General features: G+C 33.7%; 24 protein-coding genes and 1 long non-coding RNA gene across 35 annotated transcripts in view; 14 read left to right on the top strand and 11 right to left on the bottom strand.

The window, feature by feature from the left end:
- Positions 1 to 31,590: 31,590 nt before the first annotated feature.
- LOC140046397 (adenylate kinase 8-like) lies at positions 31,591 to 36,889 on the top strand. Its single transcript, XM_072091039.1, has 10 exons — positions 31,591 to 31,730; positions 32,152 to 32,236; positions 32,702 to 32,865; positions 33,443 to 33,593; positions 34,145 to 34,216; positions 34,701 to 34,904; positions 35,054 to 35,185; positions 35,459 to 35,548; positions 35,950 to 36,091; positions 36,257 to 36,889. The coding sequence occupies exons 1-10, from the start codon at positions 31,647 to 31,649 to the stop codon at positions 36,579 to 36,581; spliced, it is 1,449 nt and encodes a 482-aa protein (XP_071947140.1). The 5' UTR covers positions 31,591 to 31,646; the 3' UTR covers positions 36,582 to 36,889.
- Positions 36,890 to 39,133: 2,244 nt separating this feature from the next.
- On the top strand, positions 39,134 to 43,457 carry LOC140047341 (S-crystallin SL11-like). The gene is made up of 5 exons (XM_072092297.1): positions 39,134 to 39,447; positions 41,385 to 41,477; positions 41,696 to 41,811; positions 42,128 to 42,235; positions 42,708 to 43,457. Exons 1-5 carry the CDS (start codon positions 39,312 to 39,314, stop codon positions 42,870 to 42,872), a joined length of 618 nt encoding a protein of 205 aa, XP_071948398.1. The 5' UTR covers positions 39,134 to 39,311; the 3' UTR covers positions 42,873 to 43,457.
- A 6-nt stretch (positions 43,458 to 43,463) lies between these two features.
- On the bottom strand, positions 43,464 to 44,953 carry LOC140047338 (uncharacterized). Its single transcript, XM_072092293.1, has 3 exons — positions 44,851 to 44,953; positions 44,578 to 44,655; positions 43,464 to 44,454 (listed from the first exon to the last, which is right to left on the bottom strand). Exons 1-3 carry the CDS (start codon positions 44,911 to 44,913, stop codon positions 43,585 to 43,587), a joined length of 1,011 nt encoding a protein of 336 aa, XP_071948394.1. The 5' UTR covers positions 44,914 to 44,953; the 3' UTR covers positions 43,464 to 43,584.
- Positions 44,954 to 46,254: 1,301 nt separating this feature from the next.
- On the top strand, positions 46,255 to 50,735 carry LOC140047339 (S-crystallin 4-like). Its single transcript, XM_072092294.1, has 5 exons — positions 46,255 to 46,466; positions 48,197 to 48,292; positions 48,756 to 48,871; positions 50,040 to 50,147; positions 50,432 to 50,735. The coding sequence occupies exons 1-5, from the start codon at positions 46,334 to 46,336 to the stop codon at positions 50,594 to 50,596; spliced, it is 618 nt and encodes a 205-aa protein (XP_071948395.1). The 5' UTR covers positions 46,255 to 46,333; the 3' UTR covers positions 50,597 to 50,735.
- A 768-nt stretch (positions 50,736 to 51,503) lies between these two features.
- Positions 51,504 to 54,182, top strand: LOC140047340 (S-crystallin SL11-like). The gene is made up of 5 exons (XM_072092295.1): positions 51,504 to 52,124; positions 52,539 to 52,634; positions 52,823 to 52,941; positions 53,631 to 53,738; positions 53,930 to 54,182. The coding sequence occupies exons 1-5, from the start codon at positions 51,989 to 51,991 to the stop codon at positions 54,092 to 54,094; spliced, it is 624 nt and encodes a 207-aa protein (XP_071948396.1). The 5' UTR covers positions 51,504 to 51,988; the 3' UTR covers positions 54,095 to 54,182.
- Positions 54,183 to 54,202: 20 nt separating this feature from the next.
- LOC140047342 (S-crystallin 4-like) lies at positions 54,203 to 58,256 on the top strand. Its single transcript, XM_072092298.1, has 5 exons — positions 54,203 to 54,492; positions 56,000 to 56,095; positions 56,348 to 56,460; positions 56,810 to 56,917; positions 57,993 to 58,256. Exons 1-5 carry the CDS (start codon positions 54,354 to 54,356, stop codon positions 58,101 to 58,103), a joined length of 567 nt encoding a protein of 188 aa, XP_071948399.1. The 5' UTR covers positions 54,203 to 54,353; the 3' UTR covers positions 58,104 to 58,256.
- A 774-nt stretch (positions 58,257 to 59,030) lies between these two features.
- Positions 59,031 to 60,589, top strand: LOC140047336 (uncharacterized). Its single transcript, XM_072092292.1, has 3 exons — positions 59,031 to 59,457; positions 59,653 to 59,704; positions 60,164 to 60,589. The coding sequence occupies exons 1-3, from the start codon at positions 59,146 to 59,148 to the stop codon at positions 60,406 to 60,408; spliced, it is 609 nt and encodes a 202-aa protein (XP_071948393.1). The 5' UTR covers positions 59,031 to 59,145; the 3' UTR covers positions 60,409 to 60,589.
- Positions 60,590 to 64,147: 3,558 nt separating this feature from the next.
- LOC140047335 (uncharacterized) lies at positions 64,148 to 75,752 on the top strand. Its single transcript, XM_072092291.1, has 8 exons — positions 64,148 to 67,043; positions 67,155 to 67,195; positions 69,810 to 69,866; positions 70,252 to 70,374; positions 70,838 to 70,920; positions 73,044 to 73,171; positions 73,354 to 73,477; positions 73,892 to 75,752. The coding sequence occupies exons 1-8, from the start codon at positions 64,272 to 64,274 to the stop codon at positions 73,993 to 73,995; spliced, it is 3,432 nt and encodes a 1,143-aa protein (XP_071948392.1). The 5' UTR covers positions 64,148 to 64,271; the 3' UTR covers positions 73,996 to 75,752.
- Positions 75,753 to 89,284: 13,532 nt separating this feature from the next.
- On the bottom strand, positions 89,285 to 96,236 carry LOC140047334 (uncharacterized). The gene is made up of 3 exons (XR_011844930.1): positions 96,145 to 96,236; positions 95,747 to 95,905; positions 89,285 to 89,973 (listed from the first exon to the last, which is right to left on the bottom strand). It is a non-coding gene; the product is annotated as an uncharacterized lncRNA (long non-coding RNA).
- LOC140047332 (uncharacterized) lies at positions 90,755 to 94,764 on the bottom strand. The gene is made up of 5 exons (XM_072092287.1): positions 93,915 to 94,764; positions 93,297 to 93,635; positions 92,592 to 92,893; positions 92,253 to 92,424; positions 90,755 to 92,032 (listed from the first exon to the last, which is right to left on the bottom strand). The coding sequence occupies exons 1-5, from the start codon at positions 93,920 to 93,922 to the stop codon at positions 91,066 to 91,068; spliced, it is 1,788 nt and encodes a 595-aa protein (XP_071948388.1). The 5' UTR covers positions 93,923 to 94,764; the 3' UTR covers positions 90,755 to 91,065.
- Positions 95,303 to 101,339, top strand: LOC140047333 (polyglutamine-binding protein 1-like). 3 transcript variants are annotated; one of them, XM_072092290.1, is made up of 9 exons: positions 95,303 to 95,460; positions 97,679 to 97,856; positions 98,251 to 98,383; positions 98,863 to 98,921; positions 99,303 to 99,466; positions 99,771 to 99,876; positions 99,986 to 100,061; positions 100,468 to 100,651; positions 100,805 to 101,339. In XM_072092290.1, exons 2-8 carry the CDS (start codon positions 97,775 to 97,777, stop codon positions 100,604 to 100,606), a joined length of 759 nt encoding a protein of 252 aa, XP_071948391.1. In that variant the 5' UTR covers positions 95,303 to 95,460; positions 97,679 to 97,774; the 3' UTR covers positions 100,607 to 100,651; positions 100,805 to 101,339. The 3 variants fall into 3 exon arrangements, with proteins under 3 accessions (XP_071948391.1, XP_071948389.1, XP_071948390.1); XM_072092288.1 differs by having other exon boundaries at positions 100,468 to 101,334; XM_072092289.1 differs by lacking the exon at positions 95,303 to 95,460 and having other exon boundaries at positions 97,354 to 97,856; positions 100,468 to 101,334.
- Positions 101,340 to 101,436: 97 nt separating this feature from the next.
- On the bottom strand, positions 101,437 to 103,295 carry LOC140046393 (uncharacterized). Its single transcript, XM_072091035.1, has one exon. The coding sequence runs from the start codon at positions 102,905 to 102,907 to the stop codon at positions 102,095 to 102,097; it is 813 nt and encodes a 270-aa protein (XP_071947136.1). The 5' UTR covers positions 102,908 to 103,295; the 3' UTR covers positions 101,437 to 102,094.
- LOC140046392 (uncharacterized) lies at positions 103,288 to 104,942 on the bottom strand. Its single transcript, XM_072091034.1, has one exon. The coding sequence runs from the start codon at positions 104,779 to 104,781 to the stop codon at positions 103,957 to 103,959; it is 825 nt and encodes a 274-aa protein (XP_071947135.1). The 5' UTR covers positions 104,782 to 104,942; the 3' UTR covers positions 103,288 to 103,956.
- LOC140046391 (WD repeat-containing protein 31-like) lies at positions 104,748 to 130,859 on the bottom strand. 2 transcript variants are annotated; one of them, XM_072091033.1, is made up of 10 exons: positions 130,621 to 130,859; positions 129,132 to 129,252; positions 127,401 to 127,475; positions 122,779 to 122,941; positions 119,863 to 120,031; positions 119,376 to 119,517; positions 117,676 to 117,826; positions 117,380 to 117,449; positions 116,091 to 116,193; positions 104,748 to 104,784 (listed from the first exon to the last, which is right to left on the bottom strand). In XM_072091033.1, the coding sequence occupies exons 1-9, from the start codon at positions 130,668 to 130,670 to the stop codon at positions 116,100 to 116,102; spliced, it is 1,035 nt and encodes a 344-aa protein (XP_071947134.1). In that variant the 5' UTR covers positions 130,671 to 130,859; the 3' UTR covers positions 104,748 to 104,784; positions 116,091 to 116,099. The 2 variants fall into 2 exon arrangements, with proteins under 2 accessions (XP_071947134.1, XP_071947133.1); XM_072091032.1 differs by lacking the exon at positions 104,748 to 104,784 and having other exon boundaries at positions 115,795 to 116,193.
- A 234-nt stretch (positions 130,860 to 131,093) lies between these two features.
- Positions 131,094 to 137,586, top strand: LOC140047330 (uncharacterized). 2 transcript variants are annotated; one of them, XM_072092281.1, is made up of 13 exons: positions 131,094 to 131,192; positions 131,857 to 132,025; positions 132,228 to 132,330; positions 132,451 to 132,696; positions 132,985 to 133,087; positions 133,229 to 133,323; positions 133,540 to 133,605; positions 133,784 to 133,943; positions 134,054 to 134,285; positions 134,595 to 134,729; positions 135,105 to 135,334; positions 135,605 to 135,634; positions 136,067 to 137,586. In XM_072092281.1, the coding sequence occupies exons 2-13, from the start codon at positions 131,857 to 131,859 to the stop codon at positions 137,258 to 137,260; spliced, it is 2,763 nt and encodes a 920-aa protein (XP_071948382.1). In that variant the 5' UTR covers positions 131,094 to 131,192; the 3' UTR covers positions 137,261 to 137,586. The 2 variants fall into 2 exon arrangements, with proteins under 2 accessions (XP_071948382.1, XP_071948383.1); XM_072092282.1 differs by lacking the exon at positions 135,605 to 135,634.
- A 452-nt stretch (positions 137,587 to 138,038) lies between these two features.
- Positions 138,039 to 163,377, bottom strand: LOC140047331 (cubilin-like). Of its 3 annotated transcripts, none has more exons than XM_072092286.1 (17): positions 163,316 to 163,377; positions 149,536 to 149,645; positions 149,007 to 149,222; positions 148,687 to 148,794; positions 147,001 to 147,228; positions 146,221 to 146,334; positions 145,158 to 145,400; positions 144,388 to 144,489; positions 144,002 to 144,041; positions 143,199 to 143,491; positions 142,875 to 142,973; positions 142,242 to 142,466; positions 140,559 to 140,906; positions 140,275 to 140,461; positions 139,778 to 139,950; positions 139,287 to 139,403; positions 138,039 to 139,106 (listed from the first exon to the last, which is right to left on the bottom strand). In XM_072092286.1, the coding sequence occupies exons 2-17, from the start codon at positions 149,624 to 149,626 to the stop codon at positions 138,967 to 138,969; spliced, it is 2,724 nt and encodes a 907-aa protein (XP_071948387.1). In that variant the 5' UTR covers positions 149,627 to 149,645; positions 163,316 to 163,377; the 3' UTR covers positions 138,039 to 138,966. The 3 variants fall into 3 exon arrangements, with proteins under 3 accessions (XP_071948387.1, XP_071948385.1, XP_071948384.1); XM_072092284.1 differs by lacking the exon at positions 163,316 to 163,377 and adding an exon at positions 150,209 to 150,404; XM_072092283.1 differs by lacking the exon at positions 163,316 to 163,377 and adding an exon at positions 150,216 to 150,404.
- Positions 163,378 to 163,735: 358 nt separating this feature from the next.
- LOC140047329 (uncharacterized) lies at positions 163,736 to 166,544 on the bottom strand. The gene is made up of 5 exons (XM_072092280.1): positions 166,085 to 166,544; positions 165,467 to 165,637; positions 165,270 to 165,338; positions 164,960 to 165,156; positions 163,736 to 164,715 (listed from the first exon to the last, which is right to left on the bottom strand). Exons 2-5 carry the CDS (start codon positions 165,511 to 165,513, stop codon positions 164,444 to 164,446), a joined length of 585 nt encoding a protein of 194 aa, XP_071948381.1. The 5' UTR covers positions 165,514 to 165,637; positions 166,085 to 166,544; the 3' UTR covers positions 163,736 to 164,443.
- Positions 166,545 to 167,057: 513 nt separating this feature from the next.
- On the top strand, positions 167,058 to 170,384 carry LOC140047327 (prostaglandin E synthase 2-like). The gene is made up of 5 exons (XM_072092279.1): positions 167,058 to 167,615; positions 168,018 to 168,211; positions 169,005 to 169,205; positions 169,651 to 169,765; positions 169,859 to 170,384. The coding sequence occupies exons 1-5, from the start codon at positions 167,067 to 167,069 to the stop codon at positions 169,985 to 169,987; spliced, it is 1,188 nt and encodes a 395-aa protein (XP_071948380.1). The 5' UTR covers positions 167,058 to 167,066; the 3' UTR covers positions 169,988 to 170,384.
- Positions 170,385 to 170,444: 60 nt separating this feature from the next.
- LOC140047326 (spliceosome RNA helicase DDX39B) lies at positions 170,445 to 177,827 on the bottom strand. The gene is made up of 10 exons (XM_072092278.1): positions 177,740 to 177,827; positions 176,699 to 176,922; positions 176,237 to 176,364; positions 175,636 to 175,912; positions 175,141 to 175,259; positions 173,120 to 173,251; positions 172,584 to 172,693; positions 172,249 to 172,393; positions 171,440 to 171,587; positions 170,445 to 171,135 (listed from the first exon to the last, which is right to left on the bottom strand). Exons 2-10 carry the CDS (start codon positions 176,898 to 176,900, stop codon positions 171,119 to 171,121), a joined length of 1,278 nt encoding a protein of 425 aa, XP_071948379.1. The 5' UTR covers positions 176,901 to 176,922; positions 177,740 to 177,827; the 3' UTR covers positions 170,445 to 171,118.
- A 358-nt stretch (positions 177,828 to 178,185) lies between these two features.
- On the top strand, positions 178,186 to 180,239 carry LOC140047325 (uncharacterized). The gene is made up of 2 exons (XM_072092276.1): positions 178,186 to 178,396; positions 178,673 to 180,239. Exons 1-2 carry the CDS (start codon positions 178,291 to 178,293, stop codon positions 178,915 to 178,917), a joined length of 351 nt encoding a protein of 116 aa, XP_071948377.1. The 5' UTR covers positions 178,186 to 178,290; the 3' UTR covers positions 178,918 to 180,239.
- Positions 180,240 to 181,094: 855 nt separating this feature from the next.
- LOC140047322 (sarcosine dehydrogenase, mitochondrial-like) lies at positions 181,095 to 198,725 on the bottom strand. 4 transcript variants are annotated; one of them, XM_072092271.1, is made up of 17 exons: positions 198,712 to 198,725; positions 194,338 to 194,678; positions 193,675 to 193,853; positions 193,144 to 193,323; positions 192,798 to 192,921; positions 192,179 to 192,384; positions 190,981 to 191,110; positions 190,598 to 190,775; positions 190,023 to 190,164; positions 189,384 to 189,467; positions 188,988 to 189,101; positions 185,101 to 185,239; positions 184,260 to 184,370; positions 183,811 to 183,958; positions 183,038 to 183,294; positions 182,464 to 182,632; positions 181,095 to 182,065 (listed from the first exon to the last, which is right to left on the bottom strand). In XM_072092271.1, the coding sequence occupies exons 2-17, from the start codon at positions 194,642 to 194,644 to the stop codon at positions 181,804 to 181,806; spliced, it is 2,730 nt and encodes a 909-aa protein (XP_071948372.1). In that variant the 5' UTR covers positions 194,645 to 194,678; positions 198,712 to 198,725; the 3' UTR covers positions 181,095 to 181,803. The 4 variants fall into 4 exon arrangements, with proteins under 4 accessions (XP_071948372.1, XP_071948371.1, XP_071948370.1 ...); XM_072092270.1 differs by lacking the exon at positions 198,712 to 198,725 and adding an exon at positions 195,051 to 195,187; XM_072092269.1 differs by lacking the exon at positions 198,712 to 198,725 and adding an exon at positions 195,078 to 195,187.
- On the top strand, positions 196,098 to 201,285 carry LOC140047324 (uncharacterized). 2 transcript variants are annotated; one of them, XM_072092274.1, is made up of 9 exons: positions 196,098 to 196,228; positions 196,555 to 196,737; positions 196,840 to 196,903; positions 197,245 to 197,346; positions 198,098 to 198,250; positions 198,336 to 198,463; positions 198,584 to 198,684; positions 198,906 to 199,047; positions 200,156 to 201,284. In XM_072092274.1, the coding sequence occupies exons 2-9, from the start codon at positions 196,603 to 196,605 to the stop codon at positions 200,303 to 200,305; spliced, it is 975 nt and encodes a 324-aa protein (XP_071948375.1). In that variant the 5' UTR covers positions 196,098 to 196,228; positions 196,555 to 196,602; the 3' UTR covers positions 200,306 to 201,284. The 2 variants fall into 2 exon arrangements, with proteins under 2 accessions (XP_071948375.1, XP_071948376.1); XM_072092275.1 differs by lacking the exon at positions 196,840 to 196,903 and having other exon boundaries at positions 196,555 to 196,801; positions 200,156 to 201,285.
- A 977-nt stretch (positions 201,286 to 202,262) lies between these two features.
- On the top strand, positions 202,263 to 217,695 carry LOC140047321 (allograft inflammatory factor 1-like). Its single transcript, XM_072092268.1, has 6 exons — positions 202,263 to 202,494; positions 214,793 to 214,854; positions 215,229 to 215,295; positions 216,062 to 216,103; positions 216,559 to 216,721; positions 217,487 to 217,695. Exons 1-6 carry the CDS (start codon positions 202,458 to 202,460, stop codon positions 217,569 to 217,571), a joined length of 456 nt encoding a protein of 151 aa, XP_071948369.1. The 5' UTR covers positions 202,263 to 202,457; the 3' UTR covers positions 217,572 to 217,695.
- A 413-nt stretch (positions 217,696 to 218,108) lies between these two features.
- Positions 218,109 to 226,945, bottom strand: LOC140047320 (uncharacterized). Its single transcript, XM_072092267.1, has 8 exons — positions 226,586 to 226,945; positions 222,626 to 222,797; positions 222,129 to 222,295; positions 221,852 to 221,957; positions 221,168 to 221,281; positions 220,289 to 220,870; positions 219,812 to 220,048; positions 218,109 to 219,169 (listed from the first exon to the last, which is right to left on the bottom strand). The coding sequence occupies exons 1-8, from the start codon at positions 226,867 to 226,869 to the stop codon at positions 218,435 to 218,437; spliced, it is 2,397 nt and encodes a 798-aa protein (XP_071948368.1). The 5' UTR covers positions 226,870 to 226,945; the 3' UTR covers positions 218,109 to 218,434.
- A 6,553-nt stretch (positions 226,946 to 233,498) lies between these two features.
- The window catches only part of LOC140047801 (uncharacterized), a 5,127-nt gene continuing 394 nt past the window's right edge, over positions 233,499 to 238,231 (top strand). Inside the window, exon 1 of the mRNA XM_072092834.1 lies at positions 233,499 to 238,231. This exon is cut by the window's right edge and continues 394 nt beyond it. Within this exon, the coding sequence (XP_071948935.1) occupies positions 233,499 to 237,314 (3,816 nt within the window). The 3' untranslated portion in view covers positions 237,315 to 238,231.

Below are 238,231 nucleotides of genomic sequence, written 5' to 3'. Positions count from 1 at the left end.
AATAATAATTTTCAATTTAATATAGCGCAAAATGCAGGGTTTCTCTAAGCACTGAACAATCAACAGACAATGTAAAAAAAGAGAGTAAAATATTAATGTTGAAAGTGCAAATTAAAAAGGAGGAATTTGAGGTGTTGAACATATTGTCCTTCGTTAGTTTCGCGGGAAATTGTCCCCTTCACAGGGATGTTCCACAGGAGGCGTTCTAATGGGATTTTTTTTATCTAAAAAAATATAATGTTAAACTATTATGAATTCCCGATATTTTTAATATAATAATATTTAATAATCTATATAAATATAATTATTTTTAATACTACCATACTTACTGTATCTATCTTTTGCTGTATTCTTAGTTTTATATCGCTATGTAGAACGCGAGGTTACTTGGCTTGCCTACAGTACATCTGTGATATAAACATCTTTAACGAGTAATAAACTCAATCAAACTGACAAATTGAAGATGAATTCATAACATGTTTTATTAAAATAAGAGTAATAATATAATACAATAATAATAAAGCAAAATTAATAGCTTTGCCATATGAAATGTAATATAAATATAATATAGGGATATTGTTTGATTGACGTGTCTTTATCTTTAATCAAAATGTTAATGTTGATCATAACATCCATTTAATCTGTGAGAATTCACTCTGGTTATTAGTCTTATTGAGTACAATTTAGATGTAAAAATAGCAGTTTTTCTTTTCTTAGCAGTTGTTATTTTAGTCATTTTATCACCTAATATTTATTAATTGAAATTTCATTTTTATACGTGGTTTGCTCATAAAGTTGGTATTGTGCAAAACCGTATGGCAAATTCCCAGACTAACCTTAACAACAGAATATACTACTATTGAAACTGATTTTATGATTCGAAGCTCACAACATGTACACGCCGGCGACACGCTTGAACTGGTATACAACTATGTATTTATTTCGTAGCGTCACACTAAATTTAACTAATTTGTATTTGAACAATATAAAGAGAATTTCAGGGTTTATTAACAGTATTGTAATAGATTAGTCATTTGATCTGTCCGTCTGTCTGCCTGTCCATTTGCGCGTGTACGGTTGCGCTAATTCTACTACATGGCTTTCTGCGCATGAAAGCGGTGATGATTTTAGTTGTAGACCTGCAAAGAGCTGGTAAAACGTCACTTCACGTGGAAAGTTGTACGAAGTGGTTAACTCTGAGCGTCACGTAGCTGTTATAACAGGAAGCAAGACGCAATTGTTCGTGTACGTGCGTATCGCATGTGGTGTATCATGTGCCACTGACTGATCATTGATGTGAGGCATAGGGCTGTTTCAATCGACAATTTTCACCATTCATTTTAAGTGTTGTTCTTTTATGATAATATGCTAAACCTGTGTAACACTCTATAGGCCGTTATTACACGTTGTGTATGTTCATGACTTGTCTTAACATTGTACAGGCCTATATTTAGAGATAACTAGGACAGGTAAAAAAGAAATATAGAACAGAGGCAATGGGCTGATAATCAAATCAGCATCACATACGAAACAAATATCGATGAACCAGTGACGTCACGATTCATCATAAAACGTGAATAAACGGCAAACAAAATGAACATCTAAGAACGGTTTGTTTGTAATGAAGATAACGGAGGCGACATAACTATAGTAGTACTGAATATATTGTCTGCTAAATTGGACACGTTTAGCTTTTTATGAATGCTTGAAATTACCCTATCATAAACTTATGATCGAATATGTATCGTATATCATAAACACCTGCTCAAATTATGCGTACTCGCGTACATTCTCCTTAGCTTTAGCAAGCGCGACTGGTCCGTGATAAACGATGAGCGAATCGGCTTTCAATTCTTAACTCAACTACACTTAAAAACACGATTCCCAGTTGGGTTAAAGTCGCCAAGTATCCAACATATAGTGACACGCATGACAGACCTGCAAATTGAACTGAAATTGCCAGCCACTTCGATTTGTTTCTTTTCAATATTGTCTTTTTAACTTTTCAAATGTATTCACAGGAATCGTGTAGCATCGTCTGTGTGGAATATGTCACCAAGCAGACTAAAACCTCTTAGATATGCGCGACGGGCGAGATACTACGGTGTTTTATCTCGCCATCCGAGGCGTCATTTTTTTATTTATTAATTGAAGTCATTAGCAAGCAGTGTTGCCGTCAATCTAGTGTGACGTTCTTTTACCCTTTTCGTTAATGTATCGCTATCATCATTAAAGTATAATTAGACTTTAAAAAAAATCTATTCCCTTGGCATTATGCATCAATACTGAGATTTTAATTAGTAATTATTTAAATTATCATCATTTCCATCATAATTGTATTTAATCATAATTTAGAATCATCAATTTCATCAACGGAAACTATATGTATTTTCGTTATCATCATTGTCATGAATACGTCATCATCATCATCTTCACCATTATCTTCACCATCATTGTATCTATTCTTGTCATAATCATAAATCTTCGGCATCACTTTCATCTATGTCATCATCTTTCTATCAACATCATCAACATCATCACTGTCATCAACTTCAACCTTTTATCATCTTCGTCACAACATCAACGTCTCTCATCGTCATCATCTTTATATCAAGATCATAATCATCATCATCATCATCAACTTCAACCTCGTTATCATCATAAACGTCATCATCTTTGTATCAACGTTATCACCATCATAATCATCTTCGACTTCACCATCGTCGTTTAACCTTTTTATCATCATCTTTATATCAACATAATCATCATCACCATCATCAACTTCAACATTTATCAATATCGTCACAACATCAACGTCACCATTGTCATTATCTTTATATCAACGTCATAATCATCGTCATCATCGATATTCTTCATTAGCATCATCGACATCATCAATGTCATCATCTTTAAATCAACTTATGAGTGTCATCATTTTTTGTATTTTGAATCGAATGTCGTCATCATCATCATTATAGCATCATTATCGTCATTATCAAGATTATCAGTATTACCCTCTCATCATCATCATCATTATTATCCTCATTGTTTTTTTCTTAAAAATCAATTACATTTTTATAACCAGCAATCTTCGTCATCTAGATTTACATTTTTTAACGTCATTGATAATCCCGTTGATTTTTCTTTTTTACTTTGTATATATTGTTTTTTTTTTAAATTCCCATAACAAAACTTAATATTGTAATATTGTATAAATAAAATTCCAATATATTTGAAATACTAATCCCATTTCGAATAATAGTAAATGAAATATCAATATAGTCTGTAAAACAACAGATTGTTTTGTGATGGCCTAAAGGGGCTTAATTGCGTTTGCAATTGCTTTCTTATTTATTCATAAGTTTTCTCGCGAATGGTCCCAAACGTCTCGTTTGTCTATTCTCCATAATACTGAAGCGATATGTGGAGATATCTTACGCGATATTAATAGCAGTGTCACGGCTCACTGCTTACTGATTTAGTCCATTTTTTTTTCTTGTCACACCTTCACTAATTTCGGTCATAATTTGTCCATAATTTTTTGGCGTAACTCAGAGGAAAGCGTTTAATGCGATCTAAGAGATTTCAAATTCTACTTGAATTCAATATAATGAACTGTGTATAATTTATTCGCTGTTAGGTGAACTAAGGTGGTAGAAATAATTTGGCGCAATTATCACCAACAAAACAGCGTACCTCGCGCGTAATTAACCAACCAAATCACCAATCGTTATAATTATGAATTCGATATAAAAACCAATTATGATTTTGATTCTAGCCTTAGGTTATTTAGAAAATTCAAAATTAATTTTAATTTGTTATCTCCTATAAATAGTTTTACATAACAAAGTTTTATATAGTTTTTCTTTAAAACCTTAGATGAATAACATGAATTAATACTAAGAAAATATTACACTATTGACCCCATTTTGTCTCACTATATTATGTCTGAATCGGCTAAATTCGTTAGTGAATCTACAACATTGACACAATAGCATGGCACATAACTCGCCCATACTCGCAGTGGACGAGCACGAGTATAGGCCTACAAATCTTCCTCTCCTTATTTTTTGACTGTAATGCATTACGTCATTTAATAATATTAATCACGCATAACGGATTGTAACTAGCGCCATCACAACATTATGTTTTATACGTCATATTTTTTATTGTGTTACATTATGTATGTTACTTGTTTTACATTAATAGATCATATTACATTTTGTATATAAAGCTCCGTCTACAAAAAGTACCCAAAATGGTAGTGATATGACATCATCATCTCCATATATGGAAACATTTGTACAACGTACTCTGTATCAGGCTATTTATTATTATTTTACTTAGTGTAAACATATTATTCTATTTTTATTGTATCACATACTGTTTATTTACTACACTGATTAACGGATTATTTTTGCAGCCTATTTATTATTGTTGATTGCGATACCCTTTTGTGAATTCTCTCTAGTTCATCTTCATTCATTTTTTACGAAACGGTAGTTATTTGATGCCTTTACGACCAAATCACGTTCTATATATTTACATAGGCTATGAAATAGTATTTATTTTAATTATATGGCAACTTACAAGCTGTCGATTTTATCAAAAAAACCTATAGGCCCGGATGTATATTATATACCTAAATTATTGTATTTGTGTTAAAAAATAGTTGTAATAATAATGAGTATTGTATTTTTGTGACGTAATAAGCTGCTAATTGAAGTAGTGATTGTTCTACTTTTACATTTTGTTCTTGTGAGCGCGCGCTAAATTACTGTCATTTTGCAAGGTGTGATGTGTTGCGCTCTGTTGATCAGTGCCCGGTTTTGCTTAGTCCCACTAATGCAAATTCCCAGTGCTAGCTGATGAGCCTGATCCTGGTGCCTGTTTTAACACCTCACCTTTGTAGAGTCAGGTGATCTATCGAGGTGCAGTCAATTTTCAAAGGTTCAGCGAAAGAAAATTATGCGATCCTCCGATAGTGACTTATAATTAGTTATGTTCGAATTATTATTTGTATTTAGTGTGCGTTAACATTCCAAGCTACAGCAGTCGGTTTACTCGTAAATAGCATGCATTTAACCAATCACAAACGATAGATTATTCGAACTGAGTTTTGTGATTGGTCAAATTACTTGCGCGTGACGTCATTGCACGGGCCGGGAACCAAACTTTATGCAATTATTTTGACCTTTACCGATACCCAACACTCCCACTTCATTCAAAAGTATGGGAATGGGAGTCCCCGTAAAAATATAATTCTCAAAAAATATTTTGTTTTTAATATTGCTAATATAATTATCTACTTTGACCAAAAATTGGATCGGAAAAAATATATTTACCTAAAAAACTGTAATGTAAAGCAAAAAATAGTCAAATTTGCTGCTAGCCAATGAGATTTTGGTTGAATTATTATTTTATAAGTGACAACATTTATTTTTTAGGGGTTTTTTGCTACGGAAGTGATTAACTTTATCAAAATCAAAATCAAAGTCTGATTTTATTAATCTTTATTTTTCATGTTTTTGGGGGACAATACATCTTTAATTCTTAAAATTAAATGTTGTAAAAATCAGACGATAATTTGGAAACTTACATAATGTCATTAGTCTGACGTAATACAATTTATAAATTATATAATTATTAAGAACGTGTCATCACTCACATGTTTGTTTCAGTTAAATCGGATATCTTATAATTCCCGCTAAATACAATAAATTCCGATTTAAAACTGTAATCCGGTGCAACCGTCGAAGCGATTGGCTTAGCGGTTTGTTACCGTTAAAAGTATGCTATGTGTAGCTGACGATTTACGTAAAACCAATGGAAATTCGTCGTGCAATCATGTTTAAGGAAATGTCTAAGAAATGTATTATTCTTAAGCATAGTTTGCGCATGTCATCCATAGACCTCATCATATTTAATTTGTGGTGCGGTGGAGAGGTTCTAGAAAAAAAGTAAAAGTTATACAACTAAGTAAAAGTTACAAACTAAGTATATAATTTAATTTAACCAAATTAGAGAAATAGTAGTGGCACTGTGAATTGGCGATTGACATCTTATCGAAATACTTGGTTCAAATCCTGGTATAGTTCCCGGATTTTAAACATAATTTGTGCATGTCATCTCTAGACCTCATCATATTTAATTTGTTGTGCGGTGGAGAGACTTAGAAAATAAGTAAAAGTTATAAAACCAGGGCCTAATTAAAAGTTACAAACTAAGTATAACTTATAACTTAATTTAACAAGATTAGAGAAATAGTAGCGGCACTGACATCTTATCACAGTTCATGGTTCATAAATTATAGTTCCCGGATTATTCTGACAGCCATTTTTGACAGCGCGACTATAATTTTGGATTGAAATTGCGAAGTTTTCCGATCTGATTTTCTTCTCGGGTGTTCGTAATCTTCTTTTTTCATGGCGCGATAAACGCAGTATTGATATGCGGCTTGCACAGACACAGACATTCTCATTAACAATACTATTATCAGCATCATAATCTCCATCTGAATTTTTCATCAATAATTTCAACATCAGTATCGTCGTCGTCATGTTGTTATCAATAATTAATCATTCACAAGTATCTTCTGTGTGTCATGTAATCGTTCTCTGGTTAAACTATTATAATGATACCGGTATTAATCATTATGTTTTACGTATTATACTATAATGCACGGTTTAAAACAAATGTTGCGCCCAAAGGCTTTCAAATCGCAGAATTGATTGAAATGACAGGTCCATGTGTATTTTACTATAAGGTACAAAAGTGTCCGCGATAAGAATATGAGCAAAATTTTAAATTTTTTTTCTGATTTTAATCCGATTATCTGTACACATCAGTATCTGTCCTTACCTATCATAGGTAAATTCGTTCTCATCTATATAACATGTAGAATTTGTAATGTTAGGTTAGGCTTATGGCATGTTACATGTATCACATGTGATACTTATGTGACGGTGTATTATTGAATGTTTTGGTACAATGATACAATTAATACAGTATCGATAACGGGCTAATAATGTGTATTCTGAGATTGTGCCGCAGCGGCGTACGTCGAGCAAATTAAGTGCGGTACGTTGCACGATGACGGCAAAGAAAAGAAAATCAAATTCACCAAGTTTATAAAGACCGAACTATAACAACATTCGTAAAAACAAGCTTATAAGACAGATGTCGTCTCTTGTGCGGTTACATTACCTGTGGCGTTTATGCGCATGATGACGCGTTACGCACGCATGTTTTGATTACGAACTCATTCAACTTAAACATTTGAATCTTGATTTCCTCCTCCTCGATTTTATTAGAAATGATGGTCGTTCACCTTATAATGAAGGAAGTTGTTTAGACTCAAAGGAACGAAAATGAACAACCACGTTTCTGATTATCTCTCAAGATACAAAACTGCTGTTAATTATTGCATCGTAAGTTAGTGAATCTATCGTCTACATTTCTTAGTTCACTTCATGTTCTCGTTTCAGAAATGCTTTTATATTATTTGTTGTTACCTGACTTCACATTTTTATTTCCGTTTGCAGTGTCACTTATCCTAGCAATGAAAATGATATTGGCCTAGTTAAGCGCCGTTCAGGTTAACATTACCTTCTCTATTTTGACAATGTGCGGCGAGATGGTAAACAATAATTCGATAGATATTAGCAATCATTTTTAAGAGGATCTTGGGAGATACACATGCCTACACTATAATTAGCTTCGTTTCTCGACATGTGACTTTTTCGATATTGCTTAAAATAAGTAGAGTAGGTCGCAGGGGTTTCGATACCTCATCAGCAGTCAAGGCTTCATTAATCTTCATTGAAATTTCGTTGATAATGGGGCAATTATCGCGAAGTGTCTTCTAACGATTCGATAAAAAATGATCAAAATTCTGTAGACAATAAAACAATTTCAAATATTGAATGTTTATAAAGATAAAACAAACAAACAAATCTTTGTATAAGTACTTTAACTTCTAAAATTCTACCCCAAAAAAATGGATTTAATAGCTTACTCTTGTATCCGTAGTATTTAAATATAATATAATTTCCCCTCGTTCGCTTCATGAGAGAGTGTTCATTAATAAGGAGGGGTTAAACAATGGTATTCACTATGTGACATTAAAGTGGCATATTCAACAAAAAAATGAGAAACAATACATTATAATACTTTATATAAGGTTCGCATAGATACTTGCAATCATAACCACGTTCCAAAACAGAACTATAGTTCTCTTCCCAACTACACATTAGGGCTAAACTGGATTCTCATATGATGACTCACTGAGAAAAAGTCGCCCCAACCGAGACTCGAACTCGGACCGCCTGCTTGATATGCAGATGTCCTAATATATATATATATATATATAATGTCCAATGTCCAATGCTATAATGTAAAGAGCTCTTCTTTCATTGTTGAATTTGAAAGTCTGTTTGCGATCTTCCTTAAGATAAACAAAATATATATATATTTCTTTTTCCTGAAAAAAACAGCTCGAGGACCGAATACATTTAAATGAGAAATGGAAAGTAAGTAGTAATACATATCTAAAGATCTGAAGCATCGAAATGCATAACTTAAAAACGAGACACTGCACTAAATTAATTTTCTTGTTGAAGATTACCGGTATATGTCTTTTAATTATGAAAACCAATGTTTTTGATATACAAACAATAGGTTTAAAAGTTAGTTTGTTGAATATCTTGAAAAGTGTCGTGTTCTTAGAGTTTTTCTTTTTTTGGAAATGTTCATATAATGTGGTTATTGTTTGATTATTATTTACTATCTTGCTAAACAAATGTTAATGTTTCATTTTCAGTTGTTTTCTTTTGAGTCTGTTTAATGATGTGATTTTGTTTAATTTGTGTACGTGTTTTATTTTTGTGTTTGTTTTCTTATTATGTTCAAAGCTGTATATTTACATATTCAATGATTTGGTACGATACTCTTTTTGTTCAATGTCTTACTAAAATTTGTTTTGTTGATAATAAATTTACAATTGGAGTTTTATGTTTTTTTAAATTTCTAATTCAAGAGAATAGTGCATCTTTTTAATAATTGTATTTGATACTCGGATATTGTTATTGTTTAACTTTAAGTCGCATTATTATTCTCAAGAGAAACAGCGCATCATTAAAAGAACTATCTCTATGCTGCTCAATGCGTCATTCAAATCGCATGTACAGCACAGGTTTTAAATGGTCAACATACAATAGATAATATTTATATAGTTTGTTTGCAATTCATTAAAATAATTTTAACTTAATTATATTTGTCATTTTTCAAATTTTTCTTTAGATTTTTGTTAACGTCCAGGTTTAATTCTAATTTATTGAAATAATTTTACCTTAATCATTTGTTATTTGTTTTCATTATTTCTTTCTTTTAATGCCAATTTATTAAAATAATTAAATAACTTAATTATATTTCTCAACATCATTTTCGCATTATTTTTGTCTTTAAATTGGTTGACGTTCATGAGTTTTATGACAATTGGTAACAATCATTTTAACTTAATTATATTTCTAAACATCATTTTTCACATTATTTGTTAGATTGGTTGATCGAAGTATTGTTTGCCGTTCGTTGGGCACGTGGTGTACCCCATCACCCTAACGTAACACCAATCCATTTAAACACATGCTTCTTAATTATGTATTTAACAGCTGTTTAATGGCTGCTAATAATTACATTGGATTTCATTATATAGGCCTAAATATTGTCTAATATTGTTTTATTATTTGAATACGCTGGCCTTGAACTGATCCACTTAAATTAAATAACTTGTTCTGTTATTAGGAAAAAAAACTTATAAACGCATAATGTAGAATTCAAGTTATTGTAGGCTCTCTTTCTCTTCTTCGTGCAGTTGTCATGCAGTAGGCTTAGGGCCTAGTGTATTTCGATAGTAGGGGTGTGATCCCCTGAATAGGGGTGTCCTAAAAAATGGATTCTACTATATTTTAACGTGTGACTTTAAAATCATGATTGCCCTAGAATTAACGTCCTAAGCGATCTATCTGAAGATGACACCGTAAAACATGAGTACCATCCTACATAACCACCAACTCTTTAAACAAATCAAAGCATTTCGTTATGTATAACATTAATGATAATTATGACAAAATAATACATGTACTGATCGATCAATGATCACAATTTATCATCGATTATTATCTTGCTGTGTTTTTATAATGGTATTGCATAAGTTATCAAGAGAAAAAAAAGTGTTGTTGTTTTGTTCGGCACCTTAGTCATTCGGGTGGACCCAATAACAGCAACTCATCGCTATTTTAAGAATCTTTAAGGATCCTTTTCACACGTAGCAAAATGTAATAATTCATTCACCGTGTGGACATCTTTACATTTACGCCACCCAGGGCACAGAGCAGGAAGTTAGCTAACGATTCGTCTGCACGCAAATTATGGCGCCATCTTAGGTTTAACAAAATGATTCAGTAAAATGATTAAACCAAGCGAACTAATGAACAACTAAGTAAAAACATTAGCTATTGTTAAGTTGTGTTGCCAAAATGAATTACTTATTTGAATCAATTAAGCTCAATTTATTTTTCAAAATGGAACGGTTTGTTAGGCACCGTCCATTTCCGCCTTGCGCGAAAACGCGACCAACTCGAGCAGGGAGGGAAGATGTTACGCGTACGCCGAGTGAACATTTCCGAATGGGTTTTATTGATTCGTGTGATGACCTTGCTGGTTGTTGGTAAAGATTTGTCGCTAAACCTCGCCGAATCATTCAAAGCTGGTCGCATCCGAATAAACGAAGCTGTAACTTCGGAAATAACCAATCACGAAGACATTACGTTCAGTCGGTTTGAGCAACACATGTCAAACAATAATAAGAAACATTTGTGTCTTATTTCTGTATTTAAATACATGTTTAACGAGTCACTTATTACGTTATTAAAAACACCAGTGATCGTTTCGTAAAGTAAAAGTTTTTAAATTCTTGTTCTTGATGCTTACTTTGCAAAAATAGATTAATCAATCGTCTGCCTCCTGAAAGATGGCGCCTTATTAGCTTATTTAATGGCCAGCGTTACCCAGATGACTGGTATTTCATATTAATTAATAACAGTTAAATCTAAAGATGGAGGTGACGTCACCAAAGGTGTAATTAAAGTCGTCATAAAAAGTCTAACCCGGCGCTTAAAATGAATGCCGCACCCGTAATCGTAAAGTCCTACTTTAACTTTTCACCAAAAGGATTTAAATTGCTATGGGTTCTTCTGGAACGGTTCAATTAAAACAACAAAACAGCTAAAATCGATTATTCAATCATAGGCGTTCGCATTGAATTAAAAAACGATTTATTTGATTGATTCACTTATTTTCTTTTATTTTACTCTGACTTTGTGGCGGCGGCGTCTTTTCTTTGATGACACTGAGGTTGATTAATCGTTTGTTTGAAAGTATTGTTAGTAAAATTTCTCTTGCCTGCCTTGAGCTCTGTCTACACTATCAAACTTTATTTGTGATGTGTACCCATATATTGACATGATGATGTCATATCACTACCATATTTGGGAATATCACTACCATATTTTTTGTCAAACTACACTAAAAGTGTAGACAGAGCTTTAAACGGCTCTAATCCGTTTGTGGTACTGTAACCGGGTTGGCAAACTGCTCTTTTCAGTCTAGGTTACTTGTTGAATTATATATCGGTGCTGCAATATTAGTTTATGGTTTTGGTTTAAGGCGATATATTTGGAAAATTATAGGCTTGGTTGGAGCATGATGGTTGGCGTAAAAAATTAATTAACCAAATTTATTCAACTGAAGAAATGTGATTTTAAGCAAAATCTATAGTCACATTTTCTGTCAGACAATGGCTTTTTGGTTAAAAATTAACTGTTAATTTTGTCTTTTTATGTGTGTTTTTTTCATCTAAATTTAAAACTGCAAAGTCTGGTATTTTGTTAAGCATCATTCATGTTTTTCTTAGAAGGGTGGGGGCTCACAATGCATCTTTAAATATTGAATGTTCCAATCATGGACCTATAAATGTATTTATTGGTTCATGATCCAATCATTTGTATAATTGTTTTCATTAATCGACGAGTAGCAATGGAAATGTACATTATCCCAGGGATCCCAGAAACATGTGAAATAACCCGGGTGGGTTAAATGCTACCCTTTGTTGTGCCACCTTCTTTAGGATATCCATTACAGCAAATGAATAGAGCTTAAATCGTCTACATAGAATTCTTAGTTAAACAATTATCCGATTATCGCCTTGTGTAACTAAAACACTGAAGGAACATGATTAGTTCTTTTGTAAACACTATGTAAAGTCTAAACCCACCGCTCTTTTTTGTTTGTGTTCTGTCTTTTTCTCATCGCAGCCTTCTTTAGGTTTTTTGTGATGGTATTGAATTGGTAAATGTTCCTCAAAGAGTGCCGACGATGCCAACTTAATTAGATAAGCTTTTCCTTGATCTGTTCTCTGTGTTTACTTAAATTGTTTATTTTTTGTTACGATTTAGATTTTTTTTAATTGCATATTAAAGAACGTTGTAACCGATAGTTTTAACAATGTGTTTATTGGCCATTCAATAAAAAATAATTAATGAATAAATTAAGCGTTCTCTGAGGGAACTACTTGGGGAAAATTGAGGGCGTGCTTTTTAATATTTCGGCCGCGTGTTGAAGATACAGATAACTCGATATTTTTAGTAAAAAACCAATATATCCTTATAATCAATATATATATATATATAATATATTCACAAAAAAAAAAGAAATCCAGGACGATAACTTGTAAATTGTGAACGTTATGCAAATATACAAACTTGCACAACATTCAAAACAAGCAATAATAGAATCGACAGAGTGCTGTGGCAAAAGACAAAGACAAAATTTCCACTTCAATTTTACAAAACCGAGATATAGCATATTTGTTTCTATTTTTTGGATAATAAACCATCTTATCATTACATTTTTATTTCAACCGAAGCATGCATATTTTCATAAAAGTTTTTTTTTCACAATGACATCATCAACACGACGTGAATTTAATTACTTGTGCAAGGAGTTAATTACCGGCACGTTATTTCTTTATAAAGAATTATTGTTTAATGATATTGACTCGCTTTCTATTATAATGTTGTTATAATTTTGTTTACCTTTTAAGTAGCACTTTAAGTTTATGCCTTCAGGATATAATATTTCTCGTCGCATTTTATTTGTAGGTCTAAATATTCATTTTTATACATGATTTTGGTTTACATTTAATTAAATTTGGTACTTTGACATTACATTTAATACTTTTAGATGAATTTCCGTTTATGGATAGATTTCATTATCAGGATTATATAATTTCTGATCATGCGCATTAGATTTAGTTTTGTTCAACATTGTTGTGGTTGAGAGGAGTCTAGTTTGTTAGGTCATTGAAAGTAACGTTGTAACTGAATAATATTAATAAGTAGGCCTACTTTATTAATAATTAATTGACAATCTATAAATAGTGATATTTAAACAGTTTTTATACAATTCAAATTATGATAAACAGAGGAAATTGATCAATATTTTAAATTAGAACTATACTTAATGTTGATAATTGATACTTATTGAAAATTAGAGAATTGTGATAAACAGGTGAAATTTATCAATATTCATAAACTAGGCCTATATTTAATGATGCTGATAATTGATAATCGATAATCTATAACTTGTAGAAAGTTATATAATTATGATAAACAGGTGAAATTGATCAATGATTATCATGGGCCGTTTAGAACAATATAATGCGTTCAATAAATATTTACACAACTCATAACAATATAATTCAATTGGAATAATGATAGTTTTGTAGGAATATTGACGCGAATTGTGATATTAAATCGCTGGTTATTAACTAGGCCAACTGTGGTGGTCTAATTATACGTTGATGATTGAACTATGAACCAATTACTATTTGAAGAACAACATTTCTTTCAGATGTCGTACATCTCTTGTGTTATACGCCAAACACCACTATGACCACTGTGAATATTGTCCAGGCGGGCCTTGCGCCTTAAATTGCAGGGGAAAGTGCGCTGGTGTTTGAATCATCTTTGTTGTTTTATTTTTTTTTTATTGTCATTAACGGGTTGTCTTTGATTATTTCCTCTTCAGAGTCTAGATAAGTTATAATAAATTCACAAACACTCAAAGGGCTCTGATCTTTACGAAATAGCGCTATATAAATGTCGCATTATATTATATATTATGTTATTTAAGATTTAGGACTTGGATCCGCAATTATTAAAGCAGGAATTGAAGAGTGCAATTTTACTCTTCTCTGAATAAAGTATTCCATTCACAAGTCAATATTTCAGCTTAGATCCTATAGTGTTTACGGTTCTATATCCAAGTCTAAACAAACATTGGTTAAGCCTCTACAGCAGGAAGAGTAAAATTTAACTCTTCCCAAATCAAGTATTCCATACAAGTAAATATTTCAGCTTTAGATCCGTAGTTTTTCCGGTTCTATATGTGTAAAGTGTAAACAAAAATTGGTTAACTCCGGTCCAAAATAATTTCTGTAGGCCTACATTCATTTTTCATTCATTTTTATTGCTCCACATAAAATAAATAAAAGATCAAGATAGAAAAGCATAGCTAGGTAAATTCAATGACTGGTGTTTTTCTTCAAAGCAATACGTCACATCCTTTACTTCTTAGTAAAGATGGAACGATTAAATTAATTAATTCTGACTTCTGTAATTCGATTATTTAAACGTGTTAAGTGTTGTCTTTATTCTACGTCTCTTAGAACCTACCGACAAAATACACTGCTTATTTGATACAATGCGATCTCACCTATTTGAAATACTTATTATACACAAAAGTAGCATCAGTTACACAATTAGAAGTATTTACCACGATTACCGTCGGTATCATTTCATTTAATTCCTTGATCCAACGAATTTGCGGAACACATACGTTAGATCCGAACCGATCTTGGGTAAATTAAAATGTTATTAACGTTAATGAGAAAATCGTTAAAACTTAATAAGAAAACAATACGAAACACCTTTGATGGTAGCCTAAGTTGCGGTAGTTAAGTTTGCCGTCGGCGGGGTTCAAAGCGTGTATGTGTAACGCTATGTTACACTTTTTCTTTCGAGGAAACACCCACCTTTACTTATTACTTATTGTAATTTCGTTGATTTTTCATACGATAAATAATGCGAAAAGATTCTCTTGCCAAGCTTTCGGAAAACATATTCTTATAATTATTGCTTATTTTTGCTTCAGAGACTCCTGTAGAAAAATGTCTTGCAAACAATAATTGGTCCACCCTCGAGACAACGTTTGCAATTAGTATAAAATGTAATAAGTGTTAGTCTTTAAAATGACGTCAGAGTTATACATATATTTCTCAACAATTATTGATTACGTATATTTTTTATATAAAATAATATCATAATGAAGTTCAGAATTCTAACGAACTATCTCTACGGAAATTAAGTCGATCATTTTTATCATGTTTTATTCAATATTATAATCGGCATTTACAATAACTTATTTTGCAATATATCGAACTGAACGAGAAATGTGGGCTACTCTCTCGCGCTATGTAATCCTATATTTTGGCACTTGGTGATAAAAAACGAGTGTTGCCATGAGGGAGTTCAGTCTTAGAATAAACACCACACATCTGCTATTAGATTTACTTCATAAAAAATGAACGAAAAATTTCAAATACTGATTGCTGAATATTGTCAAACATATCGTTTGTTAATTGTATACTCTGGAGGCGCGATGATTTTTTAAATATTATCACCCAGAAAGCCCCGACCCGACCGACATTTCGATACGTTGATTTGCAATAGTCGTACTGATACTACTTGACGCGCGCGTACAAACTGTGATACTAATTACACGCGCGTAAAAATTGAAACTACCTAACGCGCGCGAACAACTCATGATAATAAAGTAGGCCTATCTATTTTTGTATCTATAATTAATTGTTTTATATACATAATCATCATGTTAAAGATGGACTGTATATATAGATAGGTTCTTCAACAATTGCTTTTTAATTTTTATTTCTAATTATTTAAAAATCTGATAATAAAAAATTGGAAAATATTGACAAACATAATTATGTTATCACTCTATGATAAGTATAATGCTAATACTCTATATTTATAATGGCCTATCAGTTAAAATTCAACATGATAAAATATCGTTGGTTTTTGTTTTTCAAATTGAAATATAATTAGCTTGATTTATTATTTATTTTTTTGACAAATCTTTTTGAGTTTTTTGATCGAATCGTGAAAGCAATAATTCGTTCGGCAAAACCATTCTATGATATGTTTACTAAATGCTAATGCTCTATACTTATGGGCCTATCAATTCAAATTCAGCATGATAAAATATCGTTGGTTTTTTGTTTTAAAATTGAAAAATAATTCATTAGCTTTATTTATTATTTATTTTTTTGACAAATCTTTTTGAGTTATTTGATCGAATCGTGAAAGCAATAATTCCTTCGGCAAAACCATTCTGACGAAAGATAGTCTAGAGGGCGGTATATTATTATGAACATTTCAAGGAAACCTTTGATCAATAATGCTAAACGTTTTAAAACTGTTAATGTCATTCGAAAATTAAATTAGTTAAATAGATATAATAAAACGAAAGTATTTGTTTTTTAGAAGAAATTATACGAATGGCGTATGCGCGTAAATTCTTCATTTGCCGGGAGGATTCTCCTTTTATAATTATTCTTGATAATTTTACTATTCTATCCAAAGTCTATCCAAAGAGTTTATTTAATAATATATGATATATATACAGAATAGGTACAGTGCCAACAAATCGAACACGAATTAAAAGTAAAACATTTCCTCAGAAAAATAAAAATGTTTATAAAATTATATTAAAGAATAGATTACTATTTGAATTTCCGTGTAAACGCGGTAGTTCATGGCGTGTAATAATTTTATTGAATATGATAATTATATTATTATTATTGAATATGTATTTTAAACATTTTAAAGAAACTGTTAATTAATATGAATGCCTATAATTATTGATTTAGTTTTAATTCAATTGCAAATATTTTTGCATCATTTAATGAATAGGATAGGTAACGAAAAAGTTAAATCGAATTTAAAGAAAAACGTTTCAGAAAATTAAAAACTTTTATAACATTTCATTAAAAATAGATTACTGAATTTCCGTGTAAACGCGGTATAGTTCATGACCGTACTGACGTACCATCCATGTAATAACATCATTGAATATGATATTTTACTTTCCACAGTTGATTGATTTAAAGTCAACTAAAATCTTGCAATTAAAATAAAAAGAATCGATAATTATAATTTGCCTTTGTATTCAGCCATACCAATGCATCGAGTCGTATAATAAATTAGCGATAAAAATCACCAATTATGTTATTCTTTTCGTACGATTTGTGACGAATAATAAACGACCGTCTGCGTGTTAATATCAACGAGTGGTTTGACTTTTGTATAAATGGAGTTAGTGACGCTCGAGATGAGTAGGCATCAGCGTTGTAAACAACTTGGTAGATTGGTTATAGGGTATGGCAAAAGGTGTTAACTATGAAAGCACGTCTCCTTTTAAATTTCATCAAAATTTATGTAAGCACTTAGAACATCGGATTATTCTATTTGAACCCCACAGGGCACCGGTCCCCATTCAACACTTCGCTAGATTTGCCAACAGGAATTTAGATCTTAACTTCCCTCTATTTTGTATGTAAATATACATTTTTAAGTGAAATAATAATATTTTTTAATTATATTTTCATAGTGAGTAAATCATATAGGCCTATTGCAGATAAGAACAATTATTTATTTTAAGGTTTTTGGTAAAAATGTTGTTTAAATGTTTTCCCTAAATCTCGTTTTTCTGTTATTATAATTATTATCTCCGTCCATGCTGTTTCGTTTTTTTTTCTCTGTTTTTCTGTTACCTTGATTACAAATTTTAATTTTTTTTACTTCCACAATTAATACATTTGGTTTTAAGTCCGTGATAAATTGTTTATTGTTACATAATGCATTATAATATTTTATTTTAATAAAACCAATATTCAAACTCATTAAGTTGCATTTCATACATTTATCTGGCATAGGCAAATGTAAATTCTAAATAACTTTCAGCTATACACTAAATATCGTTTGCCACTCAAAATACAATATTAAGCTCTGTCTACACTATCAACAAAGTGTGATGTGCCCAAATATGTTAGTGATATGCTTAAATATGGTAGTGCTATGACGACATCATGTTCATATATGGGCACATCACATATTTTTTTCACAAAGTTTGACAGCAAATGTGTGATACGTGAAAAATCTTGAATTTTTTATTTTTCTTTATTTATTTTAGTCATTTCCAATATAGAGTCAAATGTGAACCTACTTTTGTTTTTTCAATGACCAACAAATTAAGGTGTCGTGGAAAAAAAGGCTGTTTAAAAAAATTATTTTAAAATGAAAGAAATGAAATATGTATCCTACTTTAGAAAAAAAATAGGGTAATGAGAACTTTGCCGACAATGAACCTTTTTTTTTCTTTTTGGGATCCATCTGCTAGGAAAAGAGAAGCAATATTACATGGAACATTACCACGTGATTCTTTTAATGATGAAATTATTCCATCGAAATCCCGTTTAAATTCCAAATTTGGTTGCCAATGAGCTGGAAACTTCATCATCATTCCGGTATAACGAAACTGATTGGAAATATTTATGCCAATTATTAGACTTATTACTAACAATTAGACTATAATAAAAATAATTATTGGCATAATTATTATGGTTATCTGTGGTTGTGATAACGATGGCTGAGGGAAGGAGAATTTAAATAGCAATACCACGCTGTATTAAGGATAATATGGTCGATTTATAGACCCATTATATCTAGGCCGGAAAACAATTTAGAGGTGTATAATATCAAAATTCCCCCAACACACATACGCCGGTAATGCCAGGCCTAATGTGGGTTTTATGCATTTCAGATGAGGATATTTCACATCTGACGTAGATCAATATAATTACGAATAATCGAGAAAAAATTTTAGAATTATACCAATTTAATTTTCAATCAAGGTTTTGATTTTTTTTAATCAACCCAAACTTAATATAACATTTATGCGGCGAGCCGATGACTCAGGGAAGTTACAAATAATGTTTGAAGTGTATAATATTAATGATGAAAATAAGATGAAAATAGGACGAAGGATTTATCTTTATAAATATCATGACTTGCGTTATAATATAAAGTTCATTTTTTTTCAAATCAAAAAGGGATTAAACCCAATGGCAAGCCTATGAAAGTTATATGGCAATGGCTGAGGCCAACGATAATTTGGGTGTCCAGTAAATCTATGGATTTCCCAATTCTGACACGTCGTTTTCATATATTTCGGAAATACATCGCAATAAATGTTGCTTTTCTAAATATACTGTTCTTTGTTCAAAACTATTTTCAATAGTAAAACTAGTTTGTTGGTTTTAATCTAATGTTTAATAATTTATAAGCGTTTTATGCATTTTATCGTATTTTAACTTTTAGCTTCCACATTATAACCGCTTTTTTTATAGTTTAGTTATATAGTTTATAGCCTCTCTACCCAGACAATGGACACGAACAGAATAAAAAACAATAATAACTTTTTCATAAGTACGTTTTTTTTTTAAATCAATTTTTATCGTCAGTTTACTGCCATCGACATATTTTAATTAATTGTATTTTTAAAAATGTATATGAATGTAAATGTGGTTACTTCTTAACATCAAAATAATCTTAGCCTTATGTATATACTGTTCAAAAGATATGTATTTTTTAACAATGTACCTTATAAATAAGAGAATTATATAAATGTGCATATTATATACATATATTATTTATATTTATAGAACTATAATAAAAGTGGGACGAACCCACACAAGACAAAAAAATAACCGCTTTTTAAACTTCAGTTTTTGTGCAATAATTTGTGTGTATTCTATATTTAAATTTAGTGTTTATTTTATATATATCTGTTTTTTGTCGTAAATATATGCCAATCTTTAAGGAGAATTGATATTGTTATTATCTAAAGTGTGATGTGCCCAAATAAGGTAGTGATATGCCAAAATGGTATAGTGATTTGACATCATCATGTCCATATATTGGCACATTTTTTTGTCACATTAAGTTTTATAGTGTAGAAAGAACTTAAGATTTGTTATAAATATACTGATACTTTGATATTGCACTCATACTGCATTGTGCCATGTTCTTCACTACCCAGTGTGTCATTTAAGAAATAATATGGATATGAACTATGTACTATTGGCTACAATCTTCTGTTATTTTTTACCGTTGTTCCTTTAGCTTCACTTGATCTTTCTGCAATTCACTTCAAAATAATTTATGAATCAATATTTTTGTTTATCGTAAGAGCACAGTACAACCGACCTTGCGCGGTTTACATTACATTCTTTGTATCACAGGATTATATTATTCTCACCAAATGAGTGTAAACGGAAAAATCTTTACACATATGCCATTAGCTATTTTTCTACGACCACTTCAACTTCTACACCATCGCACGCCACAGGAGTTATACAGACTTATACTATTGTTCAAGCTGTTGATCTCAATACAATATTTAAACGTGTCTTAAGTTATTAGTATAAAGAAAATATGTACCACTGCTATCGGAGTCAATAGCGAGCCAAAGAAAAACACCCCGGAGTGCGCTGGCCTCTTGTGTGAACAAAAGGGTTAAAAGCGGAAAATATTGGACCTCGGTTTGCCCGTGTGGCCCCACAAAAGGGGTGTAATAGGGCGTACGCAAAAACGAGTTTGTAATCATCTAAAAATTCCAAAGTTAATTGGGAGAGCATAGAATGGGCACGGTATTTTAATCCATATTTGATAATAACTATTGGCCTAATAATAATTATTTGGAAAAATTTTTATAATAATCATCGTACGTCAATTTATAGAAAGATGTTAATGCAATGAATGCAAAACAGTCTTATTTCTAATTAACGAAATTATGATATATTTTTTTATGTTTATAGTAGTTTATTATTCATATGAATATTTATTTTTATCTTATATTGTGTTGGATTTTATTCCATGGTTGTTTGCCACCTTTGGGATTTTAGTCACGTGCAACGCGACTCTACAGCTCACTATGTCGGTCGGTTGGTCGGTAAACACTAACTTGAGCACGCGACTGCAGCCATGTATATGGCTAAATGACCACGATCATACAATAGTATTGAAATAAACATAATTAGTAGACGTGAATACTACGCGCGCGTAATCGAGCGTCGGAATTTTGATTGGTCTAAACTTTTTCGTTATCTTCTTGATTAGCTAATCTAAGTTATAACAACAATGACAATGACAAGAAACTGAATACCGTACTATATTATTAATATTTAGCTTATCACAATCTGTAATTGAGTTTTGATGACGTTTAATATTCTGTTGATGAAGACTATCACTGGTCAACCTATATAATGATGTAAAACAAAATGAACCTGGACGTTTGGCGTCCATCCGTCCTTCAGGTAAATGACATCAATTTCGCCACGATTGAACTGTTTTTATACTAGTTCGTGTTCTAAACGATATTAAACAAGGGAATTTAAATATCTCAACGATTGTCAAACTCGTTGGTCAATTTAATACCGGGTGAGGACTCGCGCCAATTTCTAATAGTCTTTTTAAAGAGGCATGTCGTATTTACGCCAATCGTGTAAACATTATGTCTAAAAGTTGGCTCCACAACTGAAACGACTTGACCAATGACAAGCAACAGTTTGATTGATTGATTGATTGATTGAGTATTCTTTATTTTTCACACAAAATTCATAAAAACATATTTAAAATAAAAAAAGAAAATAAAGTACAATAGTGTGAAAAACAGGATAACCACAAGCAAGCAAACCTTTTAATCTGTGGCACCCTTAACTTAAAATATAAATTTACAAATATATTATAAAAATGTACGTACCGGTACTATGATATATGTATACATCACAGGCACAGAATATACGGAAATGTAATTAATTAATGAAACGATAAAGATACAAGATGATGAATATGGGATATGTCTAAGTTAGAAATATTTTGCAAATGTTGTTTTCACAAAGATATATTGTTTCTTTATAATCCATCATTTGTGATTGGCAAGATCACTTGCGCTGCGCTTACGTACTTCATTGTGTGCATCTAATTAGTGAGAACAATAAGCTTAAATGCGTGCTACTGAAAAACATCTCGGTACAAGGGCGAGATACCGATAACAATTTATCCACGCAATTCTAGATATTTGTATTTCAAAGGCGTGAATAAATAAATAAATAACCCCTTTAAGTGTCTGTAGTAATTAAAGTGTCCGTTTCCACGACGCACACACTTCGAATGATGATATCGAATAGATACAACAAGGCACGTATTCGTTAATTATAGTATAACGTTATAATTTATACAATGTCGACAAGTTAACACAAGGGGTGTGTAACGTATATTATTTCGAATGACTAAACCATTTATGCAATTGTTGCATTTTGCCTAAGGGTTATTAGAGGCAAAGAAACACGAAAATTTGAATCGGAAATGATCTTTTTTGTTGCAATTTCACGCTGATAAAGCTTCGAATGGGTGTTTACAACTAAAAGTTAAATGGGGCGCGTTTAACGTTTGCTATAATATATCTCACTACAGGATGTTAAAGATTTCACGATTGCCAGAAGGCTTTGCAATAAAAGAGTGATTAGTTTACGAATACTTAAGAAACTTTCAGACGTAAACAAAATTGGATATAGATTATATTTCATATAGGAGACATCGAACAACAAAGGTGTATACAGTTGTTTTTCCAACGACGCATGCGCAGGTACCAGCTTACAAAAAAAAACTTGACTTGTTCGTCCGCGTGTTACAAAAGATCCCCGTCATCGACATTTGAACGCGCACGCATTTAAACTTTCACTCTTTCCTTGCATAAACTGTCTCTAACGTTTTGGAGAGGTTTTTTTGTGTGTTTACGCCACCCTCATTAAACTCATATTTAGTTTTATAATCATTTTGTTTCTTTTCTTATGTTATTATTGTATTTACTTTTCTACACCTTCACATCGGTTAACTTACATAATTTTATATATCGTAAGATTGATGTTGTTTTTAAAGTTTGTATACTTTGTATATCCGTGAACGCAGCAAACTTTAGCATTTAGTGGTGGTTGGTGCGGTTGGCCTGTACACTTATTAATTTTTCCCTGTCACTGATCTTGTTCGCAGTAAACAATGTTTTACAGGCCTGCTTTATTACAGGGTCTGTCGCCCTTACTCCATCTCATATATGTGCCATAAATTGTGTTTGTAGAGTTACCGATATTATAGGCCTACATCACGTACGTCATCGTTATATGTGTGCAATGATAATAAGATGTTTTATTTATTGTATTTATTTATTTAACAACATATTTATACACAATCAAGTAGAAATATACCTGTTTTGCATTGAGGCCCTGTCGACAAAAACGGATACAAATTTAAATACAATACAAATACAGTTAATAAAAAAATTTATAAAAAAGAAAAATAATAATAATAATAACAGGAAGTTAAATGTTATGAGAAGAAATGAGATCTGTATCTAGCTTTAAAGGACATAATCGTGGGTGAATATTTTATGTCTGCTGTCAAGTCATATTTAATTACGCAGTATGCCTACCACTTATGTGAAAAGGTACCCCACACTTTCACGCGGCTTTTCTGGAATCTGGTCTTTTTTTTTACTGTCAGTGTGTTGTTATGCAGTGTACACGACTTATCAAAAACAAAATGTTCAAAACATTCTTTGTAGGAAGCATCAACTTTGTACTGTAATATTTCCTTGTATTGTAATCTTTATTTTAATTAAAAGAACATTAACAGTCGGATAACCGATACATTTTTGTTTTTAATGACTTCAATGTTATTATAATAATATAATATTTATACAAACTACGGTTCTATAGAACAATGTACGTGAAGTTCCCATATAACAAGAGCATTTTATGTAGTTGTAAGTCCTTTACAAAATCAAATTCCTGTATTGTACACCCCTCTACTTAATAATATATCGTCAGAGTTGACATTTTGAGTAAACCAGGGGGCCGAATTATACGCTGTATCAATATATTTTCTTTCTTTTTTTTTTTTTTTTATTTCATTTCATAAAATATGTTTTTTTTACAATAACAAATTTTACCTCAAAGTACCTAATTATGATCAAAGTAGATTTATAATACGATTTATAATTGATCTTATAATATATAGTTATTCTACATAGATTATGGCAATATATATGTATAATAAACCCCTTATTAAACGTATTATTCATTTGAACCAACATAATGTAGTTGAACCCATTTTCTTGTCTTTTTCAATGCATACATGTTGTGCCACAGCACACATGCAAGAGAGAGGGCTCACTCGCATATTTCATACGTATCAGGACGTAAGAAACGTTTTGAATAATGATACCAGGCCTTAACATTATATACAATATAACTGTAAATACAGTAAAACTTTCGCTTTCGGGACCAAATAAGGTATCCCTTAATAATCCCTGATTGGTTGGTCGTAGAGGTTCTACAGGTTGTTAAATGGTTAAAATGTCTGTTTTGTCAGTTATTTAAGATAAATACAATAAATTATCATTGTTCTATTTTATGTACATTTTTGTTAATAATGCAAAGTTCTATCTACACTATCAAACTAGTTGGACAAAAAAATGTGATGTGCCCAAATATGGTAGTGATATGAAATCGTCGTGTCCATATATGGGCACAACACATTTCTTTGTCAAGTTTGATAGTGTAGACATAGCTTAATATAACAGGTTGATTTTCTAAATTGTTAATAGGCCTATGACCTATATTTTTGTCGTGTCTCATCGGCTTATTTATATGTTTTATCAAATTATACTGTAGGCCTAATGTCATGGCAGACGTACCGAGAAGACAGTTCATTACAAATTTCAACTTTAGCTTCAAATGATGAGCTGAGTTCATTGTGAAGGTCATTGTTAGCCTCCTTTTGTGTCAGCCTGACAAGATCATCAACGTGTCTTCGTAGTCTACCAGGACAGCCGTCTTCATCGCAAAAATGATTCCGTAGTTGTTCCATTCTGTCACTTGGTTCTGTCAATCTTTTCCATTTTGTTCTGTAAGAAACAAAGTCAAGTAAGATTTTATTTTCTTTTTCTAGTGTGATGTATTCCAGTTACGTTTTGATCCACTGTATGGTAAGATTACGTGTCGTTTGAAACCAATTTGTTTGTTACCAATCGTATATGTTTCGAGAATCGGCAAATTATATTTCATTTTCAGCAACAACTAAAAATACGAGCAATAAGAATTGATATCCTTTATACTCTTTGAAGTGGGTTCTCTATCGTAAAATTCCCTCTCCTCGCTCCCTGCTTCCGCCTCCTACGATAGGCCTACTTCGACTAGAACACTATTCAGTTGTCTTTAAAAAAATGTCCACACATTCTTGCCACTAAAAATATATCTCAGGTAAAGTTTCAAACATTTCAGAAAATTGAAAACCCTTACCTTCTGTTTTGGTACCAGGTCTTCACCTGTGTTTCGTTCAGGTTTAGTTTATTCGCCAGTTCACCTCTGTCCACCACACTCAAGTACTTCTGGCATCGGAACTTCTTCTCTAGGACTACCAGTTGCGATTGTGTGAACGTTGTCCGCCGTCTTCTTGGCCTTTTTGGCTTTATTGGAAGGGTTGCCGGTAAAGGAGCCTCGGACCTGTGTCTGTCGTCTGCAGGGCTGACAGATTTTGGCGGCAATAAAGAAAAGCTTTGATTTAAATCTATGGTTAGAATTCGTGGACGGAAGAACTTTAAGGTGTTTTCAACGGCTTTAGCTGAAAATAAAAAAATAAGACAATTTTAATAAAATATTACTAAAATGTTCATCAATTAAACAATTCTCAGTGCTGTGTCTCTACATCTATTACTATCTATTTCCGAAGTATAGATGTGTGTCACTCTGGTGCCTGTATCATGGAAGGTTAGGTTAAGACTTCAGTTACGGTACCATGATACAGCCATGTGATATGCTGTATTACGGAGTTTGACTATGATACTGGAATACATAATAAAATTATATACAGTATAACAAATTGGCCGAATTGTACGGTAATTAACGAAAAACCATCTTAAAATGTATGATAAATATACTGTAATTGCAATTTGATTTCTTACTTTTTATTTCGAATGATGTAATGATATTAATGAACAATTACTTCAACAACCCGAATAGTCTTTTTAACTCACACCACAAACGAAGATACTTTTAGTACAACTGCGCTTTGCACAAATACTCGTTTTAATTTGCTAATTGGAAAACGCTCATCGTTTGATAATGTGAAACGATGTTTGTTCAATTTCTTCATTTTATACCATGTACAACTTTTGACATTATTAACGATTCCTTCACAGCGCAATCGAGTTAATATGATTGTAATCATTAAATGATACATTTGCCGATGCCAGTTCAGTGCATTAACCACTTACACGCGTTATATTATTGGTTTTGTAAACACGATATCGTGTGCCAAGATGGATTTTTCTGTAGCTATTACCTGATCTTGATAGCGATAGTAGATTACATGAACTTTAAAAACGTCTTTGCGCGCGTCTTTACGAAGCTATCCGGGATAACTGGACTAATGTAAACGAATTATCGTGGTTAATGTTTATTTAGAAAATTTATAGTAGTATCATAGGCGGTTGGTAACTCAATTATGCTGGCGCTATATCGTTTATTGGTTTGCTTTGTGATTCCAAGTTTGATCTGGGTTTAGATTGATCGGTTATTAAATTATTATAAAGCGAATGAAGATTACACATGATTCTTCAAGATCTTGGTTAAAGCTACGTTCACACTAGCCCTGAATACGGTTCGGTGGCCGGATAAAAAATCGTGAGAAATGGGTGCACGTGTAGGATAGAACCGTTCACACTAACCATGCCCCACAAGGCAATCTAACAACCGGGTTATCTGTGACTGTGACATGATGAGTTCCACGCCCGTTAGCAGACACCGCGTGCCGCGCGCGGAGATATACATGGTACAGTTACTGTTGGTATTTGTCGCAGCCAGACATAAGATCAAAGAACTGTTATGAGTTCTATCTTGGCAAGGCGAGCTTAGTTATCTGCCTTGCACTAACTTATTCCGGATTTATACTTGCTTTGGCTTAATTCTTAAACTATATTGTGTTTTGTTTACGTTTACTCCAAGTTTGCGATAGATATTATTGTTCCATTGACAAGGTGATATGACTGTTGCATGGTTCCGTAAATCTATCAGTAAAGTTGTTGGGGTTTTCACGACAGATTTACCGAAATTGACCGAAAGGCCTACTCGTTTAGCTACCAGCATGGCGATAAGGTATCACACTTTGAAATTAAGCACGCATTTCCTTCAAAGTTGAATTTGAAGTTGAAATGTTCGACGATAACTCTATACTGCAATTTTTGTTTTGAATGTTAATCATTTTTTAATCGTTTGGCCATTGGCCTATGCGTTTGTGCAATGTTAAGTATTTTTCTTGTAGTTTTATTGTTTTTTATTGTCTTAATTATACCAAGCAAAACGAAATTTTATTTAAATAAACCAATAAATTTTTTTGAAAAAAAAAGTAAAATAAAGCTGAAATTATTTTATTATGGATTAAGAAAACGAAGAAAACTATGTTTGAGCGTGCGTAATGCATTAGGATCCATTTAAGAAAACATTAACAGGTATAGAGACGTGGACTTATAAACAGATTTAAAATAAATTGATTCAGAACACACAGAATATAAGCATAGGCCTAAGTAAAAAAATATTTTGCTTACGACCAATTCTAACAAGGCCGCTTTATATTAATCTGACTTAATAATTAAATTATATATGTATTATTCGGAATTTTGTCCCTACACTCCACGAACTATAATTGTTTTTTTATTATACGCCGATATTTTATTTAGTTTTGTTCCAATTATCAACCAACAGTAGAAATAAAGGTTAATCATCGGATCCCTATCAATATTATAATTTATTTATTTAACCATAGGCCTATTTCAAAAGGGTGACCTGAGCTGATTTTATTGGGTCCAAGACGAAAAATGACAACAAAGAATTCAAAATAAAATTAAACATATACCTATTATGTACAATTAAAACGAAGAAAGAATGGAAAAAGTATAACTTTTAAAATTCAAGAAAGTACTGGAGTTTCTGATCAAAGCGTTATAAGCGTTAGGTGATGTTTTATAAAACAAGAATATCAACTTACCGTGTATTTTCGAAAGTATCGGATCGTTGGGAAACGGAAACGGCTTTCCTGTATCGGTAACAACTGGTCTGTTGGATTCATTCTCAAATGTCGAACCTAGAATATCTCGGATGAAGAACGACCGCTTTCTCGTTGGAATATAATTCGACATTGTCCGAAAGGAGTTATAAAAGAATTTTGAAAATATGAAAATGTTGGCGTTTAAAGAAAACAATTTTTGTTTGAATTCCAAACGTTCAACAATTACATCTCTTTTAATAAAGATATTCGAAATAATTCGATTTGCTGCATTAAAAGTTAAGTTGAACGATCTGTTGCTTTGTATCAAGAAAAACGTTTTTGTTTCCTTCGAAGTTATACCGATGATGTTTCTTTTTTCTGATGGTGTCTTGCCGTTCTGTTAAAGTTATTAAAGCATCTGAAGATGTTTCTTGGTTTTAAGATATCACTCTGACTCTTTATCTTGATATGTTATCAAGATAAGTATACTGTATCAACGTTTGTACGCGTGGCAACGCGTGTGTATCCTGCCGAAGTTATGAAAACCACTTAGCTCTCGGAGTTTCAACAATCTTTACCTCAATGGAGAATCGTTAAACACTCCAGTAAGATACCGCGCTGTCTGTTTATCTTGATAAGTTATCAAGATAAGTATATCAACGTTTGTACGCGTGGCAGCAACGCGTGTGTATATCTTGTTGAAAGTTAAGAAATACCGCTTAGTTCTCTTGAGTTTCAATGATCTTCTCCTCAATGAGGAATTGTTAAAATTGTCCAATTTATACCTGCTCAGGTATCCTATTAGCCCGGTATTTGCACACATTATGGACAGTTCGGCAATACATCATGGCCTAAGATTCAGTAATTCCCATTAATAGCCAATTATTGTTGTCACATTTCCTCCGTGTCCGTCTAATTGTTGATAATTAAAGCGTTTAGTTGGTGGTGGCGATCAGTGAGATTCAGGCCTAGTGATTTATTAGACACGTAGAGCTAAGCTCTCTAAACAACAAATACGATGCGTTATTGACAGGCAACCATTCCCGCGAGATGGGTGAGGTATCAATTAAGTTACGGTTTGTGTGCATTCATTTAATTGGACGTTTTATTTGAAAGAAGCTCGTTAGACTGATGACAGTGTAGGAATGGTTTCTGATCATCGCAAAGAATTTTCGTTGGTAACAGTGTATAATAGTAACAAACATCAAGTACGACAATAACTATAATCAAAGAAGCGATGACGGATCTACTATTCGCCAATTTAGTTAATTAGAAATTCAATGGTGTTAATTTCTATCGGTATGCCAAAACTAAATCTTTGTACAACTGCAGATATATCCATACGTGTGTGACTCATAAAGACCAACACAAAACAGAAACTTAATTTTAATTATTAGTTTAGTTAACCTCAATAATTCTTGAACTTAGAAAGTGACGAGTGCCTGATTGTTGACTTGGTGACTCGAATGAATTGAAAAAGATAATATAATAAAACAACAGAAATAACGACGGAAAAAACATATTTCCCTTTTTTACCAGATACAAAATTTGGCAAAATTATGCTATAAAAGCCAGACCGATTTTGTTTTCTCCAGTAGTTAGGTAGTAGTTAGGTTTAGCCAATATAATACCATACATCTGGTGTCTCCCTAGAAAGTAACAAAAGTTTAAACAAGTGGGTAGGCTTATATAAATAGTTAATTTTTGCTATATAGCGACGACAATCTGAAGTTGAATAAAAACACCAGAAATGTAAAAGTTTTGCCCACACCTGGTATTTTAAGTAAAATCGATCAATAATCAATTAAAATAACATTTATTTCCAAAAATGGTGGCGTCACCAAGAAATATATAAATCACAGAAATGAAAATAACTAAAAGCTAATCCAAAGATGTCAAGCGGTACATTTCACTTACATTACATTTTCAATTGGTAGAGGTAAATTATACCTCAAACATTTCCACTCTTAAAGTTCGTTTGATAATAAATAATATTATCAAATAGTTGTAGAGAGTAGAGCGTGAGTAAGTTAATTTAAATGTCATCATATTCATGTTTTTTTTAAATTTTGTAAATGAAATATAAAAAGAACAAAATGACGACAGGTCTCAGAAAAATGTCAGTAAGTCTGAAAAACCACAATGATATTTGTTATACTTTCAGTCGCGTGTGAGTCAACTTTTTCTGCGTAAATCGTCTTTTTGGCCACAAATCCTTTCAAGAAAATAGACTAGTGCAACAAAGGGATCTATCCATGACACGGGTCATTTACCATCGCCTCTGTCGTCACCTTCACTAAACTCTCCCGAGAAAACCATTTATTTTCGCATCTACTCACTTTTAGTTTACTTTGCTGATAAACTTGTCAATTGTGTTTGTTTTCATCACGCCCTTGATTAGTACAGTTTGTCAAAGTTTTGACATATCTGTTTGACCCATGACCTGTTTGGGTAGTTCTATTAGAAAACAATGTAGGTCCGGACATTAGACCTACTTTGATTTCGTCCCCTGAGCTTGAAATTGATCAAAAAGGGAACAATATGAGGCCTACAATTATCTCCATAGGCCTACTGTTGTGGTATGTGACTATAGAAGTTTTGTTGTTTTTTTTTTACATAGTCCCACCGCCTTCCATATCGATATTATTGCACTGTCTAACCACCCCACCCAAATTCCAAACCCCCCGCCCCCTCCCGAACAACCCTCTCTATAATCTTTAAATATACTCCCAATCAATCGAATTACGATCAATTAGTAATTGTATTTTCTGTGTAAAAAATATAATTGAAACTGCATAATAATTTGATGCCTATGCCTCGAATTCCTAATTTGCCAATATTAATTGTTCCTCGAATTTAAGATTTTCCTTTAACAGAATCACAAATACGGTAAAACACTGTATATATAATTTTGAAATAACTTAAACAAATCAAATTGATACATTGATTTTTTTTTTTATTTATATTTATTCACAAAGAAATAAAAACGGTAGTAAATTTAACTTGTAAATATAGAGACTTTGAGGAAACAGTTATGAAGGAGGATAAGGAGTTGAAAATGTTATTGATACGTGATCGCATTATTATTTAAATCTGAATACTTATGCTTTTATATGTGCTATTTGCTATATCAGAATTCTGATGATGAATCAGTCATGTTTAGCAGCATCGATTTGGTTTACTTGTTTTTGTGGCGCTCTTCATTACAAAAACCGTCCATTCGCCAGCTTAGCAACAAAAACAAAAACAATCTTGCATTATTGAGAAATTTCGTATAAAAAAGACGCTAAAATGGATGCTACAAAAAGGCCATTACGTATACCACCACAATTTGCAACTTATGCTCAGAAACATGAATTGTTCGAACTATATAGGGTAAGTTAAATACTATTAATGAACTTTTAGAGGCTGAAATAGGTGGCAAGGCTAGGCCTCCCGTGTGTGTATTGTTAGGAATACACCGGGCAAGCCGAAGGGGCTGCTTCTTCAGTATAATGATTGAGTAATTTCATAGGCTAGGCCTAGCTTCTAACAGATCTAGGCTTGAACTACAAATGCCCTAGATTTGATAATAATAGAGACTTTGCCAAGGCGTATTACTATTAATTACTATCATTCTATTTAATAAATAATAGGCCTATAATTTTACAAATGTATGTAGCCTTACTTAGTTTAGGCCTTGGCCCTAGCCTTAGTAGTTAGGAGAGCCTAGCTAGGCCTATAGTAGATAGAATAGATGGCCTACTACTACTATGCCAGGGGAATATTTATTATTAATTTTGTTTTATAATTTTAGCGACTGATTGCAAGACTCCTTATGGAAAAGCCAGAAGATCCATTAACGTTTATGCTTGAGGAATTGAAACGAGAAGACGATGATGGTAAGATACACAGGGAAGAGTTAAATTACATTTTTAATTTTGTTAGGTTAAGTTTACTCTTCCCTGGTTGTAAAATAACCTTGACTTATTTTGGCATTTTCCATGCTTTGATTATATCAGCCACCAACAAAATCGACCGAATAAAAAGCTGAATTATTAAATTTGATCTACACTACTCAAAGATAATCGACCTAACCCATTCATTGAGTGCGTGGCCGAGTGGTTAAAACAGTGGAACCGTAATTATGTAGCCATAACATCGGAATTGGTTCGAGTCTCACTCGCTCCATGCATGGCTCTGGTGAAGTCTTCTCAATAAGGACTATAAACCGTAGTTCCAGTGTACACATCTGACTTGTGCACTTTAAAGAACCTAGTACATCTTTTGGGAGGACAGCCTTTGACTGAAAAAGCTACCCAATATAAAAAAATAATAATACAATATTTCATTGAACTTTATTCTAGTTCCAGCTATTGTCATCCAGGGTCCTCCTGCCTCTGGTAAGACAACAATAGGCAAGATGGTGTCTGCCAAGCTACGGACAGCTCACATCACTCCACAGATTCTGTTAGAGGACGATGTGTCCCCACTGGCGGCCAAAGGCAGGGCAATCATAGACAAGAATCAGGTATTTTGATAATCTTCATAATTGACTTTCAATTATTCTCCTTTCTTTTTGAATTTAACAATTAAAAATCTTATACACAAAGAATTATAATGCACTTGTCAATTGTACAACCCCCGGGAGAGGTGCATCATGAATATGTCATTTACAATTAATTATTGATTCAGGGGTGCGTCAGAAAAACCTAGATGGTATGTCACATCAATGAACATTGTTGTGTTAATGTACATCATACCACCCACCATATCATGAACAACATGGTCACAATGCGTCAAAATGGGTGCATCATGGTCACCTATTTAAGGAAAGTCACTTTTTTGACGCAGGGGTGTGTCATGGTATTCTTAAGGTGACGCACATCATACAAATTATGCTCCTCTCATGGGGTTGTATAGTGGGTCATACAATTATCCAAGCCCCTAGTTAGGTAGGGGTTACAAAAAAGTTCTGGCTTTTTACACATGTACACCTTAAAAAGTGTGCGGAAATTTTAATATTTTATTCACTCTTCCAATTCCTCAAAAAGAAAAATCATGAATCAGATGACCAATAAAGTTTTTATTTTTGTTTAATGTCACAGTCTATACCGATGGAACTATGGGTGCAGTTAATACAAGCAAGACTCAAACTGTTTGATTGCATCAAGAAGGGATGGGTGATGGAAGGGTTCCCTGAGAACAGAGAACAAGGATTGGCTTTGCAGCAGGTTGGCATCTCGCCAAAGCACTTTGGTAAAAAGAACAGTTTAAAAATGCACAAATGGTTAAAGGGTATAACTTAAGTAATCACAATTTTGTATAGTACGACAAGTTTTCTCCATTGATTAATCATGCCCAGTCAAGAGTCTTGAGGCTGTTCTGTTAATAAGGAATAAATGTGGTCTACCTTGCTTATCTCAAGGCAATTTAACAAAAGGATGCTGAGCTGCGGAGATCAAAGGGTTTATCTGTGGCTGTGACACAATCAGTTCCACGTCTCTTAACATACAACATGCGCAGTGGAAAATATGTACATAGTACAGCCAGACATAAGATCAAAGGACTGTTACAAGTTCCGATCTTGGCAAGGCGAGCTCAGTGTCCTGTTGTTAGATTGTCTTTCTTATCCATCTATATTGATTTTTGGACTGTCTATCTATAATTTTTGAAAATCATAATTTATAACAGTTTTAATATAACAATGCATTGTTATTATGAATACAGAAATTTTTTTTAAAGTTGATAAAGGAGAAAAACGATTTTTTTGTAATGAGTTTATTGAATTTGATTTATTTGTGTTGTAGTTATTCTTGATGCACCAGATACAGTTCTCATTGAGAGGCAAATGGGCAAAAGAGTTGATCCACAAACAGGAGGTAAGGTTTAAATCTGAAAAATTGTTTTTCTTTCCCCAACTCACAAGTCGACGGTATATGACCCAAATCTGTACATCCATTCCAATAGGGTAATGTATATTAACAGGGTCAAATTCTAATTAATGAAATACACAATAATACAAAAAATTGAAATATCATTACTAACAAAATTAAGGCCAGCCTACTTTTAAATGTAATCCATGTGCGCATTAACTTTTGTTCTACCACTTCCAACAATAACTGCACTGGTAATGTTGGCATGGAACAGATGATCTGTGTACTCCAATATACTCTGAAGTCATTCATGGCAGTGTCTGAAGACACCATGAAGCAATTGCTTTCTATCCTACTTGGCAACCTAAAAAATCTGCTCTTATCCCATTTCCTAACATTTCCCCCCAGCCCAATACACAATATCCCAAAATAAAAACATATGAAAAACCCAAAGTTAACAAATCAATTTCCTCTTTTTAACCTTTTTAAGATGTGTACCATACAACATTTGATTACCCCTCAAACAGCGAGGTTGAAAAGAGGTTGGTTGAGCCTCCAGAAGGGTGTACAGAGGCAGAGATGACTCAACGACTCGTCCTCTACCACAGACATATAGATGGACTCAGGCGATGCTATCACAAATTTACGAAGGTTATCAATGCGGATCAACCAAAGGCTGATGTATTTTCACAAGGTGAAACTAAAACTGAATTTTCTTATTTCATATATACAGTAGTTAGTTCATTGTATTGAGAGGCACTTTCTTATAATCTTACTATACCATTTTTACAACTTTAGTACAACTGTAGTTTCTTTTTATTAATACCTATATTTTTGTTATAGTTATAACAGCTTTGAGTTCCAAGCATCGGAGTCTTGCCCCACACATACCACGTATTGTGCTCCTTGGTCCGACTGGATGTGGTAAAAGTGTCCAAGCTGCGTTGTTGGCTAATAAATATGACGTCATTAGTGGTAAGTTTATTTCTGCAAGTTCAAATAATAATCACAGGTTTATTCAATATTTACATTCTCATTTCATTAAATTAAAAACAGATGTTTTATATTTGATGATTGGAATAATTAAACAATAATGCTTTTGCTAACAATTAACTAGTTCAGAAATTTGTTTCTAATTTATTTGTTTATATATTTATTGATCAAAGTTAATCATATGCTACCTCTATGATTCAAAGAACAAACAATCGGAATGTTTGTTCTTTAATTGAATGTTATCTTATATTTTAGTATCGTCTGGTCAGCTTGTCAAGGAAGCCATTGCAAATGAGTCAAAGACAGGAGAAGCCATCAAGCCATATGTCAACAGGGATATGCCAGGTAAGCCTTTCGCAATATTTTATTTTATGTAATTGTACAAATAATTTAATTTTAAAGCTTTTATTATTCTTCTATTGCAAGCAATCTGAATCTGATAGATAATGTACATCTTATAAAATTGCACACAGGCATGAGTTTGGAATATCTTATTTTAATTTATTTTAAAGCTTTTTATTATTGTTCTATCGGAGAGTCCCAGCCAACTGTATGCTAGAAACTTGCATGTTATAAAATTGCACACAGGCATGAGCGTGGAATATCTTATTCTAATTTATTTTAAAACTTTTTATTATTGTTCTATCGGAGAGTCCCAGCCAACTGTATGCTAGAAACTTACATGTTATAAGATTGCGCACAGGCATAGACATTCTTATTTCATTTAAATTTGTATTAATGTACAGTACCAGATAATCTTGTGCTGAAACTCATAGAGGACCGTCTGAGTCAGATAGATTGTGTGACGAGAGGTTGGGTGTTGAGAGGCTTCCCACGTACAAGAGAGCAAGCAGAGAATCTTGATACTGCTGGATATGAACCCAACAGGTAAGAAAGAGTGTACTCTCCAGCCACGGACCCTGGCATCCATTGTCTGTGGCACAAACACACCATATTGGTAGCTTTTATTTAAGTCTGGTTTGTGGGAGCTTTGCACTTTTGCCATTTCATAGGATGTCATCAAAATTATTCTTTTGATTTGACATTTTACAGAGTGTTCTATCTAGACGTTCCAAATGACTCGGTATACGAGAGGTTAACATTACGCATGACAGACCCTGTAACCGGTATCATTTACCACACCCTCTACAACCCTCCTCATTCAAACCAGATTAAAGAACGATGTCAGAGACACCCTGAAGACTCCGACGATGCCGTTCAAAAAAGATTGGCTGCGTATAACGCTTACGTAGAAGAGCTATCGGATTATTATCAAACGGGACTACATATCAATGCTGATCAGGATCCTCATACAGTGTTTGAATTTGTGGAAAGTATGTTGGTTAGTCAGCTGCCCACTAATCTGGATAGGGATTGATACCCCGTGTGCTGCAGTCATACACTATTGGATAAGAAGTTGTACCCAGTAAATATCTTCCTAATAAGACGATTATTCTTACTGTATACAGTTTTTTTCACACTTGTAACTTTCATGAAGATTATTAAGTATTTCTAGTGTTTTTTTAAATAATAAATGAATATTTCACTTTCTTCTGGTCAGCTTTTGAAGTTGCCTCAGTTGAAAGTTGATCATTATTACGAAAATGAATTAAAAAACCAATACTTTATATAATTTGTATATATTTCAGTAATTATATGTACAAATTCTATTTTACAAATTATCTATCGCGAAATTCAAGAAAATATAATTGAAGAGTAAACAAGTTATGTAACTTTTTAAAATTATTTCAAAAAGGTTACATAACTCTTAAATTATATTTTCTTGAATTTTTTATAGTTTACAAACATCTGTCAACTTATTATTAATTTAAATTGTAAATATGATTCAATAAAGTCTTGATTAAAATCCTTTTGATCATTTTGTTTACAGTGCTGTAGTAAGTCAGGAGTTGCCTCAGGTCATGAGATGTGTTTTTCATATTTTCATTGGTCTTATGTTCATTGGCGGTATGTCAATGTGAAAGTAGATTATTTTTTATTTCAGTAAATTAAAAAACAAATGGTTTAAATTTATTATATATTTATTGCAACAATTCATGGGGAAAATATATTTTTGAAATTTTATGTACACACTCTATTTTACAAATTATATATCGCGAATTAAATTGATAACCGGGAAAGCACACATCGCCTTTAGCGTCGTTTTCTCTGTATTTCAGTCGGTGAGTGCTGCAATCGTCATATAATGATTCTAAACATATTTTCGTTCAAAAGTTTCTGTAATTGTATTAAAAGTTCAGTAAATTGTAGAAGCTGCTTCTTTTCGATGATTCGATCCCAACTACACACTGTATGTATATAAATTTCTTTCCCCCATCATTTCTTAATCATTTCAGTCGGCTATCTATCCATCTCCAACTACCTCTTCTTCAACCATTTCCAAATCACCTTTAAAGTTCATAGTTGGAAATGCCTTTGGTTCCATATATGTCCATACCAACTCGGTTCGTTTAGGGCGTTTTTCCTTCAACTCCCTATCATGTTCAAGTCCGTCTCTGAAGTTAATTTGCATGCCCAGGTGGTCGTCAATCGCACGGTTTAAGTCGTTGACTTTTTTCATGGCGGTGTAAATCTTAAATTTGATACGGTCAGTGATGCTGGTACAGTCATGTGACATTATCTCGATCACCTGTTCCTTGGTAAGATATTTCAGATGTGGAAATGGTCCTCGACAGGTTTGAGACCACGTGACGTTGGCACGATGAAGCATATACGTCATCTCTTCTGTGTAGTCTTGGAGAGATTGAAGATTCTTTGACAACGCAGATCTATCTGCATGGTCGGCATCAACATCATCGACGTCGGGGGCATCGTTGAAACTCGCCCATTCATCATCCGTCACATTTGACGAGTCGGCGTTCACAAGATTCCAAAGTACCTTGGTATCAACAGGTTCACTGCTGGATGATATTGTAGGATTCTCATCAGTGTCATTGAAAGACACACTCCATGCGATGCTCTTTCGCAGTGGCAGTTCCTGATGACTTTCGCCAGAGGTGGTGTCTGCAACAACGTCACTGCCTTCTTGTTCAGCAGATCGTTGATGAGGCAGGCCATTCATACAATCTTTAAAAGATGATGCAATAAACAGTTCAACAGGGCATCGAACGTTTGTCCCAAAATTCTGGGAACTGCTTTCTTCTTGCACTTGTGGAGAAACCTAATCAAAGAAACATACATTAAAATGATATCTGCAGATCGAAAAATTGCAAATAAATATCCGATATCGACGTGTAGGCCTATTTAAACTCTTGGTATTATTATTGCGTATGTCGTTCTTACCCTGTTTTTCCTCTGTCGTTTGAAATACTTCCTAAAGCGAGAGAATCGTCTCCACCAAGGAGAAGATGGGCGACCCTCCTAACAAAGAGAAAACAACATTTTCTTCAGAAATCAGAGTATTAATATTGTTTGCATAGAGTAGCTATTGTGAACACCGTGCGTCCGTCCTTCCTTCTTCATCATGAGATGGAGTGGTACGTGACAAGAATTAAGAATGATACTAAGTGATTCTCTTATATAAACTAGGCCTACCCAATTTATATTATTTTCAAAATTCTTACCTTTGTCGCTTTATTTTTGGATCGTTTTTCAATGAATTCTCTGATTCTTGTTTGGATATCCATGATAAATGTAGGCTTTAAAATAGTTTACGTGTTCAGCAAGCTAGCTGAGTTCAGTAAAAAAGTAATGCGGTTTGTTGTCATTCGTATCCGTGGCCACTGCACGCGTTGTCATAGAGTTTTATATAAACCGCGCGCAACGCACGTGGCAACCATAGGGGGCGCTATTTACAATTTTGCTAACGAGCCATTATATGGCGGATTAAAAATGTCAATATTATTTTATTGAAATGCATATGATTTTATATTGCAGGCTGCACAATGTAATAAAAGAAGTCATAATGCTTAATGTTTCAATCTAGACTACTTGTATGTTTACAGTCGGACTGTATATGACCCCTTATGCAAATAATGTCCACTGATAAATTGTATTTTATCTATATAGCTTGTTTGGTGGTGCGGTAGGCTTGGTTTATTTATTTTCTTAGACTAGAGTGTTCATTTAGTATACGTTAGGTCTAATCATGCCTTCGTACGAACTGTTATATTTTGATGCAAGGGGTCGGTGTGAAGATGCAAGGTTCCTTTTTGCTCTTGCTGGTGTTGAATACAAAGACATACGATTTACAGAAGAAGAATGGCCGATCTCTTTCAAAAGCAGTAAGCAGTTTAATTTGAATTAGCAGTCGTGCACGGAAATGCGTTAACTCATGCATGTGGCTAAGCTTTGAGTCGTCAATAGCTGGGCCAATAAGCTGGTCTACTACTCTACAGTTTGCCAAATACACAGGCTTGTACATGAAGTTCTCATTGTGTAGGCAATCCTATGTAGCGTGTTTTTTTCGTACACAACCAATCGTACGAACCATTTACACAACATACCTACCTCAATCATACAAACAATTTCTCAGGAGGAGGAGAGGGAGTGGAGGAGAGGGAGTGGAGGGGAGGGAGTGGAGGAGAGGGAGTGGAGGAGAGGGAGTGGAGGGGAGGGAGTGGAGGAGAGGGAGTGGAGGAGAGGGAGTGGAGGGGAGGGAGTGGAGGGGAGGGAGTGGAGGGGAGGGAGTGGTCGTGGTGGATTTTTCATGACTTTTGTCGTTTGAATGTTTGCTGATTGATTATTCCCAGCAATGCAGCAGTATCATGTTACCACTTTAATCGGGTGGTTTACAAAAATGACGCGGCAATTTTTACTTCCATACGTATGCCTAAATAGCACAGTCTATTGAAAATCATATTATAATATGATTTGATCCGCTAACTGAGGACCTCTATAAATGTACGTTTGATTAACAGCTCAATCGTGTCTTCCAAGTTTAATAACATTTAAAAATTAAGTGTCAGACTATAAACATTGAAGGGTTGTTGTTACTGGTATGATTATAATTAATAATGTGTGTTATTATTATAACACAAAATTATAATATTTATAATATACCTGTATTGACAAAACGAAGTGGAGTTTATGCGATGTACGGTAATTATATCCGTTTTAATGGTTTACATAACATAATAGGGAGACAAAGTATATTTCCCAATAAACGGATATCTTTCAGTGTATGAGAACGTTACGGTATACCAAGGCAACTAAAGACAGGATGCTGAGCTCTAGAGATCAAAGGGTATATATGTGGCTGCGACACGATCAAGCGCTAAACACTGCGCGCCGTTGAGAGAATATGTACATAAAGTACTGTTTCGGTATTTGTCGCAGCCAGACATAAGCTCAGCATCCTGTTGTTATGATTGACTTTCAAAATCGGCAGCCATTTTAGATTTTATCCGCCATCGTGAATTTGTAGAAAGAGGCTATCTCTTTCCACCTGTTCATCTTTAATTTCTTTTCGCTGCTATTTGCTCTCCCCCACCCCCCCCCCCTCCTCCCTTTTTTATGTATCTCTGGTTGCATTATAGGCCTAATAAATAAAAAATAAATAATAAATTTGGAGTGATGTCGGGGTGGGATTCTTTTTTGTATTTCTACATTATAATAAATAAATCAATAAATTTGGGGTGAAATCGGGATGGGCTTTCAAACCTGTACATTATATGACAGATTTACGTACTGAGCTGGAAAACATCGGGGAAAATGTCTAGTTTGGACCTATGTAGCTATTACAATTTTTTGCAATATCATTGTTTATGTTAGGCCCCTACACTGCAGGGTTTCGTTTCGTTTATTTTCCACTCATTTAAATGCATGTAAACAAACATTATGTATACAGTGTATATGGGTGGAAGGAGGTCACAGTATGGGGTGAGTTTATAGGTAAACATGTAGGTATTCGCGTGTTCACATTGTTTACCATAACTATTCATGAATCTTACGTATTGATTATAATATTCACACTTTTTTGTCAAGTTTTGTCACAATTACGGAAATCCATCATTCATTTTGAAAAGGAAATATCAAAACAGGATGCTTAGCTTCGGAGATAAAAGGGTTTATCTGTGGCTGCGACATGATCAGTTCAAACCCCGGAAACTCGTAGTTTTGAACGCGTTCTCGGCCCAACTATCTGCTTTGGCAATTTGTTTCATCTCTTTTATACCATCACCTCCATTGTCATCCTTCAATGCGTTCTTGCTCGTTTCAGAGGCGCTATACGGAGTAGTACCAAACTTAACAGTCGATGGAAAAACCTTATCAATGACTTTAGCAATATCAAACTACTTAGCCAGAGAATTTGGTAAGAACAACCTCTTCATTTTTTGTAACGAGTTGTTTTTGCTATTGTTTTTGTAATCTTTGTATTGTGATGTGTAGCCTATTGAATGCATTTCAAGTGACAATTTGAACAAATAAGATTGAATGAAAATAAATAAATGGCAAATGAAATAAATTTGACAATATCATTTTATTACAACACTTACTTACGACACGATATTTTTATTGTGTTGAATTCAGGTTATTATGGTAAAAGTAACTGGGAAAGTGCACAGATTGACGTCATCACCAATGCTTTACATGAGGTTATCGGTTTGTACTATACTCACGTTCTAGGAGAAAACGAAGACGCTAAGGTATATATCCATCATACTAAAACGCCAAGCTTTTTTTGAACTAAAGATTTGTTTACTATTCCTAAACCGTATCACACATACATATTATATTCTAGCTTGATTTCACGTATCATTATTTATTTATCTTTATTCCACTTTATTCCAACGATAGCAAAATTAATTGTTAAAAACATTAATTGTGTCTAGTTCTCTGTCTACTTTATGTGACAAAAAAATGCCCATATATATGGACACAATGATGTTATATCACTCCATATTTGTGGATATCACTTTTATAGAAAATCATACGGCTTTAATGTTGACATTTTATGTATAGGCGGAAACGTTGAAAAATTTTACATCGAGAGTCGAAAGTTATGGTGTTGCCATGGAGAAAGGTTTGAAAGAAAACAATGGCGGCGATGGTTACTTAGTTGGAAATAGTGTAAGTTGAGGTTATTGTCTTCAAAGAAACAGAACCTGTGTGTAATACAGAGGAATATGGGTACCCTACCAGTTTGCCTAGTGGTTGTTAATTTAATTGTTTGCACCTTTGCAGTTAGCACTAGCATGGGTGTAGCTTCGAATTATGGAACAGTTTACCAGCATTAGTTTTAAAAATGCTCCACTATTCCAAAAACTGTTTCAAGACCAACATGAAGACGTCGCTGTTCGCTGATGTACTGACACGTTGCTAATGCACAAAGCGCCGCGAGCTCCACATGGGTGCGTGGGAGACACCGGCGCTATAATACATTTTTATAAGGTGAAAAGATGAGAATGAACGAGTGGCCGGTTCAGTGCAAATACGCTTAACCCTTCAATTGTAGGCATATTTACACAATTGTCTTTATATATAATACTGTATTAATATTTTATTAAATCTGTTTTATTTTATTATCAATTTATTATTATAGTTGACCTTGGCTGACATCGCATTTTTCAACGCATATTCAGAAATACTGACTCTGAAGGCAGACGCTCTTGATAATGCTCCGAAGCTGAAGGCGTTGATGGGCCGTGTGAGTGCCAATGAGAAGATTGCAGAGTGGATTAAAAAAAGACCAAAGACCCAATATTAAATTCATGACACAACTCACAACAACGTATGCGTAAAATTCTGCCAACAAGCGATGGCCGGATTCGGTCCGGTGTGCCTTGAGAAAAAATATCTTGGAAAATGGGTTCAATGTAAGCATAGGATCGTTCACACCAAATTCGTACGATTTGAATCCATATCTGATTAGGAGCAATAGATCAAGACACCATATTTGTTTGCTAATTTCGTAGAATTTTTTTTTATTTTGTCCAATCAGCAGTGAGCATGAATGACTACGGATAACCGAATTCAATATAAAAGCACGCTATACGCTCGCGATATTTTTCCTCCTCGATGTGAAAGCAGCTTAAGTCCTATTCCATGTACAGTAGGCCTATCTCTCTCAATCTTTATACACATATTTTTCCATTATAATAAAAGATTTCAATAATCCACTACCTAAATACTAAAAAAACATTAAATGAAACGAAACAATATTAACATAGTTTTTCATTGCAATTTTATTGTACAATGTTCCGGAGGTAATTACTGGTATTCGGATTCTTTGTAGATTTCTCGATTCCAAACAGTGTTCATTTATACGTTATCGGAAGTGCATCCATGTAGCCGAATTCCTTAAGATCGTAACCAATTAGATAGAGTTAATAACAATAATAATGGTCAATTTGAGTTCAGTTTCAATAGTGAAAATTATTTTTGCGTTCAAACTGTGTGAAAGCGTTAGGCGACATAAGTTAGACCTCAAGTTGTAATTCTTCAACAGTGTCCAATTCACCTCTGAAGTTTGCTGTAGGAAAGGCTTTTGGCTTCATGTATGATTTGGCTAGATTCATCATACCAGGACGTTTATCTCTTAAACTTCTTTCAAGTTGAATTCTATCCTTGAAATCTATTTGCAAGCCAAAATGATCGTCAATGACATTCATGATGTCATATATATCCTTCATGATGTCATCGAAGATTGGTATCAACAGATTTGTGTTGTCAATGCAGTCACGAGACATCATTTCAGTCACTTCGTCTTTGCTTAGATCCTGTAGATGTGGAAAAGGTCCCCTACAGATTTTTGACCATGTGTCTGTAGCACGGTTTATCATATATGCCATTTCTTCACCAAAGTCTTGCAGTGCTTGCAGGTTGCGGGATAACGCAGACATATTCGTATCACCTTCATTGCTGCTTTCATAAAATACGTTGTCGCCGTCAACGCTCGCCCATTCGTCTTTATTAAGTCGAGAAGAGTCGGCATTTACAAGTCTCCAGAACACCCTAGGGTCAATCTTTTCTTTCTCTTCTGTCGATTTCATTTCATTGGCTTGAGTTTTCTCAGCCACGTCATCAGTGAATGACACTGTCCAGGCAAGGTTTCGATGTGGAGATGATGGCTTATCACCGGCAGAGTCTATGTCTGCTGCAACACTGTCACAAGATGACACGGATGGTTGCATTTGGTCCTGCAAGCTGCTCTCATTTGCTCGGGATTCAGACTTTGAACGTAAGAGTTCTAGCCTACGAATTATTCTTCTGAGAATACTTGCTCGGGATTGAGACGTTGGTAAAGTTGTATTGTTGCAAGTCTCAGATTCTGCTGCAATAGGAGAAACCTAAACAAAATAAAAAGTATAGCAATCGTATAAATCAATTTACAATTATTAAAATCTCTTAATTATGAATAAACGATATTAATGCTTTGTCATAATGTATACAGTATATATCGTTTGTCTCACCTTGGTTTTTCTTTGCCGTTTGAAAAACTTTCTAAACCGAGAGAATCGTCTCCACCAAGGTGAAGATGGGCGACTCTCCTAAAAAAAATAATGAAACAAGTAATGGTTTATATCATCATATGTTTTTTATGTACAATTTTATTCTGTTTGACCATGCAGCTATACAAATGTATAGGTCCATGGTTTGTTTAATGTAGAGGAGGATCATCTAGGCTGATTAACTTGGGAACTGCAAGATATATTCATTTTCATATCAACAATTTCGTTACTTACCTTTGTCGCTTTATTTTTGGATCGTTTTTCAATGAATTCTCTGATTCTTGTTTGGATATCCATGATAAATGTAGGCTTTTAAATAGTGTACGTGTTCAGCAAGCTGAGTTCAGTAAAAAGTAATGCGGTTTGTTGTCATTCGTATCCGTGGACACCTACACGTTACCATAGGATTTTTAACAAATCGCGCAACGCGCGCGACTTGTTTGACTAATTTAGAGGGCGTATTTTTCGATATTATTATTATTTTGTGTGCATGCTAACAGTAAAAAGCAAAGTAGAGATGATGATGTTGGTATTTCCAAGAACGGTGGGGCGGCCCGCGATCCCATGAAGACATTGATAAGGGGGATGGGAGATAAATAGAGGACCACCCCAATGTTCATTTGTTTATGAAAAGTAACAAGGCCTTCTTGTCTGTTATTTTGTCAGAGCTGTTGATAATTGATAATGATAAACATACAGTCTTCCTGGATCGGATACAGTCGGGGATACAGTAGGACTGTAGGCCGCTCGTCGCATTTTCTAGGGAATTGTAAGGATGTCGTTACATTATCAAGTCCATGGCACTCATAGTGAAAATTAATGAATCATGGTATAACGTTTAGCAAACAATCTCTTTTGTGCTGGATAATGCGATACAATACAAGAAGTAGTCTTCAAATATTAATTCATATCGGGTTACCTTAGATTGTTTTGCTTAGATGACTTGGCATTTTTAATATCGTTCAGTCGCACTGCCACTACAATCATTGTTACGTAAAATTACCCATTACACCCATTGCGTGCGTGTGAAACCAGTTTGTACAATCTGAAGATCCATATACCTTCATATTTTTAGGGCTTTCTACATAAAGGTCTGTTTACACTATATATGATGGTGTAGACAGAGCTTTATAATATGTGGATCTTGCAGTATTTATACCTCCATGTGTGGATAATTTCACAATTTCAGGCACCTGGGATGAATTATGCATCCGGGATATTTGTCGCATAAAGTAGACCGTGCCTTATACCCACAACCAGATTACAATTACTGTAGTATCATTAGTGAACTATCAGGGTCATCCATGAGGAATAATAACGGGCATTAAATATGTGTCTAAAACTTCTGAAGGGTTAAGTTCGGCGCTTAACTTAACAGTTGCTAAGCCCGTGTGTGTCTCCACCCGACCCCCTCATTTTAAGATTCTGCATCCGCCACTTAACGGTACTTTCGCCGATGAGCTATGAGATTATGTTTCGAATATGAACACTGAGCGTAGCCTATCAAGACATTAATAACTAACCCTGGTTTGCTCTTTGTGTTTCTTATTAGATTCTAATCGATTGGGTCAACATCCGGGCCTCTTCGAAAAATATGCCATGTCACTGTAGTGTGAGCAGCGTAGTGTATAAATCAGTGTGTTTGCCAATTCATAGGTCTATTCAGTTTCAATCAGTCGTACTGTTCACTTCGTTAAATAACAACCCGATTCTCACTATGTCTAAGTTTACACTTACTTACTTCGATGCAAGAGGTCGAGCAGAGAATGCTAGGCTGCTATTTGTAGTTGCAGGCGTTAAATACGAAGACAAACGGCTTGAAATGAGTGCATGGGGCGAGAATAAAGCTAGTAAGTATTAATCTAGGATAATCGGTAATCCAGGTCTTGAATCTTGAAAGATGGGAAGTAGACAATGTTGCTCTTTTGTACACGGCCTATACGAAGTTGTGTGTGTGTAGCTTATTATAATAATATTCATTCATGTGACAAGCCCCCCCCCCCCTTTTTTTTTTTTTTTTGCTTTAAACTGAATATGTATGTTTTAGACATTAGTATGTAGGCCGCAGATTTAGGTCTACAGTTTTGATTATTCATAGATATTAATATAGAATTAGATAGAAGCTGCAGCATTTTGTTTTCTTTAAACCACGTCAGTATATCTCCAATGAGAGACAGAATCCTCTTCCCCAGGGGAAGAGGATTATGAATTTTAAATTTCCATCCCCAACTTGTTAGCTTTAACTCGTTGATAGACCTCTACTTCAGTGATCGTTTTCCTTTATCATGTTCGATGAACAGCGAAGCCAGCAAATAGATTTCATTGTTTTCATGCATCGATCGTGCAACAATATTTACAATACGCTGACCTGGACAAACGTGCTTGTTAACGTGTCAATCTACAATATTATTTTACTACAACAATTTATCTTTCGCATGGTTGAATGGAGCTACAGTGACTTGCATATTTTGTACCCTCGGGTGTAAAAAATATGAATTCACTGCCCCTAGCTGAATGAAAAAAATTATAAAAATTCCTCATTCAATTTCATTCATGCTTACACAATTAATGTACGTGCAAGAGTAAATGCACAATTGTGTATATTGTTATGGATGATTGAAAAGAGTGGATGGATCAGTGGCTGTTACTGTAGATACAATACAAAAAGCTAAATAAAAGTCAGAAAGAGTCGAGCTTTCTGAAAACACTTCTAGGCCTAATCCTTCTTCAGGACAAGTGAGGGTAGTAGACTTTTAGAAAATAGATAAATCTATGCATACATAATTGACTCGAGCTAGGAATAAAATATTTTATTTAACACTGTATACTATTTTATTAAGGTGAGAACAATATTTTCTATTACCAGAATTTTCATTAATTTATGTTCAGAATTTAGAACAGGTTACGTTTTACTTACTTACAGCATTTTGTTCGTTTATACATCTTCATCATTAATATCAAGATCTTGGTAAATCCGACAATCTCACCTGATCACTTCATTACATGCAAATCATGAAATATTTCTTACAAAAAACTTCGCTTTAACGTAACATAAATTATTCTTTCTTTATTGAATGATGCTTTTTTATTTACATTCTATATTATAATAATTTAAGAAATAATGATTTATTATTAATTATTTTTGTTTAACACTCAGTAGTACACATTTTGTGAATTGACGCAAAACGTTTTTCACGCTGCTGCTCTAGCCCGCTACGTCACACGAGATGACTCATTCATTAGATGAAATCAAGCAGCTTTATAGTACTACACTTTGACATTTTTGTTAAAATGGAAACTCCACTATAATTTATTGGCACCACCTGTTGAATCCAAAAACGGCTGAGAAAAGAGTCTAACGACAAATCCCAAAGCATTCTGGTATTTATGAGTCCCATGATATAATTCGCTGTCAGATAATCATTGAATTATTATCAAAACAGTCCATTGAAGTTTTTGTTTGTAATAGGATACTTGAAGTATCTAGGCGTGATGAAGTGACCCCCAGACTTGACCTTAGCAATAACAATAAGCGAGCAGCGTTTTTTGTAAGAAATATTCTTGTTTATTTTACCATCAGGTATGCCATTCGGAGTACTGCCAAACTTGAAACTCGCCGATGGGACATCTGTAGCAATGTCAGCTGCTATCGCAAATTACTTAGCCCGTGAATTTAGTAAGAACTGTGTTTTATTGTTGCATTTTTATATACACTATCAGCTTAACAATTTATAATAACGAGTAGGAAAAGATATATTGTCCCCTGAAAATGTTTTTTTTTATGCCATTTTAATGTGACATAGTTATCCACTTTGACCATGAATCTATAAACTATCCAATTTATAGGTCCATGCTTTGACCCAAAAATTGGGTCCGGGAAAAATTATTTACCTGAAAAACTGTTGGTTGAATATAACCGTTTATTTTGTCATTTTATAAGTGAAAACATTATTTTGGGGTTTTTTTTTTCTACGGAAGTGATGACCTTTGTTTAAACTACAAATTAACCTATTCAAAGTATGATTTAATGAATCTTCATTGTTCATGTTTTGAGAGTACATCTTTAAAGAACGTTCTCCTCTATAACCTCCAATATACCATCTCTTTTGTATTATCAGTACTTGCTTTATTCATTTTAGATCTATATGGGAAAGGCAATAAGGAAAACGCACAGGTTGACACCGTGACTAATGCCCTGAGTGAAATTATGGATTTGGTGTACAAGTTTATCTTTACAAAAGAAGAAGGTCCTAAGGTAGGCATTTGTCGACAACATTAAATGTATTAATACCACTACAAGAACCAGTACGGTATCATATTTAACAACATGAAACTGCGGCACTGTTTCATGTCAAGTGACTTTAACAGGCCATCCACAGCACACGTATGCCACTGTCCAACACCTAAATATTAACTTTACCCTCTAAATAACCTCTCAATATTATATTTAACCACATAATATATAACGACATCGATGGGGTTCGAACCTTGGTCTCCGATTAGGAGACAAGATTTTAACAATTCAAACAACTGCATGCCAAAGCTTGGTTCCCAAGCGACGCAACGTAACGCAATCTACGCTACGTAAGCAAATTCCCTTCCAATAATTATGTTTGGCCCCGCCTGCGTGAAATCAAACCTGCGATGTTTGCAGCACTATTGCGCCGTCGGTTCCCACTTGTGATTACGCTATACAGCACTTTGCATCGACACGTCGCTGCGTTGCGTTCTAGTGGGAACCACGCTTAAAAGAAAATAGGGCCGATGACGGATAGGATAAAGGATTTTGAAATAGGGGAATTGGCCCTACATATTGTAATGAAGTCTTAAGTGCTGAACTAAAAGTACGAATTGACAGTTTCAACATTTAGGGGAGACCGGGGGTAGACCAGCTGGGTTCCATCTTTGGAACCAGCTAGCTCACTATGAGGCAAAAGCATTCTTCATTATTTTTTTTGCCATAAAACGAGAAACAATTTACAAACAGCAAAACATGAACCGAAACAGGATAACCCGTAAAATTGTTATAATAACTTGTTTCCTCTTACGAATTGAAAGTTTCAACATTTAGGGGAGACCGGGGGTAGGCCAGCTAGGTTCCATCTTTGGAACCAGCTCCCTATGAGGCAAAAGCATTCTTCATTATTTTATTTGCCATAAAACGAGAAACAATTTACAAACAGCAGAACATAAACAGAAACAGGATAACCCGTAATTTTGTTATAATAACTTGTTTCCAACGGGGTTTAAAATATATATGGTCGACAAAGATTATCAAAGTTAAAATCATCTATTATTGCTGATGTGACGCTGGTTATAAAATTAACAGACAGAAATGAAAGAAAACAAAATATGTTTTCTTTCACAATCGTATACAGTAAAATATAGCACTTTTTAAATTTTATTGCATTGTATTTTTATAGGCTGAAGCAAAAACAAAGGCTTCGGCTAAAATTGCAAGTTATGGAGCCGCTCTAGAAGAGAATTTAAAACAAAACAACGGCGGCAAAGGCTACTTGGTTGGAAAAAGTGTAAGTTGTTAATTAATTATCCACTAAAATCGTGTGTCTATAATTAACGAATTTCATGTAAAATAGACAAATAAGATTTATAGTAATAATATTGATTAGATTGGATTAGATGTAGGCTGATGGATTAAGTAAGATTAAAAATTACTAGCTCGGGGATTTAGTGAGGGGTTGAGGTTAAGGGTGGGGTACCGCAGTTGTAGAATTCTCAAGGCCAGTGAAGCATCAACACAGCAGATAAACAACGTGACTAGTAGTGGTAATAATGTATTTTTTATTATTTATAGATAACGTTAGCGGACATCGCATTTTTCAACGCATTTTCAGAAATAGCTGCTATGGACGACAAGGCCCTTGACAACCTTCCGCTACTGAAGGCACTGCTGGCACGCGTAGGCACCGATAAGAAGATTGCAAAGTGGGTTGAGACCAGGCCTAAGACTCAATTTTAAACACCTTGAAGATAATTTATTATTATAATATCGCCATATTATATAATGTAACAATAATATTGTATTTCGTAACTTAGCTTAGTCAGAAAATGAAGGTTGGATATTTTATAGTACCGATTGATTGATCAATATTTTACAGTAAACTATAATCGATATTTTACAAATAGTGTTTTACTTTTATCGATCAGTATAGTATTTTACAGTTTTCATTGATATTTTACAGTATTTATTGATCGGTACAGTATATTGATCGATAGTTTGGTCGTAAAATAAATCTGCTTCTTTCCTATTCCGTTGTACAGATTTTTTTCTAACTGTTTATGTAATTTTTAACCAATATTTAAATTCTTTGCCTCACACACATTTTCCACATAATTCGCCTTATTATTGCGTATACAGTTATTGCGCGCGTGGAACCAGTTTGTGCAATCTGTAGATCGTTCCAGGCCTGAGAAGAAGAATTAGTAGGCATCCGATTTGATGGTGATGTGTGTTTCTCGTCATTTATGAATCTCTTGGGCAACGAAATAGTTAACTTGCCTCAACGCACTCCACTGAACTACTATAGGCCTATTGATTTCGTATCTCAATGTTCTACAAAAAATGTTCCCACTTAAATTTCTCTGATAATATGAAACGGATTCTTAGAATAGAAGCTTAAAATAAACTGTTGACAGTGAACATTATGATGATTTATGTTTTCAAATTAATGTAAAGATGTTATTTTCTGTAGTTTAAAACTCGCCACTCCACAGTGTTTTATTTTTAAAAATAGAATAGCTGAATATTAATTTTATTTTATTCACTTCGCCATTTTCATTAAAATAAATAAAAATTGTAAACAGAAAACAAAACGATTAATTACATTGTACTTGATTAATAATTAATTATTATTATATTTATCCGGGCCCGCTCGAAGTCATTTGACGCCTCTCAAATGTTGTTGAATAAATATTTATGTAATTAAATAATGGTATTTTGTGCCTGATCTAGTTATAATGGTTGAAGATAACATGAGATCGTCATGCCTTCTGCAAAGTAGAAGGGGCTATAATTAATATTGTTATATTATATATAGCTACATGGGGTATACCCATAACGCTATGAAAGTTCGGGGTACTGGTGAGAAACGAATGACCGGGAGCAGTCTCCATCAAATCTATTATATAATATTGACACCAGTGATGCCAGTAAATTGCACTGAGCAGCCTATCAAGACATTAATGATTAACCCGATTTATTGAGTTACGTAATTGATTATTACCTACATTCGAGCCTCTTCTAAAAATATGTAATTTGTAAGATAATGATATAAATAAATCAATGTGTTGGCCAATTCAGTCTATTTAATTCACTGCCGCTAAATAAGACCACCACCAACAGATTCTGACTATGTCTAAGTTTACACTCACTTACTTTAACTCAAGAGGTCGTGCAGAGATTTCCAGGCTATTATTTGCAGTTGCAGACGTCAAATATGAAGACAAACGGATTGAGAAGAGTGAGTGGAGGGAGTGGATTAAAGCCAGTAAGTATTAGTCTGGGATGACGACTAGTAATCGTAATTGTATCGATTCTTAAGGACGCAGAGAGTAGGCAAGGCTGCTCTTTTTTATATTAGCTCTACATCGTACCTTCTATGAAGTTTCTAGAAAGATAACTTGTAAAAATGAAGCGTCATGTTAAATGTTATAGTAAAGAAGCTGCCGCTGCTTTCTGTTTTCATACAGTTCTTTACCTAGTAAGCTGCAGCTGACTGCTATCTTGGTTCCATACAGTTGTTTATCGAGTAAGCTGCAGCTGACTGGATTCTGGTATCTTACCAGAAGGAAATTATAAAAATAGTGTTTGTTCATAAATTATCCTACGAAATATATATCGAAAATGCACTATTTCATTTTCTAAATGATCATATTGACGAGACATCTTTTTTTGCCATCAGGTACGCCATTCGGAGTAGTACCAAACTTGACCTTCGATGATGGGACATCAATATCAATGTCGGGTGCTATCGCCAATTACTTGGCCCGTGAATTTAGTAAGTCGGAAAATGGGTTATTTTTTAATTTCACGATCAGCTTGAATTAAAAATAATAAGTACAATTAAGTTAAAGAACGTTTGATAGAGGTAATGGTCGTGTTGATAACTGTAAAAGGGTGACAATGGCGTGGAAATGATATCATTTCTTTTTTCACTTTACTTATAATTGTGTTTATTCATTTTAGAACTATATGGTAAAAACAATATGGAAAACACACAGATTGACACCATAACTGGTGCTTTAGCTGATATTATGGAATTGGTATACACGTACGCGTTTATAGAGGAAGCGGGCGCAGCTAAGGTACAGTAGGCTTGTATCGACCATTTTATTATTATATAATCAAATGTATTAATATGACCCGATTCTTGTATGTTATGTAACAACAAAAAACTGTGGAAATGTTCCATGGCAGAAGACTGTAAATCCGGACACATTTTTGACTAGATAAATAGATATTGCCGTCTAAATAATCTCTATATTTTGAAAAAAACCTGTTCAACTAATGATTGTGAGAAGCTACAAAATTAACCATTTAACCAAACATCTGCTTTAAAGGTTTAAAGGGCATATTCAATTCAATTCAATTCAATCTTTTATTTCGGAATCTCTGGTCCATAGAAAGTAAAAATTAGATATAAATGAAATAAAAATATTACACACTGTAGTACAATTTACGTCCGACAGATTTAGGCAGCGCTCCTGATGGATCCAGAAGAAAAATGTACCTTTTTCGGCTGGACTCTAACTTTGGGTCCGCCTATTACTTAGCTCCGTGACGACAGAAAATGGCTTATATTGACATCATTCTTTCAAAATCTTTACATTAATTATCAGCGATGCTGCTAAGTGGATTTCTCCTATTTTTAGACTGTAAACAATGTGAACAATAATTTGTTTTAGTCGTCTTTTTACTTTTATTGTTAAAAGCATTGAAATAGTAGTTTGTTAACGACAACTTATATAGTGTTTTTTATTGTTTTTAATGATAGGCGGAAGCAAAAACAAAAGCTTTGGCTAGAGTTGCAAGTTATGGAGCCGCTATTGAAGCTAATTTTGAACAAAACAACGGCGGCCAAGGCTATCTGGTTGGAAAAGGTGTAAGTTATGTTTTTTTATTAATAAGTCTGTAATTATTTATTATTTTAATGGAATTAGGTTAGATATTAAATTAGATTAGAAATTGGTGCTTACTATAGCGCCCCGGGGATGAAGTGTTTTGAACACGAAGGATCCGGCCAATGTTTTATTTATTGGAATTGATAAGAATTGATTTTCTTATTATTTATAGATGACGTTAGCGGACATCGCATTTTTCAACGCATTTTCAAATATAACGCTTGTGGAACCAACTGCTCTTGACAACCTTCCGCTACTGAAAGACTTGATGGTGCGCGTAGGCGCCAATGAGAAGATTGCAAAGTGGGTTAAGACCAGGCCTAAGACTCAATTTTAAAATCCTTGAATTATTATATTATTATAATATCGTCATATTATGTGTTTAATAATATAATATTATTTCGTAACGTTACCTTATTTATTTAATATATTCTATAATCATTAAAATCGATAACATCCGGGAATCTTCCAAAACGCTACGTCATTTATTGTTCGCGCACAGATTACTATATAGATCTGTGCTGGCCAAGTCTATTCAGTTGTTGCAATCATTGTACCATTCACTACCGTTGTTAATTAGCAACTGATTTCTCAACATGTCTTATAAACTCACTTACTTTGCTGGAAGAGGTCGAGCGGAGAATGCTAGGCTATTATTTGCAGTTGCAGGCGTTCAATATGAAGACATACGGGTTGAAAGTGCCTGGTCCGAGGATTGGGCGCAGGTTAAAGGCAGTAAGTATGAAATACAGTAATCTAAGGTCGGCAAGATGATAAATGTGAATTTTGCTCAATTAAAATAAATACTGATTTGTAGCAAATAGGGCCTAAGTTAAAATGATATACAATTAATCGGACATGTATGGTAGGCTTTTTGCTCTGGATTTATTATGGGCCCTCCATGGCCTCAATTATTAAGCATACTGTAGTGGTAATTTTATATGTAATTGAAATTATACATTTCTGACCACCACTCCCATGGTTATCCGGGTGTCTGCTGTACGTGTCGCAAGTTTCAAAGTTTAGCCCTCAAATTCCATTCTAAACCCTCATCTACACCCATTATGCTAAATGTGATCATACTGAGTTTATTTAATTTTCTTAAGAATGACTGACTGGTGGATTACAGCGAATCAAGAATTATTTCCTATGGTTGTTTGTAGCCTTGTACCACAAAAACATTCTAAAAGGAAACAATAGTAGTGGGTGACACTGACCTTGTTAATCTAGGCTTTGTTATGACAATGACATTTACCTTATTATTTTACTATCATTTTTACTACTTTTTCTTGTAGAATAAATTCCGACAAAAATGATAGGCGTAGGCCTATGCCAGAGTATTATACTAGTAGTCCTACTAAGGTAAATTGGTCTAGTGTAATCGCACGATCGTCTCATTATTATTTATCTAGATGAACCATCTCAACATTCATTCATTCTTTCTTTATTTAGCCACCAATCGAATCGAAATACATTTAAACATAGGTAACAAAAACAAGTGAGGCGGAAATATATAAGGAGGCAAGGATAAGCAAATTCAAACAAAATTACATGACCCAGACGTTTGATGTTAACGCCATGTCACTTCAGTGGCAACAATTACAAAAATCACAATAAACTGACAATTTTCTTAATCTGTTTTGTATTTTACTAACGATAGAATCGTCTTTGTTACACTCGGAAAAAATAGCAGAAAAGCGGTTGTTTTAAAAGCATAATAGCTAGGCCTAATATTATTTTTTTAGAAAGTAACATATTTTAATATCATTTATTTATTTTATTTCATCAAACCCAACAGCAACGAAAGTTGCCAGTTAAAGGTATGAAACAGATAACAGATACAATAAATACTCTATATGAGGCAAACTTGAATAAATAAGTAAATAGTAAAAAATTAGCCTATTGAGCACGATTATTTAAAAAAGAATAACTATTGAAAAAAATATCAACGTTTACATTAGACTCACTTAAAAAGTTATACAAAGAAGGCCAGCGTGTCTGAAATTCCCTTTTCAAAACATTTACTCTATTAAAACATTTTTTCCTGCGGTTATAATTTGAGCGCATTTTTAGTTTTAAACTTGGTTCCCACTGATACAACACAGCAAAATACTTGAAATGCAGTTACGTCATTGCGTTGCGTCCAAAAGTAGGAAGAACGTTTTATAATACTACTTAGATAACATCACACCTTTTTAATCAATGATTATTGACGCAATATATTTATTATTTTATTTATAAGGTACGCCATTCGGAGTATTACCGTTCCTGACACTCTCTGATGGAACATCTATATCGATGTCAGCTGCTATCGCAAATTACTTAGCCCGTGAATTTAGTAAGACATGTGTTTTATGCTACATCACATTATACATTTTATACTGATGGTGAAGGAATTGTTGAAGATAATGACGATCAGCGGAGTAATGTTGACATTGATGATGAGTGATTATTTTCGTCATAAGTGTAACAAAATATTAACGAACGATTTTCAACTTTCATTGATCGACATTGATTACGAATATTTAAACATCGGTTTTGGTTAATAACATGATTTTGTCTTTTCTTACATTATATGTTACTAATTTAGATCTATATGGTAAAGACAATAAGGAAAACACACAGGTTGACACTATAACCAATGCTTTAACTGATATTATGGATTTGTTCTATAAGTATCTGTTAGCAAAGGAGGACGCAAAGGTAAGAGGACCATCTGGAACTTGATGCTATCACAAACACTATTTTGCTATATATATTTGCACACTAGGCTCTGCCCAGGAGGAATAATTGGCCCGATCGTCGATGGGCCCGATTGTCTGAAAATCGATCCTGACACCTTACATCTGTATGATATGTCCGAAGGGGCTAGGCTCTGCCCATTCTGTAAAACGAGTTGGAATTAGCCCGATCGTCCATTGGCCCGATTGTCTGACAATCGATCCTGACTAACACTATTAGTCCGAAGGTGCTAGGCTCTACCCAATCATTAATCATGTTTTTGGGGTAATACATCTTTCAAGATACAAATATAAATAATTATTTTGTTTAGGCAGAAACATTGAAAAACGTTTTGGATAAAGTTGAAATCTACGGTGATGCCATGGAAGCGAGTTTAAAACAAAACAATGGCGGCAATGGCTACTTAGTTGGAAAAGGTGTAAGTTGTGTTTTTTTTTGTGTGTGTATGGGTTTATGATGGAAAACTCTTGGAAGGATAATAATGCAGTATCATTGTTGGATTGTCATTCCAAACAAATTGGAATTACTGGTCTCTTTTATATCAGCAGCTACGGACCACGGGGGCTTTTATAGTCATAATATCTGATTGAATAGGGATGCTTATTTATGAAGAATCTGGTATTCGCTCAATGACTCGGTGATACTTAGGGAATACGAAGAGCCTCTTTTTAATTCTCAGATCCGATAAAAAGAGCGCAAACCATAGTGGTACTATCTCAATGCGCATAAACCATAGAGATTATCTCTATGCACACAAACCATAGAGGTATTATCTCTCTGCGAACAAGCCATAGAGGTACTATCTCTATGCGAACAAACCATAGAGAGGTACTATCTCTATGCGAACAAACCATAGTGGTACTATCTCAATGCGCACAAACCATAGAGGTATTATCTCTATGCACACAAACCATAGAGGTACTATCTCTTTGCGAACAAGCCATAGAGGTACTATCTCTATGCGAACAAACCATAGAGAGGTACTATCTCTATGCGAACAAACCATAGCGGTATTATCTCTATGCGCACAAACCATAGAGGTATTATCTCTATGCACACAAACCATAGAGGTACTATCTCTTTGCGCACAAACCATAGAGAGGTACTATCTCTATGCGAACAAACCATAGCGGTATTATTTCTATGCGCACAAACCATAGAGATATTACATACATGCGCACAAACCATAGAGGTATTATCTCTATGCGCACAAACCATAGAGGTACAGCTCTATGCGCACAAACTTACATAATTCTCACGCACAAGTACAAAGTAACAACATAAGTTAGATTAATTTATTTATACCAATGTCTGTTACAATTAAGTGCATAACATTCACCAATTTACCGTTTACCAGCAATAAAAATGCGTACCCAGCTTGCTACGTATTTATACCGCTATACATTACGTTATTCTGAAATCAATCACGCATAACTTAGAGTAATTAGCGCCATTTCATAACTGTAATATTGATCATTTATTTTTCATTACAGTTAACATTGGCCGACATCGCATTTTTCACCACATTTGCAGATAATGTAAAAGCTGTGGAGCCAAATGTCCTTGATAAATATCCCCTACTAATGCCTTGCTGGAGCGTGTAGGGGCCGATGAGAAGATTGCAAAATGGGTTGAGACCAGGCCTAAGACAATATATTGAAAATACTTGAATACTATTATGAAATCGTTGTCCGCAACAATAATAATATTGTTATTTCGTAACTCATCTCGTCAGAAAAGGGTTGGGTATTTTACAGTAGGCCTATATGCCTATTGATCGATATTTTAATGATTCAATTTGAATAAATCAAATTAAAGTAAATCATTTGTCTTTTTTTGGTTACCCATTCGTTATTCATATTTGTCAGATTTAGATGATGAGATTGTGATGTGTTAGATCCGTTATTGCATTGTAATCATCATCATCATCATCATATCACCGTCGTCGATGATTTGTTATTAAAGATTAAAAGTATCCGCTAGCCCTTATGAGAAAATTATTCTCCATACAGCAGAGTCAATATTTATAATAATAATTTGTCCAAAAACGAATAATTTTTGTCAATAGCTTGAACTTTTAATTTAAATTTTCATTTGAAACAAACCTGAAATGGCTATAACTATTATTTAAATCATGAAAAATTCAACTGGCGCGCGTATGATGTATATGAAAAGTGTTATAGCGCCCCCTGTAGTAAATGTATTTGTTTGGCGTTGAGTACAGAGTACTTAGTTACCGTACCGACCGGTTTACAACACAAGACAAACTAAGCATCCGCTTAAACCGAAATAAAGTAGATTTCAATACGTAAGTGAATGTTGTTTTTCTAGCAATTTTTATTAATAGAAATACTATTGTCTTATAGGCCTACCTAATTTTATAAAATCTTAAATAGAATTGTTTATATATATCCTTATTTCTACTTTGTTATTTTAATTTATCATTACAGTATAATAATGCGTATTGATATTAAGCACGTCTGACATCGTTATTCAAGCATGCACTTCTCTTTAACTTGTTGATTGATTGCTTAGTAAAGTTTGTCATGCCTGAGTTTGTTTGTGTCTGGTTTTAGAAAAAGACAAAAAAACATTCCAGACAATATAATAATGAATATTAATCTAAAAATCAAACCGTAAAATACAATGGCTGCCGTTCAGGATATCCCAACATACTCTGGGTCAGGTGTAAGTGTTAATAAAGTTTCTTGGAAAGAGGTATCACCAGTTAGGCCCAGTCGCAAGAAATCGCAACGCAGCAATGGTAGGTCTTCCCCCTCCAGGAAGCGGGTGAATTCGGGTGGGCATCGGTCTAACCTTAGGCCTAGCAGTAGGAAAGCTGTCTTACAACCAAGACCTCCAGTGAAAGAACAAGATATTCAGTCGAATGAAGACACCTTTCAGAATGAAGACAGAACAGTTATTCGTTCAAGGGCCAGGCGTCGACGACCTTGGGAGGTAAAAAAAAGTTATATTAATTGTATTGAATCATGCTGCTTTAGATTAGTGGACCCATCTGTGTGTGCTTAAAACCTGTACTGACAAGTACATATAAAACTGTAGTGTCAATATATCACGTCGGCTAGAAATAAAGAGTTTTTTCAATTTAAATTTGTTTTTGCTTTCTGTTTCTAAAATATTTTTCTTTAATAGGCATCACCATTTCTTAGTGTCAATACCGTGTCACCAGATAAAATTGTCGTCGGTAAGTATAAACACGGAAGATGCTAATAATAGTTAATCATGTGAACAAGCACAAGTTTGTCATTCTTACCATCACAAAAATCTTAAACCATTAAACACACATTTTAATTGCCAGTACTCTTTTCTTTTCCTATAATTCCAAGTTTAAAGATTTGTGACCACTAAAATAAGCAGCAACATAGTTTGAACATGTGTGACATGAATGATTTATGATCCATCGCATCATGATTGGTCAAATTACTTGCATTGTACTTACGTCTTTGCGTTACGTCTGAGTACACGTGGTTGTTTAAAACCAATATCAAATCTGATTTATATTAACCCTTTCACTGTGTAGCATTAGTCCCACCTATGTTTGTAATATTTATTTAAGAACAAAATATGAAAGACTAAATGGTGTAATGCAGGTACATGCAGTGAAAGGGTTAAATTTATCACCTTTACAATAATTATTTCTCAGATTTAGACCCTCAAGAATCGCCAGCCAGCAGTCATCACACATCTGCCCGACCAATGAGGATGGAGCAAACAATGTCTAGAAACCAATCCAGTCAACTACGGCGCTCACGCACACCAAAGCTCGCATCTAGATGTTCATCGAGGACAACTCCATTCGACTTCTATTCATTTTACACCCATAAGTACGAAGATGTTAATTGTTTTTCTACCCACCAATTAATTAGTGAAGGGGAAAATGGTTATTAAGATTCACTTATACTCGCCAAAGCGCTTCATTTATCAGGGAAAAGTTTTGGCAACTTGCATTATGTTGTGTAATGGTGTACGGTATCAATAACTTAATTTTTCTTAGCACCATTTTCATGCTTGTCCGATGATGCTTGTAAGCCCAATCTTCTCCATGAATATGGAGGCAATTTACAGGAAAAATTTGCACCTCGACTTCCTTCTTTTCATTGGTATACACTGTAAGCCCACTATACCTTGCACTTTTATGAGGTTTTGCATGACATGTACAATGAATTAGAATGACATAAATTGCTGTTTGTGTTTTGTAGTGTTTGTTATATTATTTGATTTCTTTCTTATTGGGTTGTAAAATTATATTGTGGTTCTTATCTTTCAGTTCCTCCCAAAGTGTGTGTGTGGAAATTTGGTTAATTTTCATCTTTTTCCAATAGATTTTAATTGCATGTGCAAACAACTCAAGGTTAAAATTGGTCGTAAGCTTGCAAATTAGGCCTTCATGTGAACAACTGCTCTTGATGGGCTATTGATCAAGCACACTGTCAATACTCTGTACATACAGACAGTAGAAATAGTCGTATTGTTGATAACGCATTATAATAAGCTGGCTGATCAAATTTAAAATTAGCACTTCATTCGTTAATTCATCATTCACCTACAGGTCTACCAGGAGCGGACGACCACATGGTGGTAACCGTGGAAATTGGATGAATCAGTCAGTTTAAGCTCTTGTCAAGATTCTGTTCTAACTCTGGGTTTGCAGTGTATTTATTTATTAACATGGTACTAAAACTACTGTGGTGTCGTTATCAAATGTCGTTTGTGAAAATAGAATATTACTGTAGCAATACTAAAAAATATGCATGTGATAACATTATATGTAACAATGTATTTTATATTTTTATTGTATTATTAACAGATCACTACTTTACTAAGGAAAGTTTATTTGCACAAAAAACCAATATGGGGCTGGCATATTCACAGTCAACTAGTTTCAATTTCATAATTTGGTAACTGTGGCAGAAATGGGAAATAAAATCTGTCACAACATCTATAGTACTAATCTGTAATACTTAAAGATGTATTGTTCCTTTGAGTAATTCCAAAAAAAAATTTTGTTTAATATTTCGAAACAAAGTTTGTCATTTTGAAGTATCATGATAGTTATTAACTTTCACCAAAAATGAGTTGAAAAAAAAATAATTTAACCGAAATACGGACGTTTTTTGGTTCAAAAAATAACTTTGACTTCCAGTCAAAGTTTTCGATCAAAACATATTCATAATGCAACGCGCTTGTTTGACTACTCTGTATGTATAATCATAAAACTTCCTCACCATCTGTGTGAAAACACCTTCTCACCCGCAACGAGTTGTAAACAATCCTGATTAGCATCATGCATAATGCTTACTCGTGGTTTGAAATCTTTGTTTACTTTCGCTCGTGAGATTTTCCAGATGAAATGTAATCAAATTAATTTAACTGTTAATTACGTAAACTTGTTGTTTTTGCCTCAAATTTTCGACTTAAAGTGAATAACTTTAATATTACTTTGATATGGCCATTTTAAATTTAGAATATTTTGACCGTCATTTTTTTGTGTTTCAAGGGACAATACATCTTTAACTTTAAGAGCTCTGTCTCACTAACACTGACAAAAAATGTGATGTGCTCTGATATGGACACAATGACATCATATCACACTAGTTTGATAGTGTAGACAAAGCTTTATAGCTAACAGTACATACATTAAATTAGGGGATTTGTGTACCAACATGTATCTCAGCTAACTGTGCATGTAACTTTCTTAGCTTTTTCCAGTACTGCGGATAAGTTCTGATATTTCCCAATCCTACTACTGTAAATTATGTTTATAATTCGTTAGTCTGTGTAATATTACTAAACTTTAGAAATTGCTTGAAAACCGTTTAACATAATATCTCATAATTGTTTCTTTTGATTAAATGAATGTACCTCATTAATTCACTATTTAGAGCATGCACTAACTTAGCAGAGCCTGAACATATCATATAACCAATTACATCTTCTTTAAGGAAAAGATGTCTGTGTTTGTTGTTTTGTTGTTACTGTTCCTTTTTAAATAATTACACATGACAACCAATCCACTAATTTTTTTTCTTGATTACATTTTGTTCATTATGTCTCATTTGGTACTGTCAATGTCTTGCTGTTATTCAAACAGTTCTGTGTTCAACAGCTCTGTGTTTAAAAGTTCTGTGTTTAACAGCTCTGTGTTCAACAGTTCTGTGTTCAACAGTTCTAAGTTCAACAGCTCTGTGTTCAAAAGTTAGTTCTGTGTTCAGCAGTTCTGTGTTTAACAGTTCTATGTTCAAAAGTTGTGTGTTTAACAATTCTGTTAAAATCCATTTTCTGTTCAATTTAGTTTTGGTTAGTTAAGTAATAAACCTTGAGAAAGTAACAAACAAAACCAAGTCAATTTTGTAATGATGTTTGGATATGTTTTACTTGTTGTACCGAACAATGTAATGTTTGGGAAAAACAGAGAAAATGTAACTACAGTATGTACAATATAATAAACGCTCTTTCGTTGTTTCATCAGGAATCCAAGCTTTATCACTGGTCCACCAAACCTTTGGTCAATGGGTAACAAGTTTTGGCCATCTTCTAACACTCCTGACAGGAAACCAAGACTAGTGCCATCTGCCACTGCAATTCAGTCATCCTGTGTCTACCCTAACCAACAAGTTCACTATCCATTCAAGCATGCAGATAGTTCAGAACCATTACCAGTATGTATTATACAGGTTTACCTCTAAATAAAGACCCATTATCAAGTAAAGGCATTTTAAGATCGCTATGAGACCACTCTTTTATTGTCCATGTGAACTCATCCTACTGTAGTGCAAGTTAAACCTCAATTCATACTAGAATTTTTGTTCGCTTAAATTTGTTTGTTTTTTACTATAGGAAAGATTTCCAGCACCAGACTTTGATTTAAAAATGCAAACTGCAAATGCTATAAGTGTTGTGTCAAAATCATTAGCAGCTGAGAGAGACGTCGTCAGAAATAAACACAGTGGCCGATTACGCAAAGCAAGGTGTGTTTCTATTGTATATTAACATGAGAAGGTTAACAATAATTCCTAACCATTTTCTTAAAAAGATATATATAATCCAAACTAATGTAGTATGTGCTCGGTTTTGTTTTTGCAGACTTAAGCCACTTCATGCATTCACACCAGCAGGACCAAGATTAGATCAATGTGCTGGCATCCAACCTGAAAGAAAGCTTCAAAGCCCAACCCAACTTCAGTTGCAAATGCGCAAGCAGCAACTTCTGGATATGCTTCCACCCGAAGTATTTAACGAGCGACCAGAAACAAGAGAGTCAGTTCATCAGACATCGATCGCTTCAAATTTGTCCGAAGACCGGCAGGATGACTTCAATATATTTACTTTGTAAGTGAAACATCTAGTTTATATGTTGGGGAAATAATCTGTGTCTTATAGCAGGTGTAGTGGGAAAGTCTTACAGAAACTTCCTTCTCCACAAAGGGTCCCTTCGTGTCTTATAGCTGCCACCAAATGGCACTCATTCATCTGTCCTCATCAGCTAAGATGGACCAGGACATCGGAGTAACCCTTTACTTTTGCAATAAAGTGCACAGAAATAGATGTAATTATTGTGTATTGAAAGACCCACTTAAGTATATAATTGTCAATAGATTAACTGCATTTTATTTATTTACAGTCAAACAGAAATCAATGATTCGCTCTCCGAATTGGACAAGATTGTTCAAAGTGATGTGAGTGACAACATCAGCAGCAGCAATGAATACAACCAATTTTTAGACCAGATATCCATCCCAACAGACTTAGAAATGGAAGAAAATCTGATGCAGTATATGTCAATCCATTCACCAAACAAGAAAACTCTTTCAAAGCTTCTGGATAGATCAGCTGGTGACAGTAGATCTAGCTTCAGTGATGTACTCATGGATGGTGCTGCGGGCATGATTGATTCTGCTTTAACAAAGGGTAAAAATCGACGAAAACCAATCAAAGACAAAGTTTCATTTACCACTCAAAAATCAATTTTAAAAACCTCAAAAGCAACAGACGAAAACATCTTCAGTGAACTTGTTTGGAGTGGAAACCGTCTTGAGAGAGTACAAATGCCATCAGAACAACAAAACTTCTTTGATGATGAAGCGTTTGATGTTTATGCTGAAAGAACTGCAGCAGCACCAGACCAGCCAAATATTCTTGAAGCAGTAGCAAAGGAACATTTGGAGAAGCTTCTGAAAGAGGAGGAAGAAGGAACTCCAGCACCAGAAACTGATGACAGTGATTTATCTTTGGATGATAAGTTTACTAAAAATAACAACAATCCTGAAATAGCAGACCCTGTCATTAATGAGGCTGTAGAAACGTCCAAGAAATCTGAGACGATGTCATTTGTTGAAGAAGTGTCTTCAAATATTTTAAAGGATGTCACAGATAACTTCTTAATAGAAAGTGATGCTAACAATCTTAGACAATCAGGAATAGATAAATCAGAAATACCAAACACTCCATCTATAGAGATAAAAGTAGACATTACAAATCGGGTTAATGCATCGTTGGAAGACATTTGCCAGGATAGAACAAGTCCGCCTGTTGAAGGTAGTAATGAAAATAATTTGGAAGAACAAATCACATCAACTAACAAAGAGTCAAATGATTTAAATGGAAACAAAACTGAATCTATTACACTTGTTAGTACCAAATCTGAAAATAATTTCCAAAATATCATAACTGGCGACACTATTTTAAGTCCAGAGCAAAGTATAAAATGTAACAGAAATGACCTAAAAGCCACTGAAGAACTGAAAAGTAATATAAGAGAGTTAGTAATAGATGGATCCACAACAAATAACAACAATGAGATCAAAGACTCCAATTTGGTGGAGAATTTCAATAATGGAATTGAAGACTCCAATTCGATGGAGAATCCCAACAATGAGACCAAAGACTCCAATTTGGTGGAAGATCCTAACAATAAGATCAACGACTCCAATTTGGTGGAGAATTTCAATAATGGATTTGAAGACTCTAATTTCATCAATAATTCCAACAATGAGATCAAAGACTCCAATTCAGTGGACAATTCAAATAATGAAAGTGCACATTATTCAAATGAATCTTCTTTTGAAAATTCAAATGTGCAAATGACTGGTCTTATTTTGGAAGATTCCAAAACAAGCAATTCTGTGTTTATTCCTTCTAAAACTGAAACCAGCATACCTTTAAAAGAAAGTGATATGGTTGATGAAGAGGTTAGAGATAAAAATGATAATATATATGAATGTTTACCAGAAGTGAAATACGAAAAATCGTTGGATACTTTTCAATCAAATGAATTTCAAGAACAAAGTTCAAGTAATAACAATAATGTTCATTTTAAAGCTGTGAATCAGAATAATGATAAAACATCTCCTAATAGTGTGAAAGGGTCAAATAGACATCATGTAAAAAATGTGCAATTTGTGATTCCAGAATCAACAGAACATAAAGTAGGTGTGCCGTGTGCTAATAAAGGAACTCTTTTAGATGAGCTTTCAGGAGAAAATTGCAATAGTGAAGCTTCAGACATTCCAACTGATTCCAACACATTTTCTGCAGATCTCTTCACAAAAGATGTTGGAAAAATTTCTGATAGTGTTAACCAAAATAACGAGGATGAACTGGAAGAGGATGATGAGGAAAAAGAAGAAGCCGTATATGCAGGTGATAAAGATGATGGAAAGGAAGACGACAAAAATGATGATGATTCACCAGGATCTAGTGGTGGTTCTGGTTTGCAAGAACCTGGTAATAGTTCTAACGACCATAATGGTGGCAACGATTCAAACAGCCCTGGTGGTACAGATTCACAAACACCAGATAGTGGCACTGATGATTGCCAAAGACCTAATGGTGGCACTGATGGTTCTCAAAGACCTGATGGCGGAACTCAAGAACATAATGGTAATCCTAACCACGATTATAGTGATCAAAGTAACTGGAGTTCACAACAGTCTGATACTACCAAACAAACTAGTTCGTCAGAACCAGTAAATGAATCTGATGAAAAGTTTATAGGTACTCTTTCTACTCAAGACATCATGTCTGATGTAGATATAGAATACGATGATATACCAGAGATTGATGATAGTGTTTTATTTTGTGGCATATGTGGTCTTGATGAGGACACTTGTGTATGCCCAAGTTCTAAAATTTCAAAAGATTTCCAGTCATGTAGCAGGATTGACAGTGGGTATAGTGGATCAAATACATCACGCTCTCAGAAAAGTCTTGAAGTGATGGCATCGGCAAAAGAATGTTGGAGCCCAAGAGAAGATTTGCAGATGACAGATGTTGCCAATGATCTTGTAATGATGTATAGGAATCAGTACAACAATAATGTCACTAGTCGAGAAGATATGTCTTTTGGGAACATAGTTGATGGCCATTTTCATAATGAGAATTTAAAGAACGTTTTGGGTAAAAGCCAGATAGTTCAACAGACAAATCATCACTCACTGTTAGACAATGTTGGAAATTGCAACGAGTCCAAAGAGACTTCTCTATCTGCAAATACAGAGTTAGAAGACTCAATCTCACACGACTTGGTGAGGAATTTTGTTTTATATTTTGTGCACTATTCCCTCATATTGCTTTTTTTTATTGATTTATTCTCTTACACAACTTATTAATCATTTTATATTTCTTTTTATTTTTAGCAAGTCAATGTAAATAATTTATGCACTTCATTGAATGGTGGGTGAGTACAAACAAAATATCAATACTTCAAATTTATTTTAAATTATATTGTTAAGACCTTTATTTTTAGACTAATGGCATTGCTCATAATTTATTTTTATATTCATATTTTATATTGCTTAGATTATCATAGTAAACAAAATGGCAACTAAATATTGAACTTTCTCTTGTTATATTTATTTTTAGGCAATTTAATTTTACATAAAATAGTTAGTTACCAAAGAACTATTACACACTATTGTTTGACATTTAGAATTTCTGTGCAATAACAACCAGTTCATGATGTTTACTCAAAAGTTAATGTTTTATGACAGCCAAGATGTAAATATTTACATACCTAAATTCCTTAATTAATAAAGTGTATTTTTCAAGAGTGTTTATACTGCATATTAATCATGTACATACTTAGGTATTATTAACTCTATGGAAGGACGATTTTTATTTTTAATTTGGCTGGAAACCTTGATAAATTACCAAAAATCTTTATTGTAGTAATAAATGCTCAAATCAATTCAGCTCTTGAAGTGAGGATGCATTTGGTCAACGTGTGCAATGAAGCGTGTAAAGTTTGATTTATCATGTGTACAATTGCCGTGTCTTTTCAAATTATTCCTATATTTTGGCATTTTAGTGTAAATGTACTGGGCTTTATTTTGTCCAGGTAGATCAACGTTGTAAATGACTGTTAGTTTAAATGATTAGCCCAAATTCAGTGCAGGTATTACACATCTTAGATGTGACTTAAAAGTTCATATCATTTAAGCCAACAAAAAAAACACAGCAAAAACAACAGGAAATATTACCACCTGCTGTTTGACAAATATAACTGAAGGAGAAGAAAAAATAATGATGCGTAAACAATTCGAATATTCCATTATTAGAAAGAATAATTACTGATGGACTTTAGCATAGATTGATTGCCCCATGGAGTCACAAAAGCTGCATAAAGAGCAGTTAGTTGCTTCCGTACTGAAGCAATAAATTATCACAAGTTGTCGATTTTAAACTCAAATTAAAAATCTTTGACTGTAGAATAAGTAGAATAGTCTGTGTATTTCGAAAAGGTGGTTTGTTTTCTATTTGAATTACAGTACAGTACTATGGTATATATATACCCTCAATTAATAATGGATTATTCTAGTCGTGTATTCATTATAAGAAGACGATTCGAGTTTATCTCATGATTTTATCAATGGTATTCTTAGTGAGGTTGTATATTTCTTAATCTTTTTTACAAATTTATTTTTCAAGTTGTAAAATTTTCAGAAAGCAATTAATTATTTTTATTTGGATTAGAATTTTTGTTTTAATCTAGCATGTGTTAATTTGTGAGTATCAACTTGTATTGAATTTTAGAATGCACTTTTTAGAAAGATTCTTTTTTTCTAACTAAATATCACTCGTATATAGAATATTAGCACTGTCAGTCAAATTGGTTAAATGTTATGTTGTTTCCCCATTAGTCATTCAGCTATTTTAGAACAGCAATTTGTTGCTAAAAAATGTTTTTTTAGACCTTTAGACCGATCAGGTCAAAGAGAGGTCATCATGTATTGACTAATTAGATAGTGTCCATTCATTGGACAGAAAAATGCTAAATAATAAACCCTTGTAAACAAATTTCCACAAGTACTGAAAGGAACGCGAAATGAAAGATATAAATATCCTTTAATTTTGCAGAAATTAACTTGCTATACTTTTAGCAATTGACAATATTTTTATTTGGAATATGAAAGTCAGGAGTTAGTTTTAGTTTTGGTCTCAAATTGTGAAACATTTTTTAGTACTCTTTTATTTTTCTACATTCCTGAGTTGTGTACACTGATTTGATTCAAACAAATTATGTATAAAGGATATTTATCCAGTATGGTAGTGTACGTTTTTAATGTTGTCTTAAGCTCATATAACCATAACAATTTAATTTCATGTCATATAGTTTGTTCCTATCTATTTGAGTGCCTTATTGTCTTTCAAATGACCTTTATATGTCATCAATATTGACCATACAACTGTATAGCAGGCTATCAATAGATAATTTTGGGTCCCGTCTTTTCATAAGACCTCAATACTACTTTTTGACAGTGGACGCAAGTCTTGTGACAGACTATAAACTATACTTAAAATTATTATATACAAAGCACCTTGAAAAATGATTCATGGACATAAGTTCTTGTGAAGGATACTACTATAATTTTACTATGTACAGTAAAGCATTTTAAAATAATATCGAGTGAAAGTAGACATAAGTTTTTATAACTAGTATTTAAGAAGTTGAGCTGTCTAAGATTCATATCATTTCATAGTTTGGTTGGCAGCAAATGTGTTTTGACTGCAATACTTTTCGTTTCCAATGTACATTATTTATATCAAGCAACACTCTCCCATATTAGCTTTTAATTTTAATCATTGTCGCGGTTCAAAGTAAATAGCATAATGCCAGATATATTCAAGGATGTGTTTACGATGTACCGTCACAATGTGGACAAGATATAAAAGGTAAACAACTCAAGATTTACACAACATTGAAATTCAATTGTGTAACGTTTTAAATTTTGTAAAATATGCAAATTTATCTCTTTTTTTGTATAAATTAAAACTCTTTTCTTTCCTCACAGAGACGAGCCAAATACGTTGTCTGTTGTAGCAAGTAGTAAACAGCTATCAAAACCAAGGTACAGTAGAACAGTCCTGGCTTTGTTTGTATCAAACCTGTTAGTGGCGGTAATTATCATAAATAAATAAAATAAATAAATAAAATAAATAAATATACACACAAATAATCAACCATTATTAATATGAAAATGTACCTAATTTCTAAACACTGTTACTCTACTACTAAATAGTGGAAACAGCAGCTTGAATAATTCATTAATATCGTATGTCTGTAAAAGAATAAAAAGGCAAACATACTGATAATGTTACTACTTCAAAGTACTTTTGCATCAGGGAGCCAGGTTTGCCTAACCTTGGCATAATTCAACTGAATGTTTCGGTAAAATTACATCGTCAAAGTGGGCAAACCAGAATACAAACATAGTCTTTTTGTTATTCCTTCAGGTCAAAGGTTGAAGAAGCGCCTTTAGTTGCTCCAATACCGCCAGTTTCTTTTCGTATCAATGCCCGGCCACCACCAGGTCATGTGTACTACTTTTCATATGGAGAAAATATGAACAAAAATAGGTGAGTGAATAGGAAGAACAGTGATGAGTGTTAGGTTCATTTTTGTTAATACAATGAAACAAACACTGTAAGTACATATATACTGTACAAGACAGTAGAACTTCTTCAGGGGACATCCCGGTTAGGGGACACCTTCCCGTGAAACAAACAAGAGGAGAAATATACATTTTAACCAACCCCTTGTTTAACCAGAGTACACTTAGGTCAAACATGTGTCAATTTAATAGTTGTTCTACTTACAGTACAACTAAGTTTTGGTAAGGCTTTATTTTAATCAGCAAGCAGAGTTGATATTATTTTCAGTTTTAAAGTTCATAAAATCTATTAAAAAAAATTGTTTTTTTAATTCTTATTTATTGTACGATTTGTATCTTTTTTGCATTGCATTTTCCTAACCCCAATCAATTAGTTTTCTCTTCTGTACATCATTTTTACTTAAGAAAATCTTATTGTAAATTTTTAGAGTGTCACTGTACATAGGAAGAAAAGATGTGCAGCGCCTATGGGGACTCTTATTTGGATTTCAAATAAAGTTCAATAAGAAAGGTAAATATTAATTTGCATTATACTTCTATTTTAAAAAATCCTGTATAAACTTTATAATAATAATATATAATAATAATAACAACTTTATTTAAAAACGGATGCAACACTTGAATCACCATATTGGTGTTTTTCACAAGGCCGTTACTTACTACAAAACTATTTATACTATTACACAAGTTATCAATTACAGTACAAAAACAACAACAACAACAACAACAAAAAAACAAAAAAAAGATTTCATGAAAAAATATAGAGTTTCAAGTATATTTTATCTTTGGTCATTTATCATTTTTTTAAATATATGTATATTAGGAGCTGTAATTGCATTTGAGTTTATAGCATTTAAACTATTCCATAGCTTTGCGCCAGAATACGAGAAACTTTTCTTTTTATACTCAGTGTTTGCCTTATGTAAACTTAGAATATCTTTTGATCTAGTATTATATGTTTGTTTGCGTTCATAGAATCTGTTTCTTAAGTAGGATGGTGTCAAGTTATTCATTATTTTATACATTGTGACTGCTTCGTTGTAATATTGTTTTTCTTCTAAATTAGGCCAATTTAAATCTTTGAGCGCCTGTGAGCTAGAGTCATACCTAGATGTATGTGTAATTATTTTAGCCGCTCTATTTTGGAGTACTTGGAGTTTATATTTGAGGGTTTGGTTACAACGACCCCATACTACATTGCAGTAGTCAAAATGGTGGGCTATGATAGATTTGTACATTAATGATTGAATATTTTGAGGGAAAATATTGCTGCATTTTTTTAGATAGTACAGACCTGATATTACTTTATTTTTCACCTGATCTATTTGTTTATGCCATTTTAAATTTTCATCGATAATAACACCTAAATGTTTACAGTTATTTACCTTTTCAAGTTTTGTACCGTCTATATTAATATTAATATCCATGTTAATCAATTCATTTAATTTTTGATGTGTTCCTAAAATCATATATTCAGTCTTTTTAATGTTTAGACTTAATTTGTTACTTGCTAACCATAGTTGTACATGTTTTAGATCAGTATTTACTTTGCTTATTATATCGTGTATGTCTTTAGATGCATAATATAACGCAGTGTCATCTGCGTACATGCTTACATTTACATGAGAAACTGAGTTAGGTAGATCATTAATATACATGATAAATAGAAGGGGCCCTAATATTGATCCCTGAGGGATTCCACAAACACTATTAGACTTTACCGAATCAACATTGTTAATATTAGTAATATGTGTACGATTTGTTAAATAATTTTCAAACCATTTGATAACATGATTAGCAAAATTAAAATTGTGTAGTTTTTTTATTAGTATCTGGTGATTAACAGTGTCGAAAGCTTTTTTGAGATCAAGCATTATTAGTCCTATGTATTTACCATTTTCAATACTGTCAATCCAATCTTCAGTTATATTTATTAATGCCGATGATGTCGAGTAATTTGGCCTAAATCCAGATTGTTGATTGTATAATTTAGGGTTGATTTGTGGATAGAGTTGGTCAAAGACAGCGCGTTCAATAATTTTTGATAAAATTGGTAGTACAGAAATTGGCCTGTAGTTAGATGGTTCACTTCGGTCGCCATTTTTAAAAATTGGGCATATTCGTGCATTTTTCCATTTACTTGGGAAGTCGCTGGTTCTTAGAGATAAATTAATTAAAAATGTAATGGGTTGTACAATTGAGTTGATTGCTAATTTTATTAGTTTAGCAGGAATTTCATCAGTTCCTGTAGCCTTTTTGTCAGATAATGATAAAATTTGTTTATATACATATTCCTCGTCAACAAGTGTGAAATTTATTTTGTCTTCACCTTGATTTGGGTATTCATAATTTACATGGTATAAACATTTTTTTTATGGCAGAATTGTGTATCAATAATTGATGCTGTTACAATTCTCTTTGTGCAAAAATACAGACAAACCTACACCGTCATAACTAAACTTGTTAAAATCAATTTGGAATTGGGGTAGTTATAGAAGTTATCACAACATTGATTGGTGTCTTACGGGCTATGGTATTTTCTGGTCTTTGATGCTACTTCATAAAAGGGTTATTTTTTAACATGAATTAAATTAATAATCTAGAATATTTATTTATTTTACATTGTTTGTTTAGGTTCAGATAGTGAAGCTGGTGTTTTTGCCAACATTGAAGCAAACCCTGAAAGTTCAGTTGAAGGATGTGTTTATTTAATTACAAAGGAAGAACTAAAAACATTGGATAAATTCATTGGATATCCTCAGGTACGTGTAGCAATTTGTAGTTAGGTTAGTAAAGCTTTGTTCCCAGTAGCAACGCAACATAATGCAACCTACGCAACATAAGAAAATGCACTTCCAATAATTGTGTTTGCCCTCGCCTGCATGAAATTTTGTCAGTATAACAATTTATTTTGTTTGTAAATTTGTTTTTTTTTCCTAATTAGTTCTTTAGTCGTGTCACGTTTCCAGTATGGATGATAAACTCTAATGATCCAGATGCCTTAGGTATAGCACAATACTGTATTCCTGCTGTCATGTATATAGCTACTGATAAGTGGACAACAACAGGTAAAACCACAAGTACTAATAGTGATGCATAAATTCAATATTACATTTGATCTGGCTAAAGGGTCTTTCCACCTGTTCTGGCACGGTTCCAGTCCAGCGCCGGCAAATCAAATCTAACATCAATGTTCCGTCTTCATGCATAACGATTGCGTTTTTGGAAATGAAAATATTGATGTTCGATTTGATTTGCCGGTGCCGGAACAGGTGTGAAAAACCTATACAGAAGAAACTATATAGGTGAACATTCAAGACACAACAAAATGTGCTCTAAATAGTTGTGTCCCCTGAATAGAAGTTAGTCATATCGTGTTAAAACAAACTAGGGTTCTAACATCTAAAAGCCGTTGACAAAGCTTATTGGAATATTATGATATGAAACTTAATACCAGCCGATTTTTGTTTTCTTTTTTCTAGATATGACCTTGACGTCAGAATACAGTGTACAGCAGTGCTTACGTGGGTCAGAGCTACTAACACCTAGCTATGTGGAGCACATTGCTGGTTGTGCTAAATCCTAGTCCTGGTGATTGAATACCTTAAGTTGGATACAGCTAGCTTACATACAGCATACTGTATTTCAGTGTGCATGTATTTGATTATGCCGCCAGGTGTATATATAAATATCTCATATGAAATCAGATACCTTACCGTGACATCAGAATACAGCTTACAGTGCACTTTAGTATGTGCACATTTCTGGTTGACCCAGGTACCTCATCAGATCAGATACCTTGAACATCAGAATATACTGCCCACTTCACATTTCTATAGCAGACATCAGAAAACAGCTTACACTGCGTTACAATATGTGACAACCGAATACAGCTTATAGAACACTTCAGTACGGGCACCACATTTCTGGTTGGCCAAGTCTCATGTTGCTCATAATTCAGCTTACAGCAATATTTGCATGTCCCATAGTTTTCAATGTTTTAATACATTATGTATCACATTTATGGTTGCACTAGGTGTGTGTAACCTCTAAAACACCCTTCACTTGACTCAGAAATCTTGATAGTTGGAGTAGACTGGTTGTGATGGAAAGATGAAAAACACACAGTTAAAGCAGTGATTCCAGTCTCTAACACTTTAGATGGATGAATTGTCTGGATATGTCAGGACTTTAATAACATGGCTCACTTGATATTCTATCTTGAACACATTAGTTGTCCTATGATAAAACATGACAGAATACAGTGTACAGCAGTGCTTGTTGCTCAGAGAAACCTTTGGTATATGTACCAACAAAACTGATAGTGTTACTGCAATGCTCACATGGCTCAGAGCACCTCATTGAATGCGAAAGGTTATTGGTTGGTGTAGATCCCTGTGAAAAGGAAAAGAGGGCGAAGAAAAAGAAACAATTTTGTAAAAAGTGAATCAAACTACATATAATTTGCGATGATTTATCAGTAAAACAGCCAGAAAGAGGTTCCAATCTTTCGGAAATACTATTCCTTCGTGTATATTATTGATATTTGTTTCACCGCTAAACTTGGTGTTCGGCAGTGTTCTCATTTGCCCAGAATCTAAACCATTGTGTGAACATAAGTCATTTGAACAGGGAAGAAGCAAGTATGGATCGATACTATTCTACCGCAACCTACTATCTTTCATATTATTGGACGGCTGTATTGATAGAAACCACTCACAACCACAAAATGTTTACAAAATAACACTACCTCCTCGCACTTCAGAGAATTTTCTTCTTTGCTTAAGTGCCATTTATGATGCCTTGATGTTCAACATTCTGCTGTAAATTAAAACAGAGCTTTCAGAAAACACAATAATTCATTAACGATCGACAATAAATTATTAATAGATATATATATATATTTTCCAACAGAAAACAATATATTAAAACATTTTTATCCTATAGTTCAATCGAATGACGTCATAATCAATAAGAATAATATCTATTGTATTGTATGTATTTCTTATTGATCATGTGTAAAGATATTATTATTATTATTTTTTTTTTTTTTTTAATGTAGGCGGATAAAATTGGGACTATTTTACGGGAGAATGTAGCTCAGCTGTATATCACATCATGCTATTGTAATATCACCATTCTTTCTGTCAAACATTAAGATTCAGTTTCTATATTTAAAATATTTTCTATAATTGTAAGCGTTTAGGAACAGTTGTGTAGACATTATCAAGGTGCATTGACACCCAACCTGGACCCCTTTCAATATAAGCAAATGAAATGCTAACCGATACAACATTATGTTTAGCAATTTACACATTTTAGGCCCCTATTTAAAAAAACAAACAGGAACAAACTTAAAATTAGAGAAAAGATTCATTTCGATCTCTAGATAGTCCTCCACCCCTTTCAGTCCTAGAGTAAGTCACTGAAGAAAAGATAGATTTAGGCCTACAAACAAAGTATATGGAAATAATTGGCCTGCTGGTTACGTAGGATTTGCCAAACATTGTCATAAATTAGGCCTATTTATAGGAGCTTTCACTACTGGTCTCTATTTTGAAGCACGTCCTACCAGGGAAGAGTTATGTTATTTAACTCTTCCCTGGTCCTACGAACTGGTTCGTGTCTATACTCTCTTATCAAATAAAGATCAAATTTGTTAACAGGTAGTTAGGATTTAAATACTTTATTACAAGGATCTACAACGTGTCATTGAACCTTACAAACACTTATCCCCAGTTTAAAGTAATACCAGGATTTATACTTTATATACTTAGTAACCATATAAAGCCAATCAGATAATTAGAATAATAATAACGGACATTAACTCTCTTTCTATAGACAGGATCTATAAACGTATGGTTTATTTAAGTATCATAAAACCAATCAAATATTAATATTCATAATAATGATGTTATCAAATTAAATCTCTCCTTACAAACCGGATAATATTTGATAACAGGCTTACCTTTAGAGTCGGATATGTACTTGCGTAGACACGTGCCTTCAAGACGATTAAGTCATCATTTACTGTAGTGTGTTTTCACATTTGATTTTTTCCTAATTGAAGTTTATCCATAGATCTTAGATTAGGTAGGCCTACTCCAAGGTGATATTTCTCTAAAGCGCTGTCTCAAACTAGACACTGTAATGTGCCCAAATATGGTAGTGATATGACATCATCATGTCCATATATGGGCATATCACATTTTTTTGTCACATAAAGTTTGATAGTGTAGCGCTTTAGTATGTTTTCATACGAAAAGCTATATATATAATAAATAGTTTAGTAAAGATTTTGTTTCCCATAAACCTCTACATTGAAACTAAATTCATACGGGGTTTTTTTCATAATTTTCAGTTGTATCTTGTACACATTTGTAATATGTAATATTTTACTGAAGAATATTATATTTTTATATATACGATATGTGCTTTCAATTTGAATAAAATAAATGTGATATTTTGCTATATTTGCACCGCTTAAAAATAAAATTGTATGTAGTAATTATTAAATTTTTATTTGTAGTTAAAAGTATTGCAGAATAGACCTGTGTATATTTATTTAAAATGTTGCCTCCGAAAAAATTGTTTACTAATAAATAATTTGCAATCACTCGTATAATCAATTGGTGCTTTATGATTAATTAATTTATTAAATTTTAATATTGTTTTGCTAGACCTAGTATTGATTTGTATATTTTGTTTCACTTTTATGAATGTTAATTTAAGACAAAAACTATTAGATTGTATATTGTTGCATTGGTATGTGGTAATGTAGCTTTTGAACAGAACACAAAGCAGAACACTGGGTTCGAATCCTGCAACACACATTTTTTTTCCTTCAGAAATTAATTCCATGCCTTTCATGTTGAACACCTTAATTGTTATACTTCTTTAAATGCAATTGCATAATGTTTATTTTTTTTTATTGTATGTATAATATGTAAATGCAGTGTGCCTTTGTATAGTTGCAGTATTTTTGTTGTTGGCCTACTTATTGTTGTGTCTCAATAAAGACAATACGTTATACTTAGATTACTGAATGTTTATTAGTAGTACATAACAAGTATACACCTTTCTAAACCAGACTTGTCATTCCGAAAGTCCAATTCACATGTTATGTATTTTGATTGCAAGCTTTGGCTTTAACTACCTTGCGTTCTTGAATATGACCTGTGACCTTTCGTTCAGTTTGGTTGAAAGTGCCGCGTGTGTTCTTTACTTTAATGCATTGGTTGAGCCAGAAACAATTCCTTGCATTGTTCCTGTTTTCTCATTGTTTTGTTTCACAACATAAATAGCATATCTTCCTAATTCTTTTGCGGTAATTTATTGAGTATATTCATTAAATTCTTAAAGGTTTTGGTTAGTCCTTCTAAAATTACGTCACTCAATACAATAGTCTTGTCTTTGTGATTATTGGCGTTGATAGAACTTTGTCCAATCACAGTCTTCTTTGTTTTTCCGGTCCATCAACCAATCACAATGTTTTCTACTTTTAGCCAATCAATAGCAAATAAACACACAGTCAAAGATAAATTTGTAATTTTTTTAATTTTCCACAGTGACGTATATGTTCTACTTTATTATACCAAACTTTCCCTGCATGTATACATTTACTATTTCAGCTGAAATAACTATTTCTATTCCTAAAATCGGAATAATGTACTTTTTTTAAGGATATTAAATCAGGTAAACAACCATATTGTGTAACAAAATAACGCAAATAATGAGAAATGATTATCATTCATAATCATTATTATTATCTAAATTATATGTCTATCCTTCGGTGAATATAAATTGGCGGGTCTGACATACGCAGCAAGAAGGTACCCGGATATACCGCCATTGTAAATAACCACCACAACCATTACTGTAGACCAACGCCCTGTCGAATCGGTACTTGGTGATGCACCGACTAGCCACATTGACGGGTGAGTAAAGTCCTGTGCATGAACGTCTGATTAAAAGAAATAAAAAGAAAAATATTAATATTTCTTTTTACGTTAAAGTATTTGTTTCCGATTTACAAATAGGCTTCTATATTATTTGTATTTGATACAATAATTAGTTTATTTTGTTCTGGTGAAACCATGCTTAGCGCTCTATATTGAGCTTATTTGGTCTTTTCCAGGCTTTGCATCTTTTATTTAATACTTTGAATTAATCTGTAACAACTTATCAAGTGTGATGCAATGTGAAATAAAAACGAACGAACGAACGAACAAATGTCATAATACAAAACTATACACATTGTGCGGTTTTGTGTATAAGATTAAATACATATCGGATTTTTCCCCGACAAGAAAATATTGGTTCCATTAAACAGTGATGTGCTCCTATTCCACTAATACAAACATTCTCTTTGATTACTAAGCATCTTCATGTCAAACCATACGGACCACTGATGCTTGTATAATGATTAAATAGTATACTAAGTTAAGTAAACTTACGTTGGTCTGCAGGTAGTAACATGGAAATACTGTCTGTACCAAAAGGTCTGTAGCAATCTGACCCAAACACCGGATGATGTCTGTGCCCAGTAGATGCGACTAAACACAGAACGAGATGGACATGCATCACGATAAGGATTCCAGGGTGCGAAGGCGGCATCAGATCTATAATCAACAATATGTCAAAAATGTATATGGGTTTAGCTTAAGAAAAACTTTTCTAGGCCTACATGTTCGCGAAGAATATTTAGTTTTTTAGGATAAAAACACGGAACGTAAGTTCGTGGTTAATTATCCAGTTAAAATCTTGGAAAGTTATAATCTTGGAAAGTTTGATGATAATTATCTTGTTTACACGAAACGGTCTGCAAGTTCTTTGAGAATTATCGAATTTTAATTTTGGAAAAACCTAATTTTATTTTTGGAAAAACACGGAACGGTCTGCAAATTCATGGAGAATTATCTAGTTCAAATTTTCGAAACGGAACAGTTTGCAATTCGTAGAAAATTATCTAGTTAAAATTTTGGAAAACATGGAGTGATCTGTAAGTTCGTGGAGAGTTACCTAGATCTACAAGTTCGTTGATTATTATCTCGTTTACATGCAAGTTTGTTGACAATTATCTAATTTATTTTTTTGGAAAAACACGTAACGATCTGTAAGATTGTAGCCACATTGTCACGTAGTTGTTTCACCAGAATGAAAACGAATTTACAGGTGTTTTAGATGAGATTATGTAAATTATTTCTTACTTAGCTTTGTTGTCATCAGGATTCACAGCTTCTCCAAATTGTCCAATAACCTTGTTTCGATCCACAGCAGCTACTTTACAACTTCTAACCCCGGTTGGGATCTTGTTATTAACTAGGATGACGTCATCATCACATGTTACTGTATAGACCAACGTCAGTGTGAAAATCACCGCCTGAACAAAACAAATTGTAGGGTACAAAAATAGATTTTTTTCTTTTTTCTTTTTTTTTAAACATATCAATCGCGCCATAAGCTAGTTAGGCCTATTATCAGGATAATCATCGTCTATGAAATGAATTTATTTTATTAATACCGTATTGCAATGAAACTCCCAAAATTATTTGATACTACAAACCAATCATTTACTATTATATCATTCTTCATTGCTTTATCAAACGAAAACAATTTAAAAACTTTAAAATTTAAAGAAAAAGTTAAACACTATAATTCGATACAATAATCTGACTAATAAATTAATATTTTTCTTTACTTAAAATACTATCCTACAATAAAAGAAAATGTTAAATAAATGCACAAGAAAGAGAAAAATACAGTATAATACGTACTAAAAGTGTTCTGGTAGACATGCCTGTTACTGAGCGTTCGTTTAAAAAACCCACTGAGATGAACAATTCTCGTAGTATGAAAAAACGTAAAACACTGCGTTCTTTTATAGAAAAAACTCGTGTAAAAAACTATTTGTAAGACACTTGCTTGGAATTAACTGAAGAACACTTAAGATAAGAGATCCCGTTAATTATTTAGTATCTTGGATTTGGTGTTAACATCTGGCTTAACTTGGAATATTTTCTAGTTAAATCTTTATAATCTCATTGTTCAATGAAATATGTAATAATAACATAAACATCTTTGCATATCGAATCGATATTACAGTTATTTTATCATCTTTTTGCGCTTGCAGCAAGGAGAATTTACTAGCACGCCTTAAGCCGATTTTCCACTAGGCGAAATTTTTTTCACGCGAATCGAAAGCGTCAGTTTATACGCATGCGTAGAGAGAGATATGGAAGATGGAAACATGAATACGCATGCGTATAAGTTGACGCTTTCGATTCGCGCGAACAAATTCGCCAAGTGGAAAATCGGCTTTAGATTGTTTAGGCTGGAGTCAGACGTTCTGTCTTTGTCTGACGATATGGTTGCATTTCCGAAAACATTATTTTAAACATGTATGCTGTGTTTTTACTTAAAACTATCAGTAGGCTAGTTTAACTCATCACAGAAATTTTTTCCAATGTATTTCATATTATTTATTAGTACAGTACCGTAATTTTAAGCTATTTGTGCAATCATTTTATGTAAAGCCAACTGCGCAATAAGACTATATCAAAATGAATAAAATATTACTATTTAGCGACTAATGTTGTTTTATGGTTTTTTACCATAGCGCTCATGTTTAACATTTTTTTTGTATGAAAGTGAACAATTTCCTAACATGAGTGAAATATCAAACCGAATGGAGTATTATTGCTATTGACTTGACTCCAAACCGTGAAAAACAAAAGTTTGTCAAGTTTGTAAAACTTTCTCTAAACATTGGCAAACGAAGTTTGCAGACAAAAGTTTGATAAAGTTTATGTTAAGAACTTCTCCTAACAGTGGCAAACTTAAAGGTTGCAAACAGATTAAGTTTGCTATGAAAAACAATTTGTACAATTAAGTAATCTCACTATCTCAACTTTTCCATCTTGTGCCTATTGTTCTTTGTTGAATTAATTTCCGGATTAAAATTATGTCCGGTTATTTTGAAGAGCAATGAGAAGTATAATAATTATTTCAACACTTCCAGATTTCGACTCGGTGGTTTAATTTCTTGATTATGAAGTGGTAGAATATTTTACTATACATCCGTAATTTTAAGTATAATTATCATTTTTGCATAATTAGCAATACAATAATGACTAATATGATTGGAGTTGTTTATTGTTAATTTCCGGATCTTCTTAGATCATAAGAGTCCGGCGCTTCCTTTTATGAATAATTGTTACAAATTGTATTATAAAAAGTATCACTGTAAACACCTAGGTGTTCAAATTGATGAATTACTAGCCTGGAACAAACATGTTGAACTTATTAACAGTTCTACCAGGTTTTATCTATCAAAGAAAATCCTCATATGATACAAAATAAACGAGGCCATATACATGGCTGCAGTCGCGTGCACAAATTTGATTTAGTGTTTTACCAACCAACCGACATAGTGAGCTGTAGAGTCGCGACTAAAAAACGACCTATGTCTAGTAAAGTCCAATACAGAATATAAAAAGAAAAGTTTTTCCTACCATGGAAAAAAAACTTGGAACGAAATTGATATAGGTCTAAACACACAAAAAATGCTCTTTCCCTAAAAAATGCTGGCCTATTAATTTCTTCTTAATTATTAATTTGTGGTAGTGAGTTTCATAACTTGTAGCATTTCTGTTTTAATTTATACCTACTAACTTTAAACTTCTGTTAAATATAAATTTATATACTTTTTTTCTCCTTTCAATGTTTGTTCATACTTTTGATAGTTGTATTTCTTTCATACGGCCTCGTAGAAGAATACATTTTGTTGTGAACGAGCCCCACCCCAACACACACACACACACACAAGCAGGATATCAATATTTCATCATCGTCTTGTATTATCATCAACAAAATTGTCTTTATTTAGTTATTCTCATCGGCTGATAGTGTTGTTTTTTCGATTATCTTGTTTATAGTCTTTTATCATTATCTAATTCGTGCAATCAGCACACAATAAACAGAAGATAGGAAATACATTAAATCGTTAATATTTATTCATCATTACTTGTCAACATTATTAAAATACAAAATATCATTCAGCTGTTAAATAATATAGGAAAAGCAGATAATTAGTAGGCTTGCCTCTCGTTATTTGGAGTCAGTTTTATACTGTTAGTAGGCTTTTATTATTTTTAAAGGTCATTGCCCCGAATACAGCAATTATTAATAATATACAGTTAAACAATACATAAGTATCACAATATTATCATATATGTTGTTATATAATTACAGTATGTTCTATTCCTGGTTATATTGGGCCTGTTTTTAAAATATATTGGTAACAAAAATATCGTTAGAGTGGTAAGTGTAAAATGTCTCTTTGACAGTAATATGATTAGTCAGCATTCTTCAGGCTTTCTATTGGCCCTTTATTTATTTATTAAATTTTAATATTGTTTTTCTTGATTATTTTTAAATTTTTTTTTTTTTTATCACATTTAAGCATTAAATGCTTGATTGTGATTTTTTTTTTTTGAAAACCTCTTAGATAATACAATATATATATATATTGTAAATCGCAGAGATACTGGGTTCAAATATAAATTTTTTCTTTTACAGGATGCATGATTTTTCTATAGAACCAAACGAACACAATTCTACTATGTTTTGTGTTTGTTCTTTGAAATAATAAATTCCTATCTTTTATGTTAAAAACCTTGCTTGATTTACTTTCTTTAACATAGATTTATAATGTGTTATAAAGTGTTACATTGTAAGTCTTTGGCGTTGCAGTGTTTTCAATCAAACAATTCAGTTGATAATTACCGTTCCTCTCGGTGTCTTATCATCATGTTGACCGCGCCAGTAATTTCGGACGACGGTTATGAACGCCCCTAAATTATTTTGTAAAGACCTTTAAAACGACGTCGGTAAATTACTGTCATTGTGTTTAGTCTTATGTTCGTTCATCAGTCTGTAGTGACGTTGATGATTGTTTTTATCCAATCACAATCTCCTTTTAAGTTCTTGAAGTAGTTGTGACCAATCAAGTCTCTGTATTCTGTATTACCGTCTCTTGATTCGTTAAAGCGTGGTTCCCACTAGCGACGCAACACAAGGACGTAACGCAACGCAAGTGAATTGACCAATCACAAGCGATGGCTTATTCGCTTGTGATTGCTAAGTGTCTATAACTTCGCTTGTCATTGGTTAAAACGCTTGCGTTGCGTTTACGTCCTTGCGTTACGTTCTAGTGGGAACCAAGCTTAACCAATCATACAATGTACCGTCTTACTTTTAGCCAATCAGAAGTACACACAGGTAAAATAACGCACTGTTAGTGTTAACAAGTAATAAACACATGCATAAACGTAATTTGTAAGTTCTAATTTTATTGTTGGAACATAACTTATAATACCATCCTTCCAACTATATTTTACTGTATAATTATCTATATCATAAATAAAATGTCTCTGTTCCTGAGATCAAAATAATATTATTAATGACATTAAATCCAGAAAAAACCAAAATGATAATGTAGAGTGTTGTGTTTATCAGAAGAAAAAACACAATCTAACAAACCGTATTTTAATCTATTTTCTGAGTAACCATACATAACATAAACGTTTAACTAATAGTAATAGCAAATGAGAGCGCTGGGGCTTAATTATGATGATTATTCATGCTGATTAATATTATTATCTAAACAACACTCTATCCTTTAGTGAGTATAAACGGTTGGCGGGTCTGACATACGCAACAAGAAGGTACTCGGATGTACTGCCATTGTAAAAAGCTAATACCACAGCCGCCGGTACGGTAGACCAACGCCCTGGCAAACCGGTACTTTATGATACATCGACTAGGTGAAGTAATGGGTGAGAGTCCTGTACAAGAACGTCTGAAATGGAAAGAAAAATTACAATTATTATATTTATTATTTATAAACTAAACATATTCTTCTGTAAACAATTGTTTTCGAAAAATACAATTGCATAGTTAGACCTAATATAAATTGTCCTGATACTGGATACATTTATATAGCCCTACAGTACCTAGAATTGCATAATGAATTTGAAGTGACCATACAAACTTACGTTGTGCAGTAGGTAACATGAAAATACTGTCTGTACCAAGATGTCTGTAGCAATCTGACCCAAACACCAGCGGTATTCTGGGCCCAGTAGATACGACGGTACAGACTGCGAGATGGGCATATATCACGATATGTAGGTGCGGGTACAAACACCGCATCTGATCTATAATTTAAAAAAATAAAAACATTAGGTTTAAAGGAAATGGTAATTGTATAAATAATATAAATATATAAAGTTGACCGTTTTAGGCAGTCCTTTATATTACCTAAAAAATGATATGTTTAAGCAATAGTAACGATTGTTAGTCTATAGATATATACAAAAACACTTTACACTCTCCCTGTGAGGGGAGAAGGGGCGGGGTGATGTATGACCGGCAATGTTTTTTTTTCTCTCTTTTGTGGCGTAAATACCACACTTTATTCACATTAATATTATCTTTCATGTCATCACCATAAATCATATTATTTTCATTATTATCAAATTTTTGTTAATTTGATAAAATTCATCAGTAACATTTTTTTCTACTACAATTTTAAAGTAGAAGTTTATTAAGAAGTTAACACAAAGACGATATGCCTAAATAACTGCATCGTTAACTTTTCTGATTCCAAACATCGCTGCGCGGCAATGCTACGTTAAGCCGATTTTCCATTAGGAGAATCTTTTTCTCGCGAATCAAAAGCGTCAGCTTATACGCATGCGTAGGGAGAGATATGGAAGATGGAAACATGAATACGCATGCGTATAAGTTGACGCTTTCGATTCGCGTGAACAAATTCACCAAGTGGAAAATCCGCTTTACGCTACGTTACGTTATGTTTTGTGAGAGAAATGCACACGTTCCTTCATAATATATTTTTGTTCTCACCTTGATTCTGGACCGTCTGGACTGACGTCTTCCTCTGGATTACCATATTTACGTTTAATCGCACTTGCATCCCTGGCATTAGCTATGCAAAGGTTCTTGCTTCCATCTGGTGCCGCGGCCGCAGCATCTACAATGGGTGCGCTGAAATCGCATGTCACTGAATAGACCAACGTCAGTGTGAAAATCACCGCCTGAAAGACATTAAGAGTAGAAAATAGAGTTGTAAAAATATTTAGAAAACATTTAGAAACTTATTTATATCTACTTTACGCCTTTTCTAGTTAAACAACTGTAAAAATATGAGAAGTAATGATTGTAGTGAAATACAATATTTATATTTTGTGGTGAATACAACTTAAACATTATTAAAAAGACACTCTCATCCATTATACGAATTATTATACAAATTATTAATGAACAATCTTGAAGAGTAACTTAGGTACTCAGTAACACTTAGTAGCCTAACACTACCGTCAGGCGCCTTGAGAAGCTAAGGTGGTTCCACCCTGTGAGGCGCCTCTGTGTAATATATTATATATAATATATATTAAAAAAAAAAAAAAAACATTAAAATCTAATTTATTTTTTCCGAAATTCTAAATTTGTATTTCAGTATTTTAAATGTTGCAATATTTGAAATATTTTGTTTTATAAGTTTTAACAAACAATTTTTTGTCATTGCGAAGTATTTCAAATGTATGTAATCTGTCTTGACAAGAAAATATCGTAAATTATTTACAACTACGAGTAATAAAGTCTATGTGGTGTTATAAAAGTAAATCAATAAAAACTCTCTTATTCAAGTTGAGGGTAACAGCTAGCCTAAAATGATGAAATAATTAACTATCAATTTGCTTGTTTAACTAATCGCGAAACAATTAATTAAAATAAAAGAACAAATATTAAGAAAACGTACCAAAAGTGTTCTGGAAGACATATCTGTTGATGAGCGAATTAGTTTTTAAAAAACAAAAGCGCTGAATGAAACAATTCTCGGAGTATAGCAAAACGTGGAAGAACACGATCTTTTATAGAGAAAACTTTCTAAAATCTACTCGTAAAACACTTGCGTTGAATTAATTGAAGTGCTGCACTTATGATAAGAGATCCCCTTGATCATTTAGTACGGATCTGGTGTTAACAGCGGGCTTAACTTGGACCTTTTAAAATATTTCGTAGTTAATTCTTCCATAATATCATAATTAATTAATTATTTTATAACGATAATGACAATCTGTGAACAATTAATGATATACTAATTAATTATTTATAATGTCATTCAGTTATTATTATTATGTTGAATATAAGTTGTACAAAAATACTTTAAGGTTGTGTCTACACTATCAAACTTTATGTGAAAAAAATATGATATGCCCATATGGGCATGATAATGTCATGTCATTAACATATTTGGCACATCATTACCATATTTGGGCTCATCTCACTAGTTTGATAGTGTAGACAGAGCTTAATACCACAAGGTTATAGTAACATTTCAAGATTATCTTACGGGTATAAATGTATTTGTTTTTAATTTTGTACTTTGCCTAATTATTAATTTTCAGTATTTTGACTTTATTCCTCACTATTTAGTAAACTAATTAAAATTAAACATCACCCATCATGGATATATCATGCGTTTTCTAAAACAACATTTTATGTTGTTTATTAGTAGTAGAAGTGGAAAAATCGGAGTTAAAAGGAAAAAACTAAATATATTTCGAAGTTTCACTTGTATAATTCATCAACTCTCTCAACGTTCCATCTTGTGTCTTTTCTTCTTTATTTAAGTTATTCCTGAATTAAAATTAAGTCCGGCTTTGAAGAGGAATGAAGAGTATAATCATTATTTCACTACTTCCCGGTTTTGACTCAGTGGTTTAATTTCTTGATTATTAAGTGGTAGAATATTTAACTCTACATCCGTAATTTTAAGTATAATTATCATTTTTGCATAATTAGCAATACAATAATGACTAATATGATTTGAGTTGTTTATTGTTAATTTCCGGATCTTATTAGATCATAAGAGTCCGGCGCTTCCTTTCATGAATAATTGTTAAAAATTAATGGTATTATCTATTGATTACAACACGAAAAGCTAGCAAGACGTAGGGGCCGGGTTGCGATTTTTCCGCAAATACTTTCTCTATAAATTAATCTTAATCTTAGATCCAGTTAGGGATCAAACCAATTCTATGTGTATCACCTTGTGAAACAAGAGTCGTTCCAAGCCCATTATATTATTTTTAATAATAATAGGGCGATAACGATCGACCATAAACAAAAGAAATCTAAACAAAATGGTTGGTCCTAAAACTATGTTGCCTTTGGTGAAAATAATAACACGTCCAATCAAATGACGTCATGATTAGTAAGAGCAATAATATCGTGATCCAACAATGTTATTTGACGTCATTTGATTTGAAAAATATATATCTTTTATCAAAGACACAATAAATGGTTATCCTATGTATGTATTCATGTGTGCAATCATGTACTCGAATATATGCACTTGTGTGTTTTGTACAGAGACATAGACCTATTGTAGAAAGGAATAGTTAAAATAAAAGAAAATAATGAAAAAAGTGGATAATACATATAAAAGTATAAAGTATATATTATATACATATTTGACCGAATTGTTTCGATCAAATCGTACTAAAGATAAAAGAAAGTACAAGAAAATAACAGAACAGAATAACAAGGGAATATATATTTGGATGAAGTGTAAAATCATTGTATTGATCATTTGAGAATGAAATGAATAAAATAGTGGTTAACGCCACAAAAGAGAAAAAAAAAATAAATGGTTATCCTATAGTTCTAGAATGAAAACTTTTCATATTTCATTTGTTTTAAAGAAATCATATCGTCGATCGTTATCGTAATTGTAAAATGGGCCTTTAGATTCAACTATATAATAGGAAATATCGGTTATCTTGAAAAAAGTCTGGAATGTTGAGAGAAACTCTTTCGGGAAAATATATCATTCAGTATGTCCCCTTTTTCAGACAATCACCACAGTACACCCAGATTAGATTTTTTTTTTCTTCAATAAAGTTTAAATAAAAATAGCATTCACCTTGAATGAATTCCTTTAGTTGCGTACAAACGCGTACGTACACTATATACAGCTCACTATGTCGGTCGGTTGATCGGTCGGTAAACACTAACTCAAATTTGAGCACGCGACTACAGCAATGCATGACCTTGTTTTTTTTAAAGTGTCTTTTTAAAATATGTTATTGCCTGTGTAAGTAACCACTCTTGTTTTGATCAATTATATTGTATGTATCCCTTTTATTCTTTTTCTCTTTTTATTGTACATACAGTATTAATTGATAAGCATTCTTCCTTCTCTTCTTATTAACGTTTTCCGTCTTCCGACATTACGCTTTCCACAATTTGTTTCCATGTTTGTCTGTTTATGGGAGGATGGTTTGTTATTGTGTTAGTGTCTACATAAGCATTCTCTATATTAAATTGAATTGCTTACCAGATAAAATTGTATAAATATATATAATGTATAAAACTTGTTTATTGATTATTAATTATTATTGATGTAAGCCCTATGCTTTATTTTTTTTTATTCAATTTCTAGGCTTTATGAGAGTCAATTTTTACACGATACACGTTGTATTCAGATTCTAGAAATAATAACTCTTTTATATTTTAAGCCTAGAATTGGGCCGTACTTTTTACACACAACCAACCACACAAACATAAGCAGGTTATCAGTATTTTCACCATCGTCGTGTATCATCAGCATCATCAACATCATCAGCAAATTGTCTTTATATCGTTATCTTCATCTCATAGTGCTGTCAACTTTTTTTATATCGAATACCTCTTATATTGTCTTTATATAATTATACCATACAATATCTGTTCAATCAGTACTCTTATAGAAAAACACCAGAAGATTACAAATACATTAAATCGTTAATATTTATTCAACATTAGTTGTCAACATATGTGTTAAAATACAAAAAGCTGTTAAATAATATACCGTAGGAAAAGCAGATAATGAGTGGGCGTGCCTCTCATTATTTGGAGTCAGTAGTATGTCAGTAGGCGTATGTATTGTTTGTTTCTTTGAAATATTTGTTTACTAGAGGTAAAGGTATATATATATATTTGTCCTCACGCTTAAAGTAGTTTCCTAGGAACGAGAGGACTTTTATTACTTTTCAAATGCTATTGCCACGAATACAGCAATATTATTAAATAATTTAAAGTTAAACAAAACAACATTTGAAGTTATCACATATTTGTTATATAAGTATGTTCTGTTCCTGGTTGTATTGTGCCTTTTTTTAAACATAACAAAAATAGTGTTAGTTATAGTTGTAAGTGGAAAATGTTTCTTTGAGAGTAATATGATTATTCAGCATGTTTTAGGTCGTCTATTGGTCCTATTGGCTCTATTGGTCCTATTGGATCTATTGGATAAATGTTATAGATACGGCAGGAACAGCAAGATGGTACGCGGATATTCTGCCACTGGAAGACGTTGTATCCCCAACCACATGAATGAGGCCTGTATACGAGAGCTCTTACGTAGTTGTATTTCTGGAAGCATCTGCCATTTTTGATCGCAGGACTTCCGTAAGAAGATTGGCAGGTTTTATATCTAGAAGAAAAATAAGAGTATTATTTCAATTGACTGAATAGCAATTACTGGTTCATACCAGACCACACTTCCTCAACTCCCATCCCCTTCAGCACACAAACAAAATAGCGAGATCCACCCAGATTAGAATCCATACCTGGATTAACAGACTCTTTGCCGTTTTGTATGGATACATACGGCATTTTACTAATGTATACACATTGATTCATCAACAATATTTATTTATATCAATTACAATATTCATAAACAACTGTCAACAGAAAAAAATACAATGCAAATAAGAAATCTGACTCTGTAAAGCTCTGTCTACACTATCAAACTTATGTGGCAACAAATGTGATCATATGAGGCGCTCCAGCTCAAAATCAGCATCCAGATCAATTTTTTTTATTCCTATCTTTTTATAAATTCATATTCTTTACATATTAAGCTTTACAATGATATATCATACATTAAATTTAGTTGAACCTATCCAAAGTTATAAGTCAAAAACTAAACAGCACTTTCACAAAAAGGAAATCCAGGTTTTAGAGGAAAACGAATTTGAAATCAACAGAGCGTAAACTGTGCTGGTTTTGGAAAAGGACAGTCAAAACACCATAGCAACAGTAAAGTTCCCATTGTCTGATTCTAAAGAAATTTTGCACACACAATAAAAATATAATAAAGAACATTAGTTGTTAAAATCATTAATTTATTTCAACATTATCATTTTCAAAAACAGTATTTTCACAACTGAATGCCAACAAAATGAAAGTTGACAAAGCATGACACTGAGAAAATTTATATACACATTTTTGAATTACTGTATAAAATGAAAGTATAAAATGAAAGTATAAATAAAAGTATATTAATAAATTGCCATTAAAGTCATTGCCCTGTTAAAAAAGTTAAACCAGTATGATCGTCCAAAAATTTCATTTAATAGAAAAGTGAATAGATTGCACATTAAAATACAAACAAATAAAAATTAAAATATTTGACCAGTTAAAATTGCCGCAACTGTCATTTAAAATCTAAATAAATTTTATTGCAAATAAATAAATTGCTAAACAAGATTTTTAACTCTACAACATTATTGCGACAGGACCTCTACTCGCTTGGAGCGGGACACACAATATCTCTTGCCTCAAATTTACAAAACTCTCGTACCGAGTCATAGAGGTATGATTGCCTTTTTAATGATAAACCAGGGTATGGAATGGGTTCTGGTAAAATAAGTGGCGGTATGTTGTTTACATTCTTGAGCAACTGTAGGCTTTGTTCTGGCGTATCAATATACTCCTTGTAATACACCATTCCAGGATTTTCTGACGAGAATCGGATGTGGTGCATCTTTAAGATATTAGGCAATTTCCTAAAATACGGTGATAGGAAAGAATTCCAGTCATATGCTTTAACAAATACCTTCCCTCCTTCATTTGCAACAAGTTGGGGAATGTTCACACCCGTCGTAGAACTTGTATGCACAACATCTTCCATGTCTGTAAGTGAACTAACGAAACATCGAAAGTAACGCTGCTTCAGAAGTCCGAATGCCCAATCCGGTGAAAACTTTGTGTGGCCGGCTATCATGAAATGCAATGCCAATGATGCATGTAGGTTGTGCATACAGCGCCAGCTTAGGTACCACAAAAGGTAGTTATTCTTGTTCTGGCCACTACAATTGTCACAGTTCAGTTGACATTCAGTTTCTCCAAGGCCATATGTAGCAAAAAAATGATGTAAATAACTTATGACGCTGTTTGCGCCTTTAGATGCTTGACTTCCTTCGTCAATTAAATAGTTCACTTGTTTTCCTAGGCCTTCTGCAGCAACACCAAAAATGCCACATTTGCGCTGGGTAATGAAATAAATTGGGCCAGGTTGATCTGGATCAGATGGATAAAGTACCTGCTGCGCAAAGTCAAAACTGTAATGACTTTTCATTTTCCTTGAAGATGGAGCATGAATCCCTAAAGTTTCACCTTTCAAATTTGCTTTTGCATCCAAAACATTACTTCTATAGAATGCTCTTTCTTTACTGACTTTATCCAAATGATCAAGTTGATTGGCCAGTCTATAGAAAATGAAAACAAAGTTATAGAGGTATACAACAAATTTTTTTTTTAGGGTAGGTTCACACTAAGTGTTTCTGTTCCGATCTTTAGTTTGTTGCTAAAAGTGAAGAAAAAAAAAGTAAGCATGACATGGGCGGAGGATACCAGCACAGCACTATATTTTCTTCTTTAGATGCATAATGTTTTGTTCTTGTATAACAAACCAAATCAAAAACTTACCGTTCACGTTTAGATTGATCACTGCTATTTGCACTGTGGAAAACAGCTGAATTGTTTTTCTGGCATACCCAACATAGGTCACTTTTCGGTTTTGTAATTTTTATGTACGGACAGTACTCCTTCCACATCTTATAAAATGAACTTTTTCTTGCAAACCGCAGAGGAATATGACCTATAAATAAGAAAGAAGCAGGTTAAGGGTATTTATAGTAAAAGAAAATTTCACATGGAGGTGCAGCAGATTATGATTCATGATTCATTATAATTATAAAAATCTGATTAATTAAGAACTGCTAGAATTGACAGTAAATTCGTTTTTATTATTAGAATATTTATTACCTGCCATTGTCCTACGTCTGTTAACTTCAATCATTTGCTGCTCATACACTTTGAATATTGCTTTCTTTGTCTTACAAGTTGGTAACAGTCTCATCCTGGAGTCATCGCAACGCACTCCCATAGTTTTACCCGGCAAGGCATAACCATTTCTCTCTGCATATGTTTCTAGAAATGTCACTACATGCTTGACATCACTGTGCGATAAGGCTGTTTTGTTCCGACCACCAGAGTTTTTTCGTGGTGGTGTTACTCCATTTTCCTTAAAATGCTTGCATATTGCAGTCAACTGACAATTAGAGATGCTACAAGAAAAAACAAACATAATAATACAAAAGAAAATATACATTTCTTAGCCGGGAACATAAAGGACTATTGTTTTAGACCGGGCGTATTCAGAGCAACAACAAAGTCCATTGTATGCTGGACAGAAAAAATAAAGAACACAGATTCCAATATAACAAAGCCATTCATCTGGTTTGGTGACTCGTATAAACAAGCTAATAGTAATACAGTACCTCTCGTTTTTGGATTATAATTGTCCATAAAACATACACTGGCACAAGTTAAATTTATTGTTTAGTACCGTACATTGAAATTATTTTTTAAGATGGTCTAATTTTATTTTTCACGATATTATTATTATTCACAATTGTATGCAATGCAAAAACAATTTTAAACAGTTTATTGTTTTTTAACAACACTTACCAATGCAAAAACTCAAAGGCTTGTCGACAAACTTTAAAACCATCAACTTTGTATGTACAACTTGTTCTTGTTCTTTGTTTTTGGGCCTTTCGCTTGGTACAGTTCGTGGTTTGTCCTCTGTTAATGCTTCTACTTATGTGCCCCATGATGAACATTTTTCGTTCTACATTACTGAGCTCACACATTTCAGCACGCCTTTGTAAAATAAATTCTTCCTCAAATTGTTTTAGGCAAACGTTTTTGTCGGGTCCATTACCACATCTGCAGCGTTTGAATGATCGGATTTTCTGCAGTTCTTCGTCATTTTGAATGTTACACCAATCGGCAGTTTTGTCACAACTAAAGAAAAACAAATACGGACAGTTTAATTTAACAAACAAGCATGAATGTATTTGTAAAAATCAAATTTGCTTATTGAAATTTTTAATTAACCTAGGCCTAAGTTGACTTTATTTTACCTCAACTAATTTATTGAATTAGTAGACCATAGGCCTAGCCTAGCTAGTAATATTAATAATATAAAGTTAAAGTTATATCATTTCTTCATAGTGATAATTAACATTTAATGTGACAAGACGGATTTAAGTTTACATACAAGAAAAAATAAAATGTACTTACAGAGGCATTTCATTACATCTAAGGACATCTACCCTCTGGATAACAGGCCTCGGATGGCCATTCTCTACTTCGTCATCGTCAGCAAAAAGGCCTAGGCCTAGTTGGTCATCATGAGTTGGTTGAGATGAGGAATCACCGTCACTCTGGTATTCGAAAACGTTATCATCATCATCATCATCATCAGTGTCACTGCTGTCATCTTCATCTTTATTGACGTTGTCTCCGAAGTAATCTTCAAAGTATTGCTGAATTATGCACTTGTCAATTGTATGACGCACTATACGACCCCCGGGAGAGGTGCGTCATTTGTCCGATGTGAGTCATACCTTTGTATACCATGACGCACCCCTGCGTCAAAAAAGTGACTTACCTTTACTAGACAATGACGCACCTATTTTTAAATTATTGACGGACCTTTTAGTGAATTATGACGCACCATGACTGTCTTTTTGACGTACCTTCACTGACGATTTTTGACCCCGACTACTGCAGTGCATGCAGTGTTATATCAAAAATCTCAAACTAATACGCGTGTCTGGTGCTATATGGAGGCGCGCCAGGGTTGTCGATCGATGTTAATTAGGCCGGCTAGGAACGTTCTCGCGCGATCACACAATCACACAAAGATTGGAACGGCTATTTATAATACAAATATTATGTCATTTTCCAGTTTGGCCGATAGAGGGCGCGAGTGATGACGCTCTCAAGCGTGACAATGTACAACCTGGCCGCCCCTCCGCGATCGTCAAGGCCTTGTTTTCAGGCTTTTTGGGTGGCGCGGGTCGGTGGTAAAGTGACGGACATTGACGCACCATTGAACATTGAGGCGACGCACCATTTGGGTTCTTTGACGCACCCCTGTGTCATTATTTATTTGTAAATGACGCACCCATGACGCACCACTCCCGGGGGTCGTATAGTGCGTCATACAATTGACAAGTGCATTACTTCAGCATCCTCATTATTAAAACCAAAATCATTGGCACCATTTAACGCATCTAGAATTTCCTTAGGCGGGTCCTTCCGAGACATTACGAACGTATTGCGAAAAATCAGTAATATAATAATAGTTATCGCTAGATGAATGAAGAAAGTATGTTTTCGTAAGAATTTCCCTGGAACATGTGTTGTTCGATCTACTTCGCGCAGGCGCGATTGCCAGATCGAAGCGTAAAAATAGCAAATGCGCATGCTCAGTAATGATGTAATGAAAATTGACCAATCAGCAACGTAGTTTTTACAGATTTGTTTGGGCAAGATAGCAACAACAAGACGGCAATAAGACGATGTTTAATTGGTTAGAATAATATTTATCCAACGAATCAAGGGCAGGGTTAGATAGAATAAAATCTAAGCTTTCTGCCGATACCAAACATGGCGGAGTTTGTGAAGGAGAAAGCCGATGATACTTCTAGCGAAAATGGAGTATTTTATTGTCGTTCGGGCACTGTACATTTTTGTTTTCAGATATTTTAAAAGAAACACACTTCAAAGATTACGGAATTTAACACATTTATATTTATTGGTTCATAATAAGACTTCGTGGGTAGGTAAAACACATATCAATAATTCATATTATGTAAAAAAAATAAAATTGAAATTTTTTTCAAATTCGCTGAAATTGAACTTTGTGATAGTTATTACATAGGTTGGTCTATTGCGACACAGCGCCGTTTTTGAGCTGGAGCGCCTCATATATGGACATGATGATGTCATATCACTACCATATTTAAGCATATCACTACCATAATTGGGCATATAACACTTGTTTTGTAAAACTAGTTTGTAGACAGAGCTTTAAACGTGCTTACTATTTATCTAATTAAACTTACTTGCAATAGTTAGTGTTAAAGTACTGTTTGTACCAAGATGTCTGTAAAAGCTTGACCCATTGACCAGCGCTGTTTTGTGCGTAGTAGAGGAGGGAGGATTTTTTTACTTCTGGACAGACGTCCGAATATAACTTGTACGGATGAAGGACAACAGCATCTCTAAAGCAAGCAAACCAGAAACATATAAATATAATGAACGCAAGGAACTCAAAGAAACGAAGTAGATTGTATTTATAGTGATTGGCCTTTTTGAGTAGGCATGATATACTGTAATTCAAAGATATTTTCCCACATGTGACCGCCGGTACACGTTCATTTTCTTAGTACCTCAAACCAACAGTTCATTATTTTGATAATGAAGATGTGTTAAACTTGAATATTATCTCATCTAGGCCTACCTTTTTTTCTTCAAATCAGTAGGGTCTTGTCCTAATGCCAACTCCTCGTCTTCAGTCGGAGGTGCTCCAAATTTATCTATAATATCTTTTTTCTGATCCTTTGACGCCTCTGAAGCTATGTTACTGCGGCAGATTGGAATCAGCGAAGCCTCGCCTTCTGGTGGCACCTTGCTTAGTTTATCAATTGGCTTGTAAGTAAGTGCTACTGGAAACAGAGCCAAGCTTACTAGAATCTGAAATTAAAATTAATAATGAATAATTATAAAATAACAATGTTACCATACATTATTAACTCATTAATTACCTGCTGCTGACTTATCTCTTTTGGTGAGAAACTTCCATATCTGTCGCTTTTATGTGTATAGATACTTTAGCTCTTTGCAATAAATGCACAATTATGAGATAGTCAGAATTGAAACTTGATCATGGAGGAAAGAATAAAACTTGAAAATCAAGATATACAGAGGCAATACTCATATCATCACCATAAAGCGCTGAACCAGTTCATCGTCAGTGATGTCTAAGATGGATGGATCAAAAACTTGCATGATCTTGAGACCATGAGAAGAGAGATCTTCAACATGTTCCATTTCTGTTGAGCTCTAGCTCTAACGGCATATAAAATATGTGCATTTTTGGTTCCAAACACTTACCAATGCGTTGCTGTTGAACATTATTGTGTATCTGGGCGTACTGTCTCTTCTGAATCTGAATACTGGCGTCAGTCGTTTGAGTTGAGAAATGCACTCCAACGGGGAAAGTTACCTCAATTTATAGGCATCTTAAGCTATAACCTTGATTAAAGTTCATCTATTATCTGATCAGTATAGGTAATTCATATAATCTTTTAACGGATGCTTTTCATTATTTATAAGTCGATACGACAATATTAGTAGGCCTACACGGGTGCAGCATGCAACGTTCCTCTTAATCAAATCTCTACAAGCCATTATTGAAGGACATCAATTTAAAATACCTCATAAACTGAATTTTCATATAGGGATAAAAACTAAGGAGCATTGTAGCCGTTTTCGAAGTATTATTTAGCAATATCAACATATTTTGCTGATTCTTTGTCTTATCGTCATACAAAGTAACATTAATGAAATATCATGAACATCAGAAAAACACCGGCAGTTCACTCAAATACAGTTATTAAGTATGCTTACTTAACTTCAATAAGAAATATTCATTTGTGCATTAGAGTTATAAACGGCAGTGTGCTTAGAATATGTGATACAAATTCTGCGAGGAAATCGATAGATTGATTATCGAAGATAAAACGAAATATATCGGATAAAATAAGGATTTAATAGTTAATGGATTTAAATTTAGATTTAAATTATGTTTAATTATTAAATGGCCATTTTTAACATCTTAATTTTATTGTTAAAAGAACAGGAACGATGTTATTGGGGATTCAATAATGACCTTTTAATTAATCTGCGGTCGGTAGTACTAGACCGAAAAGTCTTAATTATGACGGCAACAATCAAATCCTGGATTAATGAATGAACTTTCATTATTTTTTCAGTTTAACACGCTTTAAATAATACTTCTACCAACTTTTTGTTTGCGCATGCTTGAAATAATGTCATGCGTATGAGGGCGCAATACAAACATAACAAACATGGCGGCCTCAAGGTTACCACCGGCGTTGGCAGCTCGCTTGAAAAAGCGAGGAATCATTCAAATAGAGCCCCGAAATGAAGGTATTTTTTGTACATTAAGATTAATGGATAACCAAAGTACACTTTTAATTTATAAATTCAGGTTAATACTCCCTTTATTAGGCCTAACTAAAGTTATTATCTAGGAGACTAGGGTAGGCCTAGGTAGGCCTCTAGCTAGCTAGGCTAGGCCCTCCTACTAGAGTAGGCCTAGAGGCCTAGCTAGGCCTAGGCCTAGTAGACTTAGTATAGGCTAGTAGGAACCCTTTTAGTTAGTAGTTGGCTACCGGCCTAACTAAGCCTTAGTAAGGCTAACTAGAGTAAAGGTCTCTAGGCCTAGTAGTAGGCCTAGAAAATGTTGGCGGCCGTTTCAGACACACTGCAGTACTGCACTGGCAGCTCTATCAAAATAAACATAGGTACTTTTCTTCACCAGCTTCTGATGACGAAGAGATTATTGCTGCAGACTACTCAGGTGACGATGTCTTGAATACTAACCACCCATCTTCAAAAGAACTCTCAAATGATAAATTACCACCAGGATGGTTTCGAATAAAAGACCCAACATCGTAAGTATAATATGTGATGATATAAAGTTTGCGGTACATGGCAGATGTAGTTTTGTGTGTAAAACTGTTCTTTAATAATGTCTTTCCATTCCGATCAATATTCTTGATTGTCCTCAGCAGTTAGAGTAACTATCATGGTAATGGTATAGCCTAGCTAGCTGAGTTGAGAAATATGTGTTGAAATCGTAACAACAACAAAATTTGCATCAAGACTCTCAAAGAATTCCTATATGAAAGAATTTCCAACTGGTGGTATCAAATCTCCTACATTGTCAATCAACGTCCCTATTAAGGTTTGGTTTCCACTACATACTGTAGACGCAACTCAAACGACCAATGACAAGCAAAGGTTTGAATAATCTATTGCTTGTGATTGGTCAATTCAGTAAGATTGTGCTTTCGTCCCAGTAAGTTGTGTCTCTATTTGGAACCAAGTTTGACCGATAATTTTAATAAAACATTTCTTTTATACATTTTAGTGGCTACCACTACTTCTGGGACTCGGATACAGATAAGGTATCATGGTTACATCCACTAGGTAAGTATTTGAAACATAAAGGTAACTAGAAAGCACATACTCTACTTCTCCCAATATTACTTTCCAGTTGATGAGACCTGTGATGTGAACCCATAAGAAGTTTGTCGGTTTTTAAATAGTAATTTGCTACAGTATGTTACTGTATTAATAGTGTTATGACATTTTTTATGAAGGCTGTAGGACTAGGAATGGGCATGGCTCTAGTTAATAGTGCTATGTAGGGTGAAAAAATCCTTCCTTGCTTATGGACTCTGGTGTAATTCCTGATGTATGCATATATATGGCAAAACACTGTACATTAATAGTCTTCTGGTGTAAACCTATTCCTCCTGCTTTTACCCTAAATTTTTGGGTCTCTATGGTAAATTTTTTTTTTTTTAGATCCAAAAGCTGTTATAACTGAGGCTGTATCAAGTGCAGAAAATGAGAAAACAAAAGAAGTGACAAGAAAGAAGGAAGTGACAACACGCTGGGATTCCTCGTTGGATAGAGTACCCCAAAACAATCAAAATGAAGGAGTCCGGGACAGATTAGAACCACCAAAGGTACATATCACAACATTAGACCCATCAAATATCCATCATATAAATACAATCAAATAATTTAAAAGTAAATACAGTCAACTCTTCTAATACCAGACATCTTTTGGCTGGTCAAATATGTCTGGTTTTCTAGAAAGTCTGGTATTCGGAATGTGATTGTAATTTTTATCCTTTCAATCCAATATTTTTGGGAAATTTATATTTTTTTGTCGTGGAAGAGTGACCCAACATCATCATCTTCCTATATTGTGCAGAACCTCTTATAGTCGTACCTACTTAGTTATAAGTTTTTGTTTTACTTGTATAGATTGGTCCATCAATTGGCCCAGCCTTTCCAGGCCAGCAGAGCGGCAAAGATAAAGGTGAAAAGGGAAGACATGCCCCTTATCAGAGGCCTGGAAGACAAAATAGAGGTTAGTGTAAATGATTATTACTAATTTTTATAGTTTTTTAAACTTTTTTGTAAACTATTTTTTACACTAGTATTATTTTCAAACATAATGTTTTGCCAATTTTTTTCAGATTCTCAGCGAAAGAAAAGAAGTCGAGATGATGAACTGGATCCCATGGACCCTGCATCTTATTCAGATGTACCAAGGTAAAATGACAATAAGATTCTGGATTTATATAGCGCCTAATGTGAAACATTATTACCCTAGTAATTGTTTGGATAAAACACGTATGTATACATACTCCCATAATGCAGCTAGTAATCAGCGCCAAGTTGTGTCTTGATCTAACCAGGTACCCATTTATACACCTGGGTGGAGAGAGGCAAAGGTAAGTAAAGTATCTTGCCTAAGGATACAAGCAATGTGGCGAGAGTTGGATTCGAACCTCGACCTCATGATTAGTAATCGAACGCCCAACACCCTGTGCCACACGTCCTTATATAAAATGACAATAAGCTCAAAATTATTTCGCCCTCTATTGTTTGGCTGTATGGATTTGACCATCTAAATTGAGACATTTTTTGTTAATTTTGTAAGTTTGTTTCTTTTCAGAGGTGACTGGTCATCTGGTCTGCCAATGTCTAACGATGCTAAAACAGGAGCTGACGTGACGGCAACTGGACCCTTATTCCAGAGTAGGCCGTACCCCAACCCTGGTGCAATCCTTCGGGCTAACGCTGGCTTGTCTTGATGCCTATCTTATTTATCGATCTATAAACTCTATTTCAAGATTTTCGTGAGTGCCACACTTTTATTATGGTTTATATCAACTAATGAACTTTAGTCTGTCTTGGAACGTAACAAATTTGTGATACCAAAACAGCTAGACTTTGTAACTATTGAATTGTGTCAGTGTCGGCTCAGCATATCTCGTTGCTTGATTTGTCAGGAATGTCCCACACTGGTCGGTAGCGGGAAAAAAAACTGGTGACATCACTTCAAGTATTGTTAAAAGCGAACTGAATCACTGTTAAAGATTTTACTTTAAACAGGAGCGCAGCTTGTATTCCATCTAGATGGTCAGCCTTACGACTTTTTGCTTATGTGATGTACCAGAGCGTAATGGATAAAATGCAACAGAATGGTATAAGTGAAAGGTGCAACTATCCCTATTGTTGTGGAAGTAAAAAGTTAAAATACTTTGTAGGCTCTACTACTTGCCCCTTTTTGGTTACTAAAGGCGAACTAATGTGATGGCGATGTATTTTAATGAATACACATCAGAATATGTCATGCGCGGAACCCATTTTATAGTGCCCTCTATGTTTTTATGTCTTTTTCAATATATTGCCCTCTATGGTTTAGTAGCGCTTTTATAAAGTCCCCGATATTTCGTATTTCCAAGTAGCAAACTATTGTATAACATTTACTCGTATTCCATGAGAATATAATAAATGTATTTTAAAATGATAAAACATGTATCAGAGATTTTCCAAATTGTATTTAAAAAAAGACTGAGTATATACTTTCTTTTTATTATAAGTAAAACTAAAATATATAACATAATTGACAAATGCTGATGAGACATACATATTCGAAACTTATCTACTAAATAAAGTCTACAAGACACTATTATTTTTTGAAGAATATTAACATTTGAAAAACAATAATAAGGATGCTCAACACGTAAAACTAAAACAAATAATTAGTTACGGTACCCGGTTCACACATGTACACCATTCAACATAAGATTTTTCATGTGAAAACAAGAAGTTTGTCATACTCGTAATCTTTCAAAGGATGTAAAGATTATATCTGTGTTACTCAGCACTCACTGCGTGTGCGTCATATATACTCGTATCTTCTCGGTACTGTATCTTCTCGGTACTGTATCTTCTCGGTACTGTATCTTCTCGGTACTGTATCTTCTCGGTACTGTATCTATTCCCGAAGTATCATAGGAATATGTGGCAATACACACATGTATCTAGAGTAACTTAACCTAACCATATTACATGATACAGGCACTACATGTGATGCTGTATTATCAAATACAGCACTGGGAATCGGGTGGTTTTACACGGAGTTTACATTACCGCGACAAATTAGCGTGCGAAAGCTAGCTGAGGATGTCGCTGGAGATATCTATTCAACATTTTTAATGTATGTGTTAATCGGGTATACTACATATATGTGTTCATACAGCAATATTTTAAATCATGAACGAGTACACTTAATATTACTTAAGAACTAATCTATTAGCATAGAGCGAATGATAATACTCCATATTATCATTAATCGCTTTAAGCGACTTTTCATCTATCATACTTAAATCCGTATCTTCTGTCTGTTTGTCTGCTTTCTGGAAACCTGTGCTGTTAAGAGAATTCCCGTAATATCCGAACCACCAAGCGCACATTGTTAAAATATACGAACTACGCCAATTTATACGCCATATATTAGTCGGCTGCCATTTCAGCATTGTTTTTCTGAACGGTATCGCGGTCTTGTCGCAGTACAACTTCATCATGGCTTCTGGATCTTTCAGGAAATCATCAGCGTCTATCACAATCGGATTCTGGTGTAACGTATCTCTAGCGTATACGTACAAATCCCACATTTCTTTACACAGTATCATGTCATCATAATGTTTTCCAATTGATCCACCCGTTAAACTTAACACATAAGACTTCTTGATTACACGATTAAGTGAAGTTACTACTTTTTTCGGATTTCTGATCAGAAAAGTGTGCGTGAACCCACTAGGTAGCAAGTCCATATTTCCACGTACGGCATGTGCGAAATCTTTACCAAATATAACATGTTTTCCTAAGTAGTCTTTTTCGAGTTCTGATTTAGCCCATTCGTAGGAAAAGCTTGATGATATGGGAAATTGGTTTGATTCTTTTCTAAAGTTGAACACTGCAGAATACATTTCATTAAACACTTGCGCTTCTTCAAGCATTACAATTGAACGTGCGATAGCTGTGGAAAGGCTTCTTGGTGTGGACCACATCATAACGCGAACTGGATTGTTACTTTTAGACGCCATCTTAACTCAACTCAGGCGACGCAAATAAAATGGAAGTGACACAACTTGAGATTCTCTGACTACCAAACTTGGTAACAATATCTGCTATGTACTAAGAGTTAAACTAGGTTGCTGTACCCGTGTTTCAAACAGTGTAGATATCGAATTATTGAGACAGACGCAAGTTGTGAATCAGTGTCTGTTTATTGAACGCAGTAACGATATCTGCTGTGTACTAACAGTTTGAACTAATTTAAGTTGCTTCCTGAAACTAATTTAAGTTGCTTACCGTACCAGTATTTCAAACAATGTAGATATCGAGTTATACCTGTATTAATGCATTAGTTTAAATGAGAATTAAAGATGATTACAAGATGCAAGTTGTAAATCTGTGGCTATTTGTACTAACAGCTGAGTTGAAACTAAATTAAATTGCTAACTGTACCAGTATTTCAAACAAAGTAGATATCGAATAATACCTGTATTAATACATTACTTTAAAAAATGATAGTTTAAGGTGATTACGAGACGCAATTTGTAAATCTGTGGCTATTTAGTAAACTTTGTACTAATAGGCCTAGTTGAAACTAAATTGAATCGGTTACTGTACCAGTATTTCAAATGTAGATATCGAATGATACCTGTATTAAGTTTAAAATGATAGTCCTACCGGAGGTCTCCGTTAAGGTTATTTTTAATTAGACAAGAGGAAATTGCATTTTTACTTGTCCTCTCCACTCCTCTTACTTGTCACGGAATATGGGCCTACTGTATGAGGAAGGCCTTCAATTAACAACCAAAATACTGTTCATGAACCTGAACATTAACTTTTAAAAAACAACATTAAAAATGAGGTACAGCAAATCAATCTTGGTGACATTAGTTCAGGTGTGAAATATTTTGTAGAGGTACGGTGAATTGATTAAATTTATTGATATTTTATCACATTTTACTGGAATTGTTACTGGCTAAGTGGATTTCCGTTCGTTTAGGCCCGATAAGCGCAAAAGTACTGACTGTATTTCGCAGAGAGTTCAGATATTAAAACATCATCAACATTATCATAATTCTTACTGAAGTACTAATCTATTATCGTACAGTGATTCGTAATACTTCATGTTGTCATCAATTGCTTTGAGAGATTTATCACCTATCGAATTCAAATCTAGTTTTCGTTTAGGTTTTTTAACTTGTTGAAATCCCGTACTTGTCAAAGATTTTCCATAGTAGCCGAGCAGCCAGCCTGCAAGACTCAAAGCGTACGAGCTGTGCCAATTTATACGCCATACATTAGTCGGCCTCCACGTCAGCATTGTTTTTCTGAACGGTATCCCTGTCTTGTCGCAGTACAACTTCATCATGGCTTCTGGATCTTTCAGGAAATCATCAGCGTCTATCACAATCGGATTCTGGTGTAACGTATCTCTAGCGTATACGTACAAATCCCACATTTCTTTAAACAATATCATGCCATCAAACTGTTTGTCCATAGAGTAGCCAGTCAAGTTTAGAAACAGAGAATTCTTTATTATACTATCGTTTGATACAACCACTTCTCTTGGGTTTCGGATTAAAAATGTATGGATAAACCCACTAGGCAGCAAACTCATGTTACCTCGCAAAGCGTATGCAAAGTCTTTACCGAATAAAACACTTTTACCGGGGTATTCTTCTTCAAGTTCTGATTTCACAAATTCGTAGGAAAACCCTGGTGATAGCGGTAGATAGTTCATTGGAAAGTGAGAAGAACTTGGTCCGAAGTGAAAAGCTGCCGAGTACATCTCGTTAAAGACTTCGGCTTCTTTCAAAGTCAAAATGGAACGTTCTATTGCTGTGGAGACACACCTTGGCGTTGACCACATCATAATACGAGTTGTTTTTTCTTCAGATGCCATTTTCTACAAAATCGAAAGAAGGAAAATCACAATCAACTAATATATCTGATGAGGAGGAAGTCGGGTGTAAACTGTGAGAATTCCATTGAAATGTTAGTTATATATACCGTACTCAGCCTATAATACTATGAAAAGTGGGTTTATTTTTTATGATACCAGTATCACACAATGGGTGGGAAGTCGTTAATAAGACTTTTCAAAAACTACCTGTATCAATATTAGTCATAGGATCACATTTCCTCTAATGATTATGATTTCTAACTAACGGATTTATGGATTTTGTTTTTCTAAAATTAGATCAGCGTGGGGATTACCAAAACAAGATGTGAAATAAAAATAACTGGTCAATATTATATCATAATTATTTAATTTTAAAAAGTGGATAATTTGGCAATTTTTCGAAAAAAATCCCTGTAGGCCTACTATATTACAGGGAAATTGTCGAAAAATGACCGATTTTTTACCATTTTATTTTGTCGACATAAATGGTTACTATAGCATAATAAACATGCGGAGAGTCGAATAATGGCTTCTGCGCATGTCAATTGTTCTATAGTAACCAGTTTTATCGAAAAGTAAAAAGGTCGAAAATTAGCAATTTTTTTGAAAAAATCCCTGTACTATAGTACAGGGAAATTTTTCGAAAAATGGCTGATTTTCGACCCTTTTATTTTTTGACATAAATGGTTACTATAGCATAATAAACATGCGCAGAGCCGAATAATGGCTTCTGCGCATGTCAATTGTGCTATAGTAACCACTTTTGACATAAATGGTTACTATAGCATAATAAACATGCGCAGAGTCAAATAATGGGTTCTGCGCATGTGAATTGTGCTATAGTAACCAGTTTTATCGAAAAGTAAAAAGGTCGAAAATTCCTGTACTATAGTACAGGAAAATTTTCGAAAAAAGGCCGATTTTCGACCCTTTTATTTTTTGACATAAATGGCTACTATAGCATAATAAACATGCGCAGAACCGAATAATAGGTTCTGCGCATGTCAATTGTGCTATAGTAACCACTTTTAACATAAATGGTTACTTAAGCATCAAACATGCGCAGAGTCGAATAATGAGTTCTGCGCATGTCAATTTTGCTATAGTAACCAGTTTTATCGAAAAGTAAAAAGGTCGAAAATTCCTGTACTATAGTACAGGAAAATTTTCGAAAAAAGGCCGATTTTCGACCCTTTTATTTGTTGACATAAATGGTTACTATAGCATAATAAACATGCGCAGAGTCGAATAATGTGTTCTGCGCATGTCAATTGTGCTATAGTAACCACTTTTGACATACTGTAAATGGTTACTATAGCATAATAAACATGCGCAGAGTCGAAAAATGGGTTCTGCGCATGTCAATTGTGCTATAGTAACCAGTTTTATCGAAAGGTAAAGAGGTCGAAAATTAGCTATTTTTTGGAAAAAAAATCCTTGTACTAGTACAGGGAAATTTTCGAAAAATGGCTGATTTTCGACCCTTTTATTTTTTGACATAAATGGTTACTACAGCATAATAAATATGCGCAGAGCCGAATAATGGCTTCTGCGCATGTCAATTGTGCTATAGTAACCACTTTTAACATAAATGGTTACTAAAGCATAATAAACATGCGCAGAGTCGATTAATGAGTTCTGCGCATGTCAATTTTGCTATAGTAACCAGTTTTATCGAAAAGTAAAAAGGTCGAAAATTCCTGTACTATAGTACAGGAAAATTTTCGAAAAAAGGCCGATTTTCGACCCTTTTATTTGTTGACATAAATGGTTACTATAGCATAATAAACATGCGCAGAAATAAAAAATGGGTTCTGCGCATGTCAATTGTGCTATAGTAACCAGTTTTATCGAAAGGTAAAAAGGTCGAAAATTAGCTATTTTTTGGAAAAAAAATCCTTGTACTAGTACAGGAAAATTTTCGAAAAATGGCTGATTTTCGACCCTTTTATTTTTTGACATAAATGGTTACTACAGCATAATAAACATGCGCAGAGCCGAATAATGGCTTCTGCGCATGTCAATTGTGCTATAGTAACCACTTTTAACATAAATGGTTAATATAGCATAATAAACATGCGCAGAGTTAAATAATGGGTTCTGCGCATGTGAATTGTGCTATAGTAACCAGTTTTATCGAAAAGTAAAAAGGTCGAAAATTCCTGTACTATAGTACAAGAAAATTTTCGAAAAAAGGCCGATTTTCGACCCTTTTATTTGTTGACATAAATGGTTACTATAGCATAATAAACATGCGCAGAGTCGAATAATGGGTTCTGCGCATGTCAATTGTGCTATAGTAACCACTTTTGACATACTGTAAATGGTTACTATAGCATAATAAACATGCGCAGAGTCAAAAAATGGGTTCTGCGCATGTCAATTGTGCTATAGTAACCACTTTTGACATACTGTAAATGGTTACTATAGCATAATAAACATGCGCAGAGTCAAAAAATGGGTTCTGCGCATGTCAATTGTGCTATAGTAACCAGTTTTATCGAAAGGTAAAAAGGTCGAAAATTCCTGTACTATATATAGTACAGGAAAATTTTCGAAAAAAGGCCGATTTTCGACCCTTTTATTTGTTGACATAAATGGTTACTATAGCATAATAAACATGCGCAGAGTCGAATAATGTGTTCTGCGCATGTCAATTGTGCTATAGTAACCACTTTTGACATACTGTAAATGGTTACTATAGCATAATAAACATGCGCAGAGTCAAAAAATGGGTTCTGCGCATGTCAATTGTGCTATAGTAACCAGTTTTATCGAAAGGTAAAAAGGTCGAAAATTAGCTATTTTTTGGAAAAAAAATCCCTGTACTAGTACAGGGAAATTTTCGAAAAATGGCTGATTTTCGACCCTTTTATTTTTTGACATAAATGGTTACTACTGCATAATAAACATGCGCAGAGCCGAATAATGGCTTCTGCGCATGTCAATTGTGCTATAGTAACCACTTTTGACATAATTGGTTACTATAGCATAATAAACATGCGCAGAGTCAAATAATGGGTTCTGCGCATGTGAATTGTGCTATAGTAACCAGTTTTATCGAGTAAAAAGGTCGAAAATTTGCCATTTTATGGAAAAAATCCCTGAACTATAGTACAGAGAAATTGGCCGATTTTCAACCCTTTTATTTTTTGACATAAATGGCTACTATAGCATAATAAACATGCGCAGAGCCGAATAATGGGTTCTGCGCATGTCAATTGTGCTATAGTAACCACTTTTAACATAAATGGTTACTATAGCATAATAAACATGCGCAGAGTCAAATAATGGGTTTTGCGCATGTCAATTGTGCTATAGTAACCAGTTTTATCGAAAAGTAAAAAGGTCGAAAATTAGCCATTTTATGGAAAAAATCCATGAACTATAGTACAGGGAAATTGTCGAAAAATGGCCGACTTTCGACCCTTTTATTTTTTGACATAAATGGCTACTATAGCATAATAAACATGCGCAGAACCGAATAATGGGTTCTGCGCATGTCAATTGTGCTATAGTAACCACTTTTAACATAAATGGTTACTAAAGCATAATAAATATGCGCAGAGTCAAATAATGGCTTCTGCGCATGTCAATTTTGCTATAGTAACCAGTTTGATCGAAAAGTAAAAAGGTCGAAAATTAGCAATTTTTTGTAAAAAATCCCTGTACTATAGTAGGCTACAGGGAAATTGTCGAAAAATGGCCGATTTTCGACCCTTTTATTTTTTGACATAAATGGCTACTATAGCATAATAAACATGCGCAGAGCCAAATAATGGGTTCTGCGCATGTCAATTGTGTAACCACTTTTGACATAAATGGTTACTATAGCATAATAAACATGCGCAGAGTCAAATAATGGGTTCTCCGCATGTCAATTGGGTAATCACTTTTGACATAGTAACAGTTTTATCGAAAAATAAAAAGGTCGAAAATTTGCCATTTTTTGAAAAAATCTATGTGCTATAGTATAGGGAAATTTTCAAAAAAGTGGTAAATTTCGATCCTTTTATTTGTTGACTTAACTAGTTACTATTGCTCTATAAGATGATGAAAACACAATATATGTGCATACAGTATATGGCAATATTATCGCATAATTATTGAATTTTAAAAAGTGGATATTTTGGCAATTTTTCGAAAAAAAATCCATCAATATGTTAAGCTGTCCATATTTGGTCATTTTTTGGGGAAAATCCATGTAGGCCTACACTAAAGTTACAGGGAAATTTTCGAAATATGAAACAATTTTCACCCATTAATTTTTTTCAAAAATTGGCATGCGCAGAAGCACATAATGTGGTCTGCACATATTACCTCACTATTATTTGGTCATTTTTTTCGGAAAAATCCAAAAAAGGCCCAAATGTTGACCACTTGTTACCAATAAGGCTACATGTAAACATTATGCTTCTTTCCCACTAACAATTCTTAATAATAAAACGCCCGCATGTGATCATCTAGTAAAACATTGGGATAACGTAATTAATATATCACGTAAACTTTTATAACATCCGAGTAATACAATAGCCTACAGTATTTCTATATAATTTAATACTAATTTAATCTAGGTTAATACGCATCATAAACCCATGGAATTACATTTGAAAACAAATACAAGCTAGTTTTAGATTAGTTTAATTAGACTTGCCAGTCCAGTCTTCGCGCTATCATTTCTTTTTTCAGCGAACATCTTTCTTTTCCTTCTGGAATTTAACAAGGCCATATACATGGCTGCAGTCGCGTGCTCAAGTTAGTGTTTACCTACCAACCGACCGACCAACCAACCGACTGACATAGTGAGCTGTAGAGTCGCGTTGCACGCGACTAAAAACCAGACATAGTGCTAAAATTTTTTTTTTAAAAGAATATATAAAGCTCTGTCTGCACTCTCAAACTGTAACAAAAAAAAATGTGATGTGCCCATATATAGACATGATGATCAGGTCATATCACTATTATATTTGGGCATATCACTACTATATTTAGGCACATCACACTTTTTTTGGTAATGTAGATAGAGCTTTATTCAACTCTATTGGGTTTTTAAAAATATTTTTTTCATTACTTTATTGCTTCAGAGAATTTACTAAATTGCACTTTTTAAAAACAAAGACACTTATGTATTTATTATATAACAACTACAATAAATTACTTTAAATACACTGTCATGGTATTGTAGGGACAACAATTGTAGTTGCTGCAGTAACTGAATTTTATTCTGGTTAGAAATCTGTTATGGGTGATCATGAAGTACTGAAGTAAAAGGTAGTTACTGAACTACAGTAGAATCATTTTGACAAGATCCTGTAAAGCTCCGTCTATACTCTACACTATCAAACTAGTTTGCCAAAAGTGCCCAAATATGGTAGTGATATGACATCGTCATGTCCATATATGGTCACATGAAATTTTTTCGTCACATAAAGATGATAGAGTAGCACAGCTTTGGAAATGAAATGGGGTTTTTAAAAGTGAAATCACATAGTTTTTGGCTATGACAAAACAAAAACCTGGTACTGTATATCTTATAGACGGCCACAAATCAACGAACACAATCCTGACCACATTGTTACAATTCAACTATTTTTACTGTACAATACGTTACTGCCTTAAATTTCTAGCTTTTCAAAAGCTAACAAAATGTTGTGCTCTACTTCCACCATCAACTTACTTGTATGACAAAAAGGGCGGCCATACCACCCTTAAACTATTAAATTAACTGTGTCTTTTATTTTATCTATACTGTAGTACCACAAAAAAAACATCGGTTCATACAGCATACTCCTGATGGCATGGGCTGAATTACCAATTACATTTTGATCCTTATCAGAGTTAACATTATATTAGAGTTAATTAACACAGAAGAGGTACTGACCACACAGGCATTTACATCGGACGTTCTGATCAGCTTAAGCATGCATACAGAGTTAACAAGATCGTGTGAACACAGCTTAAGAAGGCATACAGAGTTAACAAGTTTGTGTGAACACAGCTTAAGCATGCATACAGAGGGGAACAAGATTGTATGAATTACACATCTTAAGCATGCATACACATTTAACATGTTCGTGTGACCACAGCTTCTTTCGCATAATCAGCCGATTACTGTAAATTAATGGATTTTACTGAATAGTCACTTTGTTTGCATGATTTAGCTTTCTCTTTTTACTCAACATAAATACTAATTAATGTCACCATATCATGCTCTTTAAACATAAGTATTCTGAACTTAAAGCAGTCCATTTTGTATACAGTAAACAGATTACAATAATTATTTGTAATTGAAAAATGTAATGGGCATTTAGTTATATTGTACAGATTATTAATTTGTAAATCATACTATAATGCTCAACATTTGTGACCTAAAGACTTTCAAGCATACATATACATATATTATTTACATATTATTTTCTATGCCTGCGTGTAGCGTACCCTTGCACCATTGGCACTCAAACCATGGAGTACTTTACTCCATGCTCAAACACAGTACTTGGAATCATAACATCTAATACATTAAATAATATATAAAATGTAAAATTATGTCGAACACACTTATATAATACAACATTTATACATACATACAGTATGTTACAATCACAAATAAGGTAATTATTGATTAAACTCACAATGGAATAAACCATTTCAAAATAGGGCTAACCCACATTCAACAGGGCTGTGCTTGGCAAGAAAAATAATTAAAAATATCAAAATGATGATGCTCTGTTATTATTATATACATTATCAAGGTTGTGGTGGTTTATTTACTCTGAATACAGATGAGCAGTAGAATAAATGATGTTCAGTAGTACAGATCTCCTCATCAATATTTGAATGTAAATAAATACAATAGAACTCCTCCTGTGAGACACCCCTATTCAGGGGACACCACTATTAGTCCATGGGATTTAGCTAAAAAATGACCCTTTTCTCACACAAATTGCAAGAAAAGGTTTTTTTGATGAAATGTGTTCTTTAGACCCTACTGAACATATTTATCAACGTTAGGACATTTTTTCGACAACGGGAAGTAGCCTAATTTGCATAATTAAAAATGGCCGCCATTTTTGATAACGTACTCTGTATCTTGAAAACCGCTAGTCACAGATACTTAATTATGGTGTCAAAATCGTTAGAATATATGTTTTTATATTCACTTTATTGAAAAAGTTTGTCCAAAAATGAATGGAAGTGCTATTTCTAACATTATTGACCTTTGACCTTGAATTCTCATATCTCAGCAACCACTAATCGGAGATATACAAATTAGGGCTTAAATTGTTCAGAAACTACACATTTATATCCAGTCTAATGGCATGTTTTTGCAAAAAATGGCGGATTCTAACATTATTGACCTTTGACCTTGATTTATCATATCTTAGCAACCACTAATCTGAGAGACACACAATATGGCTCAAACTGTTCAAAAACTACATATTTATATTTAGTCTAATGGCATGTTTTTGCAAAAAATGGCCGATTCTAACATTATTGACCTTTGAACTACATAAAATCGCATAACTTTGAAAATATTGTACATATGAAATTATTTTTAGTGTCAAATTATTCAGAACATACATGTTTCTATAGAGTCCAATGACACATTATGTCCAATAATGGCCTATTGTATGGTTATTAACATTTGAACTATATTTGAAAAGCCTTTAAACCCGGAATCTCCTTCATGTGGACATCCATTAGAACATGTGATTTGGCACTCTAAAATGTAAGAGTTGCAATGTTGACTTATTATGTTTAGTTTAAAGTAGGCCATGGTACACTAAATTTATAAGCATAAACTATTGCATTCATCCATAAACTGCCTACAAGTTTACACGTTTGTTTATTTTATTTCTTATCGTTTTCGCAGCTGAAGCTGAATTACAATATATTTATATTAAAAGCATTAAAATTGATGGTTAAAAAATGGTAAAAATTAAACCACATAGAAACATGGTACATACACAATACATTCACGTAAAAAAAGTACAAAAACAAGTAATAAAAGGTTAAAAACTATACACGACTAGTAGTCGTACTGTATATGGTTATTGAAATAAATAAATAAATTCCATAAGAAACTGAGGTTTTTACTGTATACGGCGAAAATATTGCAAGTGGTGGTCAGCCTAATTATGAGTCTCGATAGCCAATTAATTAAACTAAACTAAATATGTTGCATTAATATCGATCTTTTAAAATTCCAGTTGTCAACAATGCGTCTATTAGTAGAAAATGCCTTCTTAATAAGACTATGTTTCAACCTAAAAGAATGCCCTCAAGAGTGATGCTATCCTTAGCAAAATATAAACTAAATAATCTTTAGAAATTTGTTTTTTGAATATGCCATTTAATGGCAATTTAATTTGATCAAAATATAAATTACTAACTTGAAAAAAACGTTAATAAACCTGCAAAATGGCATGGCCTATTTAAAGTATGTACAATGTAACAATATATCATAAAAAAAACTACATTTTTGTTGGCTCTGTTAATAGTGTCAACACCAACTTTCTCCTGAGTAAGATGTAAGACCTAATTAAAAATTTATTAATAATCCAAACCTATAATTCAATTTTTTTTTTTTTTTTTTCAATTCATCGACATTTTTATTCCATAATCAAAATAAAAACATATACAAATACAATACAAATAATAAGATAATGGAATGGGATACAAAATAAGCACAAGTGCTTTAAGCATGTAACCCTAACAAAAAGATCAAACAATTAGTACAAACAAAAAGAACAGACCAAAATAACATAATGTGATTTACTTAACTTAAATATTTCTATTGTTATAATATTGCTTTAATCTCTGTTTAAACAAACTTAAAGTGGGGGATTGTTTTATATAGTCTGTTAAATTGTTCCAAATATGTGTTCCTTGGTAGGAAATACATTGCTGTCCGACTTTGGTGCGTTTTAGTTGTGGACAGTAGTTTGACCTGTTTCTAGTTGAGTAATTATGGAATGAGGCAGATGTACTAAATAAGTTATTAAATGATTCAGGTAATAGATTATGTTTATATTGATACATAAATATAGCAGTGTGTTTCGTATAAAGGTCAAAAATATTTAATGTTTGGGTTGAAATAAAAAGTGGATGAGAAGGATGCATAAAATGAACATGACAAATATTTCTAAGTGCTTTTTTCTGGAGAATATGTATACGGTTTAAGTTTGTAGCAGAAGTAGCACCCCATACTGTGATAGCATACGTTATTCTAGGTAATATAAGTGCATTGTATACCGTTAACAAGATTTTACTTGATAACATAGACTTCACTTTGTTTAAGACACCAATTATTCTAGAAATACTGTTTGCTACCTCATTTACATGAAAATTAAACGATAAAGTTTCATCCAGAAATAAGCCTAGAAATTTAACTTCAGTAGCTTTTACTATACATTCATTTCCCATCCTCAATTCTAGTGAGGTAGTGTCAGCTGACTTATTTCTAGCCTTAAATATAACATATTTTGATTTGTTTACATTTAGCGTTAATTTGTTAGCAATAAACCAGTCCGAAAGTATAGATAACTCCTGGTTCATTGTATCAAAAGCTTGAGTAATATCATTGTGACTATAAAACACATTTGTGTCATCTGCATACATAATCATGTCTACATGGTTACATGCTAGACTAATATCATTAATGAATATAAGAAATAATAATGGACCCAATATGGATCCCTGAGGAACTCCAGTGTTTACTGTCATTTTACTAGATGCAGTATTAACAATAAATGTGTATTGTAGTCTTTTTTTAAGATAGTTTGAGAACCAGTTTAGCGGTACTCCTCTTATACCATAAAATCTTAACTTATCTAATAATATATCATGATCGATTGTATCAAACGCTTTTGATAAATCAAGGAAAACTCCTAGTGTGAACTCTTTATTCTCAATAGCGTTTGTGATTTTTTCAATCGATTGTATTAAAGCATGACTAGTTGAATGGTGTTGTCTAAATCCATACTGTGTTTTACTCAGTACGTTATATTTTGAGAGGTAACAAATCGTTTGATCATACACAATCCTCTCAAATATTTTGGAAAATGTAATGTATGTATACATATAGTCTAATATTTTTTTTTTAAGTGAATATTTCAGTTTTTAAATTTAATTTAAATCAACTGGTTACATGCACTTTAAATTACCACCATATTCTAAACAAGTAGTGCCAAATCACATGTTCTAATGAATGCCTACATGAAGAAGATTCCGGGCTTAAAAATCCTTTTCAAATATAGTTCAAATGTTAATAACCATACAATAGGTCATTATTGGACATAATGTGTCATTGGACTCTATAGAAACATGTATGTTCTGAATAATTTGACACTAAAAATAATTTCATATGTACAATATTTTCAAAGTTATGCGATTTTATGTAGTGCAAAGTTCAAAGGTCAATAATGTTAGAATCGGCCATTTTTTGCAAAAACATGCCATTAGATTAAATATAAATATGTAGTTTCTAAACAGTTTGAGCCATATTGTGTGTCTCTCAGATTAGTGGTTGCTAAGATATGATAAATCAAGGTCAAAGGTCAATAATGTTAGAATCCGCCATTTTTTGCAAAAACATGCCATTAGACTGGATATAAATGTGTAGTTTCTGAACAATTTAAGCCCTAATTTGTATATCTCCGATTAGTGGTTGCTGAGATATGATAAATCAAGGTCAAAGGTCAATAATGTTAGAAATAGCACTTCCATTCATTTTTGGACAAACTTTGTCATTAAAGTTAATATAAAAACATATGTTCTAATGATTTTGACACCATAATTAAGTATCTGTGACTAGCGGTTTCCAAGATACAGAGTACGTTATTAAAAATGGCGGCCATTTTTAATTATGCAAATTAGGCTACTTCCTGTTGTCGAAAAATGTCCTAACGTTGATAAATGTGTTCAGTATGGTCTAAAGAACACATTTCATCAAAAAAACCTTTTCTTGCAATTTGTGTGAGTTAAAAGTCTAAATCCCATGGACTATATATAAGGAAACACTTTCCTGCGAAATCAACACAGGAATGTATTTTAAAACTACTATTTAGGGGCACACGCACCCCTGTTTACAGAACACCCTCATTTGGGGACACTTTGGCTGGTCCCAACGGTGTTCCCATACTACTACTGCATTATAAAATATCAAGCTGTTTTCAATTTCAATTCAATTAATTCCCGACAATTCGATAAATAAACCATTTAGTTGAGATGTTATCAAATTTCGCAGAATATGAATCGTGAAAGATCGAACCTAAGAGTATAAATTAAACGTAGAAAGGTTGGAGTACCTGTCATGCTCAGTACGTCGCTGTTTTTTTCAGACTAACTTTACCACTTTCTGTGCCAAATGAAAGAACATGAACACCTGTATTCACACTTCCGACACAGATACTGCAAACAAAAATGTAATAAAAATTATGTAAAAATTATACCACAATGATTGATTATACCACAATGATTGATTATAACACAATGATTGATTATACTTAAAGATGTATTGTCCCCCAAATCATAAAAAATGAAGATTAATAAATCAGACATTGAATAGTCCATTTTTCAGCTTTAAAAAAGTTAATCACTTTTGTAGAAAAACATGCCAAAAAAATAATGTTTTCACTTATAAAAAGACAAAATAACGGTGAAACTTAACCAAAACACAATTGGCTGGCAGCCAATTTGACTATTTTTTGCTTTAAATTTTAGTTTTTTAACTTTTAAGTAACAATAAAAGGGACAACATCTTTAAATATTTAATTTACAGTATAACTCCTATTATTTGGCCCATCAAAGTGTTCCCTTAATAGGGGTACACTCTGAATATGTGTTGGCTGTAGTGTTAAAGCTACATTCAAATTGTGCCCGGATTCGATCCGGCGCCCTGAGAAAAAAATCGCAAGCGTTGAGCATGCCTTCATATCAAGCATATCCGTTGTCAAGCGAGGTCATTCATGCTCACTTCTGATTGGACAAAAGAAAATGTGCTGCAAATAAATGGCTTCTTGATCCATCGCTCCGAATTCAAACATAATGCCCTCTATACTATGGATTTAATTTTTATGCCATAATTATCCTATGCATTATTCATGATATCTGCTTCAACAAGTTGGGAAAAAAAAATTGCTACCAGCTAAAGGATATTAGAAGAGAACTGTAGTTGTTATATTTTATTGTTATTGAATACAAATTTATTTATTTCCAGATTCAGGGGAAAAAACTGAAGTATCATCTGTTATTTTAAACAATACATGATAAATCAGAGTAAAATGAATACAGAGTTGAAGAGAATTAATGTCATCAATAAATCTTAACAAAACACATTTATACACGTCACATGAATAACAGTATGTTTTTTATGACCTATTTCATGAGGATTATGAGAGAAGGAAAAAGCTGTCCAGGGCATAAATATGTTTCATATTCAATAAAATCTATATTTTACATTTTATTTCGTTTGTTTAATCCTTACAAATGAATAGATTATTTTTATTAAAAATAAAAAAGTAAAACTCGTTCCTAATAATATACCATGTTCGTATACACTCTAACAAACAATTTTGTTTTAGAAATTTAAATTTACCTTGTATCAGGAAAAACAGCCAATGATAAAAGAGAACCAGCTCCATCAAGGTAATGAGTTGAAAGACATTCTAAAAAACAAGAAGGGGGAAAAGAAGATAGAAGAAGTAAAAGCAAAAGAAATCGAAAATGTTTTCATTGTAGAGTTAATCATTGTCTTCAATGAAAATAAATTGACCAATTTATCAAATGTCATAAAAACATTAAAGACAGCATTATTAGAATTATTATCCTCTGGTTCTAGGATAAAACTTTTCTAATTTCATTTGCATTTGCTGATTTATCAAAACAAATTACCTGAGGAATCTCTATCCCAGACTTTAACAGTTGAATCGTTAGAACAAGTTACCACAAGAGGGCGTTCTGTTTTAGCAAATGCACACGCACAGGTTGTCTGTGTGTGGCCTTTATACTCCATTAGAATTTTGCCTGTCCTTAAATCCCATAACTAAAAAGAAAATTTGTGTCACAGTTAAAAAAAACAATGCATTTTGTAAAAATTACCGAAACGATAATTGATACATACAGTAAATCTTGTCATTTAAGAACTCCGCTATTAAGGCCAATCTACACAGACAAGTGTTAACAGTAAGTGGAAAACCATGTAGCTTGTTCCATGTACAATCTGTATCTATCCTCCGCATTGTCTGTAAATGGTCATAAGGAATAACAAATTCTATATTTTTATTTCTGTAACCGCTCGTCTGTGTAAATTGGCCTTTAAAAAGGACACTTGTTTCATTTTTGGGTCCCAAAGGTGTCTCCTAATAGCGATTCTACTGTAAAAGTTTTAAATATCAACAAGAATCTTGTGATCCAATCATGCAGATTGAGTGAGATCACAAAAGTATGTTACGCTTGACTGATTTCACAACATATCACTTAGTGCAATAAATATATGATGCCTTAGAATCCTCAACATTTCATTGTAATATTTTAATCAATACTTTCACTTGAACAGTTGACCTTTACAACAACAACAAACTCACAAATGCGTTTTACCGATGCTTTATAATGTCTTCATCTTTAATAGACCAGTAAATCGCCTCACGCTTTGGCTATCAGTTAATAATATATAACCATAATGATGCAATAAATATTCTGTTTCATGGCGATCTGAAGGCTATAAACGTCTTGGACTTATTACTCTCGGACAATTCTGGGCTTTGCACAAATTGCTTAATTGCGGAAATTAAGATCAAGTAATTTCAACAAGCAATAAAAGATCAATGAATTGAGAACTTTAAATTTGACTATAAAAGATTTAGATTATCAAGATGCTTTCTGTAAAATTACTAAGCAACCAACCAAAGGAATATATATATATATAAACAACATTTTACTGATTCGAATCCTGTGTGCCATCATTTTATTTTATTTTACCAGTTTTATATGTTTTTTTTAAATTTATATTTATAAAAATGTAGTTAAGTTCTTCTAGGGCCCCAGACATGTTATGGTGACTTTTTTGCTTTTGCGGTCCAAGGACATTTTTGATGTTGAATAAATAAAGGAAATAAAATGAAATATTTATTATTATTATATATATTTCACCCACTTTTAATTCATTCAAAATTATTCTAAAAACTCATAAATTTATCTTTCAGGATATTATGCATCTATAATAAGTTGTTTTCCAGGCACATGTGGCCAAGGATTACCAATAGTAAATTAGTCATATGTCCTATCAGATAGGTGGTAATCCTCCTGATACAGGGGCTATTTTTTTAACCAGTTCACCGGGATAACCTCCCTACTCGACTTGAATGATGATTTGAGTTTTTTTAAGTACACATGGACAAACTGTGTACACTGGACCTACGGTTTATAGTCCTTATTCTAAAGCACTTGTTCCACCATCAGAACTAGGAGCGAGTAGGCCTTGTACTTATGCTAATATAGTTGGCTCTTTATATATGGTAAACGGCATCCCTGCCTTAAACACTCAACCATTTTACCTCATTTTATTAACAAATACCGGTTTGGCATATACCTACTGTAGCTTCGCAGCCTTGTTCGCTAAACCCATTACTACTCGTAACACAGTAAAGAGAATCCTTTGAAACATCACAACAGGTTTGAATGTAATTTTTCCTAGGAAATATTTGACTTTCTTGAAGAGATCTAGTGTCCCACAAGCTGAAGAAAAAAAGAGAATTAAGAAATACAACATATTACATGGCTAACAGAGACTAGTAGTAGCAGGGATGAATTATAGTACAATAACGGTACTCAATGATACTATTGTATACTTCAGGTGGTGCCATTTTGGTTACCATTGTACACCTATTTCCAATTTTCCAAAATGAATCCATGGTCATATTAGTTTTAAAAGACCATATATTTAATAGCTTCTTTAGCTAGAATCCCAATTTGATTTTTTAAATCCAATGCAGCACTTTATTAACAAACATTTTCAAAACTCAAAGGCACCAAGAAACCCCTATTTCAACATCGTGGATCCGCATACACGAAACTCCTTACCGTAGACATTTATCCTCGCTAGTTTGGGCTACCGCGTGTTGATCAGGCACCCATTTCACATCTGTTACTAAGTTCCTTGATATAGCACTCTGCTTCGTACAAACGCCAGTTTCTACATCCCATAATCGTAGAAAGTTGTCTCTTGACCCTGTACATATAATTTGATTATCTGAAAGAAAATTTTCAATTTTGTGAATAATCATTTTTATTTTTTAAGAATTTTAAGATAATTATTAAACTAGTTAATGTAAGTTATAGAGAGATCTAAGAGCTGATAACATAAAATGGTTACATAAGCAGCAAAATATACTAATGTGTGTATATAGTGGCAATTACCAACACGTTTTCCTCAAAATATATTTCATAGACCCATGTAAAGCCCACATTGGAGTACTCAATTTATAAGCCCAAGTTTTAATTTTGATGCAAAATATAATTTTGGAGTCATGCAATGTTACTTTGCTACAAAAATATTCCCTATTAAAATAAAATTAGAACTCAACTGAATTGGTATAAAAACATAATTGATTTTGGAACGTGTGTGAATAACCACTGGTAAAAATTTAGTACATCTGAATTCTATTTAAATATTACCAATAGCATATGTTTTTCGGTCTATAAATTTCAGTCAGAATACAATCATCTGCTTGAATAAACTGTTTCTAAAATTAGATGTCAATTATCAAGACACAATAATGAGTCAAAATTGATATTCTATTGGGATTTAACAGCAGCAAAAGTTGTGAATATTGGAGTAAATTTTGATTAAATTTGGCACATTAGCCAATTCTGGTTAACTTTGACTAAAAATAGTATAGCTATGTTGTTAATCCTTTCAAGTATTTGTCAGATAACAAGTCTTGGTTAAAGCATATCAAAGACAAACAAACAACATAACTAAAGCTCTGTCCACACTATCAAACTAGTTTAACAAAAAAAGTGCCTAAATATGGTAGTGATATACCCAAATATGTGTCTTTGGCAGTGTATATTATTAATCAGAAATAAAATATAATTCCCCTACATATGATTTTCCCAGAAATTGTTTTTTTATTTTTGTGTATTAGTGCTGAGTGTGAATTAGGCTTTGGTGTGGTGTAATGGTTAAATATCAAGCCTTACACAGTTGAGATCCCTGGTTCAATTCCTGAAGATCTTTTTTCTTTCATCATCATTTATTTTTTAAATATTTTTTTGCTGAGTGGGAATTAGGCTTTGGTGTAATGGTGTAATGGTTATATATCAAGCCTTACACAGTTGAGATCCCTGGTTCAATTCCTGAAGATCTTTTTTCTTTCATAATCATTTATTTTTTAAATATTTTTTTGCTGAGTGTGAATTAGGCTTTGGTGCAATGGTGTAATGGTTATATATCAAGCCTTACACAGTTGAGATCACTGGTTCAATTCCTGAAGATCTTTTTTCTTTCATCATCATTTATTTTTTAAATATTTTTTTGCTGAGTGTAAATTAGGCTTTGTTGTAATGGTGTAATGGTTATATATCAAGCCTTACACAGTTGAGATCCCTGGTTCAATTCCTGAAGATCTTTTTTCTTTCATCATCATTTATTTTTTAAATATTTTTTTGCTGAGTGTAAATTAGGCTTTGGTGTAATGGTGTAATGGTTATATATCAAGCCTTACACAGTTGAGATTCCTGGTTCAATTCCTGAAGATCTTTTTTCTTTCATCATCATTTATTTTTTAAATATTTTTTTGCTGAGTGTAAATTAGGCTTTGTTGTAATGGTGTAATGGTTATATATCAAGCCTTACACAGTTGAGATCCCTGGTTCAATTCCTGAAGATCTTTTTTCTTTCATCATCATTTATTTTTTAAATATTTTTTTGCTGAGTGTAAATTAGGCTTTGGTGTAATGGTGTAATGGTTATATATCAAGCCTTACACAGTTGAGATTCCTGGTTCAATTCCTGAAGATCTTTTTTCTTTCATCATCATTTATTTTTTAAATATTTTTTTGCTGAGTGTAAATTAGGCTTTGTTGTAATGGTGTAATGGTTATATATCAAGCCTTACACAGTTGAGATCCCTGGTTCAATTCCTGAGTATCTTTTTAATCATCATTTATTTTTTAAATGGCAAATATACAGGGTACACGGTATTGGCAAAGGCTATGGACTGTCAGAGAATTGTTTACAATTTTGTATGGTACAGTATTACATGCATGTTACCAAAAACAATTTTAGCAGACAGAAAATGCAATCATTTTCTTCATTTGCATGTAACTATAAATAGAAAGATAGATAAGGAGGATAGTAACATAAGAACATAAAGTCTCATCTTCAATAATCTGCCACTTAGCCGACTACTTCAAATTCATGGGAAATGTTGAAAATGTCCATTTTGTTTTACGCATCTACTTCTCAATGACTAAGTTATTCATCCAGAGTACATAATCCTTCAGATGGCAGGTCTGACTTGTGGATTGTCAATGTCATTAATGTTAAACATACATGTGAGATGTTGTTTTGATCTTGAAGTTAAAATTTAATAAATTACTGTACTGTACATATTAGCACAGGGCCTACTTTTTGAATTATTATTGAAGTTGGAGATGTGGGAGGGGTGTAGAACCACTATAGCCTGAATTTTATGTTCAACTTTCATGGTTAATAAAATCAGTTGGTTTATTATTAAATGTAAAGGGAAAAATTGTATGTCTTCATATTAATTGTTTATGATGCATTCTTTTGTTCAAAATTTTAAAATGAGACATTTCCAACTCAGGATATCAGTGATTTAAAATTGATGGTGATGATTACACAGGTTCTGAACTAATGTCTTTCGTCAATAAAGCATGTTTCCGTAATGCAACTGGTTGTGACTAAAGGTATCCTCTAATTTGTCTTTTTATCAAAAGACGATGTGTGGCTGAACAAAAAAGATAACTTACTGAGTAGACTAACTGCTAACCCGGTAACTACCAGGTCATGGCCTTCAAACGTCTGACTTATATTTTGACACACTCCACCCTGTGTTGTTCCTCGTTTCCACATATTTACAGTTGTGTCCCTCGACGCACTAAAGAAAGCATCAGAGTCCACAGCGTGGGACACCTGTAATTATCATTAAACATCATTTAAAATGTAGAAATTCATAATAATAACAATTGACAATTGTTTCTACGACTTTATGTTTCTAGTTTTCAGTTTTGTGGTCAAGCAGTTAAGGCAGGGGCGCCGTAAACCATAGCTATACAAGCGGCACATGTTCAAGACATTCCTCGACCATTGTTCTGGTGGTTTTATAGTCTTCTCAGATAATGAACTAGTAGTATATCATCCTACAAAAGTTGGGGGTACCAGGGTGTACTGGTCCATTCAGCCCCTGTCGTTGTGGAAAGACGAACAGGTAAAACAAAGGGACCCTTTAGGAGAGAGGAAAATTGAGGTATGTGTTGCTTTAAAAAAGAGATAAGGGAAAGGGAAGAAAAGAGAGAAAGAAAAGTGAAAGGAGAAGTAAGGGGAAAAAAAGAGAGGAAAAAAAAAAAATTAAAAAAAAAAAAAAAAAATAAATAAATAAATAAATAAAAAAAAATAAAAAAAATAAAAAAAATAATAATAATGATAATTAATAATAATAATTATAAATAAATAAGGCAGTCAGTTTCTCTCTGTAAAAGAATAACTAAATAGAACAATAATACACAACCAAATACAGTAGAGCTAGCAAAACAGAGTTGGAGGAGCAGAGTCTTCACATATGAAGTTGGCTCCTAATACGAAGAAGAAGAAGAAGAAGAAGAACCGTAGGTCCAGTGTACACATCTAGCTCATGTGCACTTTAAAGAACCTAGTACATCTTTCGAGACGAGTAGGGGGTTACCCCGGTGTATTAGTACATCACAGCCACTGATCATAACTGGGCCCTCTGGGAGACCAGTCTTTGACTGAAGAAGTCGCCAGTATAAATAAAATATTTCAATTTGAATCAATCGATTCATGAAGGGTTCAGATGCAAAAAGAGGTGTTCACTGTATAAAAAGTGTCAAATATATTTTTTAAATTTCTATCTTTGATAATTTACAGTAAAATTACAATTTTTAATCTATTATTAAAGGAACTCCTTTTCAGCCTCTGGCAATTAATTTCTGAACAAATTGAAATTTAATATTAGATTTTTCATTTTCATTATCTTGTCAAAAAATGTCTAGTTTCAATTATTTACAGAATATACATTTGTATTACAACTGTTTAATTCCGATTTTTCTAAAGTTAATACAGTATTGAATACTATGAGACAAGGACTGTATTTCTATTGAATAAAGACTACTGCTCAGACAAAGATCAAAGATCTAACGATTCAATTCAGTAACCTCTTGATTGTTGTTTATATTCTGAGATGCTTCATTTAATTTTACAGAACAATATGACCTTTGAAAGTCATAAACTTGCTGTTTATATATGTACTGTAGCTTACAAGGAACTAAGTTTTCCCATGGTTAAAATACAGTCTCAACCCTCCACCACTGAACTCTTTAAAAACCGGATCCCCAAAATCAGAATTTGTTTATGGTTGAACTTGTGAATACAAATTATAAACAAAAATAAAATATAAATCAGTTTATTCATCTTCATTTGCTTTACTGCAATCATCACAATTATCGAAGAGAAAAGACAAGATGTAAAATTTAAAATATCAAACCAATTCATGTGTTCTTCTTTTAAAAAAAAATTTCCTTAATAATTATATATAAAATAAAAAGAAATATAACAGACAATTGATTACATATTGATCAACAGTTAATATTAACCTGCAAATATACTGTAGGATCATCAAGTAATTATTATTTATAGTTTATAGACTATATAAATATATCATAATCAGTCATTCTTCAAATGAGTTGTTGAGTAACGTCATGAGAAAGAAGGAATTATGGCGTACTCAACTGCATGTCGTTGTGTTTTTTTTTTATCAAACACAGTACAGTAGTTGAAATTTACACTTCATACTTGCACTATAGTGAATGCAGACAATTAACCTATTTTTTCTTTTAATTTCCTTAAAAATATTTGTAGAATTAATTGATTAATATTTCAACATCATCCAAAAGCGAGCAGAGTTGCTAATAACAGGATTGAATTAAATAAATCAACCAAATATTTGTAGATTAAAAATGTTAGGTAACATTTTGTAGAGTTCTGCCTTATTTGAAAACATCTGTTAATGTTCATGTTTTTGTACTATTGTTGTATTTTTTACAACAAATTAAATGATGGAATACAGACGTTGTTGCATTTTTTGGCACTCTCTCTCTCTCTCTCTATCTATGTTATGCATTACCTTCTCTAAATCCAGACAAGCCTCAGAGCCACTGTTTAAGAAACTAAAAATATTAAACGTTTATGATATTTACAAAGTAAACGTCATAGGATTTATGGCAAACGTAAAATTCAATGAATTACCACATCACATTTTAAATATTTTTAATTACTGTGACAGTATTAGGCCTACTCATAACCTCAGAACAGAAACTGAATTCGAAATTCCCTTCACAAGACTAACTTGCAGTCAACAGTTTATACACATAATATGGACCAAAATTGTGGAAAGAATTCAGTAATGGTGGTAATAAACCGGTTATTTTAAAGAAACAAAATAAATGTATAAAAAAACAGGTCAAAAAATACTTTTTATCACTATATGCTGATTAACAACACCTTTGTTTATTTAAGTTCTATATACTTGTTCTTATGTAAAAGGGTCCTACAAAAAAACGAAGCTACAGCTTTTTTATGCAGGATCCCTGTTTTCAGTTGTACTGTAATTATGATGTACTGTAATTGATGACTAAATAAATGTGGAATAAATGAAAAAATGTAACAAGCCCTTTTAGGCTGTGCATGAGGGTTATTTTGCCTTACTGTTTTAGCATTTGTACAGTATCTTGTTTTATGTTTTTTTATAAAACATACAGGCATCATGCTATATTGATTAATTCGTTATCTTTTGCAATTTGTATTTCTGTTTTTTATAAACTACTAACTATATTTTTTTAGACAAATAAAGGAATTCTTAAGATTCCAATAGACCACACTGATTTTTTTCATATAATTTATATTGAGGCCTTGAATGAAATTTCGTACAAATTCTGTTTGCAAGAAGAGATGTTTAGCTCTAACAAATTTCATGAGATTATAAAGTATTATGTTTGCTGGTTATGTCATTAATTTTTATTGCAAATTTTTGTCTACATGTCCATGTAATTTTATACCGTTTGAAATATGATCAGTATTAATAAATTAAAATGTACATAAATAGTACAATAGCCCCAATGAATTGGGTTAGAAGAATGAAGAGAAGGAATTATAGAAAAATAGGAGGAATAAAGTAGGAAGAAGGAAAGTAGTAAGAAGAAGAGGTATAATGTAGGAAAAAAGAAAAAAGAAGGAAAAAATAAGGAAGTATAAAGTAGGAAGAAGAAATAATAATCGTCGGAACAAAGAAAAAGGAAGAATACTAAAGTAGGAAGAAGAAAGAAGGAAGAAGAATAAAGTAGGAAGAAAGAAAAAGGAAGAATTCTAAGTAGGAAGAACGAAGAAGGAAGAATATTATTACTAAAGTAGGAAGAAAGAAGAATAAAAAATGTAGGAAGAAAGAAGAATAAGTAGAAACAAATAAGGAGGAAGGATACAAAAGCAGGAAGAAAGAAGAAGCAAGAATACTAAAGTAGGAAGAAAGAAGAATTACTAAAGTAGGAAGAAGAAGCAAGAATACTAAAGTAGGAAGAAAGAAGAATTACTAAAGTAGGAAGAAGAAGGAAGAATACTAAAGTAGGAAGAAGAAGGAGGAAGAATAAAAGTAGGAAGAAGCAAGAATACTAAAGTAGGAAGAAGAAGGAGGAAGAATAAAAGTAGGAAGAAGCAAGAATAATAAAGTAGGAAAAAAGAAAGGAAGAATACGTACAGGTATTAAGAAGAAGAAAGGATAAGAATAAAATAGGTAGGAAAAAAATAATAAAGTAGGGAGAAGCAAGAAGATAATAGGAGAAAGAAATATAATAATAAAGTACAAAAATGCAAGAATAATGAAAGATTTCCAACTAATCACCGGTTCTTTTTCATCGCATCACAATAATTGAGTTCATCATCATGTTCATTAATTAAAGAATGCGATATGCATTAAACAATTTTGCCTTCAATTTTTGTCCAATGATATAATAAACGCTCTGTCCATTATGAATGCGTTGCTCTGCAAATCCTCCGCCTTTCAATTAGTCTAATAATTCTCTGGCTCATTATTTTCATTTTAAATCATTAAGGTAATTACACTCAACATATTATCTAGACGACTACTCAACTGGGAAAAGCATTCCGCTAGAAAGATTTATGTAATGATTATTCTCTTTAATATATTTTGTACCATTTCATATCTTATTTTGTTTCTTGTACTGTATTTTTGCAAAATAAGTTTTAAGGCAATTATCCAGTAGATTTTATAGTTCAATTTTATGTACTTATCATTTTGCACTTGTTGAATGTGGCTGTACATCCATCCTATATATATTTTAAATACCTTAGTAATTTCTTTTTTGTGTCCTGTCCATCTCTGCATAATTGTTCCATCTTTCCATTTATAAAGAACAAGACTCTGAAGAATAAAAGGAAACCATAAGTTGCTAACAATATTATTCTTCTCTTCTCTTCTGTAATGTCTTTAAAAAAGCTTTTTCTATATTAATATTTTGCTCTGATTATATTGTTTTGCATAACAATAAACATCCACAATTTGTATTAAAGTTATTGTCCTGAATTTTTATTGTACATATCTAGCTACTGTATACCAACATGAATATTTTTAATCAGGAATTATACAATATTAATGACACAAAAGTTTATAATTAAATTATTAATTAAAATCTAGATATTCTACTGTATATAGACCAAAATACAATAGTAGAACCCCTATTAAGGGAAAACCTTCAGTATCCCTGTAATACAGGTATCCTCTTTATTGGGTTGGTCATAGTGGTATAATTATTTTAAAAACATATAGTATAAGGAATTGTTCGTTTCAAAGGAAAAGTGTCCCCTTAATAGAGGTGTCCTAAAGGAGGAGTTTTATCAAACAACTTACGCATCCTGCCAAGTATTATTTTAATGGAAAAGTGTCCCCTTAATAGAGGTGTCCAAAGGAGGGGTTTTATGAAACAACTTACGCACCCAGCCAAGTATTATTTTCATGGAAAAGTGTCTCCTTAATAGAGGTGTCCAAATGAGGGGTTTTATCAAACAACTTACGCACCCTGCCAGGTATTATTTTAATGGGAAAGTGTCCCCTGAATAGAGGTGTCCCAAAGAGGGTTTTTTTTTAAATAATGCACCTTGCAAGTATTTCCTTCAGTGTTTTTTTTAGCACTTAAATTATTGTTAACACTTTATCACATCATTTATCTATCACTGCTTGTTATCAACAAGCGGTATTGGCTCATTCTCCCACAAAATAAAAGCTACATATTTTTGCAAGTCCACTCACATTTCCATTGCTACAACAGTGCTAATTATAATAATAACTACAACTGCTTTCTGCAAAATGCTTCAAGCATATTAACAGATATTTTAATTTAACACTGCTACTATGACATCCGTTTGCTCTTATTATCTGATGCAATCGAACAAAGACTTTCAATACAGTACATGGCTTTTTTTAAATATCTAGTTTGAAAAACATTGCACATTATCCTTAAGATGGGTGCTTGGATGAAAGTTGGGAATTCAAGAGGGGAGGGAGGTGCATGATTCATATTATAGCAAAATTCTAAAGAAAAAAAACATTTAGATATTAATTTCTGATTTGTTTGGCTTATATTTTCCAAACAATCAATAAAGAAATTGGTTTTGCAAACCAACTTTTCAATTTCATCTTTCTTTTGCAAACATTTTTTTTAATAGATGATATGATATTTGTCCACTAAATTTACACCACTGTACAAGTCTAATTATAGTAGTAGTATAATCTCTACTTTTGCAAAATTTTCTAATGGGACTACAGTGTAAGCATATTTTGAATAAATTACACATTATTTATAAATTTATAAGAAAATTGGTAATAAAAGTTGACTTTTCCAATAACTGGACTCTTTGAAAACTTTAAGCTCTGTTTACACTCTCAAACTTTACGTGACAAAACAATGTGATACCCATACATGGACCATATTTGGGCATATCACTACCATATTTGGGCACATCACACTTTTTGTCCAAATAGTTTGATAGTGTAGACAGAGCCTTACAATACATTCATTACCTTATCAGAGCTTCCCGACAGACAAATGTCATCCTTGACTAAGCAAAGACTCTGAACAGCCTCAGTGTGAACTGGCGTATAACGTCTCACATCGTCCACTGGCACAGCTGTCAGAACACCCCTTGTTTGTACAAGAGAAAAATATACTGTATATAACAGCCAACACTTGTAAATGTGAACATTATTATTAACCGCCGCCAAGTATATGTAGACGATCGAGTGTGATTGTTTGTTTGTTAGCAGGATTACTCAAAAAGTAATTACAAGATATATATACCAAAAAATTTAAATACAGATAGATATGGACCACTCCATTAAATTTTGGAGGGGATCCAGACCACGGTATCAATTTTGGAACACTTTTTAGTGTACTTTTCAGACCTGCTAGTGTTAAAAGATAGGACAGAATTTTCAAAAGCTAACGAAGCAGTATAATAAAGTAACAAAACCGAAATTGCATTTTCTCAAGAACTACTTGTCCACAAAATATTTGTACAAGAGGCAAGAGTTATAATTTTTGATTTGTAATTTCAAAACATAATTTGATTTAATTTTTTGATACAAGTAGTAAAAACCTGTTTTTTTTCAAATTCACACGTTTGTTTTTCGCGTTGCTGTTCTATGGTTTGTCAACTGAAACTATTTGTTTGTTGAAAGGCTGGTTACATAACCATTACACCAAATTCGCATACACATGTTTGTAGTGAAATTAGCCTAAATCACACACAGCACTAAGACACACACAAATATATATTTTCCCGGAGAAATCGTATGTAGTACTTGGAGAATTTTACAGTAGGCGGAGGAGGTATGCACTTACGGAGTGGCTTTCTAAAGTTTTATATTGTTATTTATAAACATAAATGCATGTAATAATTTAATATAAAAAGACGCTTAATAAAAAGACTATTCATAGACGCTAGATAAAATTAATAGGGATGTACTGTATGTTTATTTCATCTTAGTTCCCATTTTTATGCAACGGCCAAGAATGAGTTGACCACCAATGAATGCAATGGATCTTCCAAAAAATCTCTTGAGATTGGTCAACTCACTTGCGTTGTGCCCGGTAGGCTATGACGTTGCGTTGCGCCAAAGTGGGAACCAGAAATAAGTGGCAGTCGCTTTGTTATACTTTGCTCAATTTATACCTTGCTATAGATTCCAGAACGCAATCCAACATTCAACCTGCAAGGATTTATTTGGACCATTTTTGGAACTGCACCAACATTTTTTTTTTTCAAATTGCGCACCACGGCCCCACACTAATACTATAATAGTGTAGGCTACACTAACCTAGTCTTAGGCCCAGTTTGTTAATTCTTCTTAATTTCAGTGATGGCATGAAAAGGGTTCCTCCTCTCACACCCACCTCATTTATCCCCTTTTCTGTATGCGCCGCACTGTACCGAATCTGCAGTTTAATCGGCCTAATAACAACAAACAACAATACCTCTTTTTTGCATGTTAATTGATGATTTTTACTTACTCGTACAAAGGTGAACGTGCACGTTTGTGTTTACTATGACGCTTCCCCATTTTCTTTCAAAAACAAAACAGTGTACACTCACATTATATTATTCTTTATGAGTGATAATTCAGCATTACTTTAGTCTTTACTCGATCTCTCGTTCTCTTTCAAAAACACAAAACACATTTGTTTTTTGTGCAAGAAGAAAGGTCAAATGTCAAGTAATACATATTCATCAATCATCGTTTCAGTGACTCCTCCCCTCTTTTTTTTTTTACTATTTATCCATTATATACTGTCTCGAATAGGATTGCATAAAATTCTCCATTACTTTTAAAACTATACTGGAAAATATTATTCATAGCTCCGTTTTTTACACCGTACCACCTCACATATTACAATCAAAACGTAATTGGGTACTAAAAGTATGAACTTCACGGCAACCACAAAATGTTACGTCAGATGGTCGTTATGACTACCACACACGCGATATTTGTTTGTAAACACGAAGTAGGCCTAGCCCCTAGGCTTACATGCTTGAACATGACGTGAATTTAAGCATGGTTTTGGAAACGTAGGTCCGGAGCAAGGTTTGTATAAACGCACATAATTAATTAGACTACAAAGAGTGATATAATAAAAAGGATAGGCTTATTACAGACTCTTTGTATGTAGTGAATGTAGGAAGGCTCGTTCAGTTTCTTTGTTGTTGTGGCTTGGCAAACAAAGGGACTGAGAAGGACGTTTCGGGTCATGGGTGGACGTTCCGCCCCGGAAGCAAGTTTCGAGAGACGATTCGGACACCGGTAGTTGCATAGGAGAGTACGTGTGAATACAACAATTTTTTAAAATTAATAAATCAAAGTGCAGGACCCAACAGTACTATATTTTTATTTAAATAAAAGGCCGATATTTTAAAATAAATTGATATTTGTTATTGTATTGTTATTTATTAGGCCTAGCCAAATTCTTTTTATAGGCGCGGCCTACAGTAGTTATATTCAATAATGGATCGACTTATCAACTTGTTTTCACATCAAAGAATTGAACAATGTAAATTATGTATAATAAAATATGGATGACTGTAGTGTTACCACAAAATATATATTATTATTATTATTAATAATAATATTATTATTAACCATTTGTTTCCAAAGATCCTTAGCACGAGGTCGTGGATCATCCTTTTTTAGACCAAATGTCCCTCTAAACCAAAAAAAAAAACATATTGAAGAACTTTAATTCTTTTTTCAGATGCAAGAACGGAGCAGCAGATCTGCTGGAAAACACATGGATGAAACAGCATGTGGACCTTTGTGTCAGCATCCGTTATGTTGGGCTTCCAATCGACGTGTTGAACGAGGACTACCCAGAGTTGTTGAAAAATCTTCAAACAAAAATTCAGAAATTTCTGAAACAGATGGTACATAGTTGTATTACATACATATATTACTAACTGTAGTATCTAAATGTTATGTTTTGATAACAATATCATATATTCAAATATATTATTCAAAATAAAACCCTTTTTTTACAAATAGAGAGTAGGGTATTTCTCTTTTCCATTCTTTAAAATACTGACTAAAAATAGTTTGTATACAATTTATTGAATAATTATTTTTTAGGTCTTCCAACATTAAAGATTTGCGATTTGTTTGCGGGTGAAAGTGGTTTTGCTACATGGCAACATTACCGAGGTTCCTCTGCGCCCTCAACAAATATGTTACGGTAAGTGATAATAAACAAAATGTTTCCTTTTTCAAAGATGTTAATAATACCATACCACAGTAATAAAAAAGTATTTTTTTATAATTCATCATATTTTATATTAATAACTTCAATTTTTAGTGAAACCCACCCAATCACAGCTTCAGTTACACCAACTGGATCACCAGCTATTAACACATCAACATCACTCAGCAAGAAGCAACCCCAATCAAAACCACCAACTCTCAAGAAAATAGAAGTGCACGAGATAGTGGAATGGCCTGAAGACTGGAGTGATAATTTTGTGGGTTCTCACTTTTATTTGTGGTGCACTAGAAAAAGATCAGCAAAAGCAAACAGTCAACTTGATACTAAATTCATTCAAAGGTAGTGTTGACTTCAACATTGTTTCTATCAATGTAAAATTAATTAGTGTTTGATCTGGGAAGGCCAAGATTAATAATGTCAATTTTGAAAACTATTTGTTAACTGAAAAATGTGTAAACATTAACACTTAAATTCAGACTCTTCTAGATGCGCTACCACCTCAGAATTTTTCTTGGTATGGCAATACTTACTTCTCAAGTACTCATGCCCAAATACAGAATACAAAATACATACAGCTACACCACAATACTGTATATATTTGACCTAAATCTATGTTTACCTTTATAGCACCGGCTCTTTAAGCTCAATCCATCCAGAGCATGTGAAAATAAAAGATATGACAGAAGATCTACTACCAAAGAAAGTCCAAAAACATCGTAAACAAGAAAAGGTGAGTGTTGTTACTGAGCATGTGTGATGACCCATTTTTAAAAGAATACAGTGCTCATAACACCTATTGTTGGGTCCTGAAGGCATCCCCTTAATAAGGTCTACTATTATTATTTATAATATTTTTTATTTTTTTCTACAGAAGAAGCATAAACCACCAACAGGTGGACGCCCATATACAAACGCATCAAAAACCAATTTACACAGATCCTACCTCAAGTCTCCACGGGAGGATGAGTAAGTTTAAACAGGATATATTTTAAAAGCTTGTAATTCTGATCAAAATAGTCAAAAAGCCAAATTAAAATACTTTTTGATCTACAGGTATTGACATTATTTGTTATTATAAGTTAATTAAGTTAATAATGAAATTGTATGCATTTAAGATACATTTTGAAATGACCTTTTTAGTTTCAAATTTAGTGTAATATTATTTATCCCTTTTTTCAATAGAATATCACAGCTTTTGAATCTTCCAAAAGAGGTGCTACTTCAAGTAATTGAACATGCTCAAAATAGGTAAGAAAAAATACAATGACCATATTAACTACTATATTATCAAAATTAAGTAAAGAGTCATAGCATGAGTGATGTAACTGCTAAAAGCGCTTAGTGCTAAGGGGCCTTTGCGCCCTGAGTTAAACCACTGCACATTATGATAAGGAATAACAAATTTATTTTTTGTTTCCAATTCAAGTGATATTTATAATAAAGAAAGGTTGCATAAATTATTAGAAAAGGTTTTGCCACAAGTACACTTCCAACAACATATTCGTGATCAAGAGAAACTGTTGGCAAAGAAAAGGAATGCAACAGGAACACCCCTTGAGGACAGGGGAATACTCCTAAATAGAAAGGTAATACCTTTGTTATACAGTACAGTACCATTTAAAAATATTTTTACATGACATAATATTAGTATGTTGAAAATTACAAAACTCCAAATTTATTTTTTTTTTAAATTAAGGTCGAACTGAAAGAAGGCCCTAAACTTACATCTGGTGATCAATCCATACCTACACATACCAAACCATTTGTCCTTGATGAAAATGTGAAGAAAGGAGATGAAATAACGTTGGAGAAAGATCAGGAAGTGCGCGTCAAAGAGGTTGTAGAAGAAGACCCTGCTGCTGAAAAAGTTATTGAGTTGAAAGAGTTAACAGCAAAGTCACCAAATAAAACATTAGCTCCACTTAAGGGTAACTATTTAAGGTGTAATTTACCATTAATTACCAATCAAGGGATCTAGGCTTGAATCCTTTCTTTTCAAATCAAACTGAATACATAATATCTATGATCATCATCACTTATTCTGTTGTTTTCAGGGCCTGTTGCTTATAAGGCAACAGTGGACTCTTTCCAACTCCTCTGTTTCAACTAATTTGGCTTTGTTCCAAAACACAGTTCTTTCAACTATGATGCATTGCAAATAAACAGGAATAATATTAAAACAACGATCATTTTATAATGCACTATGCATAAATAATTATTCTAATTTAAATATCCAGGTGTCAAGCCAGAAGCAACGAGAAGCATGACTAAATTAACATCTGTAGCCACCAGACAGCTATCACCATTGCATCCTGGGATTAGTCCAACTAAACCATTTACATACAGAGCAAAACCGCTGGACTGGACTCTTGGTAAATATTCTTTAGTTATTTTTCTAAATATAAATGTCAATACTGTGTTATGAAGTGTCTGTCACCTTAAGGGCTGCAGATAAATATTTTGCTTGCCCTCAAAAAATATGGTGTAAGTACCATATCCTGAGCAGGTGTATTGCATTATATATTATCCACTCTCAAAATACCCACACCAGAGCAAGTAATCCCCATCCTGGGTGTAAACAATTGAAAATAGGAAAGATTTTGGATAATTTTCAAATGTAGTGTAAACCTTACCAGTACAATTATGGCCATTTTGATACCCAATGCTTGTGGAAGCGAGCAGTAGGACAAACAAGCGTGCAAACTCTTTCTTATAATATTCATTCAGAAACTTATTTTTTATTTTAGGTCCATTACCAATAAAAGAAAAGAAGGTTGTACTTAAACCTGTTACACCAGTACATTCAGATAAGGCATCCACTCTTCATGTGACAATTCCAAGTGTCATGTCATCAGATAGGCTTTCAATGACAACCCCCGTCACTCCCAGAAACAAAAGCCCATATGATCAATCCAAGACAAGGTCTCCTTACCGACGCTCTACATCGCTACTTTCAAGCCCAGCTGCAGAAGGAAATGTAAGAGTTATTAAGAAATTGTGTTACAGATTGCAATGAAGAATTAAGCCTAGAAACCTCGCCTCAAGTTAACATTCATCATTACTCTTGTACACAACTTGACTAGACCTACCATACTTTTGTTCACTAGACTTAGACTTTTTACTAGCCATTGTATGCTGGGCTAGTAAAAAATTGAGCCCTGTTTATTATCACCATTTTCATAAATTCACATAAATTTTTATTTTATTAATGCATGCTTTTCTATAATTTTCTCCATTTTGCATGCAGTTTGATTCATCACATTGGTATATTTATGAGGTAACTTATTATCTTCTGCTTGCTGTGAAATTGTGTACTATACCATTCTTCTTCCTCTTTGAAAAGCTTACTTACTACCATTCATATGCTGTTACACCATCTTTCCACTCTCTTACAAGGGATAACCGACTGTTGATAATTCCATGTTGCTGTGCCTTCGCTGTGCCATCTATTCACTTTTTGTACACTGATTAATCTTTTTTTGTTCCTTCACCATGTTGTCTCTAAATTTCAAGCTCTCTTTACTGGTTCATCATTTTTTTTTTAATTGCTTCTGTTCTTCTGTCCTTTAATGTTTAATTCAACTTTCATTATAGTCTTTGAATCTTGAGTACTCTATGGTTTCCGCCTGCCGAAAAAGCAATAGAGAATTATTTTAGAATTAGCTGTTCTTTTTAATACTGTGTATACATCTTTTTCTTTCAATTTTAGCCAATTCATGCTATATCTCCAAGTTTTTCAGCAAGAGTGCCACTGGCCCCTCTGGGAACACCAGCTTATTCAACAAAACAGAGTTTCAACACAGACAGTGCTCTTTCAAAGCATTCTACAATTGTCAAGTTTGAGAATGATATGCCTGGATCACTTCCTCAAACTCCTGTAAATACACCATTCCACGCAGAGCAGCAGGAACCAGCACAAAATCTGAGAACAATTCAAGAGGGGTGTAGTGACACAACGTCACTGGCTGATAGTGTAAACATACCTACAAGTATACATGATCATCAGTGGGATGAATCAACCAGCATTTTGGTGCAACCTTCAGAAAAGATGAACTCGCCTCCAGTACTGGTGGCAACTCCTGCTTTAACAGGCATGACAACACCAGATAACTGGCCTTCCGTTGATGAACATGAGTATTTGAACTCCCCAGCAGAAAAATTGGTAGAGGATCAGAACATTGCTCCTGCTGCACCGCCACCTTCACCAGAGCCAGAAAATACTGGACATGAACCAGGCAACCTTGATGAACTACAAGATGCTGTAAGAAGCGTAGTGACTACTTCACTTGCTCCTTTGCACGAAGAGGAGGAAGAAGAAGTAGTCAATGCTGAAGGTGCAGGTAATGCTGGCAATGTAGTGAATGCTGAAGAAAAAGATGAAGATTTAGTCAATGCAAAGTTTGTAGGCAATGCAGAGGATGTAGTCATTGCTGAAGATGTCAAAAAAAAAGATGAAGGTGTAGTCAACACAAAAGATGTAGGCAATGATGAAGATGTAATCAAAGGAAAAGATGAAGATTTAGTCAACGCAAAGTTTGTAGGCAATGCAGAGGATGTAGTCATTGCTGAAGATGTCAAAAAAAAAGATGAAGGTGTAGTCAACACAAAAGATGTAGGCAATGATGAAGATGTAATCAAAGGAAAAGATGAAGATGTAGTCAACGCAAAAGGTGTAGACAATGATGAAATTGTAGTCAACGCAAAAAGTATAGTCATTGCTGAAGATGTAGTCAAAGAAAAAGATGTAGTCAATAGAAAAGATTTAGTCAATGTACAAAACGAAGATGATGTGAATGTAAAAGATGAAAAAGACATTTTACACAATGAAGTGACAGCAGAAACTATTGATGTTACCGAAAATGATGCCAGTAGTAAAGAGAAAAAAGCAGAGGTTAAAGATTAAACTGGCATGTATTCTGCAAGCTGTAATTAATGTAGCATAGAAATAATAATGAACATCAGGTATAAAAAATGAATTTCAAAGTAATAGTAAGAATAAAGAAAAGTTATTTATGAAAAACAATTTTATACGTGCAAAATACAGTAAAAATAGTTTCTTACTTTAAATATCTTTTTGTTGTTTTTTTTTTATTCCAATTTGGAAAGCAAGTCCAACACTCGGATATGTCACAGGTTTGTTGTCCATCTCTTGAACCTGTGCTGTATATACAAAATTATAGTTGGAGATGTTTATTTGGTAAATACAGTAAAAATAATAGTTTCTTAATACTTTATCTTTTTGTTGTTTTTCATTCCAAGTTCTATGAATGGTTTTCATGTTCCACATACAGTAGTTCAAAGTTCAACATCATTTAACCAGATACACCTAATGGGGTTGTTCTCTCTACAAAATTAGAGCACAATTTACAAAAATATATCACCATTAATCTAGAACAAAAAATACTACATTATTATATTTAAATACTTTTAGTGTTGCCATTATCGATTAGTACATATATAGGAATTTACGGTTGAGGAGGCGGTTGAATTCGTACTCCTTCCCACTTTTTGCTTGTTGAAAATTATTTAGTGTCACATTAGATGGAAATTAATTTTAAGATGTACCACATGTCAATTATAACCAGTGATAAGCCTTACTTGCCCTTTGCAAAAAAATACTTACACTTTGTTTTGTGTTTATCCAAATTACTACAGAAAATCAATAATCAACAAAAGGCAAATTTGAGTTTCACAAATACTTTTTATATGAATTTCACATCGTTGTGCACAAACATTGACAAGATAATTGCATAATTACCATACAGTACTTTTATGAACATTTTGGTCGTCAACACCATTAAGCTTGCCTCTTTATTGGTCGACACAAATTGTGCGGATTTATTGCAAAAAAACAATGAAAGATTTCAAATCATTCAATATGGAATACAATGGAATTACAAAAATTTGTATGAATGCACATGTGTTCAAGATACAATAATGACCTAAAACTAGAAAATAAAAATACTAAATAATTGCTAAACTATCTATTCAAGACACATTAAAAGAACTAAAAACTACTAGACAAAAGTATCGAATACAATAAACAATTGTTCAAAAAAGTGCATCACTTAACCCAATGTACTCTCTATTTATCTGTTTATTTTATGGAAAACAAGTCTGTGTATAAAACTAAAGCTTTTACAATAATAGAAACATACGACAGCAATGCTATATCTCTAAAAAATGATCAGTCTCATAAACTAAAGCAGCATGTGAAAGACTATTTATTTGACTTGACTTAAAATGAGTAACAACTTTATCTTATCAAAGAAATTTGAAAGGAGGATGAATGACTTTTAGGATACCCTATACAATCTTAAAATTGTAGTAAAAGTTTAAAAACAAAATTAAAACTAACTTCTTAAAAACTAAATGTTGCAGCTTAACTACATTCAGCTTGTTGGCAAATATTTAAAACATTCAACATTGTCTTATCAAAGAAACTAAAGATTTGAATGGAGGATAAATGACTTTAGAATACCCTATACAATCTTAAAATTGTAGTAAGGTTTTTCAAAAATTAAAAACTAAATTTAACTAAATGTTGCAGCTTAACTACATTCAGCTTGTTGGCAAATAGTTTAAATCAACATGTCTTAATGAAATGACTTAAGTATTTATTGTTTCAAGACGTCCGTAGTTGTTTTTTCTCTGTTTGTATTTTATGTACACAATCGTCATAACAACAATAAGGACAACTGTTGCTAGCATACCTCCAAAAATTGACCAACCAAGGGTTTTCTTTGTAACTGGAAAAAAAAGAAACATTAATTTAAATAAAATTTGATTTTTTGATTGTTCTATAAATTGGAAATTATTTGGTAAAAATACTGAAGTAATGTCTATTCTTTAAATTTTGCCTCATTTGAAATAGCAGTTCACTGATGAAATTAACAAATAAAAAGTCCCTTTAAACAGTCACTACCAACCTAGCCCTGTATCACAGTTCTGTTCATCAGTGCTATCTCCACACTGATCTATACCATCGCATCTCCAATCTTCATGCAGGCAGATCCCATTGTGGCAGACTTCATCAGCAGTGCAATCTAATAAGGAAAAATAGTTGATGTTCAGTATGTTGTACAAGCCCGTAGCCTGGGGAGTTTGTAGGGTCGATAGAACCTCTTTTTTTCCAGTGCCCTTCAAACAAAACCAGCAGTAAAAATTCTAGTATAAGAGGCCTACTGTAACTCATGAAATTGTTTGCAAACTCAAAAATCAAAGCTTGAGGAGGGTAGCCAAGACAAAACAAACATATACTAAATATAGATGCCACATGAAAATCAAAACATGGGATAATATGAATAAAAGAAAAAAGTGTACTTAAATTAGACTTAATTAATTTGTGGAGACCTTTTCTGTTAACAAAATAATTTAGGTGAAAATCTAAAAAATTGAATTAAAAGGTTCAAACACGTACCATGAGTTGAGTACGAAATCTCAAATGGAAAGCCTGTTTGACCTTTCCCATTGACGTACTTAACAATGATACTTTGACCTCTGCTTTCAAATGTTGCTTTCTCCGAAGTCATTGTGGAGGTGTTTACCAGCGCTGAACGCACACTTGGCCCATCATATATCTCAATATAGTTGCTAAAGATTTTTAAGAGCATTCATTAAAAAAAACTTAAGTAAATACGACTATTTTAATTAATATTATAAATATATTTTTAAAAATTATTTTTATATAGCTCATTATAAGTGGCCGCAGTGACAGATCCAGGATTTTCAAATAGGGGCCCTAGTGGTGGTATTCACCAATTAAACTTATTATGCTAAGGGAAATCAAATTCCTTCTATTTAGTGAATGCTGCCCAGCTTAAATACTAAGTCATTATTATTTAAGCTGGGAAATATTTGACTGTTGAATACAGGCCTTTGAGCCATGGTATTACTTTTCTGAATTCATCAACACACCTTTTCGTTTGACCTTTAAGTTGAGTTCCATTGACCTGCAACACTGCTGTGCTAGGAAGTGCTTTGGAACCTTTGACCTTTAAAGGAACAGTCACTATCCATACACAAGTAACCGAAGCACTGGCCTTCTTTGGAAAACCTGGAGAGGACATCTTGCCTTTTGTTGCAGTCAAGTTTCCACCACAATCTAAAATAAATTTTGATTTAGTATGTTTCGTTTTTACATCTTTATTAATGTTTAACTTCTTTACTCAATATGAAAAAACTAAATGTGTAAAACTTACCAAGGACAGTAAAGTCAATTTTGTAGCCTTGGTCTGTCGCAGCATTTGTTATGGGCATCTTCATCTCACTGTTCAAAGTAACTTTGAAGTTGGAGGTGCTTAGGACAATATCATTGGGTAAATCTCCCGCCTTATACATTGCATTAAAACCGCCTTTTGCCACTTCTGTGATTTGAACTGAATGACTCTGAGCTAACTTTAAGATGTCAAAGGTCAAGTACGTCTTCTGGTTGGCGCTTTTTGCTTTGAGGGTTTGGTCACAGACTGAATTCAATGGGTAGGCACTTGGGAAATGCAGTGATGTAATAGAGCCATATCCCATGCTGGAATCTACCATCTCACTACAGCCTGTTTAAGCAAAAAGAAACAAAGAAGCACACAATGAATATTAGAAGATAAATTTGATTTACAACCTCTTTTCTACATATTGCACCACAAGAAGGTGGGGGATGTACAAAAGTACAATAATTTATGCCAAAAATAGCAAGTTAATCATTAAAGATATATTGCCTCCTGAAAGAAATATTGTTAAAAATGTTACTCTGTGAAATGGCCTATTCATAATCTTTTTTTGTTAATATTCATTTTTGTGTAAATCATTTCCACTTAAGAATTTATGGAAATTTATGGAAACAACATTTAAACAGCTGCTGGTGGCAAGTTAAAACAATAACCAAAAGTCTACAAAACAATAACATGTAATACCATAACTCCATTTTAATTTATGTATGCTTAATAATACAATAGAAATATCCGGAATGACTACAATATAACTTGGTTTTTACAGCAAAGAATTTACACATAAAATGAAAAATTTGCATACTATATATAACAAGGCCAACAGCCATTAAGTCGCGTGCTACAATGCATAGTGATACCGGACCGACAGACAGACCGACAGACAGACCGACAGACCGACAGACAGACAGAGAGACCGACCGACCGACATAGTGAACTATACTGACCGAAATTACTGAACATGTTTAAAAATGTTGAAAATGTTTAAAAACATTTATTTTTTTTAAATTTACACGTGCGTAGCCTGTCACTTTCGACGTGCTCGTATAACGTAATTTCGAGTTGAAAAGTAAGTCAAGAAAACAGAAATCTGGCAATTTTGTAAACGCTTAAAATTGCCTGAAATGTACTCTTATTTCATCGAAAATAAATTTTGAAAATGTTAAGCGCGCGTACGCATGCGTTACATGCGCTACGCACGTAATTGTGCCCTGAAATTTATGAGTACCAAATTTTATTTAATTGTGATTCATGGTTGTGAAGATATGATTACAAATGTGATTTCGTTAAATCGTGCGTAGACCGCGTAATTTTTTATTGCGCACCGTGAAAACATAACCACATTGATTCCTGGCCATAAGGAATATACTGTGAAAAATTGACCTAGCTAGATTAAACTGATATCAAGATAAGGTCAGAAAGCGATAAAACGCATAGTGATACCGGACCGACAGACAGACAGACCGACAGACAGACCGACCGACCGACATAGTGAACTATAGAGTCGCTTCCACGCGACTAAAAATGTAAATTAAATTTTCCAAAAGGTTTAACAGCATAATAGTAGATTAATAATAATAAAACCAATTTATACAAAAATCATATGCATTAAAATTAGAAAGTAATTATACTACAAATTACAACATCATCACGAATTCTACTTACTGTCAATTATATGATAGCTAGCAAAGAATGGAAGTGGTTCATCTGACTCAAATTTAATCAGAACAGGATCAGCAAGAGGAATGTGAAGAGACAGTTCTTTCGTGCTTCCAGAAAAAGATGCGATATTATGGGATGTATTGGTAGAAAGTCCTTGACCAATAGTGACTTGAGGTACGCCAGAGACTGGGAGATCTTGAAAAGTTAGCTCAATCATTGAAGTTGAGTCTGAAAAAATGTAATAAATTCTTAATTGGAAAATTACCTTGTACTTATATATAACATTTATATGGATTTTATAAAAATTACTGGTATTTTTCCAATTGATTAAGTATTATTTATACAGTGTACTACAATAGGAAAATTTCAAAAAATTGAAAACAAGTGTGTTTTTTCCCAGTACTATTAAACGACTTTTTTAATGCAATTATTCAAATGGTGGTAGTAATAGTGAATTTAGTCATTAGCATAAAAATACTTTATTCAACATAATAATTTACATAATAATTCACAATCGAGATAGAATACAGTACTCTACATTAAATAGGATTTAATAGTGATACTTTTACACTTAATTTGAGTAGATAATAAACAACAGTAAACTAAATATCACAAAAATGGTTAGTAATACTTTACCTTTAACTTGAGTAGTTTTTGGATTTACAATCCAGTAATTCTCTTTAGCATCTCCACTGAAGCTGGCTCCCATTACATTCCTAGAATAAAGGTGTGTTCCTAAAAAAAACAAAAATCATTCCCTAAATCCACAATATAGTAAACATGAAATACCCAAATGTTTTGTTCTCATGATAAATGAGTGTCAGGTGAATTGAACCAAGAACCTTGAGATTGGTAAGCATGAACGTTAAACACCAAGCAGTGCTACCTTTTACAAAAATTGCTCTAAAACTGAGGCAGAATTACATAAATGTTATTCCAGACTAAATTTCTGATACTTACCGGACTTTACTGCAGTAACCTGCATTGTCAAACTCCCATTCACTAGTTCATCAAATCCAGTTGCTATTATCAACATCGTTCGCGTATTGGAAAATATCACGGGCACGATACCATCTTCTGGTGTTTGGCTAACCAACGGATCGTTGGTTGTTGTCGAGTCTTGGTAGAACTTGACAGAAATATTTCCATTGTTGGGATAATTGCCTTGTGGTAGTTGTGTAACAACTGGTTGAAGGAGGCCGTCTGTCTGGACTAGATGGAAAATACGATTGTTTTCCTGCAGAGTGATGTTTCTAATATTGAAAAAGACAAATAATTTACATTTTAACAAATTGCATACAATTACTGACGTACATTATACTACAAAACATTTTTAATTCTTCTTAAACTCTTTCTGTCTACACTATCAAACTTTATGTGACAAAACAATGTGATGTGCCTATATATGGACACGATGATTTCATATCACTACCATATTTGAGCATATCACATTAGTTTGATAGTGTAGACAGAGCTTTAAGTTGCATTCTGAAAGAAGAAATACTGATGACAATTGAAAGAAAAGAAATTAAGTTGAGAAATTCATAATTCATAACTCTGCATAAAAATATTTTTTTTATTAGTGCACATCATGACAATCTAAATTACACAAATGAAGTATATTGGTTTATTTTTGTTTTTTATTGTTTCGCAATTTTTGTTAACTTTGTAAAGAAAATTGAGTTTTTACACTGATTGTTATTACTATTAATTGTAGTTTTTAAGGTTTTAGAAGCTAAAAGAATTGGTTTGTTCATACTTACATGACTTCTGATTCACTTGGTCTAATTACACCACCAATATCTAAAACAATTGTATTAAATGGAAATTATTGTAATGTGTGGTACTTTATGAATGTTAAACTAAAACTAAAAATTTTTCTTTTAATTTTGTACAGTACATAAATTTGCGCTCATCACTAGTGAATTATCAGAATAGTTCCGGTTCCGGTCCATCAATGACAAATCAAATAGGACGCAGATACTGTACATGCATATCGATTGGCACATGGAGCGTTGTTAAAAGGAAACATTAGCGTTCGATGTTTGCCGGCGCTGGACCGGAACCGTACCAGAACAGGTGTGAAATGTCCTGCAATAGCAATTTTCATTTATAATAAATCTGCTAGAGGTTTTTATGCAAGTCATACCTTGTGCAAATATGTCAAAGGAAAAACCTCCAGTAATTCCCATGTCACTAGAGGTAAAGCTGACAAGCATCATGTTGCTATCGGTTACAAGCACTGGGAGCTCTGTTAGAAAGATAAACACAGTTTAACAAAACTGAAAGTTTACAAAATGAATATTAAAAACTCAGCTTTAACATCAAACTCCATATGAATGAGCTTCAGTAGATTTAAGGCCTACTTTTGGATATCCATATTAAGGGAAAAATTTACCATAAAAGGAACAAAAGGGCTGTTTATATTTTAAAGGCCCTTTTACACTGGAACGAAAACGATCGATGATAAATAGATAAGCATGCATTTTTCTTACATAAAACAAAAGAAATTAGGACATTTTTCGTTCTAGAACTATAGGATAATCATTTATACTGTCTTTGATGAAATATATAATGTGTTTTAAAACCCAATCAAAATGACGTTATGATTAATAAAAACAATAAAATAGTTATATTGTCATGACATATCAATCAGTCATTTGATTGGACATGTGAAAATGCATATTTATCTATTTAATGTCAATTGTTATCGTAAATTGGCCTTAACCACACATCCTACATATATTCAAAGAACATTTCTATTAAGGGAAAACTTTCCCATGAAAGGAAGAAGAGCAGTTCAGTAAGTCTTAATTGTAACACTACGGCAAACCCCATTTAGGGCATACTCATATTAGGGTAGGTCCCAAAAAGTGTCCCCTTAATTCATGGACTACATTATACAACTGTTCCACTCACCTAATGAGAGACCACTTAGTTCTGCAAGATACTCAGAGCTACGACTTGCAGCTGAATAAAAAACTAAGCTGTCCTCATCGTCAGATAAGTTGACATCTTTCACTTGTACAACCAGCATGCAGTTGTCATCAGCTTCTACAAGCCACCAGCAGTTGAGGTCGTTGAGATACTGTTTAGGATATCCAATCGATGAAATGGTAGTTGGCTCTCCATTGGTTGTCAGCTTAACAACTTTAGTGCACTCTATTGCAAAATATTAATATTAAATTATTATTAAATTGTATGGAATACAGTATTTTTTTTTACAACGGCATTGTTTATAAAAGTAACTCTATTGTTCCCCATTCTGTGATATTGCATTTTATACTCTTTATAGACTACTCTTACAGTACATTAACAGTATAAGGCATACAATATTCTAATGGTTTGTTTGTTCTGGGAAGAGTGAAATTTCCCTCTTCCGTGGTTTGTTTTACACACAACACATAACAGCTAAATTTCAGTGGGTCACTTGCACATATTTTGCAGCGATTTACTGTAACGGTACTACTTAGATAATAAACAGCAGTGAGAAGGTACATCTGCTGTCTGCTCAAAACAAGCAAGTAAATATGCCTATTGTGTTTACTCTCCTCCATCCAGTAGATGCACAACAGACATAGAAACATTACATAATGGTCATAATGTCACACACTGGTTATTTATTTCTTTATTTATTCTTTTCAGTGAAACATAAAAAAGGAGCACTGAGGAGAGACAAGAGCTGTCAAAGACAACTATCGCCAAAGGGAGCACTGAGGAGAGACAAGAGCTGTCAAAGACAACTATCGCCAAAGGGAGCACTGAGGAGAGACAAGAGCTGTCAATGACAACTATCGCCAAAGGGAGCACTGAGGAGAGACAAGAGCTGTCAAAGACAACTATCGCCAAAGGGAGCACTGAGGAGAGACAAGAGCTGTCAAAGACAACTATCACCAAAGGACTTGTCTCTCCAACTCCAGGCAAACAATATAAGCAAAAAAAGAACTACTATGTAGAATATTATTTATTATGATAAATTTACCTCCTGTAGTGGTTCTAAACAGACCCGTTATTACGGGTGGTGATGCAACATGATAAGTCAACTCAATCAACATCTGATTGGTGTTTGTGACAACTGCATGCACTGGATTGGATTCTAAAAATAGACATACAGTAGTTACTATAAATTGTTTTGACAAATTGTTAATTGAGCAAAAAGAATGTAAATCTCAATTTTCTATAATAAGTTAATAATATAATTTTTTAATTAGTTTATACCAGCTGCTGATTTGATGGATTTTTGTTAATAATAGTAAAAAGATAATTGTGTTTGTATCTATAATTTTACTATAACATTTTTTATTTATTGAGGAATGTTTTACAGAAATTAGTGGCTATCATTGGTAGAAATGAAGATGAGGCTGAATTGGTAGCAGACGTGATGTGAGAGATACATGAAGTTGAAAAGTGTAACATCTAAGTCCACAGCACCTAGAGCAATGATCATTGGAATGGCGCTATACAAAACAACATTATTATTATGATTATGGTAATTTGAATTAAACAATGTTAGTTTGAAGTTGATTGCCTTGATGGCCATGGTTGAAATCAGAAGAGTTTGTTGTGACTAATCATGTAAAGCCTTGTTTACACTATCAAACTTTATGTGACAAAAAAAATGTGATGTGCCCATATATGGACACGATGATGTCATATCACTCCCATATGTTGGCATATCACTGTTGTATTTGGGCACATCACACTTTTTTTTGTCAAACTAGTTTGATAGTGTAGACAGAGTTTAAAGAAGATTTAGCAATACCTGAGAATTTTGCTAGTAACAATCCTCCTTCACTGATGCCTTCATATACCATTACTGTAGCAGCTGTATCTGTGAAGTTTGCATTGTCAAATGACAATATGCTGCCCAGTTTAAGTGGACTTGATACTAACCAAGTACAAACAAATGACTGACTTTCATTTTGATTTTTCAATATTGGTGTTGATATGTATCCAAATGGTGTATCAAGAGAAAAGATAGTCTTGCATTCTGTCAAGATTAAAATTGAAGGTGATATATAGGCCTACATTATACAGTGAATTGGGTTGAAAGTGGAAGGTTACAATCTATGAAGATAAAACTGCACAGTTACTAATATAAAATTTCAATTAAGTGTCGATTTTTTGTCAAATCGACACAAAAGGGCCAGTTTATAATATACTGTATACTTATTCAATTTAATAATACAGTAACTACCACATATAGATTGCATCATTTTTACTGTATATCAGGCTAATCTAATATACCATCCGAGTATCCGATTTCTACGTCTAGTCTCAGACAAAATTAACCCTCTCTCAAAAATTGGTATTTTTTTTTTAGCATAGTTTTACAACACCATTGTCTTCTGCATTTAATTTTAGGTTCCTCTTAAAAACAGACAATAACGTTAAAAATCTTGTCCTATCCATTAATAATAGTAATTTTATAAACTCCTATATTTCTAGATTTTATGATTAATTGTACAATAATAATATTATACAGATATTGACTGCTTAGAGGTTAAATATAAGATTTGACATCCCCGAGGCAATGATATTAAGTTCTCGGGGAATATATATTTCCCTCAGCTGGCGCTTCATGAAATATATATTCCCTCGAACTTAATATCATTCCCTCGGGGATGTCAAATCTTATAATTAACCGATATAAAAGGCAATATCTGTTATATTATATAGCCAAGAACAAGTCTGCTGGGTTGGGTGAAGCTAGGCTAGGCCTCCTATAGTATTTGTATTGTATTTAAACAAGCCTGCCTAGACACCTTACCTTGCGAAGAATAATATACAGATAATTACTAATTAATGATTCCTTGGCAATAAAATATTCACTTAGGCCTAGGTCGTTTAAATTAACAGAAGAATTTCCATCAATAAGCCTATTAAAAATAATAATATAATCAGGTAGGCCGAATAAACAATTCGTCTTCTTCTCGATCTTCGAGGAGCCGAATCACCGGATGTTCAGCGCGTACTAGTTACTACGTTACTACCGTGAGTATTGACCAATCACAAACGGTGTTACATCACATTTAGGGTGGACTTATAACAAATGAGGGCGCTATGTATGCATAGTTTAAATAGTTTAGATGATTAATTTCTTCAAGCAACTTCCGTGGCGCAGCGGTTGAAGCGTTGTCTTGCGATGGAGTGACAATTCCACCCGAGTTCAAGATCGAGTTGATGACTTTTGTTTATTTATCGGCAACGCGAGTGTTGGCACACGAACAGTCAATATCATCGTACTTGAGAATCTATGTTTAATGACAGGTGACACGATAATTACGCGAAAATTACACAGTCAATATCATCGTTCTCGAGGGTATATACGATTTACGATCCTCGCAGCGGTAGTCATGTGATGCAGTTTCAACCAATCACGTTAGCGTATTTACATAGGCTATGTAATATAATAAAATATTACTATTAAAATATTTGTAGCCCTCACCTTCCTGGACAGCACCTTTGAATTTTCTGCTAAGACCAGACCTTGAGTCGTTGCCACTTGTAAATGTAATATTAAGTTTGCCAGACAATGTTTGGATGATAAAATTGTCTGTATAAGAAAAAAGATATTACAAATTCTAGGTTCAATACTGTAGGATACATGTAAAAATCAAGCTATACAATAAATACATCTGGACATCATTACCATGAGTGTGGGGTTCAAGCTTATTGCATTATGCTATGCTTGGATCAAAACAAAAAATCCAATCCCAAATAGACCCTCTGCATCAGTGATCTTACCAATAATTTTGAACAACTTACGTTGGATTCCCAAGTATGTACCAATGATGCCATCCTCATCCTCAACAACGATTTTATCACCAGAACCATCTAGATAAAACTCATCAAAGACTAGAAACATTCCGTCTGGTATGGTTGCAAACCACGTACATTCAGTGTTGGAATCGTAAGGCCCACCCGCAGCATAATTTGGTGATATAAAGACACCTTTCGAGCTGGTCAATTTTCCACCACAATCTATGACAAAGTAAAAACTGATATAATAAATCATTTTAAAAAAGAATAATTAATGGTAAAAATAATATTATTTTTGTCTGTTGATTAATTCTAACATGTACAGTACTGTAGCTAAAGTAACAAATTGAAACTGATTTTCATTATATATCTGTAAATTAAATTAATAATAGAATATTCAATTTTGTTACTGTACATGATGTTATTTTTATTTTATTTTTTTCATTGGATGAAAAAATATAATATATTGTAAAAATATATTTGTAAAAAGAAATTTGTTGTTGCTGTGATATTGTTTACATTGTTGATTACTCACCAGTAGTAGAAATAAAGTCGGCATTTACAAACCCAGCTAGCAGAAGAAATTGCAGCATTGTAATCAAATTACTGTGCTGCTTGCCCATCATAAATTTTGGTGAGGAACCTCTGTACATAAAAAAAAAGTTTGTTCTAGTTAATGATTTTTTAAGTCTATAAGTATAGACAACGGAGTAGTTTCAAAACACATCCATCAGCATCAGCTTAGGTCTACTGTACAACATGCCAATTTCAGGATTTTTTTAGTTTTTTTAACTAATATAAACATATGTTTTTTCTTTATATTAATTATAATTCCTTGGATTTTAAGCAAGCATTCAAAATGTATTTATTTTTATATATTTCCCTCTATTAATTAGGTAACCACAAACAGCAGGTAGCTTCTCATACAAAATCGTATTTAACTCAGATTTAGTACATCATGTAACACATGGTCCTTACAGAATACCCACACCAACCACGGAGGTATAATTTATTATACCTTCATGCACCAACCAGGGGGTTGCAACTACCCCCCTGCACCAACCACCACGTACGCGTGCAAGAAACTCCACTCTAGTCTTATTACTAATTATCTAGCTCTCCAAATGGCCTTTAAAAATACAACAAGCCTAACATACAGTTCAAAATATAATATTTTTTTCATTTAAATACTAATTTAAATAGCAAACCGTTTACATTGTTTTGTCTTCTACTTCTTTGTGACAAACAAATATGGCGAACAGAGAATCGATACAGAGAAGCGAGGTAAAAATGGGAATTTCCCGATTTTCCCCAGTACCAAAGAACTTATAACACAAGAATCTCCTGTTCTTCAATTTGCATTCAAAACACAGTATCGGAAGTACAGGGTTAAAAGGTCAAACTGGGCGACGCCATTTCACAGCATGTGGAGCAGTTCCCCCCTCCAAACTAGAAAGTCAATTACTCTCCCCCCCCCCCCATCCCCGCTTTCCCTAGAGTATTAGCAGATCCCTATGATTTTGACTTTCTAATTTGATGCGGGCGCCCTACTCCTTAGTCAGTTACTAACTCTATCCCCCTAGAAGTATTAGCAGAACCCCTCTATGATTTTGACTTTCTAATTTGATGCGGGCGCGCTACTCCATGGCTCACATGGCGCCGCCACCCATAGCTCTATTCTATCCCACAATGCCTTTCGAAATTGTTACGCGCTTCGGACGAACAGGAGGCGATTTTTTTTTCCGTACGAGAGTTCCTCCATCGGTTCGTTTCGGACTCAATCGACTCTCTTCGGTATTCGGTAAAGTCAGCTCACTGATGCGTGACAACATAATACAATTGACATTTACAAACCGCGAGCTTACTTTCACACAGGCTCTCACAATAGTAAAATAAATCTACACTAATACGAGTTTTGATTTGATGACATTAATTAATAAATACTAGGCCTACTTAGTAATTACATTAAGAACCCAATAGCATATTGAAGATATTTAGGTCTACGACCCAATAGTAGGTCGTATCAGATATTATTTTTTGAAGTTGAACGACCCTTTGTCACGAACGAGAGGCTCTTTTTCTAGTATCGTTTATGGTATTGTAGCTAGCCCATGGCTAGGCTAGCTTGTGTAAGCCTATGCAAGGTATTACTTTTGAATTTAAAATGATTATGTACAGTAGGAATTCCTATGCACAGTGTATGTTTTTTATACCTTTTAAAATAATATTATTAAATTAATATTTATATTGTAAGGTAATGGAAATTTTACGTTAAAGGTGTACGTATTAATTATCCCCAATCTTGAAAAAAAGATTTCAGACTTTTAATAATATTAATAGGCAACTTTGGAGTTTTAATTAAGTTATAGGCCTACAACTAATATTATTGTTTATTATATGTAATTTGGAAAATCATAAAAAATACATGCAAAGTAAAAAACATTCAATTACGGTACTGACACGACTGCAATAGTACAAATACATTTAATAACTAGAATTTAATTCGTCACTTTGACGAATTATAGGTGATCATTTTTATCATTTTAGTGACATTCATATTTTTGAAACATGCACGTATGTTAACATACAATCGGAAAATGTTGATGTATGCCATCCTATTATACGCTTATAGTGCTGAGTTGTGCCTATTATATGCCATATACAATATGTACAGTATATACTGTACTGTGTATATCTATATACAGTGTAGCATAGGTGAAATTACGGACACACATCATGTTCTAAGTTTTTGGCACTGATGACATTATCAAAAAAAACTTGTGGACAACAATATTGAAAAATAATGAATTTAGCAATAAAATATAACAATTGGAAGAAAATTTGGCACGTAGAAGGGCTGTGCGCGCTCTTTAAAAATTGTATAACTTTTACGAAAGAGATGAAAAAACTACTTTTTAACTTCAACTGGCCATATGATAACGTCACAACATCTGATAGGCTTAATTTTTGTATGAATTCATATCTACATTTCACCAGCTATCATACTAAATTATAAACATCGAGGTCAACTTTAATTCAGAAGAGCTGTAAGGTATTCAAATATACGTTGTAGGTAAAATTACGTAACCACCGTTATTTAAATTTTAAGACATGATAACGTTATCCAAAAGAAAATATTGGCAACTTATAAGTAACATAATTGGTTGAGGTAGAATGTGTTAAAAATTAAAAGAAAATCGATAACAGATAAGCGAGTTGCGCTCTGTTGAATATGGTGGTCTTTGACAAAAGGGGAAAAACCCCTATTTTCAAAATTCATGTGGCCAAATGATGACGTCATACCATTTTGTACGTCTAATGTGTATATACATTTATTTATACAACTCATTGGCTTCCATAATAAGTTTAAAAAATTGGGGGTCACCTTTCATTCTGAAGAGTTATATTTATTTTAAAAAGGCCCTACTTTTTACCATTTTTAGCACTTTTGTACAATTAATGTGCGCATTTTGTCATTTTTAACAGGCTCGTATAGCACTATTTTAAGTCGAAATGGACTCAAATTTGGTGGATGTACCAAGGAAGATGAGTAGAATGCAATTTGTACAAAAAGTTGTTATTTTTTACGCTTTCTATGTACGCACGCGCAAAAACATGTTTTTGCGCAGTAATTTTGTAAAACACGCAAATGGCCTAATTCATGCTCTAAATTGATCAAAACGTAATTTTGAGCTTTTTAAATTTTTAACACGCGTTTTCACGCGCATTACCCTACGTGCGCGTGCGTTTTTATTTGCTAATATTTTTACCCTTTACCTGAAGTTTACGTGTAGTGAATTTCATTAATATGTGATAATTAATTAAGGAGATATGATTGATAATGTGATTTCACAAAATGGCGTATAATTGACGTCACGGATAAGTGATCACGCTGAAAAGCTTATTAGGACTAAGTTGAAGTATTTGAAAGACATTCTGAAATTTTGGTAGTCGTTGCCATTAAACTTTTTGAGATATTTGTTACACAAAATCTGTACAGAAAGAAATTGCAAAGAAACATTTTTTTTTTACAAAAACAATTTCTCACTAGAATTTAATTCGTCACTTTGACGAATTATAGGTGATCATTTTTATCATTTTAATGAAATTAATTTTTTTTAAACATGTACGTACGTTAACATACGATAGGAAAATGTTGATGTATGCCATCCTATTATACGCTTATAGTGCTGAGTTATGCCTATTATATGCCATATACAATGTACAGTATATACTGTATATCTATATACAGTGTAGCATAGGTGAAATTATGGGACACACATCAAGTTCAAATTTTTTGGTATGATGGAATTATCAAAATAAACTCGAAGATGACAATTTCGAAAGATAATGAATTGAGCAAATAAATATAAGGATTGGAAGAGAATTTGACACGTAGAAGCGCAATGCGCGCTCTTTGAAATTTGTATAACTTCGACTAAAGAAATTTAAAAACTACTTTTTAACTTCAACTGGCCATATGATAACATCACAACATCCGATAGGCTTAATTTTGATATGAATTCATATCTACATTTCATCAGCTTTCATAATAAATTATAATCTTCAAGGTCACCTTTAATTCTGAGGAGCTATAATATATTCAAATGTATGGTGTAGCTGAAATTACACGACCTAGGTTATTCAAGTTTTTACGCGTGATGACGTCATCACAATAAAAATGTTGACAACTCACGAGAAAGATAATTAATTGAGCAAGCACATACTAAAATATCTGCAAAAATCGGGCTCAAATAACGGAGATGCCCTCTATTGAATGTGATAACCAACACAAAAAGATAAAAATTACTAATTTTTAAATTCAAGTGGCCATTTCATGACGTCATACCATTTTGTACGTCTAATATGTATATATATTTATATCTACAACTTATTGGCTTCCATAATAAGTTTAAAAAATTGGGGGTCACCTGCCATTCTGAAGAGTTATGTTCATTTTAAAAAGGCCTTATTTTTTACCATTTTTAGCACTTTTGTACAATTAATGTGCGCATTTTGTCATTTTTAACGTGCTCGTATAGCGTTATTTTAAGTCGGAATGGACTCAAAGTCGGAGAATGTACTAAGGATTGTGAGTAGAATATGATATATACATCAAATTTTATTTTTTACCCTTTTTAAAAATCGCGTGCGCAAAAATGTGTTTTTGCGCAGTAATTTTTTGAAACACGCAAATGGCCTATTTCATGCTCTAAATTGATCAAAACTTAAATTTGAGCTTTTTAAAATTTTAATGCGCGATTTCACGCGCATGACCTTGAAACACGCAATTTTTTATTTGCTAATACTTTTACCTTTGACCTGAAGTTTACGTGTAGTGAATTTCATTAATATGTGATAATGAATTATGGAGATATGATTGACAATGTGATTTCACAAAATGGCGTATACGCGACGTCATGGATGAGTGATCACGCTGAAAAGCTTATTAGGACTAAGTTACAGTATTTGAAAGACATTGTAAAATTTTGGTAATCATTAACATTAAACTTTTTGAGATATTTGTTACACAAAATCTGTACAGAGAGAAATAAATAATAAGAATAAGAACTAGACATGTAACTCGTCACTTTGACGAGTTTGGTTATCCGCCGCGCAAGTGGTGCAACATTAACATTAAGGAGATAGGTTGAGGACAAAAGGAAGTGTTCACGTTGGCATTATGACCTGAACTGAAGAATATGATATGTTGTTATTGCTGAATTTTATTATTTAAATTCATATATAGTATACACAGTATAATCTGTATCCATATCACATACAGCTCAGTGACATACAGTGTAGAATAGGTGAAATTACGGGACCCGCTTTTTATTGCAATTTTTAACATGTTGACGGTTTTAAAATGAAACGCGAAGGTAGCAATTCCGAAAGGAAATTATCTCAGCAACAACGTATTAGCGTGTAGAAGAAATTTGAATACGTGAAATATTGATGCGCGCTTTTTTAAATGTAATGAATTATGACGCAAAAGATGAAAATACGACCTTTTTTATTTAACTGGCCATATGATGACGTCACAACATCCGATGGGCAACATTTTTACATAATTTCGTATCTACAATCCAATAGCTTCCAGAAAAAGTTTTAATCGTGATTATCACATTTTATTCTTACGAGCTATAACAGATTAAAATTTACTGTAAAGATGAAATTGATGCCACACGTGATTTAAATATTTAGGCATGATGACGTCAAAAAAATTAAAATATTTTTAACTCATGCGAAAGATAGTTGATTGACCTAGACAATATCAAAATCGGGGTGAAAATGGAAAACGAATAAGTGGAGATGCGCTCTATTCAATGTGATGAGCTATGACGAAAGATACAAAAATCCTAAATTTTATATTCGCGTGGCCATACGATGACGTCACAATGTCCGGTTAGCCATATTAATACCTGATCCGATACCTACAACTCATCTACTTCCAGAATATGTCATCCACAAAAAGTTGACCGTCTAGTTTAGAAATTACAACTGTTTAAAAAAAGGCATATTTTAAACGAATTTTTTAACCTTTTCATAAAAAACGCGCGCAAATTGTCCAATTCGACGTGCTCGTATGACGTATCTTTAAGTCGAAATTGTTTAAAATTTGGTAAAATTACTAGAAAAGGCTGGAAAAACATAAATCACGCGAAAAAAATACGTTTTCAATGCTACGTGCGCACCGCACACGTAAAAATGTGCGCACACGTGGGAATTTTTGACATGCTTAAAACGACATGAAACGCGTAGAAAGTTGATTATAAATTAATTTTGCGCATTTTGAAATTTTAAATGCGCGTGCGCGCGTAACTTTGTGTAAAACACGCAATTTTTTTTCAACAGAAAGTTAGCGCATGATATAAATTAAACTTTTGCAAAGTTTCACTTTAAAATGTTATTTGGTTTTCGACATATGTTAAATACGAGAAAATCGTTAAATCGCGCGTACGTCACGTTGCGCAATTGTAAACATCATGAAAAGCTTCGCTTGACGACGTTACATAAATGTCAAAATGTTAACATAGTTAACAAAATGTTATGTTTGCAAGTTTTAGAGAAAAGCGTTACACAAAAATCATACAGAAAGAAAGAAGATTAAGAAAAAGATGTTGATGATTTCGTACAATCACAAGAGGTTATCCTGCAACTTCGTTGCGGATAACCAACTAGACATGTAACTCGTCACTTTGACGAGTTTGGTTATCCGCCGCGCAAGTGGTGCAACATTAACATTAAGGGGATAGGTTGAGGACAAAAGGAAGTGTTCACGTTGGCATTATGAACTGAACTGAAGAATATGATCTGTTGTTATTGCTGAATTTTATTATTTAAATTCATATATAGTATACACAGTATAATCTGTATCCATATCACATACAGTGTAGAATAGGTGAAATTACGGGACCCGCTATTTATTACAATTTTTAACATGTTGACGGTTTTAAAATGAAACGCGAAGTTAGCAATTCCGAAAGGAAATTATCTCAGCAACAACGTATTAGCGTGTAGAAGAAATTTGAATACGTGAAATATTGATGCGCGCTCTTTTAAATGTAATGAATTATGACGCAAAAGATGAAAATACGACCTTTTTTATTTAACTGGCCATATGATGACGTCACAACATCCGATTGGCAACATTTTTACATAATTTCGTATCTACAATCCAATAGCTTCCAGAAAAAGTTTTAATCGTGATTATCAAGTTTTATTCTTACGAGCTATAACAGATTAAAATTTACTGTAAAGATGAAATTGATGCCACACGTGATTAAAATTTTTAGGCATGATGACGTCAAAAAAATTAAAATATTTTTAACTCATGCGAAAGATACTTGATTGACCTAGACAAAATCAAAATCGGGGTGAAAATGGAAAACGGATAAGTGGAGATGCGTTCTATTCAATGTGATGAGCTATGACGAAAGATACAAAAATCCTAAATTTTATATTCGCGTGGCCATACGATGACGTCACAATGTCCGGTTAGCCATATTAATACCTGATCCGATATCTACAACTCATCTACTTCCAGAATATGCCATCCACAAAAAGTTGACCGTCTAGTTTAGAAATTACGACTGTTTAAAAAAAGGCATATTTTGAACGAATTTTTTAACCTTTTCATAAAAAACGCGCGCAAATTGTCCAATTCGACGTGCTCGTATGACGTATCTTTAAGTCGAAATTGTTTAAAATTTAGTAAAATTACTAGAAAAGGCTGGAAAAATATAAATCACGCGAAAAAAGTACGTTTTCAATACTACGTGCGCACCGCACACGTAAAAATGTGCGCACGCGTGGGAATTTTTGACATGCTTAAAACGACATGAAACGCGTAGAAAGTTGATTATAAATTAATTTTGCGCATTTTGAAATTTTAAATGCGCGTGCGCGCGTAACTTTGTGTAAAACACGCAATTTTTTTTCAACAGAAAGTTAGCGCATGATATAAATTAAACTTTTGCAAAGTTTCAAGTTGAAATGTTATTTGGTTGTCGAGCTATGTTAAATACGACAAAATCGTTAAATCGCGCGTAAGTCACGTTGCGCAATTGTAAACGTCATGAAAAGCTTCGCTTGACGACGTTACGTAAATTTCAATATGTTAAGATAGTTACCGAAATGTTATGTTTGCGAGTTTTAGAGAAAAGCGTTACACAAAAATCATACAGGTTGATTTCGTACAATCACAAGAGGTTATCCTGCAACTTCGTTGCGGATAACCAACTAGACATGTAACTCGTCACTTTGACGAGTTTGGTTATCCGCCGCGCAAGTGGTGCAACATTAACATTAAGGGGATAGGTTGAGGACAAAAGGAAGTGTTCACGTTGGCATTATGACCTGAACTGAAGAATATGATCTGTTGTTATTGCTGAAATTTATTGTTTAAATTCATATATACTGTAGTATACACAGTATAATCTGTATCCATATCACATACAGTGTAGAATAGGTGAAATTACGGGACCCGCTATTTATTGCAATTTTTAACATGTTGACGGTTTTAAAATGAAACGCGAAGGTAGCAATTCCGAAAGGAAATTATCTCAGCAACAACGTATTAGCATGTAGAAGAAATTTGAATACGTGAAATATTGATGCGCGCTCGTTTAAATGTAATGAATTATGACGCAAAAGATGAAAATACGACCTTTTTTATTTAACTGGCCATATGATGACGTCACAACATCCGATTGGCAACATTTTTACATAATTTCGTATCTACAGTCCAATAGCTTCCAGAAAAAGTTTTAATCGTGATTATCACATTTTATTCTTACGAGCTATAACAGATTAAAATTTACTGTAAAGATGAAATTAATGCCACACGTGATTTAAATTTTTAAGCACGATGACGTAAAAAAAATTAAAATATTTTTAACTCATGCGAAAGATAGTTGATTGACCTAGACAATATCAAAATCGGGGTGAAAATGGAAAACGGATAAGTGGAGATGCGCTCTATTCAATGTGATGAGCTGTGACGAAAGATACAAAATCCTAAATTTTATATTTGCGTGGCCATACGATGACATCACAATGTCCGGTTAGCCATATTAATACCTGATCCAATATCTACAACTCATCTACTTCCAGAAAATGCCATCCACAAAAAGTTGACCGTTTAGTTTAGAAATTACGACTGTTTTAAAAAAGGCATATTTTAAACGAATTTTTTAACGTTTTCATAAAAAACGCGCGCAAATTGTCCAATTCGACGTGCTCGTATGACGTATCTTTAAGTCAAAATTGTTTAAAATTTGGTAAAATTACTAGAAAAGGCTGGAAAAACATAAATCACGCGAAAAAAATACGTTTTCAATGCTACGTGCGCTCCGCACACGTAAAAATGTGCGCATGCGTGGGAATTTTTGACATGCTTAAACCGACATGAAACGCGTAGAAAGTTGATTAGAAATTAATTTTGCGCATTTTGAAATTTTAAATGCGCGTGCGCGCGTAACTTTGTGTAAAACACGCAATTTTTTTTCAACAGAAGGTTAGCGCATGATATAAATTAAACTTTTGCAAAGTTTCACTTTAAAATGTTATTTGGTTTTCGACATATGTTAAATACGAGAAAATCGTTAAATCGCGCGTACGTCACGTTGCGCGATTGTAAACATCATGAAAAGCTTCGCTTGACGACGTTACATAAATGTCAAAATGTTAACATAGTTAACAAAATGTTATGTTTGCAAGTTTTAGAGAAAAGCGTTACACAAAAATCATACAGAAAGAAAGAAGATTAAGAAAAAGACTAGACATGTAACTCGTCACTTTGACGAGTTTGGTTATCCGCCGCGCAAGTGGTGCAACATTAACATTAAGGGGATAGGTTGAGGACAAAAGGAAGTGTTCACGTTGGCATTATGACCTGAACTGAAGAATATGATATGTTGTTATTGCTGAAATTTATTGTTTAAATTCATATATTATGTAGTATACACAGTATAATCTGTATCCATATCACATACAGTGTAGAATAGGTGAAATTACGGGACCCGCTATTTATTGCAATTTTTAACATGTTGACGGTTTTAAAATGAAACGCGAAGGTAGCAATTCCGAAAGGAAATTATCTCAGCAAAAACGTATTAGCATGTAGAAGAAATTTGAATACGTGAAATATTGATGCGCGCTCGTTTAAATGTAATGAATTATGACGCAAAAGATGAAAATACGACCTTTTTTATTTAACTGGCCATATGATGACGTCACAACATCCGATTGGCAACATTTTTACATAATTTCGTATCTACAGTCCAATAGCTTCCAGAAAAAGTTTTAATCGTGATTATCACATTTTATTCTTACGAGCTATAACAGATTAAAATTTACTGTAAAGATGAAATTAATGCCACACGTGATTTAAATTTTTAAGCACGATGACGTAAAAAAAATTAAAATATTTTTAACTCATGCGAAAGATAGTTGATTGACCTAGACAATATCAAAATCAGGGTGAAAATGGAAAACGGATAAGTGGAGATGCGCTCTATTCAATGTGATGAGCTATGACGAAAGATACAAAATCCTAAATTTTATATTTGCGTGGCCATACGATGACATCACAATGTCCGGTTAGCCATATTAATACCTGATCCAATATCTACAACTCATTTACTTCCAGAAAATGCCATCCACAAAAAGTTGACCGTTTAGTTTAGAAATTACGACTGTTTTAAAAAAGGCATATTTTAAACGAATTTTTTAACGTTTTCATAAAAAACGCGCGCAAATTGTCCAATTCGACGTGCTCTTATGACGTATCTTTAAGTCAAAATTGTTTAAAATTTGGTAAAATTACTAGAAAAGGCTGGAAAAACATAAATCACGCGAAAAAAATACGTTTTCAATGCTACGTGCGCTCCGCACACGTAAAATTGTGCGCATGCGTGGGAATTTTTGACATGCTTAAACCGACATGAAACGCGTAGAAAGTTGATTAGAAATTAATTTTGCGCATTTTGAAATTTTAAATGCGCGTGCGCGCGTAACTTTGTGTAAAACACGCAATTTTTTTTCAACAGAAGGTTAGCGCATGATATAAATTAAACTTTTGCAAAGTTTCACTTTAAAATGTTATTTGGTTTTCGACATATGTTAAATACGAGAAAATCGTTAAATCGCGCGTACGTCACGTTGCGCGATTGTAAACATCATGAAAAGCTTCGCTTGACGACGTTACATAAATGTCAAAATGTTAACATAGTTAACAAAATGTTATGTTTGCAAGTTTTAGAGAAAAGCGTTACACAAAAATCATACAGAAAGAAAGAAGATTAAGAAAAAGACTAGACATGTAACTCGTCACTTTGACGAGTTTGGTTATCCGCCGCGCAAGTGGTGCAACATTAACATTAAGGGGATGGTTGAGGACAAAAGGAAGTGTTCACGTTGGCATTATGACCTGAACTGAAGAATATGATATGTTGTTATTGCTGAATTTTATTGTTTAAATTCATATATAGTATACACAGTATAATCTGTATCCATATCACATACAGTGTAGAATAGGTGAAATTACGGGACCCGCTATTTATTGCAATTTTTAACATGTTGACGGTTTTAAAATGAAACGCGAAGGTAGCAATTCCGAAAGGAAATTATCTCAGCAACAACGTATTAGCGTGTAGAAGAAATTTGAATACGTGAAATATTGATGCGCGCTCTTTTAAATGTAATGAATTATGACGCAAAAGATGAAAATACGACCTTTTTTATTTAACTGGCCATATGATGACGTCACAACATCCGATTGGCAACATTTTGACATAATTTCGTATCTACAATCCAATAGCTTCCAGAAAAAGTTTTAATCGTGATTATCACATTTTATTCTTACGAGCTATAACAGATTAAAATTTACTGTAAAGATGAAATTGATGCCACACGTGATTTCAATTTTTAGGCATGATGACGTCATAAAAATTAAAATATTTTTCACTCATGCGAAAGATAGTTGATTGACCTAGACAATATCAAAATCGGGGTGAAAATGGAAAACGGATAAGTGGAGATGCGCTCTATTCAATGTGATGACCTATGACGAAAGATACAAAAATCCTAAATTTTATATTCGCGTGGCCATACGATGACGTCACAATGTCCGGTTAGCCATATTAATACCTGATCCGATATCTACAACTCATCTACTTCCAGAATATGCCATCCACAAAAAGTTGACCGTCTAGTTTAGAAATTACGACTGTTTAAAAAAAGGCATATTTTAAACGAATTTTTTAACCTTTTCATAAAAAACGCGCGCAAATTGTCCAATTCGACGTGCTCGTATGACGTATCTTTAAGTCGAAATTGTTAAAAATTTGGTAAAATTACATGAAAAGGCTGGAAAAACATAAATCACGCGAAAAAAATACGTTTTCAATGCTACGTGCGCACCGCACACGTAAAAATGTGCGCACGCGTGGGAATTTTTGACATGCTTAAAACGACATGAAACGCGTAGAAAGTTGATTATAAATTAATTTCGCGCATTTTGAAATTTTAAATGCGCGTGCGCGCGTAACTTTGTGTAAAACACGCAATTTTTTTTCAACAGAAAGTTAGCGCATGATATAAATTAAACTTTTGCAAAGTTTCAAGTTGAAATGTTATTTGGTTTTTGACATATGTTAAATACGAGAAAATCGTTAAATCGCGCGTACGTCACGTTGCGCAATTGTAAACATCATGAAAAGCTTCGCTTGACGACGTTACATAAATGTCAAAATGTTAACATAGTTAACAAAATGTTATGTTTGCAAGTTTCAGAGAAAAGCGTTACACAAAAATCATACAGAAAGAAAGAAGAAGAATAAAAAGTTGATGATGATGATGATGATGATGATTTCGTACAATCACAAGAGGTTATCCTGCAACTTCGTTGCGGATAACCAATGATGATGATTTCGTACAATCACAAGAGGTTATCCTGCAACTTCGTTGCGGATAACCAATGATGATGATTTCGTACAATCACAAGAGGTTATCCTGCAACTTCGTTGCGGATAACCAATAAAGATTTCATACAATAACAATAGGTGATCATTTTATTCTAAATGATCACCTAATAACACATTTTCCAGGAAGCTTATAATTATATGTGATACTATCATCAATTATTAAATTAACACGATATTAAACGCTTTATAAGCAAGCATGTGTTTCTATACATTACAACTTACAAGAATACATGTTACTAATACTAGGCCTAAATGTATACAATTTTTCAAATGTTACACTTAAAAACCTGAAGAAAATTGTAATTTTTTTGATAAAAACATCTGTTAGTGTTACTTCTGTACATATAATTTCTAACCTACTACTTCATTTTATTAAAATAAAAAATAGTACTGTAGATGGAATGTACTACATTGAAGCACACGTACGTAGGGCTAGGCTAGCTGGCCTAAGTTGCTAGTGTGACGACCAACAAAGTGCTGCTGCTGTGTGTGTGTGTTACTGTTTGTGAATCTGATGGTGTACATACATTGGTTTGTGGCTGCCTATACAGTATTATATTATTAAAATTCTAGGACTATTATTATTATTACAATGACGTTCAGTACTACTATTAATATTTACTATTATATTTACAGTGAGTATAGTATTAGGCCTCTAGTATAGTATGTATAAATTTGTCACTCGTGCAAAGTAGGCCTTACGGCGAAGCTGAAATGATGCCTGGAAAAGCAATCCCGTTCCTCATCAAGCATAATACTTTTTTACCACATATTCTGTTCTAAATAAATACTAATAGTACAAAAAGTAAAAGTTCCACAAAAAAATACCTGGCGTTTGGTAGAAAATTACCGTTAAAGTTGGTAAATATGCCAACGATTTCTTACGAAATAGCGAGGCTGAAACAACTGGTGGCGCACTATAACTAGACTGTACTATTATTTTCACGGTTTATAAGAAATATATAGGCAAGTTATTTATTATCAAAATAGATTTATTCTTTATTTTTTTAAATAAATTTGGTGAATACAAATTTATATTAACTCTAAAATTGAAATTTAGAGTTAATAATTATCCCCCGACATTAAAACATTTATAATTACAAATGGCTTCAACTGTTCGTATAATGGTTTCTCCCGACAGGTAGGCTATTAATAGCAGTAGAAATACAGCAGCAATAATGCTAAGTTTATACCGTAGGATGTACATAGTGACTGATATGATTTAACTGTGAAAAATATAGAACACATATTCCTAGTAATAAACACCAATGCAATAGTAAATTTAAATTATTAAATAAAATACAAACATCAAATATTTGTTTTGTTTCAATGTAATTGTATTTATTCTCATGGTTAATATTTTTCTTTATATTCTCATGGTTACACAATTTCTTTTAATGGTTACACAATTTCTTTATATTCTCATAGTTACTATTTTTCTTTATATTCTCATGGTTACAGTTTTTATTATTATATTCTCATGGTTACATTATTTATTTATATTCTCATGGTTACAGTTTTTATTATTATATTCTCATGGTTACATTATTTATTTATATTCTCATGGTTACAGTTTTTATTATTATATTCTCATGGTTATATTATTTATTTATATTCTCATGGTTTCCATTTTGTTTTCATTTTTTTTAAATCTTTTTTTTTATTCACATGCTCACAGTTTCTGTTTGCTTAACCATGGTAGTGTTTCACATTGGTTATAGTGTAGGCCTATTACATTACAGTTACTTTTTATGATGATTTTGTTGCATTCAAAACCGTATAAACTACAGTATATTTCATATTCATCTTCCTCATATAGTCTAATTCCTCATAGTCCAATTCATCATAGTCTAATTCATCATCTTCAATGCCATAGTCTGGTGTGTCTTCTTTTTCTTCTTCTTCTTCTCTTGTCCTGTTTTCACACTCATCTCATTCACACTCGAACAGTTAATCCTAGAGCAAGTGACTTTGGAGTCTGCCTTCTTCCTTTCCAAGGTACAGGATTTCCTGGCATATCGATAAAATTTTCGTTCGAGTTTCTTCAGTAACATCTGAAAATGAGGTTTGTATAGTATCTTCTGCAGCACCAACACACTTTGCGATTAGATTAAACAACTCATATGGCACAATTTCAGATATGTCAACATCATTAATGTCTGCTGCTCTTGGAGGCCATTCACTCTGCATACCTTTGTTTGATTTGATGGCATTATTTACTATCGTACCTGCAAGTATATTTTATAGCATTCGATGAATGAAACATAGTAATAATAAATTTATATAAAGCATATACTGTATTGTGTACAGCATTTATGATCGACACCACTTACTATCATAACAGTTTTGTTTTTTGAGTGCATACAGCTTTCACCTCTTTGATCCACAGCATTTCCTTAATTATGCAATAACATTTATTGTTGTTATTTAAAAATAAACCAATATATACAAGTTATTGTATTTTAACCGTACCTGCAAAATATAGAGTCCTTAGTTTGTCTCTATTGTCACCATCAGTGGAGATTTTGTGTGTTGTAGAAGTAGTTGGAATATCTATGTCATACTCTGATGATTCATCTGTCTCCGTTGTACTTTTTCCTGATGACAAAAATGGATCAGCCACAAATCCAGGGGATACATTGCTAAAGTACACCAGAACTGATTCATTTCTAATTAAGAAAAAATAAACAAAATATTTAGTTTGACCAATCCACAAAAAGATTTTTTTTTAAATTATCCCTGGTGAAATAATCATTTAATATAAACACACTAAGCAACTAACCTTCTTGTGGGTGAATGAAAAATTAGGTTAGGATAATCCATCCTGAGCTTCTTCTTCAACACGTCTGATCTATAAATAACAGATTAATTGATTATAATTAATTGTTACACAGATACAATGAAGAAATTATTACAGTAACTGGATCTCAAAAATATTACAATTATTTCATCGTTTTTAAGAAGAGATCGACAGCCTACCTTATAGTTGACAAGTAAACATTTTCTGTTTTTTCAATTGATTTCATGAAAAGCTTTTGGAGTTTTGCGAGTCTTGGTATCTCCTGTCCATACTGTAACCGTTTATCAATTACATCTCTGCAAAATACCTTATAGCTTTGCTTATATGTTAAAAAAACACTTTCCAATTCCCTGTAAATAATAATAAATATTATTAAAATATATTTTAATATTTTATAGATTTTGGTGTTTAAAAATTCAACATTTAGACTGAAGCAAATAAAAAAAAAAATTCAAAATGTAAATTCAAAAAACCAACAAGAGTTTTAGAAAGTTACGTTTTACTCACTTTCCAGAATATAGAGCCTATATTGGTATTTAACTAAAATTAATTGTGTAGCCTACTGAATAATATATACTGTATAATATAATATGGCCTAGGGCCTAGGCCTACGTAGTAGTACTGGTACTACAGTAGTAGAAAGCCCAATCAACAACCAAGCACAGAAACTCTAAGAGCACAATATAGATCTAGGCCTATCTATAGATATATAGATCAGTAGCACCCTATATACTGTATCATTTAACTATATTATTAACTCTTAGAGTATTCTGATAATAATCGAAACCAAATATTACCTTTTTTAGTCGAGATGTATCAGTATATCGCCTGTAACAGGTAGCATGAAAACCTAAGCCTGGATGCTCGCGTACGACATCGTCAAACGATTTACCTTCATCAGACATACCAAGAAGCTCCGTCAAATGTATGGCGATTTCCTTGCCGTCTCCATCTAATTTTATCCAACTCTTTGGACAGAGCAACACTTTATTCCATCGAATCTCAGTAATTGGACTGATAATTTCATTTGAATGCTTGTAAATTTGGAAAAAACATTTCAACTTTACTTTGTCTAAGCGAGAAGATCCTTCCTCGTCGGACGCCATTTCGTGTTTACATCGTGTGATTTTGACGTCTGCTGCCTAAACGTCGCGTATGATTGGTTTAACTGATGTCATGTGATACAAAATGGCAACTGCGAAAATATATTCTTTTATACTTTTAAAATCAAGATTTCTTTAAAATGTCAGGAAAATTTTCGTGGAACTTTTTAATACGTGATTAATTTATTTTTATGTATATGAATCAAGAGAGTTCACTTATTATGCTTAATGAGGAACAAGAAAAAATGTTTTCATCTTCACCGTAAGGCCTAAAGAAGCTGCTCACGTTTTGTGGTTGCTGTCACGCATCAGTGAGTATCGGTGGCTTACCGAAGAGTCGATTGAGTCCGAAACGAACCGACGGAGGAACTCTCGTACGGAAAAAAAAATCGCGAACAGGAGATTCTTGTGTTATATAAGTTCTTTGCCCAGAGTACCATACATTGATTACCACACACTGCGTGAGGTCAGTCTTGTCGTGAAAATAAATCAAATAATATATATTATTTATTGTATAAACATAAAAAAATAAAGAAATATATTAAAATAATTATTTGATAACACTGTAATTTTAAATTTTAACAAATAATCCAACAGTAAATTATTATACACTTTTAAGTTTAAGAATAAATATGAATTTTATACAACAACAAAACAACCACGTGATTCTGGAAACATGGCAGCCTCCAGTTGTCAGAATGTTTTTCTTCGTAGTCTTGTTCGGCGTAATTATATCTTAAAGAAAAATCACCATAATATATTTCTTGGAAATAACAGGCAGTTATCATTTAATAGATTTAGCAATGATAATTTAAACATCAACAAATCTAATGTTATTAGAGCTAGCCTACTCACCTTCGGTACAGCCGCCACTATCGGTGGAGTTTCGTGGGGCCGGAGCTTATGGAATCGCGTGTCGGTTGTTACGGAAAGGGGCCTAGGCCTAGGCGCGAGTGCAAGTTTCTTTTCTTCAGGGCTTAGTGTCGTACAGGCGCGTGAAATTGAACATATCACCAGACAAACTGATACAACAGGTCTTAAGCTTACATTGTACCAATATCAAGTTTGTCCATTTTGCTGTAAAGTCCGAGCATTTCTGGACTATCATGGTTTATCCTACAACATAGTTGAAGTCGATCCTATTTTTAGAAAAGAACTTAAGTTTTCTGTGTATCGGAAAGTTCCAATACTTGTGTATGAAGGAGCCAAAGAAGATGAACAAGTGGTATATAGTTTTCAACCTTTAAATTAAATTATATTTCATATTTAAATAATAAATTAACAAATATTAACTAATTAAAATTGTATTTATTAATGTTTATTGTTAATAACATTTTATATAATCAGCAAATGCAACAGTATAAATAATTTATGGCCGCCAATAAAATTCGCATTTTTATAAAATAAATTGTTATTAAGTGATGTTAGGGGTTAGATTAAAATTTAATTGATTAAAAAATCTAAACTGGCTGTCGACTATTTGATATAGGCCTAGTTAAGTAATTATAGATGATCTAATGCGTGTTTTCATGGAGTAAAGCATATTATTATTCTTTAGTCCATGGTGTTTTTTATTACCATAAAATAAATTTTTTAAATACAGTAATTTGATTAAATTCACTTTCAGCAAATGAATGATTCATCAGTAATTATAAGCTCCTTGAAGAGCTTCCTGCTTACGGATCAAGATCTTCGTCAAATTGTTACGTATTACCCCAAAATTGAAACCGAGTCAAAGGGATGGATGAGCCGGAAAGTTGTGGAATACAGTAATCGTCATGAAATTATGCTGGGAAAACCCGGAAAAACAAATGAAATGAAGTAATGAAAGTTCTGATAGCAGTATTTATTCATTACTTTTTTTTATTTCCATTCATCATAAATAAGCATAGTACAAAGAGAAAAGAATGGAAATGGGGAATCTCTGCATAGCATAGCTTATAAGTAGAAACCTACAAAATATATAATATATATTATCCACGCCGAGAATGTTAAAGAGTCGCTATCCAATCGAGTTTGAACAATACCATGAAAGCCCCAGTGGTCTAATGGTTAGGACAGCTGCATATCAAGCAGTGTATTAGTGTATTAGTACATCATAGCCACTGATCACCAACTGGGCCCTCTGGGAGACCAGTCTTTGACTGAAGAGGTTACCCAGTATAATATATATTTCAATCAATCAGCAGACTGTCCGAGTTCGAGTCTCGGTTGGGGTGACTTTTTCTCATTCTCACATATTTCCTCATCTGTATCGTTTCAAATTAATTAATTAAATTTCAGTATATATACTATATGTGGTTTAGAATTAATGTTCTTTGCCTGTTGTTTTTATATATATAATACTGTATATATACACTATATATAAATGGAAATTAAATTTATTAAACATTATATTATACAGATATTTTAATGTAATCAAAATGTATACTGTATGATTTCTTGGGGATGGGGGATCTGCCTATTAATTAATAATTGGACAACCACACTTTACCCTAAAAAATGGAATACGACAAGACAGCATGCCTGCTTACCCAACACACGCCATTCATCATACATTGTCATGACATTTCTACAAATTAAACAATAATGTTGTACAATTTCTTTATATTAGACTTGAAAGAAAATGGCGTATATGGGTAGACGATGTTTTAGTTCACAACATTCCTCCAAATATCTATCGCACCTGGAATGAATCCGTACAGGCGTTCAGTTACATAGCGGAAAAGGCGCACTTTACAAGTTACGAGAAGTTTGTTATTCAATACATAGGAGCTCTTGGAATGTATTTTGTTAGTAAAAAGTTGAAAAAGAAGTGAGTGCAATTTTATTTTGTCAGAGGTCCTGGTTCTATAATAATCCAATACACACTGTGGTTGCAATCTTGTACAAAGCTTGGCTTCGAAACTAACTAACAATTGTTCTATAAAGTTTGCTGTACACAACGTGTATGAAAAAGAAATGTTGAGTTTCTCGATGTTTCGATCAATATGAGTTTGATCGTCTTCAGGAATGAGAATGAGGACGATCAAAGCAGAACAGAACTAATACACGTGGTGTACCGCACACTTTATATCAACATTAGATGATGCAAACATTCAAACAATACATAACAATTGGAACCAGTGTTTGTGATTGGTCAAAGCACTTGTGCATGTGTGTCAAATGGGAATGCATGTTTTAAAATAAATTTTTCTTCTTTACAAAATACTGCTACTTCAAAATACATAGCTAATTTAGTACTGTATTTGAACTTGTAGATACAACTTACCAGATGATGTACGATCCTCCTTGTATGGTGCGGCAAATGACTGGATGAAATCCGTCGGGAAAAATTCCTTCCAGGGTGGAACAGAGCCTAACATGGCTGACTTGGTAAAATGTTATTGAAATATAAATTACGCTTTTAGAATCAGACCATTTTGTTTTAAATTAAAAACACTTTTTCCAATTTTTTTTTTATTGTAGGCGGTGTATGGTGTGTTGAGTTCCATTGAAGGCCTCGATGCTTTTAACGACATGGTTCGTGAAACTAAAATTGGACCATGGTACGAGCGAACCAAAAATGCGGTAAACACACATCAAGGCGCAAAGTGATTTTAAATTACTGATGCACAACTGACTCTAAAAATGAAGCGTGCTTAAAATTTGAAATTTTTCTTAGCACAATGCTGTGTGAAAATCGAAAACTTTTTCAAGGAAGTGGCTTAGAATACACTTCACTGTAGGGCTATAGGCCAGTGTTACGCAACACACATTTGATATAAACCGTATGCAGGCTACGGCAATGTTTTTTTACAAATAAAACGTATTAAGTTAGTATGATTCACATGCATGTTTACATAATACTGTATATAAAAAATTTTCAAAGGTGTGGGAATAATCCATTGTATGTACAGTACATGCCTGGAAATTCCTCAAATACTGCACCAATGATTGAATGATTTTCTTTTTCGTAAATCTTTTTTTTTTAAATCAAATAGCTACTTAATTTTGTTTTAGAATGCATATTACAACAAACAAAAATTACAAATAGTGAGATTTTTGTTTGTTTTATTAGTGAAAACTTTACATACACATAAAATGCTTGAAAAGCATTATTCAATGTGGAAAACATTAAAAGAAAAAAAAAAATGTAAATCTAATTCAACAACTGTACACAATAGGCCTGACGACCATTTATAATTATATTTACCAAGATAAGAAATGATTGTGGGTTTGACATTTTAATTTCAGTTACATTATACAGTTTACAATGCTGCCCTCTGGAGTTATTTCATTACCTATGTTCACTACTCCATGACAATGGAAAAGTAAAATATATTAGTATAAAAACCATGGTTAAATTGTCAGAAAATTAATATTAAGCAAGCTGGAATATACATAATTATTTTAACCAAACTAAATGCAACATAGTAAAAAATACAATTATTCCAGTGTAGAGAAAGAAGCTGTACAACCAGTAAAACACCATATTGGTGGAAAAATCAAGATTCTAAGGCAGAAAGGAACATTTTACAAAACTAAGTCAGAAACATCATTTGTACAAAATAATTGCTCACAAATTACTATTAGTTTTGAGTGGACATTCAACGGGCTAAAAATAGCCTATGATTATGAATAATTTAAGTAATTTTCTAAAACACGAGTAGACAAAATCCAATCTTCTTTGCCAGTTGATAGTTTGATAAGGTTTCTGCCTGTTTAAAGTTGTTACACAGAGATACATCAGGCAGTCTGTTCAACTGAAAAAAAAAATAACAAAAACTTAGTTTGTGCTTTAAACCTCTGCCTACAAACTTTATGCAATGTCATATCACTACCACATATAGGCATATTACTACCATATATAAGCATATTACTACCATATATAGGCATATTACTACCATATATAGGCACATTACATTTTTTATTCAAACTAGTTAGTGTAGACAAAGCTTTATAACATATAATAGAGTAAATTAAAACAAATCAACATCAACACGACCTTGTAGAATAACACTAAATATGGTGAAAAATTAATTGTTTATAGAGTTGTAATATACTTACTGTATGAAGACATATCAATCTCCTCTGGTAGTTCACCAATGTTCACTTCAAATCTATCTTGAACTTCGTTTAATGTCTTGGCGTCCGTCTCGTCCGAGACAAATGTTACTGCGAGACCTTTTGTACCGAAACGTCCAGCACGAGCAACCTAATAACAAAATACGTAAAGTTTAGTATCTAAAGTTGAAGAAATACTAACTACTAACAAATTTTGGTGAAGAAAATTTGTTCTAACGCCGGTTTTATAACGAGTCATCGCTGGTACCATGACTGCAATTTTCAAAAGCCAATACACGCGGACATTAACCAAATGTTCGTAATTGTACCGTGGCCTTGTATGATTGTGGAACTAAATGAATAAAAACAATTTCAAAACTCACTCTAAAGCCCTTTTTTCAGAGCCAAACGCTAGTACAGTTTGATCGCCACATTTACCAATGCCGGCACTTGATATAAATTAGGAAAACGACCACTAGTGTACTGTTGCTTTGTTTGAACGCGTAAAACCGTGAATAAAAACAATGCTTGCATAATCCGAACACAGCGTAAATTTGCTAAAGTATGTGCAACGTAACAAAATTGTTATTGTACCAACTCTTGTACAAGTGCTACAGACTTGTATTCTTGTACAGTATAAGTTAGGCGGATTATAATGCTCTGTCTACACTATCAAACTTTATGCGACAACAAAATGTGATGTGCCTATATATGGACATGTCGTCGTATCATTACCATATTTGGGCACATCACACTAGTTCGATAGTGCAGACAGAGCTTAATAGGGATTGTAAGGAAATAGAAATACGTACCCTATGCAAGTAAGTATCTGAATCATCAGGCATGTCATAGTTGAACACGATGTTTACACGTTCAATATCCATACCACGACCAAACAAATTCGTAGCTACAAGTATACGCTTCTGGAAATCTTTGAATTGTTGGTATCTTGACAATCTGTTAAGAAAAACATTGAAAATGCACATTAGTTATTTTATTATTTTAGGCTCAAAACTTATTTTACGTAGCTTTGTTTTAAGCACTATCAAACTTAATGCAACAAAAAAAATGTGATGTGCCCATATATGGACATGATGACATCACTTCAGACATTTTGATAGTGTAGACAGAGCTTTACAGTATTTACCTTTCTTCCTGTGCCATGGACCTGTGAATTGCAATTGCAGGAAAGTTCTGTTCAACCAGTAACTGAGCTAGAGCTATGCATCGTTGCACCGACTTTACAAATATGACAACCTATGAACAAAATGATTATATTACAGTATTTTCCAAGTTCATTTAGCAAGTTTTAAAGTTATTTTGATGTTCAATGAAATAGAATCAATTTAACTTTTGACTCAATTTCCAACTCTCAAAACAAAATTCTTGTGCAATTGCAAAATATTCACCCAGCAACAACCTTAAAGTTATTTTGGTGTTGCACACAGAGGACGTTTTGCGTCCTTAACTGTGCACATGGCTTAACATCTTATCCGAAAGAACATTTTTTTTTCAACCCGACAGTGGTTAAAGCACACTAGAGAAAATTTATTTTGGTAACTTTGGTGCTACACAAAAGACTATTATTATTGGATGGACCAAAGAAAACACATGGTATTTCACAATTCAGCCGACTATTCCGCTCTCTGCAACACCGTTGCAAATTACAATAATTGATCATACCTGATTGAACTCTAGTACATCCAGAAGATCAAACAGCTTTCTGTTTTTCTCATTATCCTTCAGTTTCACATAGTACTGCTGCAGTCCATGAAGAGTAAGCTTGGTTTCGTCGTCAACGTACACCTCCATAGGCTGTTGGAAAAAGTAGCACACATAGGAATAACGCCCTAAGGTGGAAGCAGTCCCGCAGAATTCACCACAAGGGTTTATACTATTAATAATTAATAGCAAGGTAGTACAGATATCATATACAGATATCAATATCTTAGTCATTATGGCCCTATTAAGGAGACACAATAGTACCCACAAGAGATCCTGAAAGTGTCCCCTTAATAGATTTATTTATATTACTATTATTCATAGACTAACCTTTATATTGGATTTGAAATCAAATATGTTCAATGGACATGTGTACTAAATTGTACATATTGGTAGTAGTGGTATTTTAGTCCAAATAAAAGTACAATCATTTTGTTTATATTATTAAAAAATAGTTTTGAATGAAATTGTTCAAAATTTAATTCAAACTAGAAGAATTTAGTTAAGGATAGGATAGTTTGAATTATTCAAAAACTACAGTATGTTTTAAAATAAACTGAAAAATATTCCTTCACACAAGGTAGTCTTGTGTAGTGTATATACCACCCAAATCACATCATGATGATAACGGGATTTCCATTACTGGCATTAGTAGAATACACTTCAGACAACAAAACCATCTTGATAGTAAGTGGCAGGCAAGGCAACAACGCGAAATGATCGTTCTATTCTTGATTGTGTAACGACTAGGATCGCCAAGACGAACAAACAATTTATAGATGCAATACCTTCTTAGACAGGTAATGATGTTTACTTCATCCGAGACGCGGTGGTGCAACTAAACCAGCCTTCACGCTAGGCACATCTTCTTACGTCAAACGAATCATTAATAAAAGTCCAATTTGGCTTCCAGCAAAAGCATTAATAGAATTTGGTGATCTTCAAGACTGATATGTAGATTATAATGTGAATATTTTGTTTTTAAATTCTCCAACTTGTGTAATGTGTGAAACTGCATCCTGTATATGAAAGATGTTGAATGTGTATATACGCGAAGATTTTGTTTGAAGCGACAAAAGATGTCGATTTGAATCGCAAACGAAGATATGATCCCAATTATAACTCGCTTCCGTGAAACAAAGTTCTTAATAATCGTATTTCAATGTCCAAACGCGTATTCATATTTTCCTTAACTTCATGACAATGTAAGTAAATAAATGTAAAAAAGTATTTTTAGATCCGGAACATGTGAAATGTATGTGCATGGGGCACAACTTATATATGTAAATATATACGCGAAATCATTTTCTACGAAAGATACACTACAGCTGACGTAACAAAGTTCATTCAGGAATAAACAATGTAAATATGGCATGTGTATGATATTAAGCATATGTTGTATGTTTAGTGCAAGAGGCATATATATTTGTGTACACTATATATTACGCGGCAGTGATGTAACAATTGCATTTCTTAAAACGTAGAGATACTGGTAGATTTTCAAAATGGCTTCCTTTCTTTTACATGAAGAATCGGTCAGCTCCCAAAAATGAAGGTTAATAATGATTTGTTGTCTATTGTTGGTGAAAATATGTAAAATGAAGTACAATGATTTGTCTGCATGTTGTATAATGATAGAAATGCTGCTATTATGTTGATTGAATTGTAAAATATTAGGGTGTGTATAATTTAAGTCCTTCATAGTAGAACCGTGTAAAATAGTCCATCTATGTACTAAGTTGACGGAACCAATGCCATACACCGCGGGCCACATATGTTGCTTTTAAAAACGACAATGACAAAAAATAAGCTTCCTCATTTGGCTTTGTGTGCAGGAACCGGAGTACGCTAACTCCGACTACGCTCGATAGAGACTAGGTGCGAAACGAACCAGACCACATCCGGCTGGACCTCGACTAGCTCTAACCAGCCACACTCCAAACGGAAGAGGATGTTGAGAATGAAGAGAGAGATGTATTTACGTCTTGCATGAATTTCTTGCACACTGGTCGGATGTCCTTGCTCAAGGTTGCACTGAACATCATCACTTGCTTCTCATGTGGTGTCATTCTGAATATCTCTTGCACATCACGCCGCATATCTATCAAAGAGAATCAAAATATGCATTGATTGACTTGTGAATAAAACAAAGACTATTAATAGCAGCCGAGTTTGCACAATGTTGATCACAGTAAAGCTCTGTTTGATAAAAAATGTGTGATGTGCCCAAATATGGTAGTGATAATGACATCATCCATCCATATATGGGCACATCACATTTTTTTGTCACATAGTGTAGACAGAGCTTAAAGTGGATTCAATTTGTTCATTACAATTTGACCTTGGAATTATTTTCTATGCAAGCACAATATTAAAAGCATTTGTGTTAAAGTATGTTAAGTGTTACCTCATTATTTATCATAAGAACTTGTAGAGCAGCATAACATTTTAGAAATAAACTTAACCACGCAACCTACCTAGTTGTTCTAACATTTTGTCGCACTCATCCAAAATAAAATGCTTCACGTTCTTCAAATTGAGTGCCTTCTGACGTCCAAGAGCCAGCGTTCTACCAGGTGTTCCGACAACGATGTGAGGACAGTTGGTCTTCAAAGCTTGCACATCTTTAGTGATGTGAAGACCTCCGAAGAAGACGCCAACTTTGATAGTGGGCATGTACTTGGAGAATCGTTCATACTCTTTGGCAATCTGATAAGCCAGCTCTCTTGTGTGACACATGACCAATACAGAAACCTACATAAAAACAAAAAATTAATGCTTATATACTGAAATAAGAGAAAGACAGGTTTCGTTTTCCAGGCACCACCCTATTTGGTAATGTATATTGTATTTTTGGTACAAACACAATTTCATTTTATTTATTTGCCTCAAAAGGAAATGAACAAAACAATAAAATACACAAACATTATAGACAATAGGTAACACGGAAAAAAAAAACATTGAAATATGGATAGATATAAAATTTGTCAAAATTAAAATGATTCTAAATATCTAGATTAAAACATTGTTACTGTTTTTCATGAACATTTTAACTGTACACCAAATAATTATATATACCTGTCCATCAACTGGTTCAATTTGTTGTAAGGTGGCCAGCACAAAGACTGCAGTTTTACCCATACCAGATTTAGCCTGGCAAAGAACATCCATACCAAGAATAGCCTGTGGAATGCACTCATGCTGAACTGTAAAAGATAAATGACAAATTATTAAAATACATTACCAATCAAAAGGAAAAGCACAATACTGATAATCAATACATGATCAATATCTACCAATTTATTTTATCTTCGGCAAAATCTATTGGAAAAACATTGGCAAAACGCACTAAGTGTCAAATGAATTCTGGTACAAATATAAATGTGTTGTAATAAAATTTTGTGTATATGTGCATGTGGCGTTTATTCAAGGAAATAAGGTACGAGTAGGGATCTTGTCCTGGCCTAGCACTAATGAAGTTTTTATATGTTCTGCTAATTTGCCAAGAACTATTTACAGCACAGCCTGAGCAGTGCATACCTTCTGAGGGATGTTCAAAACCACAATCAACAATTGCTCTGAGAAGCTCAGGTTTGAGAAGGAAATCCCGAAAACCAGAACTGTGGATGGACACATAGGTTCCTTTCACTTCCTTCTTGGCAACTTGACCATCTCCTGCAGCATCTGGTGCCATTTCTGGTTCTTCTTCGTAGTCCAAAAGTACATCTTCATTTTCGGCCATTTTGTTGTTTAAAATTCAAAAGCTATAAATAGAAAAAACCAAATTGTTGAACTTTTCCTTCCTAGAATTGAAAATAATAATTAAAACACATTGAAAACTATTGATTAGTATGGATTCTTTGTTAGAATAGCTGTACCAGTGACTGGCTAGTTATTGATTTTCTTACACACTATAGTGCATGCTGGGACAAATTAAAAGCCTAGTCAACCAACTTACAAAGCCATGTCATAATTATTTTTAGTAATATTTATTACACTATACAGCAGTTTATTTGCATTAATAAGTAAAACATTATAATTATCGCGTATAATTATACTGACAGCATGCTGTTAATTTTAAATTTTAATAAAATACATAAAATTACATTTGATTAATATCGTTATCAAAATTATAGATCGATTTTATAAATAAATGGTTTTGATCTCCGGATCTCCTACCTACTCATTCGCCGATCACAAACACAACATGGACCGGTTGATTGATTTAATTAAAACATTCTAGGCCTAGCCTAGGCCTAGTAGGCCTATATTTTAATTACATAGCCTGATGATGCAGTTAACACTCCTTTTAAATAGTTCATTTTACAGTAAACTTAATTTTTTAATCAATCATAGACAGGTACACAATATTAGATCCTCAGATCCTCTTAGTCTTCAATCAGAATGATAACAAAACCAATCCAAGCTAGGCCTATAATTCTGTATTTTACTTCCTCAAAAGATAACGTAAATATTTGTTTCAACTGTTATATTTTTCTTAAAAATAACAACATAGAATAACAGTTTCATTTATATTACTTTACTGAACAGAGCAAAAAAAAGTGATTGGTGAACACAAACCTTTGAAAAATACAGATTAAAATAGAAGACACAACTCTTCACTGAACACCGAAAGTCGACGACAAAATGGCTGATGATGCGGCGTCTTCACAGTGATGACGTATTTGGACAAAACTATTTTTATTTTAAGGGGTAACTAAATTGTTGTAGTTTTACTAAAATAATATTTAATTATAGGCATATATAGCTAAACGTAATTTAATATTCCTAAAATCAAATTAATATTGTTTTATTAACTAAATTGATTGTTCATTAAAAAATAATGTAGTAGAAAAAAGAAATATGAAACATGTTATGCTATATTTGTACCCTTTGGTTAATGTGATATACCAATTATAAAAACCACAGTAAATAAATGGGGATATAAGTGGTCCAACACGATCAATATGTTAAGTTAAATTACAGAAACATATTTTTCGTAGAAGCCTAATCGTATCATGTGAAGAAGTGAAAAAATAAGAGTGAAAACAACAGTTTGTGTTGATATTTTTAGTTAATAAATAATAATAATTAAAGGCTTAAAAGGATAAAGATTGTGACACGAAAACAATATGAATGGTCATACGGGAATTGGTGGAGATAAAAATGAATCTTCAGACGTTGAGAGTGAAAATCAAGAAGACATGATGGTAGATGATGTTGAAGAAACTGAGCAAGGTGGGTGGTGGTGAATAGATTGAAGGATTCTATTATGATGGGTGTATATCTATCTAGTAGGCTGACTTTTTATGATAAATCCAGGCCTATCCCTGACTTTAAATCATAAAATTAGTACTGTACTTTTAACTAAAATTAGTACCACTACTAGAGTATTACATGGCATGGGATAGTTTTGTTGTCCTTTCTTATAATAGGGTTCTACATTATACTATTATAATAATAACATAGGCCTACTCATACAAATTACAAATGTTTTCTCTTTTTCACAAGCAGCAGAATATGAATCACTGAATAACACGATTGATCAACTAGACAATTATTTAACAGAACTTGAACAAAAGAATGACGACCTTATTGTCAAAATTCAGGAATTGATAGATTCAAGTCGACAAGCTCGTGAGCAAATTGAAAAAGAGGAAGCGAAAGATGATGATAAGAACGCAGATAAAGGAGGAGGGAAGAAAAAGGGGAAGAAACCCCCTGAGCAAATAGAAGGCATGCCTTATGCTACATTATAATGACATCATGAGAATCAAGAAAAGTAGCTTTAAATTAAGCTTGGTTCCCACTGGAGAAGCAAAGCAAGGACGTAGACACAACGCAAAAGAGTTGACCAATTGCAAATAACTGAAATGGAAAAATCCATCGCTTCTGTGATTGGTCAAATCAAATAACTTGCGTTACGTCCTGGGTGTTGCATCTCTAGTGGGAACCAAGCAATAACTAATACCTTATTCAGACAAGCAGCGGTTTCAGCAGCATTCAAACCAAGGGTGGAACATACCATACAATTAATGAAAGAGCATCGTCACAGCACATATGTAAAATGTGTGGTGGTTAGTAGTTAAAGGTGCATCCAATTATGCATGGTAATATTTGAATAGGCTGTTTTGAGCAGATAAAATGTCAGCAAATCTAGATTCTTGCTGTTCATAATTATGCGCAGTCGAATATGCCTTAATTTGATACTCATTACATTGCATACATCAGTGAGCAGTCTACACAATACAAATACAATGCTTGTCTATATCTGGGTATAACTTAAAACCAACTAAAAATTTTATTTATTATTTATATATAATCTAAGTAAAAAGAAAATCCTTGATGTGATTTTAATTGAGTGCCAACATGAAATTTTATTTTATATTTTTCAAGGGTGGGAGCGATAAAGGTGCTGAAATATTTATTTTTAATGTAAATAATAATTGAAGATGATTTGATTATCTTACTAGTTAGTAAATGACATACAGGTTAGACTGTACTTTAAAAATCTTCCGTATTAAATTTATTCCTTATATGTTTGATGATTTATGTCAATTAATAAGTGGGTTGTCTAATGTTGTTTTAGTTGTTGGCCGATTTGAAGATCTGATGGAAAAAAAAAGGGTACCAATTGTATTGTTCTTTGTGAATGAATTTAGGTATCGTTTTCCAAAACTGTATGTGTTATTTATAGAATTATTTCTTTCCTATTTTTTCATACGATATAATATCAAATAGTGTTTAAATTTATATATTATACTTGGAAGAACCTGCCTTGTGAATTAATGCTAAGATGAGGGCATATCACTTTGTTCTGTTCAACCATTCCATTTTCTTGATTTATACTCTACTTGATTTCAACATAATAGTCACTGGTCAATTTTGAGTTTCTCAATCTTTAAATTAAATTAATATAATTATAGTATAGTACATTGGTTCTCCTACATGAAGATAATGTGACTTGATATGTACAGTACTGTACTGTAAAGGGTAGCAATGAAGGTTTAAAATTTAAGAAAGTACACTTAAAATTAGCCTGAGCAATGCCTGATGGGAAGGATGCCTAGTAGCGGACGACAAAAGTGAACTCCTTATGTAAATTATACAATATTGTTCTATATTAATATTTCAAATTATATTCGAACAACATTCCTAGATGTAGATGCACTTTGACCCATTTAAGTTCCTCTAATAGAGGACCATTGTTAGAACAGAAATATATATAGAAGGTGGAGAGCTAAAGATAGTTGCATAAGTGGCCTTTACATGAGCGAGAGGGCCTTTATTTAAATGGTTGTAACGAATGGTTTAACGTTTTGGAAATGAAATAGCTGGATTAATATGCAATGGCAGGGGTTGTTCTAAACAAGGGAATCCATAGTTATTGTATATAAAAACTAGAGAGTTCACCAATAAAATCCACAAAATGTAACAATGTTTTAATGACACTAAAAAGTAATAATTGTAGTGTCTATATCGGATCATCATGTTCATTTACTGTATACTCCAACTTACCCAAACATATGACACTATTATATATGGAATGGATACCATATTTACTGATCACTGAAACATTAACATAACTTACTAATACTATATAGTTATTAAATACATATCTTAGATTGTTAAACTTGTAAAATAATGTACTGTAGTTAAAATAAAAAATATAGTGTAGGAAAATTAATATAGTTACATTTTGTACAAAGTAAATATACTTATCAATAAACGCATTGTATTTCACCCCCAACAAATTTGGTGTGTGTTAAATTATACCAAACTAAAAATCTATAATGGAGATCAAAATACTGTATACAGGTTTTTCCTTCCCTTACATACAGCTGTATAACACAGGGGACAAACGCCCTTCTGTTCTCTCTTGTGTATGAAATAATGTGTACCCTGTATTGTAATCATGAGATATCCAATAAAACATGTGCAATGGCCACTAAAAGTGTTGTAAATCTTTATTCTCTTTGAGGAAATAAACTGTTTTTAAACATTATTATTAAAATAATTAAATTATTAATAATCAGTTAATATTTTCATAATACTGGCAGAAAAATAGCTTATTAATTATTTTGAAAGAATCACTACTTTCCCTGAGGTCTACATAAAATTATGTTTGTTGTGTTGCACTGTTTGTACAGTGTCAAAATATTACAAAACAGAGGCATACTGTACTGGTTGTACCATCGATTGTGAGAAAGTGGCCTTTTAAAAAAATTCCGAAAAGAAATAGACAACTTAATATAACAAAACCCATACCACCAACATCCCACGCCTATAATGAAACCTATTAATATTTTAATTATTTTATAGTAGTTATTATATTTTTTTACTTTTTTCTTTTCATTTAAAATTGTTTTCTACAAATTTTTCATGATGCTTTGTTTAAATTGTTGTCCATAATGTTTTTTTTCTACTTTATTTTTTATTAGTGATGCATGAAAATCGTTGAATAACCATAAGGTAGGCGGAGGTAAGGTTAGCTACCGTGAGCTTCAATTTTTAAAATATTGTTTATCCTATGTACTTTCCATATGTGCTTATACGTGCTATGCCATTTAAGAAATCGGCAAGTTTATATTAAAATAGCTTATTGTTTTATCAATTTGTGGGTGACAATTTATTATAATCATCAATTAATAATTTCCTTTAACTCTATTATTTTCTGCATCGAATGGCGATTTCATGTGAATTTTAGCTGCAAATTTAATTCCCATCTTCTCGATGGCATATTTTCCTTCCCTGAGGAATTTAGCAGTGACTGTTTTTCCATCAGGATGCGTCACATATCCATACGCTAAACTTTTTCCTATGGCGAATCCGTAATCAGCACGGCGGATGAATCCGACGATTTGATCATTCCTCCATATAGCCTCGAAACCAAGTAGAGCCTCGTGACTGAAAAAGAATTTATATAGCTTATTTAGTCTTGGTTCGAGACATTATTTAATGCCTTTCACACCTGCTCCGGCATGGTTCTGGTCAAACTGGTCAAAATCAAATCAAATTTCAATGTTTCGTTTTGACGCGGCTATACGCATAGCGATTGGTGCATATCATTTAAATTTGTATGAAAGACCCTTTAATAATATTTTTTGAATAAAAAATGGGTTGCTTGAATCCCTTCTACTTTCTCACTTGACAATTGTGTTGTGTACAATTATTTACTAATTGAAAAAGGTATTGTTTGGTCAACCAAAAGACTTCGCCCCACCCACACATCCTGTCGGTCTATTGTTTATTTTCTTGCTCAACTTTACTTAGTAGTCCAAGATAAGATGGTAAACTACACTTACTCATCAATTGTGAAGCAAGCTAGCCTTCGTTTCAGCCCGCCTTCTTTCTGTTTTTCCAAAGCTTCCCTACCTAGAAATGGGACATCGGACTTAAGTTTACAAGTGAAGGCGAGACCGCCCTCTAGTGGTGTGTCATCTGGTCGGATGTCTGCATGCCAATGCCTGTAACCTACAACAACAAGATACAATATTAGTAATGTAATTATGTTTAAGTTCAAAAGAGGTTGAATTTAAACAATACTAGTTAACCCACTGGGCTAAACTGGAAGAGTTACCTCTTTAAAGATGGTTGAAATAAAAAATACAGGTGGTCATTCAATAAAGGGAGCCATTTAGTACAGATATCCTGTTAATACAGGTGTCCCTGTAATACAGGCTTCCATATAAGACATCCCTTTAATACAGGCACCCTTTATTACAGGTGTCCCTTTAATACAGGATTCCGTTTAATACAGGATTCCATTAATATAGGCATCTCTTTAAATTAACATGTGGCCATTTAATACAGGTGTCCCTTTAACATAGGCATCCCTTTATTACAGATAGCCTTTTAATGCAGATGTCCCTTTCATACCTTTTTCAATGCTAAGCGAATCAATTGCCCTGTAGCCTGCGTTAACAATCCCATGATCTGCACCAGCAGCCATAACAGCGTTGTATACTTCAACTGATACATCATTGTCCATGTGTAACTCCCAGCCTAGCTCACCCACAAATGATAGCCGCATAGCACGCACTGTATGCTTGCCAATTTTTATCATTTGCTGGGTGGAAAATGGGAAGTTTTCATTGCTCAGATCTGTGTTGGTCAGAGCTTGGAGAACTGCACGGCTGTTTGTAACATATAAATGTTTGTTAATTATTTTTATTTTATGTTACATTACACAGCAGATGTCTAGATATATATATCTATATCATATAAACAAGGCAATCTAACAACAGGACACTGAGCTCGTCTTGCCGAGATATGAACTTGTGTAACAGTCATTTGATGTTATGTCTGCAACAAATACCAACAGTACTGTACTATGTAACATTTTCTCTGTGCCGTGCGGTGTCTGTTAAGGGGCGTGGAACTGATTGTGTCACAGCCACATATAGGAGCTCCAGAGCTCAGCATTGTTGTTGGATTGCCTTGATATAAACAACAACAATACATATTACTGAACCACTTTGGGGAGAGTATCCATTTTAGCGATTTAAAAAAACAATATATTGCTATAAATCAAAAGGTTTCGAATGGTTACAAATTCATATACAAATATTGCAAACAGAATCTTCACAATAATTCATAAAGACTTTCCAAACAAATGTAATGTATAATTATTAATTAAATACAGCAGATACCTTTTTGGACCTTGTATACTTATCATACACATATCTTCACTGTGATCTAATAGTTGACAATTAAAGCCTTTATCTTGTATTGCTGTTAGTATATGTTGCTTTCCCTGCTCCGCTGCACCCCCACCAACAGCAACATAAAAACCACGCCCTGAACAAATTTAAAACAGATTAATGTGAATTATACTACAGTAAAACCTTTATTAAGGGGATATCTTTGGAACCCAGCAAACTTTCCCCTTAATTGATTTGTTCCCTGAATAGGGGTTGTCTGTTACTAGTGTTAAAACATATACAGTATTGTGAATCATTTGTTTCATAAGTGTGTTCCCTATAATACGTGTCTCCCAAATGAGGTGTTTTACTGTATGTGAATTATATACTAATTATCCCAATAAAATTGAACAGTATAAAGTATTTTGATTTGAGATAATAAAAGTCCAATTTCCAACCTTCAAATTGTGGTTCGACTGGACTCCCATCACCAGATTCAATCATACTAACTGTTAGATCGCCCTCAACGCCCCCACGTTTATTTAACATACATGTATAAACAGTTGAACCTACAAAAAAAACAAATTCAATCCTGACTTTCTAAACAAAATTAATTACAAAATCATCATCACTTTTCGCACATACTGTAGAAAAATCGCAAAATATGGTTTAGCCAACAAATTGGTATTTTAAAGTCAACAAATACAGTATTACTATGCGAGCGATATGGAGAATTATTATCGATTTTTAAGTCAGTTCGTTGGTATAATATATTTAAATTGGGTTGATTGCTCTGTGTTTAAGTGTTTTTAACTGATGTTGACAAATTCAAAAAAAAAAAAAAAACAGATTCAATCAGACCAGAAATATTTAAATAATAGTATGGTGTTGTTAACACTGGTTTAGATAATCTCAATATAATCAAGGTAGTAATTTTTTCTATTGAGGGTAGAATTTAAGCGGAGTTGGCAGGGGCGCCGCCATAGCTATACAATCGGCACAGGTTCAAGACCTCCTCGACCATTGTTGCGATGGTAGACCAAATCTTCTCGAACAAGGACTTAAAATTGGAGGTCCAGTGTACATATCTAGCTCATGTGCACTTTAAAGAACATAGTACATCTTTCGGAAGAGTAGGGGGTTACCCCAGTGTACTGGTCCTTTCAGCCCCTGTTGTCGCAACACGACACAAAGGGACCCTTGGGGTGAAGAAAGTTGCCGTCACACCTGTGCACACTACAGCCCAGTTAGCTGCAAGTCAGAGGTTATTCCCTCATTTTAGCATTTAGCATGCAGTACCTTCATTTTTGGTCATATCATTTGAGAATATCCAATCAGCAGCTGCCTGTGAATCTGGTCCAGTCAGGTAAAACTTTCCAAAGTAAGACATGTTGAACACAGCAACGTCATTTCGACAACTTAAACATTCCTTGCCAATCTAAGAACAAAACATAAATAAACTGTACTTGGAAAAAACTACATTTGAACATTATCCACCTTCTTAGATCCTTTTCACCAAATAGGCTGAGTTTTTTTAACATTTTCTTCAAATTTTTGCTATTGCATGCATCCATACTGTCATGAGGTATCAGAATGAACGGAACTATACTAGGACGTTTTCATAATCTTATTTTTTACACACTTTTGTTACCTGAAATAAATGTTTTTCCTGTTACAAGCACAGTATAAAACTATTTAATATGTATACAGTATCCCAAGCAATGCAATTATTTTAATTCAACCCTAATGATGATATTAATTGTGAAATATTGAATCCTGTCAAGATGGAATGAATTTCATTACTTAGTTGAGTACAGTATATTATTATATATTTGTCCTTGTCAACATACAGTATTATTGATTGATTGATGTGTGTGTGTTATATATTTGTCCTTGTCAACATACAGTATTATTGATTGATTGATGTGTGCATGTTATATATTTGTCCTTGTCTACATACAGTATTATTGATTGATTGATGTGTGCATGTTATATATTTGTCCTTGTCTACATACAGTATTATTGATTGATTGATGTGTGCGTGTTATATATTTGTCCTTGTCAACATACAGTATTATTGATTGATTGATGTGTGCATGTTATATATTTGTCCTTGTCTACATACAGTATTATTGATTGATTGATGTGTGCGTGTTATATATTTGTCCTTGTCAACATACAGTATTATTGATTGATTGATGTGTGCATGTTATATATTTGTCCTTGTCTACATACAGTATTATTGATTGATTGATGTGTGCGTGTTATATATTTGTCCTTGTCAACATACAGTATTATTGATTGATTGATGTGTGCGTGTTATATATTTGTCCTTGTCAACATACAGTATTATTGATTGATTGATGTGTGCGTGTTATATATTTGTCCTTGTCAACATACAGTATTATTGATTGATTGATGTGTGCGTGTTATATATTTGTCCTTGTCAACATACAGTATTATTGATTGATTGATGTGTGCGTGTTATATATTTGTCCTTGTCTACATACAGTATTATTGATTGATTGATGTGTGCGTGTTATATATCTGTCCTTGTCTACATACAGTATTATTGATTGATTGATGTGTGCGTGTTATATATTTGTCCTTGTCTACATACAGTATTATTGATTGATTGATGTGTGCGTGTTATATATTTGTCCTTGTCTACATACAGTATTATTGATTGATTGATGTGTGCGTGTTATATATTTGTCCTTGTCTACATACAGTATTATTGATTGATTGATGTGTGCGTGTTATATATTTGTCCTTGTCAACATACAGTATTATTGATTGATTGATGTGTGCGTGTTATATATTTGTCCTTGTCTACATACAGTATTATTGATTGATTGATGTGTGCGTGTTATATATTTGTCCTTGTCTACATACAGTATTATTGATTGATTGATGTGTGCATGTTATATATTTGTCCTTGTCTACATACAGTATTATTGATTGATTGATGTGTGCGTGTTATATATTTGTCCTTGTCTACATACAGTATTATTGATTGATTGATGTGTGCGTGTTATATATTTGTCCTTGTCTACATACAGTATTATTGATTGATTGATGTGTGCGTGTTATATATTTGTCCTTGTCTACATACAGTATTATTGATTGATTGATGTGTGCGTGTTATATATTTGTCCTTGTCTACATACAGTATTATTGATTGATTGATGTGTGCGTGTTATATATCTGTCCTTGTCTACATACAGTATTATTGATTGATTGATGTGTGCATGTTATATATTTGTCCTTGTCAACATACAGTATTATTGATTGATTGATGTGTGCGTGTTATATATTTGTCCTTGTCAACATACAGTATTATTGATTGATTGATGTGTGCGTGTTATATATTTGTCCTTGTCTACATACAGTATTATTGATTGATTGATGTGTGCGTGTTATATATTTGTCCTTGTCAACATACAGTATTATTGATTGATTGATGTGTGTGTGTTATATATTTGTCCTTGTCAACATTCAGTATTATTGATTGATTGATGTGCGTGTTATATATTTGTCCTTGTCTACATACAGTATTATTGATTGATTGATTGATGTGTGTGTGTTATATATTTGTCCTTGTCAATATACAGTATTATTGATTGATTGATGTGTGCGTGTTATATATTTGTCCTTGTCAACATACAGTATTATTGATTGATTGATGTGTGCGTGTTATATATTTGTCCTTGTCAACATACAGTATTATTGATTGATTGATTGATGTGTGTGTGTTATATATTTGTCCTTGTCAACATACAGTATTATTGATTGATTGATGTGTGCGTGTTATATATTTGTCCTTGTCAACATACAGTATTATTGATTGATTGATGTGTGCGTGTTATATATTTGTCCTTGTCAACATACAGTATTATTGATTGATTGATGTGTGCGTGTTATATATTTGTCCTTGTCTACATACAGTATTATTGATTGATTGATTGATGTGTGCGTGTTATATATTTGTCCTTGTCAACATACAGTATTATTGATTGATTGATGTGTGCGTGTTATATATTTGTCCTTGTCAACATACAGTATTATTGATTGATTGATTGATGTGTGCGTGTTATATATTTGTCCTTGTCAACATACAGTATTATTGATTGATTGATTGATGTGTGCGTGTTATATATTTGTCCTTGTCTACATACAGTATTATTGATTGATTGATTGATGTGTGTGTGTTATATATTTGTCCTTGTCAACATACAGTATTATTGATTGATTGATGTGTGCGTGTTATATATTTGTCCTTGTCAACATACAGTATTATTGATTGATTGATGTGTGCGTGTTATATATTTGTCCTTGTCAATATACAGTATTATTGATTGATTGATGTGTGTGTGTTATATATTTGTCCTTGTCAACATACAGTATTATTGATTGATTGATGTGTGCGTGTTATATATTTGTCCTTGTCAACATACAGTATTATTGATTGATTGATGTGTGCGTGTTATATATTTGTCCTTGTCAACATACAGTATTATTGATTGATTGATGTGTGCATGTTATATATTTGTCCTTGTCAACATACAGTATTATTGATTGATTGATGTGTGCGTGTTATATATTTGTCCTTGTCAACATACAGTATTATTGATTGATTGATGTGTGCATGTTATATATTTGTCCTTGTCAACATACAGTATTATTGATTGATTGATGTGTGCGTGTTATATATTTGTCCTTGTCAACATACAGTATTATTGATTGATTGATGTGCGTGTTATATATTTGTCCTTGTCAACATACAGTATTATTGATTGATTGATGTGTGCGTGTTATATATTTGTCCTTGTCAACATACAGTATTATTGATTGATTGATGTGTGTCTGTATACTATGTATTATTCTAATACAGTACTAACAACTATCTGACAATGATAATAAAGAGGTAATCGACAATTCAAGAAGATTTATAAATAATGCTATTGAACTTAAACCTAACTGAACTTAAATACTATTATACACATACACACTTCACATACAGTATTATAAAACACCTAAATAAATTCCTATAATTTGATTGGACGATTTTGGGTCACATAGCGTGCAATAGTACGCACTTTTGAATCTGGGGCTTTCTTTTTCATCATAATATGTTGGAACAAAATTCATTTTAAAACAATCAAATAAAGTAATGTTGTTTTTACCTTATCATGGTGTTTAGGAAAGTCATATGTGTACTCGTCGCTAAGCAACTTGCCATATGCATAATCTTTGTTTGCTTCGATACCATAGTAACCATAATAATCATAAGGTTTTAACTGAAATAAATAGTTAAACATATAAAAAATATTTGTATTATACAAACTTGTAATTTAGTTAAATGCTCAGGCCATTTAAGCCAAGACAACTTTTGATTCCCATCCAGCCATTCGCACCCAGTTAACATGTTAAAACAGCTTTTTTTGGTGGCAACAAATGTGTTTTTAAACCAATTTCTTTGCAAATGCCGGAACTCTTTCAATATATGGCTCTGGGTCATTTTTTTTATTGAGGGCAGTATATTTTTTTTATTAAACGACAGGGTTATAACTATTATTTACCGGTGCTGGAGATTCAAGATTGAACCAGCCAGGTCTTTCCCATCCGTGACGTTCTTGATACAAACAGCCAGCATCTTCAAGTACCTGCAAGTATCCAGTAGTCAATGATAATAATTAACATGTATGTTAAGGCAATAATCACATTTTGATGATGTATTAATTCATTATTTATGATAATTATAGTCTAGTAGAATATGGTAGACTAGCCATCTGCATACCGAGAAATGACAACAATGTTTGTTAATAAATGAACTGTCATTTTTTTTTTATCCATATTGATAATTCATTCGAAAAATTCTATGTTAAAAGAGAGAGCTGCTGTGTATTTGTTTGTTATACACATTTTGTGCTACTGTACTGCGCACACACACACAAGTGGTGTAGACCAGACCAATTTTGTCTAGGCCTACAGTACAATTTATTAGTAGAGGTTGTTACACCCTGTGTTGTTACACCCTGTGTTGTTACACCCTGTGTTGTTACACCCTGTGTTGTTACACCCTGTGTTGTTTACACCCTGTGTTGTTACACCCTGTGTTGTTACATTCTGTAGAGGGCGAAAAGTAACAAAATCTCCTAATTTAAATAACTTTATAAGATAAAATATAATTTCACTCCGGTCTTCATTACAAAGCGTACCTTGTGGAGGGCGTCCTTTCTCAGACCACGGCTTGCAAGCGGTTCGTCATGCGGAAAATACATTGCGTAATTTTTAGCATAAGCCTCATGACTTCTTTCTTTAATCCATTTTTGGTTATCAGTCACAGAACTTGGAAAACGTCTTGAGTAAAAATAAAATTATATAAAATAATGCAAAGTTCTTAAAATGTTGTGGCCAATGTGTGGAATTGATTGAAATGACAATTTCACATATGCAAAGGGACAAAGGTTACCGCAATAAAGGGACAATCTGTAGTACAATAGCAGACATAAAGCTCTATTATCTACACTCTCAAACTTTATGTGACAACAAAATGTGATGTCATATCACCACCATATTTGGGCACATCACACCTTATTTGTTAAAGTAGTTTGATAGTGTAGACAGAGGTGAATTTTTACTAGCATGCCCACAGATATGTTTCCAGTAACTTTAATTTAAGGATTTAAAACTATAGTAAGAGAGTTTGTCAGGGAGTCTAGATTTTGGGATTCTACACAAGCAAACTCACAGTTTGCAAACAAAATGTTTCCTAGTAGGCTTTCAATCTTACCTGATATCAAAGGAGTACATATCAATGGTAGGCCTACCATTCACAATCCACTCAGCAAGCTGCCAACCTGCACCACCACTTAACATCATACCAGAGCTGTTAAATCCACAGTTTAAATAAAAGCCTCTCACCTCTGGGCTCTCACCAATAAGGGCTTTGTGGTCGGCTGTGAAAGATTCTATTTAAGAGACAAGTAAAGTAAACTTAATATTTTCCTTAATATTTAAGACCATCACTGGCCTTGCCATTGATGTGTGGAGCACTGGTGGAGTCAAGGTAAACCAATGTATCCCTATGTTGGTGTAGGATGCTTTTTTGTGTTGATCTCATCCATGAAAGAACCAAATGAACTTATGTAAAACATAAAAAGCAATGGTAGTTACCTGGTCCACACACGGTAGATTTGACACCAGTTTGCTCAATGACGGGAACTCTGTTTATGGCGCCATCTATATGTACGCTGAATACATCCCAGTCAAGTTCAAATAATGAAAATGCAAATTCATTCTCAACCTTCAAATGGATATGAAAAATTGTCACAAAAGCAAAATCATATTCAGTGTTAGGAAAAAACTACTGCAAGTATGCAGCCATTCTACCATCTCCCAGGCAAACAGTCACCTGGCAAGGAACTGGCCACCTGTAAGGTCATTCTGCGACCTACAAGGTGACCCGGCCACCTGCAAGGTTATCTGGCCATCTGCAAGGTGTAGGTAGTACAGACATCTGGGGCGGATTGCTATAAGCGGTCTATAACCGGTCTTAGCGCTTAGCTGGCTATAATTCGTGACGTAGCAAGTAGTCTAACATTATAGACCATTGCTATACCGCGGTCTAACCTGTAAACGGTCTTTAAAATTAAAGCCTACTCGAAGGAGTCTTAAAACAGTCTTAAACCTCTCTTTTTGTTGCTTTTACGTATTATTTATCGTCAAAGACAACCAATAGAACGAGTTTTAAGTGTTAAATCAAATAATAACGGTGATTTTATTCTTATATAGCCCTAGAATAGATTTTCTTGCGTAGAAATGTACGTACTGTCATGATTGTGAATTGAACAAGCGTGACGAACATTACCTTATTTGGTATTTTACGCGCAAAGTACGCCCTCAATTTGTTACTTTACACGGTCTTATCTAAGACTGTTTTATAGCAATGGTCTAACAGGGGTGGCTTTAGTAAGACCGTCTATCAGATAAAGCCGGCTTTAATCGGGGAGTTAAGACCATTAGTTAAGACTGTTTTATAGCAATCCGCCCCTGCTATTTAAAGTACCTGTATTATTGTGATCACTAGCTGAATACTGGCAGTGCACAATAGTTGGGCTATATGAAACTTTGAAAGATACTGTAGACTTTCCTTAAGTTCTGTCTACACTATCAAACTAGTTCGACAAAAATGGGATGTGCCCAAATATGGTAGTGATATTCTTAAATATGGTAGTGATATGACATTATGTCCTTATTTTGATAGTGTAGACAGAGCTTTAGGAGCTTAGAGTTTGGGATAGGAGAAAATTCATTTGGTGTCACATAGTGTATCTTTGTTATGCTTTATCTATGCAAGTAGTGTGAAACAAACCTTATCCCAGAAAAGTGGGTTTGGCTCATAGCCACCAATTGAAAGTCCATCTCCTTGGAGTTTTAGATAAACAGAGGCATCATGGTCCCTAACGTTTGGCATATTTTGAATCCCCTCGATTCGTTCAGACACGATGTATGCGTGCCGCATAGCAAGCAGGGGTACGTTTACACCTGCCATTGCTCCAATGTATGGGCTCCACGCACCTGCAAGGAAAATCCAGGATCCTGGTTACAATTACTTATTTGGTGACCTTTCTTTGATTTCACCAAGTTTTCATATACTATACAGTAGGTACCATTGTTTCATAAGTAAAGGCAGGTAGAGGAGAGCTGTATCTTGTTGTGCAGCTGTAGCTTGGTGGTTAACATGCTTGCTTTCCAATAACAAAATCCAGTGTTCAATTCTGACCTAGTACCTTGGTCATAACTCACTCCTCTTTATACTACACTCACACAAATGAGAGTAAGTTAAAAGCAAATATACTTTATCTATCCAACAAGTTACCTGAAGTTAGGTGTCTTTAAACATAGAAAAATGAATAAAAATACAACCATAACCAAATATCTAAATACCTATTAAAGATGATTAAAGACGATTTATATGAATAACTTTTTACCACAGGCATTCACGACAGTATTTGTACGTATCATCCCTGCGTCAGTCTCAACCCCTTGAACACGTCGAGTTCCCATGTCGTCTTCTGTAACTTTTATACCCGTCACATTGCAGTTCAGAACCACCTAAATATAAAAATAAACTTGAATAGATACAGTAGATGAACTAAGGCCGTGTTTCCAAAGCTAAAACACAAATTTTTTTAACAAATCAGGTAATCAAGATTCACAGGCAGTTTATCGGTTAATTTTTATCGGTTAATTTTTGGCTGCTGAAAGTGAAACACAGCTTTAGTGTTTTTAATCTCCCAATTGTGTAAAAAAAACATTTATTTTTTAATACTGTACCTTAGCTCCACTTTTTGTAGCAGCTCGTGACAAAGCCGTGCAGTAACCTGCTGGATCCATAGTACCATCACCTGGACTATAGAGGGCGCCGTGCATATCACCAACGTTCATAAGCGGGTACAAGTCTTTCGTTTCTTCTGGACTAAGAACATGTGACTCAATACCTAATGCCTTTCCCAACTAGAAAATTAAAAAAACATTTATTATTGATTGTAAATCAAAAATATGCTGGGCTTGCAGAAACAGTTTTCCTCGGTCCCGGAGTGTAAGTAAGTATAAATAGTTGGTCCTGAAGCAACCTAGTCAAATAAAAAAAGATTACTACGATGTTTTGCATCTGTTGAGGAATACAACTGTATAGACCAATCTCAATTAAATGTTTGATTATTTCGGCCGCTATATGTTTTGGCCACCAAGAAATTGGGAGGGCAATCAAATCTCAGACACTGGTTGCCCGGACTCTGGTTGGCCTGAGGGCAAACAGTGGCTGAGATTTTAATCTATTCAGACGCGCTTTCCAAATACACTTACTGTCATCATGCGTTTATATTCATCCAATCTTTCTTTGTTAGATGCTATAAATATACCACCGTTTTCTATCCAACCAGGGTTGATCCCAGTCTCTTCTTCCAGTACATCTCGTATCAAAGTTCTCGTGTAATTTTGTAGGATTGTGTCAGTGTCGTTAGGTCGTAACCGCCATAGTAAACCTGTTAATGTAAATAAATGAGTTTTAGTAATGCCATTCCATCAACAAACAATGCAAGTTTCAGTAAAAACAAAGGTTATTAATATAATAGACTGGAGTTGTATCTTGGTGATTAAATGTTCGGCTACCGATCCCATGTTCAAATCTTGTCAGATGTCAGTCTCTCAAAGACCTCTTCTTTAAGATTTTTTGTTTATGTAGAGCATCTTGTATATATGTTTTGTCAGTGGACAGGACTGCAACTTTTAAAGCTCTGTCTACACTATCAAACTTTATGTGATTAAAAAAAGGGGTTGTGTCCATATATGGACATGATGATGTCATATCACTACCATATTTGGGCACATCACACTTCTTTTGTCAAACTAGTTTGATAGTGTAGACAGAGCTTAATAAATATATATAAGAATTCATGTATGGTTATCCTCAAGTTGGCAAAAATATAAAACCATGTATGTTTATTCTAAATTGTCCCAAAAACTTGCCTGCAGTATGCCAAGTTGTCCCCGCTGTTAATTGGTCTCGTTCTATCAGAACAACATTTTTTACTCCTAATTTTGTCAAGTGGTATAATGTACTGCAACCTACAGCTCCACCCCCTATGACAACCACATCAGCTTCTGCGGGGACAGAGTTCGGAGCAGTGGTAGTTTCTGATTTAAGAGTCTTGTAGGGAACCTCACTTCCTACATCACTGCCTGCTGTACTACTATACAAACATGAGGGTACATTTCGTTGGACAGATTTAACATGTCTGGCAGTTAGCAGGGATCTGATTATTAACTGGTTCATTATGGTGTGCCAAAAACTTCAGGAAAACAAAAACCTGTAATAATAAGACTATAGAATTAGTGCATGGGAAATTGTAATTTTTTTTTTTTTAAATAGGGCCGCGGGAGGTGGCCGAGTGTTACAAACATGTCATGGATGGGAAGCCATATTCAGCCAACACTGGCAGCCAAGACAGTGGTTTATAACCGATACAGTACAATTGATATACAAAAATGTGTTTTGCAGCCTGCATAGGCTACACACTAGTAGCCTCATCCATATCTTTCCTGCTGCCCTGGATGACCGTTGTAATGTGGGTCTGTCCGTGTGCACAGTGTACAATATACACAAGTGACAAGTTCAGGTGGCTAGCTATATTTAATTAGCAATCCTTGATTCCTAGACATAAGTTTATTTATTTTAGTACCCAATTTGTGCACTCCTATATACATACTTAAGACTGTCTCTATTCAAATCATAGGCTAGCCTAGGCCTAGTTGTGAAACTTAAAATGAAATACACCAAACCACCATGAGTTGTTGATACTCAGTCAACACACAGCTAGTACTAATTTGTAGAATGTACCATTCTCTGAATGGGGGAAAACATTTTTTACAAATCATGCGTAGGCCCAACTTTCCACTGATACAAAACACATCGGGAAACACATTGATTATTTTAAAGGTATATATTTTTCCTAAATAAAAACTACTGCAAACTCTTTATGTTTTGTCAATTTTAAGTCTTAAGTTTTGCGCATGCTGTTCTGAGATCAGTGATCAGCAGATATTTTGAAATTTCCAGAAACGCGCGTACACACGTCACGCATACGGAATCACCCAACTCCCCACACCGTGAACTTACTGGTGACATTTATGTAGTACAGTAGGAGTGTACACTTGATATTATGTACTACTGTACTGAGAAAGTATAAAAAATAAATACAGTATTTTTGGGAGAAAGAAAAAAAAACACCCCTTATTCGAAAATGGATAGGTTTATTGTGATTTCTCAAAATGTAAACCAGTTTTCACCAGCGTGCACTGACTGTATTTATCCAGTATCAAGGCAATCTGTGCCCGATGTACGTGGCGAATCGAAATTACATTCATATAATGAATTGCACTTCGAAAAAAAAATGAGATTAACAATAACATATCTGCCGCATGGATGGATGGATAAGTACAATCAACTGAGTGTACACCGATTAGTGTTACAGTTAGCTAATTTCTTTCTACTGTATTAGTATTGTTGTATCTATTTATTGAAAATAAAAATCAATAAATACAATATTAAGATTTTATTGAATATTTCTTTTACATTTTGCGAATGAACAAATCAATTACAAATCTAATCAGAAGATCTGCTGATGAGCAGCATCAGGGGGAGGAGCAGACTGCGCGGAATGAATCGGATGCGCGCGGAGAGGAGGTGTGTCTGTTCAATTAAATGACGTCATTCCGGATGTTTTGACGACACATCAGACTTTGTTTGAGTGTTCAGTCAGCCATTTTTCGTTATTTTGACTCCTATCTTAAACTAATTAAAAATAACCCTAAAATGATAATGAAACACTGATTGTCTGATTTATAATTGTAATAAGCTGTAAGTAATTTAGATTTCTTGCGTTGATTAGAAGGTATTCAATTGCTCATGGCTAAACCAGAGAGTAGCAGAGAGAGAATAGCCTCACGTCACCTCGTCTATATAGCACACAGCAAATCACATCTCTCTACACGGAAGAAACCACCTGCTGCTGGACCTTGTTGATGTCCTCCCTGTTAGCAGTGTAGACTAACCTGGCCTAGGCCTAGTTAGGACGCTTTGAATTTACTCAAATGTAGCTGGTTAGACTTAAAATTTGTATATGGCTTGGAGAAAATATATACTCTGGGCAATTGTTGAATTGTATATTGTTCTTTTCTGATCAGGTGGTATACGATTCGTTGATTGATAGAAAATCAAAATTGTGTTAAAACATGATGAAACGACTATCAAAGCGGCTGTCTTCTGCATTGTTTGGTGAAGATACCGGCACTGTTCATCCTAAAGGCTCTGCTGTAGAGATGCATGAAAAAGTATTTGTTTCAATTTTGCCTAATGAAACATTGAAGGTTTGTTTGTCACTCTCGGAATTTATTGTCACCAGTATTATTCCTTTCCAAAAACTTACTTACTGTAAGTATTATTGTTTTTAAAATGTTTTTTTTTTGCAGATACCAGTGCCTGAATCCAGAATGCTGGTTGAAGATTTAGTTGTAGAAGTTTGCAAATACTTGGGTATATATGACTTTCAGTGTTGCTGGACCTAGACCTAGAACCACCTACCCTTGAACATTAAACACACATCATTATTGAGTCACTTTAAGTCACTACTCAAAACTCACCTTTTCTGATTTTTTACAGTGCCATGAGCAATGAATGTTGGATTGGCGCTATATAAATCGAACGATTGATTGATAAATATTTAGAGTTTTAATGCTATTAGGTCCACACTTTATGTTTTAATAAGGTCTACTCTTTGTCTTTTGAATAAGGTCTATCTTGTGTCTGATAAGTTTCATGTAGTATTTGAATAAGGTTTATGTTTGAATAATTAAGTAAATTCTGAATTTCTATAGGTATTGGTAAACAGTATTCAAGAAAGTTTGCCTTGTTTCAAGCGTCTTCAAATTCATTTATGAAACTTAAAAGAACTGAATATGTTACCTCTGATACAAAAGGTGAGTTTGTAGGTTCTTATTAATAATAATAATGTTTAATTACAAATAAATTAAATAAATTTCTGTTTATTAATTTATATTCCTGTCACTAAAATGTATTGTGGTAGAGGCTTTCCTGTAACAACACTATCTAAAGCTTTTTCATTTATAACACCTGATTGGCAGTGGGTGGAGCTTAACCTGAAAAGTAGCTGAAGCTTTAACTAAAAAGTAGCCGGAACTCGGCCTGAAAAGTAGGTGGAGCTTAACCTGAAAAGTAACTGAAGCTTTAACTAAAAAGTAGCCGGAACTCGGCCTGAAAAGTAGGTGGAGCTTAACCTGAAAAGTAACTGAAGCTTTAACTAAAAAGTAGCCGGAACTCGGCCTGAAAAGTAGGTGGAGCTTAACCTGAAAAGTAACTGAAGCTTTAACTAAAAAGTAGCCGGAACTCGGCCTGAAAAGTAGGTGGAGCTTAACCTGAAAAGTAACTGAAGCTTTAACTAAAAAGTAGCCGGAACTCGGCCTGAAAAGTAGGTGGAGTTTAACCTGAAAAATAGGTGAAGCTTAACCTGAAAAAGTAGATGGAGCTTAACCTGAAAAGTAGGTGGAGCTTAACCTGAAAAGTAGGTGGAGCTTAACCTGAAAAGTAGGTGGAGCTTAACCTGAAAAAGTAGGTGGAGCATAACCTGAAGTGGAAAGTGCTATTTTTGTTATAAATTATTAACTTTAATTGAAAATTAATTTAACTGGAAAATGTTATATTTTGTCACAGGATTGGCACTTAGAAAATGGTGCTTTGATCTAGAAGATGAAAAAGAACTCATGGAAATAGAGGGTGCTCTGCCTCTTTTATACCATCAAGCCAAACATGACATTGGTACTGGAAAGCTACAACCAGATGATAGTACTAAATCTAAGCTTGAAGGTATAGCATCATCAATAATATCAAATGGAAACAAGTATTAATTCTTATGTATTTCCAGCATGACAATAAGTTTATTCTTTTTCAGAATTAATTATCCCAAAATCAGAGACGTATCATCAATATCTTAGTATATGTCAAGAAATTGACGACTATTTTGCAGTTGAGTTCAAAGGTTGTGACGTTAGTCAAGAGGTCAAGATAAAGTCACTTCAAGTTAGTTTAAATATGTTGTTTATATTTGTGTCAACAGAAAAACATTAACAAATAGAGGGCTCACCAACATAAGTGATGTACATCACCAATGATGATTTAATGTTTGTGTTGTCTTTTCAGCTGAGACCAGGAACAACTTTTTCAGTTGTTTTGTTTGATAGAGGAATAAGGTTACGTATCGACAATGCAGACTATCTTATATCATGGAGAAAAATATTAAGGTAGGCTAGATACTCTAATATACTTACCAAATGATGACTCCTGCAATAGAACATAATTTAATAAAGAAAATGGAGTAACTTGTTGTCAGCCATAGTTGATAAACTTAACAACCTTAAAAAGAACATAATAAAGTTATGTGAATTTACGTATTGGTTGGTTTAAAGGTCATAACCTTAGTCAGCACTTGCTATATCTGTTTGGGTTGTTTAATGAATTTCAGTTGGACACGTGTAGAAGACGAAAAGAGAATTGAATTTGAAGTGTACTCACCTAGTGAGGATAGTTACAGTACCTTATCAGTAGAGACAGTAGAAGCGCATTACATGTTGGCTGTCCTTATGGAACTAATTAAACATTTACAGGTAAATTGAAGATTTAATCAGTAATACCTATTGTAAATTATGAAAAAGGTGTTGTGCAGTGCTAGACTTGAATTGTCCCCTTATTAGGTGTTGGCCATAGTGTTGAAATATAATACAGTATACAGCCCCTTGTTCGTGACACAAAAGTATCCCTTTAATAGAGGTGTATCTTTAATTTGTGTCCCTTAATAGTAGGTGTCCTTTGATATGTGTCCCTTTAATAGAGGTGTATCTTTAATTTGTGTCCCTTAATAATAGGTGTCCTTTGATATGTGTCCCTTTAATAGGTGTCCTTTGATATGTGTCCCTTTAATAGAGGTGTATCTTTAATTTGTGTCCCTTAATAATAGGTGTCCTTTGATATGTGTCCCTTTAATAGAGGTGTATCTTTAATTTGTGTCCCTTAATAATAGGTGTCCTTTGATATGTGTCCCTTTAATAGGTGTCCTTTGATATGTGTCCCTTTAATAGAGGTGTATCTTTAATTTGTGTCCCTTAATAATAGGTGTCCTTTGATATGTGTCCCTTTAATAGGGGTGTATCTTTAATTTGTGTCCCTTTAATAGGTGTCCTTTGATATGTGTCCCTTTAATAGAGGTGTATCTTTAATTTGTGTCCCTTTAATAGGTGTCCTTTGATATGTATCCCTTTAATAGAGGTGTATCTTTAATTTGTGTCCCTTTAATAGGTGTCCTTTGATATGTATCCCTTTAATAGAGGTGTATCTTTAATTTGTGTCCCTTAATAATAGGTGTCCTTTGATATGTGTCCCTTTAATAGAGGTGTATCTTTAATTTGTGTCCCTTAATAATAGGTGTCCTTTGATATGTGTCCCTTTAATAGAGGTGTATCTTTAATTTGTGTCCCTTAATAATAGGTGTCCTTTGATATGTGTCCCTTTAATAGGTGTCCTTTGATATGTGTCCCTTTAATAGAGGTGTATCTTTAATTTGTGTCCCTTTAATAGGTGTCCTTTGATATGTGTCCCTTTAATAGAGGTGTATCTTTAATTTGTGTCCCTTAATAATAGGTGTCCTTTGATATGTGTCCCTTTAATAGGTGTTCTACTGTACATTAATTCAACATGTGTTTAATTTTTTTTTGTTAGGATGTGTTAGATGGCCCTATGTTTGAGACTTCAGATCTGGTCATAGACTCAAATGGTAAGGTTGCAAAATGGAAAAATGTTTTGTTTTCTGTGCGTCGGTTCAATGCAGAAAATGAACTAGCAACTAAGTATGAGGACCTTACGAGCTAAAGACACATGCACAAGAAACTTTAACATGTTATCAGGTAGAATGGTTTTCTAAGTCACTGGTCAAGCACCGGACAAACCAGCAAACGATACTTAAAATGTAAAGAGGGAGATTGCAATAAAGATTCTGAATTTTCGGATTTCCTAGCTATAGCAGAGGCAGTAAGTACCACGGTCCCAAGACGACTGCTTGTTTCATATCTTATTCCCACCGGTTCCTTCCCGTTTCTCCATGTATCCATAATCATTTGCAATTCATGTATTTCCCTACACAAACAGTACTTATTCACAGTTTTGAGACAAATCAAAGCCCTTCAACGCTGGGTTGCATTGGGCTGCCCATGTCTGAGGCCCCTTAAGCTATAGGGCCCTGTGTTTAGCCAATGAGTGCTCTAGCCAATTCGCCACTGCTATGAATTCTTCGGAATGTCAACCTGACATGTTTAGACGGTTTATAACATGGTTGATTTTTAAACCTGTAGATATGAGGTGCTTTCCACTTAAAATACAGCTTTCTTATGGTATTCAAGAGTATTTGATTGTTAGCCAGAGAGTATTTAAGTTAGTAGCAACACTTTCTTCAGGCTAAATGATGCAGTAAATGCATGTGTCTATCTGCTAAATGAATACAAATGGTCCCGGTATGGAGGTATGATATTTATTAATGCAGCTGTGTGCATATGCTGTAAAAGCCTTTTTTCTTAAATCTGTCAGGTAAGAGCGACTTCCCTGAATTTGTAATCAACTTTTGTATTCAATTATATATAATTATTTTAATAATCTACAAATGTGTATATAATGAAATTATTACCTTAAATTGCAAATATATGAAAGTGCAATTATGAAGATAATTTTGTTTTATATATTCTAAAGTTTTTCTTTGTTATAATTTTGTACATAGTATTTTTATAGGTAAGAACAAGACATATACTTGGCACTATATTATTTATGCTGTGATTTTAACATTTTAAATAAATTATTATTCAGCTACTTGTATAACTACATTTTGCAATTTTTATTTGATTAATTTTACAAATCATTACCTTCATAGTTTTTATGAGGTTTTCACGCTGCTGCTTTAGCCCGCTACGTCCCAGGAGGATGACTCATTAAAAAATCGAAAGTAAAGCAGCAGTATATCTAAGGTTGACAGTTTTGCTAAAATGTATACTCGACTTTCATTTATAGGTACCACCAAAAAACGTCTGGAAAAGAGTCTAACAGTTGAATGACAAATCCCAAAGCATTTGTGGTATTTATGAGTCCCATGATATTATATAATTCACTGTCAGATGATACTTCACACTTGAATGAACTATCTAGGCATGATGAAGTGACCACCAGACTTGACCTTAGCAATAAAATAAACTAAAGTGACTGATATGAAACACAGACTCTGTAACAAAAAAATAATATTTGTTCACACATAAAAAAAGAAAAGAAACGTTTAATTATAACTCAAAAACCATTGTCTGACAGACAATTACATTTTTTTCAGGTAAAATAACTATTATGTGACAATAAAATGACACATTCAAACACAAATTTGAAATAAAAAATATTTTTCAGAGGGACAATATATATATCTTTAAAACTGTTACGTCAATAAGCGAGCACTGTCTTTTGATGTGACAATAGAGGGCGATAGACATGTTTTTATTATTTACGTTTACTAAATTGTACGTGTGCGTGTATTTTATTCAAAAAATAAACAAAAACTACGGTAATTTATTATAATCTATATAAACAATGTGTTTTCAAAAAAGTGTTATTAATAATAGTATTTAATATACTTTGGAGTTGTAAAGAATTTGCACGATAAATATCCACCAAAACTCTCTGAGGAATAATATCCTACATAGCAAAATCACTGTATAGTTTTAAACCGAAACACCCCCCTAAGTATCTAAGTGGTAGAGTCTAAAAGCGGAAAGGGTTTTTTTTACAACCATTCTGCTATCAGGAAGAAAATCAAAACAAACGCAAAAACATCGCACACATCCCTTGTTCACAACCGGATTAGCTTGCTACTTCCGTGTGTGAACGAATAAAATCAACAGGTTTTCTGATATTTGTGGTCAGACGATCTTTAACATCAGTTTTCGCGGTAGTTCTCAGATCACCAGAGAGAAAAAAAAGTCTTTCATCAAATACAATGCCGTCTACTGTGCTGGACAAAGCTGACTACCAAGGTAAGACATTGCAATTGTATATTTTATCCAAAATTACCATAATATCTTTTTTTTCTTTGTATATTTTTGGAAGTGAAGGGTGACTTTAATTCCTACGGTCGCAAGCTGTAGTGTGATGGTCGAGTCATCGGATACAGGATGGGTTAGTCATGTCGACTTCGGGGAATGCTTTTAATAAACGACAACACAGAACTATGCAATGTATTATTACGTGTTAAATGTATATACAAGAAAAAAAAACTGTGTTTCAGAACGTTATTAAATGCAACCATGAAAATATGTTTACCATTATAGTTAGACACATTAAAATCGTGCTAAAATCCTACGGTTCGGGTTGGTTCGTTTTAAGTTAGACCTCGATCCCTTTGAAATTCGTTTTAAGGTTCTCTAATTATAAAACTATAGGCCTAGTAGAAGACGAACGCGTTTAAATGTCCAATAAATAATATTTTTAAAGTCTATCTATCTATCATTATCCGGCCCCTTAACTATCATATACAGCAATTTCCAATTTATTCGCACTTCCTCCCATATGTTTTGTACTATAAGAGGTATAAAATTATCGAAATTGATACGGCCTGCTTTACTAATAAACAGAGCGTGAATATTTTCACTTTTGATAATAAATTGTGTTTTTGTAGTTTTCGATGCATCACGTGGAGAGCCTATTATTTGGTTCAAGTTTAAATAATCAGAAATACCTCACTTTGTTATTATTATAAAAGCCTTGGCTTTTTAATTATTAACTCGCAATACGGAACCGGGAAGTGTTATTATTATAAATTTTTATTTGCATCATCCGAGCTTGTGTATATTATTAATTTTAAAGTAGGGCGGGGGGCGGGAACCTTAATCAAGGGAGCTGTAAAAATAAATTATTCCGGCCCTGTATCATTTTACATCTCAAAGTGTTTTGAGGCTTAAAATTTTCTTTTTAAAAAAATATTGAAGGTATAGGCCTACTTATAAGCCACAGAAAGAGTGAAATTACGTAATTTCACTCCCATGTGTGTGTGTGTGGGGGGGGGGGGGGGGTAGCATGTGACGCACTTTGGTCTAAATGTATTGTTCCATAGTTGCTGAAGAGGCCCTGGGGATGCACGTGACACATCGAACCAATTTTTTCTGATGACAAGATAATAATGATACATGATTTATCAATGTGACTATAAGAGGAAACGAGGAATTAGAGATAACTTGTTGTGCTAATTGAGATTCACAAAGTTATATCCCCGGTTATATCCTATATAATCCAATTTTCATGAGTAACTTACTCAATAGGCCTCTAACGTAGAAAAGTATTTCAAGTCGCTCAACAGTAACAACCAGTTACATCCCAATTTTCCATGTCTAGGTATCTGAATAGATAATTATCTTGTTGTGTGTATATACCATGAACGAAACTTTATTTAATGATTATATTACAAGATACACGATATGCTAGGCCTATATTAATATTACTACACGAAGTTAGACGGGAAGGCTACTCGCAAATGAGTTGCGGCGCGGCCCGCGTGTTAGTTTTGATCAATTTGTTAATCATTAGTAGGCCTAGGCCTACAGATAGCATGTGTGTCCTACAGCTCAGCGAATAACTGCCATCTGTCCTTCAATATAATACCATATTGTATTTATAAATTGGTTGATGAAAAATATGCGCTTAATATCTAAAGCAGATACAGTCTCATTAAAATAACAGATTAGGCCTATGTCGGAGAACTGCGGGCACCAACATATTCTGATTGTAGGCCTATCTAATCAAAATCTAATATTAAGAAATGTAATAACAAAATCTGGAAATTCAGTATTGAAGCCAGGTAATCTAAATTGCCTTGATTGAAGCAATGTAATCTAACAACAGGATGCTGAGCTGCGAAGATCAAAGGGTTTATCTGTGGCTGCGACAGAATATACATTGTAAAGTGTATTGTTGGTATTTGTCGCAGCCAGACATAAGATCAAAGGACTGTTCCTATCTTGTCAAGGCGCGCTCAGCTGTCCTGTTAAATTGTTTGACTATTGACGTACAATTCTACTGGGTAGGCCTACGTCATATTCAAGAGTCATTTTGGTGATAGAAACTGTTATTATTAGGTCTATTAACCGTTCTGGTAGCTCTTCACTCCAACAATAGTACCGTTGAACCAGGAAATTAAGTTAGATATTTATTGAAACGGGAAAAAATAAGTGCAATATTTCTATGTTAATGGCCCGTATCATTCAACAAAAGCATTTTATTAATATATAAAATATTTATTAATAATAATATGAAACCGAAAGAACAGAATCAACTTAGGAAGTATTCAAAACAATGAATAGGCCTATAATATTTACCAATACGATATTTCGACATCAGCCTGCTACGAAAGGATTTCAAGAAACAAAAAGCAAAAGTTTTTACATTCTTATAATGATATTTCAAAATAATTTGATGCCATCGTCAATCAATACGGAACTAAACATGTTCCAAAAGGACAGAGCAAATCATCCATTAATTTCGACAAAGGCCTTATCTATCTGAAGCTATAGTAGGGCGTACGAACTAAACCCATCCTAGTATAGTAAACGATAAGACATAAAATTTTTATACGATTCAATAATTTCGTGACGTCATGAATATGAATTAAAGATATGCAATATTCATGCACGTGTATTTATTATTAATATAACTTCGTAGGCATAATGGAGAAAGGACAAATATAATTTCCATCGTTTTTCATTTTTATGAGACAAGGCGAGTACAACTTCTGTTTGTGGATCGTGCCTCAATATGGAGCCGGCCTTGATCGTTTTTGCAGATACCATAATAATGCTGTTGATTGTTACAGAAAGCATGCGTCCGATTAATGTGTTACGTAGATAATGGTTGTTGAACATCATTTGTACAAAAGAGTGTATTTTTATTCAGGCTTAATTCGCTCATACGACGACACTCCTTTCCGGGTCCTTTAATCCTGCTTTAACTATTTACACAATGAAAAGCACCGTAACAATAATTCGGAAATGATTTTTCATGGCAAAAATTGATTTACGTAATAATGTTTCATTTTTATCGTAATAATTCACGAAATAAAGGGTATACATCTAGCTTACGGCAAGGTCCGTGATGGGTTTTCATCTGTCATGTCATTTGTTGTGTATATCATCATAACAATAAAAGCTCTGTATTCTTTGATGCATGTGACTGACCACATTTTGTGTTCAACTCCAAATTGAGATTCCTATATAATTTTGAAACACCCTTTTAAATTGAGTATAATATAGTTAGTGATTGGTTTTGATTTTATATAAATTGGCTGCTTTTTGTACACACCTTCATGTATAGCACGATTGTTTATTTTCTTTAACAATGTTAAAGTATAAACAAAACATGCATGTAACTCCAGGGTGAGCTCAAATAATAGACACCGGTGCAGCAATGGGAGGCGACGAATTGAATTTACCTCGCAAATATAGACTTGCACGCGTTGAATGCGTAAACTATCGCGTTTTATTTGATAGGTTCGCGTCAATTAATACGATACTTAAATTGTGATTTGTACTTAAAATGAACAAAGTACGCTACGGTAGGCCACTATATGCATTACAAAAAAACGCACTAGGCCGAACTTATTTTTAAGTACATTGCGCATTTACGTATACATCCATCACATGGTGCGACAGTTGCTCTGGGGATGTAGGAGAAGCCCACCTGCCTACCATGGACACACTAATACGTCTACAACTTCATCTACTACTTCAACCAAGTCCAACGTTATATACTGCAAATGTTATTGGTAATTGGCTGAATTCCAAAAATATAAAAAATACTGTATAATAATATGAACCTGAGGTCGTTTGGTGACGATCAGGGTCATAAAATCGCGATACTGTTCCCAACAATCTATAAAAGACACATTTAAACACCATTATTTGACTACATTTATTGATTTATTAATAATATCATATTAGGATTTAATGTTTAAAATATATATTTTTTATTCTGGTACAATAAATAAATGGAGCCTCCCATACAAGATAAGTAAAAATGCGGACGTCATGTGTGCTCTGTCAAGAAATTATATTTTTGATCTTTCTTTAAAATTAATGTTTTATTTTTGTATATTGATCTCATTACTTGAATGTTTTCTAAATTTGCGAAGTTACAATGAGAAACTGGCCATGCCTAAATCAACAACGGATACAGATCATCTCACAATGGTCCTTGGAATAATAACAATTACCGGTATGATAGTAGGTCTACCTGATGAAAAAATTCTCTGAATTCGTTTTATGATGTAGAGCCCATGATTCGACAAGTATCAGCTTCACTTCACAACTAATATCGGAACATCTATTATTGTATAACTCTAAAAATAATAGTGGATTCACAAAACAACGGACGTTATCTAACATTAGAACAATGGATATCCTTGGAATAACCGTAGGAATAATATTACTGAATGTAATAATGGAGGTATTTATACCTCCATTATTTAACAACTAACGCAATCACACCAGAACACAACAGGGAGATTGTTTATTATGATTCCTACAAAATAAAAAAAGCTAAAGAAATGACAGGCCTAAAACAACATACGGTAAGTACCGTATGTACAAAATATGATGAATACATTTTGTCAGTGGACCTAATCAAAAACAATAGTCGTTGGAATAACAGCAATTATGACAAGAAATATTCCTCAAATCAAGATCCAAAGTATAGTATAAAAAATATTCTTCATATTATTTGGGCATATCACTACCATATTTGGGCACATCACACTTTTTGTCACTAGTTTGAGCTAGTCAGAGCTTTAAGATTATTACCCTTATTCAATTCAAAACCTCAAACAATTACAAAAAGGACATACGAAAGACAAATTGAGAGGCATTTGAACAACTACTCCCAAAAATCCTCGAAAAAAGTATTCTAAATATTGAAAACATTCATTTCCAAGATTTGTATTTTATGATGTACATCTAAGTTTAACATTTCAACTGGTTCATCTAATTCAAACCGGATTGCTTCTCTGTGTGTGTTTCTCAAAAGTAGCGTCCTTAACCATAGCAACAAGCGTGGCAGTTCGAATTTATAGCTCCGTTGAGTATTATACTATTATACAAAAATGACAGACAACATTTACAATTTGTTTCGAGGGGACCAACGCATTAGCGGCCCGTATAGCGGGCTTTTCTTAGCTGTGTAAATTGACCTTTAGTATCTTTACTTTGTGCGTATAGCATACGGCCAATAACGGTGCGCTTCGTTAAAAAAATTATGTGAATCAGCATTTTGAATTGTCTCTAATTGTTCTAGTTGGTTGGCATCAATATAATTAGATTTTAAACTCTATTGATGGATGTATAATGAGATGTAATGTTTATTACCGTTCTGGGAATATGAAAATATTGTACGGTAGGCCTAATATTTGGACAGGGTTCAATACACATGTGGCTACACTAGAACGCTTGCGGCATGTCATAAGTTCACATTCTCTGCAATGTCTACTTTATGGAATTATTTGGCGTCACATGTGATGCATATGTGACGCGGTATTACATAATTTACCTATGATACCCGAGAAATTATAGATACAGCGCAGATAATTAGCTATTCTGTATACAAAGGCAAAGGCTGGCTGCATTCACTGTATTTCTAAATGGAAATTCCAGGCTGTTACGCAATCATAAATGCAAACGTTAATGTTAGTCACAAACCACAACAGTTTTAGGGGGATTCCGTAATGACAAACCAGGAAACCATTGTAGGCCTAAATATAATACAGACAGGATTGTGAAACCATTCAAGAGATATTTGGTGTTGTTAAAGGGTACTAAGAGAATACGAGGATGTTCCTTGTAATTGTTAAACGAGGATAAAAATAACTCGTAAGATAAGACTGCTTAAGATTAATCGATTATCCTATAAATACATTTTAATGGTGCTACTGTCAAAGAAAACAGGACATGAATAAGGAACTGACTTATATATTTGAGGAAATAACTGTTTAAAAGAAGTAAACACAACACAACTTGTAGGCACTATACTATAATTGGTATCATCCAATCTACAAAATTGCAAAAGTTGTTGTCGCTGAAACTAATATAAGCTATACAGTCCAAATCTATTTTACTGTACTGTGCATCTACAGCTGTCACAAAATAAAACCTAAATGACTGTTGAAAGTTATCTAGAGTACTGTACTGCCATACTTAGAGAAAAGGCATTATCTACAAAAAGCTACTTTTGAGTAAATGAGCAAAACACGTTTTTGTTTATTATAAAAAACATACAAATAATATTCTATTTCTAAATGTATAGTCTTGAGAAGAACATCAAACAAAAATATGCCATGTATGCTCAATTCAGATGTTAAGTTATGCCCTTAAGAATCAAATAAGACAAAAATCTCAATTTCGAAAAAAATGTAGATAATGCCTTTTCTCAAAGTACGGCAGTGTAGAGTTCGCATAAATGCCTTTTGTCTTTATTGTTTGCACACATTCACCCTGTTGATTAATTATACAATAAATGAAATAATGTTATAATCAATATCATCGAACCTCCTCATTATGAATAGACCACGGATACAAACACAAGCATCTCAACAACAGACCACTTACCCTGGTGTGTTGCACCAGCTCATAGTCTTTACTGGAATCTATCTATGAGGCTTAGGCTTTAGTAGATGCTCCTCACCTTAGCACAAGTCTGTCAATATGTCTGTCCATTCCTATCTTAGTCTGTCCATTCCTATCTTAGTCTGTCCATTCCTATCTTAGTCTGTCCATTCATTCCTATCTTAGTCTGTCCATTCCTATCTTAGTCTGTCCATTCCTATCTTAGTCTGTCCATTCATTCCTATCTTAGTCTGTCCATTCCTATCTTAGTCCATCCATTCCTATCTTAGTCTGTCCATTCCTATCTTAGTCTGTCCATTCCTATCTTAGTCTGTCCATTCCTATCTTAGTCTGTCCATTCATTCCTATCTTAGTCTGTCCATTCCTATCTTAGTCTGTCCATTCCTATCTTAGTCTGTCCATTCATTCCTATCTTAGTCTGTCCATTCCTATCTTAGTCCATCCATTCCTATCTTAGTCTGTCCATTCCTATCTTAGTCCATCCATTCCTATCTTAGTCTGTCCATTCCTATCTTAGTCTGTCCATTCCTATCTTAGTCTGTCCATTCCTATCTTAGTCTGTCCATCCATTCCTATCTTAGTCTGTCCATTCCTATCTTAGTCCATCCATTCCTATCTTAGTCTGTCCATTCTTATCGTAGTCTGTCCATCCATTCCTATCTTAGTCTGTCCATTCATTCCTATCTTAGTCTGTCCATTCCTATCTTAGTCTGTCCATTCCTATCTTAGTCTGTCCATTCCTATCTTAGTCCATCCATTCCTATCTTAGTCTGTCCATTCCTATCTTAGTCTGTCCATCCATTCCTATCTTAGTCTGTCCATTATCTTAGTCTGTCCATCCATTCCTATCTTAGTCTGTCCATTCTTATCGTAGTCTGTCCATTCCTATCTTAGTCTGTCCATTCCTATCTTAGTCTGTCCATTCCTATCTTAGTCCATCCATTCCTATCTTAGTCTGTCCATTCCTATCTTAGTCTGTCCATCCATTCCTATCTTAGTCTGTCCATTATCTTAGTCTGTCCATCCATTCCTATCTTAGTCTGTCCATTCTTATCGTAGTCTGTCCATTCCTATCTTAGTCTGTCCATCCATTCCTATCTTAGTCTGTCCATTATCTTAGTCTGTCCATCCATTCCTATCTTAGTCTGTCCATTCTTGTCGTAGTCTGTCCATTCCTATCTTAGTCTGTCCATTCCTATCTTAGTCTGTCCATCCATTCCTATCTTAGTCTGTCCATTATCTTAGTCTGTCCATCCATTCCTATCTTAGTCTGTCCATTATCTTAGTCTGTCCATCCATTCCTATCTTAGTCTGTCCATTATCTTAGTCTGTCCATCCATTCCTATCTTAGTCTGTCCATTATCTTAGTCTGTCCATCCATTCCTATCTTAGTCTGTCCATTATCTTAGTCTGTCCATCCATTCCTATCTTAGTCTGTCCATTCTTGTCGTAGTCTGTCCATTCCTATCTTAGTCTGTCCATTCCTATCTTAGTCTGTCCATTCCTATCTTAGTCTGTCCATTCCTATCTTAGTCTGTCCATTCCTATCTTAGTCTGTCCATTCTTGTCGTAGTCTATCCATTCCTATCTTAGTCTGTCCATTCCTATCTTAGTCTGTCCATTCCTATCTTAGTCTGTCCATTCCTATATTAGTCTGTCCATTCCTATCTTAGTCTGTCCATTCCTATCTTAGTCTGTCCATTCATTCCTATCTTAGTCTGTCCATTCCTATCTTAGTCTGTCCATTCCTATCTTAGTCTGTCCATTCCTATCTTAGTCTGTCCATTCCTATCTTAGTCTGTCCATTCCTATCTTAGTCCATCCATTCCTATCTTAGTCTGTCCATTCCTATCTTAGTCTGTCCATCCATTCCTATCTTAGTCTGTCCATTATCTTAGTCTGTCCATCCATTCCTATCTTAGTCTGTCCATTCTTATCGTAGTCTGTCCATTCCTATCTTAGTCTGTCCATCCATTCCTATCTTAGTCTGTCCATTATCTTAGTCTGTCCATCCATTCCTATCTTAGTCTGTCCATTCTTGTCGTAGTCTGTCCATTCCTATCTTAGTCTGTCCATTCCTATCTTAGTCTGTCCATCCATTCCTATCTTAGTCTGTCCATTATCTTAGTCTGTCCATCCATTCCTATCTTAGTCTGTCCATTCTTGTCGTAGTCTGTCCATTCCTATCTTAGTCTGTCCATTCCTATCTTAGTCTGTCCATCCATTCCTATCTTAGTCTGTCCATTATCTTAGTCTGTCCATCCATTCCTATCTTAGTCTGTCCATTATCTTAGTCTGTCCATCAATTCCTATCTTAGTCTGTCCATTATCTTAGTCTGTCCATCCATTCCTATCTTAGTCTGTCCATTATCTTAGTCTGTCCATCCATTCCTATCTTAGTCTGTCCATTATCTTAGTCTGTCCATCCATTCCTATCTTAGTCTGTCCATTCTTGTCGTAGTCTGTCCATTCCTATCTTAGTCTGTCCATTCCTATCTTAGTCTGTCCATTCCTATCTTAGTCTGTCCATTCCTATCTTAGTCTGTCCATTCCTATCTTAGTCTGTCCATTCTTGTCGTAGTCTATCCATTCCTATCTTAGTCTGTCCATTCCTATCTTAGTCTGTCCATTCCTATCTTAGTCTGTCCATTCCTATCTTAGTCTGTCCATTCCTATCTTAGTCTGTCCATTCCTATCTTAGTCTGTCCATTCCTATCTTAGTCTGTCCATTCCTATCTTAGTCTGTCCATTCATTCCTATCTTAGTCTGTCCATTCCTATCTTAGTCTGTCCATTCCTATCTTAGTCTGTCCATTCCTATCTTAGTCTGTCCATTCCTATCTTAGTCTGTCCATTCCTATCTTAGTCTGTCCATTCATTCCTATCTTAGTCTGTCCATTCCTATCTTAGTCTGTCCATTCATTCCTATCTTAGTCTGTCCATTCCTATCTTAGTCTGTCCATTCCTATCTTAGTCTGTCCATTCCTATCTTAGTCTGTCCATTCCTATCTTAGTCTGTCCATTCCTATCTTAGTCTGTCCATTCCTATCTTAGTCTGTCCATCCATTCCTATCTTAGTCTGTCCATTCCTATCTTAGTCTGTCCATTCCTATCTTAGTCTGTCCATTCCTATCTTAGTCTGTCCATTCCTATCTTAGTCTGTCCATTCCTATCTTAGTCTGTCCATTCCTATCTTAGTCTGTCCATTCCTATCTTAGTCTGTCCATTCATTCCTATCTTAGTCTGTCCATTCATTCCTATCTTAGTCTGTCCATTCCTATCTTAGTCTGTCCATTCCTATCTTAGTCTGTCCATTCCTATCTTAGTCTGTCCATTCCTATCTTAGTCTGTCCATTCCTATCTTAGTCTGTCCATTCCTATCTTAGTCTGTCCATTCTTGTCGTAGTCTATCCATTCCTATCTTAGTCTGTCCATTCCTATCTTAGTCTGTCCATTCCTATCTTAGTCTGTCCATTCCTATCTTAGTCTGTCCATTCATTCCTATCTTAGTCTGTCCATTCCTATCTTAGTCTGTCCATTCCTATCTTAGTCTGTCCATTCCTATCTTAGTCTGTCCATTCCTATCTTAGTCTGTCCATTCCTATCTTAGTCCATCCATTCCTATCTTAGTCTGTCCATTCCTATCTTAGTCTGTCCATCCATTCCTATCTTAGTCTGTCCATTATCTTAGTCTGTCCATCCATTCCTATCTTAGTCTGTCCATTCTTATCGTAGTCTGTCCATTCCTATCTTAGTCTGTCCATCCATTCCTATCTTAGTCTGTCCATTATCTTAGTCTGTCCATCCATTCCTATCTTAGTCTGTCCATTCTTGTCGTAGTCTGTCCATTCCTATCTTAGTCTGTCCATTCCTATCTTAGTCTGTCCATCCATTCCTATCTTAGTCTGTCCATTATCTTAGTCTCTCCATCCATTCCTATCTTAGTCTGTCCATTCTTGTCGTAGTCTGTCCATTCCTATCTTAGTCTGTCCATTCCTATCTTAGTCTGTCCATCCATTCCTATCTTAGTCTGTCCATTATCTTAGTCTGTCCATCCATTCCTATCTTAGTCTGTCCATTATCTTAGTCTGTCCATCCATTCCTATCTTAGTCTGTCCATTATCTTAGTCTGTCCATCCATTCCTATCTTAGTCTGTCCATTATCTTAGTCTGTCCATCCATTCCTATCTTAGTCTGTCCATTATCTTAGTCTGTCCATCCATTCCTATCTTAGTCTGTCCATTCTTGTCGTAGTCTGTCCATTCCTATCTTAGTCTGTCCATTCCTATCTTAGTCTGTCCATTCCTATCTTAGTCTGTCCATTCCTATCTTAGTCTGTCCATTCCTATCTTAGTCTGTCCATTCTTGTCGTAGTCTATCCATTCCTATCTTAGTCTGTCCATTCCTATCTTAGTCTGTCCATTCCTATCTTAGTCTGTCCATTCCTATCTTAGTCTGTCCATTCCTATCTTAGTCTGTCCATTCCTATCTTAGTCTGTCCATTCCTATCTTAGTCTGTCCATTCATTCCTATCTTAGTCTGTCCATTCCTATCTTAGTCTGTCCATTCCTATCTTAGTCTGTCCATTCCTATCTTAGTCTGTCCATTCCTATCTTAGTCTGTCCATTCCTATCTTAGTCTGTCCATTCCTATCTTAGTCTGTCCATTCATTCCTATCTTAGTCTGTCCATTCCTATCTTAGTCTGTCCATTCATTCCTATCTTAGTCTGTCCATTCCTATCTTAGTCTGTCCATTCCTATCTTAGTCTGTCCATTCCTATCTTAGTCTGTCCATTCCTATCTTAGTCTGTCCATTCCTATCTTAGTCTGTCCATTCCTATCTTAGTCTGTCCATCCATTCCTATCTTAGTCTGTCCATTCCTATCTTAGTCTGTCCATTCCTATCTTAGTCTGTCCATTCCTATCTTAGTCTGTCCATTCCTATCTTAGTCTGTCCATTCCTATCTTAGTCTGTCCATTCCTATCTTAGTCTGTCCATTCCTATCTTAGTCTGTCCATTCATTCCTATCTTAGTCTGTCCATTCCTATCTTAGTCTGTCCATTCCTATCTTAGTCTGTCCATTCCTATCTTAGTCTGTCCATTCCTATCTTAGTCTGTCCATTCCTATCTTAGTCTGTCCATTCCTATCTTAGTCTGTCCATTCCTATCTTAGTCTGTCCATTCCTATCTTAGTCTGTCCATTCCTATCTTAGTCTGTCCATTCCTATCTTAGTCTGTCCATCTTTAGTCCGTTCATTCCTAGCTTATACTACAGTAGTATGCAAATAGAAATAGTGTTGTATACGACACATGTACTATAATTGCTTGTTAAATATTCAATGTTATGGTTAGGCCTACTATCAAATCAAACTGGCTTCAATGAAAATATATGTACATTTTAGACGTAATACTGACTATACCAATAAGTAATTTAAATAGACCTTGGATTTTTTTTTTATAAACTTAAACAAAATCTGTCCTAAAGTACCACCTTATCCATTACATAGACAACAGAACCAAATTAGTTAGCACATTACAGGAATACAGTTTACAAAAAGAGAGCCGAATTGTGTAAAATGTGATAATAATTGATACATATAAATATTATAAATTAGGAACAGAGGATAGATGGTTGTTTCACTACTGACTAATGTGTAACTTATTATTAACACAGGTGGTCGAAAATGGGGAGACGTCAAGAAGGAGCAGGCTAAGAAGATTGACACCATCAACCAAGTACGTACTAATCAAGTGCGATTTATTTAAAACATACCACGAAGGCCCAAGTGCGTGGTTCCCACTAAAGACGCAACACAACGAGCAAAATAAGGGGTTTGACCAATCACAAGCGATGATTATTCAAACTGTTGCTGATCATTGGTCAACTCGCTTACGTTGCGTCTCGTCACGTCCTATATGGTATCAAGCTTAATGGCCTATGGATGAAAGCAAAATACTGGTTCAAATCTCAGTTGGAGGGAGTTTTTTTAATTATCACAGATCACAGTTTATAAATTATTAATTAATTTCCAAAATATTAACTAGGAGGTTTATAGTCTCTATATCATAATTATAATTATAATATTACGTCATACATTCTGTTTTAACAGGAAATTATTGAAAGTGGAAATTACAAAGAGTATGAAGACTTGGATGAAAAACTGATCTTATACAAAGGTACAGTGTTTTTGTTATGCTTTATAATTATTTGAATAATTTAGAGGGAAAATGTATATTTCGCTATCTAGAAATCAAAAACATATCGTTAATATAACCGATTGTAGTGCAGTCTATGACAATGAATATAAAAGCGTTTGATAACGCTTTTGTAAAAGAGGCTATGGTTTCAGGAGATGCTACTTTGTAGCTCATATGGGACGAAGGTTGCTGTCAGAAGACACGATACTACTACTGTTTATTGTCGCTTGACATGATACCGTATAACGTAATAGCACATTAGACGTAAACATCGCTTTGTACACATGCTTGTCATTCACCGTGTCACTACGCCCTCTAAAATGCCCCACCTCACCAGATGGTTTATCGACCTATCGTGCAATATGAAAAGGGTTACAGAAGTAATAATACTGTAGTATATTTAGCAAAATAAGGAAGTAAAAGTCACTCAGTCAGATTTTGAACAATTCTCGGAAATGACTAAAAAAGAGCGAATGTAATTAACATACAAATGTTTAACTTTCATTTATATCTCACAGTACAGAAATCATGTCGGCAAAAGTATCACTGCATATATTCATAGATAATGTACATTGGCGGTAGTATTAGCAATTATATAGGCCTGGGTTTATTATTGGAGTGATCATCATAATTATCATAACGCTGAAGCCAGAATTGTCGGCAATGCTTTATAAAGTTGTGATGTATATAACACTTTTTTAACTGTTCTTTAATGTGTGTAATATTTGTTTGGTTTTTTTAACAGAGCAATTTATCGAATACGACACTGATGATTCCGGGGATTTAGGTAAGAAAACGCACATAAATTCGTACAATTTCGGCGAATTTTACAATGTATTGTACCTTCTATTGAAAAAAAAACCCAAAAAAAGTAAAACAACAATAAAACAATTTAGCCATGCACACTGCAACGTCTATAACAAGTAATTTGGGTGGTATTTAATCTTTTTACCGGTTATTTTAAGTGATTTAATATTTAGTACCACGTCTTAAAATAAAGGAAGAACATACAGCACATTATGTCAGTTATTACTATTCTGACGACAAGTACAAACAACGACAATAGGCTAAATTAATTCCTACTTCATTTACACATCTGTGGCTTCTTACATAGTGAACGAAGGCACACTTCTTACTCCCTATCCATTACGTCATTCAATAATTACTCACGCATAACGGATTGCAACTAGCGCCATCACACATGCAAATGGATTTAATGCATTGTAATCTCTATATTTCTAGATCCTACCGACGTTGCGTACATGTTGGAAAAGTTAGGAAAAAACAAGAATATACTGGAAATCAAAAAGATGATTGCACAAGTCGACTTGGATGGCTCCGGAACAATCAACTACCACGAATACGTGCAAATGATGCTAGGAAAGAAAAACTCAATTCTACGAATGTACGCTTAAAGCACTATCTACACTATCAAACTAGTTTCACAAACGAATGTGATGTACCCAAACATGGTAGTGATATGACGTCATTGTGCTTGTATATGGGCACATCACATTGTTTTGTCAGTTTGAAAGTGTACAGAGCTTAACATTTATAATTGTGACAACTTATCATATAAAGCGGAATGTAAAATATTTATTGATTGTCATTATTATGAGAAAATGACTGAAATTGTATATTAGCATTCGTATTCGCAAAACTAACATTTCGATGCTTAGTTTGTGATATATTAAACATCAAAACGTTGAATAATCCTTCTTATTGGTTGGAGTTAGTTTTGACTTATGTTATTGAAACATAAATCAGAGATCTAATGTGTTTTAGTACTCTCAGTTTTCATGGCTCTATGGGAAAAACGTGACAGACAAACATAATCTAAAAACAAAATTGTTGTTGACATTCTAAAAATAGATTTGATGAAAATGCATTATGGACAATGGTGCAGAATTGTGTGAAATGTGATTTACCCTCATTCCCTCGTCTATCGGATATAACCCTAAGTCGCACCCTTCGTTTAGATACATATAAGAAAAGTAGTATACCATCAAGTTTCGGTGGGTCGGGTAGGCGCTGGGGCGGATGTGAACAAAATCCCTACTGCGAATTTCCTCCTAGTGATGGGCATAATGGTGTAAAATATATAATATTTTCATGTGTTATGTTATACACAATTATTTAGTCTAACATATGCATATTTTTTTTTTTGCAGTATTCTAATGTTCGAAGAAAAATCAAAGGAGAAACCAGGTCCAAGCGGTCCGCCATCAGTAAAAAAGATTGAAGATTTGCCCTGAAGAAGTATACGCCATACGTCTCAAATAAAGCTATCTCAACACTCACATCAATCTAGTTTGACCAAATGTGATGTGCCAAAATATGGTAGTGATATGACGTCATCGTGTCCATATTATGGGCACATCACATTTTGCTGTTACATAAAGTTTGATAGTGTAGACAGAGCTTAAATAGACGGATTTAAACCTTATCTGTTTTTGTACATTAACTCGAACACGTCGATACTTTTCTTGTTTGTATTTCTTTACATTTTGATGTGTATATTCTAACAAAGTGTGTTTCTTTGTACATTGATTCTTCGGAAAACTTCGGAAATATTTTATTGTATTTACGTTGGTTTCAAACAAATTTATGTGGCTCTATAAAATAAGAATTTTCTGAAGATTAACATTTTTTAGATGCTTTTAAAATGTAATGTAGATATAAGATTGTCAATATAAGTTTTGTGTTTATTAATACAGCGTTATGATGATACATATTTAATTGTTTGAAATAAAAACATATCTTTAATAAATAAACCATAATGTTGGCCGTAGTTATATCAATATCATTTTAATTGATAAAATGATTAAATTGCGTAGCATTAACAGTATAATGTCGTGTAAAATACGGTGTAACACGTGTACTCGTCTCTCTGACAACTTGCTTTGAAGTTAAGACAGAACCTGGTAAATAATTAGAAAATGTGTACCATCACCATTAACCACATTAAGCAGGATTCCTAGCTCGGGTTGAACTCTGACCCGACGTGAAGATTCTAAAATATCTAAAAAGACATCCTATATTTTATTCATTTTGGTACATAAAGCCGTGGTAACCATCAGTTGATTGCCAAACGCCAACAATTTGCGCTAACCGTTAGTCACTCAAGCATCATTTCAGAAGGATCAATTGATATCTCGACCGCTTCTCCAATTCCAGGAACACTACAACATTCATCAGATCCACCCATCTCATTCAATACAACATGATGATCGGATATTAATACCGGCTCACCCAATCCATTCACATGGATGTCGATAGCGCTTGTTTTCCCTGGTCTAGGTTCTTTAGCGTTCTGCTGCCTCTTTTGTGTTTTCAGTAACTTACTTCGCTGCTTTCTTCCACGCTTCTGTGAATCTTTAAACGTCTTGGTGATCTCCACCACAAGGTCTTTCTTCAAGATCTTCAACATGCTCAACGCTTTTTGAAGACTCTCTTTACGATTACAATTTTGAGACATGGCATTGATTTCTGTGCATAGAACACTAATGTCCATTTTCATTGATGCTAACACCGCATCTTCAGACGAGTTACTAAATGATTGATTTAAATCATAATCATCGTCATAATCATCAGGATTATCTACATTAATATTACCTGCCATTGCTTCGTTGGAATCAATAACTGTTCTTTCCAAACTTACCAGTTCCAGTCCGCCATCAGTACGGACAACCTCTGGAAAGAATATTCCACTAAAGAACTCAAGAAGCGAATTTACGGACATACTCCAGATTTGTGGAAGATAACTGTATTCCAATGCGTACTTTAACTTGTCCTGTGCATTTCCAGACATGGCCATGACCAATTCTTCAGGTTGGTTACTCATTGCCCATTTCTGAAACCAAAGAAACTATTTTAATCTTGTACACACAAAACATCATCTTCCTAATTTAATCTTGTATACAAGAGACCATCTTCCGATTTTAATCTTGTACAAAAGAGACCATCTTCCGAGTTCAATCCTCTACACAAGAGATGATCTTCCGATTTTAATAATCTACACACGAGATAATCTTCAGATCTTCTACACAAAACATTATTTTGCGATTTAATCTTGTACACAAGAGATCATCTTTCGATTTAATCTTGTACACAAGAGATCATCTTGTGATTTAAATCTTGTATACAAGAGATCATCTTCCGATTTTGATAATGTACACAAGAGACCATCTTGCGATGTTAATCCTGTACATAATTATAAGAAATCATTTTCTGATAAAAATCATTAAAAGGATATTTCTAATTGTGTTTAATTTTCTATAACGTCTATGCGATGACAACATAGCGACCACCAAACACTGACATAGCGACCACCAAACACTGACATAGCGACCACCAAACACTGACATAGCGACCACCAAACACTGACATAGCGACCACCAAACACTGACATAGCGACCACCAAACACTGACATAGCGACCACCAAACACTGGGTAATAGATAAAACAAAACAATACCAAAAGACTATTCACTCACCGAAGAATTATGAAACCAAAATCGATTGATGACGTAACGAAGATATTCAGAGTTTTCCCATTCCTGTGTTGCTTGAATCATATCGATGGATTCCAAATAGCCTTCTTTGGATGATGAGTTTGCCGCCCTTTGTAAAAGAGAGTAGACGTGTAGGCGGGACGATTCGGACAAATTCACTTTCTTTGAACTTAAGAACTGCAACCACGATTGGTTACAATGAAAAGAACTGACAAAAACCTGTACAATATGAGAAGAGAAAGTTTGTTTAGTTCACCAAATTTATAGTTTACAGCAATTTCGAATCAAAATACTTAAACAAAAATTTAATTCACCTTTTAAAATGTGGAAAACATGCTCAACTAGCTGCTGGGAATCCGTAATTATTTATGGTTCCAACTTAATTCAAATTCTTGTTTCTAAATTTCACCAAACATTTTTAAAATATTGTCATTAAGTCGTCTTTAATACCTAACTAACCTTTGAATTTGGAAACGTTTGCTCAACAGCTTTCCAACATGGCTGCTGGGTATCCATAAGAAAATATTCCGGATTCCAATTCGGGTTCCAATGTTTTAAATGACGCAATGCTTGCGCCAAATCATCGGTTGCGTCACATTGCATAATTATTATTGCGACGCATATAAACTTCTCATCAATATAAATCCAGAGCGTGTACAGTGGCAAGGGATATCGATGAGTTTTGTAAGTCGAGTCAATCACATACAGCGCCCTCAAGCGACTCTTCATCAAGTTACTTTGCCAAGATTCTTGGTAGACCAACATAAATATTGAATCTTCTTCACTTTTTTCTTTCATTTTTTGACATGTCTTCTCTGATGTTGGCTGATAGAAAATGTGTTGACCACTCGATTCTAGTTTGGAGATGGTTTCTAGGATGGCGTTATGGTCAATGCGCTTAATCTTTTCAATGTTTATTGCACGGTATATATGGTTAGTTAGATCTCGATCCGTTGGATGGTAAGATCTATCCAGAGGATTAGGTTCAACTCCACAACTTGAGAGTTCTTGCTTTACAAACGTATCAACTAACACTTTAACCTAAAAATTAATCAAAAGAAAAGTAAATACAACTTTTCACATTGCAGACTTTTTAGTAATTATACAAGACTATTCGGACACATCTATAGAATGGCTGATACACACGCTACTTCAAAACAGTATACGACCGAGAGAAAGGGTAAAAAGATCCAGAAATGCAAAGATACAAGAGAATTGATTGATTGGTCAAATCACAACTGCTAAGAATACCTTAGCTAGCAGAAGAAGGAATACCGTCGATAGCGCACAGAATCAGGAGAAGGATTGTCAATTCCAAAGAACCGATAACTTGGTTACCTTTTCCTTGGCGGTTATACCACTTCTGACGTGATGGTGAATGCGATCAATAATTTTCGGGTGTACACGTAACTGAAGACTATCCGAAACCTGGTCGTGGTTTTTGTGTGCCGACTGAAAGAAATGAATTTAAATGTTAATTACAGACAATTCTATTAATTTCTCAACACAATAGGAGAATTGTGGTATACATTATTGAATAACGGTAGACATTGAATTTAAACGAAAGGGATTTGTTTAACATTTCTAACTGTAAAGCTTGGGTGGTATGTACGCAGGTTAATTTGACCAGGAGAATCTAACAACATGCCACTGAGCTCGCCTTGCCAATATAGGAACTCATAATAGTCTTTTGATCTTATGTCTGGCTGCGACATAATACCAACAGTACTGTACTTATTCTCCGCTGCGCGGTGTCTGTTTAGAAGGCGTGGAACTTATCGTGTCGCGCGCAGCCACAGATAAACCATTTTGATCTCAACTCAGGATCCTGTTGTTAGTTTGCCTTAATTAGACCAACCACAGACAACGATTTGACCGACCACAGACAACGATTTCACCAACCACAGACGACAGTAGTTTGGATGATCCTTTGCGTGTACATCCTTGCGTTGCGTAATAGAGTGTTAAAACCAAGCTTACAGTAGGCTTACAATAAGGAAAATATGAAAATAATAATCATACTTTAAATGGAAGCTCTAAGAAGAAACGCGTTTCATACGGGACTTCTTCGTTGTTGTGCAGCCTTTTCCGTAATTCATCTAATTTCTTACTCTTTGCTTCACGTAGTCTACAAATAAACAAAATAAAACATAAATACGTACACATAAACGGAATAGCATTAATGTTGTGAATATATGCCTACATATTTCCCTATATTACAGGTATCCATTAGGCCTACGTAACTTCTCTTGATATCGAATTAATTGCAGCTGATTAAATATTGTTTAACTGCACTTACTGATGTGGTAATAGCTCAGACCAATTTAATATTTTATACTCGTTGAAAATCAATACTTCCCAATTGGTCAACCTAGCCAAGCAACCACGTTTGCGTGAGCCAGGAATTGGATCTGTGTCAAGGGTCGCGTCCTCTGACATGTTGTGATAGTTGTGGTCATCATTTTGCTGTGAAGACAATTCGATTTTAGCTTTATTTATAGATTTTAGAAGAAAAGTGGATTCCAAAAAATGACTCAAAAGTGACGATACCGTAATAACCAAATAATATAAAACGATAGATGCTAACACTGATAATAATAAAAAATAACACAAAATTCAATAAATAATTGATAGGAGTCGGAGTCAAGTGCTGCTGTATACATTGAACGATGATGGTCTAGTTATCTTCATCTCCTGCCCTAGTGGTTACAATTTTATTTCTCATCGATTCGATTTTATTTTATTATAGGCCTACAAAATAAAATAAGCAATCTAACAATTACACTAGATAGAAACCTTTTTGTCCTTGCGCCAGTAGTCTCTGCCAAATTCACATTCCATGTACGTCACTTTCACCACAATAAACGGAGTAAAATCAAACCTCATTTTTGGCTCCCAATTTCGAATAAACACAGGCTGGATGTTCTTTTTCCAAGCGCCTGATTTGTCACGTTTAGAATTTGAAGTTCTGTAAATTTACACCAAAAAGTTCTTTATTTGTACAACAATCATAATATAAATAAGTATACGGTAAGTTAATATATAAATATGAATTTAAAAGAAACTTATGTAGCCTAGGATAGGACTGCTACAATTGAAATAAGCCTGTACATGAAGTAGGCTTTTTAATGAGACAATAATTCTGGCTAATTAAGCTTTTACTAGTAGTAATGATAATAACAATGCAGGTAAACTTAAATGGTTCCTAATAAAATCATATGTTAAATTGAATTTACCATTTTTGCCACTAATGATAGGCCTATTCAGATAAGCCTACTCATTAGGCGCAGGAGCCCCGGATAGCGTTACGTTTGAAAACTCCAAAAAGTGAGGTTTTCAACCATTAGCGGCATGACTGATGTGAGTGATTAATGTGTTTTACGGACGGTTTCAAGGACTATCCTACCAGTGGGCTGTTCACTGGTCAAATGATTGACACTTTGTATCACCGTTTGTAACTGGAGCTGTGACGACCTTTGTAACTGGAGCTGTGACGACCTTGCAAGAATACTAGGCCAGAATTTTTAATTGAAAAGTGCCTTGGTATTAACAATAACATGGAGATAGAAACAAATTTGTCTATCTTTCTTTCTAAAATAAATGGTCACTATAGTTTCAAACTAGGCTTAGTCCACCACATTAGTAATTACGAATCGAAACCTAAATTAAAATTGTTGGTATTCTTTGGCCGTTGTTTGATTAATTACATCTTCATGCCATGTTTTTTTTTCTCTAATGATTTGGCGATACGCTCCTATATTAATTAGGCCTACTAGCAGAGGGTTCGATGAGTTTTGAAAAGTTATGGAAATGTGGTCTAACATATAGCAATTCAGTTTTTTAAAGCCCTTCTTCCTTGTCCGAGCCTTTGGAAATATTAAAAAGTTATATTAATATAATATATTCTGTGTTTTCATGTTTTGAGAAATTGTATATCATTTCAGATGTTTCGCGCTGCGCTTTTATTTGTTTCGCGCTTCGTCTTGTTCTAGCTTCCTCCGTACATACCGATAATTAATATGATTTTTCATTTCATTTTTTGTACATTATTAAAAAATAGCATACAGAACCCCATACAGAACATACCCTTCTCTGAGAAAACACTTGTGGGCGATTCCCCGAATACGGCATGATGGAATAGCTTTGGAGACTTTGACTTTGGAGTAGGCCTAAATCGAAAAACGTCAAGCAACTCAACAGTTCTTTTCAGAACTAATATAGGCCTACGTGGTGTACCGCAAATTTATATCAACAAATATGTAACTTGTTTAGCACGTTTAAAATGGATAGCAAAACATATTAAAAAAAAAAACCTGAATTATTTCAAACAGACAGCACATTAGTTCAAACGGATAGCACAATAGATAGCTCAATCAAATGGATATAACTATGATATAACTGTACTGTGCATTCTATACGGATTATCGGGTAGCACATTCTTTCAAATGGATAGCACATTCTTTCAAATGGATAGCACATTCTTTCAAATGGATAGCACATTATTTCAAATGGATAGCACATTAGGTAGCACAATCAAATGGATATAGTACTGTACATTATTCTATGATTATCGGGTAGCACATTCTTTCAAATGGATAGCACATTAGGCCTATTTCAAATGGATAGCACATTCTTTCAAATGGATAGCACATTATTTCAAATGGATAGCACATTATTTCAAATGGATAGCACATTATTTCAAATGGATAGCACATTGGGTAGCACAATCAAATAGATATAGTACTGTACATTATTCTATAAGGATTATCGGGTAGCACAATATTTCAAATGGATAGCACATTAGGTAGCACAGTCAAATGGATATAGTACTGTACATTATTCTATACGGATTATCGGGTAGCACATTCTTTCAAATGGATAGCAAATTATTTCAAATGGATAGCACATTCTTTCAAATGGATAGCACATTATTTCAAATGGATAGCACATTATTTCAAATGGATAGCACATTAGGTAGCACAATCAAATGGATGTAATTGTACTGTAAATTATTCTATACGGATTATCGGGTAGCACATTCTTTCAAATAGCACATAATTTCAAATGGATAGCACATTATTTCAAATGGATAGCACATTGGGTAGCACAATCAAATGGATATAGTACTGTACATTATTCTATAAGGATTATCGGGTAGCACATTATTTCAAATGGATAGCACATTAGGTAGCACAATCAAATGGATATAGTACTGTACATTATTCTATACGGATTATCGGGTAGCACATTCTTTCAAATGGATAGCACATTCTTTCAAATGGATAGCACATTGGGTAGCACAATCAAATGGATATAGTACTGTACTGTACATTATTCTATACGGATTATCGGGTAGCACATTCTTTCAAATGGATAGCACATTCTTTCAAATGGATAGCACATTATTTCAAATGGATAGCACATTAGGTAGCACAATCAAATGGATATATGTAATTGTACTGTACATTATTCTATACGGATTATCGGGTAGCACATTCTTTCAAATGGATAGCAAATTATTTCAAATGGATAGCATGGATTTGGGTAGCACAATCAAATTGAGCACATTGGGTAACACATTGCATCAAATGGGAGCCTACTGTACAGTTATTCTATTGAATTGAATTGAAATATATATTTATACTGGGTAACCTCTTCAGTCAAAGACTGGTCTCCCATAGGGCCCAGTTGGTGATCAGTGGCTGTGATAATACACCGGGGTAACCCCCCACTCGTCTCGAAAGATGTACTAGGTTCTTTAAAGTACACACGAGCTAGATGTGTATTCTATTATCGGGTGTAGCACATTAAAATTGAGAGGATAAGATGGACATCATAATTTATTATTAAGGGGCAAAACAGCAAATCCTTACTGAGGGGACACTCCTATAAAGCGGACATTAAGGGGACGGGGAACATTTAAGCTCAGTGCCAATGTTCACTCAATATATTTTCCATCACAAAATAACAAAAAAGACGAAATATTTATATCCATTTATCGCTATTAAATAAAAATGGATATCATGATTATTATGATACTTTGTTTGTCTTGAAAGTTTTCATTGGAATGGTGAAACGTTGCCTGCTACATTTTGAATTTCCGAGTCCAGATCAGTATTGGTATTGTTTTTCCGTTATCTATTCTAACTAATGAAACAATTTTTAGAAAATGATATATCTGATAGATATCATCTAAGTGATGTTTTACATATAAGTTATAACGTTTAACTTTTCATTCTCCATACATTCAATTCTTTTAATATAGTTCTTGTATAACACCATATCAAGTAGTAGTAGAAATTATTGTAGGGTTTTCTTATTATTCAGTCAATTCAGTGTTTCTATACAGAAAAGAGTAGTCAGTGGCCTTAACATCAATTAATTGTATAATTTGCACCCAAGGTCGAATAGCAAGAAACTCAGGTCCAGTTACATTGGTGTTCATTGGTCAATAGGAAATGAACAGCACACTTATGGGTGGTGACAAAGTTTAGTTATTGATAAGTTGTCCTTGGGAAAAACACATTAGTTGGGTTGACCATGGGCTGACAGAGTTAACGACTTCGTAACGCTATCCGGGGCTCCTGCGCCTAATGTGTTAAAGTTATAATCCTATAAATAGGTATCATAAAGTCCTCTACTACCACGAGATATATTGGACTCAAGTTTAGTTTACCCATCGTTAGAATATTCTCACCAAAACTAATGAAATAGCAGTCGAATACTTGATATATGATACAATATTTATCGCCGTACCTTACACTAAATGACGATGTAGTTGCCCGTTTGTGAGCCTCCAAAATCGACTCCAGCTCGTCAGGCCCATTTACGAAACCACGGATGTAGTTGTTGTCCCCGAATATTTCCGGGTTTTTTAACAAGCCTATCCATACTCTATCGCTACTCTCAATAAGTTTAAAAGGAACATGATTTCCAGATGTATTTGATATTATTACGTTGCTAATCATACCGCTAGAAATAAGATTTTCGCTACTTGTTTTAATTTCAATGCGAACATCGTCTTCGACGTTCGCCGCCATGTTTACATTTCTTTTCACAATGGTTCGTAATGTTGCCAGGTTATAAATTCTATTTCGTCCAATATTCTGATTTTACGAAACCTCATTGTTTACGCCCTCCCCTTTCCTGCCGAATCGGCAAAATATTATTGTAAAGTATGAACCGTCATTTGGTCAAAACGTTGATTTTCTGTTTGTTTTATCTGACCTTTTCTGAATTTAAGAATCAACGATGATTGATAATTATTATTAGACCATGTGGTGGATCGAAAATATAGGCTACGACGAATAATAATAGTGATTTCGATAATGAAATATATTGTTTGTAGCCTATAATAAATGTTGGTCTAGTCCTAGTGGTAATGATTTTGATGTACATTTTACCAATATTTATTAAGTGCGATAACATGAAGAATTATGAATGACTGATGATGATGATGATGCGGATAATGATGATGATGATGATGCTGATGATGATATGATGATGATAATTAATTATTTTTTAGTGCGATAATTAACACGATGGATCTGCATCTGATTAACATGGCACGCAGTATTTCTCTTGTCATAGCGGAAATTAACTCGCATGCTTTATGGTGTCAACCTCCATTGTTGACGACACAATTAAATTGTCAATAATCAATAATGGAAAACGCCCTCTTTACAGTTATTTCTTTTATTCCATCCATTAAAAATATCATATTTATCAAACCACAATAATAAAGACATTACAATGTTAGTTATTGGATTGGGGACAGCTGACGTAATTGATCGAACTACCTTTCATAGCTGTCTGCTTATTGCTTGTTTACATAATCTGTTTGATTAGCAAATGAATTACAAAACAGTCGATGTTAAATTAGAACAGTGCTTGCACACGATGTGCAAGAAAAGTCAATAGTACGATTGCTTTAAAATGGACAGATTTTTATTTTTTTAAACACGACCGTAATGGCGGGAATTTGTAATTGTCTTGATCGATTTGTGTGTCCAAGATTAACATATGATAGACTTACACCAGGGCTACTGAAGGTGCTCAAACCTTTTGGATTTTCTATGAGAAGTCAACACATAATCAGAGCCAACTGCCGTATGTTTTTACGCAGCAGTAAAGTCGTCAGCTCCCGAGCAATAAAAAAAGTCGTCTGCTCCCGAGAAATAAAGTCGTCTACTTTCGAGCAGCAGTGAGTGGATGACAAATTGGATACAACAGGTAGTCTATACCTCATTAACATTTCTATACTCAAGGTTTGTACGGTGTAGATAATGATATGAACTTCAATATCTTATTGTATTCAATCGTACTTTGATCTGTGCTGCTCAGAGCCAAGTCATCTGTCCTGTGCACTTTGTACTTACACGTTGTTTTTGAATAACAAAACCGCGCTCGAAGCAAAACAACAAGGTTGCGTTTTTACAAATTATGCACATTATAAAAGTTGTATCGATTCGTTTTTATTTTTCTTCAAGTGTGTATTTCAGACGCCATTAGGCTGACACGTCATGGAGGACGTCGGTGTGCAGGGTAGTGTTGTGAATGCCACATGGTCGATAAGCGTTTTAGTGATTGGAACTATCGTGGTTGTTGTGAGTATAGCATATGCTGCGCGTTACTTAGTAGTAGGTAGGCCTACAACGGGTAATGCAAAACCGCGTAAATCTCGTTTGAAGTCGTCTGATGATAAACAGGTACTGATGACGGAAGACAAGAAGCCAGACTTTGGGGCTGATCAGACAGAAGATAAGCGTCGTATTATTGCAGACGAAGTTGTTGTTTGCAACAATGTAATTATTCCAGATAAGTTAAAAGCCGATGAAAGACTAATTGGTGCTGAAATCAACAATGATAACGATGGTGTTATCAATGAGTACAGACAAATCGTGGACGACGATAAGTACATAGATCTGTGCCCTCAGACTAACGCACAAACAAAAAGCAAAATTGTGGAAAATAGTGTGAACGCATTTGAACGATTAGGTATTAATTTGATTGAAGAAAATAGTATGAACGCAGATAAACGATTAGGGATTAATTTGATTGAAGATGGGATTGAAGAAGATTATCTTTTCAAAGAGAATTCATTCACTGAATATGTCCCGTTCGATAATTCACGCTCATTGGTTGACAACGAAAACACATTTGTAATCAATACACCGGCGATGAAATGTAGTACAGCTGAACATAGGTATGCTTATAATGGATTAGAAAATACGAATGGTTGTTCGGAAAATGATTATAAAACGGGTAACCACTTAGCAAATGAGCTCAGATTAACTGTTGCTGCCGATGGGTTAGGCCTACAAGAAGATAAGAAAATATCTACGACTGATTTCAGCCATAAAGCAACCATTGCACAACGTGTACCACTTGTCGTCGTATCTGAACATTCAGATAATGATATAAATGAGAATATTACAGTGAAGCGGTATCAGACTGATTTAAATGGGTCGCACCTGATAACAATAGATTTAGGCCTCCAACATGTTGTTGCGGACACAGGAGTTGCTGAGGAAAACGAAGGCCTCAATACGCTGGTACCAACACCAGTAACAGAAACGGCTAAGATGGCAACGCCCGAGGAAATCGCTTGCTTCTATAAAGACGACTTTGACAATGCACCGGTGGACAATGAACCAGAAGTATACCTAAAACACAGCAATGCTTCAGGCGAACTAATTGAATCTTCGTTTGTCTCAGTAATTCCAAACCATGTGGATATGAATTGTTTAAATGATGTCTCTGTAGAAGTTGTAACTAATTCACTTTTCTTTGATGGTGATCAATTGAGAACTAACTGCGAATTTGAAAAGTATGAAGATGATCATAAAACAAATGAAACTAATCAGGAGGAAGATGATGACGACGACGAAGAAGAAGAGGGAGAATATGAGACAGGAGAATATGAAGAAGATGAGGAGTCTGATGAATCTGGAGGGTTAGAAACAATTGAAGAAGTGTCGGAAGAAGAAGAAGAAAGTGATTATGATTGTAATTCTTTAACTGAATCAACAAGTGGTGCTCAACAAAGTATAGGTAATATATGCATTCTCATTTTTAATTCAACATTTGCTCATCAGTGAGGTATCTGTTGTAGTGTGAGCACCGGTGGGGCATGTTAGATCGAACTATGCCAGTTGTTTCAAATTATTTTCATTTAGCATCGTATTTGAGGAGAGGGGCGTGGGGGAGGATTCTAATGCGGATATTCTATGACACCAACAATCATTGAGGTGAGTTCAGCTTCACACTCAACAGGGAATCTCATATAATAATGATATACTCAGTTATGATTTCTAGAGTGAAAAACAACATATGCCAGAACACATCGATATCATTTCAGTGTTTAGTAAACATAACAAAATTATAAATATTAAACTTTAACAATAGTGACTATCCTTTTTTCTGGTATAGCAAAGTTAGGTTTGCGGTAGCGGTACATCATATTTCAAATGGAAGTAAAATATGGTGGAGAACGTCAACCATCCTTTATTTCCTTTCTGAAAACACATGGTGCACCGAAACCAAACTTTAGTGTTTGTTCGCCATGCAAACCTTTGTCGATTTTACTTTTTAATCTCAAAATATTACTCACAAAACCGATTACTGTACTAGGAAACATTAGGTTGATTTACGAAACAACGCCCATAATAATATATGGGTTTATACTAATATAGTAATATGAATGTGTTATGTTCTCCTCCAAACTCTCTCACCATCTTCAGTATAATGTTTAAATATATTTAATTGCTTTTCCACCTTAATTCATCACGAGCTTATTCTAACTACTATTATCAGTAAATTTAGTTGTAGACTAAGATTGGAATATCCAATTTATAATGTTCTCCAACACTCCCATCACCAAACGGTTTCTTCAACATTTTAGAATATCTAACCCAGTTTTATCCTCCTCAATTCAGCTACATATGAATACATATTATAACAACTACAACTACTACTATTATCAGTACACTTAGTAGATTTATAGCTGGAACGGTCTATACTAATTTATAATGCGAATATACGATACATTTTATAGGGATATCTTACCGAAAGCTTAACAATTAATTTAGTGTCTGTGAAATTCCAATTGCATTCATCTGATAAATCATCGTTTTTTGGCATTTATGGTTTTAAAAAAATCGACTTTATGACAAAAATGTAAAAGATGAAGGGTTGTTTTATATACAAGTATATTAATATTGGTGAAGAAGTATTATTCTTTATATGGCGTTCTATGTTTAAAGCATTTTTCAAAAATGAAATTTAAATATAAAAAACAGGGTTTTTTTTTCCATTGGTTTCTATAAATAGGTACCTAGCTAAGAAGATTATGGACCCCGTAACATTTAATTGTTTTGTATGACGATTTATTCAAATCCTTCCCAAGTTTTTTTTAAAAATCTATAGTAATTTTTATATTTCATCCATCTTTGTAATATCGTAATGGTTTATGATAATTTTTGGTGAAAATTAATATATTCTTCGATGGAGTAGGTCTTCTATGATAATTAACGTTGTCGTCCATTGAAAAAAAAAGATCGCGTACTAATGAGAAACGTTACCATAGTGATATCTCTGTTTACATTAATGAGAACTTGCTTGGTAAAATGATGTGAGCATGCGTAGAAGACATGTACCCGAATGCTTTACTTTATAGTTTAAAGTGCATGCGATTGCTTCAGTGTATTCGATTTGGATTTACAGAATAACGGATTTAAAATGACTGGTTTAATGTGGCCTGCTGTGCTATTTGGCTTGTCACGTGTTCGGCGAGTCGTCGTCGGTGAAGGTACGTCATTAATAATCACATTCTTCTTATTCGGAGTACATTTGATTTTTAAAATCCATTTCGTTTTAGTGGATTGTTATTCATTCGCAACGAGAATGGTTATTTACCATAAAATTAACTATAATCGATAACAATTCTGATGTAATTGAAATGCTACAGATTCTTGGCAAATACAGGCTCACTGTTCGAACCTTATTATAACACGCGGAATACTCGCGTGTCTTTTCGAGTTAACCTCAAGAGAGCATTCTGTAGTAAACTACGCATCAGGGAACGTCGCAATTGTTGCTTTAATACATCCTATAATAACCAATCGCATTAGGCCTACAAAAAAACAAAAAACAACGGGAAGAATATATCGTTGATAATTTTCTAATAACATTAGAAATAAATAAGATAATTCGTATGTTCTGAGTTGTTTTTTGTTTAAGCATGAGTACCGGCAGATGTTTCTGAAATCGATTTTAAACTCAGAAACCGGCCGCATTTACCATTCACCTACTCAATATTAATATTTGATTAGTATGTCTTATGAACACAAACGAATGTTGTTATTAATATATTTTATTATAATTCCTTTAGTAATACATAAGGTCTGTTAGGCATATCAGGGTTGTGTCTAAATGTGTTAATGTATAATTAGGATTAGTTGTATTTGTGACGATGTCGTAAGCCATTAGCATAAAGTACCATGATTAACATAAATAGTTACAGAAACCAACACAATGAATATACTGTATACCGGGTTTTTTCAATACCGAAAGCTCTGTCTACACTATCAAACATTATGTGACAACAAAATGTGATGTGCCCAAATATGGACATGATGATGTCATATCACTACTATATTTGGGCATATCACAACTAGTTTGATAGTGTAGACAGAGCTTAAGACCTATAGATACTGTACTTTTTATCTTTTATTATTAGTAACGTTATTGTGGAATTGTTTTCGAAATTACTGTAATCTACTGTAGGTGGTTTGCAGTATTTAAGGGTCGGTTCATACCATGTATTAAATTCATGATTATGATGATGATGATGATGATGACGATGACAATGATGGTTATATGATGGTTATGATGATGACGATGATGATGATGATGGTTATGATGATGATAATGAGGATGATGATGGTGATGATGGTGGTGATGATGATGATGGTTATGATGATGGTTATAATGATGGTTATGATGATGATGATGATGATGGTATGATGATGATGATGGTTATGATGATGGTTATAATGATGGTTATGATGATGATGATGATGGTATGATGATGATGATGGTTATGATGATGGTTATAATGATGGTTATGATGATGATGATGGTATGATGATGATGATGGTTATGATGATGGTATGATGATGATGATGGTTATGATGATGGTTATGATGATGATGATGGTTATGATGATGGTTATGATGATGATGATGGTTATGATGATGGTTATGATGATGATGGTTATGATGATGATGATGGTTATGATGATGGTTATGATGATGATGATGGTTATGATAATTATGATGATGACGATGATGATAGTCAATGACAACAATTACGACTGACACATGAAACCGTAATATAACAAATAGGCTGATTTTTAATCTTGATTTTAATTTTTGTTTTAACAGATGACCAATCGAATGATGTTTCAGCCAAACTCTGTTCTGAGAACAAATACGACCAAACACCAAATAACGGTGGGTTTTCTGAACCTGACACCGACATCAGTAGAGAACATTATAAATGTAAAAATGTGATAACCGAATGTCATTCTCCACCGATCACTAACGCGTCAGACTTTAGTCCGGTTGTAGGATCCGATTTAATTGATCATGAAACCGAACCGTTTGTCATGAAAACAAATCTAGAAAGCAATGATGCTGAAATAGAACGCGCCGCAGACTACAAGAAATGTTTCGCATTAATTGGCTCACCGATACAAAACATTCACGAAAGATGTTGTTTGTCTGAGGCATCTCAAATCCCGGAGGAAAAGGACAGTTTTGAACAGATTATAACGGAACACGAAGTTTGTGATCGTTCCCATGGTAACGAAAAGGAAGTTGCACTTGATGAATTAGCAATTATTGATCAAAATAAATTAAAGGATTTTGGCGTACAAAGAACAGACTTATATAAGAACGATGGAACGTCTAGTGAACTTAATTTACAAAGTGGTAGCATACGTTATGACGACGACAATGATCTAATAGAATCGTCTGAATGTAAGCCGATAGACAATAAACCAGAGTTTATTTCACAAACAGCAGATCCAGTACCTCCGCAGTTTGAAATTCCTTTTGTCGAAATCAAAGAACTGGATAAAATACGCCCTCTGCCTGTTAGAACAGAGGAGGATTTCGGTGCAGTTTCATCTACTACATCAAACAATTTGAGTGTTGTTGAACAAGACAACGCAATAGATAGCGCATGCGTTGAGTCACTTTTAGAAAATGGTTCTATTCAACAGGACTTTTCGTCCGGCGGGCAAATAGAATGTTATCCTTCTGAAGTACATGTCGGTACAACTGATATAGATTCACAAGTGGACTTTGAGTCAGAACCGCTATCAACACACGGCCCTTCTATTTGTGTCGAAGATAACGAATATATTGATGATTCGTGTAAACATGAATTAGCCTTGCCAGATCAAGCGAGTACTGAGCAAACAAGCAAACAAACTATAATCATCGAGTTGCATTTACTACGAAGGAAATCGAAAAGTATCGCCGATGCTATATCACCTACTGTAGAGGAACCTGCCAATGTAGTATCGTCAGAGAAAATCACGGAACAACCACTGCACGAGGATATAAGCGTTCTACCACAAAAATCTCTAGAACATGTAGAGGATTTAACCGTTTTGAAGAAAGACTCTGTTGATGTTGCAAAAGTTGTTGATATACCTTTGGAAAAATCTACAAACTTGAGGAATGTCGAAGCTAGTGACCGCTTACCCAATGATAGGAAGCCTAGCAACTATGAAATTTCAGGATCACTCGAAAGTGTCGCCAGTGATAAAACCAAAGAAAGTCGAAGGTTATCTGTACACGAGAAAAGAGTACTAGACTCTTTAAAAAATCTACAATTACCTGAATGGTATAAAAAATCCGACGTGCATAAACGAAAAATGAAAAATATGGCAGAAGGGAAGGTTTTACGATCGGATAGTGGAACTGTTTATGGACAAAATTCGTTTTATAGCCGACCAAAGTCTTCGTCATTTGGAAGTGACAGCGACTGTAGCAGCACAAAGTCAATAAGTACGAGGATGTCATACGAACGAAAAGCTAAGTATTATTATTCTGCGCAGCATTTAGCGATGCGGAGTAGTCCCAGCGACGAATATCGTAACAAGGCTGTGTCCTCATCGTATTTGAAAACACAAAGTAACTACGATATTCATCGTTTGGCTAGAGAAAAAGACAAAACTACGATATTGAACAGTGGACATAGTGATGATATAGCTGGACAGGAACGTTTAGAACAATCCAGAATAACGGAGAGACCACAGTCCGAGTCAGATCTCGTGAATATGGATCCGATCCCGATGAATAATTTCAAAATTCAGCGGCAGAGGTCAAATAAAGGTACTGCTACATTTTATATTACGAGTGTACATGTTGAAAACAAAGACACGAAACAAAAGGAGACTAATTGTTCAAACCCAATTCGAGGGTCATATTCCGGTGTCAACGGCGGTGCAAGACGTGAAAATAACAATGAAATTGAGAAGCAAATAGAAACAAACAATTCTGTGCATAACAATAGGGATGATTCTTACCCTGATGAAGTAAAGTATAAACATAATCCATACACATATAAGCTAGTCTATGGTACGCCACAAACTTTAAAAGAAGGAACAGCAGACGATACTAGTACGCGCCATGAAACGTCACCAGAATCAACGGAATTTTATAAGGAATCGGACCATGTTGAATATTACGCATCGATTGTAAGATGTGGTGAGGAAAAGGTGAGTGACCAATTGTCTGATAATCAGGGTAATTTATCGCCGGATATCACTAATGACAGCGCAATAAATCTCGATAATATGTCATCCGGGCAAGATTCAGAATCGTTCCGTAGTTACGAAGAGTCAGCAGCTCAATCGGACAGCCTATACGTACCGTCTATTACACACAGCGCACCACCACACGTAGAACACAAAAAGAAACACAAACCATCTGCTTTCCCATTAAACTCATTGACAAATCTTGGAAGTAGAAATGTATCATCGAGTTATGATGACGTATTGAAACAGAAATCAGATAGTCTTGTAAAAAGCGGGAAAGGTAGGACTTCTCCTCGGGATTCTGGTCTTGGATCTAAAAATTCGCCGCGATTTCCGGTTATAAACCGATCGCGCGATAACTTATTAGCTAACGGTAAAAAGAACGGACTTTCAATAAGTATAACCGACACACGCTTAGATGATTCTCATAATAATAATATTGATGAAGAGGAATTTGAAAAACGTCTCCACGAATCTGATCGAAGATCGGATTCAGAAGATAAAGAGAAAGCGGTCGTTATGGAGAATATCATAGACGGACTTCTTGGTCTAACCACGGCAAGTTTGAATAACTCTTCAAATTTTTCTTACAACGAAAGTGCACAATCGTCATCATCACTCTTACCGTCATCTGAAAGCGATTCATCTTCTGTTATGGCATCTGCCAGACGTAAACAAAATGATGCCGCCAAGAAGCAAACAGACACAACAACGGACGATAAAACACACGTCGTGCATTGTCGTAAATGTAGAACTTCGGCAAATCTCGAAGAAGCAAAGAAATCTTTTAAAAACTGCCACCATTGCTATACCTACTATTGTTCACGTGACTGTCGTATTGAACATTGGGAACAACACAAACAAAGGTGTATTTTTGCTCGCGTAAGTAGTTCGTGTAAACGTGCAATAGCTGTATGTCGTGACGACGGTTCAACGCACTATACACTTTCGAAAATTGCACGGACATGCTTCCTTTCACACGGACGAGGTTCTATTTTGATTGTATTTCCAAACGAAATAGCAGCGCGGTTGTTTTTTCATTATGGACTCCGTGCAGTTCCGTCACCTCCTTCGTACATTACAGTCAGAGAGCTTGAAAAAACTCAAGAACCAAACGAACATACACATTCCTTACTGTCTGTATGTCAAGAATATGACCCAAATACGTCATTTATTATAAATATCATCGTGAATATTGGAATGGAAATACCCAAGAAACCCGTTCCACGCCGACAAGGCACCGCAATCAAAAAATGTGCTAGGTTTTCTCTGTGTGAAACCCATGTGGCCAAGCCCAACACAAGGGCGAACGAGACAACTGGTGAAACACTGATCTTGACAATGCCGCCTGGACTACCTCCTGACGGTACGCGCGACCGAAAGTTGCGCCAAGTGTGCTTCGTCAACATACAACGTCATCTGAGGCAACGGGAGGTAAAGCTACGTCATCAGTTCCCTGCAATTTACAGTGCGTTATGCCGTTGGGTCGAATACCATGAAAGTTTTCCACCTACTACTATTTATCCGAAAGAAGGGAACACTAATCGTCCGTTTATGTGTTTGATCATGCCGGAATCAGATCCTGACGCTCTCGGTTGGGTAACGAATCCAGGATTGTTGGACGATATTGATATGGACGGAGAATTTGAATAATTTTGAAATTGAATGAAAGTTTTTAGATTAACTTGAAAAATGTTTGTTTGTACATAACACAGTTTCTGATGCATGAAACAAGGATGGAAGGAATACACTGGTTATCAATAATAACTACACTGATTGTAATGTGAACTGTACAGTACTCTAGTTTTTATTGCTTTTTGCCGTATAGTACCGTAGCAAATTGGATGAGAATGTCATCGAAACAGGCGCCTACTAAGAATGTTCATATAGGCCTTCTAGGCCTTCCATATCAGGAAAGATATATTTGAAAAGTGAACATTTTTGTGAAATAATGTGCATGGAATACATTTTGAGAATTTACAGTGAATTTTCGACATTTTAACTTTTGACTTATGCAAAGTTACGCCATTGCTATGTTATTGTGAATAGCTGGTGGTGGCCTTTTATAAAATGCCTAATAACGTCTGTGCCTTAACATTTGTGAATCTGTTTAACATTTCGCTATTTCAGTTTGAGGATTATTATCATTAGAATGGATCGGATTAGATTTAGGCCTATTTTCGGTACTGCCTAATTAGGATATCCATTCGTCACTGAAACTAAAGGAAGCTTATAACGTTCGTGCATACACCTTCATCTTTTCTACGACGCTCGTTTTCTACGATGCTCGTGTCAACGTTTGTGACACTGTGTGAGATGTTTGAATAACACTTAGCCTACAAACCAATAACATTGGTCTTTGTTAAATAATGGAGAACTCTAGAGTTAAATAATATACCACCAATATCACACGTTTTCTTAAAGTTGACAAACAATGATATATGCTAAAAGCAAATATATATATTATGTTGTCTAAAGGTTAAAATTAATCCCATTATGTTATACCGTTCTGCACGTATTTATACCAGTAGCTGTAATATTACAGATAAAAGTGTGCTATTAAACAGATA

This window comes from Antedon mediterranea, chromosome 4, assembly GCF_964355755.1.
Source record: "Antedon mediterranea chromosome 4, ecAntMedi1.1, whole genome shotgun sequence".
Taxonomy (NCBI): Eukaryota; Metazoa; Echinodermata; class Crinoidea; order Comatulida; family Antedonidae; genus Antedon; species Antedon mediterranea.
The sequence above is the reverse complement of the archived record's forward strand: the minus strand, read 5'-3'. Positions and strand labels throughout refer to the sequence as shown.

Coding starts and splice junctions, on each gene's coding strand:
- LOC140046397 (XM_072091039.1), top strand. CDS start 31,647: ATGGATGCTACAAAAAGGCCATTACGTATACCACCACAATTTGCAACT. Junction 32,866..33,442: donor CAATCATAGACAAGAATCAG/GTATTTTGATAA, acceptor TTAATGTCACAG/TCTATACCGATGGAACTATG. Junction 35,549..35,949: donor TGTCAACAGGGATATGCCAG/GTAAGCCTTTCG, acceptor ATTAATGTACAG/TACCAGATAATCTTGTGCTG.
- LOC140047341 (XM_072092297.1), top strand. CDS start 39,312: ATGCCTTCGTACGAACTGTTATATTTTGATGCAAGGGGTCGGTGTGAA. Junction 39,448..41,384: donor GCCGATCTCTTTCAAAAGCA/GTAAGCAGTTTA, acceptor TGCTCGTTTCAG/AGGCGCTATACGGAGTAGTA. Junction 41,812..42,127: donor GAGAAAACGAAGACGCTAAG/GTATATATCCAT, acceptor TTTTATGTATAG/GCGGAAACGTTGAAAAATTT.
- LOC140047338 (XM_072092293.1), bottom strand. CDS start 44,913: ATGGATATCCAAACAAGAATCAGAGAATTCATTGAAAAACGATCCAAA. Junction 44,656..44,850: donor CCAAAAATAAAGCGACAAAG/GTAAGTAACGAA, acceptor TATTTTTTTTAG/GAGAGTCGCCCATCTTCACC. Junction 44,455..44,577: donor AACGGCAAAGAAAAACCAAG/GTGAGACAAACG, acceptor TATTTTGTTTAG/GTTTCTCCTATTGCAGCAGA.
- LOC140047339 (XM_072092294.1), top strand. CDS start 46,334: ATGTCTAAGTTTACACTTACTTACTTCGATGCAAGAGGTCGAGCAGAG. Junction 48,293..48,755: donor TTACTTAGCCCGTGAATTTA/GTAAGAACTGTG, acceptor TATTCATTTTAG/ATCTATATGGGAAAGGCAAT. Junction 48,872..50,039: donor CAAAAGAAGAAGGTCCTAAG/GTAGGCATTTGT, acceptor GTATTTTTATAG/GCTGAAGCAAAAACAAAGGC.
- LOC140047340 (XM_072092295.1), top strand. CDS start 51,989: ATGTCTAAGTTTACACTCACTTACTTTAACTCAAGAGGTCGTGCAGAG. Junction 52,125..52,538: donor GAGGGAGTGGATTAAAGCCA/GTAAGTATTAGT, acceptor TTTTGCCATCAG/GTACGCCATTCGGAGTAGTA. Junction 52,942..53,630: donor AGGAAGCGGGCGCAGCTAAG/GTACAGTAGGCT, acceptor TTTTAATGATAG/GCGGAAGCAAAAACAAAAGC.
- LOC140047342 (XM_072092298.1), top strand. CDS start 54,354: ATGTCTTATAAACTCACTTACTTTGCTGGAAGAGGTCGAGCGGAGAAT. Junction 54,493..55,999: donor TTGGGCGCAGGTTAAAGGCA/GTAAGTATGAAA, acceptor TTTATTTATAAG/GTACGCCATTCGGAGTATTA. Junction 56,918..57,992: donor GCTACTTAGTTGGAAAAGGT/GTAAGTTGTGTT, acceptor TTTTCATTACAG/TTAACATTGGCCGACATCGC.
- LOC140047336 (XM_072092292.1), top strand. CDS start 59,146: ATGGCTGCCGTTCAGGATATCCCAACATACTCTGGGTCAGGTGTAAGT. Junction 59,458..59,652: donor GGCGTCGACGACCTTGGGAG/GTAAAAAAAAGT, acceptor TTTCTTTAATAG/GCATCACCATTTCTTAGTGT. Junction 59,705..60,163: donor ACCAGATAAAATTGTCGTCG/GTAAGTATAAAC, acceptor ATTATTTCTCAG/ATTTAGACCCTCAAGAATCG.
- LOC140047335 (XM_072092291.1), top strand. CDS start 64,272: ATGGAAGAAAATCTGATGCAGTATATGTCAATCCATTCACCAAACAAG. Junction 67,044..67,154: donor ACTCAATCTCACACGACTTG/GTGAGGAATTTT, acceptor TTTTATTTTTAG/CAAGTCAATGTAAATAATTT. Junction 70,921..73,043: donor AATAAAGTTCAATAAGAAAG/GTAAATATTAAT, acceptor TTGTTTGTTTAG/GTTCAGATAGTGAAGCTGGT.
- LOC140047332 (XM_072092287.1), bottom strand. Junction 92,894..93,296: donor GCCTTTGAGTTTTTGCATTG/GTAAGTGTTGTT, acceptor TTTTTCTTGTAG/CATCTCTAATTGTCAGTTGA. Junction 92,425..92,591: donor CAGACGTAGGACAATGGCAG/GTAATAAATATT, acceptor TCTTATTTATAG/GTCATATTCCTCTGCGGTTT.
- LOC140047333 (XM_072092290.1), top strand. CDS start 97,775: ATGGCGGCCTCAAGGTTACCACCGGCGTTGGCAGCTCGCTTGAAAAAG. Junction 98,384..98,862: donor CGAATAAAAGACCCAACATC/GTAAGTATAATA, acceptor TATACATTTTAG/TGGCTACCACTACTTCTGGG. Junction 99,467..99,770: donor ACAGATTAGAACCACCAAAG/GTACATATCACA, acceptor TTACTTGTATAG/ATTGGTCCATCAATTGGCCC.
- LOC140046393 (XM_072091035.1), bottom strand. CDS start 102,907: ATGGCGTCTAAAAGTAACAATCCAGTTCGCGTTATGATGTGGTCCACA.
- LOC140046392 (XM_072091034.1), bottom strand. CDS start 104,781: ATGGCATCTGAAGAAAAAACAACTCGTATTATGATGTGGTCAACGCCA.
- LOC140046391 (XM_072091033.1), bottom strand. CDS start 130,670: ATGGGGAAGCGTCATAGTAAACACAAACGTGCACGTTCACCTTTGTAC. Junction 129,253..130,620: donor GCACGTTCACCTTTGTACGA/GTAAGTAAAAAT, acceptor TGTACAAACAAG/GGGTGTTCTGACAGCTGTGC. Junction 117,827..119,375: donor AACAAGGCTGCGAAGCTACA/GTAGGTATATGC, acceptor TTTTCTTTTTAG/TTATGGGATTTAAGGACAGG.
- LOC140047330 (XM_072092281.1), top strand. CDS start 131,857: ATGCAAGAACGGAGCAGCAGATCTGCTGGAAAACACATGGATGAAACA. Junction 134,286..134,594: donor AACATTAGCTCCACTTAAGG/GTAACTATTTAA, acceptor TTAAATATCCAG/GTGTCAAGCCAGAAGCAACG. Junction 135,335..135,604: donor GCCCAGCTGCAGAAGGAAAT/GTAAGAGTTATT, acceptor TTTTGCATGCAG/TTTGATTCATCACATTGGTA.
- LOC140047331 (XM_072092286.1), bottom strand. CDS start 149,626: ATGATGGGCAAGCAGCACAGTAATTTGATTACAATGCTGCAATTTCTT. Junction 144,490..145,157: donor ACTAAGTGGTCTCTCATTAG/GTGAGTGGAACA, acceptor TCTTTCTAACAG/AGCTCCCAGTGCTTGTAACC. Junction 140,907..142,241: donor TAGCTATCATATAATTGACA/GTAAGTAGAATT, acceptor TTGCTTAAACAG/GCTGTAGTGAGATGGTAGAT.
- LOC140047329 (XM_072092280.1), bottom strand. CDS start 165,513: ATGAAATCAATTGAAAAAACAGAAAATGTTTACTTGTCAACTATAAG. Junction 165,157..165,269: donor TTTCATTCACCCACAAGAAG/GTTAGTTGCTTA, acceptor TTTCTTAATTAG/AAATGAATCAGTTCTGGTGT. Junction 164,716..164,959: donor AAGGACTCTATATTTTGCAG/GTACGGTTAAAA, acceptor ATATACTTGCAG/GTACGATAGTAAATAATGCC.
- LOC140047327 (XM_072092279.1), top strand. CDS start 167,067: ATGGCAGCCTCCAGTTGTCAGAATGTTTTTCTTCGTAGTCTTGTTCGG. Junction 167,616..168,017: donor CCAAAGAAGATGAACAAGTG/GTATATAGTTTT, acceptor ATTCACTTTCAG/CAAATGAATGATTCATCAGT. Junction 168,212..169,004: donor GGAAAAACAAATGAAATGAA/GTAATGAAAGTT, acceptor TCTTTATATTAG/ACTTGAAAGAAAATGGCGTA.
- LOC140047326 (XM_072092278.1), bottom strand. CDS start 176,900: ATGGCCGAAAATGAAGATGTACTTTTGGACTACGAAGAAGAACCAGAA. Junction 175,913..176,236: donor TTGAACCAGTTGATGGACAG/GTATATATAATT, acceptor GTTTTTATGTAG/GTTTCTGTATTGGTCATGTG. Junction 172,394..172,583: donor TCCATGGCACAGGAAGAAAG/GTAAATACTGTA, acceptor TTTTCTTAACAG/ATTGTCAAGATACCAACAAT.
- LOC140047325 (XM_072092276.1), top strand. CDS start 178,291: ATGAATGGTCATACGGGAATTGGTGGAGATAAAAATGAATCTTCAGAC. Junction 178,397..178,672: donor TGTTGAAGAAACTGAGCAAG/GTGGGTGGTGGT, acceptor TTTCACAAGCAG/CAGAATATGAATCACTGAAT.
- LOC140047322 (XM_072092271.1), bottom strand. CDS start 194,644: ATGAACCAGTTAATAATCAGATCCCTGCTAACTGCCAGACATGTTAAA. Junction 189,102..189,383: donor ATCTTGAATCTCCAGCACCG/GTAAATAATAGT, acceptor TATTTATTTCAG/TTAAAACCTTATGATTATTA. Junction 182,633..183,037: donor TTCGCTTAGCATTGAAAAAG/GTATGAAAGGGA, acceptor TTGTTGTTGTAG/GTTACAGGCATTGGCATGCA.
- LOC140047324 (XM_072092275.1), top strand. CDS start 196,603: ATGATGAAACGACTATCAAAGCGGCTGTCTTCTGCATTGTTTGGTGAA. Junction 196,802..197,244: donor TTTCCAAAAACTTACTTACT/GTAAGTATTATT, acceptor GAATTTCTATAG/GTATTGGTAAACAGTATTCA. Junction 198,685..198,905: donor TCATGGAGAAAAATATTAAG/GTAGGCTAGATA, acceptor AATGAATTTCAG/TTGGACACGTGTAGAAGACG.
- LOC140047321 (XM_072092268.1), top strand. CDS start 202,458: ATGCCGTCTACTGTGCTGGACAAAGCTGACTACCAAG. Junction 216,104..216,558: donor TGATGATTCCGGGGATTTAG/GTAAGAAAACGC, acceptor CTATATTTCTAG/ATCCTACCGACGTTGCGTAC. Junction 216,722..217,486: donor AAAAACTCAATTCTACGAAT/GTACGCTTAAAG, acceptor TTTTTTTTGCAG/TATTCTAATGTTCGAAGAAA.
- LOC140047320 (XM_072092267.1), bottom strand. CDS start 226,869: ATGGCGGCGAACGTCGAAGACGATGTTCGCATTGAAATTAAAACAAGT. Junction 222,798..226,585: donor ACATCGTCATTTAGTGTAAG/GTACGGCGATAA, acceptor GTAAATTTACAG/AACTTCAAATTCTAAACGTG. Junction 222,296..222,625: donor ACTGGCGCAAGGACAAAAAG/GTTTCTATCTAG, acceptor TTGTCTTCACAG/CAAAATGATGACCACAACTA.